The sequence below is a fragment of the Temnothorax nylanderi genome, unplaced genomic scaffold (genome assembly GCF_030848795.1).
Source record: "Temnothorax nylanderi isolate EJ_2023f unplaced genomic scaffold, tnyl_v1.0 TNYL_tig0083_pilon, whole genome shotgun sequence".
In the NCBI taxonomy this organism is placed as follows: domain Eukaryota; kingdom Metazoa; phylum Arthropoda; class Insecta; order Hymenoptera; family Formicidae; genus Temnothorax; species Temnothorax nylanderi.
The window spans coordinates 509,614-797,971 of record NW_027249145.1 but is presented as its reverse complement, the minus strand read 5'-3'; the positions used below and the strand labels follow the sequence as shown (position 1 = coordinate 797,971).

The 288,358-nt window shown below is 37.4% G+C and overlaps 2 long non-coding RNA genes across 5 annotated transcripts; one reads left to right on the top strand and one right to left on the bottom strand.

Annotated features, from left to right (window-relative positions):
* Nucleotides 1-79,116: 79,116 nt before the first annotated feature.
* Nucleotides 79,117-287,484, bottom strand: LOC139774592 (uncharacterized). Of its 3 annotated transcripts, XR_011718615.1 has the most exons (7): nt 286,573-287,484; nt 217,574-217,814; nt 178,791-178,957; nt 172,490-172,569; nt 97,780-98,446; nt 94,012-94,653; nt 79,117-79,192 (listed from the first exon to the last, which is right to left on the bottom strand). It is a non-coding gene; the product is annotated as an uncharacterized lncRNA (long non-coding RNA). The 3 variants fall into 3 exon arrangements; XR_011718614.1 differs by lacking the exons at nt 172,490-172,569; nt 178,791-178,957 and having other exon boundaries at nt 79,123-79,192; XR_011718613.1 differs by lacking the exons at nt 172,490-172,569; nt 178,791-178,957; nt 217,574-217,814; nt 286,573-287,484 and adding an exon at nt 149,338-150,244 and having other exon boundaries at nt 79,131-79,192.
* LOC139774599 (uncharacterized) lies at nt 99,001-102,591 on the top strand. 2 transcript variants are annotated; one of them, XR_011718619.1, is made up of 4 exons: nt 99,001-99,109; nt 99,908-99,964; nt 100,835-101,023; nt 101,448-102,591. It is a non-coding gene; the product is annotated as an uncharacterized lncRNA (long non-coding RNA). The 2 variants fall into 2 exon arrangements; XR_011718618.1 differs by lacking the exon at nt 99,908-99,964 and having other exon boundaries at nt 99,011-99,109.
* Nucleotides 287,485-288,358: the final 874 nt, after the last annotated feature.

The window sequence follows — 288,358 nt, the reverse complement described above, 5'->3', positions numbered from 1 at the left end:
CCGTTCGCATGCGCCGGAAACCGCAACAAAGTTAGATAGACCGTGAATTTTCAGCAAATTCGCTAGCTAATTATTTATTGTGCTTATGCGCTGTCGTATGCAACGTGCATTCCCCCAGAACATAGAGGCAATGATTTATTGTATAATGAATAAAATCATAGAATAGTAATCATTTCGGACGCGGTGACACGCGAACTTGGACTTCACATTCGACTATGGTGGACGTTTACATAAATTACAGTACGATTCAATTGTTGCCTTTGGAATAATGCAATGGGTCCTTGAGTATCGATGGCATTCGATCGGTACGTTGTTTTAATATTTAAGTGCTTCTAGGAAGTATCTAGGACTATCGATATTTCGCTATCGTGCATCATTGCGAAACGTAAAGCGAATGAAAAGCAATGTGAAGGAACGAGACACATTTCGATAAATTTCGCCGATCGATAGAATAGTAAAACCAGACGTGGTTCGTCATTTCGAACGCGGTAACACGCAAATTTAAGCTTATTATAGAACTGCGGTGAGCTGTTTCGTAATTATGACAGAGTTAGCAAATAATTTAACAGGGCCTCAAGCGGGATGGCGAAGCTTCTGAATTCGATATTTTGCACACTTTTACGTGTTTCATTTCATGAATTTTTTTATTATTATGTTGTTTGTCTATGTTCATTATTATTAACACTATTTATTATTAACGCTAAATTTGGTTGAATGTCTGATAATAATTTATATGTTACGTATGGTCTATGATCTAAATTATTACTTTGCTTTAAACATTTGATCAATATTTCAATGCAGTTTACACAATCGTATCGCAAATTTTCATTTTGTCGTGATAAAAATTTTAGAAAGTCTAAGGTAGGGAAAATAATATGATATTTAGAAATATATTGAAATCACAATACCATAAAGAATTGATATTTTAATACTTCTTGGAACACGTGCGCAATGTTTCGTTATGCGTATGACACGCGAAGGCAAATGTCAATATACCTGACGAGGAACATTGTAAAACTGTACACAATATACCCTTTCGTAAATGTTGCAAATATACGTAGCATCGACTGAAAGCGAGTGCGAGTGATCCAGGACTTGATGTTTGCACAAGCGGGCAGTGGAACGCGGATATTTCGCGCGGGGCATAAATGAACATATCTGAAAAAAGAACCAGATACGCGCCGAGCAAATGCATTTGATTAATTACGACGTGGACGTTTTTCAGTCGTAAAGCAAATAGAATCCGTCCCTGGCGTCATTCCGAGCCTGCCGTGCACCGGCAAAGCCCGGTACGTGTAAAGCCGGGGCGAACAATGAATAATATTGCGCCTGTTTGCATTTCATCGCGCTCGCACACATTACTAACGCCTCGTCTGAAGCGGTCCGGTCTTTTCGATAGGGCGGCTCGGCTCGGCTCGGCCCGAAGGTTGGTGTGAAATTGCGGAGGTTGGCCGAACCGTGCCGGGTGCCGGGCACTCAAGTAATAACGAAATTGACGCAGGAAACGCGAGCGCGCGCGAACTCGAGCGCGCGCGCTTATGTAAATGCGAGTGATAGCGGTCGGCGGGGGGGTGTAGACCAATTAATTTGCTCGTTGCATAAACGCGCGGCGTGCGCGAGACTGCTCTTCTCGGCAACGATGATCGATCGATTTGCGTACGTTACTCGTGAACGATCGGCTACGACGCAAACAATGTAACGCTAGAATGTTTCTCGGATTTTTGATTCGTCGATAAAACGAAGCACAAAAATTGTATGGGAGAATTTGAAGATTGATTCAGGAACCGACTTCTGCAAAATAAAAATTTAATTAAACCCTGCCATTTTTAATAACTCTTAAAATTTTTTTTAATTAGTCACATCTCTGTTACTAATTAAATAAAAATTCTTGAAAGCTCTATCTAAAATGCAGTAAGGATGAGATTATAATATGAACAAAAGAGCGTAAAGGAAATCGGAATAAACCAGCTTTGCTTAAAGCGCATTCCATATCATTTTATCTTCCTAGCTATGGAAGCTTTCATTTATTATACTTCGCATCCCCACAGCGCACAAGTGTACCAAAATATTTTCGCATCTTGTTGCGCTTGCAATTAGGCACGATCAGGTCATTACGCCGCAGCTCCGCGGGTATCACGCGCGGCCGTTTAATCACGCGTCGTTTCGTGCATTAAGTAAATCCGATTACCGGACAATGCCGCGCAAATTCGATTCCACTGCTGCCGCAACGTAGGAAAATTAATGTACGCCACCCGCCGCCCATCTACCCGCCGCGCCGCGCCGGGGCAGGTCGTCGGCACGTTCGACGTGACGAAGGAAACTGCTGGCGCAGAGGTCGGGGATTTTCCTCCGTTTTTCTGCTCTCGCCAAGTAGGTCTTTCCCGCCATCTCTTTCTCTTTGTCGACGCGGCCGCTGCCTTCCTTACTTCGCCGACGAGCAATTCGCGTTCTTACTGCTGCGAAGAAAAAAAAATGAAAGGGAAGACTACGGGGAGCAGGAGGAGGAACTGAGGAAGCGATAGAGGACGGCGGGTGCCCCCTTATTTGCAGGAGCTTAACGATAGATCCGTTTCGCGAACGGAGCAAAAGGTAATTTACATTCAATTCAGGAAATCCCAGATGTCTATTGGCTAAAGGACCGGCCCGGAGAAGAATACCCGACTACTTATATCGGATATCCGGTATCTGCATAATTCTGACTCCCGTTCTTTCTATTCCGCCCCAAACCCGTCCGGACACCACCGCGATTCCCCCCCGCCCCTGCGCTCCGTCCGTCTCTTCGCTCTTCATTGAATTCGATCGAACGCTTCGGGTTGCCTACAGTCTCTTTCAGCTATCTCCGCGCGTTTCTTTGGTGTCAGATCTTATCGATTAAAGACTCCCCTCGGCCGGTTTGGATCGCGATCGTAAACGTCCGATTGCCGATACGATGGGATCGATCAGGTAGGGGTCCGAAGTACACGCAATTAAAGTTTCAATATCTCTCCTCCCTTCCCCGTTCTCTTTAATTCCCCCTCCTTTTCCCACCACTAGACGGCTGGGGATCCGGCCACTCTCTTCGTTGATACCGGGAAGTACGAGGGAACGAGTATCCAGGACGCTTCTATTCAAATGTTTTCGCTCGCTCACTACTCTCTTCTTCAAGTGAAATCCTCTCATAGCCTCGCTCTCTTCGTTTGCGTCGACCTTTTTCTACATCTCTTAAAGGATTTTATCTGCCGAAGCGCGGAAACTTCCCGCCCGACGGAGATGTTTAACTTGAAGACGGCAGCCGCGCTGCCAAAGGCAGTAATATGGTATCGATTGGTCTCGCAAAATATGGCGGTATCACGCCATTTTCCGAAGCACTTTGGAAATATATTGTTACGATCGTTTTCGCAATGATTGGGAATCATTAGTGATTTCTCGCAAAGTTGCATAATTTAAATTAATATATTTATCAATAAAATAAACAACGTAATAAGGAATACAAATTTAAAGTAAATAAATATATTTAATTTGTAAAATGCAGGTTTGAAACGTATCATTAATGATACATGAGCATACCTCGCAAAAATGGTATAACGCTTCTTGAATAATTTTTAGGTAATTATTTGCATTAACGGATATAAACAATAATGAGCGACGGCAAATCGAGCTGATCAGCACTGTGTCCGTTAATGTAAATACAATTTTTATTATTTATACGAAATTGTACTAGACGTAGTGTATACATTTTTCAAAATTGTTAAATAATATATTTTGTTTCTTAGTCATATTTAGCAAAAGAAAATAACATATTTCCTTTATCAATCTATATTAATTCAAAAATAGTTGAGAAGAGTTATTGCAACTAAAAGACCTGAGACAACTGTAGAAAAATTATAATCCTTTTCTGTAAGAGAATAATTTTGTTTCTTAATGCCAAATATTTCATTGCTTCCTGTTCTACCGTGTGAACTGCGAATTGGGAAGAAGCTCACGTATAAATAAAATCTCGCGGGTCGGATGTAAAATTTGTTTTTTATAGCACGATATTTTGCGGTCATCGTAACTTGTTTCGCGCGTAATAAGCCGAACGAGATAAATCGTGTAATTTATTCCCGGCGCGGCGTAAAGTCATACTTATTTGTGCGGATAAGTCTTAATGGCTACGGTATAAATCTCACGTCATAATTAGTAGGGTGGAACGAAAGTGGCTTCTGGACCGCCGGAACTTTCAGATTTATGTCCTCTTATAGAAGACTCTCCCTCTTATAGAAGAGAGTTATATTACATCCGTGTATCTTATTATAGAGGGTGGGAACAGTGTACATTGCAAGCCAAAAACTTATACAAATGTCAAAATAGTTCGTCGCGCGGGGTTGCACAATGGTGGAGAGCGAGCGGTTTTTCAGGCACTCGCCGAAGAAGAATTACCGCGGCAAAGTCGAGGAAACTTTATGATTTGAGAAAAAAAAAGGGAAGCCAAGGGAAAGATGGAACAGAGATAAATCGGCTGTTCGAGCGACGCGATGAGCTCGTCCTCCTTCTCTCGTTCCTTCCGGTTACGTCTTTTCCTCTCGTCCTTCCGTCTTTTTTTTTCCCCCGAGGACAAAAGCATCGCGTGGCACATTCTAATTAGAGGGACTTCTATTATGCCGCTGAAGACAGATAATGGGACCTACAGTGTAAAACTCTTGCGTGCGATCTCTCTTCCCCCCACGACGTAAATCGCGGTCGCTGCCACTCTCGCCTTGCCCCTTCTTACGCTAGTCGTGCGACCCACTTTCTTAATTGTTCCTCTATTAAAATACACTCTAATTAATATCCATTATGTCTGATATATATTGCTCCGCCAGTAGTGCGCCAAGCACAAGAGAGCGGCTTTGTACCCTGCGAATATTTGAGGAAATCGCGTCTCAGGAAAACGTCAACTCTACCGTAACCGGAAGAAAAGACATCTTAAGACGGGGGACAAGTGGCTTAAGTAAATCGACGTTATTCTTTCGAGCCGACCAATGCGTGGTAAAGAAAAATATTTATAAAAAAAAGATCCCTGGTTATTACACACTTGAAATTAGTTGCTAATTAATGTTCCAACAGAAATTATAAATCCTAATTATCCTTAAATTGATATCCCTTAATCTAATAATAAGAAAACAGCCAAAGAAACGCTATCTATTCATATTAAAAGATATCAGTTCAGTTGGCTTGAAGTTCCGTACAAATTCTGAACGTAATCCTTTCTGCGGCACGCATGTCATGTTGCGAGATTGTAAGATTTTTCCGTAAATGTCACATCAGCGACAAAATGAATCATCGTTATGTTTACGCGAAAGAGACAAATTGCACCGGGGTTGTTGTACTTCAACGAGATACCCCGAAGACAGCATGTCTCTCATATAGCAAGGAAGAATCGTTTCAGTTGTATATGAGCTATTTGCTTGAAAAATGTGGTAAATCAGATTTGAAAAATTTTTTATATTAAAAATGTCAATTATAATGCTTGCCAATGAAAGATCTTTTCCTTCAGATTATTAGGAAAAGCAGATATATTTAAATAGATATTTGTATATGATATAAGATAATGTAATTGCACAATTTGTTTAAATTCTTTAAAATTTTTTTTGTAATATTTCGTACTTCTAATAAAATGTATATCAAGAGAATCCTATTGTGTGACGTATACATTCCAAAAATTACATTATATTTTTTACATGTATGCTTTTGATTATCTTATTATATATTATATGCCAAAAATGTGTGAAGGTTCAAATCCTTCGACGCGGCCCTCTGAATTTACTATTAAATCTAATACATAGTCACGATATCCTCAGAATAAACAGCTCATATCGCCTTTTACTTGTCGGCGTACTTTCGCGTTATCCTTTCTTCCGACCTGTCGGTGTGAGATTACAAGACCCAGCTCCGGTAGAAAATCGGTTTGTGTGGCCTCGTTGGTTCGCACCCGTTCTTCCACACCCTCCCACAACCTATGCAAACCCGTTCGAGACTATGTAAAGCAATGCTAATCCGCCGATAAAACCTTCGCCGACGAGCGCTACCCCGTGCGGCGTATTTTCGACGACGCGTCCTTTCCCCGTTCGCTATCACGTGCATGTGTGCGCAGTGCGGAGTGCAGTGTAACGCCTACCTATTGTGTAGTCATTCCTGATGTATTTCCACGTAATCCGCGCGGACGCGCGCACTCTATACGGTAACTCTATTAGATTCCTTCGAAAGGTTTATCCTTTGCTCCCAGCTGTTTGCTTCTCCTTTTCGTTGCCGCCGCTGATATGCTAGTAGCCCGCAAACCGACTAACCGCGACTCAGACGCTTCTGATAAGCTCTTGCAGTTTCGTATCAAACGCATCTACGAACGTTAGATACGCTCACGAGACGATTAAGCTAGGTTTCGATAGCGGTTCCATCGGTGCGCGCCGAGGTTCCCCAAACGACATGAATGATAAATCGTTCGCGTACACTTAGTGGATTAGGGAGCGGAATAGGCGTTTATTTCGTGTGTGCTCTAAGTACTCTAAATCTAAGTCATCCGACAGGATGGAAATGTATCGAAGGATAGAATTAGATTATATTAACAAGAGTAACTTTGCCTCTAATGAATAAGTTGCAGAATTATTTAGTATCAAAGAAAATAATGATCTCTTGGATCAAACAAATTAGTACTTACAGTCAAATTTATTGTATTGGTTTAATGTATGCATACAAAATAATAAAATATTAACATTTAACGACTTATAACTAAATATCCAATATTTTTGTGTTTGTGTGTATTATAATTATTTAATTATAAATAATTTGTAATAAAATATTCAATTTTATGTCTTTGCATATATGTTACATCAACTTATTTTTTAAAAAGATTCACTAAGGTAGATCATTATTTTCAAAATGTTTCTCATTGATATACTTATCCGTCCTGATATATTGCTACTATTGACAGTTACAATTTTCTTCAATTCTTCCTTGCGAATCGTGCCTAATGGAAAGGCCGGAAATAACACGGCTGTTTAAGAACTTTTCTCTCAAAAGTTTCTCCCTCGTGACACGCCGGCGCGGCGTAATCAAAATCTAAAACGCGTCTTCAAGACGGGCGAATATTTTTCGGCGGGCTTTATCGCGATGAAAAGAGAACGGTTCGCGATTCGGTATGCGGTGCGAACGAGAAGTTATGAACGTTTTAGTTGAAGCATTAACGAAGACGGCATTTAAAAGTTGAGACCCGCCCGAAGTTCCGACGCGTAAACATTAAAGCCAGCCGGCTAAGTGGCACCGTTACTTCTTCGCCGAGGAAATAGCTGCGCCCGGCCCGAGACCGAGTTCGTTCTTGATTACGGTATTTCTGGTCCGCGCTTCCGACAGAGCTTTTCCTCCCGAAGCGTGGATATGCTCCGGGAAAAATGTTAGTACTACTGGACGGTCGTTACCTTCGCCGGCTGACTTCATGCTTATTTCCGCGGAAGGAAAAGAAATCGCGTCAGCTTTATTCCGTTCTGAATACCCATGAAGAGAGTTTCAGCGCCGAGAAGACAAATCGTCGCACGAAAAGCGCTTTTGTCGCTGCCAATTTTCTCCCTTAATCGTTCTAATTCGAGTAGACATTACGCTCGCGTGAACATTCATTAATAATTACTAGGTATACACGTTTTTTTTTAATAATTCAAATATTAATATTAATTTTACGCTCCTACACATCGAGAATGCTATCAACATTTTTCGCTCTCATTTTCTTTTCGTGTTTTTTCAGATTTTCTTTTATCATAGAGCGTAAGTTTTTTGTTGCCAGTCGACTTTCGTTCAAGGCACATATCGATTCCTTTGTACAATACTTTCAAGGACATTTACGCAGCATTTTTTATTTTATGACATCCGCAGAGCAGACATCGGGTCGCGGCTGGTACAAAGCATTTTCTCTCATTCCATGGCGCGCCATTGGAATTTAATAAAACTCTCACTTGGCATACGTACGCATTCAAGAGACAGAAATGCAGAGGCCTAAACGTATTCGAACGTGCATATAAACCAACAGCTCGAAATTGAAAGTTTTATCGGAATTTAATCGGTCAGTCGGACGACCAATTTTACAAAGGCGCGATTACTTTTCGTGCTATCTTACAAACCAATGGAATTATTTTCGGAATAAGATTGTAAAATATTAAAAATTTTTATTATTTCATATTATAAGCTAACATATTACAAGTCATGAAATTATCTTTGCCGTATGAAAAAATTTGGCCGATCTGTTGATGATGAAATTAGATACCTTTCAACTGTATTAAAATAAAATTAATAATATGAATTAATTTAATTGTTATATTCTTATGTCTGAGAGAATAAAATAGATTGTAAAGTTACTTCGCCCATTATTCATAATTTCGAATGTATATGTATATCGTATTCAGTCTAATTACATATTCTATTTAAAGAAGTATTACTATCAAATATTCTAGAAAAACTTTAATATGTAATATGTGATAATAATAATTATTATATAATGCAACAATATTTACGAAATCTGTACCATATGGAACCATAAAAGGAACATCTGGTATATTGAGAAATGAAGGATCCGAACACACATAAAATTGGTCATCTGGGGAGTTAAGGACGCGACGATTTAATGGATGGTTAAAGCGTGTTTCGGTTCATACCGGATAGGGTATAGTAACGCCGTTAACCTTTCGCGGATTATAGGCTCGAGGTTTAGAACCTGTGCAGTCGTAACGCGCCGCAAAGCCGGCTGTGTATAAGCACCGCGACGACCAACGATGAAATCCGTTTTTCAACACGGTTGCAAGTATAACGCGGTACGAAATAAAGGTCGTAAAACAGCTCCGAGGTCGCAAGAAAAATCCGTTACCGAGCGGACAACGTACGTCTAGTAAAAGTTCATTATCGTATGTACAAAATTTACAACTGGACTCTAAATGATGCATCCAGTTCACATATCTCAAAGCTGAGATACGTAAAAGTCTTTCCGAAAAAAATATCACATGCGAGAACTTCATCAGAATGATATTTCAGCAGAGAAATGAATATAAGAGTAAAATTACGGACAATATTTAATTGTCGAAACAATGGTAATAATTTATGCGTGCAAAAATATTACCAAACGTAAAGTTAATTTAAAAATATTTTGACAAATAAATGTATATATTATTAATTATATTGTTTTGTTTCCGTAGAAATATGTCAATTTCCAATAATAGGTTTTTGCAAAAATCGGAGCATATAACAGCAATATTTATTATTGCATATTCGCTATAAATATTTTCATTTCGTACTACTCATTAATTTATTAGAAATAACAAGACTTACGTACACAGCTTCCACAAATGATGGCTATCAAACGTGACGGAATAACTTACCTGAAACAATAAAGTAACATCATTATTAATACATATATCATATATCTTTCTTTTCTATATATACTCTAAATATCTCTCTTACATTATTCATCTGGTTAATTTTTATGCACAATGTACAGAAACATATTTCAATATTCGATACAATTTTCGTTTACTATAGGCATTCAGATAATAATTAAGGTAATCTGTTGGTGCGCTTAATCGATCACTACGAGAGACGTGAAGCTGCTTGGAGCTTCAGCATAATGAAGAGTAAGAACTTTATTTTAACATAAAAGCAATGACGTGGTCATGACATGGCTTTGTTCGCGCGGTCCCAAGTTTCCTCCGTAATCCTGCGAAAGGATGAGGAAGAGGAGGACCTACAGCAACAACAACAACGCGAATCCTCGTTAGGTGTGGAGGTAATGGTGGAGATGAGTTCGAGTTGTGCCGAGAAACTAAACCGATATATCTGGTGTCTGCGTAGTTTACAGGAGCGAGCCGGCACTCTATCTGATAACTGCGTGCGAAATTAATTAATTAATTAGTTAATTAAGATTCGTCGGCTGCAACGACGGCGGCGGGGGCTTGCCCGCGCGCCTAGATGCCGACGCCTTACTTTCAAACTCCATTCGAGGGACGGGAGATAAAGCTGTATCTCCGAAGGGCCCCATGCGACTTTCTACTTTCTCAATATAATGCAGGATACAGATATAACGGCAGATTGTCTCGGAAGTTCGTCCTCGGAAAAACATGTACTCAGGAATGTTCGCTGTTCGAGCGCGCGCGGCGGAGTCGAGAGCCGGAGTGGCAGACAAGCTGTAAGAAGTTTTTAGCACGGAATTATGGTGGTGGACCAGGTGTAACGACGGAAAGTATGGCAGATGGCAATGGGTGCGGGCGCTTTCTTGTTTCGAGAAGATCTGATGCATTATAAATGAGCACGGTATATACCTATCTCGTATAGTATCGATCGGATGCATATTTCTCTCGCAAATATGGCAACTACGATATAGCGTGGAACACGCGAGGTAGACCGATTAATTTAACGTTAATTAATGATTAGAGTAAACGTTAACCCAAATTAAATGATTTTTTTATATATCTAATTAAGTTCTCTTCTTGTACATTTTCCGTGTTAGCATATCAACAATTTAATACTACATATGCATATTGTCGGTAAAACTCAGATTAAACTTGGAAGATAAACAAGAAAATTTATCATATTGAAAGAAAATATAATTTATATAAATCCATACACAAAATACTTCTGCAATCGCATAACTAGTTAAGAGTATTATACGTTACGGAAGTAACTTAAAATATTACATTAGTATGACGTAACTTCGAAAATAAAATATTTTTCTTTCTATCTTTTTATGAAATTAGCGGAAAAGTACGCATATTAAGTGTAATTTATTTATATGTAAAATATGCGTTAAAGCAATTTCGAAAAGCTATTTTATCCATTGCAATTAATACGAAAGCATTTAATTTACTAAGATCAATTTTTAATCCAATGAATATTTTCACGTAAACAAATGTTCTGGAAATGGAGAAGCGAATGAATAAACCACGAACACCACAAATATCCGTTAAAATGCCAAAGTGTTGTATACATACATATATATCTTTTTTTTTCAGATTAAATTACTCTCGCTGGCAATATCGAAATAAAACGCGTCATACAACATGAATTGCGTTTAAAAAATGTTCTAAAGAACATTATTGTGCCAATTTTCTGCAACAAGAGTATATTGTAGAAATATGGATTTAATTATCTACAAAATCGACATTATTAGCGCATATATTTCTCTTCTATAGTATCTCATAAAAAGAAACAAAAGAGGAATTATTAATTTATAATAAAGTAAATAACTTAGTAATTGTATGTTAATAAGGGTACGTATAAATTAATTTTGCTAAAAAAAGTTGCATAATTTAGCTGTCTGTTCCGTGCCAACATTTTATACAAGTACCTTAGCTGCGATAAAAAATATTTTGCAAAAATGCGGCGTCGAGGTCGCCTTGCCTTCCGCTTTCAAAAAGTAAGAGGACATTAGTTCGCTGATAGAGTACGCTTAATCGACGTCGATTCACGCGTTTGCAGACTATGAAGGGCGATTATCGGCGCGAGACGCGTAAGTGTTCGTCGACCGAATCTTAATTTACCTGTCCGTCCTGGTTTCAATCGATTCGACCAGTCGGACACCTGCGGCATCGAAACCCCTCGCACGCACTTCCATCATGCACGCTCGTGCAGAAAGTTGGGCTTGTGTGCGTGACGCTAACTCTCTCTCTCTATCTCTCTCTGGCACACATGCTAACTTCACTCAAGAACTCTTTCATGACAGCTCGTTAATTTTCAAGCTACGATCGTATTTGGCATCGAACGAGGGTAGGAGGGAAAGGGGTGTAAAGAGTGATAATTGAAAACGTCAAAATCATCAAAGGCTGCGCGTTTAACGAGCAATTTCGCTGGAACGCGTTCGGGAAAATTCGTGACGTTTAAAAAATTGGTGAATAATTCAATCCGATAATATTGGAAAGATCGTTTGTTACTTCTCTTTTTTCTCTCTCGTGTTATTTCTTTCTCGCGGTACGACATGACAGACATTTGTACGATGATGCTCATAAAGTACTCATAAAGTTACAAATAATCAAGTGTTTCAACCCCTTATTCCGAGGTCTTCTGCAAACAAACTAACGTGCATAAGGATGAAGTTGCCGCGTCTTTAGATGTCTGGAAACTCCGTAAACCACCACAAACATGTGCTTATAAAGTGCATATATTTGCGTTTCATTATATCATTAGGTACCTCATTAGCGGGAGGGAAGGAGAGAACGTAAATGTTACCAATGACATCCAAATATTCGCTATAATATAGCTTGCGGATAAAGATTTCTCGTCTTTCGCGAGATAAACAATCGGCGTTGATAAAGTTAAGGGAAACAACAGCCTTGTTGGCAGAATATCGAGCGTGTAAATATGCCGCGCACATGATCGCCGCTCAATTTCGCGACCGCTTATTCATCGGTGGAATTCGATGGGCCGCATTCACGTGTACGAAATTTTAATTAACGAACCTCCGACTCCCGTACACGCGCGCGCGCGCGCTGCAAAAACGCCCGAATAAAGTTACGGTCGGGTCGGTGAAAGGCCATTAACTACGCAAATGCTCGTTGCGTAAAGCTCCGTAAAAAACTACGCGTCTGTTGGTATACTTTTCTCCTCTTTTTTCTCCCTACATCTATTGGAAGAATTAACATAAAATAATTATCGACTCCGAAGATATCCTATCGGATGATAAAGTAATAGCTATATTACGTGCAATAGCAAATAAAAATACTCTATACGACAGGAAATCAGCATATTATCACAGCAAACGTATCGGCTGCAAATATTGCCATGATACGGAGTACGCTTTAAATTTACATTTTAGAATCATAACGTTCAATGTATTGGAACAACACATTGCTCAAATAAATCCGGATATACTACGTTATTTCTATTGAGAATGTATAGCGAGTTGGCGATCCCATCTTATAACTTTCTCTCATAACAGTAAAAAAATATATTATTTTTTACAAAAAGTATATATTACAAAATTTATTAGTTTCTTTACCCTACACAAATACTTTTTTTTGAAAGACATGCGAGTATAAACTGTAAAATAATACGCCACTTGTGTACGAGGCAGCATGAAAATGTACGATATATTTTCCTTTAACTGAACTCATCGTGTACGTATATATCTATACATTTTTCGCTAGACAGCCTCTTACGCGGCCCATAATGCTTTCTTCAAGTTTGCCGTAATATATCCATGGCCGGTGGAAGAATAAGCCGTTAAAACGAACAATGGATCTTGCGTCCGGAACTCCACGTACGAAATCGTCGAGAATCGGGGCAAAGATGAGGCGTAGGTGGGCGGAAAACTTCGATCGCCACCGCTTGAAGGCTCGAATAAACCAGCGATTCGAATAAATCGCTTGCTCCGCAATTCTCCCGTCCTCCTCTCCTCTCCTCTCTTCGCCCCCCCCCCTCTTTCTCCGGTCACTATGAAATTTCAGGATCGGGGCTCTTCCGGCAGAAGCGCGCTTATACACCGAGGAATCTGATATAGGGCGCACGGGAGGTAGCTCGGACAATGGCCAGGTTTGTTGGTAACGTTGGCTGGCCGCCAGGTGCATTGTCCGCGGATTGTACGTTTAGTACAATCGAACTTCACCCCCGTGTGTATGTACACCACACGCGTGCATATATTATACGCGAGAGCAATGATAGAGAGACCACTTGGCAACCGTGCCCGACTACTGTCCCTTCGTAATAGAGAAGCGAAATTGTTTTCGCGGCTTCTATATAAACTGCGTTTTCGCAGGAAAGCTTTTCCGGCTCGATTCAATGTTCCTCGTCGATCGGCGCGATAATCGCGTCGAAGAAGATGCATACCCGTGTGAAACGCGCGATAAAGTCGGGTAATCTTTCCCAATCCTCGATTACTGCGGTCAGGGCAAACTTACATATGTAATACGGTTATCTTATAGGATATTGAAAAGCATATGCCACCAGTTTGGCGTTATCATTGTTTTCCTAATTAACTTATATTCTTACTCTTATATGTTTGTACTCTTTTTTTTTAAACATCTTTTTTACGTTCTTAAAGAAAATTTTACCGACAATAAATAACAGATTCTATCATTTCGATGCATGCAGTATCCCAATCGCAGGAAATGGTAATCGTTTAAAGAATGCGCAATAAAAAGCATCGTAATGTACGAGGATGCACTCGATAACAATAACAATATATATTCTAATTATCTCTAACATATTCATTATGTAACTAAACGCGATATAACATACACGAATTCATATCCCATCGCGATGCTTCCGAGGTTCTCTCACTCACTCGTTATTTCTAACGGGTCGCTACGGACGGTAGCGACGGTCCGTTTGCAACTAAACAGAGGCTAATTTATGTGGTAATCAAGGACTACCCGTCGGGCCCTCCGCCCTCCGTTTTCATCCTTTGTAGGTATATGCCGCGTACTGCAGCCTGTATTTCTTGGGTTATACAACGGGTCCTTTCTCTCAACTCCTACCATCCCCGCTGTATTTTCCTCTCTCCCTCTCTATCTCTCTTTCGCCCCCCCTCTCTCTCTCTCTCTTCCTCCTCCTCCTCTCACTCTTCCTTTCTCTTTCTCTCGTAGTTTTGTTGTCTTGCATCCTTGCCCGCTCCACGCAACACGACGTATCTCCACCCTCGCGCCACCCGGGCATGTTCCGGGTCTCGCGTCGCATTTCTACGAAGCAACACCCGCCGTGAGATCGGGAACACCTGCCCCTCTCTCGCACCCCCCCCCCCTAACTATCCGCACCAGAGCTCCGTGGGCATACTTATGAATACGATTACCGGGCGGCGTTTATACGGACGGCGGGCCGATCGTAAATTTCAGATTCCGCAGTTATATGGCTGCGCGCGCGAACGCCCCGGACGAAACGGCACGGAGACGATCCCGATGGTCACGATATGTCGCTCCTAGGTGAAAACTTGGCCGCGTGAACGGTCACCGGGTTTAGCATCGTGGGAATTGCACCATCTTCATCCACCATCGATGCATGAAGATGAACAAATTCTAACAGGGAAGCGGTTATTTCGCACATTCTCGCATTTCCATTGTTCCCGGAATAGAGAGAATTTCTTGAGAAAATTTATTGATTACTAAAATGTCGGAAGAATTGACAATTCTTCGAAGAACTGAAAGAAGAAAGATAAACGTATTCAGATTCGTATTTTCATCGCTCATATGATTATTAATATTATAAAGTATAAAGTATTACAATCAGAATACAGTTGAATAAAATGATAAGAAAGAGAGAAAGAGAGAGAGAGAGAGAGAGAGAGAGAGAGTGAGTGAAAGAGAGAAGCCAAGTATTATAATTAAATAAATAGAGAACCTCTCACATAAGATCTGAAATCTAATTAAATTTAATTAAATCCGTTCAGATTTTTTTGTACCAAAGAGAATAATGGAACGGAAAGGGATTTTGTTTCTTCTATTTCATTCCAAAAGTCGGATAAAAATTATATAAGAATCTTCTTATTCTTACAGAAATAATTCAATTTTGGATTCACGAATATGGTGGATTACCCGGTCGTATTTTAGCGGAGTTGAGCATTTCGGCGGACGAATAGACGTCCTCTTATATATTCTCTCCTAGTTGAGAGATCCGGTCCCTAGGCGCGCTCACCGCATACCACGATTAACTAACTGGCAGAGTAGCCGCTAATTGCAAGGCTCCTTAATAATTCGTGGCGCGTGTTCGCCATCTCGGGGGAGCTCCACGCTCAGCGGCCGCGACGTGCAGCGATGGTGCAAGAAGGGAAAAACGACGAGGATCCGGGTGGAAAATACGTGCTCTGTCACGACGAAATCTCGGAACGTCCGGAAGTTCATGGCTACCATCAATTACCGAGGGTCCGCTAATTCGTTGGAAAAGTTTAAAGCGCCGCGCCGTCGAGCCGTCTCGCACGCTTAATAAAAAATATAAGAATACGAAAGTACAAGCGCAACATAATCACGCGCTCTCGCTGCTATGACACGAGTAGCAGTTTCCGGCTGACTATGCTTCATTTCCGCGGAAACACGGAGGTAAAACCGGTAAAACGTTTTACAGTGACTTTCGCGAGCTTTATACTCTCTCCTTGCAATCTTTGCCGCGTGCTCAAATGCACTCTTAATCAACTTTGCGAACAAAGTCGGTCGCTTTCGGGGCGGCTTGAGTTTTCCGATTTCTCGTCACCGAAGTCACCGTCAGCACAAACGCACGTCGGGGGAAACCCGACGAATACAAATCTCATTTACCGTCGCTTTTAAAACCCACGCGGTCCATCTCACGACGAAGGGCGACGGTTAGGTTCGGTAGGTTCGAGAGCAAGGTACTTTCGTGGGCTCAGTCTCGACTGAGGTCGCGGTGGGGCCGTGCTATCAGCACACCTCGCAGTAATTACCCCATCTGTCTACGGTGGAGCTCGGAGCGTCGGACTCCGCACACGTACGGGAAGTACCTTACCTTACCTCGAATTCCCGCGTCTTCACTCACAACGTGCCAGGTATCCCGAGAGCTGTCGCTGTCTGAGACAAATTTATTACATATACGTATCTTCGATAGAATTAACGAGCGTGTTCTCACATTTACGTGTACAACTCGCGAAAACCTGCCGCATGCAGCATTTCTGGTTCTCGATGGGTCGTTTTGCAGAGAATTTTTGGAATCACCGTGCATCACATGAGAATTAGATAAGTTCTTCCTTTAATATTTTATACATTTCCAGCGATGTGGTATAAAATCTCAAAATCAGCTTTCTTAAGTATCGCGTATCAGGAAACCCAATCGCTTAATTATTAATGGTGAAAGCCCATATATTGATTTTACTGATCCCCGTTTCCTATAGCATTATCTAACACATTTGATAATCACATGCTGACATGCATGGAATATAATTTTTATCATATTTATATTACATTGTTCAGTCTAAGACGCTAAGCTGTCGATGATCGGAGAAGACGCTATGCGAGCGCGAAAGTAAATAGATCAGTTTCGCAGCCGTACAAACAGTCGACATACCGAAGCAACACTTCGCAGGCCGTTCGCGCGCCACCTCGTCGCATACCAATGCACTCCGGCAGGCTCGGCAGCCGGACATACCGGAAGGCCGGATACCGGATCCACAGACATCCGGGCAATGTCTATCTTTCCGGCGGACAGACCTCCGACAGACAACGAGCTGAAGCTCGCTTGTGGAATCCTGAAGCTAACATCGGTGCCGCTATAGCTGGCAACCGGGTTGACATGTGTGCGCAAAATACAAGAGCAACTAGATAAAACTCGCAGCGCGAAATTGCAAGAGAGTTTAATGTTGTAATAAGCTGTACAAGTTTCTATTTTTTCTACATCCAAAAGTTTTTTAATCTTACTTTTACGTAACTTTTAAAGTCTAAAAATTACGTGACAAAACACTGTTTTTCATGATATTATGTACAATTAATGATTAATTCACTTATACCATAATTATCTGTACCTCTTTAAACAATTAATTTTTACATCTTAAATTATAACTTTACTACCACATTTGTTATTAAAAATAAAAATTAAAATAAATCAAGTCTTTTTTAATGAGAGAAAAATTAATATGAAAAAGCCACTGCGCCATGTTTTCACTCTACGCAAGGCTTTAATAACATATATTACACGTATAGAAAATAAATAATGCTAATAATGTGCATCGATGTTTTCTTCGGATATCATGTAACTATATTGTGGAATTATGAAAATATGATTTACATAAGACCACCGCTTTACTTCTCATTTCTTATGCAAATTCTTCTTAACTTTACTCGAGCGTTTTGCTCCCTGATTCTCTCTGTTTTGCTCTCAAATTTAATAAGAATCAATATGAACGATTTATATATATTATAGGGATATGTCAAGGCTTATCCTTATAATATCACCGTCAAATTGATCTGTCATTTTCCCTAAGCGGCTAATGCTTCCTTGTGACGCGTCTTCGTGCCGAAATGGGAAAGTCGAATCTCTCGGATTTTACGAAACATGGTCTGGCTGTTATCAACGAACAGCACGCATTCGACTGGGCTCACCTCGTCAAAAGGGATTCTCTTCCCCACATCGCGCACATCCCACCATGATCCAACACGTCTATCTCGAATTATCTCCAAATTCTCTCTTACAGAATTTGTCTATGTATTCATATCGTTGGATAACCATGCCGCTACGCTTTTATCTAGAACTTGGGAAATAAAATTGTAAAATGGCTTTCTATTCATATAATTTCTTTTATTACTAGCGAACAAAATAAAACTCTTCTTCGATATTATTCAAATGAAATTTTGCGGTAGGTAAACAGAATATTGCTAGCTCAACTAAATCTCCTGGCATATGTATACTATCAATTATGTGAACAAAAAGATACGTTCTTGAACACATGTATATTACAGAGAAATTTGACCGCTACGTGTGTGTGCATGAAAGAGAGAAAATGCGTCCGTACCCGACTGACATTAATGTATATACAACCACAATTCGACCACCGCTTTATTCTCACTCTCCCTTCAACCTTCTCTCTCCTACCTTCAATCACGCAGTCAGACCGATCAAGCTCGTGTTTTAATCTAGAGGTTTCTCGGTTGGAGAGAGCGACAGTGTGGGAGGAAAGAGTGAGGGAGAACGATCGAACGAATGGCGCGGAATGTTTTAATCTAAGGTTCGACGTTATTCGGCAGGTTATCGAAAGCGCATGTCGGGAACAGCAGACCCGGTTCATGGGTTTCCGAACTGCCGCAGGGACAGCTTCATCGTACTGCGGTCGCGAAAAGCGTGTAAAACGAATCGCGCCTCCATTTATAATTTGCAACATCTGACAGTCGATTCAGAAACATTTCATATATATATATATTTATTAAATTTAAAGTAAGTAATGCTTGGAATAAGAGACAGTGTTTCAAGATTATTATACAATTAATTTAAGAGAAAAAACATAGAAATATATAAACTTCTTTAACACAATTTAATTTTATTTAGTACGTTAGTTCAGCAGAATAAGAAAAAAATGTCTAAATCAACTTATGGTTTTAGATATTAATTCCAAATTTAATTTCCGTAGAAAGATGTTTAAGAGATTGAAATAATCTTATTTCAAGTACTTTCGAAATTTTAATATTATTTTATTTTTTAAATTATTCGACGAATATATCTGAACAAGGGATTTCATTTTGGTTTATATAAAAAAATGTAGAGAGCATTTTCTGCTTAAGAGTCTAAGTTACCGGAAGGGATTTTTCGATTTGGTGACGATGTCCGTTCGCGCGAGAATTCTCAAAGGGCGATAATATCTGGTGCGAGCTCTATTACGTCAGATTGAGCAGTGGAAGCACGCGGAGCACGTAGCAAGTAAGTACAGCAGAGCCCGTGATACCATCGCGCTCAACGACGCGATAAAAAACGTTCGCGATAAAAATCTAATGTTATGAGCGATTGTATTTCTTGTTCCTTCCGGAAGGAGGAAAAGGATGTTCTGGCAGAGAGCTCGAATAACGAAAACGTTCGGATTCGACTGCGCGCGCGTGTGTGTGTGCGGTATGGAAAGCATTGCACAATCCGCATTGGTGGTAAAGCACCCGTTCCGTAGGAAAGAGTTATCCGTATCCGATAAGGTCGGGGAAAAAAAAGTTACGACGCGCGGAAACCGCGCCATAAATAATCGCAAATTTTTGCACGAATGCCGCCGCCGCTGCCGCCATCGCCGTGCCGTAACCGTGAAATATGTTTGAAATTTTAATACGCTTCGGGGATTGGAAAGGGCGCACGCTCGCGCGATACGGAGGTAAATTTTTTAATCTGCAGGTCGACGTATTCCGGCGGTTTATCGGATGCGCCAGACGGAAATATCAGGTGGCTTTTGCGCTCGCTCGCACGCCCGCCCGCTCGCTCGCGTTCGAGGCGCGCCTCGATAGGTCGACGCTGCTCCTAGGAGAAAAGAGCGGCTTTATCGAGCACACATGCTCACGGTCTATGAAGTCGGACGAGAACGAGAAGCACGCGAAGCTCGCCGTAAATAACCGCACGCGCGCGTTCCGTCGTCGCCGGTCGAGCCGACGACTCCGCGCGGTGTGGTCGAGCTTGCGATCGAGTTTTCGGCCGCGCGTTTTCACATCTGTGTGCTTTCGCCGCGCCAGTACGCACCACATACGTGCACCACGTACATGCACGATGCGTCGATAAATCATTACGGCAAAGGTATAAGAGATACGTCAACGATTGCGCTGTACATTTTTGATAAATTCTCGGTAGTTTGCGGGGGCATGGCCGTAAGAAACTCTTAAAAACAACACGATAGAAAGACAAGGAAAGCGCGCGGTATTGACGGCCATAAAAATGTCGGAAGCGTACCGCATTTGCCATAACATTATAATTTTAAGTATAATTCCTTCTCGAAATCACGGCTTTCTTTATGTCTACAAAAATATACGGCATACACGCATGTCATTGAGCGCTCCCTTCACTCTATGCTTCGTTATTATTTCATCGATTTGGTAAACAACAGGCACAAATGTTTGCTAGAAAGCTTATGCAAATTTAATCGGCCGATTGGCGATGTCGCTCTGTTACTGACGCACACCGTCCTGAATTACTTTGATACACGCCTCGCGACACAACATGAAATTACAATGGAACAATAGACTATCGATCGTTCGTATCACATTATTTCCCGGCAAATAACTTTCTCCTACTGTCCCGGTTACGTCAAGTGCGAAGCGTTAGCGAGGGGAGAACGTTCAAAAGAACAGGATATCGATTCTTTTACTCGATGGCTGACGAGAATAAGTATTAAGATGTGTGATATAATAGTTCATTTTTTTTAAATCTTTAAATATGCTTGCGCTGACGCACTAAATTTAATATTTCGTTCTAACAATAAACTATGTATTCTGATCAGTTATTTTTCTCTCTTTTTCATATCATAAATGTTATATATAAAAAAATGTATATTATAAAAAGTTCATTTTAATTTCAGTATCTTTAAAAAAGTCATATAAAAATTATTTTATATAGTATGCCTATAGTTTATTAGAAAATTAACGTTATATAAAATTATTTTAATTATTCTAGTGATAATACTATATGCGACAGAAATTTTTACTTTGAAGTTTGTTTAGGAATTTAAATTAAAAGGATATATTATTTGGATTCAGCGAACCACGCCAATTAACTGATTTTACACATATTTGACTCTTAACAATTTCATCTCGATCTCTTAAAAATAAGGAATGCTTCAATCTAATCCGTCATGAATCTAATGCTATTTTTAAAAAGAGCTCTTTATGCGGAATGTAAAATTAATTTAACCGTATAAATCGCGTAATATTAGCTTCTGACGCCGTTGCTGGAGAGTTAAAATTGAAATATCAACGTCCTTATAGTACTTAAATTATCGTATTAATTGTAATAGTGTTAATATTAAATTCTAAAAATAATATATATTATTGAAGATATTGCTTTCTTTCAAAATATCAAATAAATCTTTTTAAATAGCATCAGCATGAATTTGTTGAGCGAGAGAGAGGGGGGGAGAGACAGAAAGAATATAGCAAATATAATAAAATAAGTATATAATAGTATGTGAAGTATGTAAAAGTATTTCTTAAACGTCTCCCTAGGGCAGAAATAAAACGAGTAAGGTTACTTCCTCGAGCGTTGCTATATTAATCGCAAGTCCAATTAACTGCAAGTCTTGTAATACACGCGCGCATCTAACGCGAGACAGTCATAAATCACGAAGGAATCGTCGCAGACGAAGAGCTGCATCTGCGCTATGTTGCTCAATGATGTTTTGCAATTCTAAGTTCTGGTATGCACAGGAATAATAAAAATAGAAAGTAATTAGCAACGTAGAAAATATATAGGTATGCCTGGACAAGTTTAAAATTGATTTTCTTTTAGCAGAAATTTAATTGGAGCTTATTCTTCGTCGAAATAGTTCCTGTTTCTTATTTTAGCATTCAAGATGATATATTATGATAATCAAAATACCGCAATAATTTTCCGCGCGTCCTGAAGCAAAGTTCAAAAAGTCTCTTGTAAAAGTTCATCCGAAACGAGATACAAAAGAAACTTTTCATTACGTATTTAGCTTCTCAGCGTTCAGTTCAACGATACGTTTTCATTTTAGTAGATGAATGATCCGTTTCAACTGGGGCACGGTTTAAATTCCTGCTAAGAACATGTTGACTCTGAATTCATCCAAGGGTATATTTCGGACTGCCCCGTCCTCATCCTTTCTATGATCATCCTTTATGCGCATCGTTTGGTTGCCCGATTTCACGAACAATGAACCGAGATGTTTGCAATTCGACATGCAACGTGAGAAATACGCGTTGAGCTTCGACCGTTACTCGCGCTCCCAATTATTCAGCAAGCTTCGTAATGCGTACGCGATTGTTGGGTATAAGTAATGGCATATTGCGCGAAAGCATAAATCACGTGTACATCCGAAATAGCGCGGCCACAAATCATCGTAAATACGATAATAGTTTTAGAACTTGCCAATGCTTTGCACTGTATACACACATGATGATTAGACGCGAATTTATCTACATCAACTTTTTTTCGTTTAGTTGATGACAGTTTAGAACACTGCAAAATAACGAAATTTTTGTTACGCTATTTTGTTGTAGTTCTTAAAATAAAGTTATAGAAATCTCTCGTTGTGTATTCGTATCGTTTAAAGATAAAATAGGTATACAGAAAATTTCGTTCGATATTATATTTTAATATCAAAATTTTATCAAAATTTTTATCTATATTATAGATTTATTAATAAATTCGATTTTTCATATTTGATATAGATAATTCTTCCTTAAAAATATAACTTTACAGCTTTTTGACAATTTTTTATTCTCTAACATAAAATATATCATAATATAATTAAACCCAGATTATATAAACAAGGATTTTTTTTAAAGATCGTTTATCTTCTTTCCAACAAAATCGAAATGACTAAAATTTCTCACGGTAAGTCGCGGGAGTGCGCGCGCCTGCAAATAATAATCGTATAGCGCAGAATAATAGCACTTGATTCGAGAATTACGCGCATCGTATGCCTCTAATCCGAAAGAGATTTAACGGCGAGCGGAGCAATGCCGCCGAGTCGCGTTGCGCCGCGCCGCCACCACCTGTGGGAACTGGCGAGATTTCGCGCGCACTAGAATTACGTATTTACGGGACGAAAGTCGGAGGGTTTGGATAATGTCGTTTAATCCCGGAGTCCCAGGATACGAAGGAGAGAACCACCCCTGCGGTGCGATGCCGTTTCGCGGGGTCGTCGGCGCGGCATGGCAGTTCTGCACGGGCAATTGGATTCCGTTGCCCCGAGGGTCGTGGGCGAGAGCCGCGCGCTTTCGGGTCGGGTCCCGCGAAACGCCCTTTCGAGGACTGTCGAAAAATATTGATAACGCACCGCGGTGCAAAGGAGATTCCCATTTTACATATGGATTTCCGAAGGGATTGGATTACGCGTCGTATGAAGTTACGAAACGAGAGCGGCAGTTTCGAGCGAGATCAAAGACGCTCGCGATCTGGTTCACAGCGAAGGTGTTACGCGAATAATGCACCGTTTCAAAGAAATCGTCGTCGCATGTGGGTTTCATGCATTTTTCTTTGTGTTTGGGGAGATGATAGTGTTGGTTTGGATAATGGGAAACGACAATATGATTTCTATCGACATGGAAAAATAACGGCTTTCACGAAACGTCTCGCGTTTTCGAAAGTAAGAAAGAATTCGTTGAAAGAAAATTATTTTAAAAAGAAAAACGTAGTATAACTCTATCTATAAATACTGACATATTATTACTAAAATACGAATAATTTCTAAAATAATAATCTTTATATAAATATTAATTAGAATTCTTATTATGTATGGAAAATATAAAATTCTTATTGGGAAATTAATTGTGCTATATTATAATGATGTTAGAGTTATTTATTTCCGTTTTCTTGCAATAATCAATTCAGTGAAAATTAATCAGTTCAATGAACAGTTTATTATGAACTAATTATAATAAAATAATAAGATAAAGAATATATTTCTTCAATTTGCATAAAGTACATAAAATAGTTACTTATGTATTAAATAAAACATTGGAATTTTTCCGCGCGTATCAGCGAATTTTGCGGCACATAAGATGCCAGATAAGATGGAGTTCAGCGCAAAATTGGAATTCATTGCCATCCCCGAAGGTGTCTTTATGTTCCGAAACGCGACATGACAAAAATGTCCTTCGGAGTTCGAAATCCGGCGGGGCAACGTTAGCGTTACAACTTCAGACGTGAAGAGCATTAAGAGTATGCAGAATCGCAGAGCGATGCTAACTTTCAAGAGAAAACTTCAGAACACCGATTTTCTCAGTCCGAGCAATATCAAACGACTCCGCGTTCGCCGTTATTTAACGAGTAACTACGCTATCTTTGAAGTAAAATTTCATTGTATTCTGTAGTGGATAAAGCAGTAAGTGTACCAATGGAACATTTGAATGAGGAATATTGAATATTTCAGAATAATTATTATACAACTATATATCAAGCTTTGAATATGTATACGCATTAGTTATGTTAACAAAAATCATGCTATGTTTTGATATCATATAAGTACCATTTAATGAGTAATGTTGTATTATTTAATTAAATTAGTAACCATAAATTTTATAATAAAAGGGTGGTAATGAATTAGGGTTTAGTAAATTTAATAATTAAAAAACAAAAACTCTAATTTTTATAAAAGCATATCTCGATAAAACTTGTAGAACGAAGATAGCACAAAATTAAAATTTTATTGAATTTTTCTCTTTTTAAGCACCTATGGTCAGAACACTTTTGCGAAATAAAAGCCTCATATTCCAGCTGGACTATCGTAGCAATATCGACAACGAACCGCGCGAGGACATATAAAACCGTTTGGTACTCGTTCGGCCGGAATCAAATGGTTACTGTTATTCTCTCTTTCCGTATAATCCGGAATTCGTACGAAATTAACATTATTACGACACGGCATTGCGGCTACTCGAAATACTAGTACCGCCGTTTATTACAACATGTCGAGCGTTCATTGCGAGCGTAAATTTCGGCGGACACATCTCGCTGACGTTACAGTGCATTGAGACACAATGGAGGTCTCGATTGATATCGAATCGCTCCAATAAATTTGGCGTACGACACGCTGTCTCAATGCTGTCATATACGCGGATAAGCGCGATTCATGTCGAGATGATTCGCCTCAAACGAGCGTGCCAGTAATATAATACAACTGAAAACTTTGATAAATCTATGCAGTTTTCAAAACTGGCTAAAATTTCAATATTTAATTAGGTATTAAAAAAATACAATTTACTTTTGCTTTTGTATGTTTAAATAAAAACACCTTCAAAATAAATTTCTTGAATGAGATATTAAAGAATGTTACAAAAGAGCAGAAAATAAAAATAAATATTGGTCAACCATTAGTTCAATGTAGATTTTCAGAACGGTTTTGGAATATCGCCAAAAAATCGGAGAGAAGTCAAGTAACGCTAAGTTGCGGCTACCGTAACGAGCTGTTTCAGTAGCATTTTTCGGAGCACTCTACGACAAAGTAAATCCAGTACAATGTGACAAAGACGTTCGGGAAGTAAAAGGATTTCGGTTAAATCCGTATTCGCCGGGGACCATGTGAAAGCTCAAAAGTAAATATTTCTCGACGCGTGGATTTCGGGCCTCGCCGTGAAGGCCTTGAATTTTATAGCGTACGGATTCTTGCGAGCGTTTACAGCAAAACGATAAAGGTACATGATTTGACGTGAGCAAAGCGCGCGCGCACACACACACACGTACAACGTATATCAAAGAAGATTGGCATAAAATTTCTGCGACAAAATTCTGCATATAAAAAAACTGCCAAGAATGCAATAGCATCAGCTTTATTTCGATATTCGTTTCTATTTATACCTCGAAAAAGAATTCGTGTCATTTTGCTAAAGAAATTGCTTCAATTCAAGTTCATGTATGTATAGATATAGCATAAGAAACTGTTATAATTAATTACTGCTCCAATATCATGTTATATTAATGCATTTGATATATTACCTACGTTTATTATCTAGCTTTTTAATCGCTAACTTGGCATGTTAAAATAAGAGATTGTTATTAACATTTCAATTCTACAACTTTACACTTTGTACTTTAAGATTTAATGGTATCATAGAGTTTAATTTTAAGAATCAACGAGTCTAGAATTCAAAGTAAGCAAAAATAACTTTAATTTTTATAAACACTAACACATTCTAATAATTAATAATTAATCGTATTTACATGGTCAATAATATATTAGATGATCAAGAATGTTAATATTTTAATAATTGACAATGTTATCATATAGGAACCATTAATAGCACAATTAATATGTAAGATAACTCGAGAACAATTAGAATTGTCATGTTAAATGCCATATATGAGTGTGTTGCTTTACATTACGTTGATATAAAGCAACTTTTTCCAAGTTGGATCGCTTTCGCAAGGAAAAGAACGTGCCGCGCGTGAAAACATGCGTGACGATAAAATCTACTGTCTCGTATCAGCGCGTTCAATCGTGCACTCCCTCGCACTTGTGTGTCCCGCGAAATTGGTGGCTGTCGGAGAAAAGGGCTACACAACGAACATCGGAACCCTCGTGGGAGCGGAGTAACGAGAGAGAGAGAGAGAGAGAGAGAGAGAGAGAGAGAGAGAGAGAGAGGAGAGAAAGGTCGACAGGGACAAAGCTGACGCCATTATTACTATTTTCTTTTTACACGCACCCGTATTCCCAGCTGGAAATTACGCGAGCCCCGTCGACGAGGCGCCGCGCCGCGCCGCGTCACTCCCTTAACGCGGAGCGGGCTTTCGTTTTACGAATCGTGCGCCATTCCCATTCCGTTCCGCGCCATAGCGCGAGTGAAATTCCGCCGCGATTTTGGACGACTGACGAAAATTATGCCCCCGACGATTAAGTCTCGACAGACACGTTAGGCACTCGATTTCTGGTATTTGCGAAGGCGGGACGAAGCCAAATGGGACAAGGGTGCGAGGGGTTGAAATACCGAGTGATTACTCTCGCGGGGTGAAGGTTAATGATACCGACACGTGCGGTGACAAGTAGTATTAGTCTCAGAAAATTTATCCCGAAAATTATCTCTGCTTTAGTTTCACGTGAACAGTGCACAGAGAGCTGAATAATTTTGTAATTTTTGATCACTCGCAGTATTAATTCTTATAAAAATAATATATTTCAACTTACTAGGTGCTGCTATTTTCTTATTAGAAATTTTTGTAATAATATTTCTTAAAAGTTTAAGGTAAAAGTTTTATCACCACAAAATTGCCACAGAATTACGTTATAATCGTCATTGTGACTTTTAGTATTTATCTCATACCGCATATTATCGCGATTTTGTATAAAAAGCTCATTCTACCGACCACTGTCAGGCAGTAAATTTTCTATTGCAGCGGAGCGTTGTAAGTTACACGGGCGCGAGGGTTAACGTTGCGAATAAATCACGACAGAGATTCGATGAAGGTCGGGATTGTCAGGGCGAGGTAATATCTCCGCAGGCCAAACTGTGGAACCAAACATCTCGGGCGGTTGCGCCAACTCGTTAGTTCGCGCTTGGATAACGCATAGCAAGTCCTCGATAAGAGTGGTGAGGTCGCTGGCCGGGGTTATCTCGGTGCAGTAAACTCGGGGTGGAACAACATCGAGGAGCGGCGAGAAGCGTAACGGACGGGGCGAGGAGGAAGCGAAATAAAGGACGGGGCTAGGGAAGAGTCATGGAAGATCCCCGTTACCTTGGCGTTGGGGCGCAATTGTTTGCGCCACCAAAGTCGGGCACCCTTGCTTGCGACGCCGCCGCCGGAACGGAATATCCGGCGCGATCGATTTATTGATGTCGATGTTTGCCGTTCGTCCTGCCAATGTACGGAAACGGGAGAACAGGTGACAGACCGACAGATCGGCATCGTCAGATAAGATTCGCGATCTGTGCTAACGTTTACACACGTATTCTACACGGTGCATATCGATAGCATACAACAAGCGTACTGGTGAATAATCAAATGGGGAACGTTATTAGATAACTCAATCTTCTTCCTAAATAAGCATGTTACCTTTATCGGGTAACTATCACTAATTAGATATCAATATAATGTTATTAAGAGATTAATAATATTGGAAAAGGAATATTACAATTAAACATCAAATCAGTCGTGAATGAATATTTATATAGTTCTCTCTATAATAAAAAAAAAAAACATTTTATATAAGTACATAATAATTAAATAATCAAGAGATATACAAAACTGTCCATTTTTTGTAACATTATCAAATATTATCAAATATTCTTTACACATAAAAATTAGAAATCAGAGTAGCGATTATTAATAAGCTTCAGTATAAGTCATTTATATAATTGATAATTTATCATATCTATTTTATATTTTTGTTTGTACTTCCATATGATATATTAAAGGGCTAAGTAGAGTAAAAATTATGACAATTCTCGCTACTCTATCGAATGAAACGTGGAGACATTTAGGCGCAATTTTATGGGCGGTTACATTATCTTTTAGATTTATTGCGAGTGAGAGCACATTTACGATGTGGGATGGTCGTGAACGCAGATAATATAAGTGACGTAAGTTTAACTTTTACTGTACGATTTTCTCTCTCTCTCTCTCTCTCTCTCTCTCTCTCTCTCTCTCTCTCTCTCTCTCTCTCTCTCTTCTCTCTTTCTTTCTCTATAATTTTATATGACACAGAAACGCGAGCTGTTCATTAACCGCGTTTACGCGCATCGCCTGGTCACAGCGATATCTATAAGAAAATGTAGATCAAGTTAAAATGGCAAGTTTGCACGCGACGCTAATTTCATTTGTACCTTAGCTTCTCTATAAGAGATATTTTCATACTTGTTTTGTCTCATAAGATTATAGGCAATTTCTCAAGATTAATTAAATGATATTATTATCTCTCATTGTCCATATTTAATTATCTATCACAAGAGGAGATTTATTCAACTTTCGGATGCGTAATTGAACGATAAAGTAGCACGAAGTAAAGAAATTTAAAAAATATCCGAACATTTAAACAAGTTACAGCTAGAGAGAAAAATAAAAGGTATACATACTAAGCAGGAATATAAGTACACAAGTATTTCGACAAGGTATGCCGGCCGGTCGACGTCGCCGAAACGTTAAATGACAGATTCCTCCTGATTTAAATAAATGGCGGTCAGATTGAGCCTGTTTGTACGTGCAAATTAATAGCTCAATAAGTGGCTCGCAGCTACTCCCACATTCGATCCGGTAAATCTCGGTAAGAAGCAGCCTCTGTTATTTGCATCTGTAATTTAGTTAGTCTCTCCCTCGGTCGCAGCCCTCTGATGCAAAGTGGCATTATCGGCACGAATTTGCGTTACCTCTGCGGGTTGCGTTCTATGCCCGACTGTTCCGGTTAGACCTAAACTTGCAGGAAGTACCTTGTAACTATAACTATCAACATACATGAATATTAATGCGAGCGCTTTGAATAATAAAACACAAATGTAGCTGCATCGTCTGGTAAGCATGACACACAAATTTAATACAGCAATACGCGATTTCAGCTGTAACGGGCTGAAAGTACAGATCCGACATTTAAACGGTAATAAATTAAAAAATCTGCATTCTGTATTATAAAAAAAATAAATTTTAAGAAATTTTTGAAATAAAAAAATTATTAAAAAATCATATTTAAAAATTATATTAAAAAACCATATAAATAATTATATAAAAAATTATATAAAATATTATATAAAAAATAAAATAATTATTATTCATGCTTGATCAGCGTATTGTTTGTGTTCTATAATTCTTTATCTCTTGAGACGCTTTCCTATAATTTTTGCTTTCGTTCTTCATACCGTATAGATCGCACGTTCGGTTTATTCGGTTTACGGATTCACAATCAGCGTGTGATATTTATGCTGTTGAAAAACAAAGGTAAATCGTATCGGATCGAAGTGTTATATTCATTCTGCCGAGCGTGACGTAACGATCCTATAAATAAAAGGAGAAACGGAAGAGATTGGTGCTCTGTTATTTTTCGCTTCTTCTTTTTTAGCAAGAGTTGACTATGCAGGGGGGCCAGGGGCAGGCGAAATCCGGGTGGCGGCGTGAAAACCCCACCAGAAATTCACGCTGGTAATACGCAGAGTGGAGTGCGCGAGCGGGAATAAACGTGTCGCGCCTAATCCTACTTATTTATTTACTGCCATAGAGGCCAACTATACGAAACTGCACGAGAATGCGTCGAATCCGAGCGATACGAGAAACAGAGCCGGAGATAGAACCGCGTGGAGTAGAGAGAGCGCAAAAAAAAAAGAGAGAACGGAAGAGCGAGAGGAGGGGGGAAGGGGGTGACACTACGAAATACAGGTGGGAGTGTAGGAAAATGTATACCGAACAGCGAGATCACAATGGAAGTTCGACCACGATAGAATTTCGGAGATAAACCGAGAGAAAACATCCGCGACATACGATCGAGGTCGGCCACGGAAAAATATATAGACCGATCGATAGAATATAGGAAGGCAGAGAGACGGAAAAAAAGTGGATGTCAGCACTATATACAAAAGTTATGGAAGATATTAAGATACGAACAGATAGATGATTTACGGTGATTAACCACGAATGCACAATTTCGAAGAATAATAATTATGAGAAAAACTATCAATTTTTGAAGAATTGCTCAATAATTTTTCGTACGATTATTATCAATGAATAATTTATCAAAAAATAATTGTAGCCCGCAGATAAAATAATTGTAAATGATTTTTTAATGCCGATAACAAATGAAATAAACAATTTAATAATTTATTCGTGCCATGGTCGCTCCGCCGTCACCCGCTGCCTCCCAGGTTTCCCTTTCTTCTTGAATACATTCGGATTCGTTCGTTGCACTCGATAACATAACAGTCACGAAAACACAGTTAATTACAATCGCGCATGTTAATTGTTAAAATAGGATAATCGTACAGCACTTTGTACGGCATTCCCGACATTGATTGCACGCAACGCGCACTTTACTATTGCACGTTGCGACGGAATTTCATCAAAACGCGAAAATAACGTGAAAAAGAAATACGGAGATGATCAAATTACGTTTCGGATTAGCGAAAAATTGAAAGCGCAATGCGAGATACATTCGAATCTAAAAAAAATCATTATCGCTGATATAAATATCGGGACAAAATAATAGTTATTAATTTCTGTTTCCATGAAAAATATGCACAAAATACTTTCTTCGATAAATACATCAATACATTTTTAATTGTTAATTGCAGGAATTAATTATTCGCGGCGCGCATGCCGAATAATTAATTAGTTTAATTGTTTGTAGAAAATAATCGCGTTTGACGTTTTCTGATTAGGTACTTGTCGCGATCGCGGTGTGAAAGTTGATAACACTTCGATACACGGTGCTGCTCGCACCTGCCTGTCGGTTCGAGTGTTGTCAAACGCATGAATGATAAACGTGGCGACCTTGTGTAAACATAACGCGTGTTATAGATCAAAATAATAAAGACGTGCGCCAATATAGTATATAATTTCGAAATATTTATATATAATGCGTTACAATATAAAATCACACCGAATAATGTTCTAAATATTCTAATCAATGTGTATAGTCCACATCAAAACAATTCTGCTCACGACTGATATGATAAAAATTATTAAATGCATTGTTATACCGTTAACAAAAAATTTCTTCTATTCGTCAAAGAAAGAGTACGCGAGAAAAATGCACATGGAATAGCCAGATCATAATAGGGCTTTAACGATGATAGAATTTGGGGCGGTAAAATGCGAAGAACACGTGCGCGACATACGATCGAGGTCGTGCATAAAAAAAGTACACGAGGGGATAGAGCATAGTGCGAATGCAGAATGAGATACGGACGTTAAAAAAAGGAGTGATGGGCGAGGCTGTGCGGGAGCGAGTCGGACAGCGGATAATTTCTCGGTGAAATTATTACAGCGGAACTCCGTTATGCCGAAAGTTACTGGCATGCGCTTTACGTTGCAAGAAAAAAAATTCCCCCCTGCTCAACGAGCTCGTCGTTGTACAACATTTTCCAACTGAAATTTTATTAAAAATTTCTTTTCTACCGTCGACTCCATTAGCTCGTCAAAGATATTTTTCAAGCACCAACGTATGTTTGGACATATTTACATTATACGTATTTGCATACATATATATAGAATAGTAGTATATACAGGGTGTCCGACTGACCAACCAAAAGGTGAAGATAGATCGGGCCAAACTAAAAAGAAAAGTTATATTATACCATTTTGCAAATTATTTGCAAAATTATTTTGCAATAGTTATTGAGTAATTATACATGTATAAAATAATAATTCTCTAAAAAATACAATATTTAACAAAATATTTGTTATTATAATAAAGAAAAGTTGTAACGTTACAGCATGATAATTACAAAATGATGGAATAGAGCAATATTTAAATTTACTCAAACATATGAATCTCTCGGAAGCTTTTTTTATTTAAAGTTATGTAAAGTTTTAGTTTACACATTCAGCATATGTTACCTTACAACAGATGTCCAGTGAGATTTTTGTATCTAGTTTCAGAAATTCATGAAGAACTTGGAGAATATTTTTTCTCGGCGGAAATTTGGTTGAACGTTATCCTCCTTCGCAACTTTCGCAATTTCAATATTAAGTCTTGGTGAAACTAAGCTTCAAATTAAAATTTTATTAAAGTAAGGTTTACTTGGTTATTAAGGTTTTCCTTTTTTTACTGCCATTAGGAGATTATTATTCGGAGACCTAGAGAGTTTTATTCATCAGAAGTTTTTAATTTCTAAGGTTAAGTAATTACGTCTCTCTTTAAGGTTTAAAGCAACAAGAAAATTGACTTCATATTTATCGAAGGTTGCGTTATCATCCTTGATACGAATTTTATATAAAAGTTTATTTAATTCACGCATTTGTAATAAACATAATCAAGAGTAATAAAAAATGATAGGTATATTTTTCTGTGAGAAATGATATGATTAAAATAATGAAATCAATATAATGGTGCAGAGATCTACTTTTATTTATTAGTCATCCCGCGGATAACATATACGAATGGAAGTGAACAACGATGAGAGTTTCTGATCCTGCGCGGAATTTTTAGGAAGAGACGGTCAGAAGCATAGATGCGAGATGCCAATCGATGTCAAAGAGAAAGAGAATAACTGGGCAGGCTATTGGAGGCGGTTTCGGGCAAATATAATCCCTTGCGCGCACGATCGACATAGAAAGGTGGGTGGTAAAAACGCCGGAGGGAGAAAAACGGCGACCAGAAAAATCGTCCGCCAAGAATAATGGGGATAGTCCAATAATCGAAAGGAACCCGTTATGTCTAGCGAGCAGCAATCGAATATTTGTGTCAAAAATGCCGCGTGTCCTGTCGCGATTCAACGCTTAATAATGGGCGAACTATTACAATCCCGCCGCATATATCATATTTTTTATTTCAGAAATTTTCTAAAAAGTTGCAAAATATCAGTAAAAAAAGTATTTTATAAAGTTTTCATAGAACTCTAGATTTGTTCATAAAAGAATAATAATAATATTTAGAATGCTTTTTAGTAACAACGTTAATAACGTTAACATTAAATAATAATGTTATTACTATATAAATATATCAATATATGTAAAAATTACTGAAAAGTAGGAATTGTGTGTTCAAACAGATAGTTAGTTATGTGAATATGTAAATAGAATCAGTTTTTAAATTAATGATTAACTTTCTTTATTATTTATCTATAAAAAGTTATATAATTGATTCTACATATTAGACATGTGTGTGATATAAATATAACTTTAATCACTAATTCTTTTGATTTATAATGTAGAACGTCGATTTTTGTTTCTTATAAAATAGTCTAATATTCATTTTTATCAATAATACACAATACACGATAACTTTATGCAGATCAATTATGTGTAATTTTAAAATTCTTGATGTATTTGTAAAGGAATATAAATGGGGGCTTTCAGGAAATTATTGAAAAGGATAGACTAAGAAGACAGAGAAAATAATGCACGCTTATTGTGGGATGGCAGTAGTACCCGTGGCAAATAATATCCTATTGTGAAAATATGGCGGATTGGAGAGAAATAAAGCGCTTTGATGGGTCGACGCAGCCCAACGACGACAACAAGAACGGCGATGACGAAGAAGTCAAGAGGACCTGACAGAAACGAAACGTCTCGAATAATCGAAAGAGATTCTTAAGAGCCGACTCTCAAACCTAGCGATCTTAAACATATACGGTTACAGGTATATCCCGTGATCGGCTTACGTGGGATGGATAGCAGCCACGACGATATTTTATTTCGTTCAGGGCGGTTTGTACAATCCCTCCCTCGCCTCCCCATTGCCAGCAACCATCGGTTATTTTTCCGATTTCTTCCCAAGATAAATTTCAGATTCCACGGTTGTATTTTTAGAGTAGTCTTTTATACCGCGGGACGTAATCAAGATGATCGATTCGCGAACGAAGTATATACACGGGCTGTACTGAAAACACGACGTGCGATCGATCCCTCGACTGTCGGATACGAGCCAAATACCTTCAATAAAGAATGGATCCGACGGATTATCCGAGGGCATGTAGCATCGATACGGGATTCTCCACTAAAATGTTTAAAACGATATGCTATTCCGGGTAACCTCAGTGAAACCGAATCCAATATGCGCTCGCGCGAAAGTTCAACAACCGCCGTTAATAAATAACTCGGACGACTGAGTGAGTTGCGCTCTGATATCGCTTTCAAGTACACTGTGCGAGAATGAATTCTGTCTGGTCGCCAAGGCGGAAGTTCCAACAGATTTCCAACAACGCGTAAACTTGCTCGACGCTCTCATTAAAAGAAAAAGGAGCACGAGTGATTGAAATGAGTCAATGACAAAAAGAGAAAGAGAGAGAGAGAGAGAGAGAGAGAGAGAGAGAGAGAGAGAGAGAGAGAGAGAGAGAGAGAGAGAGAGAGAGAGAGAGAGAGAGAGAGAGAGAGAGAGAGAGAGAGAGAGAGAGAGAGAGAGAGAGAGAGAGAGAGAGAGAGAGAGAGAGAGAGAGAGAGAGAGACAGAGAGAGAGAGAGAGAGAGAGAGAGAGAGAGAGAGAGAGAGAGAGAGAGAGAGAGAGAGAGAGAGAGAGAGACGGGAAGAGGAATAAACGGGAGAGCAATAGCTCGTAAATATTACCAGCAAGATCTACGACATATCCGGTACGATTATCAATGGATGGCTGCATCCCCGAATTCGCGTAGGTTGGGTGGGTCAGGAATAACCGGTAATATTTCGTGGTCGGGGCCATTCCGACAATGGTATCGGCCATCCTTTCGTGCCATCCCCCTCACTTTCCCGTTCCTAAATTCGTTCCTCGCATCTTGTCCTCGTCCTCGCGCGGGCGCGTTTCACTAGGCGGTCTTTCCTCTCCGTTCTACTCTATCTTCCTCCGTTCTTTGTTCGTCCGAGGAAAAATAATGGTTTTTCGTTCGATCGTCCTGTGTTAGCCGGGCGGGCGGAGGCAGATTGAATTGAAAATATGTGATTTGGCAGTGTGTAAAGTCGTCAGACTTCTCCGCGGCACCCCCGCCGCCTCCGCCTGCGCCTCCGCCTCCGCCGCCTGGTCCTTCGTCGGAGAAATCCATTGCTCCTTATATGTCACCGATGTAGGCTGGAACAGCCTTTTCTCCTCGCGGCTGCAGTGAAATAGCGAATTCGTATCGGGGTCAGAGTTTAGACGATGTATTTTTCTCTTTGCGTAAAATTGGAGACGTGATTTGAAAGTAATTGAAAGAGTAAGATTCTAATTACGAAAGATAATTTCTTGACAAAGAAAGTAATTTTTTCGAGAAGCTATTCAATGATATAGACTGTTTTGTAATATTACATATTATAATATTACATAATATAATATTACAAAATATTTTTATTATTATATAATATGTAATATGTAAACATAACGTGTACAGATATTTATTACGTCAACTTTAAACGGCGATGTAATCGCTCATCGGGTTTGTCATTTGGCTGCAAGTCATGGCGCCAGACGAGTAATGCAAAGTACTCCGCAGTCTTATTTTTAGAAGATCAATATCCAACGAAGAGAAAACGTCAATCCAGTTGCCGTACTACTTCCACGAAATCAATAAAGGAGTGTCACCAATGCGTCAGTTAGACCAACACTAAAACATACCTTTGATGCCAGCCAAACTGCACCGTTTTAGCGATGACCAGTGTAAGAAACGTCGCTCGCATATTCGCCGCAGTGCATAGTCGCAGTCAGGCTCGTCAGGCTAACATCTGCCACGTGTTCGTGCTATTCGTGAAGTGTCTGCCGGAATCCATCAAAGTCTCCTGTCCGAATTCATTATACGAATACACAATGGCTGCAGCGTTTCACGAGTTGATTTTCTCGAAGAATATTAACAGGCGAGAAATTTTCCTCGAGATTTCAAATTTAATTTAAAGTTTCTCTTCTATGACGCAAAGTCCAAACGTATTAAAGCAATAAAAGTGAGTCAGCATCTCGTAAATTGTTATATCAATTATTAATAGATGGATGCAAAAATAATATCTAACTCTGTACGTTATATTAATTAAACACGTTCGCAATATGCATTTTAATTAGTTTAAGGTCGCGTTTAAAATTAGTTTAATTTAATATCATTATTATACTTCAACAAGTGATCCGCATTCCGCAGTCGTTAAGTCGTTAATTAGCCAACTGGCAAATGCCAGTCATTACACTGTGTTTACTCACGATATTCACACGTGTCAATAAACGATGTGTACGACGCATAAGATGAACTATACGATGTCACTCGTATTACATAACTAGCAATAACATATTCTTGTATGTGGTTATTTCGTTCTAACTTTATAATAATATTACATTTTTGTTACGTAAAAAGACAAAATATGAGTTACTTTTCATATTTGTTCATAACTTAATTAAATCGTTATTAAAGTATTAATCAAGTTTTCAATCATCGACATATATTAAATCATTTTCAGAAAAATTTGGAGATTCTTATTTCATTTCATGTTGCAACATTTTCAAAAATTACATGTTTAATAGAACGATGCATTCAAAATACAATCCTCTTGTGATGTTCTTTCTAAAATCTGTTCTTCTTAAACTTCAAAAAGTTCAGCATCCTGATATAAAATTAATTTGACGCTATTCGTAAAATTCTTTTAATTTAACATCTTTTCTTAAAAATTTTTCATTTTCTTGGAAACAATATTCATAGATAATTTCGCTAAAATTAAAAAATTAGTTACATGTATAATTTAAATAGATATTAAAACATCGTAAGTGATATAATAATCTAGCATTTTGCATCCTGCTGTCGAGGATGCAAAATGCACCTAAATATTTAAATCGAACGATAAACAACCGTGTTAACTATTAAAGAATTCTCGCAAACAGCGCTCGAGCGATCTGTGAATATTTATCGGTAGCTCTCCTTTCCTCGCCGTGGGCGACGGCGTGAGAGAGCGAAGCTGGGCTAGCCATATGAGAGGTGGACTAAGGGTAGGAAGCCAATGCAATGGGGAAGAGACGTGCAATGTGCAGGCAGCCGCGCAAGAGTCCGAACGGACCGGCCGGAATTGAATAGTCACGAGTTCGAGCAGGGCCCGGGGCGGCTGTCACGCGCAGGTAGTTCACCGGTAATTCTGTATCGACGCTCCTCCCGGTATACGCATGTAGCCTATATACCGATTCGCGAGGTCCGGCGTCCGGCGAGGGAGAGATCGTGCGCAAACATCAAAATTCAGCCCTCCCGGGGAACGCAGTCGCATGCGATCGAAAGATCGCGAGACAGAAGGGGCGGCGAATTAGGTCAGTGGGTTTTGCGCGCGCGTGTGTGTGTCGGCGTGTGATGCGGAAAGGTTTATTAAATTCCGCGGTCGCGCATTTCCACTCGCGCGGTGATTCCGCGAACGATCGCGCGGTAATTACGAGCGAATATAAGCGCGCGAACACGCGCGCCCGTGCATTTCGCGCGTTAATACCGCCGCGCGGTTCAGCAGCAGCAGCAGCAGTACGTTAACGTTGCCACGTCGGCTGCGTAATCGGCCGGGACGCTAATAGCGGCGCGCGGGCGAGAAGTTGCCGCGATAATTTCTAGGATGTCGGCGAGAATAATGCCGCTCGCGCGGAACGACTCGGAAGGAAATAGAAACTTTCTAGCCGGATAGGTACGCGGGTGCCGCCCGTGCGGATGCCGAGCGGTGACGCGCAACTGGGTTAACTCGCGCGCGAATCAGAGAATTTATTAAATTCTCTCGGAGCGCGCGTTACTCGGCGAAGTAATTTGTGCCCCGGCGCTACATATTGCCGGGTGCATTCGGGTAGAAATGTTGCAGAGCGAGAGCGCGTGTCGGTGACCCCGCGTCCCTGCTGGCTGGCGCGCGTAACCGGGAACGCGCGAAATCTTTAGCGTAGTAATTAAAGTCGAGGCCCAACAAACACAGGTATTTCGCTGTTATTTAACCGTCGCGACGCCGCGTTGGGAAATGGGTTGATTAATCTCGGTTAATGACTACTTCGGAAATTATAAAGCTGTGCTTCGTTTCATTTTGCACGGTACGGCAACTCGTAAAGTCGTCAGTGTTACCGCGGAATATTACTTGGCTTGGTCAAACACCTTTGAATAAAGGTTGAATAAGTTGCAGCTCGCTTCTTCACCGAGATCACGCGAGATTACCGCTCCACAGTGAAATAAAAGGTATAACGTCAGAAGCATTTCGATTACACTGACGCAATGCGCGCGCGGTTTGTGTTATTATTATTGTTGCAGCTGGCAATCGACATTTCTCCTCGGTGAAATACAAGAAATTTTCACGAGTACGTAAGAAACGAACGCAGCGGCGGCTGCAACAACGAGCGCACGCCACACTTGTTGCATCGCGCAACGAGCGTACATCCCTTTCTCTCTCTTTTTTTTTTATTATTTTCTTTTTCCTTTATTCTACCGCGTGTAAGAGAGGATGTCATAGCGGGCACATCGTCGGCCATTGCTGTCCCGTCCGTATCCCCAGCACGGAACCCGGTCCATTCACGCTTAATGCAGCATTATGTCGTTCCCCGCGGCTGGCGGAGAAGTCCCCGATTCGGTTGACTCCAAGCATGAATACCGACGAAGGAGACAGTCGATGCTGGAACTTCATACAGATAGCCGTAGAACTGCACACGTTTCCGTGCACGTGCACGCTCGTGGCACGCTCGTCGTTTTCTGCTCGCGAGCACGTCGCGTAAATTTTCTCCACCGACGCGCCCGTCCCCGCCCCCCGCCCCCCCCCTTGGTCCCCCGTGTTCCGCCAAGTTTGCGGGTAAATCATCGCAGCCCCCGTGCATACATTCCCGGCGACCAGTGTACGTGACAGTCGGCGCCGTTCAAGAACCACCACCGATCACGCCGATTCCACGGCGACCGTGTTTTATCGTGTACGAACGACTGTGCTTTATCCACCTCGCGTGTCAAAGTGATTTCCGAAGTTCCCGCGACAGCTACAAATCTCCCCGGCGAAGTAATTTCGCCGATCTGACGGTTTTCCCTCGCTGCTACGATGGCTATCGCGACTTCCGCGTCTTCGTTGTAGACAATTGTGCGGAATGGAGCGTGCAATGTAGTATTTCTCTAGTAGATGCTAAATCTTGAGCGTTAAACTTGGCGCGCGCGGTCAACTAAGTAGGTCTTTTTCATAAAATTACCATACGTATCACGTACAGAAGATTAAACTAATTATTCGCCATAATACCGTTTACGTGCCACAAAAAGCACATTCACTCTGTCTGCCAACTCACAGCGCGCAGAGCGTGCAATTTTCGTGATAAGGGCATGGAATATTCTGATGCGGCTGAAATTCGTGCCCCGAGTCTCTATATAAATGCAACTCTAAAAAGGTACCTTTCAAGTTAAGATAAAAATAGAGCGAAGTAAAGTTAATAATCTGTTGTGTTTCTATAAGGCTTTATTATTTTATTATTATTATTTCACCGAAAATTAAAAGGTGCGTCACAAAATTTACGATGCTTCATCAGACCCGCAGATACCGAAAGATTGTAAAACGCTACCGTGGCATATTATTCCAGATTGCAGGCTATAAGAAATTTTAAAGTCTCGATAGTATCGACGAACTGGTGTAAAGAATAGTTGTCTTTTTAAAGTCATTTTTCTTCTGAATCTCATGCACTTTCCGATACAGATTCATAGCAATATCGTTCTCAGCGAAAGTATCGAGTGTAAGTTTACGCGAAGTTTCAGCATACCATCGATTCAAACTACATCTCTCGCGATAACCGCGTTACTTCTTCGAATGATATGTCAGAAATGGTCACAATTGTCGTTGCGCTCTATATAATATACACTGTAAAAAATTTTTGTAAAATTACAACTATTATAGTGGGTAATTTTGAGACCCACTATAATAGGTGTAATTTTACAAAATTACAGTACGGTAGGAAAAAGTAATTTTGTATTACAATTACACAAATTAAAAATGTGTGGAAATTTACACCTATTATAGTGGGTCTCAAAATTACCCACTATAATAGTTGTAATTTTACAAAATTTTTTTACAGTGTATGCCGTTTTTTTTGTGTAAAACTATGGAGTTCAGAAAAATTATAAAGTGTCGTAGGACAAATTTTTATTAAATATCATCACTATATCAGGTTAATAGTTTATATGCATATTGTACAATGGGAAAAATATTGGTATAAAAAGAGCTTTCTGAAATATATGATCTCCTTTACTCGCCGTAGATTTTTTTCTCCTCAAGGAAACTTAATATGGAAATGGAAGCATAAAATGACAGGAGCTCATATAGCGTGCTATGCATTTACCGATGTATTGAGGCCAACTTAATCAGGCGAAGCTATAACGGATCTAATCCAATACCACTATCATCCTCGCTATCTTTGAAACAAACGCTATAGACAACTTCGATTATGTAAGACGCATTTGCATAAACAAATTTCGACAATGCAAGCAACGTCGCCAAGGACAATATTATTTAGAGACTGGCTAGCATTGAAATCTGTAACTTCGCGCGCTAACTTCTTTGTGAAGTTTCATCCTCGTCTACGAGTTGCCTGTTTAGGAAGTTCGAGGTAGGAACTTTCGAAACGGTTCGACAGTATAAAAGAACTTTCCGTTCGGGTAAACGCTTTTAATGAGAAAATATGATGCGGCGCCTCCCTTCGACGTAACCCACGATGCCAATTAGAGGAGAATAGCTTTCTCCCATTCGCCAATCCATCCAGCTCTTCTCTCTCTCTCTCTCTCTCTCTCTCTCTCTCTCTCTCTCTCTCTCTCTCTCTCTCTCTCTCTCTCTCTCTCTCTCTCTCTCTCTCTCTCTCTCTCTCTCACGCGCGTCTCCTCGCAACGTCCTCCTCCCATTATTATGGCGAGGACGCGCCGTAACCCGGTTGGGTATTCTGATGAAAATCGTAATGCAATAGGCATGTAATACAAAAGGGGATAAAATACACCCCGTCGAAGCCCCCTCGATAAGACGATCGACCCTTCTTATTCGCGTGCATAACTACGTACTTCGGATCTGATAGGATGGCTGGGGATTTCCATCTTCGGGGGCCTCTCGGTCACAAGGGGTCGATACGTCCCCGGTCGCGACAAGTTAATCCCCAGATCTGGAAAATAATTTTCTGACGTGGAGATGACAGACGGTGGATGAAAAAGAGGGTTCAAGAGATTTTCATAATCGCCACTATAAACGTTCAAGAAGAAATAAATGTGCAGTTAGATATTCAAAAAGTAATTTTATTAATACTGTAAAAAAATTTGACCACAAAATTTGCTGTATCATTTATTTTAATATAATGTGTAACAATCATATCTATAATTTTATAACAGTTGGATTAATTAGAATTAATTTTATTTGGTGTTTTAGAATTAACAAAATTGTATCGCTTATGTGCAAACTCACAAATAAGTTATTTATTTCACGAAAACCTTACATAAAAAATCGAAAAAGAAATATTTTTCCAAGTTCCGAATTGCTTCGCGCGGGAATAGAAATATGGGAATCGCTATTGGCGAGTCGTGGAGCATTACGAGAGGGAGGAGAACCGGCTCGATCGGTAGTTATAAATCAAGAAGGACACGCGAAGCTCGCCACTCTTTCTGCCCTATCAGGATGACCCCCTTCCAGAAGCACGCTTCTACCAAATATCGATCGATCGGATATATAAGAGCGACCAAGAGAGAAAACCATTCTACGAATATAAACCAAGAGAAAATTCTGCTCGTTTGAACGTCGAATTTACGACAGGAATACTCGACGTTTGTCGCGATCTCAACAGAGATCGTCAGGTTTCGTCGAAAAGAGGGATCATCAATTCGCGATTGATGAAGTCAAATGGTAACACGAGCACGGAGGAACCTCCTAATGAGGGACTTAACTCGACGGCTTTTCAATTAGAGCGAGAATAATTGCCGCTGCCGAAAAACGCTGATTCGTCGAATCAAAGTAATTCGGAAAACAATACTTCCACCAGTTTTCTCGCTCAGGATCAGAAAAAAAGCTATTGCGTTTAATTGATCTTCATTACGGACCCTCATTCTTTTTAATAAAAAAGAAAAGAAAGAAAGAAAGAACGAGTTGTCTAGGGATCCATCAGCTTTTCACGTTAATTGCCGCGATTCAGTTTCCTACGTGACATTCTCTCTCATCATCTTCATTATATCGTGCATAGTTACAAGGTAACAGGCCTGACCGCGCGCGGTAACCAAAACGTTTAATTAATCCGACGTTACAATGCCAGCGCGATGCGGCATCGGGCGGTCCAGAAGTCTCTTGCACGCCGCACACGGCGCGGCATCCCAAATGCCGGATCTGCGAAATTGCGAGAATCGCGCGGCCCTCTGCGGCGATGAAGCGCGTCGAGTTGCCGACGACATTTTAGCCCCTGTTATTAACTGTATCCCCCGCCGACGCAGCAACACGTCCAACCCTCTCTCGTACCCAGGACTACGCGAAGCGCGGCCTGCGTGTCCTCCTTCACCACCGCTGCACCGGGGCCACCGACACACGTCGGCGATAACCATTCGGGGTACTGTGGTCCGACGACAGTGACACATTACCGTTCCGCTTTAACCCCGCGCTGTAGGCCGGGTTAGCCGCGCGCCCCCGGACTCGTATACCATCGACGCATAACTGGTAATTACGCGAGCCAAGCGCCATTACCGCAGCCCGGGTCTTCCTTTATTGCCCGCGCGGATCACGGGCGCGGAAACGCCGTGCCGCGCCGGACCGGATCGTGGAAATATTATTCGCTCGTACACCGGAATCGGCCGAGGCGAGGTACCCGGTCGAGAAGGAACGAGCCACTTGAATTCGCTCGTTCTCCTTCCGTCCACCTGCGACCCCGTACCCAGCGGATGTAAAACATCGAACGGGCGGTTCGACGAGAGAGAGAAATGGGCACGACGCAGTTCGTTCGTGAGGTAGGTAGGGCTGTGTTTTAAAAAGCGGGGTGTAGCGTACTTGCGATTTGATCAGTCCAAGAATTTACGACCTGAGTTGTGCGGCTAGGTCGCTTGAAAATTATTCGGTTCTTTCTGAATATAATGAAACAATTCATCTTGAGATTGACAAAAATTTATTATTATAAACTGCAATCATTGTTTTCAATTTAGTCTTCGTTTTATTGACGCGATAAATCAATTACGCGAAACTACATGCATCTTATTCTTAATTAAAGAGAGATGTTTAATCTTTTAAATCTTATCATATTAGACAACCAAAACGTTCACGAATGAAAATTTGATAATACCATTCACCAATTCCTAATTATTTGCAAATTCTCGGAGCAATAACTGACAATGAATATCTTTGATATGCGCATTCGCGCATTGGCTCAACGCGGACTACCTTGTTGCGGTTCACCATGAGGTTTCCAATTACTGCGTAGCCATGAGACCCGGTGACGTTTCAGTGGCTTCTATAAGACGTCGATGGTTTCCGCACGCGGCACCGTATACACCGCACGTGGACGGAGGCAGGAGAGGTCCGAGAGTGGGGACAAGGGACGTAATTAACGCGACCAGCTTGTATAGCAAGACACTGACATATCTATCTTCCTATCCGCTTCGTGGCGCACGGATGGTTATCCCTCTACCTCTTACGTAATACGCGTCACGTAAGACCTACAAACGAGGATATAACCCATCCGCGCAGATACACTTACACTGATTGTTTGATGCCGCTTGCAGTCCGCTACGTTCCGCAATGCAGTTCGCGATGCACTTGGGATGCTTTCGTTGACCTAATGTCTATATATCGACCTGAAACACGGAAGACGGTATGCCGTTTTTCCAAAATTAATAAGATACGCTCGTGAAGTTGTTTGAGTGCATTCGTCCTAATTGGAATATTCTGATTCTTTAGGTCTCGATTCATTTAGATTAATAAACATTTAGGTTTAAAAGAGATTTTTATTTTATCTTTATGCATGCATTTTAATATTTTTATTCAAAACGAATCATTACCAGCGTAATTCGATTATAGGTACCATCTGTCTCCTACTTAAAATACATATCTACCTACTACTCAAAATAGAGAGAGCTATTTCAAAAATATCATTCAAGATTTGTACAAACGACTGAGCAACTCGGTCGACTGGATGGTTTCGCGCGCTAGAATTTCGTAGCATAATGAAGGAGTTTATGCAGTATTTTTCCGCGGCCATTTTCACAAGACCGTTCGAATATGCAGAATTATTCTTCTCGAAAAGATAAGCAAGAAACGCAAAGTGTGGCGAGAATATCGTTCAGAATATCGGTCGTCGCGTGAGTTAATCTTCAGACAGACGGTTCACCACTGAGGAAGAGCAGTTTCGCGCTTGCAGTCTTAAAAAAAGAGAAAACAACGCGACATTGTAAGGGGGTACGAGAATAAGCTGGAGTCTCATAGAAATTGCAAATACGCCGGCGTATAATCCTCAATTCGGCCGGATACGGATTACCGCGACAGAGATGCGTTTATATAGGGAGAACTCGTGAACTCGAGACTCAAGAGTCATGAATGTAAGACGTTCTCGGCGAATCGTCAGAGCCGACAAGAGCTAAAACCCACCGGTTCGATGTCAGCTGTAACTCGCGGCTCGCTCCCTCGTCTTACGCGACCTTCGGTAAGGAAGCGTTATTACGCGGAGTTACGATTACGAGTCGGACGCTCGTATAGCTCCTTCATCGTTTTGGAAGTTTCACGTTTGCCTCAGTCGTTAGGATTCGGCCATCCTAACGACTGGTGCAAACGTGAAAATATCATTTCCTCTCGGCTTCTCTCGCACGTATTTTCCCAAAAGAGAATGGTATTAACGAGCTGTGTTTCAATACTTTCTTGTACTTTTCTTTATTTACAATTATTATTTTGAAAAGTTGAAAGACATAGACTTTTCCCATAATTACAGTCAAAACTTTCATATTAGGCGCATACATATAAGAATATATATCTAATTTTATTAATATATTTATTTTAATTTTTACAAATGTGAATAAAAAATATTAATACTTTTTTACAAAAAAAATTATAGATATATATAATCTTTTAAAAAACATATTGACGTTCTATGTAATCATTCGAATTAGTCATCGCTGCATAAAGCATCGCGTTCTAATTGAATTTATGACGTAAACGAGCGACACATGCAATAGCATAAAGGTATTACTCGCAAATACACACAAATGAGATGTTTTTTCACGTCTAATTAATCATTTTCCTGTCTAGCTGTTGTTCGAATAATATGATAAATGATCGATCGCGTGTTAAGTCCGCTTCCTATTTCGCCATGTGGATGTGAACATTACGGAACGGAAACGCGTGCCGCAGCTGATGTACACATACATAAATGTCATGCGAACTTGATGCACATGTCTCGATCTCTAGCAAAACCAATCACGCCACAGGTGTGGCCATAAACTCTGGAAAATTATTGCGCGCTTTGGTGAAAATGGGAGGTAACATTGCTGCTCGTTATGACTGTTCTGTTATATGCGTTAGCTATTGACGATTCGCACTCGCGTTATTAATTTTGCACTACACCCCGATATGGAATTGTGACCTAAATAACCACATCCATCTTCATTGATCTTCTTAAATATTCAAAAATTGAAATGGAAAATCTTTAAAAGATCTTCTTTGAATCATATTTATTCTTAATTAAAGAGATATTTCCCGATCAAACATTTTAGCCACTAGGTAGAAGGTAAACATTTTAAAATATCGAATTTATTAATAGATAATAAACATCAAAGAATCTTTGTCAAAAATTTGAGATGTAATATGTAAGTAGAAAAAGAATACTTTATTTAAAAAATAATACAATCTGAGTGATTACAAAATTATATAAGAATGAAATACAATAATAATTTATATTATTCCATCATAAATATTATCTCTACTTTATAAGTCAACATCGTTTAGTGGAGCATTTGATATTTTTAACATTTTTCAAAAATTATTTTAATTAGTGTCACAATTAATTGAATATAAATACATAAAAGAGAATGAAACAATCCGTTTGATAATTTAAAAAACACAGATTTCTTCAAATTAACTGCAAATATTATTTGCTTAAATTCTTAGCGATTATGTCGCGATATTAATTCCTGCCGAAGAAGAGATGTTTGAAATTTCTTGGTGGATAGGATCCTGCTATTGGCACATGTCTCCTCTCGCGACAAACGCTTTATACGTCGCGCATAATATTGTACAAGGTGAGTAGACCTGAACAGAGATGCATGTTGCACGCGTCCTGAAATGTTGGCACACGGTAAGATCGTGGGAGTGGTGGACTCGACATTCTTGGAAGCTTGGACGGTAATTTGCGCGATGCAATTCAAACTTGGAAGGAATTTCTCGAGAATCGTAGCTCTTTCGCAATGCCAGCGCAGGGGGGTCGAAACACACAACATTTACGCAAACTTGGTCGGTCGGAGGCTTGCTAGCAGTGGCACCTGTCGTGCCCGGCTAATCTTGAACACGTGTTTCCTTGTGTTAGCTGGCCCCGTGCCAATGCGCGGCGAGAGAATGGTCATTGTGCAGTATCATGCCCTATAGGAACGTGCATGTTGCTTCGGACCTCGACCGTTATGGTCTCGCGACCGTATCCTTCTACACGTTCTATAACGGCCAAAATTTCTTAACAGTCCATAAATTTTCATGCATGTAATGTGCAAAAGCGCTTGCACGACAAAGAACTGATAAATATCTCTCGTGAAATATTGCGATGCATTATTAAAGCGGAGATTATTGATTTCACAAAATCAGAATAATAGGGGGCCAGATATTATCAGCTGCAGGATTGGCGCCAAAATAAAAAAGAGTTTTAGGATCGTTTAGCGTCGAGGTGATAGAAGAACGAGCATTATTAAAATCGAACGAAATATCCATGTAAATAAAAGTTTCTTTACTAAATTACTGTAATATTGAAATTTAACTTTATTAACGTTCGCATGCTCGATTTAAACCTCGCAATTTCGCAGTTACGGTAATAACAGGAAACGATTCAGCGATATATTCATCAAGCTGGCACTAAAGGCACATTCATTCTGTACACACATAACTTGTTAGGTTGATGATATGGCCAGAACGTATGCGTGTTCTTTAATCTTGAATGTTATGCTCGTGCGATTTAAAGCTGTACATATGTTTTACGAGCCTCAAACTCGTAAAACTTCCGGCGTCTAATTCCAACGGTATATTTCGTGAAAGCGTTATCGATGTTTTCGTCTCGTATATGATTGGAGAGGGAGAGAAAGAGAGAGAGAGAGTTAGTGTTAAAATTAACTAACCGCTCCGTCACACACACATAGAGCGAGCGGCGTGCCGGCGCGGCGGCGCGCGGCGTGTCGAAACGCATGCTTCGACGTAAATATAGACACACGCCGTCACGTGTCAGAGAATGGTCATTAATGATGTAAGCGTTTGAAATTTAATACTCGACAATTATCTTGCGAACATGACGTTTCAATAAAGCCGCGCTACCGATAAATGAACTAACAAGCAATCTGATATTTTAGATCACCCCAAGAGCCACCCTCCGCTGCCTACTAATTTCACAAGCATTAAATGAAACAATGCCGTTTGAACATTATCGCAAACACATCACGTGTTATTGCACATTCTCAGTTTCATCTTACACTAATTAAAAATTTTTCATTTTACAATAATTAAAATTAAAATAAATAATAAAACACGCTCGTATGAATATAAAATTGAAAGGAAAAAGGCCAATGATCGAGCAGTAATGGATGTTAAACCATATAATTATTACGTTACATGTACAAAAACGGAACGTTTCGACTTCACCGAGTCTTCTTCAGCCGTAGTATAATTAAAAATATCATATTTAGTTAACAACTGTAATAAATTATGTACATATATTCATAACTAAAAAAACGTTCCGTTTTTGTTCATGTAATGTAATAATTATATGGTTTAACATCCATTACTGCTCGACCATTGGCCTTTTTCCTTTCAATAATTAAAATATTTTTTAAGCAGATCGCAACTAACAACTGTTAAGCATTTACCAAGAAATAAGAAAGAAGCATTAGGGGAATAAATTTAATTACTATTTATTATCTGGCGTTATTAAATGAGTGAATTGCCATTAATATTAATTGAGGAAGCTATATTTTTTTGGTTATGTGGGACAGTACAAGTGGCAACTTTGAGAACAAAATATATCAAGAAACAAGATACATACATATATTAGAAATAATATTCTATTTTATATTTTTATATCATATATATGTTTTCCAAATATTTTTCTCAGCTAATTTAGTACATCTGTGATTTAATTTATAAGTATTTGGTCAAGTAAATAATTAATGTTTTTTTTTAAATTAATAAACAGCTATTGACTAACATTTTGCATTAAAATAATTATACAAATATTAGCCAATTATTTCCAATATACGAAAATTATATTGCCAACAATAATTAGCATAAAAATTACGCGTTTAATCGTATCTGTAGGAGAATCTATTACATCTTGTCGGATTGAAGAACAACAAGAGCAATTCACGAAGAGTAGATAGGATACATGATTGCCTGGAGGGTATGCAGAATTCGCTGTTCCTCGCGTTTCAGACTTGCAAACTATTCTGCACGAAATTGCCAATAAAAGTGTATTCCGCAGCTATGATACTGGCCTAGCAAAAGATGCAACTCCGTGTGTTGCAGTCAAAGTAAACGAGATTGTGCACTTTCATTTTTATGAAGAATAGCCATGACTAAGAAAGAGGTCATTTATCATTCATGCCATCCAGGTAAAGGCCATTAGTTATTCAAAAATACTTTATAAATGGTGTGCCTTTCATTTGAACGAAAATCGTGTTTGATTTAAGCTGACTATCAAATTTGAATAACAGGTCCTACTATAAATTTGGACTCATTTTTCCCATAATGATTTCTTTGACGATATGTTATAATTTAATATTTAAGTTCATATAATTAAGATATTATTATAAACAAAACTGAGAAGTTGAGTCGCCAGCAAATAATTAACAATTAGCACAGGGGTTTTGTTCGACCAAACTGGCAATTTTATTATTAAAAAGACGCTACGTTTCAACCGCAAAATTCGGTCCTTTTCAAGCGTGTATGACTCGCAAATATTAATTAGTTAGACATAGTTTCCAAAATACGCCGAATCTAAAAACTAAACATCAGATTTTGTAGAACGCAGCAGATAGAATAAGTCTAGGAGCATTATATAAATCAAAAACTTACATATTAGCGGTTGAAACGTAGCGTCTTTTTAATAATAAAATTGCCAGTTTGGTCGAACAAAACCCCTGTGCTAATATTATTATAATTTATACTGTTAATCCACGATTTCAATTATTGTTACTTAGCTGTGACTTAATTATGCCACGTGTTATATATTTTATTGGATAAAAAATGAATTGAGTAAATTCATTGAAGCATTTGATGACACGGATAATTTGAGCAAGTCATAGTAGTGCTAACTTTTCAGCAAGGCATTTATCGTAATCCTTTCGATTTTACTATGCCAATGATGGTCAACTTATCTAACAAACAGAAAGTCTAACAAACGCAGTTAGGCTAACGGTAGCGTATAGTTGGTTGGTATCGCAACCAATTTCCACCGAGTAAAATTACTCGAGGTCAGACCACGAGGCGTAAAGCAGTAATTGCCATTTACCCGGGTCGGCCAGTGGGCACCGAATATTCCATTAATGATTTAGGGTGGCACTTTCACCGGCACAGAGCCCACTCGTCGAGCTACATTTCCGCCACGATAATTCATCGAGCACTTAACGATCTTTCAATAATGAGTGAGTCAGCAGCCGGGCAAACGAAACGTGTAATTTACGTTAATGATACGCGCGCACTAATTAATTAGATATGCGATCGTATCGATTTTTCCAGCGTTCATTAAAACAATACGGTCGCCTTGCCCATGCCGATCGTAAATGAAGACTCTAAACTTTCGATCGATTGGAAGACAAGTTAAAATTATCACTCCGATAATTTGTACGAGTTTGCAAACAAGCTAGCACATTATTCGTTCAAGCTAACATACGTGGTTCTTTCGTGAATTAAGACTAATATTGAGTTTTGAACGTATCGAGTTTTCGCAATCACACCTGAAGACCGAAGACAAAGTTCCGCGTCAAATCTTATCATTATTTGAGCACTGATAAATTCAGCGTGGAAAATTCCACGAAGGGCAAAGTGGACATACGATAAGTGTTACCTGTGAAGTATATCGCGTCGCGCATAAAGATACACGGCCTCGCTGCGTGTGTACTTGGCGCGAGACACTACCGTGTATTGGCAAAATTATTCTTGTAAAATGTTTTAATAATTCTTATAAAAGATCCATAAAGCAAAGAACGCTCCTTCAAAAATCATCTCTTTCAGTACTCACTCTTACAAGTAAATTCGACTAATATATTACAATATTCAGATACGAAAAGATTAATGAAATAAATGCACACTGTATAAATCTATTTTTCAAATATTGTTAAATTGCCAGATAAACATCAATGCGTCAAATTAAGAACGACAAATAAATGATTTTATAGAATATAAACGTAAGTTTTTTTTTTAAACCTGATTTACCCACTTTTGCACTATTTCTAAACACAATGATGTATTGTATAGAATGTGATACTATTTTTTTTATTAATAATAAATACTTTATTTTGACAAAATAAAAATAATTATAATCAAATATTCTGTAGTTACGTACATGCAGTAAACGAAAATCACAAATGCAACTGTTCCCCAAAATTTCCTGTTTATTACAGCTTACGCCAGAGTTTGTCTGAAATTGTCGTGTATTATAGATAGATATTACAGTGCATCTCTATTCATGTAATATCCCGAAATTTGCAAAGTTGCACTGCATAAGATGCCGTATTACAACGAACCGGCGTTCACATTCCAATGAGACGCAAAACAATTCGTACGTTACAAACGATCCTCTTTCGCGTAGATTAAGGGAGGAAGTGCTCGATGAAGATGTCGTCGTAGGGCTCTGAACGCGTAATATCGTAAGTTAAGACACGCCGGAGAATTGGTGTAGAACTTCGTGAGCGTGTACACATACAGGCGAGCGGAACGTTCGCAAGAGAGGCAAAGGCGCTACGGTGCAACGGTTATTCGATTATCCTATCTCGTCATCAACCCTCTGTCGTAACCGTTCTTCCCTCGTACTTCCCTCCCGTCTACCGCCTACATACCACTTTTCATAATAACACTCCCCGCCGACTGAATTCGCCGACGTTTAAGGCCGATTTTTGCGGGCATTTTGTTCCGCGCGGGAAACCAGGGGGATCAATTTACAGATGTCAGCTCTTCTTCCTTTAGAGAATTGATACTCTCTGCGTAGCACACGCTACAGTGAGTACCAGCAAGAGGATAGAATCTTCACGGGTTCGTTAGGATGTCTTGGGAAAAAGTGAACGATAAAATCTCAATAACTATCTCTTCAATTATATCCGATCGATTAATTTGGTATTTGATTTTCACGATATCCATACTCTTTACCATAATTCATAAATTACAATTCATAGTACTCTCGATTATCCTCTTTTTTATAGTTTCTTAGCTCGCGGTAGAGGGGAAACGAAAAAAAAAAAACCGACTGATCGATCTCTCCGCAGTGACATCGGGCGATGCATCTTTCTTCCTCAGGTGAGATGCGAAAGGCAAGTCACGCTGGATCAGAGGAAAAGGAAAAAGGCGAGGCAGTGGCACAGCAACGAGAGGGGAACGTGGATAAGGATGAGGATGGAAAAGGGAAGTACGGAACGAAGATGAGTAGGGGTACGGAGGTTAGACAGACCCTCACAAAGGCAAGTTAAGAATACCTTCGCTATGCAAGACCAGCTGTGTTCTTAAAAGCATATTTGGCTCGGTATTTCTGCGACGGTCGTATATATAGAATACCTTCGGAACAACTTGAATTTCTTCGCGCCACAACATCGTTATAATCCTCCCCTCAAGAAGATCGTCAGAGAAATAGGCATTGGTACTGCACTATTACAACCGTCTACCTAGCAGCAATACTCAAATTGAAGGTGCAAATTCCATTTCTTCCTTTTTTTCTTCGAATAAAATTTAATTCTGTTTTTTCTTTTTTTTATAATCGAGTTATAATTTCTTCTTATTTTTCTCTATGCATCAGTATAATAGTGAAACTATTCTATTTAAAAATAAACAATTGTAGTTTCACTGTCATTAAGGTAATTAGAAAATCAGAACTATTATTTTAAGCTAATATCTTATTTTTTAAATGTAGTAAAGTGGAAAACAAAGTGTAAGAATTAGAAACTTAGAAAATGGATAGTTTCGGTTTTTCTGTATATAGAATATTAATGAGATTCTTGTTCGTTTTGCGAAAATTGATATATAAATTACAATATTATTGGAAAATTTGTTGAAATATTTCTGAAAGCCGGCAATATTTTAAAGAGGTATAAGCAATGTCGTAAGTAATTTATCGTTACACAAACTAAAAATATAGTCGAAATGTTTGATCTAATTTTAAATATATTGATATAATTTAAACTATATGTATAATATTAAAAATAGAAAACATAAATAACAAACACAAATACGCATATAAAATCGAATCTATAACATATTAATTTTTTTAAATACTAAATATTTAGTTTGAAACTGCGTTTCAAGACTCTAAGTAACGGCACGTGGTTTGCTAAGGCGAAGAAATGTACATAATAATATTATTGGGCACAAAAGATCCAACTCGACCGTATACAACTTATTTCTATCTACTTGTGTTATCCACATGTCGGTCAAATTCACTTATATTGTCGAAATATTTCTCTATTTAAAATTTAAAATTTCAAAAAACATGAGAAAGGAAAAAATTACCTATTATAAGAAAATCCATTGTACATAATATTTATTAAAGTTTCTAATAAATCTGAATATATTAAATATTCGCTTATTGCATGTAGGTACTATTTTACAATCTAATAACATTTTCACTTTATTACTCGAACTATATTCATTTTTTTGTGATATCTTAAACTTGCACTTCAGAAATAAACCATCTCCATGCCCATGTACGTTACAAACTTTTCTCATTATTTCAGTTAGTGGAGCACATTGGTAAAGTTAGAACTAACACTGTAGAAATATCTGCATATTATAATAAAGCGCCTGCTGCAAACGCTCAGTCAAAAAAGTATAATTATTATCAAAGGTAAATGTTAAAAACTACAGCAATTTAATATTTCAGGAATTTAATATTTTTTAGCTCATATTATTTTAAAAATGGTGTATAAAGAAATATAAAATAATTATATTTCAGCAGAGAAGAGTATATTTAAATGAATGTAATAATTTTTTACCAATTCCAGAATAATGTCCTTTTCAGTGATAAATATTATACACGTAAGAAACGAGCTACACATATAGCAAAGAGACATTAAAAGTATTAAAAAGTAAAAAACGTATAAATTCTCTCTGTGGCAGTTGAATTCTAGAGCTCCGTCATTGTACCGAACTTGGAGTCGTAAGTCGAGATATTTGAATAAAATAGTATCCAATAATCGTCTCAATCATCGACTGCAGCTGCGCTGTATCAAATATGCATTCGTCGTTCGATACAAGTTGATAGATAATAGAGCTACGTACCGGACAGCGAAATGAAAAGGACAGACCCGAGCATATTTACGCAACGTCTATTTCAGTTACTAGCAAAATTCTCACTCTCGTAACGGCACAGCCGCTATATGTTTATTTATCTTGCAAATGCGCCAACATGTGCAACAGAGCGTTCGTATTTTGACGCATATCGCTCGGCGTTTCGGTTGCGTATCTCTCAAAGTGAATAGCAAAGGAGAACGCGGATGAAAAACGATCAGTCAAGTTGATGATATCAAATTATTACTTATCCCAACTGCGGATTGACTTGATACATTATTCGACGCGTCATTAAAATGCCCTTTTTCTCTATTGCAAATCGGAAGCAGCAAATAATTTATCCTCTGCCTAACAATATGTTAACTCCTCTGACACGGAGTAGTGTTAGTAACTCTTCTAACACATCTCAAGAAAATTTAATTAATTTTGCAAAAAAAAAAAAACAGAAATTATTTCAGAGCGAAGAACATCAATTTGTGAAATATGCCTGCCATCAAAATATCCGGTACATCAAATAATATGTCTTTGTTTCCGCGATCAATCAAATTAAATGCTACGATATTTCAATCCACTGAACGACAAAAGAAAAAAAATTGCATGATGTGCGATGCCGGTGTGGCTTTGAAAAAAAGACGTATACGGCGCGTTATCCGCGCGCGATCCGATGTGGCCGCTCGCGATAAGAACCAAATGCACGGGCGTTATCTTATCGTTCCGGAGAGCACATACGGATCCTGCCATATGCCATTAACGCCCCGACGTATCACGCACGGTGGCCGCGTGTATGAAGAGTTATCGGGCGATCGTAACGAAGTTACCCATACGTCAACGTGCGGCCCGATAGCTCTCGAAATTTTTTTCCGAGCGCTTCGCCCACCCAGGAAATCTGCGTCGCGCGAATCCTCGCATGACGAAACGGATCATTGCGTCCGGTTTTATCGGCGTAGCGGCGATATAAATCTGTCAGGATGTTCGAGAGGGTTATATCATACGCGAGGCTCGCGCTCCATCTCCTCTCGACAAGGATCCAATAGGATCGAATGGTGTTAAAATATCGATGCGATACTCGTGACCCATTTTAGACATAATTAAGACATCTATGTAAAACGGAAGTAATCGGATTAATTCAAATTAATTTAATTATCGAAAGGTTTTCAACAAATCAATATAAACTTTAAAAACTGAAAGATATTAGATCAATAGTTGTGTTACATATAAAAATTTTTTTCATTTAAATCTGGAAAATATAAAATAATTTTACACTCATTTTACAAAATTACACTTATTTATTTAAATAGTTTTTAGAGAAATAATTATCTTTTTAATTTTAGTGTAAGACATAAGTTTTATTTAAATCATTTATAATAGCAACTTATTTTTAAAGATTGAAAAATACGGCAATGGTGCAAGCATTTAAATTTTGTACTAAATTAAAATTTCCTGGATTAAAAGAGAAAAGTTAAATTTATTAAAATTTTTATATTAAATTCTGAGAATGAGATAACTTAAAATTTAAGGTATTAGCTAGCAATTTCGCAGAAAATTCTAATTCTGCTATTATTTGGTACCTACTTATGGAGACGACGGGCTAGGCGGTCTTTCATTAATGCGTGCTCGCCGTAATAAACTTTTTTCCAGCTTACGAAACGAGTGATATAGCACCTGATATCCTCCAACGTCCGATATCTGCTACGAGTGCAACTCGATGCGGTTAAGGTTTATCGAACACGTAAAAGGATTCGAGGGGTTGCCGCTACCTGCAGCTGAATATAGCGCACAGGAACAAAAATGCCGTACTCTATTCACTTTGATGATGCAGTTCTAGAGATAAGTACAAGCGGAGAATGGGAAACACAGTGCCCGCATTTACGCCATACGGTGGTATCTAAAGTTTTATGCCAAAAACCAGAAACATGATGTATACTAAAGCAACAACTGAAATGTTAAACTAATAGCTAGATGCAAACATTTGCGTGTTATTTTTAAATATAATGCCATTTTTACAACCAATTAATTTAAAAGTTTATCCATAATATATCATATAATATTTATTACAATACATATATTAAATATATACCAAGAAAGCTAAGAGAGAGATATTCTTTAGATTAACAGAAGTTACGTTAGTTCAGCTAATCCCCTCTTGTTGTCATACAAAATTAAATTTTTTTCACGTTAACCTAGGAGCTTTTTCATATCCTTTCAATTCCGTTTGCTTTCAACACTGGATCCTCTACTTCGTATTTATTGTGCAAAAAGTTAATCTCTCATGTTTACGCTCTCCTTTAAAGTATGAAAGTTTCAAAATATCTTTTATAAGATACTTTATAACTCCACATTTATTAATATAAAGACACCAAAGAAACGTCTTATAGTTAGAGCGGCGAAAGCGTTAAAATTATTGAATTTCGATTCGATTGGTTTTGAGAAATCGCCAGGCTGACAGAGTGAAGATGCAGCCGTGATCAAAAAGGAAGCGGCTGCACGAGCGATCACGTATTCAGGATCGTTGGCGGTCGCAGGGTGCATAGAGAGGCGAACGTTAGCGGCGGTATTAACGTAACCGACGCTCGTTACTTTCTACTTAGGTGGTCGAGAGATGCGCAAGGAGTCTCGCTTTGGCTGGAACGACGAGCTTTTCCCGGGCTTGCCGGCTTCTCTACCGTCCTTTAGCCTCTTCCTATCATCTTCTCTAACCATCTTGAAGTTTCGCCCGCATCCTCCCGCTACCCTCCCTCCGAAAAGTCGCTCCTATTATTTCAATTATTAAAACGCGCTGCACTGCGGCGCCCTGTGTTGCCTCTCTCCGGTATTTCCTGACGCTTTTAAGCCCACGCCAGCAGTCGGGGCGTTTTCCGATCAACTCCCTTTCCCTCCTTCTCCTCCTCCTCCTCCTCCTTCTCCTATCCCCCTCCGACAACTGCCATTACTACTCCGCCGAGGTCGAGGCTCGTGACGGTCGAAACGGTGAAACTTTTGACTCAAACGTTGCCGACGATGTATGGCGAGCACGGAGGACACGACGAGTCTGTCCACGCGAATAGCACGGAACCGGTGAGAGGGTTTCGTGATTGTCGGCAATAAAAGTCGCCGGTAGCGATTGCCATCTAAATGTATGCGAAAACGTAGCGGCGGCGGTTTCTGTCGTTCGACGAAAGGGACGACGCTCGGTTAACTGAGCTCGGATCAGGAGGAGCAGAAGGGTATAACTTTTCGACTATGTGCTTTGCGGTTACATCGCGTTGCGCTAAGCGCGATGCACGTAATATTCGGCGATTACGAGTTAATTACGCGGCACGGCGAAATTATCTGCCATTATCGCCGCTAATGAAGCAATTTCTGACACCTACTTAATTGCGCTCGGATGAATGAGCGGGCGGGTAGATTTGGGTGCGCGCGGTCGCGGCGTTTCTCGCGACGCCGACGGTATAAAGCGACGCAATTTGCGGAAAATCTACGTTACACATTGCGTGTCGCGCGATTATGTTACACGAAGAGCTCGTAAAGATGATTTAAAATAAACTATCTACCCGTACAAAGCCATTATGTCGCGTAAATGATATGGAATATAATAATAATAACAATTTATTGCGTTTATATGATTTATATGAAAAAAAAGAAAGAAGGAAATTGTGCGAGCAAATACGCAAATGGTGGGACACTAGCAAGGCTGCCTATCACAGATGGAAAGATAATAGTTAAAGCATTGATAATTCGCGTTGGCAATATATTTATAGGCTCACGTATTATACACACACTCACACGCATGTATATACATAGTTAAGTATTGAACAGATAAAAGAGCTAAGCTGTTACATAAATAAGCGCGAGCAATAAGAAGATTGAAAAATCGTATATGAGATTATTTATGCAAGAATAATCATAATTGCGTAAATAATATAGAAAAGTGTATTTGTAAAATGTCAAATTATTGAAGCAAAGATAATTCTTGAGCTGCAATTCAATTAATTGCAAGTCAATTGCAAATTTGAAGTCAATTAAAATTCTCGCGCAACTAAAAATTTCAAGAATTTTAAATAATAAAAATTTTGCATTGATTATGAATGCACTTGTGTGTAACAAAGTTTTACTCTGAGACTTATACTCGTTAAAATTTCATTTTTAAATCTATTTTTTAAAAAAATATTTAAAATGTTATTCGTACCACGTTATTAAATAATTTTAATATCCCAATTTAACGTACATTTGACGTTTTAAAAACAAACAAATGACGACTGTGTTACTACGTGCAAGTCAATTGGTTAAAACTGGCAAGTTGATTAAACGCATCGGTCTTATTATCTCAAGTTGTCTATTAAAATGTTCTTTTCTTGACAAAAACGATTGTCGTTTAGAAATACGGTCTCGCGGCGCTCATTATCATTCGATTTGCGACTATGACCGTCTTCGTGAGTCAGTATGTATTTTCGATTGTTACAACGTACGTATGTACGATGAAACGACTGCTGTGAGTGGATCGTGGTAGAGAGACACAGGTACATATCCCCAGCACACAGTCGAACCGAAAGCATCGGGGAATTGCTCCCTAATTTCGGAGAGCCGCCCGGCTTATACTCTCTCGCTCTTCTAACGACTACGCCTCACGCCACGCGATTACCATGGGACTTTCGGGGGCGAGCGATGCCATCGATTCCGAAGTCGGAGTAGTCCGCCGCGCGGCCCGGCCGTCTAACTCATGTGTCTACGCGTTTCCATTTAACGTGTCGCCGACACACGCGCGGCCGTCTGCGTTCAGAGACGGCCGGGGCCGGCCGCCGACAATGAAACTGTCACGGCGCAATATTTTCCCGACCCGCCAGTCCAATATCGCGCGACACGCACCGTATTTAATTCCCAACGCCGTATTTAATGCACATTGCATTAATTGAAATTTCGCGAGTCCGACGACTCGACGCGACGTGTCCTCAATTTTAATGCCGTTATCGCTGTAAACGCTATCGTTATACGAAATCTGTATTTATCCTGTAGCTTTCCCGCTGCGTCGTTAATTAATTTTGGATTACGACACTGATCTTTCAATTACTTATAATGCAAAATAATACAATACATATTCGCAATCTACACAGAACTATTAAAAATTAATACTTTGTAATTGTTATAGAATATGATGCTCACAATTCATCCATTGGGAAAAATTATCTTGAAAATTCAAAGAAGGTATGAAATTTAGAGAAGGGCCAAGAAGGAAATGCCAATCTTCGAACCAAGTGAAAAAAGAAGTTGCACGTCTGACTAAGCTCGCTGACACGGATGCGCAGGCTAATTTTACTCGTCGCTCACGGCGTCATCCGTCACTCGAAATTGGCAGATCGTAGTAGCAGCCGCCTTCTCTATACTTAATTACGTAAGCAGGCCGACATTTCTCGGTGACATCGCGACAGAAATATTTGGCCAGTAATAGCATGAGACTTGACGTCGTTTTATATTTTACCCTGAAGTCTGGATTGTGTCAGTCGAAAATGCCTATCAGTGGAAATTACAATTTAATTATTTCCATAGTGCTTTGATATAATTTAACGAACATTTTGTCCAAAGACAACCACAGTAGGCGACAAATCAGTTTTATCGGAATTTATTTGAAAATGTATTCGCTTAAGTGCTTCGAAACTCGAGACAGCTTCAGAAACTGTCGAGTTTCTTGGCTGAAATATGAGTCTGCTGGTAATGATGTTTATAATTGTTATAATAAAGTCATGAGACAGAGAAATTGATTTGTTAAATTATATCTGGACTTATTTAACTTGACAAAAATAATGTATTCATACATAATTTATGCATATGTCTGTATGGAACAAAATCTAGTGGTGTTTTAGAATATAATAATAACTGTAGTTTTGATGTTAGATATCTTAAGGATATTACCTTTGCAATGAATCTTGTGCAAAGTAGTAGTAGAAAGTAATTCATCATTCTGTGACAAGGGAGAGATGAGAGGAGAGAGAGAGAAAGATAGATCTCAAGTGAGATGAAGACTTGATGCATAAGGACAAAAATGATAAATAATGCGTATAATGCTGTAAAATAAATAATATTATTACAGAAGATTAGTATAATTACAAGCTAAAATTATATGAAAATAGCAAGATAACACAAATGAGGATGTATAGAGAAATTTTGCAGAATTAAGGCAACATCCTCGCGTTTTAAAGTAGAATGCACAATGCAGCATTAAAGGCGCTCTTCAAGCATCTTATGGTGGCATTGTGTGATATATAACCGACGGAGACCTTTCGAGAGCCCCGTCACGGTCCTTAGAAGCCAGCGCATAAAACCTTGGTAAATAGAACATAAATTTCTTGCCGGCGATGGGGAGACGTTCAAATAAGAGAGCAACGAACGCGTCGTCGTCGTCGTCGTCGACCAGCGCCGACGTTATCTCCGCTCGCGCGTAATGTCGGCAAACCCTGCGCTCACACCGCGTCTCGATGCCCGGCACATCCTGGGTACATCCGGGGGATGATAATTCCTAAGAGCAGTCTGGCAAACGATCAACATCGCACGCGCGTTCGACATGTATTTCGTGTAAACTTGTCCAATTCCCGCTGGGGCTGCGACGCGGGCGGAGACAGATAACGCGGCAAAGGATTAGATTGGTACAGGTAGTCAAATAACTGTTCCGACATCTCTCGCAATCCAGGCAATAAGTCATTTGCTATATCCGTAAATTGTTTAGTGGTAGAGAAATGTTCTAGCAAGATTAGAAATTGACGTTCTTCGCTACACTTGCATACGATCATGTTGAAACTATTAACAGGAATTGTAAAACACAAGAAGTAGATTTAATATATTGAAATTTATCTCTAAATTCTTGTTATAGCTTGATTTCTAATGATCCCAACTTCTCAAAATATGATATAGTTCACTCGATATCACAAGAAGTATTTTGTAAAGCATTTTGAAGTAAATTAAAATAATGTGTTTTTATATTATTAAGATAATTATTAAAGATTATGCAAAAAAAAGTTTGGAAAACGGTACAAAATCTACTATGAAATACCCCGGAAAAGATTAAATAAACTTCTCCAAGATAGTGAATTTATAAATATAATCCCATAATCGGGCTTCATAAATGTTCTTAATCTTTAAGTAAAAGTAAGTGAAGTAAAAGCATTAGCATCACAGCGAAAATTGGAACAGTTAATAGAAACAATATAAATCTAACTTAGAAAATTGAATTAATGTAATAACCTCACAAGTGCTTTCTCCACTTTCTATATATAGTATAATTTATCACTCTCAGCGTTATGAATAAGATACATCAGTGTAAACAATATCGTAGACTAATTGACGACATTTATTACGCTCACGTTAATATGGCCTGAAAAGGTCTAAACAGATCGTCGCTGTATGCATCAATTGCACTAATTTACGCGTTTCCCTCATTACGAGACGCGCGCAATATCGTAACACGGAACATAAGTTCGAAGGAGCGCGTGCAAAGCTGGAACGCGGTAAATGCAGCGCGACATTCTAGCGCGCGACTGTGAGGAACGGGCGCGCAACTAATTGTCCTGATTTATGCACGTAGCGCGAAACGCTTAAGCAGCAACGGCCCGACACCGCAACCACGCGAGGGGAACGCGATATTCAATTATATGGCCAGCTGGCGACCGTCCAATCGTACTTCGGTCGCTTTGATACCATTCGTTCGATCATCGGTCGTGCACGCGGCTCTTCTCCACGCTACGTCGATAAGGGCGGGCTAAGCGCGACCACGCATGAAACTACCCCGTTCCCTTTCACAAGCATAAGCCTGCGGACGCGGAAGCTACACATACCGCTCGTGGTCGATCGATGGTGACCAAACGAGTAGCAAATGTACCTAGCCTTCATACGACTTTCGGATTTTTTTCGACAAATTTACATCTTACGTCACAAATTATTCGAAATAGCGGGACAAACGAAATTGTTTAACGCAAACGTTTTTTACCGTGTAAAAGTAAATTTAAAAAAGAAGCTTAAGTAAATAATGTTCAGTAATATATTTCTTAATCAATATATCTCGAATCAATTATTGCTAATTCATGCACGTATTTATAACATTTCGTGTTTGAAATACAATTTGGTTATTTTTATTTTTGTTTTTTCCTTTATGCTTCCGTATATAGTTTACATTTTTGCAAGTTGCTGATAGTAAATGAGAGACTACAGAAGGAACAAAGCGTTAATGCAAAAATTAGTAAATCGTATCAAGATGATTCTTTGTTATGCTTATGTACGTCCTTTTATTTTTAATCGCAAGAGCAATAGCGGCAAAAACTATTTTAACACAACGAGCAAAACAATAGCTGCCCGAGGCCATAAATCGATCTGGCTAGAAAATGTTGGCGTAATGACCGTGCTATATCTTACGGCCTCGCGTCTCCCTTTTGTGGTCGGACTGCGCGCAGTGTTGAGGATGGCAGTTCCATCATTGTCACCTGGGGGGTGGCGGGGCCCGGTTTCAATGTAATGTCATTGCGCGTCTATTTATCATAGAGACGTACATATTTTTCTTTAGGACGTCTGCTGGTATCGTGCAGCTTCATGAGCAGGGATTCGATAAAAACTCCGCTAGATTATTTCCGGAATCCTTTAATCTCTTTCCACGCCAGCTCCGCTGAAACCCATCGCTCTTCCATGGGCCGCCATTTCCTTATACCAACAAAGTGCGTTGCAACTTCGGAGTAACATTTCGTGTACTCTATAGCGCTTTGTACGCTTTTTATCATTACCGACTGAATGCGTTCTGTGTAAAATGCAATAAGCTTCGGTAAAAATCTTACATTTTGAATTAAAGATTTTTATCAATTTGAAATATTCTTAAACTCTATATAATTCTCCATCTGAAGAAAAAACTATCATTGTTTTAGAGACTATTTATATCAACTTCGTCTCAAATAAATAAAAAATGTATTTTGTAGTAATTCGCTGTAAAATCAAAATGTAAAAGAACACATTATATTGACGTCGTATTTTAATATAAAAGAATTAAGTTTAGAATTACTATAATTGCTGCACCTTCAATATTTATCGTTTAGAATACGTTTCTCTCTAATTGCGCGATTAGCGCGTTCATGCGAAAATCATTTAATCCACGATGAACCCGAGGAGAAGCACGTCAGAAGCTTCGATGACATCAAAAGCCCTATGAAAGGAGGAGCGTACCTTATGTACCATGTACGCAGACATGTGCCTTTTCACACCGTGAATTTCTATTATCGGAGATGCTCCGAATTACCGCATACCGGAAAGGATGCAGATTGGTACCAGTCTATTCCCCTTTTCCGCGCCTCTTTACTTACTCCGTGTCCTTCCTAAGCGGCGTCCTCTTATTCTCTCAAGCATGAGCCATCAGCTTAGGTATCAAGAGGGTATGCACTTGAAGGATAAAAAAGGAAGATTGAACAAGACCCGAGAAGGGAGAGAGAGAGAGAGAGAGAGAGAGGGGAGATGTGTAGATGGTTGAGAAGAACGGTGGGAAGCTAAAGTTGACAGCGGAAAAATTGGAAAACGTGGATTAAAGGTCCTTTTACGTGACGGAAATACCTCCGTTGAGACGATGAGATTCAAGGGCCGAAACGAAAATGGCGCCCAATTCGGCGATGTTCCGAGAGATCGAAAAACGGCCGGGATGGTCGACCGGGCGCGCGAAGACCCTCGAGAACACCGCGGCTCGTCGCATCGGCATCCGTCGCTAATTGGTTCCATCAAAGCACGACGGTGTGGAAGGCCTAGATCGCCGGAGTAATGAAGTATGAATCGAAGTTAGTTGGGCGGAATGTGCGCGGCGCGGATGCGAGATCTCGCGATCTCTCCCGAAGACGTTCCCGTGGTTGAGACCCGATATGGAAGTCCGAGTTTTACGGTCGACGCGGCAAGTTTCTCATCGTTCTCCGTGGGCCGCTCCACGGGATTAAGCTCCAACGTCAAGCGCATATACAGGGAAGTTGGGCAGCTACCGAGCCGCGGCACGGGCTTCCTTACTTTGCCTAGCTTGGGAAATTTAAAGGTGAACTCGCGCAGCCCCGGAGCCCTCGGGGGGTGGAGCGAGGAGTCGGCAAAGTTCACCGTCGAAAAGAAGAGATTTCGACGAGAAACTTCGACTATGAACTCGACCGCGGTTCGTAGGTATAGGTACGCGTACCCGGATTATCGATCATCTCCTCATCGATGCGCCTATAATTCTTTCGCGGTTATCCAACGTCCTCGATAGCTCGTGTGCGATAAGTTGGTTTATTTCTAATTAATTGAAGTATTACGAGTAAGTTAGTTCAAATGAGCTTCTCGCTCGAGTAAATCGAAGTTAATTTCAACATACAAAGTTCCTTAATGATGCCATCATATTAATCTTCGGCAAAGGCCGAAGAGATACGTCAGCAGTAAATATAACTTCCTACTTTCTTCATATTTGTCTTAATTAAATTATAAGATATTTACACATTATAAATCTCCAGAACAGAATATTATGTTTTTTAATACATAAAAAACTAATAAATGAATACATTAATGCTAGCTTGCATTTAATAATGCGATCAATGTCCGTAACTCTGGGGAAGAAATTATCTTATGGACAAATATAATTTTCAAGTAACTTAATTATTATGAAATTAATAATATCCTTCAATCATCTTTATTAAGTCGTTAATGATTCAGACATTTTGGGAATCTCTCTTTTTCTATTTCTTTTTTAATCTTATTATATAATTATTGAGACTTCAAAATGATATTGAGCGGTAACTATTTTGTAAGAAATGTCAATAAAATTTCTCACATTCTTATAATTTCGAGAACTTTCAAAGCTCTGCTGTATTTCTGACGAATGTCTGATGGCAATTGCGATCGCATTCCTGTCGTCGATAAATTTACCATGGCAATAGCAAAAATCGTACAGTGTACTTGCGGCAGGAAAATCAATAGCAATCAGGAGCCGCAAGATCGGTGCGACAAGCGCCCGATTCCGATACGCGTACGACAGGTGGGTTTGCGGACGGCGACGAGTTCCAGGCCATTACTACTGCTGAATATTTCAGCAATAGGACACGACAGTGGGGTGGCTGCCTGAAGGGACCACCAAGGGAACGGACCACCCCCCGCCTCTATTATTTATTACGTTACTCGAAGGGAGGGAGCCGAGGCACTCCTCCACTACTCGTGGCACTGGCCAGATCCTCCTACCCAGTTTCCTTTCCCACCCTGCCTCGGCCCCAGTGCATCATTGCACATTATTCATACGACGAAATTTGAATTATACATTCGATAGGACGTCGCGACGTACGACACCGTCGCGTTTCCAGTCTGAACGTGACGCCACGATGCTAAATACCTTACCTTACCCGTTGCGACCCGCGTTTAAGGAGCAATAACCGACGACGACGACTTTGAATGCTGGAATGCAACGTGGTGCTTTACGAAATGTAAATGCTCGCAGACCCCTGCGATAGATAAGCGTATGCATTAAACGGATAAGCAACATTTAATGTAATTGACCTCTCAGAAATCTAATCTTTGTTTATTAATTCAATTATTACTTGAAAATTGTGGTACGTAACTAAAATATTTCCCTGTATTATAATAAAAGCGTTATGCTATATATAGTAGTTAAGCGTCGCTATTTTCAAATTACGAAATTTGTTTCTCACTATAAAATTGCATCTATTAAATCTGGTATCCATAATGTGTTTCTACTGCGCGTTTTATCCCATTTCAGTGTTTGTTGCTTTTAATTTTCTATTGACCCCTTAAAATCATGAAATTAAAAGTCGATTAAAGAAGTTAAATTAGACTCAACATGAAAGGCCCGATTCTTAACGTATGTCACAACTTTTTCTATCTTGCCTCCCTTTCCTTTATCGATTCGCTAACTTCTTACACGCGAGCGTATATTTCTTTCCTACATTCCTTTCAATGCGACATGCGCAGAAAATATCGAGATTTATTTAGTTAACTTTGCGAACGAGTCGTATTAAAAGGAGAGAAACAAGTATTAAAAAGATGCGATTGTCTGTACGCGAGTGTAAAAAAAAAAGAAATATGAATCGTTCCCATATCCCTCGTAAAACGAGTCACGTGCACGTGCGTACCATATATACAATCGGTCGTAACGCGCGCAGCAGTCCAGCGATCCGGAAATTGAATCTGGCAATAGACTGCCTGTGCGAGTAATTTTTCCTCCTGCTCGTGTTGTGACACCCAGCTCTTCAGATATATTTACACGAACAATTTTTTACAGCTATCACTTTAATATGCACTGCTATTACTGGCAGCATTCTTTCGGCAAATGATTTGCCAATATTAATTAACTGTCGCTCACACAATACGCAATAATCGATGTCAAAAATTAAACATTATTTTCTGCCAAATGTAATTAAAAACTTTTCGTACTAGCAAGTAAGCGAATGAAACAAATTTATTAATAATTTAAATCAGTTGATCAATAATGTGAGAGAACAATGTAATGTAATAACTAAAGGTCATTTTGTAAAGAATTTACAGCATAACAAATAACAGAAAAAAAATAATAACTTTTTTGTTCTTCGTTCATTTGATGACTCGCTCGAGATGAAGAAAGTAAAACCATGATAATAAAAAGTACATTAGCACACAGGTAATTATAGCGCGAAGGAGGTAGAATAAGAGAGTAAGAACAGATAACTGTGAAATTCAAGCGCGCAGGTACGTATTCTAAAGAAATGTACATCAAAGTACCATTGGGATTCTTCTCTGGGGACGAAAAGTGTGAAAATCCAGAAATACTATTTTACACCTTTAGAAAGGACTCCCTGAGGATACGTAGAGGGTTAGTCGACTTTCTTTTACGCGGACGTGGAATTAATCCAAAATTAATCCGAAATTAACCGTTGTATAACCAGCGATTAAGCTAATTATGTTCTTAAATTGTCGACTTAAAAATACAACGCCTCTTACTTATATGAGAAATATTCCAACAAATGTAAAGTAATGGAAATTGACATTTCGAAATACATGAAAAGATAATGCTTATTATTGAATTAAACATATCTTACTGAATCAAACCGAGAAAAAAGAGTTTTCTATAATCTTTGAAATTAGATTTAATTTAAAAATGATCGAGTAAGATATCTAAGAATTTGAATTTAACGATGTTTCTTAAGCAGGTTGTAATTCAACAAATAAAAATACATTTTTCGAATGTAATTGTTTTATGTATTGTGGAAAATTTATCTAAATTCAGCTATCGTGATTAAAATAGATTACTTTTGTAGATTACGTCTGAAAAAATGCACGATGTTACTATTGATCAAACTTATATCAGTTATAACGGAGGAAATCGTCTTTTCGCGACATATAATTGTGATATCTCTTTTGATTAATCGGATTTTCTAGATATTTTCCCTCTTGAGTCTACAATTGGGTGCCAAGTCGTGACGATTAAGCTACTATTTTCTTGGCGGCACGCCCATCGTTTCCTTTGAACTTACAGCTTTCTAGCTCAAAGTGTAACAATTTCGTCTGAAATGTACGTGCTGCGCGCGCAGTAACTTCTTTCACCCTGTTCACTTAATAAAAATATTCCACTGGTAAAAATACAGAATTTAATAATCAAAAATTTAATTTGTAAAAACTAATTAGCGAATGCTTTTGGCAAAACAATTATAGAATTATTAATAGCTCTGATTGACTGTGGTAACGAAAGTTTGTATAATAATCTACCACAAATTGCGAATTCCGGAACGGTCGCCTCTGAGCTCACGTTAGCTTTGTTTAAACAGAAAAGAGCGCGGTTTAAAAATTCATAGGAAAACAGTCCGTGTGAGCGCACGAATAGCTCGGCTCTCATATCCGCCGTAAAACGGATCGCGTGTACCTGTAGGATATAGAAAGCATACTTCGACCGCCGGTCACGGTTCATCGTTGATCCGGAAATTGGATCTGCCAATAAACTAGCTGTGCAAATAATTTTTCTTCTTTTTTCCCCTGCGTTGGCGTCAATCAGAATCGTTCGCCTCGCGCGTGTATTCACGTCCTGAAAATTCACGCTTTCTCATTCCGCGTGTCCCTAGAAACAATTTTCTTTTCCCTCATCTCTCGCGATCTCCACATGAGAATAAAATAATTCGAAGAATTTGTTTAGCGAAGAAACGATTTAAAATATCGAAATCAGCACAATTTTAAAATTGCTCGTTAATTTCCGATGTTAATATAAAATTATAAATACCTTATGACAACTGACGTGAGGAAAAGAATGACTGAAGTAATTTATATATGAAAATAGCGTGGCGTCCGAATAATTAGAGACACGCGAGCTGATACATGCGACTTTTGAAAGTGAAATTTCTTTTCTAGTTTGTCGTGAAAGATGCGTTGTTTTGAAGTTCTAATAAATATAGAATAAGATATATCACAATTATTTATCTATATAATTAAGTTTGCAAATGTAAGCATTGTGTTGAACGGACAGACACGATAAAATACTTTAAATTCATTTCTGAATTCTTTTCAGGCCTTATTTTTTAGATTTAATTATAGTGCAGTCAGTTCTCTGATTTATAAAATTGATTAAATTCTTTATGAAACGCCTGTCGATGCTTTGAATTCCAAAGCAAAAATCTATTCTTATTTAACTAGTCCAACATATCTACTACATGAATGAAGAATATAGAGAAATATATTATACTATTGGACATTTCATAATATTATTTTTGCATATGTATACCCACATCAACTGAATGACATAACATCTGAACGGAAATAACTTCATTTTCGCGAAGAAAACGGATAATAGAGAAAAAGCCTATCAACAAACAAAAGTTGTACTATTTATTTTCCTGACGTGATTCATATTAGTGATACTACCTGCTTTAATCGATAAATAATAAAGTTAAAACGGAATACAAGTAACAATAAACATGTCATCGCTACGTTCTATTATTCATTGATGTAAGCAGAATCTAAAGTTTACATTATATACATATTGAAAATTTAATTCCATATTCAGCAAATTGCAATATTAACATAAAAAATAAATATATTTTTGAAAGAAAAACTTCTCTTTACCAATCAACTTAACTTGGAGTAAGAAATTAGTATTTTTTTAGTCTTATCACTAATTACCCAACATTCTCAATCTAGAACAAAGTTTGCGCTTACGCAGATAATTCCTCTTAAGGAATTATCTACACAAGAAACGTTCTCTCTGTGTTTTTCTTCTCGGCAGGTGCATTCAATCCTTCTAAGTGTTCAAGAAACCTGCCTTCAGTTCAAGAAACTTGTGTCAATAGACAGTTCAAAATGAAACGAGCGAAGCGCGAGCTCGACTATTAAACGAGACGGAAGATAAGGAGGGGGAAGGGGCCAAAAAAAGAAGGAAGAAAAATCACACCCTTACTTTCTGACTTTTGGAAGATGCGCGGAGAGATCGAGCCCTCGTTGTGTCGCGCCTGCAATGAATTACTTCTCATAAAGCAACTCTTTAGTTTCTATACTTTTCCAGTGGCTATTCGTCTCTACTCGGGCAGGCGGCGGGTTCCCTCGCGCAAATAACAAATCGCCGCGTTTCTTCCCTCAGTTTTGAAAAGTGCCGCCAACGAAGAGTTTCGGTTTTCCCTCGGAAGAGACGTCAAATCATGTCAGTGCCGAAGAAAAAGGCGCGGCGAAGGAGAAACAGGCGGATGAGTTTCCTCTTATTTTTGCGGGAGACATAGCGAAAAGATTGAGCTCTTACGTGTCACATGTCACACCCTCGACGAATTACATCTCGTAAAGTAACGTTACCGGGCGCGGCGCAGCGCCCTCATTCTCATCTTCCCACCTCTCGCCGATGTTTCCCGGCGCCCCTCTCTAGGAAAACGCTTCCTTTATTTTGAGGGAAACTCGAGCAATAAGGGAACCGCAAGAGCTTCAGGTTGCTCCGGGTTTTTACGGGACAGGGAGTTAAATGCCGGCTGTGCCAAATTCAACGCCCCTCGCTGTTCCGACGATAATGAAAAAGGACGCTGCTTGCCGCAGAATGCAACGAAATGAAATGTCGACTTATTGTTAGACAAGCGCTACAAATTTTCACAATCCGTTTTTATTAATTTAGATATTTAGTTTTGGCATTATTACGACGTTCTTGGATATAATAAATATGCAGATAATAAAGACACATTATCTTGAAACAAGATAAAAATTATGTGCAGCAATAATTATAATTATACAATTAATGTTGAGTATATTTTCCCTTAAAAAGCTTAAAGTTTTAGCACTTTTATTGTAGAATTGTTCGGATGTTGATTATTCGGAAAAAAACAATACATGTGTCATCGATTATAAAAATTTATAAATAAACAGAAATATAAACAAGATATATTTCAACCAAAATGATATAAATATATAAAAGTATAAACATAGTATAACTGTTTTAATATAAATTAAAAATTTTTATTTACATATTCAAATATTCCATATTGATTGAGAGATTCAATATTCAGGTAATCAGAATCGGGTTAATAGTGGCGTTCTATTTTAGCACACACACACATTTTAGTGTATTTTATTATATCACAAAAGAAGGAAATTTACTGAAATAAGCTTGAAGATTAGATTTTAATTTTCGATCAATTTCAGATAGATAAAAGTTTAATTAAAGTAATTATTCAATAATTAAAATAATTTTCCAATAATTAAAATAATAATTAAAATATTGAACGGTAACGACGAATAATAACATGAACCTAACATAATTTTCTCGAGAAAAAATAGATCCTAAAGTCGTTTAATGATATTTTATGTAATAACAAAATTCTTTTTTAATATAGAGTATTGTTTGTTATAAATAGAACTCTGGTGTTCCATTAATTGACGCGATTACATACTGTTTGCTTCTATTCGAGCTGGTATATATGCCTATGAGAAATTGTATTCCGTCTTGTCATTACAGTGAATGATGGATTAAAATGTACGAGTGGATATATAATATGCGCTGAAAAGATCGGTTTAAAATTGGACTGGTAAGATATCTCGAAGACGAAAAACGCACATAATTTTATATCTTCTTTCCTTTGCATTACAAAGAATAACTATATTTCCGCGTTCGTTTATAGCGCAGACTAAGCATAATTCCGTCGCTCCATTAAATTATTCATTTCCTACAAAGAGAAGCAGTACACAGAAAATTAATTTGTGAAATATATACAGCTAGCTATCTCTCATTATGTCGTCCGACATTACTGCACTCTGATGTTGTGAATTGAGAGAAAATATTATATTTTCCTTCGCAAACAAATTATCCATATAGCTGCAAACACTATCAAGCGTTAGAAACTTTTAGTTACATCGCGTGACAACTTTTACTTACTTTGTTATAATGAAGTTAAGCAACGTCCATTAAGGAATATCCGTTTTACGATATTATCGAGCAAAGTCGCTTAATTAATAACTACATATGATAAAAAATAAAATAGATATTAATTTTCTAAAACTTATTTGAAGATTATCATTACCATAAAATTTATATATTCGGCATGCATTTGAATTTTTTCTATGAAAACTTTAGATTAAATTACAAATGTCAAAATCCACCTCGATTAATTTGAAAATAATTAGAAATTGATTTGTCAAATTTGTCAAACGGCATATATGTTTTTCAATTCCTATATATTTTACGCACTTGATTATTGAAAAATAATTCGCTTCAGAGTAAACAATATTTTTGTAATGGATTACTAACACTAACGTGATGCAAGGAACTTTGCGCATGATTCACTGTGACACAGAGAATCATTCTTTTATGTAAAAATTCTCTATCGATTTGGAACGTTGATGCATATCCACACAAAAATAACGTATTCGTGATGTATGCCGCGACTGGAAACGCACTAATTTGTTTCGAAAGAGAGCACTATTGCTTCTTAATTAAGCCGGTACGCAATTGCCGCCCTCTTGGCAGTTCGTATCGACTGGCTTCAGCTCATTGAGACGCTGCGTAATATATTGAAACTTGGCCGGACTTCAACTACGAGTGATTGGGACGAGGTAGCAGCGTTATAATAGCAACGGTTGCGTCCTCTCGACCCATTTTGGATCGGTGTGCAAGTAAACGAGAAAGAGATAGGAAGCGAGGGAGAGAAAAACAGGGACAGAGAGAGAGAATTTTGATGGAAACGACGCAGGTACCATTCTACGAACGATAAAAACGCATTGAAATAAAAAAAAAGGACAGAACGAACTGTCTGGTTCGTTCGAGGGCGATTGTGCGAATGCCGTGAAGCGTTTATATTTCAAATTTTACAGCGGCATCGCATGACGTTTCAAAAATACAAATTTCGGCCTCTCGCTCGGTCAACACGCAGGGCTTCTCTCTCCGTTGAAAATCTCGCGCGTACTCGCTAAATGTAAATCCATAGAAAAATAATAACGTCGCGTACACATCTACTCCCCGTACTTTGTGCGAGCAGAAAAGAAATATATATATATATATATATATATTCTTTTTCAATAAAATAGATATAGGTATACAATATATATGTAGGTATACATTTTGTACATTTGCAGCTATCCGAGGTACTATGCAATTGTGCACAAATCAGCGCGCATTGAAATGCATCGAGTGTCACTATTTAATTAATAAAAATTTAGGTATTACATTTACTTAAAAGGGAAATTATAGAAATTATTAGAAGTGTAAATGTTTCAATTTTTATGTATGATTTATTCATATTTTATTATTTCCATTATATATAACATTTATTTAATAAGATTACATACATTTTTTAAAATAAAATTTTTCTCAATAAGCTATATGTAATGTATTTTGCTACATTAACATGTAAAGGAGCAAATTTATTCTTCTCAAGGTGATTACTATTCTCTTATACTTCTGTTTTAATTCAGTAAAAGCGAATTTTTACAAATTCCAATAATAGAAATGCTTGGTTCTATTAACAGATTAACTTGTCGAAAAAATACCCCTCCCGTGAAAAGATATATCTTTTTGTGATGATTTATAAAGAGTTGTTTGCGCCTCAAATATCTCAAAATATCTTTGATATCTAAATACTGATATCCGTGAAGTGATGTGTGGTGCAATCGGTTTGATATCAGTGCTGCAGTTCACACTTTTATCGGCTTGCACAACACGAACCACAAACGCGATTCACGCTCGTACTCTTGCGGGAAGATCTATTCGAGATGGCCACACGAGGTAAATGCCTTCCTGTCGAACGACACTGAAACGTTGAAATCGGGGGAATTTCTATTTTCTTCAGTTCTGGGGTGCTGGTTGCACCGCGCGCGTCTCTACGAGGTCTGTCGATGGAAAAAGAAAGCGGTCGGCAGAATAAAATGCTGCCGACTCGCATAAAATGGTGATAAGTATTAAAATAACAGAATAAACTAATAAAATTAGAATTTTGACATGTAGATATGTCATTTCCACAATGTGAATGTGACATTATGAAATATACTCTCAGTAATTATATACTCTCATTAGATTTTTTGTGCAAGATTAACTTTGGAAGAACAGCATAGGTATAGCTTCAGTAAAAGTACTTAAAGAATAGACGTTGAAAGCAGCTTAAAAGATTTGGATGTGTCTCATGTTTACGTTAAAGTGGTAATTTGACACTTGGCCACTCAGTGCCATGCTGTTTGAAGGTAAGGAGGAATATATATCTCGCAGATTCTAAAGTCTAAACATATTCTACGTGAAAGAGCGGAAGGGAGTAGGCGAGGACAAAACGAAGACTCCTCAACGTGGCCGTGTTACGCGTTTCTCGCATTTCGATTGAGTCACCTGCGGTGTCTCTCGACTTAAAATAGTAAGGCTAACTCGGCATAATAAATATAATAATGCATTGGGTGCACTCCCGCGTTCTCACAATTATAAACAACCAAACTATTGTGAAGATGTTGACTCTATTAAAAATTGTTACAATTTGGCCCCGCGCAAGAGAAATATTCGCGCCAAGTCAATATAATTATCAAACAATAATAAATTAAGAGAGAGAATACACAAAGATTAAAATATACATTGTATACATCTCAGAGGGAAAGAGAGTGCCAAATGTGTTTTAAAACTATATGATAGAAATTTGAGGAACGCCAGGCAATTTCTGCGTGCGAAATATGTTAACATCATTTCTGAACAAGTGGGTGGTGTTCAATGTAGCGTGGAAAGTAAACGAGAACTCAGAAAAGGAGAAGTATTTAAAGTGGAGAGAACTGCAGATAGAATATAAAATACAGCGTAATAATAAGACAATATTGGTAATATCCTAACTAAAAACGATATATCTTAGATAAAAATGCTGTAATATAAGGAATATATCAGAAAAATTTTGCGTTCGCTTCAATTTATGGTTAACTTCGGAATGTAACTTCACTTGCCATGTTAAAGTAACCGTAAAAATTTACGCGCATACCATTTCTCTTCATTGGCACTTTATTGGAATTTTATTCTGGTCGGAAATACAACAGTAAACGACGTCGATCCGGTCGGGCTGTGACATTAAGCTGCTTTCTATTCTCTATTCCATGTGCAAATGAATGCAAATACGAAGGAAGCGGTCGCGCGAGCTTGTCCAACCGGAGCTACACTTGGCCGTATCTCCAAAATACCAACTCCAAAAGTTACAGATATTGGAAATGTTTTAAATTGCCACAAGGTCCTGAATAAGTTTATATTCGCTTCCGCTTATATACTGCACTCTCATCATATTGAATCTTAATAAGATTACTCGATTATTCAATTTTTAGGCGATTCTTGTATAACAATAACTTCATGGAAAGCCATTATTACCATTTTTTAATTTTTCAAAATCAAACGCTTATAATTTAATTCTCGCTAATTTTTGTTAAATATATCTAATTGGTTAAAGAATAAAATAGAAATAGAATACCTTTCACGGTAAAATATTAGTTAGTAGGTATCCATGTTTTACAAAAATTTGAAATATTATACAAGCACTTTAGATATGCAAATATTCTAATTTTTCAAAATCAAACGCTTATAATTTAATTCTCACTAATTTTTGTCAAATATATCTAATTGGTTAAAGAATAAAATAAAAATAGAATACCTTTCATGGTAAAATATTAGTTAGTATAAGGTATCCATGTTTTACAAAAATTTGAAATATCATACAAGCACTTTAGATATGCAAATATAAATCTTTGTAGGATTGACAGAAAGTACGCTTTCAAAACATTCAAAACATTCCACGTACAGAAAGTAATTAACGAACTCTCCACCATCACTTGCGGAAATATCGAATTCAATATTTATTATATTTTTGTTGCAGTCGTTATTCGAGCCATCGGACACTACGATCGCGGGATGATATACGGCAGAGGAATAAAAAAACGGAGCGATAAAAATGTGCAATGCAATATCAACGTCGCCGTATGAATTATATGACGTCCTATGACGCGTATATCATACTATTCATTCGTTCGGTGAATCTTGTATAATTCTATATATTTTTTTTCTCACGTTATTAAACGAATGCCTATTTACTGAGTTTATACGCGTCGCATATTTTCCAGCTGATCGGTAGAATGCATTTTAATGAAACGGATCTCACCGACAGCTTCTGCTAGTCGGTTATTTCAAATTATTTCACGACCGAGACAGTTTTTGCAAAATATCGTCGATACATCGCCGATCAAAATTGAAAATCGCCTCGTCTGCCTATCATACGTTAACGCTTGTGAATTAGAGTAGATATATTTTACGAATTTAAATACAAACTACTTCAATATAATTATTTTTCTTAAATGCGAAAATCGCGTAACCAAAAGTCTCTAAAATATCTGGCTTTCTTGCATTTAAAACAAAAAATGTTGTATAGTATTATGATTAAAACGTGAAAAAGTTTTATAAATTTATATACTATTATTTTATAACAAGAACGCGTGCTTCGAAAACAAATATAAACCCGGCTTTTGCACTAAACGCAGGAAACATTTTAACATGCGGTGCAAAATTTACTCAACAGTATATGTAGTATTAAATACAAAAGGCTTTAAATTCATGTTTTCATACTTTCAAGCGTTATTGTTATAAAGTAATATTGCAGTTACAAAGTAATTCCCTTTTATAGTGTTGCTTTAGAGAACGAGGCATCGTCATCGCCACAGGCCGTCGGTACGATTGTATTATTGCCGATCATAAAACGTCGATACCAGAGCGCACTTTACAGGTATAAAACAACGCGCGAACTGTCGCGGATGGGAAAACGTAACATGAAAGTTTTACTTTACTTCTCGCCTGCACGTCCCCGTCCGCTTTCCCATCTTGCATTCTCGACACGTTGGTTGAAAGAGGGGTTAGCGCCTCTTGACTGGACTATTAAATCCCTCCTGACGTTACAAAACTGTCAGCCCCTGTTCGTCAGACACGTCCACCCTCTTTTCCAATGCGACGACATCGGGGGTGCGACGAGGAAGGGAAAGCGAGGAATCGCTCGTTAATGTCATAAGATCATTATCTTGTCGCGTTAACGAATTTCAAGCAGTTACATTCTCAAAGAATGGCTGTCGTCGTAATTGGCCGTCAAATGTAACTCTTCTTGGTAGAAATTGTCCTTACGTTGCCAAAAATTTCAATTAAAAAAATTACTTTCCAAAGAATGAGGCAAGTCGGAGAGAAATAATCGTGTATCGAAAATTCTTTAACATTAAATATCTCTTTTAATGACAAAACTTTAAATTCCAGATTTAATAAATCAAATCATCGGAGAAATAATTGTAATATAATTGTCTCTAAATATTTGATTTTTTTTAAGTTATGATATAAAATGTATTTATATCTTTTTATTTTACTGTATGCTAAAGATTCGTCAAAATCAGAGAAAGATAGTTTGAACATGTTTTCGTATGACAGTTACTAAAGGATATTGACAAATGTATATAGTAATATACTACGTATATATACTAATATAGTATATGTATTTTCCACATGTGTGCGCGATTCAATCAAGAAAGCACTCAACCTCGTCGCTCTGATTCAATTGCGATACGCTCGCAATGAGATCGTGCCACCAAAAGCAGCCTTGTTCATAAATTCATGTAGCCCATATTATTATCGTTCCTAACAATACGTATTAATATATAGATTTATACACGCATTAATGACATTTGCAGCGAGAGTAAAAAAGAACGGCTCTCGATTAACTTTGTGTCGAATAAGCGGAGCTCGGTCTTTGATTCCATTAACGCGAACGTTACTTTAATTGTTTATAATTGCATCCTGCTAATTATATAAGTGCTTGTCATTAGCACCCAACGATCTTCCCAAGTGCCATGTGTACTTAGGCAAAGGCCACTACTTCGGTGGATGCTCAAGATCCAATTATTCCCAGAAAGTTGGAGAGATGCAATAATTCGCAACATATTGCATTCGAATTGATGAACTTGATGAGAGGCTAATGGTCTTGAATCATGGTGAAATTAGAGGTATTTACGTTAACCGCCGTATTTATTCACGACTTTTATATATTATTATTAATAAATATTATTTATAAATCAACGATAAGTCTGTGAATAATATTTTAGATCACGATTTAAAGCTTACAAACTGTAATAAACGAAGACAATAGCAAACAAATAAGAAAAGCCAATTAATAAACAATTATTACAAATCTACATGCTCGATAAAAAAAGTTTTACTATATAAATAGCTATTATACGCAATAACAATTTGATAATTTAATGTGATTATATTGATACAAATATATCTATAAGTTTTGTGTATATCTATACTTTTTTGTGCGATGAGTGATTTTTTTCCTTGTTTTCCAATGCACATTAACGTAAAATTTGAATATATTGTAAGAAATGGGAGGTATGTTAAAACGATCGTATTTTTTCATTGTCCATCATCTACATTGTTATATCGCGACTGTTTTGTGTCATTTGTCTGATTTTATTATTTTATTCCTTTTCTTTTTTTCTGCACGCATTGGCACGGATGTATTCGTTATCAACAAAATTCGATTCTGTCTTTCACTTTCACATCGTGACAATTTGCGTGATCCATGTAAATGTCTACTAGATATGATAACATATTCTTACGGACAATCTCCTATTCGCTCAAATGTGTGTATATACTTATAGCTTATTAGAGAACGCATACGTGTAGAATATCTTTTGATGGCCGTACTTCATAAAATAGTTTTTGACTAGTTTTAAAACAACTTTTATTTAACAAAAATTTGATTGTGCATACTCTGAAAAATATTATGGAAAGAAAAAATAAATCGTAGAAACAGTTCTTTATCTTTACAGTTTTCATATCCAGTTTGATATCCATTTTGAGAGAATGAAAAGTGGAGTTATATTTTCATTTAGCTGATTTTAAATATCTAAATATCTAAAATCAATTTTCGCGCTACGCGATAAGTTCATTTGCATATATAAATGTTAAATTTGCATTTGCATAAAAAAAGACCGGGGAACAATTCCATCTATTTCGTATTTTCTTGGCAAACGGATGTATCAATTATAATAGCACGATGCTTAATTCGACAGCTGTGTACGTTTGATCTGTGACAACGTTTAACGTTTGACGTGCGTTCACGACCAAGTCGATTGCTCTTGCCATCCAATTGGCGTGACAGTATTTTTCCGGCTTTCGTGTATGAGCTTCCAATCAAACAATCCTCGTATGCGTACCGCCCATTGTTTTCGAAATTTTTCTGCCGCTTTTAACGAATGGCCAGTTAGTCCAGCAGATAAAACAGAAGCACGTACGTGGATCAGCTTGATAAAACTAATGATTTACGGAGCATGGGCGAGATCACGCTCTCTCCCTCTTATTTTCATTTAACGGCAAAAATAATAGAGTTGAATGCAAATTTATAAAACAGCACACGGTTACTAAATCCCTTAGCGTTGATTAAACTTTAAACAGAAGCTGCGTGAAAAAAAAATCTTTATATTTTCACTCACTCATTTACAGGATCCTTGAAAATCTTGTCCTTGTATAAATAATATTCGAGATGAAGTGACTTACCTGTAACATAAAAAAGATCCAGTAATATTATGAAAATAAATACATTTAGTAAATAACAGTAAAAAGTGAGAAAGATTTTAATTGTAATTAATGCTAGAGAGTTACATATAATCGTATTCTTAACTAATTATTTATTGATGCAATTAGTTTAGTATTTTCCAAGATTATAACGCCGAGGAGAATCAAGTATCATCTTATTTGCATATCCAATTGCATGTGTAAATGATGAATACTTGATCTTTTCATTATTGTAGCATACACACAGAAAAATATCATTCTACAGGAAAGTAATTACTTATTTTAATTTATTTTTTTAAGTGATAGTTTTCTTCAACAAAGAATATTTTCTTTATAATAGTTTTAAGATATACTTGGCACAAGTCTTAGAAAAGCTCATCATTTTGTGCTGAAAACAAGAATTTCTCCTTCTTTCAAGAATATTATGTACTTAAGTATATGCTTCTCTTGCGTAGACTCTAGATATATAGTAAGTAAACCAAATTCTTGTATTAGTTAAATATTCTTGTTTGAAGTAGACTTGCTAAAACCTAGAATATATTTTGAGTAAATGTGATGCTTGTGATGACTTTATGGTAGATTTGCAGATACATAAACTTATCAAATACTTAGAACAAGTAATATTTACTTGCAGGTAGTATGTACTTTTCTGCGTGTAGGCGCCGCGATGTTTCCGCAAACCATCACTTTCTAAGTAAAACAATAAGCTTTTTCCCTTCCTTCGTTTCTATACTATGCAAGTGGATTTGTACAGCACTGTCATATCCAATTCGCGTGCCTGCCGCTCATGAAGGCGCTCAATCCGCCTATGGAAGTGCTCTCGACGTTTCATGGGCAAACGTAGCGACTATGTGGCATGGCAGAATTAGGGGACTAAGGTAGCAATCGCGGATTTTTATAGCCCTACCGACCCACCATGCCACGAAAGTATCCAAAGAGACTAATTTGCGGTTTCTCGAATTGCATGTCAGCGAGCTCTTTTCGCTAGGGCGAACGTTCTTGTTGCAGGCGAGTTTAAAATGACGGATCTTTCCTAGTTTGAAGATCGATAGTCTCGAGATAAAGAGTTTGTGCAACGAAAAATCTAAAGATTAATTAAATCTTTGCAAGCTTTGAGCGCAAAAGTTTATATTGAGATTCGTTAAACTAAAAAACCAATACAGCCAAAAATCTACAGAATTAAAAATTTGGTTAGTGGAAACTGGAAAAACAAAAGTTTACAGAATTGCGACATAAAAAATATACACAACAATTACAAATTCAGGTTCACGATTGTTGTTGAATAAAAATTCTATTAGGCATCAATTCCTTCTCAGTTTGTTTCTTAATTTGACATTCTTCAATCGTCAAGTAAATCGAAATCAATTCGAGGCTCCGACAAGTAATCTTTCCATTGCAAAGGATCTTCACACGTCAGATAGCTTCAGCGCTTTTTAATTAACGTGCGGACTGAAACGATGGAGTGTAATACGACGCTCCGAAATGTTCAAAGTATCGGCTCATTGCCGAAGAGCCACGGAGAAACGTGGACGCAGCAAAGGCATAGCGAGCAATAATGACAAACAGGATGAAAGGCGGAGGCAAAGGATCGTAGGACATCGCGTGCTTTCAGGCCGAGGGTGAGGAAGAATGGAAGAGGTGCAGACAATACGGCGTATATCTGCAACACCGAGTCGCTGAAAGAGAACCGGAGAGTGCGGTCGTGTTCTCTCGCTCCTGTACATTGCTTCACGTTTATGCTCTCCGTTTTCCTATGTTGTCCTCTCTCATCCTCTCAGCCTCTCATTTCCCCCCCCCTCTCCCTCTCTCTCTCTCTCTTCCTCTCTCAATGCCTCTGGATTCCTCACCGAGGCTTTGTTACGTTATTTATTCGTTTAATTAACTCTCCATCCTTCCCCTGCTCGCTCTTTGCAGATTTTAACACCGGCGAGACACGCGACACTGCCTGCCAGGATTAAATCCGGTCGCGATTCATTTGTGACGTTACGATAGAAGAAAGACGCACGCTCGTCTGTTGGAATGTTTATTTATTAAAAACGCTGCAGCCGGTGCAATCTTGTCTGGTGCTGTAACTCTCGCAATTTCCCTAATTGTCTTTTCTTGTAGTTCTTTCAGTTTCTTCGTATTTTATTTAATGGATAAAACATGTTCAATATAATGCAAATTAATAAGTGCACTCGAAGCGTCTAATATATCAAATTAATCTTTCAATTGATAACATCATTTTTTTCTGAAAATAATGGAGTAATTATCACAAAATATATTTATGCAAAGTGTCAAACTATGAATACAGATATGTTCATATAAAATAAAGATTTTATGCTTTAATATTTTCTTATTTAGTGCCATATTTATAGTTAAATATTACCGCCATATACAACGTACAATCACGTTCAACGAAAGCACAGCAATTATATTTCATTACATTGTCGTTAATTAATTATATTTAAAGATATTTAGTAGTTTCCCTAGCCATTTATAACCGCTTATTTTTTTCCTGTCTTTTTAATTGTAAAAACATATATAATTATAGTATAAATAAAGTGATAATTTGTTTTTTGTTGAATCTAGATTGCCAGCAAGTTGAAAAGAATTGTTCAATAAAATCGCCACGGTCCTCTATTACTTTTCACCCGGTTGCCGCATCGTTGGCGCCAGAGGTGACGATTAACCCGAAGTAAACAACCGCCCAATAACATGCTAATGCGAACGGGTTCCCGGATTGAGCGTAGGTGGAGTCGATGTCAGTGGATAGGGTAGGATTCCGAAGGGATCCCAGGTGGGGGGGGGGGCGGGTTGGAAGGGCAGAATCGAAGGTAGAATTTGATACTACCGCGGTCTGCGACCCAACCACGTTATTAGCCCATCGAATAAATTTCACGCCAATACTCACGAAACGTGCCGCCGGTTAGGAACAGACCGTTCGCGTATGATATTTCAAGAAATATCGCACTCCACCGCACAGAAGTATTGATCCCATATTATTGAATGGAAAATATATTATAAAACGGTTACGGAAATCAATATGTACTGTATACTGTACATAGTGTGTACAATGTACTATTTGATTCGGAACAGAATGGACTTTATGACAAAAATTTGAGGGGAGAGCTTTCTAAAAAAAGTATTTAATTTAATCGTCAGAGAATTAAGTTTTGACAAATTAAGTTTAAGGAATATAAATAGGTACTAAAATCTTATTTCTTGATTATATAACATCTAACGTAGTCTTTTATTATAAATTAGGAGATTTATTATCAAGATGTTTGAAATGTATAACATTTTTTTTTAATTCAGGAAAAATAATGATCTGCGTCAAAGAAAAAAAATACACTTTTAATATGCAAAAAATTATAACTCCGTTTCTAATTTTTATATTTAACAATTATATATTATTTAATTTTTTTATATTTTTTTTAAATTTGTGTGCACTTGATATTACCATAAACTGCCTGCTTCTATCTGTTGAAGTTTTGAGATTTTGTTAACTACACATATAATACATATTAATCATTTTTACTGTCTATATTGCATATCACAAGAAGAATGATTAAATTAATCTTTGTCTAGTTTTATTATTGGTCGAAGCATCGTATTTGTGAGTTATCGTAAAATCTGCTGTAACGCGACTTCGTGAAGAACGGCGAGTGAGATGGAAGCGAATCGAAGAGATCTAATAGCGCAGCTTCAAGAAATACTTCCTAACTGGATTACAGACATTCCTCTATGTTTCTCATCGAATCAACCGATATACAGTAAGACACCTGGCAGTTAAGGAAAATGAAAAATTACTTCGTAACTTAGTTTTCGCTAAGTGGCCGGAGTGGACTTTCGTGTAGCTGCTTTCTGTAGGAAGACGGATCTAAAACAAAAGGATAAGTTCTAGAAAATACCAAACCATGAAGTGCCTCTTTTCTGGAGCCAGTTGCTTATCTCGACCGAGGAAAAAAGAAGAATTGCTTCATTTTATCCTGTGTAATTTTTCTGATTATAGACTAGAATTATTTCCAGCTATCAAATAAATAGAGAGTATGCAAAATAAGTAAATATGCAAATAGCGTGTCTCTTCCATGCAATAAAAAGTTAAATGATGCATACAATAAATTCTGTTAAAAGTAAATCGATTTCTTCGTAATTATGTCAACCGTAACGTTTTCCGGGTTAACGTTGCGGGTAAATAACGTATGGCAAAGATGTAATCGGAAAATATTACTCGTACGGACCGATTATTCAGGATTACGTTAATGATGTGTTATATCATTACAAGAACGTGAATAACTCGATAGGTCGGAAAGCTTGCGATCCGATCGATCATTCTCGTGTTGCGTGGGCATATCGCTAATCGAGATAAATTACGCGATAGTCATTATCACCAGACCTCGTTTAACTTGGCCAGTGATATTTTGGGAAACATTTATTTCAAATTCGAATGTCTTTTCAATAATTCAATACAAGAATAAATTGTGTTACATGCGACGTGATAAATCATAAAGAACACACAAAGCTTGACAAATCCATATATGCAAACTATCCTAAACCCACAAATCTCTTTTCAACTGCAAGTATTAAAAATTAAATGAAAAATAGAATAAAGACTTCAATATCGAGGCTTTAATAATAAGCATTCAAACAATTTAATATTTGATAAATTAAGATTAAAAACTAGCTTAATTTTCTTTAGATTTCACTCAGCTTAACTTAGTTTTATATAACAGAAATTCTATATATATGTGTGTATAAAGTCAAATTGCGAAAATATTTATTGTCAGAGAATATAAATTTGAATTTACTATCGATTTTCCCTAAGAGAGCATTGATTCTAAAAAGTCTAGTCGAGAAGGCCGAATTATCTAGAATTAAATTCGTGTAAATTAGATATGGCCTAATTTCGTGGCGGATAGATTACATCAAGAGACCGGACGTTGAAGTAGGCGATAAGAATCCTTTCGTGCAAGCGGGTATTATTCCCAAATGGAAAAGGTGGGTGAACTGCGAACCGATCGATCGCGCGAGGAATCGCGTGTCCTGGGAATCAAGTTCAAGCACTCTCCGAGCGATTTAATAGGCGGCTCAGTTGCCGAACTCGCGAGCGGCGTAACGCGACGTAACGATATGGTGCAGCCGAATGACTCTTGTCAAAAGTCCGTGCGTTCGCCCCGCGCGAGATAAATGCGAGCTCGCAGCGCAACGTTCTCTAGAATCACGGTAATTGTTACGGAGGTCAAGGGCTCGGGTCGCGGGAATAATTTACGAGTGCTACGACTGCGGGAACTGCAGGCGTGCACTTTAATTTTACACGAGATCGATAGTACGTGTCGGCACGTGTTTACGGTACGTACGACCACGTACGTGCGCCTGCCGCGCCGTCTCGACGTACGTTACATATGCCCTTATCCTTTATTCATATGGCTCCCGTACCGTGTAAAGTCCTAATCGTCAAAGAGAAACGAGAACGCGCGCGCGGAGGCAGAGGCCGTTTCTCCGATACGATGAAACGCCACTCGATAGGACAATCAGGCAACCGAGACAATAAAATCGTCAATTAAAACGCCTCACTCTCCGAAGATACCAGTTATCCTTATCTCGTTGCACGTGACACTTCGCCTTCGCTTATCTTTATCGTCAAAAAATTGAGGCTGTTCGCGATAATTCATCCAGGAAATCCATATGGATTAAATGTACGTGTGTACTACGTAAACATATGTTCGACCAATACGTCCCACGCAATATATAATATTCTTGGAATACAAAAATAATTTGCAATATCTGAATCTTAATAAATTCCATATCCATATATTCATTGTTCTTCAACGCACAGCATCAAATAATTCTAGGCAGCTATTTCTAATTTAAAAAAAAATCATGTAATCTGCAATTTTACATTACCTTTTTAAATCGTTACGTATCATTTTCATCGTCAGTTTCTCTCAGAAAGATGCATCGATACAACGCAACGGCTTTTTTCAAAGCAATTGTTCGCATCTGTGCATCACGATCGAACCACCGCGCTGTAATTTATGCGTAGCTAATTGTGTCTCTCGCATAGCGGAGCTTCCGTTTCCCTCACAGCGACACGGGGAGAGAGATACCCATTGATACTTTATACCCGGCGATATAGAACGTTCGCGCGACAGTGGGGTGAATGCCGCTCGATTATAACAACCCTTTTACAAAGAGGCTCCTTGTTCGTTTGCAAAGGACCGCCGTTGTAAACAACAACGCCGAGCTTGGGAACACGAGACGAGAGTTGCCGACGACAAGCGCGACGGAGGAAGTAGGTCGCTAGGACGAGCAACTTTTCCTTTCAACCACCGCAGCAGCAGACCTGCCTGCTGCATCCTCGCGAGCGCGCGTTTTACTATTCGAGCGATTCCTAGCACGAACGCGGCGTTGATAATGAATCGAGGCAATGCGAAACGCGGCGGCATCGACGGCTGTTACAACAACCGAATTCTATCGCGCTACGAATTTGCACATTGTCGTTCCGCGCGGCGCGAGTTTGCCAATGCATTTACGCTTATCGCGTAAAATAGAGTGCTCGAATGTGCGATAAACAGTTGCGTTTTCCTACAACAATTATAAATATTGCGTCGCAAACTTGAAACAATGTTTTTGCATAAATGTTAACGAGTTTGGCAAATTTAAATTTAAACAATATATTAATAATGCATTATTATGATGCGCGTTTAAAAAGGTCAATATGTTTTTGTTCTACGCAAAATATTTTTCCCGACATTTGTCCTTTTCGAAAATAATTTACTTATTGGTAAATTTGCAACAATTCTCTTTAAATAAAATATATACAGTAGCATCTGTTTCAATAATTATAAAATTTCTAAATTTTTGCTAATTTTCTAAAAATTTCTAAATTTTATTTTGACTTTATGGCTACGAAATGATTTTGTTGTCTTATTTCCTTTCGCCATTAATCTCCACTTATTGTTAGCCTCATACTCTATTGTGTTCATATAAAAGTATTTACATAGAATTATTAAGCGTTCTGCAATATAATTGCATCACTTGATTTTAGTTATATATGCGTCATCGTCATATATAACTCAATGACACGAGCAGGTGACAGTTTTAATTAAAATTTAATTAGCACTGCATAACAACGTTTGTATAACAGGACGTGTAATTTTGTTTCTATAATTGATAAAAGTGCACGTTTCCCTTTAACATGAGCACCATTGACAACCAACATGCATTGTAGAACATAAAAGTAACAATAAATACCTACATACTCGAATATGCTCAGCAGAAAGTTCGCAGCTCGGACTCGTGTAAACTTTTCACGGCGGAATCCTTTCGATCAATATCATTCTGAAGCTTAACTTTGTTAATCTTGGTTTCTATTGTAATGGATACGTTCTATTTTATACGCAAGAGATTCACATATAGTTTCGAGATTTAGTACCGTTGCTTAATCCAAGCTGTGATTAAGATTATTTAGCATCATATACGTGAACTCGAAGGAAAAAATAAAGGTATCGCATATTGCAGCACAGCAGCTACCAATAAATCTTCTCTTTTATTTCTTATTTATTTTTAATATTCTTCCACAGATTCTGCAGATCTAATAAAAATTCTCTAAGTATTCCTGTATTGCTTATATTTAAATGAAAACGATTGAAAAAATCTTAAATTATTCTATTAAGGAAGATTAATAATAATTGAACATCTTACTTGCGCGACGAACAAGAAAAAATAGGATTAGTTTATGGTTGGATTTTATGTCATCGCAACGGCAAGGAAAATGACAATAGCACAATGGAATATGTTATGAGTCATACTACTACGGGCGTAACTTGGATGGATTACTTATCCATCAGTGGTTACGCTTACTTCGCGGTCGGTTTATAGATTCGGCAAATTACATCGTTGTAAATCGCACCCTCGCGACCGCCACCTTCCGCGCACCTATTCTCCATGGCCTCACTCGTGCTCCCGCTCTCTTTCGCGATTCTGTACTACTGGCGCGTCGGCAGCCACGGGGAGGCTAAAAAGATTACCGTCGACAGATTACCGGATGTTAAAAGCGCTCCCGCGGACGAACCACCCCGCCGGAAGCTCGCGGATTAGCGAACAAAGTAACGACTCCGTTATCCGCTTAAATAGATTCGTTGATAAAATTTTGCCTTCCACCATGATGAATTTGATCGGTTCGCCGCGCACCGAAGGCGAGATGCGACGGAGGGATTGAATTATGATGAATAAATATCCGGTAAGTGCGCGTTTGTAGCACGAGCATCTGGGGCGAGAGGATAACAGCTTGTCACTGAAAGCATGAATAGTGACACGAGGCTGCGCAAAATTCAATCTCCGGAAAGTGTCCTTCTCAAGTAACATTAGAACAAACGTGTCAAACATCGATTTCGAAATTATTAAATATAAATTATTCAAAGACCAACTTGTCAAGATATTATCAGAAATATGTATTTGTTGTAAGTTTGTAAAAATGTAATTTAAAACAAATTACTAGCTCAAAATTCAATTATAGTTTAAGTAAATATTGGGTATACGTAATAACATTAAATTTTAGTAGCACTTAGAATTATTGACAGAAAATTACTGAATTTCAATAAAAAAAAGGTCTTTTAATAAAACATATACTGAATCCTATATGTTCTAAAAAGTTATATAATAATATAATAATCAATGACAGTTTACCTCATGATTCATTTCAATATAAAATTTGATATAAAGTCGCGACATGTTTAAAATTCGCTCAAACAAGAAATCTATTATGAAGTAGACATTTTTTTAGTTCAATAGCGTGTTCTTACGTTCTGCGCTTTCGGACGTGCCGTTTCGATCGTCGCACGGTTAGAGACGGGAGAGAAAAGGGAGAAAAACTGCAAGACAATGCCGTCAGCTCGAAAAGAGAAGGAATAGCCGGAGCGTGTCGGATATTATTGTCGTCGGTGTAAGTGGGGTGGGAAAGCCGGGAGGGTGGGCCGGAAAGAAGGGTGGTGCGCGACCAGACGCACGCGGAGGAGAGAGTCGTCGGTCGCACATGCATCCGCGACGGGCGACGACGATACAATTTGGAGCTTTGCACCGGAGGCATGTGACAATATCACGGCTACGTGCTACGTGCCTCATGGGCGACGCGACGCGACGCGACGCCATGCTCGGGAACTGCTTACGCCTTCGAGGAGAACGCGCGTAACCACCGACACGAGTAGGACGCCCAGCATCTGCACACGTGCCAAGGTGGAGGAAGGGGGGGGAGGGTGGATGGGGTTGGGTGGTTTGGCCGGATGCGCGGAGGGATGCTATGAGGAAAAGGAAGACGGCGTCGTACCCTGAAGTGGTGGATAGGCGCGTGCTCGGCAGGATTTTCTGTATTTGGATTTGTCGGATTTGTCAGAGATTTTTCTCAGACGATGCCTCCCACCGTCCTTTCCTTCTCCAGACTGCTACTAGCACTCGAGATCGCCTCTTTCCCCCTCTCCCCTCCTCCCCGCCCCACGACTCCTTATGTCTCTTATTCGTACGCTCGCCAGAAGTGCATGCCGAGCACTTTTGAAAAGATTTAGCGGAATTTTGTGTTGACAAGCTCCTTCCGGAATAAATAAATTGAAGGATAAAAATGTCAAACTTGAAGCTTTTGCGATATCTAAAAATGTCTCAATTCATATTTTAACAAATCTCATAAAAGAGTATGTATTTATTATTAATATTGGTAATGAAAATCATTGTAATCTCATACGGAACAATAAAGCCTATATTCTATTTATTATTATTAGCATTTACAAAGAAAGAGCTTCTATCGGAAGATTAGTATTTGATATAATTATATATTGTGTTTTTATTTGTCTTTCTTCTCTCTTCAGCATCCATCGTGTTCATATAAAAGTAAATTAAATCTATATATTGATTCAACTTCTTTATTGTTAAAAAAAAGAGAGCAATATCGGTTTTATTTTATCGAATCAGAAGACGAAAGCTTCAAGTTTCAGACGTGGGTTATCTGTTTCATCTTTCTTTCGCTATCCGAGGAACGATCGCGTTCGTCGCTAAAACGTTTGTCAGGACGAGAGACGCTGAAGTACCGAAGCCTAACAATGGTACCGCAGACTCTTCACGTCTGATGTCCTGATTTCCGTCAGAGGCTTTGGTAAATCTTTCCGATTCTTCCCGACAGGATTGCACCGTGCGTCGGTAGCTTCGCGCGCGGATTTTAAGCGTTTCTCATTTCTGCTTTCGACAGAGAGAGCGACAACGGCGCGATGCGATGTCTGTCGCGTACGCGCGCCATCGATTCTGCCGCGAGTAAAAGTGCGGAAAAGAGGACTCGGACTTTGCGTTCGACGCTTCATCGATACGGATTTAATTTTCGTGAAAGCGGACGCGACCGGCGAGTATGCGAGCGATCCGAATAGCCCCCATGGAACCTGCTACGAAAGCAGAATACGAGAATCTACGGCCAGGATACGTGACCGGATACGACAACTCGAAGATAGAAAAATGATCTATTGGCAAAGTTTGTTGGAGGAGGTGCCGATAGGAAGATGGATGGCGCGGTAATGCTGTTTGCAGAGAGTTCCAATTCTCCCGTTGGATAATATAATTTCCAATCTCGCCAGTGTTACTCTCGAGCCGCAAGTATTGCAGCCCCACGGATTAATGGCATACGAATAGACGCGTGCTGATGACACGACAGGTTGAGATACATGATCGATGTTACTAACAAAAGTCGGGAGAGTAATGCATTTTGTGAGAGTAAACATTATTTATAAGAGGAAATGATTAGTGACGATTAATTAATGTTTGCAAGAGTCAAATCAAGTCAAATAACATGCATTTGGAATGCTCATAATATATTTATAAATAATGTTTATTCGTATACACTATATATTATTATTGTAAAAATGTTAGTGTATTAGTGTATTAGTATGTTAGTGTATTAGTATCTACATGTTATTATCTTCTTAAATCTACGTATCAGTGATTTTTTACGAACAGATTTTTAAATCGGAAATATATTGCGCAAAATACGATAAATTAACATGAACTGCAAACAAAGTACAAGAAAGAACGTTTTGCCTCATTTAAGATGGCGTGAGATTTGATAAGAATTGTTATCAGTGCTTGTGTCTAGATACGGTGCGATAATGCGACGAACGCGCGCAAACGTGGAACGCTATTCGCGTAGCTCGAAGGCGACAAATATTTATGTAATTCACAGTGAGTAAACTGCGCGGGATACCCTAATCGTTCTCCGAGGCGAGATAGAAATCGTACCTGTCGACAAGTAGAAATTAATTTCTATGTGTTTCCAGCGTGGTGAGGCATTCGAATCTAGATAAAGGAACCCCCCGTATACCGACCTTTAGGGATCCACAGCGACCCTTTTGTTAAATGAATTCCTCCCTAGAGTCGCACATATCACTTAAACCCTACAATTGTCAAGGAACCTGTAGTATACCGTTAGTGCGCTCTTGTAAACTTATGTAACAATTTACCTTACAATCGCGTCCCTCGCTCGGTTCGGAAGGAAATATAGATTATTTATCTAGGCAAAAAATTATTTATATCGCGCCGCATTGTGCATCGCTTATTAAAGCAAATGATGCAACCAAACTGCTCATTGTGGCGATACATCGCAGATAACGCCATCTATATATATATAAAGGAAGATGTCCTGACTGACTGACTGACTCACTGACTCACTCATCAACGCCCAGCCCAAATCCCTGAACCGAATTTTTACCAAAAGTATATGAAATAGGGGTAGAATTTTCCGGGGAGTGCCACTATGTGTATAGTTTTTTGTTACCGATTTTCTGGAAACCGGTTTTTCTAATTTTTCTAATTTTTCGGGAAATAATTGACCGAATCTCAAAGAATTACAGATCAAATTTTTACTAAAAGTATGTGAAAAGAGAAAGAGAGAGAGAGAGAGAGACTATTTGCGTGTCTTATTACATATGTTCTCCGGGGCGAAGCCCGGGTAACCAGCTAGTAAATAATATGCGTCATATGGCAATATCGACACATACCTATTTGCATGGCGTAAAATTAAAATAAACATCATATGTCATGCGCACATCGATATATCATTTATTTTATGTTACCGGCATTATACGTGACAATATGCTACGCTTTCTATTTAGCGATACCATTTTACGTGATTTATCGGCAGCGCGTTAAGTAATTATATTAAAAAAAAATAATTTATCTCTGACGAAATATCGTTACACTCTCGCCCTATTCAATCATTATTCTTTTATCACACTATTTTGATAGCATACCTACAATATAAAAATTAAATTTCATAGGAATATTAATAAAATGCGCACATATTATTCATTTAATAAAAAAATGGATAAAGTATCTATTGGAATAATATTTTTATATAAGCTATCACTTTTTTATTTACGTCACACAGAAACCGGCTATGTTGCGCGAATTATTTACGAGCGTTTCACCCCTAAAATGTGCCGTATCTGATAAATGGACGCTCCCAACCTTTTTTGAGGGCCCTTTTCAATCGATAATTTATTATTTACCGAATACTGGACAACTATAGCTTATTGAAAAAAAATTCTTCTTAATTTATGCGATCAGATTTTTGTAATTTCACGGATTATTCAAATGCATTCGTTCATTATATTGAAATTTTAGCAAGCCTCGGCAAGCATTTAAAAAAAATAGGAGAAATTCCGGTCTTCGAATCGCGCTCGTTTTACATAAGACGGGTACATATTTTAGCGACATCCACTCGGCGGGGGGTAGATGAAAAAGACTTAGGAGCAGCGATGAGAGAGGTGAAGAATAGCGCAATGTCTCACGTCGCACCGAAGGTCGAGGGAGAGGATTTAGCCCTCTCACATCGGAGGAATGTCGGCGAGTTATTTTAGGCCTTTCCAACTCCCTTATACCATTCTAGGGAGAGACGCGTTTACGCGACGTAACGAAATAATGAAGAAGGGCGCGCGCGCGACACTCTCCTGACTTTCGACGATGAAAAAAGAATCTTTTCTCTACAAACATTCCCTTATCCCTCCTCTCTTTTCCATTCTCTTCTCTTTACACCATCTTCTCGCTCTTTCCTTCCATCTCTCTCTCTCTCTCTCTCTCTTTTATGATTCCTGAAAGAATACCGGAGCACACGCTAAAGGGAATACTTTACGATGATGAAGAACGTTGTGACATTTTCCGCGCATAAATACTTTTTCCATTAGAAGGGAACATAGAGCAGAAACGTGAGCCCTTGTTCTAGGAGCCTCTTTGTCCCCGTAAACAGCCTTTTTAAAGCCGTGCTTATGAAAAAGTTACGGATTATCTACGATGACGTAAGGTCGCATTTTCGTGCGCTCTCAGCCTGAAAGCCTGATGAGATGCAATTAGCGGAATTTGGATTTCTACGTTGTTTATTTTAGAAATCTTGTCCTTCCTGATCAAGATGTTCCGGAGGATTCTTGACTCGACACGGGAAGGAAGAGCGCGCTCGCGCGCGCGCGCGCTTCAAAGCGTAATGTTTCTTATATATTGTGCCCCTAATATTATATGCGCTTCCTCTTCTCTTCCGCTTGAATTTCCGTTACGAAGGAAGTCTCGTATCGGATATTCTCACGGCAGGTTTTTTCCATGCCAAGAGGTATCTCATTCTCAGCTTTCGCGAGCAATGAAATTATGGAAAAAAAAGAACCGAGCCACAAACGGCACAGGATAAGCGTTAAATTACATTTTCCAGTAGTCCGCCATGAATTAAAATAGAGAGAAAAATAAAAGTCTAAAGTCAACGATTACTCAAAAAAGGCCGCGATATCTTCTCAGCGAATATAAAAGAACTTTTTCACAATTGTTTTAGCAAAAACAGCATTATTTCAATCTTTTACGAATAAAACCCTTATGAGCTGTAATAATAATTCGAGTCCCCGTTGTACAGCTCTTTTATTAACATTATTATATCAAATTAATTGTATCATGACAAATTTAGGACGTAAGAGTATTTTTCATTAATTAGTCACCGTTATATTATAATCAAATGTGGTATAAATTAGTGGCGTAATCTTAAGTTCATCAATAGCGGAGTTTTTTCTCGATTGTAACGCGCTCAGTAACAATTATTGGGTACAATAACAGGTGCAGGTGCGACGCTGCGCTGTGTTATATCATTGGTACAAAGCAAGAAACTCTAGTTACACACGGTTAACGTTAATTCGGCTGCAACCGCCTCTTGAATATGTTAATTAACTCCGAAATGCGGCGATAACACGGAGTTCCGTATGATGTATATAAGCCGTACAGTGTAAACAAAACATTTTAATAGATTTCCGATGGGCTATGAGATTTGCCAATCTGGCATAATGCAGAAATTTCCGTAGCCTCTGTTATCAGTGTGAAATGAGTAATCGTAACATGGGCGACCTACTTTCACATTAGTCAGTAATTATTCAGCAACGCACAAATGAACGTCATTGAGTTTTGTTACTGCAATTAACAATTTGCCTCAGCAGCAAATAATCTAACGTTATTGTTACTTAATATTCCTACGCTTTCTGTAGAATATCGTGATTTGCGCAATAACTGTTTGATCTGCAACTGTCAAAAATACTTGCAAAAAATAGCAAAAAATTTTCAAAAACCACCATAATTGTCACAATCCTTATTTACCATTTGCAAAACTTTATATATAATAAAACAAAAATGCCATTGACAATCTAAGTTATTTATCTGGCCCTAAAAATACGATTACCTATATTAAACTAAAAATAACCAATACACAAAAATCCTTTTTGTAGTTTTTTTTAAACTTTGCAATATAAAAACAACAACAAAAAACTCACGTATTTTCCTTCTGGTCGCCGTTGGCCGAGTGCGACGGAGACGGCTGGGTCTGCTGTTTGGAGTAGGGATGGTGGTGCACCACGTTGTTGTTATTATTGTTGTTATTATGCATGTGCACCTTGTTAGCGTTGCTGTCGGTGGGGGAGCCCGGCGAGATTTTACCCGCCAGAGCGGTCAGTGACTGTAGCATTTTCATCGGAGTTCGTTTGGCGACCGGAAGTCGGTGCCTCCTTCGCTCGGTCTCGTTTATCCTTGAGGAAGACAGGATTATTGTACGCTTACGGTTTGAAGGCGTCAACCCTCAAACTCGACTGTACCGTGCACGAACAAGCTATAACTTCAAGGGTCTCAGGCGAACTGCGAGAACGGCACCGGACACTTTCGATACACGAATAACGACGACTCGAAATCTTAGCACGAGGAGCACACACTCATCACGTGGATTAAGCACGACAACACGAGAGCACGCGGCCGAAAAGACTGGTCCCGCTGAAGTCTTGTTCAATTCGTACGAGCGTCGCGACTCCTGACAGCGATCGATCCGACCTTTCGTTTCGTATACTTTAGAACTCAGACGGATATTGGAGCGTCTTTTGAGATCCCTTGTGACACGATCCAGTTGTGGGTGCGAATACGAAACCCTGTGGACAAGTATCGGTGACAGATAAGGATTTTATCTACATTCACGGATGATTTTATGTATGTGATTATCGATCCACGCGTCATTAAATTTAATCAACGAGCTTATGCATTCGTTATCAATTTAAGATTCATGCAGACTGACATACAGTATGTGCAATACTGCCGATGCGGACTGATTATAAAAATAATTAAAAATATAATCAAGACCGGTATTCACAGTCAGATCTTATATGTGTTTAAGATCGTTTTAAGTTCATCTTCAGATTCCATAGTAAATAAACCAAATTGTATAATACAACCTCTAAAGATAAACTTGAGATGATCTTAAATATAAGATCTAACTATGAACACCGGCTTAAATCACGTATCCATCTGTATATTTATTTTTGTCTCTCCTGAATATTCTAATTCTCCACGTTTAATGATATTATTTTTATCAGTTTCACGAAAACCTCGTGTTCAGAGATCGAATTAAAATTACTTTCTTCACAGAAATTATGTAAAACAATTATTAATTTGATACCCGTATTCCTATATTATCTGCTTCTTATTTTAATCTAACAAAATTTAATCAATTGTGTGCGCAAAATAAGTTTTCTAAGTATATTCAAATTTTTGAGGATAAAAATATATCCAGATATACTAAAAGAGAAGCAGAAACATTTTTCTTTATACAGTTAACAGTTAATTAGAAATTTTAGCTCGTTTAATTGAAATATTGAATGTTATATAAATGCTAAAAATTATATAACACTATATTAAAATAATGCAACATAAGGACAACGTCATTTATCACTGACGAGGAAAACTCGCAAACTCAAAAATTCTGAACAACTAAAAGTTTCCAAATTCATCTATTTACTCCCCTCCCCCCTACATGTGTGTAAAGTTTCATCAAAATCAGAATTATCGGTTTCGCGAGGTTCCCTCGTGAGTATAATATGCTCAACTATTTTTCTTAATAAGATCCTAAGCGTCTTATCGACTGCAAACTGCATGTTCGTCATTATAATCTGTCCATGCGGAACGAAAAACGCGGCGTAGACGTGGGAAACGCACGTAGACGAGCGCCGAACTGTGGAGAATACGGGACGACACCGTGGAGAAAAACTGACTAAGCGGGCGCGTGCGTTGTAAACTGCTTTACAACGAGTCAATTAAAAGTTTAAGTTTAATTAGAAACTCGAGTCATGTGCGGTGCGCGAGCGAGGATGGAAAAGGAGGCTGATATCGCTGCCCGTTCTCGCCCGTTTACCGCCCGCCGGTTTTCTTCCTTCTCCCACCTCCTATCTCTCACCTTTCTCGTACCTCGTAGTCGCCTCGCCTTTCCCATCTGCGTAAATCCCGAGTCCCGAATTACCGGCTCGCAAACTCCCTTTTGTTTCGCGCGCGCGTTCTCGCAGCGGGTCAAGTCTTGGAAACCCCGGCGCGGCGCGGAAGAACGAAGAACGAAGAACGTGGGAGATACGCGCGATAGGAAGAAACTGATGGAGCTTCAGCGGAACGATACGACGGGGAGAATCCGTCGCCTGAGAATTCGAATTAGTTTCCGCGACTTGGCGCGAAGGAGCATTTGCCGATTTCCCGTCGCGCGCAATAGGACGAAACTCTATGGACTCTTCAACTTTAACGAAACCAAAGCGGGAGAGTTTATGAAGCGGAAAAGTGGATGGCAGTTAGAATCTTCAAATGTGTCACATATTCCTTTTTTATATTTTATATAAACTTTATATCGTATGGTTAATTTGAGTATACTCCATTTATAAATAATATTTTCAATTTTGATGTAATTGAAAAAGAATTCTGGAATAGAATTTTGAAAAATGAAAATGGAAATTCCTTCCTATTTATTTATTTTATATAAATTGAAGTAAAAATTTAAATAAAATATATATGTAATTCTATTTATCGATCCAAAATCTGACATAGAAATTATTATTTGCGGCTTTCCAAGATTTTGAGTCCAATTTTTTATTTAATCGTGACAGTTCTATTTGCTGATGTGATCTAATTAAAATTTAATCAAAATTGATCTCTGAGCGAAAAGTTGAGTATAGATAAAGAAAGGACAGTTGCTGTACGTAATATATAATATGAATTTACAACTTTTCTTAATTTATTAATTTTTTTATGTTTTAAGTTCAACATTGTGCAAGCGATTCGGTCACAGCGACTCGGAAAACGTTCATACGGCACTAATCATTAACAGAATGAGGTTAAGAAAAGAATTTCCGGCGATTATATAAAATAAGGCGAAGTTAAAAGAGTCGCAGTTGAGATAATTTGAAGTTCCGTCGGTTTTACTAGATCTATTCTTGCAAAACCAAGAGAGAATTGAATAGATACTTGCAAATCTGCCACTGCAAAACGCGGAAGGAAGAGAAGCCGAGCCGACGCGACGCGACGGGTGTAAGAACTCACGGTGAAGAGATTTTAGCTTCTTGCGGATTACATTTGAAGGTCCGAAGTCGAGGGCAAAAAGACGAGGGCGCCAGGAATGCGCTGGTTTGAAGGGAAAAGGCGAGTTGAAGTGGAGGAGCGAGAATTCACGGCGAGAACGGAGGGATATAATTACCGGAACTACAACGGTTGTCGAATGTCAAAGAGATCGCACATAATTTAACACATGAGGCGGAAGCTGTACAAAGCGCATGATGCTGTGGGCGAGAAAAATAGGAAAAATAGAGGAGAGACGGAGCACCGTCGTTTGCGGGGGCTTATGCCGTAAGCGACAGCGAAAAAGTGAAGAGACGAGGGAAAAAAAGGCGCGACGAGAGGAGAGGGGGAGAACAGAAACTATATCTTGATATGCTACACCTAAACCTTTTGTCCGGTACACATTTTTGCCTCTCCAGCTCTATACTCAACTTTCGCCTCGCCGTTCCCCCTCGCCTCTCCTCGCCCGCTCTCACCCACACCCTCGGTACACGTCGACGCTCTTTGTCGGCACCCACTTAACGCGCTAAAGCGTCAAATTAAAAACTCGAGGCACCCTGGAAACGGCGATTAATCGCTCTCGTGGCAGTGATTGCCCGTTATCGTTCTTGCTCGTCGCCGTCCTCGACTTTATAGCGCGTTTCCCCCGCGGCTCTTTTTCTCACTGAGACCGCGCGACTTCCCCGTACCTTTTGGACTCACGCGACACCACTGGACACCTGGCCGGAAGCGACACTTTCAAGATACCTCGTCGGAGCTGCAGAACGGCGCGCGAATCGCGAGATCACTGTGACCTGAGCGGCGAAACGATCTCGTCGACGGCACCTGAGCACTACGACTGATGACTCGACGAGCGCAGTTGCCGACCATCGTATCTCCGGATAAGCCTTATCGGTACCCAAAGACCCCACCCTTCGTCGGTGGGACGCATCCCTCGCATGTCTCTTTTTTTACGACACACTCGCGTACTTTTCTGCCGCGTTGACGACAAACTATTTCGCGCAATTCTCTCGCTTGCGCTGTTCGCGTGCCGCGTTTCTCTTTCTTTCTTTTCTTTTTTATTACGATGCACCTGACACCGTCAGACACTGTTAGACGTCAGGCACGTCGCTCGAGTCACCAGCTCATCCGGAATCGTCGACGAGGTGGTCTTTGGAGTGGCATGCGATCGTTCATGCGCGATCCAGACGCGTCATGACGACGCTCGGCGACGTTTTGGATAGGCGAGTCGCGTTAAGGAGTGCGTTTCTCACGGAGTCCCACAATGATGATCATTTCTCTCCCGCGTTATCACTTATGATCCATGAAGAATGAGGAGCCGCGTCGATTTTACGACGTCGCCATGTCGATCGTCATCTGCAAAGAATGTTCAACAGTTAAAGATATTGTATACTCTCCTGTTTTAATTAAACGTCGTTGAAGTCGTCCGATCAAAAATCGCAAAGCTAATTATAATTTCCGTTAGCATCTTCAATTAAATTCGGATCATTAAAAATAAGTATTTGTTATTGGTGTATACGAAATGTGCAGATACATTTTATTTCTTAAATATCTACAGAAGATTAAAAATTAATGAAGTATTTATAAAAGAAGAAATGAAGAAATATAACAATAAATTTATTATTATTATTACCTTCGCCGATCGGAGAATAAATCAAATCGGGGAACGCAGTATTCAATTCAATTAACATCTCCACTTATATAATTGTACATACGTAAATTGTAAATTGAAGGGAAACCGGATGGGTGGCCCTAAAAGTGTCTAACAATAGCCTACTTCGTGGGCTAAAAGCGAAAGAATGTTCGTCAATATTTTCTCACTACCAGGCCGAGGCGATGAAGCAGACACCGACCGGCGTTCTTGGAGATTAGATAAGACGTGGAACGCTCCGCTGCAGTAACTTGCACAACGACGCGGCTGCCTGGCCTCGTGAAGACGCTGCCGTCGAGCAAAGCAGCGCGCGCGCGGCGCATTTGTGGGTGCAACGGCATAAGAAATATTTGACGTTTATTGTATAAGTAAGTGCTCGGCAATATGCGCGTCAAACCGCTAAAAGTAGCGAAAATATTCAGTGGACGTACACATGCCTTACACAGCCATTGCCATAAATTATGGCACTATTGCCTTGACGATCGACCGAGTGACGCTCGTTAAATTGCGTGTCTTTGAAATTAGACTTCCGTAATCCGAGCGGCCTCAACGTGAAATTTTTAAAATGTTGTCCGAGGTTATCGCGCAATACACGCGTCATATGGTACGGTATAACATTTAACTGATAAACGCGGTGATTAATGCCGTTGCGGATTCATTGTACTGTATCGCGCGTAATATACAAACATCGATAATAAAATTGCAAACATTTTTCATATCCTAAAACAATTATATGAAGAATGTGAAACATGATAATTAATACTTTTAGAAGTGATTCTTGGGAAAGCATCGTAAAAGCAAAGTAAACTGTACACCTGAAATAACTGTATAGTATTAATCATTACTTTTGAAAATCTTAGAAAACTTATCCTCATATAAGAGAAGATGTAATTTTATAAATATCTAGCTTGAGGTAATGCTATTCAAAAATAAGATATTTAAGTAGAAGCGATAGCATCTTTAAAACATAGGCAAATATTATTCCCAATACAATATTGGAATATAATAAAATATGCCGAAGTTTTTACTACCAAAAAAGTCTCAGATTTATTATATCTAAAATCACTACTAGTATGTAAAATTATTACAGTGTTATTTTTCTCTTGACCTGTTTATTTAACGATCGATAGCTTTCGAGAAATACATAAATTTTGAAATTGTTTCAGATCGGAATTTGCAGGGAGAATATTTTTGCATACTTTATATCTTGCGTCATTTGACAGGTAAATAATAATAGATCGATGAGTAATATTAACAACCAAAGATCTGCGAAATATTGAAACGCTTTACAACAGGGCATTATTCAATATAGCAATTAAAAATTCGTTGCGATTGATATTGCGCTCGTTCGCATACATGATACATTTCATTCCGGAATTACATTATAAAGAGGAATTGATAATTGTTATAAAGGAATTGTTGCCGGGCCGATAAATGCAGCAAATATACGAGTAAATTTGTATATTTAACTATACAATATTTTCACCGAGAGAAGCCTTCTGAAAGTTTCTGCAGGAATAGCCGTTATATTCTAGCGCCGAAAGCTTCTGAAACGAGTTTCAAAAGCAAAATTTGTTCGTCGAAAAGTAAAATAAAGCATTGTAATTCAACAACGAGAAGTTTCACGTCATACTTCAGTTGATGGAGCAATTCGCTACTCCTTTGTATGATAATAACTTTTGTGACTAACTGTTTGGAGTAACACGAGAAGAATAGCGACAATAGTCAATTATAACGACAACGTTGATTAAAATAATAAAATTTCGAGAAAGAATGTAACGGAAAAAGGCACTTAAATTGGTACTTGACAGTGTGTATAAATAAAGAGAAAAAAATGTCAATGACGCACGTAATTGTGATACCACAATAACGTGACGAGTGTGGATGTACATTAGAATTATTACGAGTTATCGATCGGGAATTATTCCACGTACAGTGTAGAGACACGTTTGAGGCACGTTAGACGTAAGTAACTGGCAGATATAAGCAGGTCTGTGAGTGAAGTGTGCGCCTAGTTCTCGTCCAAAATAACAATGCAGGCGGTAGGAACAGTATCGTTATTGCATAGCTAAGCAACCATCACTTGTTTGCAGGGCGAAACAGTCTCGTTTGCAAACCGACAAAGAGGTATTGTTCTTTCGAGGGATCTCTCCAACACGCTTGGTTCCTACTATTTACATGGCCTAACTCAACATCGTATCCCAAAGTTCGTATGGTTTTCCACGAATGACGTACTACAGGACAGTCATATTTCGCAAGAGCATCATATATATCTCTAATATGTAATTTATCTAATTTATTTATCTATTTATCTCGAAACTTTGCGCAACAAACAACGATTGCTGAACCAGTTATAATTGCAAACAACATACGCTGTACAGATGGCAGTTAATTTTTTGTCAAATAAGAATTATTTGCGTTAAGTATAATAGAAAATAAAACTAAGTAAAAAGAAAATTTTTAGTCTCTTTTAATTTCAATACAATTTTTTATAATTTTTTTGATTGTTATTCATACAGAATGCATTTGCAAAAGAATGTTTGATCAAAATCTATAACTTATTATTAACTAGAATATATGTATAACAATCGATACAATGAACTTGACACACAATTCTTATAACATTAACTTACATACAAATAATTTAAAAAAAAACGACCTCGTATATTATATTATGGAGATGTTTTCTTTATTATTTTGACACAGATATCATCGTGATTCTCTCAACGCCGATCTTCAACGGAGTCGAGTGCAGAAACAATGAAACTGAAGTACAAGAACTCGCGAGTCTGGCGCTATTCACGGGAACTTTCCACAGAGTGCCCTAAAGTCCAGCGAGTCCAGATAAGTTATCGTCCCAGTTGGATCTCGACAACAAATCTCTCGAGAGTAACAGCATTTTATCCGACGCGAGAACGGGACTGACCCACGAGCTTCTCGAAAGTCGACGAACGAGAAATTTTCTGAAAGTCGTTTGCGAAAAGTACGACAGTTCAATAAGCACATTCGACGACGCGATCTTATAGGATCAATGAATTCACCGATTTTCGCGGAAGATTCTTGCGAGACAGATGCAATTTTTATCTATAAGTATAATGTACGAGAACAGGAAGAAAGATCTATTCAAACTATATACATAATTTCTGACATAATAAATATAGCTACGTTTCTACGCGATCTACTAAATATCATTTATTAATCATTAAATATATTATTACGTAAAAAATAAAATATTAATAAATATGTGTTGCGTAACATTATTATGTTTTAGTTAAATGCTTAAAGTTGCATATTGAAGAGTTGAAATTTAAAAGTTAAAAATACAATAATGTAATTTGTCTCGACCCTGTTAAAAAATGAGAAAAATTATTCGTCTAGAACCATTTTTAAAAGTTGTCTAGTGTAATCAAATCTTACCATTAACGCTGCAATAGTCAATATAGTCACATGGTCACAGGTACAATAGCCTGTGAAAAGCGCGATATTTGTAAGAACGACGATAAAATTACAATTACATGACATTACGTTTATCCGGAATATTACGCGCGTTACATTATTTCGTTTTTTGTGCGCGGCAATAGCGCGGCGTTTATTTTTCCTCGCTGAGCAAAATTGCGCTCATCGCGCCCCATTTAGTAAATGCGTCTCTGACCCGATTACAAATATTCCCGCGATCGAATCTTTTCCACCAAGCGTACGCCGTTTAATACATTAAATACAAATACTCGTTATGCAACTCACATTTACGCGTCTGAACGCCGTGCAGAAAATATCGTATATTTGCGATTGTAAAAGTTATAACTGTGAATGTCCGCGCGAGAATTCCAATACGCGCGCCGGAAAAGATACCTCACCCGATAGAAATACGGTCGGGGAGGCGCGGGGGGGGGGGGGGGGAGGAGGGATGCAGAGTGTGAAGATGAAAAGTTACAAGAATGTTATTACCGCCATGAATTGCCAAAGGCAGGTTGCGTTTTCCAACCCGTCGGAAATGTTCCCCTGCGGTTCGCAGCTCTCGCGGCATGCTTTTTGCTCCTCAAACTTGTTCCATTTTCTATATCGAAATGCGATGCGAAATCTCATCGAGAGGCACGAACGTAATACCATATAAAAGTGAATATATACGTACATAGGTGGAGAGAAGTATTCGTGCTTTCGAAAAGATTGACAGAGTGTATCAAACCGATGTAATGGAAAACGGTTATATCAGCAATATAATTACCAGTAATATTTTTAAAAATGTATACTTATCGTTCCTTCTACTTGCAAACATACTACATTATTTCACAACATATTAGCAAAAAGTGAAAAAAATTCTGCACGTTATTTAACAATTTTTCAAAAATTTTATTAACCAAACTAACGTTAAAGATTTGTTTATTATTATGATCAGTTATTTAAATGATGGTGATTAAACCACGCGTTACTCTATTAATATACGATTCTCATATTCCTATAAATTGCAATAACTAATTAAACATTATATCTCCATGTCACAATTTATACTTGCTAATTCATATTCGGCAATTACGCGGGAGCAATAATTTACGGTCAAATTTAATTATTATATAATTGTTGTTTAAGATTACACGTATAGCAATTATAAGCCATAAATGACTTTAACGCAGTATCATTTTCGATTGGGTATCACTATGAAGATGTCGATAACGGTAAAATCGCGCATAAGCTGAAGATGACTAAAGTTCGTCGATATAATACCAATTATGAATTCAACCATAACAGGAATACCACAGACTGAACATTATAGTTCGCCGGATATGTCGTTGCGGATGCTATGTAGCAGGTGCGCCGCGTTATTCGCCGAACTCGATGACGATGTGTGCTCGTTATTAGCAAAATTGCGTGAGCTAATTGACTAATTAGAGATTAACGATGGATGCTAGTTCTATCGTTCCGGATGTATTGATGGATTACTGTTTTGGACCTGCGACGAGCGGCCATTATGATGCAGCTTATCGATGTGTCTCAACCGATATTAGAATTTTTTAAACATGTGCCGCACAACAATGCAGATAATTAATGCAGCAGTATGATACAATACAATTATGTAAACAATTATATCCTCGTTACCCGTTATTATATATTCTGCTGTTGAGTATATAAGTAATAGTGGTAATTTACGTATACTATATGTATTCGCTCTGTGTTGTATTTTGGAGATTTGAATAAATATTTCAGAATCCCGTCTTCCTTTCCGTAAGATAATTATATAATTATATTTTTAGATGTTCATTAATTTTGTTGCGAACATCACTGCTGCTAAAAATATATATATAGATATATTATCTGTTAATTTGTGTGTAATAGATATTTATACGTATTCAAGCTACCGAATGTCCATTACCGATGACACAACTAATTAATTAGTGATTAGCGACGAAAGCTCGGTCGTCCTCTGCTGTATTGATAGATTGCTGTTTCTGGTCCGCTTCGATCATACATTATACCAGCGAGTGTTCCAAATAGTCATATCAGCCGATCGACATGAGCTAAAAGCATTTTGCCTCAGATTCTATATCCCATATATTACCTTTAGCTTCAAAAAAGAGGAATAATTATATATATTTTGCTTTTCAAACTCAATCAATTAATTAATATGTAAGATGGTTGGTTATTTATGCTTAGTGAATTCATCTGTATTTGATTTCTGTATATTATATTTGTTTGTTTAGTTATAAGATTTGATTAATAGATCTTCAATTTAGACAGGCGAAATATTTAAATAAAGAAAAAGAAATGATAGTTCTCTTTAACATAATAAATGTCTAGAGTTTATAATTTATTTTTGTACATCGGCAATTTATACGTCACCTCAAAGATTTGCCTACCAAGTTTATAATTAAAAATGATTTTAACAATAAAAACTAATATTGTTAAAAAATATTTCCTGAAAATGTACATTGCAGAAGCATTATTTATCAGTCAACCAGTTTGTGGCGAGAATAAGAGAAGGAGAGAATGTAATGGTGCAGGATACTTTAAATTAAATTCCATGAAGCGCGGAACACATGGTCGATAATACGGGAAAGTTTCGCGGTATCTCTATTGCGGGATATAGTTATTACGGAAATTTTGTGCTGCGGCAGCTCATGAAGTGAACCTGCTTACGCAATCTAGAGTCGACGCAATCTCAAGTCCGATATGAGGCCGTGATAAAGAGCAACAGCTTCGCAACGGAGTTTTCGCAGGGCAAGACGAGTCCGAAAGGTGCAGTAGTTCGAAATCAGGGAAAGAGCTGCGACGAAAGAGCGTTATTTCTCGTGGGATTGATCCTGAACGGGGGATAAACGTTATTGACGTGGACACAATGTTACGCACAGCCTCCCATCGAGTATTTTCAATCACGAGATTGCTCAATTGTAGCCTGGTTTTCCCCGTTCTCGGCTACGTTGCTTCTTTCTTCAGGGGAAGCTCCGTTTTCCTCTTATTTGCTAAAGCGGAAAGACCGAAGCCAGATTAAAAAGCGCGACTACGACCCTCGAGAATGATTATCTCCAGTACCGACAATACAGACACGGTAACAGGACAAGAGGGATGGATGGCTTAAATGCTTCTTCCGGCTCAATCTGATTGAGTACAGTCGGAGTAAAGTCGACGTAAATGTAATGGTCTCTGATTAAAAAGTGTTGTACAACCTTTCTTTAATTTTTTTTGTGCTTTACGTTCTAAAGAATGTTTTAAAAACGATATAAAGATATTATTAAAAAATACATGGAAATTATTTCTTCTTATTAAATATAAGCAACAAAGAATTTAGTCTTAACATGAATTATCCAAATCTTTTTTTATTTTATAATTCTTTTTATATGTCGCTTCATTATTTTAAAAATAAAAATTTTCGATTTACTTACTAAACAATGCATTACACATTGTTAATACCAATATGTTACTCAAAAGCAAACTAGTTTTGAAACATGTATAGGATAATTGGTAATATTCAGTTTTAATTTCGGAACTGTCGGAAATATCACTCATTTAATTAGATTGCCATAAATCTTGCCGTTTAAAGAAGAATTCTTCAGTTAATTAGCACAGCTCGCCGTACCTCCATATCCCTCATCGAAATTTTAATCTCCGGTGGGACAAAAATGAACGTGGATATTCCGCTCAACTAGAACCTCCTCCGCGGAGCCAGAAGAAATGGCATTAATGCGCCGGAACAATTGTAAAAAGTAGATTAAAGCGGACAGTCACGACCGCAAATAATTCCAGCTGCGTCCGTCGCCGGATATCATAATAGTCCTGTTATTTAAATGGACGTCATCAGAGCGGGCACGTGACGTATCATTAAACTAGGACATTAAACTGCAAGCGTTAATCTTCTTCCCCGCGCGCGCGCGCGCGCGCGTACGTTTAAAACTTTTGTCCTGCGGGGCCTGCTGGCGTCTCTCTTTCTCCGATAAACTACCCCTCTTGCTTCTTTTTATCCTCTTCGACCCTCACGGACTCGCCCCACGGTACCCCTGACTGAGCCAAGTGCTCGGTGACACGACAAAAGTCACTTAGCTCGGTGATGAGGTAGGCTTTGGCGATTTCCACCGCCATTCTGGTATCTGTTGTCGCGTGGCGAGGATAAATGAAGGTAAAACTCTATAGCCGGGGGGGAAAAAAAACCTTATGGAATATCTGAGACCGGAGTTTATCAACTATCCTCGTTTCTAGCGTAGTCCATGTGCGAAATCGGTAGAAAGCGGCAAAAATGAAAGGGACGTACAAACGTAAACGTTCTGTAGAACCAGCTTTATCATGCGCTTTGTAAAAAAAACGTACTATTTATTTTTACGAAATGCTTGTCATACTAAATATAATCCGCTACTGCATAATGTTATCTCTGGGTAATAAGCCGCTTTTACTTTCCTATAAGAGTAGTTATACGTGTACTGCTAGAATGTATACGAGAAAGCCAACGCGATATTAAAAAATTGTGAAAATGTAGATTTTTCCTAGTAACATGCAATAATGTTGCGTCGCGCATAAAATTCAACTTTTGAAATACAATATTATAAATGCCGTACGGGTCGTATTCACACAAGTTATGAGCTATATACTTTTCAAGTAACGTAAGATGTAATATTTTGATTTTTATTAAAACAATAATTTATATCAGTTCATATTTGTATCAAAAATTCGTAACACATCGAAACTAAAATCGTAAATTCGTTATTTCTTATTTTTCCAATAATAGACTTGTTAATTAATCAATATCTAAGTCAAAATGTGAAAATACTAAAAAGATGCATTAGATAATTAAACCTGTTTATTTTATATACTATTAAAATTGCATAAAAGTAAAAATTATGTATAATTATACAGGAAAAGGATTCATTGAAGAAATACGAGTGTACCACGTAATGAGAATACGATTTGTGTCTGCGCGAAGAGTTTCAAATAGCAAATCTCCGCGATACAATAATGAGCCAAGAAAACTTCCTGTGTCTCCGCTTTTCTAATTTGCTCTTAAGTTCAGGCCATATTGTTTGCCGCAATTTTCTTGTAACGACTTTCATTCGAAACACGACTTTGCGACATGTATTTTAAACTAGTTGAGCACTTTTTAACCACCGAGTTTGGACGAGAGCTCTTCTTGTAACTGGCTTTAAAGTGCCGGATTTTTGTGGCGTAATAATGAAAGGAATTTTTCGTGTCGCTGTATTTTGCTTTGTATGCATTCAACGTTCTGAGAGTTAAATACGAATGGGGACGCTACCAACGTTTTGTATCAATTTACATTTCTCACTTGGTATTATGTTTAGTTTTTGCGTTATCCTATATTCTTCATTTTCCCGAGAAAGTGTACTGTTTTAAAAATTTACGTGTCAAAAAATTCTTCGTTACAATTGTAATACTCGACGTATAAACAGCTCGATATATAAAGAGAGACATGTAAATAGTTAAACCAGCGCTGCTTGCATAAATTACATATTCCTTATTATAGAGTTCTGAACGATACAACTGTTCAAAGAAAATTGTGTCCGCAATTCAGGTCGCATTAGTTAGATCTATATTTAATTCTAATTGAAAATCAATGTATATAAGATTCTCTCGCAAACTTGAAATCAGCTTTACTTACGACAGCAAAACTTTTGTAGCAAACCAATTTCAGTAAATAATTGAAAAAAATATTAATATATCATATTTTGTATACATATATGAAAAATGATAACACATTATCTGTTTAGTTAAAGCAAACGTTACTGATGAAAATTAGGAAATTGTAACAAATCGAATCCTTTTAGTAAGAAAGTACTGACTCCAGATATGTTTATTAAGAATTTACAAAAAAAAAATCAACCAATTTGTTGCGGCGTGTTGTTGTATAAGTAACAAAATATTTTTCTTCTCTGTATATATGCGTAGAAAATTCTTCTCAAGAAAAACAACAACCTCCGTAGTTTCTTCCGCACGGCTTCATAAATCGCATCGATACCGAAGTGAGCTTAAACCAATCACTTAAAAATATCGATAGCCTGCCTAACTGCTTCCAGCTTAGAGAAAATTAAGTGCATTCAATGGCACATAACGAAAGGTATTTCAAGCCGGAGTTTCTGCTTTAATCTCACGTTACGAGCAACTAAAGTTCCGCGGAACGAGAATCGATACGGCGACAAAGTACGCAAATAAAGAAGCGCCCGAGAAATAAGGTAAATTGAGATAGTGAATTGAGCAACCGGTGATTTTCATCAACCGAGCTAGCTTGATTTGGCGCGTGCAACAGGTCCTGCTATTTACTTTGAAGAGTAAGGACTAAATCAAATTTTAGTGAGCGCCACCAAGAGTGCCTTCCTGTTTATGTATATCTTATTTCATTTCACGCGTTAATATGTATATGCAACTCATAACTGAATTTTGGTTTATGATACATGAGAATCGCGAAAATGATAATTTGCATCTTTACCTAAAATATAGCGAGTCATCACTATATTACCGGGAACATCACGCTATCATGTTGCGGTCAAAATTAGTTGTGAATAAATTAGAGCAAATTTGAGTAAATTTGATCATGTTAAATGATAGTAATTTTATTCAAACTTCCGGTAAATATGAAATCGTTTCTAAACGCACGCTGAAGTCGCACATAATATATTGTATATTATTACAAATATTAATATGTAAACCAAGTTTTGCCAGCGTATATGCGGTGATTCGCAATATTATGCAGTTACTATAAATGACACAAATATGGTTAACATACACGCGAGCGCGTAAACACACACATACAATTATTATAATATAAACCAGATAATTATATTATATTATTATAGATGATATAGTAATATATAAAATTATACTTTTTATTTCTTGTAAAACCTAGTTCATTAAAAGATCCTCAATTACATTTGTTAATAATAAAAATTATGGGAGATATTTTAATGTTTTCGTAAAGGAAAAATTAATTTCAAATCGAACGAAGAATCTATCTACCGTAAGGAGAACGTTATTTCAGTACGTCTTTTATTATTGTTATACTAATAACAAGAGGTTAATATATTAAGTTAATACACATATAATTTACTGTACGATTTAACAAATAAGATTGTAAAATAATTTATTACAGCAGCTATCATTATTATTGTAATATGTATCAATTGTACATTTTAAATTTAAAAATACATTTTAGGTGAAACATGACATTGTGAACTAGCCATCAATTCTGTTTTTATTGTTGGAAATCTTTGCGGAACAAAGAATGGTCAGATGATACGCCAACATAACCGTCAACAAACGACATATAACTTGGGAAACTCGGGGGGTTGTGTGCTCTCACAGATATATATATTTTATCAATGAATGGTAAACTTTATCGGACTGTTTACAATGAAAACAGTCCAGCACATGTAAGCCTTGCAATAGTTGCGCATATGTCGATTCTAGTGTTGACCCAGGCAACGTTTACTGCCTCCATAAGCAATTTTATCGCCAGTATATGAAAACCGTCAAAATACGCGTTCGCAGGATTATATGATGTGGTTCGTCGGAGTGTTCGACGTAACAAACCTTTTGTACCTCTCATATAAAAAGAACAATCAAAATAATCATTTGTTAACACCTATTAACCGTTATTAAGATTAACTTATTAGGAGACAATTTATTACTAAAAATTTAGACAAACAATTTTCGAATCCGAAATTTGTTTCTTCTCGTTAGCGTCAGTAATAAAATAAAGAAGGGAGATTTTTTCATGTGAATCAAATTCTGGAATACTTGCACGTTGACTGTCTCGCAAAGCTCAACGCATCTCAGAACTATTCGTCTGGTAAAACTTGCCTTTCTTTGGAACGTCTTAAGACTGCGCAAGGAAAATTTTCCTTTCACAGTTTCAACGTATTGCTTATAAATAGTTGAAATTTAGAGAATAACCAAACCTAGCATCACATTTAGACAAATTTATGTTTGAATAACATAAGTGGCATAAACAGATATAATAATAAACGTGAAATATATTTCGTCTATAGCTCTGGCAATTACTCCACGCATTGTACGCATTTACAAGGTACATCATGCAATGTTACTCGATGAGCGAGTCGAAAATCGTCGCAGCACGTTTCGAGTTATTGCAAACAACGATAGAACATTCTCCTACGCTCGAATTTGAAGAGTTCCAAACAAATCCAATAACACACAATGTATAAGATGCCACGGCGCGGCGCGGAGACCGTGGAGAGAAGTGCCATGCAACGTATCTGCATTGTGAATTCGCTCGGGGTCTTTTCCGCGCGCGGTATATACCCGAGCTCTCGTGCGAACGTGGCGGAGCAGCGCGGAGCAGGCTGCACCTCTATGAGTGCCTCGCCTCGCACGTGTGCGCACCTGCGCCTGCATATGCGATCCATATGTACGGCACAGGCACGTGTCTCGCGCGCGCGAACACGGTATACGGAGTGTCACGCGCGCGCTACGGATTCCTTGTTGAATTCAGTGCTGACTTCCCCCTCGTGGCAGATCGAATGAGAGAGAATTCGATCGGCAGTAACTTCCGTAACTTCCGCGTTTTTCCTTCCGAAAACAATTTCGTTGGCGCGCTCAGGCCTTCGCACACTTCGCAAGAACTTAATCGGAGATATTTTCGGAAAATCAACAAAGTTTCACGATCCTTTTATATTTCTTATTCCTGTTTCTTAATTCACACTTTAATCTCCTTGCACACATTTTTTTTTGTTTTAGATGCGCGGACTCTACGACAGCTACCGTTCATTTCAGTTTCGATTTTAGCATCTGTGATTCGATGAAAGGACGTAGAAACACGTCGCCTGAGTTCTACGATGTATCTTGCCACAAACATGAGTACTTATCAATGCTCACATGTGCTGTACCATCCAGCACGATCTACTACCCTCCTCGTCCGGCTCGCAAGGAAGATAGCCAGCTTTATGCTCGTGCACGAACGAGTTTTAGATGTAAGCTCGCCGCTTTCATCGGTGGATGTATCGCGCATCACAAATCCGTCGCCGTCACAACCCGCACGATTCCGCGAAACGAAGAAAGCGCGGAGGGAGCGCGGAGTACACGTATGCATCTGCACGTATAGCGTGCTTGCGATAAAAATGGGTCGGGGAGAAGATGGAGTAGGTTATCGAGACTCTCCTCTCTTCCATGATCGGTCTGAAAAGCGCCGGAGAGACCAATGATACGCTTCGGAAGTGGCATTCGGAACTCTGACGGACCGGTAGAAATATTATCTGATAAGGATCAAAAACATTTTCATTCCTAGTAGCATCACGGTATCACCGTTTCATGAGTTGTTTAATTTAGGTAAGGCGTTACGTAACGTTATGAAACATTGTAACGATGAAATAGCTGTGTGTTTATACCGTGTGATTTTAGTAACTGTGTTGTGTGTGAGCTGGGTTATAGCTCTTTTCTAACAATAAGCCAAAACAGAAAAAAGTAGTAAAGAGAAATGTAGTAAAGTAAAAAAGTAGTAAATTATAAAATGTATATATATATGTAATTGTTTAATTTCTTATCCTAAACAAAAAATAAAAATTTGTTTAATCTAAATCGATATATTGTTGGGATAGCAAAAGCTTCGAGAAGTCTGACGAAGCGGGTTCAGATTTGCGAGTTAACGCCTGCGTCCGGACGCGCGCGTTTACTGATTGCAGTGACCGAATCGCTCCTATCTGCGTACACGCGTGGCAGCGCCAGCACAATGGGGGAGATTACGGGGACACTATACCCGGTACGCTACGTCGAGCACGAAGATGGCGGGTCCCGCGCTCATATGATCGGGATACGTCGAAAAAAAACCATACACGTGGATTTCCATTTTTATGGCCGCGAGCCGCTTCTTTTGTCCCATGGGACGCCTCTGTCGAGTGGTACCGGACGGTCGGCCACTTTCGCCGGGACGGTTTATGTCGTTCTTATCCCAACGCATCTTTTAGAGGAAGTAAACGATATCGGATGAATACAGAGTCGACCAGCGAACTTGCGCGTGGATCCACCTCCTCCATCCTCTTCCGGGAATAAACGAAAGATATTGATATAGTGTGTAACTATATGAAGATACCGTTTCGTCAGCCTTTTCGACGTCCTTTATGCTTCAACAATATACGGCAAATACATGTTGAAGTTATACAGTCATTTATCGACTTCTCTATACCTAGTTATAAAAATATTTATTAATACAAATTAAATAATAATAATATGTTTAATTATAGTGATATTCAACGTTGCATATCCGATAAAAAGATTTGAAGTTGTAAAAAAAATCATAAAAAAGATATGAAATAATTTTTAAAGAAATAAAAGAGAAATATTAAGATGTGGGATAATTTGAGTACTAGGTACATATTGTACATATAGATTTTAAAAAATTTTTGGATAATTTCTATCCGAACAAGTTAAACGCTATATACAGTTGGAGACGGTTATATTGCACAGATTCTTAAGAAAATTTTCCGTTCATGACGCTGCAAGAAAAGAAGGCCGCGTAACTGCAAACGATTCTCGGATTTAACGAAACTATCGTGTTACAAAGTTGGTCGAGTCTGCGATACGGAGACCGCTCGCGCGAATAGCGCAGGCAGATACGAAAACTTGTCATCCCGTTGCACTTGTCACGTGCAGGTGAGGCATATCTAGAAACCGCTGGATCCCGCAAGTAAAGGTAAAGACGATGCCGAAACGCGCGCGGATGCAACCGTCTTCGGTGAGAGTGCTCTCGAGACGTGTGTTAGAGGAAAAGTTTTAACGAGACAGCCAGAGATTTCTCGGTCGGGGGAGAGGGAACAAGTCGGCGTATCGCTTTTTCCTCGGCGCTGAAGCCACCGAGAAATACGCGGCCCTTCAGGGTTGAACTCCTTCCGCTGCGCGGAACGACGTTTCGTGTTACGCTGACGATCCTTCAACACGCTCTGTTCATTGCGCAACCAGTGCCTGGTACCATAAGAAGCTTCGCTGGTTTATCAGCAAAGAATTACCATAGCTTAGTAAAAAGGAAAGAATTTTTTCTTTAATCTTCGCGTCGCAAAAATATTGTCAGTTCAAAGAACATTTTCTTCCGTCTTAGAAATAACATTTTTTTAAACAATATTACTTTCCATACTCCATTATCATAAATTTTATATTAGTATTTATTAGTACCTGAGAGGTCACATCTCGGATGTTGTTTCTCTCTTTCTTTGTAAGCTATTTTCTTGTAAAGAGTTTTCTTGAATTATCACAATTTAATTCAATAGTACATTTTTTCTTTAATTATTAATGTAATAAAATTATTAAACTATTATTAATGTAATAAATGAATTATATTATAGAATGCGAAAACATACATAAAAATTATCTACATATATTAGATAATAATTATCAAATTTTAACATCGTATAATCTTTTATTAAAAAAGAGAGAGATATCCGGGATATTAAACATACCTTCTAGGAAAAAGCGTAAATAAAGTATTATATTGTTCTTAATTAATTGTTTTCAAGTCAGTGACATCAGCGCAGTAAAATAATTTTTCTGTTATAGCACGAAGGTAATCGAGCATAAAATCGATAAAGAGTTCGCTAAAAAATTGCTCGGCCTGCAACGCGCTGTGAGCAAACGGCGTCGCGCAGTAAAATTATTTGGCGCAATTCGCTGCACACCCGCTGTACCGTGTAGACAGCTGTTCGTCCAATAAATGTGACATGCGCGAAACGATTATAGAAGCGACAAGTGATAACAGTGAATTCGTTTTGCCGCGGGCGCTTACATAAAATTGCAGACTGCGAATGACAATATATGCCGATAAATGAAATTTTATGCAGAATGCCGCACACACGTGTCGCCAGCGATAGTTTACAAAGTTACGCAATTGGTGAGATTCATAAGAGAAGAAGAAATAGAGCGCGTTGGAAAATTGTTTGGAAAACAATTTTCCACATTATCCGCTCGATCGGTTGACGATTGAGCAAATAAGTTTCTACGAACATAAAAGAATCTTTTAATTATTTGTGCCTTCGAAATAATTTCCACGTTCTGTCGGGTGCTTTAATAAAGCAATAAAGCAGGGGGAATTTAATCGGCATCTAGTTCGAAAATAATACGGAATATTCTTTTTCCAACGAAAAGTAAACTTGGTTTTCAATTTTATCATTACTGCAAGCGGAGCACGGTGTACCAAGTTTGTCTCGGTAAATTAAAATCAAATGGAAACCAAATTACATGCCGCGAAAAGGGGCACGTAATTTATCGGCGGGAAAGATGCCGTGCCGACAAAGCGATGAAATATTTATTAACGGGAGGTCGTATTTCGTTCCAGTCGATTTATAAAAACACGATATAAATTAATAAAACTGAAATAAACACAAACGGAAACATTTTTATAAATAAACACCGAATCAAACGTGATAGGGAATTTAGTCAGAGATAAAAAAAATCATGCGCAGCAATACTTTTACGCGTTCGGTCAATAAAGAAGAGATTGTTTAAAAAAAATATCGGCTTTTTTAGCAAACGCGCTAGTCTATGCGTATTAGTTTATAAGAACGTACGAGTTAATGTAGATACGTGCATTACTCGAAACGATCGATGACGCGACTGCCGCGGTGCTCTCTCTCTCTTCTCTCTCTTCTCTCTCTTCTCTCTCTTCTCTACCGCAAATGCATGAAGTTCGCAGATCGGACGGACCATGAAAGCGATCCCGCAAACGTGGCGTTTGCGCGCATCGGACTTGTTAATTGTTAATCGTCTCGGCCGCGCTCGCACGTCGCGTGCACGGTACAAGCGTCACTTTATCCGCGGCCGAAGAGTGTGGGCGCGCGGGCGCGCGGGCGCGCGCGCGACGCACGGTCGCATTACCGTGATTGCAACGGCAGGAAACGCTAATTCACTAATGCGTCGCTTCCACGCTCGCATGCCGCATCGTTGGTTTCGTACGCTATTGAGAATAGTTTAGGATTATATACGTTAACACGACGCGGTCGCCCTTCTTGCAGCTGTCCCGTCGATTAATTGTCCCGGAGAATCGCCACCGCTTGCACGTTCTGTTTGCACGTTTGTTCGTGTTCTTGTTTTCTGCGTTCACATTCGGATTGACATTCGCGGATATAACTGCGAGAAAGTTTTCGTCTCCGATACACGGTATGATTCAAAGTTTCCTTCTTTTGAATAAATAAATTGACCTAAAATGTCTTTAATTCTGTAAATTAAAATGTTACAACGGTGCAATGGTAAACGTAGTGGTTTTATCTATTTTGTTTTTCAGAGGAGTTAAAAACAGAATATTGGAAGAAAACTTTCAGACAATAATTCTCAGACGATAAATTTTCATGGATGCAAATAACATCGGATCTTATCAATGGATGTGTATCAAAAGAAATATGTGTAATTTTGATCACTGTTTGCTCTATAGTGTAACTAAACTTACAGTGATGTCGATAAATGCACTCAATTGTGGAAAAATTTAAACATTAAAAATAAATATTACAAATAAAAAATAGGATAAAAATACAATCTTCAAATACATCTTAAAAATACAAGCTTTATGAAGAAACTTGTTTCTGTATATTAAACTTCTCTTTTTACTTTTTAATTCTAGCAAAACATATAATTATAAAACATTATTTGACAAAAAATTCATTTATATACGAAGTATTTAATATGTAAAGGCTAGTAGATAAACAAAATTGAATCAGTATATATTGTTAGATTGCTGAGTTAATTTTTATAATATTGAAACTTATACTTTTAATATACAGTAAATTTTATTCTAAAATTTAAAAAATTCTGATTCTAGTTTTTGAACTTACACATATGTCTTTTAAATAAATTTTACACGTATTTTACATTAATTTTCGTTTATTTTACGCCGGAGCAACATCGCCATTTTACGAAATTTCGCAATGTTCTATTTTTCACGATAGGGTCACGATTGTAGACCTTTGCGCATCGATCGTGCAAACAGAGAGGCGTGCACGGGTGCTTGTGAAAACTCGGCAAAAGCACAAAGTGACGGTGGGGATGGGTTAAAAAAATGTTTATCGCTCGACGAGTTCGATGAGCGCAATTAAACCGCTGTCAAAGACTCGAAACGGGGCGCGGATAGCACGGTAGCGCGCTATAATGACGACGAGGGGCTATAAGTTAATCAACATTAACTCGAAATTCGATCCCGCCATTCTATGCGTGCCGCTCTACTGAATTTCTGCGTTAAAGTGTGTCGCACGATCAATCAATTGCTGCAATGCAAAATTTGATAAATACTTACAATAAGCTGCGTCTGTTAATAAATTTTCGCGAAAATTGCACGAAATATTTAAATTACACTGTTAAATTCATAGGGTTAAATTATACTCAATTTTGAGTAATTTTTAACTATTCCATAGGTCGCCACTGCTCCTACTCAATATGTAGTTAATTTAACTAAAACAATGTTAATTTGACTAAACCAATGGAGTTAAAATAATCCTATTTTGTTTCAAACTAATAAATTTTGACGCACATGGTAGTTAAAAATAACAAAATAAATCTAACTCATGGTATTGGTTTAAATTTCATCCTCTAACCTTTAACAGTGTATATTAACTGCCTCGCAGATTTCATTCGTTTCGATGATAATTGTGTGATTCTTCATAATATACCGAATTCAATTACATTTATTTGCTTGATAATAAATATCTAAAAATAATTTGTTAAATCTATACTTATTACTAATAAACATATTTAATACACATAAAGTTTAAATTTCTGTTTTATTCTTGCATTAATCATAAAGATTATCTATATCTATAAGGTAAATATGCATAAAAAAGGTTACACTTCACCAATTTTATCGCCACTTAAATATGTTGTAGGGAAGATTCTTCTGAATAATTCTCCGCTAGAAAAAAGTAAGGGACGGCATTGGTTTAGAAGATATAATAAAATAAAGTTTCACAATTTTTTAATGCTTTTATAATAGACCTCGTTTCGCCCTGTAAGCAGAGGTGGGGTGGAGTGAAACTTGCTTCGCGTGGAAAGTTGAAAACTTGAACCGTACAATGATAGACCTCGTTTTGCCCTGTAAGCAGGATTAGGGTGGACCTCGCTTCGTGTGGACGGTTTTCTGGACAGCATTATAATCCACCCCACCCCATCCCTGGCTATAAGCCGAAACGAGGTCTATCATTGTACGGTTCGAGTTTTCCACTTTCCACGTGAAGAGCGGAAAAGCGTGAAAAGCGTTGAAAAAGTAACAGATTATTATAGTATATACACAAACTTTAATGTCAAACTTCAATTTGTTATATCTTTTAAACCAATGCCGTCCCCCCACTTTTTTCTTGCGCAGTATTACTCACAATCAGAAGAACCTCCCCTGCAACATATTTAAGTAGCGATAAAATCGATGAGGTGTAACCTTTTATGCATATTTACCAGATTTAGGGTATATATATATAGAGTGCTAATAAAACGATAAATTATTATTAGAACTAATCAAGAGTCGGAAAAGTTCATAAATAAAATTGCAAATTTACTGAAATAATGAGAAAGCATGATTGCTGTTACTTGTTCGAAGGACATTATTGTTGCATTTTCTTTTCATAGATTTCTATACCTATATACTTATGTATTATTTTTTTAGGCTATATAAAAATAAATTGCACGTACATATGGATGTCTAATGGGAATAGAAAGTACGATAATAGGAAATGGACAGACGGCCGATGACGTTAATCTGATTTACATAAATCGAACACTCGTGCCAGAAGCTAATTCGTCGTTCCGCTTCATTTAATTGCCATTCAATTTTATGGACGAGCCACAAATAATTTTACGCCGTCCTTCTTTTCCCAACATTATTTCAATTTGAAGAGAAATACAGAGAATCATGAAGAAAAGTAATTATTATTCTAGTTGCTGGACACGCGAATTAAATTATCGAAAAATGATCAATCATTACAGTTAACTTTATTTGATAAAAATATGTATGAATAGTAGTAATGGGTAGTAATAAATATTATATTTAGTAATGGAAATTATCATTTAAATTGCTAATAGTACTTTTATATTTCGGTCTATTTCAAATCTGCTTATCGCGAGGATTAAATAAACTTGTAATTATACATCCAAAGTAAATTGAAGCGACAAAGCAAAGGTGTAAAAAAGATAAAATGTGATAAAAAGCGAAATTTCATAAATATATTTATATTAATACCATTCGAGAATACAATAGCGATAAATTGATAAAATAAATTAGAAAATAGACCGTTTAATTTAATTTTATTTTATTTAAAAATGTTCAGTTTTTAAATTTAAACCAGAAAACAAGCTTCTGAATATGTATATATGTACGTACCATAATATAAAATGCAACGCCTATAGGTATTATATTTTTAATTTTTAAGCGTAAACGCTTGTTTCGATTATTCATTCTTTTCTAATCAGATTGATAAAAATACTGACCTTGCCCATTTTTTTCATTCTAATGATATGGATCGATTACTTTGATTCTCGAAATCATATCGAAAAATTGGAAAGCTTTGATTTAACATTCTCATTATCGTGCAATTTAATTGTGCATACATGCAATATACGATATTCGGCATATTCGGCAGTCTAATTATCGAAGAACAGGCGATACTTGCGCGAGCAAGAGAACTCAACGATCGTTTCTGAAAAGACGTTCCACGGCTGCGCCGCCATAACGAGGCGAGTTTCGCAGACGACGACGCTGCGTTTTCGTGCTCCGGCCCCTTTAATGGATATATGCATAACGGTGAAACCGCAAATGCTTCAATTATGAAACAATGAAATAGTTAGGGGGTGCCGGGGTTCGCCACCCACTTCCCTCTTTCAACTCGGGCGACTCCTACGGCTGCGCCCGCCGCGTTGGTGCCAACTGACGCCAACTTCTCGCGCGCTCTAACTTGGTACCGTTGTTTCGTCGAGTTAACCAGCTAACTTTATAGCAATCCACTCCGCCGTTTTCCACCCTCCTCGTGCGCAACCACCCTACTTGTATCATTCCTTTTCTACCGGCTGCTCCTCTAATCTTGCGCGTCCGCGTTTATCTTCGACGCCGTATATGTCATAGCGGTCGAAAACGCAAATGCCAGTGCTGAACTCTGGAGCAGCTTTTCTTCAAAAGTGGATAAAAAATGCGCTAAGATTAGCGGTAGTAAAGCGTATACTCATGCATGATAAAATAAGAAAAGAAATATAGAATTGTGCAAAAACCTTGCACTTAACGTGAAGATGATACCGTACGATTAAACTTGATAGAAGATGAAGAATCATTAGTTCTTTATTTAATACCGTTAACATTAATTGTATTTTAATTAAAATTTATGGGTACATCAAGATTCTCGGAAAAAGTCCATTAAAATATGCTTTCTTATATAGAATATTATAAGAAGATTAATTTGCACTCTTTTAGAATATCTTTAGTTAACAGTGGGATATCTAATAGTTTTAATTTCTTAATATACTTTGGAAAGAGCTAATCAATTAGCTTCAATTTTAATATATTATAAATGTACTTGTCTCAATTTCTTTCTTACAAGAAAAGATTCTCCAAACCAAGAAATTCAAAAAATTTTTTATACATAAAGAATGTTTTGATGTGATAAGCTACTTTTTTTGCTTGCCCGAATGAAAAAGTACAAATACTGAAAATTGATTTATTTTTCGTTTTTCACCAATAAAAAAAAATAGAACAAAATTTTCTAAAAAAGATTTATTTCTTTAAATGAGAGTTATTGTTTAGGAAACTTATCAGTTATTTAAAGAATTATAAAAAATGTATTAACAAAAACAGAAGGAATATATTCTCAGTGCGCCCTTACATTTTCAACACGGCTTTTTTATAATAAAACTAGACATCACAGACGCGTGCTACGTGCGCACCATTTAGCTTTAATATTATACTATTACTATTACATTACATTATTAACCCCTTGTATAAGTGGATAACTTTATAATATTATAAAGTATTAATATGTGTTTCATTTAACTTTATTTATTTAAATGACTGATTATATCTCGAAGTTTAAAAAAAAGATTGATTCCGAATTGCCGAAAGAATCTATCAAAATCAAGGATAGATATTTTGAATCGCCTTATATTGTTAATCGTAATATCTCCGATAATTAATCGTCCGCCTTTTATAAAGGCGTCCATATTTCAGGCATCATTAATCAGCCGCCGCATTCTTTATCGCGCGCATTATGCCCGCACAATCAGCTCGATAATTATCGAGCAAGGTTCAGTATGCCATGCGCTTTTAGTAAAATAGTCGTTATTTCGATATTTGCAAATAACGCGAGAGGCGAAAGAAGAGGAAAAAAAATAGCAACGGAAGGCAGTACCACATATATGTATATATCTGCATAATGTTGTCGAATGATACAGAGCTTATAAGTGATAATATACCGAGCTGCACAATCCGCCCATGTAGTCGCGATAAGGCACCCCCATGTTGCAAACGCCCCCTTTTAACGGTAAACACCCTTCGCACGTTGATAGTTTATGCTCGCACATTGCACGCCGTACAACCGGCTCCGGCTTATTTATCGCGCGTTATTTATCGGCACGGCACGGGCGGTGCCTCACGTTTCTTCGTCGCTCGTGTTCTCTCAGCTTCGAGTATCTAACGATCAAAGTTGCGGTAATTTACTGAAAATATCGGTCTTCTTTTACAACTTAGAGAGACAATAATGCACAACGTACAAAAAATATATCTTCCAACTCATGAGTGAGCATTAGTAAGCAATAAATATAATTTAACTTCAGTAGAGAAGAGATCGGAAGTGATATCATATCGGGCACTCCGCGCTATCCAACATTGAAAAAAAACCGACATGAAAATGGATCGAAGACAAAAAGTGGTAACCAGTGACGCGGTATGGCCGGTATGACGTACGCATATAAACTAATCTACCGGGAGTAACGTGTAAACGTAGCGATCGGAAACGATAAGCGGATATCATCGTCGCTTGTGACGGATTGCGTGCGATACGTTTTCGCGCGGACACGGAGAGGCGTAATCCGTTCCAGTATACGCTTGAGCGCGGCGGACCGCGACCCGATCATTTATTTCTATGATCATAAAGTCATCGTGTGATACGCGCGTACGTTCTACCCTCAGCTGCGCGATGTATTTTCAATCGGCCCGTAAACGAACAATCGTATAGATCTGTCTTTCCCGTCTTTCCTATTCAATTTTAGGGCTAATCTAATCGCCGTAGGCTATAGTTTTACCTGGCCTTTCGCATCCGGTTTGCGCATACCTCGTAATAAAAATATGTGCGCAATTTTGCTTTTAAAAGCTCGAAAAACGAGTGAGAACAATGCAAATTTACCAATAACCGAGTGAATTATCGATTATTTGATATATAATCTGACAAGCGTCAAAATGGGAGCTAAATTCACAAATACAGAGATAAATGTTGAATAATTGCGTTAGCCAGATATTTCGGATAAATTAAAATATAAAATTATTGATTCAGATATCAGATATCGCGCGTTTTGTATTATTTTACTCACATTAATTGGAAAAGTCCAATAACAAACTTCCTTTGTATTTGTACATTTTCTTTTAGTTCCATTATATATTTTCGGTGTACAAACAATTTAAATATTCGATTCTTACGATTGACAGTACCTAACAAATATTCAGATATATCAGAAATTCCGAATAAACTCGGTTTACAGGCTCGAAATAATGGTGAACGGGTTGGTAGAAGAAGCAATGCTAGCGATAAGCGAACCTTTATTAAAAGTCGTCCGGAATTCATCGCAAACTAATTGCATATTCAATTTTTTTTAACGCAATTAAAAACTTTCTTCAGTTCAGACCTTTGTGCGACGCGACAATTTCTATATTAATTTGCAGCGATTCTTGCTTATTGTATATATTAAATCTTTATACATTTTAATAGAAAAAAACTTTAATTTTAAAAAAACGTCATATTCAGATTTTCACATATACATATAATGGTTAGTTCGTCAAAATGTTTATCAGTGGGAATGCGCATGTTTAACAAATAGCCACGAGTCCTCCGTAAAGTAAAACGCAAACGAGCAATTCCAAAGCGGATTGCACGGGTCATGTTAAATCGAATTATAAACGTCACGACCTAATTACATCTTTCGTGCCGCCATGCATATGTAGTAAATGCGACGCCGCAAAAACGAAAACACCACGTGCGAGAACACAACTCCACGTTGAAATTACGTTTCTCGCAACATCGTCGACAAAACGTTGTATAAATATGCTTCGCGCAATCTACCTCGTAGCGAATGGACCAGCATATGAGTCGGTTTCCGCGTGGAAACTCCTCTTTCGATATTTCGACGCTATCGAGTTATATTATTCGCGATATAATATTACTGTGACGTCAACAGATATCTTTAAATGATACGTATTTCCAAAAGTAGCTTTTTTAATCTTAAATATAAATATAGGTACTTTCAATGTAATCCGTCTTTTATATCATATCTCTCACAATTTTTAGAAAAATATATGTTGTTCTTTGTGAATTATTATAATGCAATATAAAATACAATTATTTTCTAAATAATTATTATAAATAAGCATTCCGGTTTTGGATAATCTAAATTTCAGGTTCAACTATATGTATTAAAATAGAGGTTTTTTATTAAAAGTGGAAATACTCCCACACACAGCAAGCATATCAAAAAGACGTTCAGAAGATATCCCGAAGATATCCTATCGCCTAAATATATCTTCGGGATACTTTCTGAAGGTCTTTTTGATATGCATGCTGTGTGGGTTCTTAGAGTGATATTAAACATTACAGATAATTGAATATATTCGAGGAAAAAATGTAATATATTTAACTGCGTTATCAAAGGACACGGTGGCGTCTCGCGCCAAGTGTACGCGCAGCGAGACACAGACCGTGTATATTTATACGCGAATTGATGAGTGATTATATTAACCATGACATATATCAATCACATTGGTGATAAATTTCATTAGTTTGCAATCCATCTCGTTTTTCGATACCTACTACTATGCTGAATTACCTAACGACCTAACCGGTTTAATCAATTATTAGCATTCTCTTGTTTTATAATACACGTGCTTGACCTTCATTATATATGTATAGCACGCATCATTCCATCGCAACGTTTCTCGAGAATATCGCGACATTCGCAACGGTAATTTTCCGAGTATCGCTAATATGTCGATTAAATTCTTTTTTTTTCCCGATGTTTCTGGAAAACAATCAAGTGGGGATGCCGTTGCATTCGCGATCTTGAATTCCACCGATACAAAAGTCGAAAAGATACATGACTCTGCGATCGACGCGTGTGGTATATCGCGAAAATGTAAATTGAAACGATGTGAATTGCGTGTCGACAGCTCCCGGTTATAATTCTCTTTGGACATCTTCATTTGCGCATCGTATATATTCACGGTGATAATTATGTCAGTCGGATGCGTTAACTCTCGTGAACTCGCGATCGATACTCTGCCCGGCTAATGATTTACCGCTTTAAAGACGGCCCGGTCCTGTGATTCATAACTGTAGATTACATAAGCTATGGGCTAATTAACACCATTATCCGCGCTTACTTTCCTGCATCTCGTAACAAAACGTGCAACTCAATGCACGTTCGTGTCGGAATTGTCGGAAAGTCTCAACTGTGACTAGTTTAATGCGAAGGTGCGAAGATAAGCATCAGAAATATAATCTTTGAATTACGCCTTACGTAAACTCCGCGAGACCTTGTCAATTAAAATGTCATTTGTCTAAGAACGTTAAAGTGGACGTGACTGTCACAAAAGTGTTTATGTGTATCTACGTAGATTTTTTAGAAAATTTTATTTGGAATTAGTTTGACATATTTAATAAGGAAACTTATTAACCAAAATCTGATCATGGAATTTCAGATGGAGATGAGAGATCTGAATACAACTATGTATTATAGTTACATAAAAATAAAAATAAATATTTGACCACTTTATTACAATATAGAAGATTTAAGATTTTAATGTTTTAATAAAAAATAAAATTTTGCGAAATATTAAAAAAAATAAAATACGAAAAATAATAAAAGAAATCTTATTTTAGAAACAAACATTTCAGTTGCATGCGACTAAGACCTTCATTTTGTTACGCACAATGATTACAATGATTAGACAAGACCGACAAGACGCAACGAGTTTGTTGCATAAATTCCAGCCGCGAGAACGTTTCGTTCAGTTGATATTTAGTACGAATTTCGCGCGAGTGCGTGCGTGTGCATATGCGCGCGCGCGTGTGTGTGTGGTGCGTGTGTGTGAACGCAAACACGACAGAATTGTCTCACGCGTGCGTGTCTCTTCTCGGCCTTACCGTTAAACAGTGCGGTGCGTCGTCATCGATGAAGAAAACTAGGGCGCGAGAGTGCTTTCTGGTTTTACCGGCGACCTTCCGAGTCACCGCGTGTATTTGTACTTCCGTTTCTCGCGACGCGCGAGCGAATAAAAAGCAAGCAAACTCGACGGCGATGATAACAGCGGCACCGTCGGCGATGACTGGCCGCGACAGCAAATAAACTCTTGTCTCGACGTATGCATATGGCGGTTGCGTAATGATATGAAGTCGAATATGTTCTCTGTTACGAGTTTACCGCCTCTCCCGCGTAACTCGTACTATCTCCTCCCAGTGTATAAGAAAACAATCTGCCGTCAGGCGCTGATCCGCGCATGACCTACTTCTCTTTTTTATAGAATAAACTTTTTTATTCTAGAGAAAAGAAAGAAAGAGCGTGAATGCCGGATATTGGATCGTTCCTGCATCGGATCGAAATATATGACCTACGTTAAATTTTAAGCGAAACGTTTGATATAGATCGAATTTATCTCAATAGAATAGGTATGTGCGAAAGGAAGCTGCAGATCAAATCTTTATTCTTGTAAATTTGATAACTGAAAGTCTAAAGTTCTATAAATGCAACACAATATTAAAATATGCTTGCTTTATAACAAAGTTATAAAGCAAGCGAGTTATAGCAAATAGTTATTGATTTCACACAATCGATATACAAGATTTGCGAATTTTATTATCTGACTGGATGTCATCGACTTAATTTGTGACGATTTTTGTTATAGCGCATACTGAAGATGACCTTATTACAGATCGAAACGTTTGTCGCATTATTTATTTAGTAATACATTCTTAGCACGTACATCTAACTAATTGGTTCGTTAACCCCTTTTATCTCTTTTGTTAATAAAATAACTTTTTATATATTATTCTTATTTATATAGAATCTTATTGCTTATAATTTCTTTTTAAATGGTTACTTGAAACGATATATATTTAAAAATTTGTTTTTTTTTCTCCTCAATAACGATTTTTCTTCTGTATCAATGTTGAACTTTAATCGTGGCGATAATAATCGGTGACCGACAATTCTTGCCGACACCCGCAACAATGGCTTGGCACATTTACGGCTTGCAGGCATCGGGGAACATTGAGATTCTCGGCGTGTAATATTCCAACGATACAAAAATCTCTCGGCAGTGTCGGCCGCGCTAGAAATGTTTTCCATTTTTGATGCGACGTAATGACGACGCTTGATACGACTGTCGCGAGGAAACGGGAAATCGCGTTGTCGCGCGAACAATGGTGACGTAATTCCACGCGTGTCAGTAGAGATTCACGCATACACACTGCACGCGCGATCCCGCCCGGGGGCCCGTATAAAAATTTCGCGCCAGAATTTCGCGTGAAAGAATCGCGAGCGCGCCGACGTGATACACGCCCAAGTGGATTCTCCTCGGCCGGACATTTTAGTTGACCGTCATAAATTCTGGGCTTTGACGCTCGCGGGAAGAGCCCGGTAACGCGCCCGGGGTTCCTCCCGGCGGAGAGCTCGCACACTGGCCGAGATTTTTCGAGTCGCGGCTAGTAAAACTCTGCGGGAATGGACACGGGGAATAAAACTAGGAGATGCAGGAAGGAAACGAAACGGGCCAACGAAACGTCGCGGTAGCTCCGGCTCGGTTCCTACTTGCAGGCAGACAGGGAGAAGAGGTTGGTGCAAGGGGACGCGCTCGCATCCTGCCGCGGTTTTCATAGGCAAGAGAACTCATTGAAAAAGTAATTTTCAAAAAATCCCCAAATAATACAATTTTGTAATAAACGAGAGAAATGCAATAATAAGAATAAAATAAACAATAGTGGCGGAAGCAAACTGGTTTAATTCCATAAAAAATACATAAAGTATTGAAAGTGTAAAATTATATGTATATATACGTACATGATAGCTCGTACTCTCTTTTGTTTAATAAATTTAATTTTATTATATTGCTAATATTTCTTTTTTCTAATTTCTCTCACGCACCTTAGAAAGTTATCCACGGAAAATTCTACCAACGTTTATTTTCATACTGCCGAGAACGTACTTGTAGTAGTACTTGGAGAGAGAATGTTCCAGCTCGTGCCGATATCGCACACAAAAATATCCCGCTGAAATCTCGCTGGAAAATTCGGACTTCATTGTGGCTCTGAAGACCACGAGCGATGGAGCCGATTTCGACATGCTCGAATAAATTGCAGGCGAAATTCGCTTCTCGCGGAGCATGCAGTTTACCGAGCAAACGGACTTAATTTCTCGATGTAGAACATTTCTCGTGCAAATCACTTAAATTATATATAAATCTCTGACACGATCTACGATGTATTTTCAGACAATATTGTGCATTTGCCAGATATCTCGACGACGGGAGAAGCAAATAAAAAATCCTAACCACTCCGACGCGTTTCCAAAAGACTAGCCAGCAAAACTCGAATGGACATGTGAGCAAATATCACATGTGAAAAATGTTGGCCTTGTTGAAATTTCAAACTCCATTACAACTTCGAGAATTGCGAGTCCAATTTTTTTTAGAAACAAAATTATTGTAGACAATTGTGACACTTGTATTAGATAAAACTGAAAATTGCTTTTTTTTACATAAGACTATAATTTATATCGATACAATCTTTTAAAACAAAAAAGTGATATTAAATTCTGTAATAACGCCAGGTTAATCCAAAGAAAATCTAGATATACCTCAAGTCGCTTGACCTAAATTTTTCGACTCTTCGGGTTCTTTGAGCGGATCAAACAGTTGGAAACCACAAGTCGACCCACTGTAAGCGGAAGAGACTAGCGGGCTTAGTTTACTCATGATCCGACTAACCGTATTCTATACAACGGATATCTAATACGGTCATCTGAACCAGTAACGATAAAACGGCAGAGACGTGCAAAGCGGATGTTCCAAAATAATTCTCTGTAAATTTGAAACTTGAATCATAAATTGCTTATTAAGTTAACTTGTTGGTACTATATTTATAAATCTGCATGTGTTTAAAAAAATGTGTTTAAAAAAATATGAGGAGCGGAAAATAGATGGAAACGGAAGATATTATAAATGAGTTTTGTATCGTTTATAACCACGTGTTATAAATAATACGAAATTCATATTAACCATGTGTCGATATTGTGATACTACACAACTGGACTTTATTTCAATTGATCATCCATAATCAAATCTTATCCTGGTTAAGTTTACGTAATAGTGAAGCGTGACTAATTATATATCAATTACGAGTGACTTCTTTGCGATAAATTTAATATAGACTGAAGAGAACTTTTGTCATAAAATTGTTTCTATCATATAAAATGATCTTTCACAACAGTAATATAAATTGTCACGTACATTGACAACGGAAATAACTTCTGTGACGAAATTGCACAGTAGAATTTTAGAGAAATAAAGCATACAGTCTCCGCGGTTGGTCTGACAAGCTACTTGGCAAGAGAGACCGCGCACCGATATTACACATAAACCCCACCAGCGGCATTTAGATATTTGCAATTCATATCACGTCTCATGCATGCGCGATGGAGTGACTGCTGCGACCGCTCTATGTCATCGGTCGTGTCCCGCGTAACTGGTCACGGTATGTACGTGTAAAGCGATCCACCCCCTGAAGAAATGTACCGGCTTACCAGACCTCACCTCCGGCTCCGGCCCGTTTCATGCAAGTGCACTCATTGCTTCCGGAACACCGAATTCGCCCTACTTCCATTGGCAACTAAGAGAAGCAGTACTATACAATCTTCACAGCTTTCCTAACTAATGTAGTGAGATCATTTCTCACTTTTTAAATTAATAATATTTCAGCGCATTATTTTGTAATACCTACGAATGAAGATTCAAATAAATATTATTATGTAACCAAGATTCAGTTCTGACGGCGTTTAACGGCGTTTCTCTTGATTTGATTGAAGATCCAAATAAAATTTTTAAAGAGTTTTAGGAATTGCAAGATTGCACAATATTACTCCGAGATTTGAGAAACCAGAAACAGCATTCCGAAAACATTTGAAGAATTATAAATTCGTATAGTCGTATAAAATTTAAACAGCCAAGAGATGGTACAATTTCAATAATTATAGTTAATTCATTATTTCACGGTTCCAAGCATTTGGAAACTTAAGCACATCAGAGTTTTATTTTTAATTATAAAACAAAAAAAAATGTTAAATTAAGACAAAACATAATAGTTACATTCATTGCAATTCACTGCGGTATTTGTTGAAAATATAGAATCTTTTGCATCTTAGGATCGATAACATCGACTAGCTGCACGAATTTCAATGCAGCCGATATCATCAGCGCGATTGTGTGTTTGGGACTACGGTGTTTCAATTCGGTGCCATGTAACCAGCAAAAATCGATGCATCGTCGCATTGGAAAGTCATGACTATCGATGGTTCATCACAAAGCACGCTACTGGCGACCGATACTCCATAAAAGCCTGATCATCCGCTTACGACCGTACCGGCGTGAAAAACTATGCGTCAAAAATATATTTTCGCGGGAGCGACACGATAGTAATGTCCGCGACAGAAAATTGAGTGAAGCAGCACTTCGGTAAATAAATTGATATCATATTTGCATTGTCTACAAAGAGGATCGTCGAAGCGAAATCATTTTTAATTAATTTACTAGCTGTACCCGAGTGAAATTAATCTTGTAAAACATATATGAGTACTCATTTAAGCCCCCGAAAAATTGATGGTGTCTCTTCACCGAATGCATTTGATAAATTACAAAGATAAAATATAATAAATTACAGAAATGAAAATTGTAATTTAAATATTATTAACGGAATATAATTCAAACATTATTACTGCAAATAACACAATCATATGGAGAACGTTTTGCAATTCTAAATATGAAATTAACAAAGTAGATATAACATTTCCATTTGCTTCCATATGCGGTGTTCAGTATGCACTTCAGAGTTAAAAATTCGACACATTTATCAGTTTTATTAACAGCCGATTGTGAGAGAAAGATTAAATGTCACGGTTATGGGATTAGGCCGCTTGTTTGGCAACAGGATCACGAAGCGCAAACAATTTCGTTAACGAGTTCCAACTATTAGGCCCTATCCGAACTCAATTCTTGATACAGATGTTCTCACATGCGCAGAATTGGCTGGTGTGCGGTGCATAACCGGCATTAGCCTGCGTGTCACGTGCGATCACCTCCGCCCGTGCGTGTGCACCTTCCATCCCACATATGCACGAATGGGAAATGTGCTTCCCTTCTTTGAGTCGTGCAACACCTTACGCGGCATACCGCGACAGTAATGCTGCGCTCGCGGCACCTTGACGTTTTAACATCGTGTATAACTTTACTTTTATTATACGTAAAAAGAAGTTGACAAAATTTACCTCCGCAGCAAAGGCAGCTTTGTTAGACTAATGCGAATCAAGATATAATGATCTCATGTAATTGAATAATAATTTATAAAATTTGTAATAATCGATAATTAAAAGGAACTAACTTTTTTCTTAATTATTATAAATTTTATAATAAAGATACAGTAAAGATTGCAACGATTTTAGTGATCTTCAACTAGAAGTGGCCTCTGTCCAAAGAATATATATACCTTCCGTATACTAGAATCGAAATTTTCGGAAAAACTTCACATTCCCATTAGTCATAACTGGAACGGTGCTGACTCATCGTCGCTCATTTTAAACTTTAATAAATCATACGTTTGAAGTGTAAAATGAACGAAGAAAAATGAAGAAGCAATGTATCTTTTAATGACATTACCACAACGCGTATTACACAAGTATATAGAGAATTTAAGATATTAAAGTCACATTAATTATTCGATAAATGTAAAGGCAAAAGATTAGATGGCAAATTAAGCGTGGCTAAAATTATGGATGAGCCAGCTTCGCGTTCGATCGAACAGGAAGGACGCGACATGGAAATGAGAGAAGGGCGCGTGCACGACTCTCCCGCGCACCCTTACGCGAGCATCCACACACATACACACACACACACACACACACACATAAACGCACACATACAGAGCTTCGTACGCCTCTACAGCTTGTTGCGGATTATGTAGACTCTCGTTGCAACATGTGTTCGTTATATCGCTCCGACGGAGTTACCAACTCTCGACTAAGGCTTCCCTCGTCTCGACGCCCCGCGCGCGCATCACGCGGCGCGTTTACGTACACGCGTAACAGCCCTGCGGCCGTGTGCGCACTTGTACAATGTAAATATTTTACGTAGCTACGTCGTGAATTAAGCGGCTTAAGTAGATTAAGGCTGGGCAAGGCGCGGCAAATATATCCGCCACCGCGGTCTTGCAATCTTAACTTGGCGAGTGTCGAGTTGCTCGAATGTCATTACTGTCACACTCGCGGATCGAAGGATTATCGAAACGTTCTCAATATATCCCATTTGCATCTGCACGATTTTCCACATTTCTTTTTCTTCCTTTATGTCTCCAAATTCACCAAATCAGCAGTATTCGGATTTGACTCTTGTCAATTCTATGTTCAGAATTATGAAGCACTTTTAATACTTTTTAACCTTTTTACCCTCTAAGGATGATGCGGTTGGAAGAATAATATCATATACACACGGTTTATAAATCAAATTTTCTCACTGCTTACAAATGAAACTGGAAGAAATTATGAGAAGTAAATATAACTCTCTGTTCTCTATTATCACATTTCTTTTCATATCTGACTGCAATCTGATAAAAACCTTTTCAATTTTCATTACTCGAGTTGCTGAATCCTCTGCTGACTCTAATATTAACTAATAAACTCTATTTTCGCAGTTTTATCTGTTTTTTCTTCTTTCTTTAGCTATCATTACGTCATAAATCTGATTCACAAATCATTATACCGCACACAATCAGAGTTAAACGATCGCGGATAATTTAAATTCAATCGGATAATTGGGCGGATCCGGAGCGTATTTTCAACGAATCGTGCTGAGAAACCGATTCGATGAAACCCCCGAAGAGGGAGGTATCCGGAATCGTGTCTCACATACATACGATCAATCGATTTCTCGTCTCGTTAATCTCACAGAACGTCGCTTTCATCGAATCGTCGAGGCAAGGTATCTCGTAACGAACCGGGCAGCTTTCCATTTGTTTGCCCTGAAAACGTTAATGGCGAGATCTGCTTCTCCGTGTCCCAGAAACTGAGCGCCCGAAGGATTGACGGTCGCCAAAGTAAACTCGATGCCCGTGGAGTTTATCCCGGACCGTGCTGGCGTAAAGGTATCCCGAAGGACAGCGGCGCGGCGCGCGATGGAAAGGATGCGAGTTTCCGGAGCACGTCGTTGTGCCCGAAAAGTTTCCGCTCTTACCGCCGAGAGTTCCCTTTTTCTCTTTTAACCGTGCATCTGCCTGACCACAATAGTAAATACTTTGCGAAGACGTCTACCAATATATACGAAGACTGAAGCATCATTCTAAGAATGGGCTTCTTAATCTTTTAATCCTCTTCACAGATATATTCCTGATAGCAACCCTTTGAATTTTAATTACATTTGACGACAAACGTTAGCTTTTGCCCCACTTTAGACAATCTATAATTCGACAGGAATAGAAGAAATTCTATTTATATTTTTATTTTCCATATGTTCGTTGATATACATTTGTGCTCTTACGATATATTTATATATAGTGAAACATGTATTTTATATGTATTTTACTATACAATATGCATATATGTGTATTCTGATTTTTGAAATGTACTATTTTTTTCAGGACAAAATTGTAAATAGAATTTTATTCTAAATCTTGAAAATTAATGATATAATGATATAAAAATAGGCTTAATATTGGAGTGATGTATCATTAAGAAAGAAGCTTTTATACATATAACATTCTTCTTTATAAACACATTTTTAACGTGTATAACCTATTAATTATAAAATTAATATTATAACCTTATTAACTTAGTAAAAGCTGCATGTTACATTTGCTTTGTAATATTATTCCATGAAAATGTTTTATAAAATACGACCACAAGAAAAGCTTTTATAATCTTACAATTTATCGCTACTCTTTCTCTAATACATTTCATAATTAATTTCAAAAATGTTACGCACGTAATAAATTTCTTGCATATAGCAAATTTCGTACACAGAGTAAATTTCTTGCAAATTTAATGTCTCAAAATTAAAACGTCATAACACAAAAAAAAATTATCGATATCCGTATTGCATTTTAAATTCCATCTGCTTGCGATGCACGAATTGAACAAATCCAGTGTTTCGTGTGCAATTATAAAATATGTGAAAAAGCGCGTGCTTAAACGTCGAATGTCCGGAGAAGCGTCAAATGCCTCTTCGAGCTGGAATCAATTTCGAGGATGCGCACTCGTGAGTGCTCTCTCGCGAAAATTTTCGGCCGAGCCGAGAGTTTCGACCGTTTTCCCATTTTCATCCCAGATCGTAACTCCCTAGAGCGCGTCAGCCGCGCGGTATACGCGCGAGGGCGGTAATACTCTCGCGCGCACGGATGTATTCTCGTTAATAGAAATAATACTCGAGCGCTGAAAGTAAACAGGTGTACGGTAGCGCCCGGTTAATACGCCCAGTAGACATAATATACGACAGAAGTACGTGGGATAAACGACGACCAACAGGGCGAAGAGAGGTCGGGCGTTCGCCGCCGAGCGTGTATAATTTAATGTTCAGAAGCCCGCGATTATATAGGATGTTTCAATTTACCTTTTCTCAATTAAGTTTCCATAGAGATAGACTTTCAAGTAATTCAAGTTTTAAACATAGATAATTCAAAAATTTTTTAAAAATTCAGAAAAGAAAGTAGATAAAGATTTCGAATAAAACAGGTTTGTAATTTGTAACTGCAGAAATATTCAAGTTAAACATTTAATAATTGTAAAAAAGCAATGGCGGGACAGTCGAATTGTTGCTAAGAAAAAAATCGAATATCAAGGCATCATTCATCGGGAGTGGGAGGAAGGGAAAAAAAACAGCAAACCTGAAACAATCTGTATACTCCGCAGCATCATCTCCCATGGCTGGAGCTGATAAAACGTGCGTGTCAAGCCGTGAAGTCGTCGGCGCGGTGACTTATATTTTACACCAACCGTGTCGTTAAACATCCTCGACGGGCCTCGCCATCGTTCGCAGATCCTATCAAAAATGTTACGACCCAATATCTCTCTCGTTGCTCCACGTTTACATCGCCTACGGGTAAACCTTGCCTGACATCTAAACGTGACTTACTTCCGGAAATAACTGTATTAATGATTTTTATCAATTTTTTTCGCACCATCAGTCGCTGAGTCTGAAAAATGATAACCAAAGTGTATTTTAAGTGCAATATTTACTTCGATGATCTGTTAACAGTCTTTGAATTCAGACTCCATTACATGTTACGTCAAGACAATTGAATATTTTATCTTTAAAATATATTTTTATTATCGTCTTATTCGCTACTTTTCGACTGACAGCTCAAGTACAATAATTGACGTATTCGGTCTTCGAAGAAATTTAAACTGTGCGATTTAAAGGGAGAAAATAATACGGGTAAATGATCGCGCTTACAGGTGAGATCATACCAATAATGCCTTGATTAGCGTCTCGGGACGCCTCGTGCGTTTGTCAAAGCCCGCAAAACCGAATGCAATTAAGCGTCATATAGAGCTCGTCGCGCCGTGTCGCGCCGCGTCGCGTCGCGTATGCACGCTCGATAGAGCTCGAGAAGCGGGTTCGTTTCGCGAAACTGCCAATAATAATTAACGTTGGCACGAAGCCTCGTCCGCCCTCACCTAACGACGAGTACCTACGCGCGCGTCTCTGTGCGCCACAGGAAGTGCCTACGGTGAGGAAGCACACCGTATAACGAACTTTCGCGAACGGACTTTGGCTTCGTTGACCTGCCAATAATTATCGATCGGCATTCTGTATACGCGTATATTCGCGAGAAGGACCTGGCGGTGCATTGGATTTACGAGACGCGGCTGCATCCCCAAGAAAACATCTTTTAACCGAAACGGAATACTAATCGTCATATTAAAACGCTAATAGCGAACCGATACAAGACGTCCCGTAAAAGAAAAAGAACAATATTTTATCCTATATGATTCTTGTTTGATAGTAAGTAAATTTTAAAATTGTTCGATTTTTAAATAAGTTAGTTAATTAACAGTAATCTCAAGTTAATTGCGTATTATATCATTTTCTGATATTTTGGCTTTTTTAATAATGACAGAATAGATTGTTATTTATTAATTAGGAAATTAATAGATAGTTAATAGATAACAGTGCATACTCTCAATTTAATAATTCTATATTTGTATGTCGTTTGTCATGTACAAATAAATTATTTGCATTGAACTTTCATGAATTAGTCAAAGCCAATTTACAAATGTATAATTATGTTTCTGATATAATATGTTAAAATTACAATTCTTGTTAAAAGATATGTCACTATTAAAATTAATTAAGATAAAACATCACAAAAGCAGTTTTATAAGAATTTATAAAAACAAAGCATTTTTTGTGAGATAAAGAGGAGATAAATAATAGATAATACCAAAAATATTAATATTTTCACTAAATACCTATATTACACTAAATACCTATATTACTATTTTCATATTTTCAAAATGTTGATATTTTCAAGATCTTTAATAAAAACTTTATGAGACACTTCAGAAATGTGAGTTTTCTAGAAATATATATTTTAAGTGTTAAGAAATATGAACGAATTAACATTTAATTTCTAGTTTGTGGAAAGTCATCTAATTAAATTTCAGCAAATCTCTCTAGAGCACACACACACACACACAATACTTTAATATTCCCTCGAGTAATAAACTATTCGTAATATTTGGAATAAAACATATTTGTAGATTATTACATGTATATGTAGATCGTATTGAGAGCAAGACCGACCGTAACATTTGTGCTTATGTCGAATATATATCCAAGGCGCACTACGTATCCCATAGAGAGTTGTAACACTGGATTGCGCGGGCATCTCTGTACCTAGATGCATGCAGAAACATGGTAATGGGTGAAGAGTATTTTATTACGATGCGGCAGATAATGCTGAATGTGCTCTGCTTCCCCGCTTGCGTGGCGGTGGGCGCTATTGCGTGGATATCTACCGAATGCCCATCATGCGACCAACTATATACACCGCTCGATATAGAAGCGCAGGAAAATGCGCTTGCTTTTCTATACATCTCCCAGAACTGTCACCCTATTCCTCATTCAGAAATTCTTTGATCAACATAACCAATTAACGAATTATAAGTGATTCAAAACAAGAACTATAGTTTGTATGTCAAGTTTCAAAAGTACAAACAAATAACAAATTCTTATTCTCCATTTAATATTGCATGGCTCATGTTAATATTTTAAATGTATTAAATATTATAAAATTAATAAAGCAGAGTTGATACCCCTTGTTCAGTTTTTGCTTCAAACTTGCTAAAAATCTTTGTGGATAAGAAAGCAACGTCTATATAATAGCTCGATATAGATTCTGATGTGAAAATTATTTGACATGAATTTCTAATATCGCTTGGCATGAACAAACAATATACAATGAAACACACACGTCCCATACTATATAGTAAGCGTTTTAGCGTTTTTTATTTTAATATCTCATAATTTGATTGTTACTTCTCAATCAACATGTGAAGCAACATGTGAAGCAAGCACGCATTTTACATTTCAAATGGATTTGCAAGTGTCTGTCCTTATCACTTCAAGTCAAGCATTAAAAAAATGATTCCTATGATAATTTTGTTTGTGCAATAATATAACCAGATGTAGCATTTTTTAAATTACAATTAAAAACTTATATTTTTATGCAAAATAATAAACAGAAAAGTTATTTTATCTCTACATCTTTGCAAGATCAAGAATATCTTTCGCGCGTGTCTTTCAAAATTTTTAATTTAACTTAATTTTAGCACATACTTAAATAAATAAAATATTACATAAGTTTGTCTGCGTTCGCAATTCTTTTCTCTATTTTTCTAACTTGTATCTCTATTTACTATCTACACATTTGTTCTTTCAATAGCTAGTTTGAACATTTACGCTTTGTAGCATGAATGTGTAATTTTCTTCATTTCTCTCTACATACTTATGCGCTGATGAAATATTTTGTTCCGAAAATGCATAAATTTGATTTTATCACGCAGCTGACATTATCGAAAAAAAAACGCGAAAAACGAAACTCGGCATTGTGTTATCCGTTGTGAGCTATAGATACGTATAACGAGACAGTATGACGCTCGTTCGTTACACGCTTTCATATTAGCTGCATGGGTCAGGAAAGTGATCCGCATCACGTCTACACATTCTCTGTCGACGATTTTAAATGGGAGTTAAAAAGTCAACGAGAGATCAGAAAAAAATATAAAAAAATAAATGAAAAAATTGGCACGTATCAATATTTCGTTTCGTATATTGTTACATGTAATAATATTGATTTGATGATATAAATCTTGATGATATAAAAACATCAAAAGAAATAATAGTAAATATACTCAATTTATGATGATAATTATAAACAAAAAATGAAAGAAAGTTTCAATGAAGATATTAGTGAAAAATAAATTCTGCTATTTACGTAAACTATTGTGTTTAATTAGTATAATTATTATTTAAATAAAAGTTTAAATAAAAATATTTTAATTATTTATTATATATTTTTAATCATTTAATCTAACAAAATTATGCAAAGAAATTATTTAATAACAAATCCAAGTGCATATCTATTACTAATAATTTAATATTAGATACTAGATTAGAGTAATAATTACGATACCCCAAATACTAATAATTGTCTTTGCCTTTTTTTCTTTTCGTGCATCGTGCGCAACGCCAAGATGAAACAACTTTGTAGTTATGCGTTATAAAAATTTACACTGCGTGAAATGTAAAAAGTTATTGCTAAATAAAGTTCGAGAAAAAAGGAAAGTAACTCGCAGAATTCGATTTACCCGAGTACGTACTTCTTTCTTTGACTTTTTGATTCGAAGGTCAAATGGAAATGTTATTGTAGCTGCCGGTGGTTTTGAACATTCTCCCGAACCGGTGTTGCATTCAGAGCGGAAGCAATGGTCTGTGGCAAATGCGAAACTCGTGGTTGCACGTACATCGGTGATTAGGTTAACGCGAACGCGACTCTTTTTTTTCCGGTACGTACGCAGAATTGTTTGGAAAAGCTGCCATCACACTCTCGCGAAGCCATCGTGTTTTTTTTTTTATTTTTAAAGTTTCGCGAACTCTGATATCTGCAATTCCCTTAAAATGTGTTCAAGGTCGTTAACCAATAATCGATGTTAAATTGCAAGTACTTACTTAAAAAAATTACAGCATTGCGACGATATAATATTTTTAACACTGCGCGGACACCGTGTTTTTGAAGCACTCACCGCCGGACACCTTGGGACTTTTAAGTCTAAACTGTCTAAAGGATTTTTGAAAGCGTTTCTGTGTTACAAAAATTCTATAAAAATTCATGTATCATCTTTAAGGTTTCAAAAAGTGATTTCTATATTTATATAAGGCCAGGACTGTTGCAATTTTTTTTAAGTGTTGAAACGTCAGAAGAAAACTGTAAAATACGAAAAATCGACTGTGCCTTAAAAAGCTCACGATGTCCGTGCAGTGTTACAAAAATATTTCAATCATGTTTTGTTAACTGTTAAATCTTTCTAAAGAAAGTTCACGATAATTGTAGTATAATTATTCTCCGCAGTCAATATGAGAGAAATAAATATGAATGTGATGCTTTGAAGTTAATATAGCATATTAAAGTGTTTCATCCAACATGCGCGAATCAACATTATATATGTTATTTGTTTACAATGAATTTAATCAGAATATATTATTAATTATGCGATGCAATAAGACAAGTGTTCTCAGCATATCTATGTACATTTATGCCTGTTTATTTGATATCTGTGCAACGCAAAACAGAAACGCAGAAAGTATGTGCGATATCGTACAAAATTTGCATGACATGAACATATTATAAGCAAAGATGACAGATGTAACAAAGACTATATAAAAAAATTGCACGTAATATCAATTAATGAATGAAGAAAAATAGATTGCATTCGCACTGGGAAGAGAATTAATACAATGTTTATGGCAAATTACGTATAAATGGCTATATAAATAGCAATATAATCATTCATATATAGCTAACATTAAAGATACAAGCGTATGGTGAATTGCGGTCACATAAATTCGTTTTTATTCTCCATTCTTGTTATCATTCGCCATCTATAAAAATAACTTGGATATTTTTGCGACAAGCTTCAAATACGCGATATCGATTATACATTTTCGCACTATTTTGCCCCACTTTTGCGCGACCTACATAAGTTCATTGTTGCAACTTTAATCACGAACCGTCGTCGAAATTTCACCTCTTGCCGCTACATCTCGTAACGAATTTCTGTGCAACGTTCTGTCGCGAAAGAGAAAGCGTAGCGCGGGATTCGCGACCGCGGCGTAGTCGCTCAAGCCTCGACTCCGAGCAACGTTAGCATTTTCGCGTAAGAAGTGCTTGCGCGTGTAATCAAACACCAACACAGGAAATACGGGGTACATTCGTGCAGTAACTGTCGATAGTTGCAACATTTGATACAGAAAACGATTTTATAACCGCTCATATTTCGATTAACTTTGTATAAATCTACCGGAAAGATGCATATATAACGTTACAGAAAATAGATTGGATTTTGAAACTGTTCGTATCTTGTTCAATTCGTTTTCTGTCAATCGTCTACCAACAGCGCGACATATATCGCATTTTTCCGTTATTATGTGCAAAATTGAAATTAACAAAAAATAGCAGAAATATTTCAAAAATTGATACAAAAATAGGTAGAGACGTATGTACGAAATACCTTGTTTAACGTGAAAAACATGAAAAAAGGTCAGTCTCATTAAAAAATGTGGAAAACATTGAGCGGATTTTCCATAGTGGGATTTGTCGGCAGGAAATTCTCTGTTAAACCGGCAACAGCGCTACCGCGAATTGTGTTTTCGCGAATGAGAATTAAAGTTGAGGGTGGCGGAGCGAAATTAGTAACTACGGCTTCGCCTTCCGACACGAAACGACGTAATGAGCGCTTTCGCGTGGGAAACAAAGGGCGAGAGAGTAACGGGACTTCGGTTTCGAGAAGGGAAAAACCAGACCGCGCGAGAGCGGAGCGAGCAGGAGAAAAAAAACCGCGGAAAAAACTCCCCCCAAAAAAAACCTCTCTTGCCGCGCTCCGCAATCTCTTCCCGAACGCTTCTTCGTCGCGGCGACGTAAGCACTTTCGCGTGGGAAGAGAAGTGGTTTGCTCGCGTACGTAGCCAGACATCGGCAGCGGCATTCGCGCGCTCACAGATACACCGCAAACCGCGCGCCGTTGGTTGCTTGTCGCAGCAGTAGGCACCGTTGCATTTTTCAGCACGCCTCAGCACTTTCCACACCTCGATCTTCGCCAAAATCTTTACTGTATGGACGCATGAGTATCTTTGTGTGTCGCATATTCATTATTGCGTGTATATAGAATAGCTCAGATTATAATTGTAAAAAATAATTGTATTATTATGTTACTATCTTATACATATAATAGAAAATTATCAAATTATGAAACTAATGTAAGTTATAATATATTTTTAGATTTTAATTAAGTATAAAAACAAATGTTAATATGCATTTTAATGCCTAAATTAAACCTGTGCCTAATCCTCATGAGTTTAAAAATAAATTTTAATTATCTACAATTATAATTCAATTATTCAACTTAGGATGCATTTCTAATTCTTATGCTAAATATAGTTTTTCTGTCCGCCACATCTATTTTGATACTCTTGTTTTTACTCTTGTTTTATATCGAAGATATTATTTGAATACATATGCCGAGATAAAAATTTTATAGTAACCCAGCGTAAATTTAATTGCACAAGCAGCGTAAATAATTTTCAAATACTTTTGCTCGAACATCACCAGTGAGACATAAAACATTCCACGGCCGGTTCATAATTATTCCTAGGAGCGTATAGGGGCCTACAAATAGAGGAAGCATCGTGTTGCGCACCCCGACTTCAAGATTTCTGTTGAAAAGGGACGGCAGGTGCCTCACTTTACGTACGATAAAAACACCTACGTGCTTGAATTCCGCCCACAATGTTGTTTACGAGAATATACGTAGCCGCGTTGTGCTACGTTCTGGGGAAGCTATTGTTGGCGCCATGCTGTGTGCGATGCTCATAATAATTATCGACGATAGACAGTTTTTGTAACACCACATGCCAGGTACGGTAAACGAAGTCACGTGCGATAAATGCAAATTTAAATCCAAGAGAAAAACTGCAACTAATAATTGACCCCCATCTAATGCAGAGTTTCAGTATTTACCGTATGTGTATGCAAATTATAGTATCACAAAAGATAGTTTAAGAATATCACAATTTCAACTTAGGAAAGGACAAAATTTATTTATCTATTTTATATATCTCTTTGACCAAAATATTAAAATGTATTAACGCATTTATATATTTAGACACGTTTCATATCTTGTTAATATGCTCGATAATGGGCACATCATGACGCAATGAAAAAGATAAATAATGAGAAACAAACTTGATCTTCTATCCAGGCGAGCGCTTCGCAGAACGTATCCCATTACAGTGATAGCGAACCAAAGATCCGACGTAACACATCGAAAGTAATATACATGTACATTTCTGTATTATGACTGTGTGATATGTAGTTTGATAAACCATACGGAGAACAATCTTGTTCGAAACGTTGACATAGATAACTAGCCGGAGATATTTGCCACTCGCTGGGTAGCTCCGCCATCGCGGCCGTTATAGTAAAAAGTAAAAACGATGAGTCGTTACATAAAATATATTCGCTTTAACGTACTCGCATCAGCGTTATGTTTAAATTATCAAGATTTAAATTTTCTTTTCGTCATTCTGTCTATTATATGTGACCATGCTTGGTTCTTACATTAATCAATGCGATTAATTGCTAAACGAAATAAAATGAAAAAAACTTTGAAGAAATGAACTCGTTATGTGATTCTGACAACCAGTCCTCCAATTAGCCGTTCGTTTCTATGCGTCGAAAATAATTTCTCTGACATTCGACATACATGTTTGCAACAAACGCTGATAGGAATCGTGTAAAAGCGCAAAACCAACATGGCGAGCGCGCGAGCGCTGAACGAGCGAATGCGTTGTAATCAACTAGCGACGTAGTAGATTGGCTGTCTCGCAAAAATTGCGGCTATCCGAAATTCCGAGATTAAACCAGGAACGGCTGAAAAACTGTCGAAATCGCGAAAATACAGAATGCGTCGCCGGACGGTGCTGCGGATTATTTCCAATCAAAACGAATCGCTTTAAATCCCGAAATAAACCAATCGCGTGTCCGCGCGTTCTATCCGCGATGTCCGAAAATGAAGACATCAATCGCGGTATTTGCGTCCGGCAAAACTAATTAACTAATTCCTCGCCGTCGCTCTTCTCTTATCGCTCTAAATAAGATATAAACCTGAGTTCTTGCCAGTTAACGGCAATGCAGATTGCTGAGGATTTAGTCTTCTTGGAAAACGTCATTAAACTTCAATTACGTGTGGCATACTGAGAAACTATACGCCTGTCACTGTAATTTGAAATTAAATTTTCTAAAAAATGGTTAACTTTAGTTATTCCACCCGTCTAGAAAGAATTATATTTCTAGAATAATTTATATACTATTAAAATTATCGATTTTTTATTATTTAATTGGTTTTAGAAGTAAACTTAGAGATGTTTTTTTTATCCAGGATAATTTTCAAAAGTAGCTCTTTAGCTACTTTAACTTTAGCTAGTTTAAATTTAAAAATTTAATTAAAATAAATATTAATCTCTCACAGAAATTTTCTTGCAATAACTTGCAAGATAAAATGTAGAACACTTGACAATATCATAAGCATCCTATGCACTCTAATGTATTAGTATTTCGTAATTAATTAATAAATATCTAGTTTCTTCTGTTTTTTTCAGAGATATTTAATAAATAAATAGCTATTTACGTAAAATAGCCAGTAGTCTAATGATGCCTATATATATGTTCAACACTTTGTGGCATCAAAACTTTAATACTTTTTCTTCAATTTTGTCTTGTTTCGTTAGTATTGACTCACACACGTGTGCACAATGATACGCGCGATTGGCAAGCATACAGAAAGTGATTTTTAAATAGCGCTCTTGTTTTTTCAAGTGCAAAAAGTATAAATAGAGCGCGTACAGATGCTGCCTACGTAAGCATACAGAAGAAATCGTGATCTCCTTAAGGTGCGATTTATTTGCATTTTGCAGCGATCAGACCAATTGCGTGGCACATCCGTTTGATTCCCCAATACGCAAGTGCTCAGTTCGCAAATCTTCGATTCGATCGCTTTATACTTTAAAATTGGATTCTTGCCAAAGGCGTATGCATCCCGCAACGTTTTACGAGTCACATTACATTTGCGTGTAAATAACACTTTAGCATCTAGAGCACGATCGTGGAAGTATGAAACAAAAGGGAGCACAACAGTGCTGAAGCACAACTATGAAATAGTAAATTATAAAAATAGGTTAGTGTATATATAATGCTGACTTAATTGTACCCATTTTGCTTTATATGTATATATTTTTCTCAATTAAAACTATTATATTCATTACATTATATAACAATTATCTTTCTTTCAATCTTTTTCGCGTAGAAAATTTGTTATGGACATGCATACCATGTAAAATGATTAGATAAGAAATTTCTCATTATTATCGACTGCTGTTCAAATTATTTACAATTTATAAATAACCTTAATAAACTATCAATTTATAATTTCATAGGTATTTTGTATATACATATATATGTACGCACATAGATACGTAATATGTATTAGAATTGCAATATAGTGAAGTTCAGTATGTATTAATAATCGATTTATTTTACTGTAATTTAACAAAAAATTACATTCACCAGACTTGAGCCCGTTAAATTTCTTTCTGAGGATATGTTAATATTATCGTTTATTCCAATAACCTTACTCAACCACGATTCGCGTACTAGAATAACTGTGATTCAAGATATTACTGTAAACTGCAAAACATATATTTATAGAATTTCAGAATTATATTTCGGCTTTTATATATGTGTAACGACGACCGATATGTTAAGAAATAACAATCCCAAAAACAAATATATGTATATATAAAACTGAAATAACTTATTCTTTCGACCAGTTTAAATTATTTCGCTTACTCGCGTTTTCCAGACTAATTCTGTCATATATAAAACAGATGCAAAGAAAATTTAAAATTATATAAGAATTTTACTCTGTATATGTATAGGTATATATTCATATATTTGTTGCATCTTTTTAAATTTGGATCTTTCTAAATTCAGTTTGTTTTATATATAGCATAAACGAATGTCGGTTTTTGTCATGAAGCATTCGACTGAAATGTACATATGACTTTTAAATTAGCATTTGACCTATCCTTGCAACATTGATCTAATAATACGTTTGACACTGTCGTAATAAAATACATCCACACTTCTGCTTACTTATATAGCATTGACCTAATAATATCACAGCGTTATTGTAATAACAAAGGTAATGAATACTGGTTACTTATTACATATTATCGTATCTACTAGTTATATTATATATAGCAGCATAAATTTAAGCCCCTGCAGTAACTAGAAATTGAAAAACGCGTTCCAATGTAACATACATCTCTATTGTATGTAACAATAAAACATATACATATATTCATACACATGTAACATATATCAATGTACAATCACCAGCAACGTACAGGAATTTGAGATGAAAAAAAATATTCTATTGTCGTAAAAATGTGTGGGCGTCTCCATAAAAGCGATGAATACGGATCACTTTTCACGACTCTGTAACCAGGCCGCGGTCGAAACTTTAGCGAGCGTTAACAAGACGACGGCGGTGATGGGATAGTTTCACGACTTTATGTTACGTAAACTTATTCTGAGTTTTCTTTCGGGGAGGTCGGTAAATTCGACCGCCTAATTATAGAGGTGCCAGAGAGAACGCCTTTAACGCCTCCACCACCACCACCACCACCCGCTTGCTTCTTCCCACGAGAAACTCCGGCGGTGGTGTGAAGGGCGCTGAAGGAGGCACTTGGCTCACCACGAACTAAGAAGTTTCAATTTCCGAACATAGTCGCGATACGATGGTGTTATTAATGCAATTAAGCAGGATTTCCTTCACACGATACGGCCTTGTTGACTATACAACGATAGAAAGTAAGCACTGCCATGTTTTAATCTACTGTTAGTGTATTGCGATATTATAATTTTAAGAAAACTTTAATAACATCAACAAAATCATTTTTGACATTTTATTGTATTTCAATCAATTTGTAATTTCAATTCAATTCTTATTGTGATTATAGAAAAGTTGATACATTAATTATAACTTAAGAAAAAAATTACAAATTTTAACTTTGAATATAAATAATGGAAATAATGTAAAGATGTTGAACACTAATATATTTAATACACATTTTGAAAAAAAATTTATTTATTTATCCTGCCTTTTGAATACTAAATCAATAATTTGAAAAAAAAACTGAAATATTCGTTATTATTGTAACGATAAATGCAGTTTCAAGAAAATAGAAAAAGACAATAGAAAAATGTATATATAAGATAAAACTTCAATATCAGCGCTAAATTATTCTAAAAGGATGTTTTGATAGTATGTTGTAGGTATTGTTTGACGTAATCAATTTTACAATAATGCAAGTTTATTTTTTTCTTATATACGTCAATGCTCGCAATAAAAATGCGATTCTAACCTTCTCCATTTGCATTTATCTTCCCTTTCATGCCTCCGCTCATTGTAATTTTGGTATCGTTTAACGCTATCATCGTCTATCTGTCTTATTATCATATAGCATTAAATAGAGATATATGAGGCACAGTTTGTTCATAAACAATCAATATAAATTACATTGCCAATTGACGTAATTTACACAAATAATCACTGCAATTTTGGACAAAAATATGCAATATACATGCATTGCATATTTTTAGTTGTTTACAAGTTGTTTATAGATTATAACACAATAAATTTTTAAAATGTTTTATTAACAGTCATATATTCCGCTGTATAAAAAACTTTTGACGCTTTTATTTTGTAAATTAATGGGTCTAATTTATCAAAAATATTTCATATTTTTTGCCAAAGATATACGATGTTATAATGGAACATATTATATATTTATATATTGTATATATATATATATATATATATATATATATATATATGTTTTAGTATAACATCTCCTTTTTATGATTTTATAATTGTATAATTGTATAATAAGAGTAGATGTATTTGCAGATGTGATAATATGCAATGCTAATGTGATTTCTATTCGTGAGATGCGTTTGTATCTTATGATATTTTAATCTAATAATAACATTCATACATATGCATAATAACATCAATACCAGCCGAAGAAATATTTCGCTCTTAATGATTTTGTAATTATAATACGAGCAGAAAAAGAAAGAAGAAAAAAAAAGAGAAAGAAAAACAGTGGAAATGGAAAAAAGTAATCACCTCACAGTAAAGAATTGATTTACTTTTTTACTGTAAATTGTGTCCGTGTGCAATACACACCAGCTTCTTATGATTATGTCTTCTCTATTAACAGGAAACTTATTACGCATCGTAAATACATATATGCTAATTTAAATCTTATTATCTTTAATACACATATCCTTGTTAGTGTGTCGAACAATTAGCTCAGTATCATGTTCGATTTGCAAACTAACGATCGTTTCTTTTTCGTTCAAAGTACAAAGTAAAACTCGGATTTTTGCAAAGGTTCCGTGAAAGGAGGCCAGGACGTTGACACGCCGCGGCCGCGCCGAGGACAAGGACGACACCACTTGTTTTGGTGCCGTTTCGCTAATACCGCCGAGCCCGTACTCACCTCTTCGAGGTTCGTGCTCCGTCTACAAAGTGAGAAAATAGTAGCTTTGACAGGGCTCTTTCGAGCCGAGCTCGTCCTATGCGGACCTCTTCTCAATTCGCACCGCAAACGCGAGAGAACTTCCGCGAACGACAATTCGGTCTTCCACTTCGCCGTGTCGTTTCTCACTATCGAAAGAAGGTGCCGAGCAACGAGCTACGCGCAGACAATACGCGGCGAGCGTGGTGACTGCCGCGACTTTGGCACAAGCGTCACGTGCCGCGATAAAGCAACGTGCCCGGTCGAGACGCAAGGTCGGTCGACCTACAACGTAATGGGGAAACTCTTTTTCGGAAGACTCAACACGTCGAATCGCATCTCGCGGATTTAACCCTTCTGCTACGTGTAACGACTGTAATACGCGACGCTAAGTGCTCGTTATAACGCATTCATCGGCTATTGTCGGAAGGTATTACGAGACTTTCACGTAACATTTGATAATCAGTTTGGAATTAATTATTACATCAACAAAATCTTCATTGAAATATAAATATTAAGTAGTTCGATAAGTAATGTCGTATTTATTTTGCTTATTATTAGATATGTGCTGACATGCGTTTGTCGAAATGGAATTGAGAAATTGACTTTAAGGTGGCAGACAGTAGTTGAAAAAAGTAATGATTATATTTTACATTAAATGTAAGTTTCGTTTTTCAAAATTTTTTAAAAAACACAACATTACTCATCAAACGCTCTAACATCTGAGTCGTATAAGTAATTGAAATTGAATTATAAATTCAGAATTATATAAATAAAGTATAGAGTACAATATTATTTATTTCTGAGAAAAAAGATCTGATTATACATTTAAGTTAGTTTTATTATACAGTTAAGTTATCAAAAGTCACTGTTCATTTATCTATAATATCGAATAATGTAGATTTATAAATAAATGCGCCGGTCTACCAAATATCTGTTAAGGAAAAATTGAATTTCTAACAATCAGAAACACTCATCGACTTAATCGTTGCGTGCTACAACTATAGCCGGTGGGTGCACAATGTTCAATGACACGTGTACCGCCTATAACCGGCGACTAAGAGTCTCACTATGAAACTTTGAGTATTCCGATTATGCTCGACTGCTCTCTTAATATTTAACTAATGGTCTGTTGTAGCTTCTAAACGATGAGTAACAACACAACACAAGTTTCCATTTCTTATATTTTCTTAAACTTTCGAAAAACGGTTTTTGGAATTATTTGCAACAATTATAAATTAAAATAAAATAACATTCTCAATAATATATTCTTGCATTTTGTATGTTCGTAAGAAAATGGACTTTCGTTTCCAACGTTATAAAATGTATTTACTTTAGATTCGTTTCCATAAATATTTGTTAACTATGTTTAATTCATTGTCACACGCCGGCCTTTATAGAGATTGAATTAGAAAGAGACGAAGAATCACTTAAACCTCAATTACCTTTAACTAATGTTTATGGGAACGCACAACAGCTAGGTTACCGAAATGTAAATCATGCCGGTTTCGAAACAAACGGCTTATAGACGCGCGCGTCCATCGCGACGCGCCGCGCCGCCCGGCGTGCCCGATTCATGAATGCGTCGCATTCATAATTCTAACATTGTCGATGTGTACCGCGCGTGACGAGGTCTAATGTAGCGTATAACGAAGCGAACGATTCAACAACGCAATCGATACGACTTCGAGTAACGACTAAGCGAGTAACTCGTCGAACGCTCGTGGCAGTATCAAGTAGAGAAGGTCAACATCGACGTTCGCACGAACAATTGTCCGACATTTGCTATTAATAAGTATTATATAAAGGAATAAAAGAGTGTGTGCAACGTTTCGACAGAATGAGGGCCTCTGCGAACGTAACTCGAAGGCTTGAAATAATAGTAACGCGTGCGAAACGCCGTCTTTTCCACATGTCTCGCGAACTGAAGGACACCGTACGCTGATAATCGATAAGGTCAGCTCGCCATTCAATCGTTCGATTTCAAAGCATATTTCTATATTCCAGAGAAGCTCGAGCACACTTCCGCGGGAAGATGACACTCGCGTGAAAGAATTTAGTTTTTTAAATAGTCAGCGAGTTTCCGCTAATCGAGAGTACCTAACCGAGTGTTTTCTCGTTTATTACGTTAAACTTTTCCACGGGACTGCGTAAAACGCATCGTCGATGCTACACGGCCTCCGATAATTTTCCTCGCGACGCGCGGCACGATCGATGCATTTTCATGAATGAAAAAGTGCACGTTTGGCGAAACACCGTCAAATCGTCAACTAATTTTCTAAAAAGTAGGCTAGCTCCGAAATCGAGACTAGGAAAATAATAGCAATCGATTTGCATATGTCTCAATTTTCTTCTTCCGACCCTTAACGTTCAGTTTCACAACGATTCACAGTTGACGCGGATTTGGGAATTCATACGAAACGGAGCGAATATACGGTATGCCACTTTGAAGTCACATTAGACCGTAGCGTGAGCTAAACGCTGTTAAATGTCACGTGTCACGTACGGAACCGTTGGGCGAACATAGGGAATGCGCGATGTAAAAGCCGTGTCGCACCATTAATAGAACGGAGTATGGAATGTGGGAATTCGGACACGGCGAATAACTCGAAAACGCTTGCACTTCTGCCGCCGCAGCCGCCGCTGCCGCCGCACATGTTTAGCCAAACAGCTGTCCGCAGTTACGCTTATCGAATCAACTACACCCGTCCGGACGACTTCAACCATGTTACTACATCCCAGAGAAACAATGCGGATCGTTAACGGCCTACCTACCCAATAGTCATAATCCAAAGCTGTTTTTCACTGGTAATTTCAACGAGCGCCGTTCCAGAGCACCTCCTCGCTGCCTCCTTTCGCGAGTTCCTCCGCAGGATGCGTACAGCTCTCACTGGGCGACGATATCAACGGCACATCGGCATGTTACAAATCATCACGCGATCACGTTTAGATGGGAATTCCAGCTGCTCTTAATCCTCCACGATGATTATCTTGCGGATCAATTGATACGTTACTCGATTACTATCGGGATTATCGGAGCACCGTCGTCGTGTCCTTCGCAGGGAGGATGACTGTGCAAACAGGACGATATCTCGACGAACCAATAGAGAATACAGTTCGTCTTCGATAATCCTTTCGCCGATCAGAAACGAGTCAACACGAAACGAATTTGACTAATGGATCACCCGAACGAACGGCCGTGTTCTTCGTTGAACGTACGATCCGTACGATCCGAAGGTATACCGTAAACACAAGTCAGTTGTACACAAGAGGACTTTTTGTACCCTTCGGAAATTCTCTTCTATTTATCACGAGACGACTGAGACACTCGAACAGTCGTGCTATTCATCGAGACCTCATCGCGACACAGGTCAATGAGTACTTCGCGATACCCTCGGTAGATTCTCGCAGCCACGCGCGTGTGGACGATTTCGGAGTAGTCGAGGGCACTTGTTCAGCGATCCGAGGGACAGGGGGGACAACCGGGAATGGGGAGCACACTTGCCGTGAACGCCGCGGGGGACCACCCTTCGCGATCACGTCCGCCGAACGCGAACAGGTGGGCACCACGCTCGACAAGTCACGTCGCGCGCGGAACACGCGAATCTCGCGAGTTCCGTGATACCCGACGTACAATAGAATACGCACGCGTCGTCGCGACGGCTTGACGTCGACTGAGGTGGCACGGATACGGCGCCTCGCGCCTGTCCGTCCCTGCTTTGCCGCCTCCACCACCACCACCTCCACCGCCGCCGCCGCCGACGCCGCCGCCGCCGCCACCGCCACCGCCGCCGCCGGCACCACCGCCGCGGCGCTGCCCCACCAAAACGCACAAGCGCCACCGACGCCTACACCCTCACCGGGTTGCCGTTCTTCCCCTGACGTCCTCTTCCAGGCCGCGAGAGCTCCGACGCCGCATCATTTGGTGTCTCTGCGACCACGATGGTGGACGTCGCGGACGTTCTACCAATATCGTTCGTGATAATAACGAATAGAAAAGACGTTTTGTTATATTTAAGACAATATTGAATATCTTTTCATATCCTATTTCTAAAGTTCTATGCAATAGATGAAGATATTCTTTTAATTAACAAGAAGATAGAAATCAATTATTAAACTATGACAGAATATCTTTAACGTATTTACGATATTCTGTCAAAGTTTAATAATTGATTTCTATCTTCTTGTTAATTAGAATTGACTTCTATGTTTCGTTTAAGTATCTCAAAATAAATTGAATAAATACTTTTACTAAAAAAAAGTTTTCTAATATCAAGTAGTTAACAATAAATATTTACAACAAAGTATAGTACAACAAATATTACTTTTTAAATTCGAATCGTAAGGTGCGAATAGTCCTGTAATTTTTTAAAATTGTAACAAAATGTATAAAATTCAGACTCTATTTCTCAGAGCACATTTTATAAGCACTATTTCATTGTAATTATACTTGATTCTTTTGGTCTGTACAATATTACGAGACTATCATGACAACATAGTACGATTAACAGATGTGATATTCCTTGAAGAGTCCGAACGATAAACTCGCGGCTATCATGCAAATGAGTCGGGAGAAATGAGCCGGAGTAAATGAAACCACCGCTTCGTGCGGAAAGCGACGTTAGCGTTCTCAGGATGGAAGCCGCATGCTCGCCGCTTTGCTCTGCCACCGCGTCGTCATTCGTCGTCGTTACCGCCCGAAAAACGCTGACGCCACGAAACGCAGCAACATGTCGCGGTGACTCCGAACAGCAAAGGAGTCCGTGTATCCGTTTTCACGACAGTTCTCAAACCGTGGCTTTGCGAACGGTTCACTCGCCGTTCCCTGCTTATACCGGCGCGGATGACTTCCGTTTGCGAAGGAACGTCCGGTCGCTTTTCGCGTTTCGAGACGCGACTTCGTAACGAGGGTGCGCGACAGTAATCGAACAAGAAGCCGTAACAAGATGCAACTGCGTTTTCGTAGGTCGGTTGTCCGCGTCCGCGAGTGCCTTAAGTTGCTAGGGGGAAGGGGGATGGTTGCGTAATAACCGGCACGGGGCGACCGGGAGACTACAAAGAACCATAATTATGCGGTAGGCGGTTTTTGGTAACGCGCACGAGCGCCTGTGCTGCAGCGCGTTCCATTATGACGTTAGTATGCACCCGCGAATGGCCGCCACTCGGCCATTTGTCACGACTGTCGCAAGTTCGCCCAGTTTAATGCATCCGCGCCCCCGGAGCCGTTCCCGCTTTCACCCCGGCGCGCGGCGACGGCGGCGGCGGCGGCGTCGCCTTTGCCGCAATTTTGGAGTGGCAACGCCGTTAACAGGCGGCGTTTCCTTGGGCGCACACAAAGCAACAGCAGTCGCGTCCTGAGGTTCGCGGCCGGGCTTGACTGATGCCGGATTTGGCTGCGAAAGACGTCACCGATGCCGTTCGTGCAAGAGCGATCGATCCGTCTCTGACGTTAATGCTTAAAATAATTAGGAATAAGTTTAGTTAACTAATAAAGTTTTAATCGTTTTTTTATACCTGTGATATTTGGAGTAAAAATCAATTATTAGCGTTGCCTGCGAGTGCCTGCACATGTGTATATGTAACAAAATGCAAAAGAAATATGTCGGAATTCAGTTAAATACGTTAAAATTTTTGTTTTTTATAAATGACATTTTGTTATGGAAAACCGATTTTGACCATTCATCATTGTATGACCTATATCAATTCAAAGATTAATTTGTAACGCATTTAATCTGGCATGATATTGATAAAGATTCGTAAAATGATCACAGCTCGCGCGCACAATAGGACTTATCTAGTATCGCAAATTTGCGTAAATGGATTAATGCCCCGAGCTGCTACATTATGCACGCCCAAATTATCGCCGGTGACAGTTGTATCAATGACTTATTATCGGCGACTGTTGGAGTCGTAACAACAAATAATCACTTTCATATATCGATAATCTATTATTCGTATCACGTTGAGCTTTCTTAGCGTGCGAACGAGTCATTCTCTTCGAGAAGAAGAGAATATACGGACGTTTTTTCAAGAGGAACGACTCTTAAATTCGCGCGTGACCAGACTGAACTGATGCATACGTCGGTCATAAAAATGTACGAGGAATATGAATTATGATGATTAATTCGCATACGTTTGCATCTTTTTCGCGAACACAGATTGATAAGCTGCAGACCGTAGAATCGACGGCATTGAAGTTATTCACTTTTGCCATCAGCATTTTGCTATGTTTTAAATTTTTTAATGAGATATCCAAATCATAGCAAAAATTTCTTTTTTTTATTAATGTAATATTCATGCACATTAATTCAATATTATTTTAAAATTGTTTAAATTATTTGCACTTAGGTCGTAACAAGCGAGGGAAAAGAAAGCAGTACGGAATTTTTTGCCTGCTTGTTTATGTACAAATTTAATTATCGACTCAAATCATGAAAAAAGCTGGCAAAATTAAAAGCAATAAATTGTATCGTTTTCAAAGACGGTATACCATAAAATGTATATAACGATAATGTAGCGCACACTTGTGTAAAGTTTGGAAAATGAGTCAAGTACGTAGCGGGAATCCATATGGTGTGCTGCACCTTCGCTTGTGCACAGTTGTGGTAAATGACAGCTTGATATTGATATTGGCAGCTGCGCAAAGCATTTAACCGCATCGGCTTTGTTATTTATCCAGGTAACATCTCGGAAACTAATCTGCAGAAGAATTAGGTGCACTTACCATACTTATTTACTACAATAACGGGAAAACTACAAAGAAGAATGAAAGAAACCTTATTAATAATTTATGATCTCCTTAAATGCTCGCATAATAATGATGTAATTTAGCTATTATGTCTGCAAATCCTTTTATTTATACTTAAGAGCTATGCAAGATGTGGATCAATATTAGGCACGTAATATTGTCACTATCTATAGGACTAATTATTTTTAAACATGATAAACACGTTATTTTGCTTCTCATATACAAGTTGTGAGAAAAAACGAAAAGAAATAAGTTAAGATATTTTAAAAAATTATCTTTCAAACACGTCTAAAATCAGTAGAACTATTTAGAAATATCGAATTCAAATATATCAATTTATTTGCAAGAATAAAAATGGAAAGATAAAATAACGGATAAACTTAACTAGATTAATAAAAGATATATGAGCAACAAAGTAATGACAATAATATTTTTATTATTTATTATTTATATATTTGTGTTCTATCTCACTTCCAAAATTTACTGAATAGTAATCAGCAATAGCATAGTCTTACATTGTCATATTTAGAAACATCTTCTTAAAAAAATAAGTAAATAACTTTATAACTTTAACATTTCTCATCAATTTATCTATCTATTTTCAAAATATATCCGATAAAAAGTTAACACAATAATATTTATAGATACGTCGTGCCGTAAAAGTTTAGTGAAATAACACTTTTGATGGTTACGCTATGTTATTTATGATTTATAAAAGGGGTGAGAATGCACGGGAGAGGCCAACTTGAAAAACCGACTGTTGCACATGAGACTAAATAATAACAACGTTAGCTGCGGTATTATTTATGACTCGCCGAACTCTCGCGAGTAAACGCCGCGCCGCGAGTAAGCCAGTGAAAACTGGAGTTTCGAATGCGTAACCAAGCGAAGCAATATTTTCTCGAGTATCGATTTTATGAGCGCGAGCATATACATATTACCGGTATAATTTAGTTGATCACGCTTTATCCGCCGTGCAAGCTTTCTAACCCCTAAGAATGTGCCGCTGACGGCAAAGTTGCCGCCTCGGAGAGTAGAACTTTTTAGAAACTTTGCAGCGAGGAGCGGAGATTAGCCCTCGGGAATTTTAGTTTCCGCTCTGACAATGAGTAGAATTCAGAAAGGTCTCATTGCGGCGGGAAAAAAAGATCGATCGCTCGTTTAGGACTTGCCTGTTCAATGAACTGTAAAGAAGAGTGGAAAAAGTCGCGTCAAGGAAAACCGCGGTGCACCAATTAAGACATAAATCAAATATTTCTTATATATGTCAAAATAGTAAAAATAAAAGAATCATCGCGCTTATATAAAAGCTCATATAAAAGACAATTTTTGTTGCTTAGTTCATCTGTCATTATTGCATACTTTTGGATATTTATTAAATGTTCTTTTACAGTTCTTTTGGATAAAATCGTCACAACGTAACGCCAATATTTTATTTTAGAGCCTTTATTTTAGAGCCAGATAATCCAATAGCTATTAATATAAAGTGCAAACATTATTTAATATATGTATGCATTATAATCGCGACATAATTGTCCGATTAAATCACAATTTAAATTACATTGTCGCGACATGTTAATTCTCAAATTCACTTCCATTTCGTTGGTCTGATTTCCTTTGGTCAAAGTCGCTTTTGGAACGCTCAAAGAGTATTTGCGCAATAAGTATGCGGTTCTATAGTGGTATTAATCTTTAATTGCATTGTCATGTAGGTGTATTACTACTCGAGTAATAATGTCCACCAGAATATGGCCTCGCGTATTTCGCATTCTAATTGGATTCTCTAGAAAGCTTACGAATTCTCGTTTAGCGTCCGCTTCATTACTTCGCCGTTATTAATATTTACTTTACTTCTGTTTGCTATCGTTTTGTCGCGACGGTCGTAAGAAAGCACCCTTTGTGCTTAGTTTCAAGCCGTTTTTAGCAAGACGCCGCTAGTTCGAACGCTCGCCGGCAATTACGTTAATAATGCAATCTCATTTACGTCAGTCGGGAATTACATCTAAAATAGCTAGTGTAGAACATGGCTTAAATGCGAGAATAAGCAGATTAATCAGCAGCCGTTCGTACATCTTACGTCCCATCAGACACTTGACTTGTCTGCTGGTGTAGATAGAATCGTGATTATTGTAACTTTAAATGACTTCTATAATCGTACGTCGTAGCTAACGCGCAGATTAACTAAAGTGAGCCAATAAATTTACCAGAGATATAAAACATCAAATGCTTAATAATTATAGTCTATCAATTACTTTTGAATAATCTTATTAATTGTAAAAAAAACTTGGCGCTGCTAGATCTCGAAATTTAATAAAGTACTGACATTTTTGATTAAATAAAAAAACAATAAACATAATTTAAGGAAGAATGCGACGGGAGTAAAAAACCAGCGCCAAGTTTTTTTACAAGAAAAATTTATTAATTTTATTTTAATTAAATATTTTTATTTTGTACTGTTATCTCTTTAATTCTTTGTGATTAAAATAATTCTTTATAATATTATAATTTTGCTCAGGAGAATTAAAGCTACTACTACTTAGGTTGGAATAGGAAGATCCTTGAATGGGAACACAAAGATATGTACTACTTGGGTTTTATTTTTTAAAAGTAATTGCACAACAATTATTTTTCAAAGCAATATATATATATATATATATATTCTCTTTGCAATTGGCGCAATTTAAAGATTTCACATCTTTTTTTGAAATACATATTACTTGGGTTGAGTTAGGTAACTCAATTTTGTGAATTATTTTGTCTACGTCTAATGAATAGTGAAGTCCGAAATCAGCACTTTTTTTTAGCTCATTCAAACTCAGATTCTTCAAGCTATTTCCAGAGAAAAAAAAAGATCCGATGATATAGTTGACATGGCCTCATATCGTGACTTTATTTCCGTTAACATTCTATCACAAACTATATTTATTTCTCTTCTAAAGCTCACTGTTCAAGAGAGAGATAAGGATTTTCGTCGGATGCACTGTCATGAAACCTTTTGACTTTCTTTTCAGCCTCACGTCAGAAAAGTCGTCCTCTAATCCCATTTCTAATTTTCTCTGGTAAACTTTATAGCTGGCAACAAATTAATAAACGGCGATACGAGTCAGACGCGGTACGTGGTGCGCAAGTAAAGAAATTAATAGTTACAAAAGTAACGAATTACAATGTATATAATATACATATACATATATTCCAACTTAATAAACTGCGCGCCGATTATTTGTCGGACTTGAAACACAGCTATCGTTGGAACATTAATACCCTTCCCTCCCCGGAATTAAATCGACGCGATTTAATTATTTTAAAAAACTGTAAAGAATTTATTGCGAAAAATATTACCTCAGCCAGGATTCGAACCTGGAACCTCCCTCATTCCGTGAAGGGCGTCGTACCAATTCGACTACCGAGGCATGTGGTAATATTTACATATTTATTTTTCATATTATTGCATAATGCGTGCTTTGCATTAGAGTATAAGTTTTCATGTTCCTTCTTCTTTCAAATTTTTTGAGAGAATTTAATGATTTAAAATTATATTCTTTTTCGACATGTGCAAAATCGAGTCACATATTTGTATATTTTATTGAGAATATTTCTCTTATGAATATATCTTCCAAATTTTTCTTTGTATTTAGTAGTTCCTATAAGTTAAAATAGATGCGATGGACCATCCGAAGTTTCTGCAGAAACTTGGCGCATGCTTGGCGCTGAAAGTCATTCTATTCTCGATGTACTAGCTGGTTTCTGGAGCAACGACTTCGACCAGCAGTGAAGTTCGGGTTATCCCCGTAGCATTAATTAACCCCGGTCGTGGCCCATGGCAAAGGAACAAAAGGCTTCCTTTTCCGACGTTGCCGAGAGAGCCTTCGCCTCGACTCTTCGTTTTTTCTCGCGCATCGTTGCACAACATTGCTGGACACACCCGAGTAGATGGACCAACGCTGTGATTTTCTAGTAACCTTTTAATCATTGTTCCGATCGACTTGTATAATTCGGTAAAAGTTATAAGAAACAAAAACCACCATATTCTTTAAATTTATCTTATCATAAAATCATAAAAACAGAACCAAAGGCTCAATGCAAATTAGATATGGGATAATGAACAAAATTTCAGTTAAAGAGATAATTATTGAAAAAACGAATGCGTTATGTATTGCGATGTGCCACGAGTACAAAACTACATTACTGTGCAAAATGTTTTAATATATAAATTTCATAAACATACAATCTGCAGGTTCATTCACAAACCGCGGAATTTCTTTTAATTCCGCGAACAGCATACGGACCGGATTATCCAACGCTTCAACAATCCAACGTAATTAGATACCAACGCAATTTAATTAAATTGGATATAAAAGTATCCATGCTATGCGCTCGCGAATATGAATTATATAGATTGAAATATATCCAGCAATTTATCAGTATCGTTGAGAACTTGACAAATATGAGGACCATAATTATTATCAGAGAGATTTAAAAAGCTTTAACAGGGGGGAGGGAGGGAGGGGCTATCATCGTGAGTAGAATCGTTCAACGCGCTTGAATGAATCCGCTTGTTTCTGCGGAGAATCAATCTCGCGCGGCAGCATGTACGCGGTTGCTTGCGAACCCTGCGCATATATCGATATATAGATAGCGGCGTCAGGCGCTTCTAGAGCTCGCTTAATATTCATAACGTCTTTTCCCCTTGGCAACTCCAAACACATTTTAATAACATTTTTTACGGTGCGCTCGACCCCGACGCCTCAAAAGCGTCGCGACGGAGCGTAGCGCGCCGGCCTTTCCTCTCCGCTTCGCGTTTTTCCACGATGGAATATTCCGTTCATCCGCCTCTGACCTCTCCTGACTGTGCCCGAACATCACTAACCCTTTCTCCAGCGCATCTACTTCTTGCAAAAGTCGGCCACGGTGCATCCAACTTGTCCAAAGTTGCGTCGTGAGATGAATCGAAAATGCCCGCGCGCTTTGGGTTGTTTTCGCAACGCAATATTCTCGCCGAGAAAAGATCATAATGTGCTGAAATATGTGAAGGCGATCTTTCTCGTTCTATTTTCGTCCCTCGCGTGTCTTTTTTGATCTTCTTCTGCCCCAAAACCATAAAGAGACGCACCTCGCGCGACGTCTCTGTGACATTTTCGAGTCAACGTTGTCATGAATATTTCAAACGATTTGTCAATTCTTTTATATGGATCCACGTATGCCGTTTGTTCTTCCGATTTTTCTCGACATGATTGTTGCAATTTTCATGAAAGTAACCGTATTGAGATAATTAATAATTAATAGCCTGTTACTTTGAATTGCTGTTATAGAAAAGAGTTCTATTTACGAGATATAATGTATCTTGAAAAAGATACATTATGCGCCTGAATATCATAGCTGTTTAAAGTATAATAGATCACATTTACCAATCTTTCGTAATATTTCCGGTTTTTGTATATCTTACTTGAAAGTCAACATCTTTGCGTCTTATTATCCTACGCTGCTTTTTCCAAATCATATATCTTATTGTATAAAAATATTTTTATATTACCTGTTAAAATTCGTCTCTTTAAAAATTACAATCTTTTTTCTTTCTTTTTTGGAAAATATATTTAGAGGTAAATTCTGTTAAAATTACTGTAACTGAAGTTTGGAATTTGTTTATACGTTTTACGCGGTTACTTACGACAACGCGATACGACTCTTCATGCAATGAAGATTACGAAAACGTATTTCCAACGGACGACGCGCACACTGTCGGAACAATGTTGGATTATCACGAAGCGGAATAATCCGATCTCACGACAAGGAAGATCTTACGCGCAGTGGGATTCCCACACGAGAGTCGCGCCAACCGCGTTTTTCCGACCGTATACATACACGCGGGGGAGTCAGGAAGAAAGGTAAATCGGTTTTACATCTCGACTGCATGTCGACGGAGAATAATGCTGCGCCCGCGCCGTGTCGGCGTGGCGCTATAAGGAGAGAGATGAGAAATTAAGTGAACCGTGGCGGATCGCATCGCCCGACGAAGACGCACTCGCTTAAGCCGCTCCCGAAGCATTCGAGCGCGTGCATTCAGTATGGAAAATAATATTTGTTCGCGGATATGCTATTCCGCGCGTTCACCGTTCGTCCTTCCACGGATCTTTCTGCTGAATCCCCCGTATACGGGAGATCGCGCGCGCGCGCTTGTCTGACTGACTCCGACATATCAAATCGCTCCTGATTTTGTTGGCAGATCTTTGTCGTGCAATCGGAATTTCTCAGTTTCTTCATCGAAACCTTCGAGAAATTGTACCGTGCGTAAGTCGAATTTCATCACTTTCGCAAAAATAACATAATATTCATGAAATCGTTCAGTAATTAAGACTCAATGATTCAGGTTTTTCGGCCAATCTTAAGAGCAAGTTTCTCATAGAACAGTGTTACAACTAATGACTTGCTTGTTTCATTTCACATGGAATTTTACTACATCTGTGAAATTTAATGCAAATTGTGGCACGGTACGGTATTGAATATCAATAATCATACTTTCCGTATTATGAGACAGAAGTAAAATATATATATCTCAATAAAAATTCCGCTACGGAAACGTTAGACGGTGAAAAACGAAGGTAACTAAAATATTAATGAGGAACATCGTTAATGCGCGTCATCAAGTATATCGGCGCTTTGTACACGTCTATCCCTATAACTATCGCATTATTTCGACCTGGGGCGACACACGGGACATCGTAATAAAGATATTGATCCACATATACCGTGACCAATCTCCATCGAGGTGCCGTATACCGATAGTAGAAGGGTTACAGTACGCGGCTCGTATTTCCCCAAACCCAAACACCTTTCCCCTCGTCCAACCCTATTCTCCTGTCTCCATTCTATGTGTACAGTGTGGGACAACGCGGCGTCGATATTTATCGACGCGGCGGACCTACGTAGGTCTCATGGCGACATCGGGTGACCCTAATTCGCGACAGTTGTGTGTGCGACGAATCGCTTTGATGGAACGGCATCATATACCGCTCGTTCTCGTCTTTCGTAATCACAGCGATATTATTTCACGAACGAACCCCTATGCATGTTTACACGGAAATCCTTTCACCGCGGCCCCATGTACCTATCCCGTTTTTAATCAGTTCGTTGCTCTACGATTTCAAAGGACTTTCGACTCAACTCCTGCGTTCAGACTCATTCTGAGTAAAGGATATTCTGTCAGATCATTCACAAATATCTTAAGTTTTTACCCTGCAAGTTATTGATGATGTAAATTCTATCGTTAATGATTTTAAGAATTGACAAAGTTTCATTTAAATAATATTGAATCTTTCTGGTTCTTGTTTTATGTACAAGGACGAATTAAGTAGATGGCTAAACTAAGATTATTCCATTTTGGTTATAACTAAGAGAGAATAGCTATACTTAGAGAGTTGCGGAATGTTATATAAACATGAATAAAATAACACACATTTGATGAATTGTATCTGATAAAATTTGGATATTGCAAAAGTGTAGATAATGATAAAGAGATGTCGATATATCATCGGTTTTTCTCTTTATTGTTCTACTGTATTATTTTATATCAACTAAAATTTAAAAAAAAATTATTCAAAGTAAACCACAAAGTTTTGTTATCAAATTACATCTCATAAATTTATCTCTTTACTTTTACAGCCGTTTATAAATAAAAAATAATTGAATGCTTCAACAGTATGTTTCAAGAAAGCAGATTAAGAAGCAATTCTAAACTCTACAAGTAAAATTGACGTAGTCGGTCTAAACCAAACATACAATGTGGACTAGCCATTAGTAAACACAATAACCGTATCGCAAGTTGCTGTAAGCAGATCGTAATATGCTATCAATATCGCGTTCGTAGCATTTCATCTTGAAATGCGATGTGAATGTTAGAGAGTACAATCGCGTTCTCGAGAGCAGAGGCACATAATCGTGCCTATATATCGATCTATTAGCAAATTAGTAACGATACGAGACTAATTACTGACGTCCGTATATGTATTCGAGATCAATGGGATCCTATGTGCGCCGTGTATGTCGTACGTATATGGCGGAGGTGCATCCGTGTTTACCCGGCTCCGTTTCGGGATGGGGAAACGGGCGCAATACTCGGGAGATCCTCGGCAGAATTAGTATTTAATAGTGAAAGTTTCAAACGCTACCGCGCAAGGAAACTATCTTTTCCGTGGACTTTGGAAGCACCGCAACTGGGGCATTATAACTGTATAGACAGAGAGAGAGAGAGAGAGGGAGGAGGGGGAGAAACCGGCATGTTCCACTCACGGATATCTACCGAAAGAAATGATCTTCTAAATGAAAGACGACTGTTATTCGCGGATCGGGTTTCTGTTTCCGTCGGGTTGAAACTTCGTTCGAGTCGTTCAGCCAGATTCACATTAGACTAATTGCGAAAGTTTTTTTTTTACTTTTACGTTGATTACCAACTGGGGCTATAGGTTTCCACGTAAGAAGCCGATAAAACTATAAATTTGTTCTTAAAATGGATATCCAATTTCGGCAAAATCGTAGCGAATGTCTCATCGTAGCGAATGCCTTGTATGCTAAGAAAATAATGTGAATCTATATACTTGTATTATTTGTTATTCAAATTATGAATCGGGAAGTTTGTGAGATATTTTACACATTATATAATAACGCAAAATAAGTTGATTATATATTATAATCGCTGCGTGATAAAACAATTTTTCGACATTTGCATATTTCTTCTTTTGTTTTTTTTAAATATCACAGCAATTATTTCTATTTATAAATAAATATTGCGATTATTATTTCAATTTAAGATAATGAAGCATGGGTGCGTAAACCACGGTTATGTAATTAAATTCGCACCGCGCCGTACACCGGCAATCAACGACACCACTGCGCGCTGTAATTGAGTCAACTGTTAAAAGTGCAAGCAAGCTCGAAAGCCCGTTCCTGACTGCAAACCGCATATTACGTTACACTATTCAATTTGACGGTTGACTTCCACGTGTAAATATACGAACTCTCGTTTCCCGCACTTATCACGCACTATATGTGTCACTTGTCAGTGTTGTCTGGTGAAATCGTAATTGGCGAAGAGCATTTATTCCGTTATCATTATTCGCGCACAGCCATGTGCTTATATTCAATAAAATGTTTGTTCTCACATATTTTTGGCATATCGGCGCACTGATAATTTGTCGAATAAATTCAGCTACAACTGAAGAGAAAATCACGAGTCTAGGCTCAAACACCTACACAATTCGCAGAAGAATCGTTTAAACGTATGTTATGTAAAAACAAGTACAAAATTCTATATATTATTATCTTAATCCCCTTTAAAGAAAATTAATATTCGAGTATCAGTGTTAGTATTTAAAATGTCATATAAATATAAATTATAACAGTAATAATAAAAGACTTAATTTGTATTATGTAAAAGCTTGGCTTATAGCATTAATTAGTTAATAATTTGGCATCCAGGACAAAATGACGGTTGTTACAGAGAAGTTTCAAAATTTAGTTTGAAGTTATCGAGATTGGAATGTAGTTTCTTTCACATAGTATTCTTCAAATTTCTCGTCGTGTTTATTTTCGCAGGTAATGCCGCTCTCATATTTCTTCCTTATTCGAAGATACCTACTCCGTCAAATATCGTGACACTTTATCCGCGTATGCGGAGTACACGGTTCACCAGAATATATTTTTAACCAAAGGCAAGATTGAATGTATACGGGAAAAAGAAACCTGTGCATGTCGCAAAAGGGAATGGACGAAATAGTGGAAAAAAAAGCGCGGTCTCATCAGCTTCGACCGATTTCCCGATGGACCCTCACGTCGGTCCCCTTTTGACGAGCCCTTCCACGACGATTCCGCATTCGTCATCCGACCACGCCACTCCTCGCCGCGGACAAATATTTCCCGGTGTCGACGTACTCTTGGCGCGTGGTAAATTAAAGCGGCTCCGAAGACGACGACGAAAAAGCATGCGGGACGTACAGTGTAACGGGGCTGCGCAAAGAGGCATGCGATACGCCAGGGAAGAACGAGAAGGATGACTGCTACGGCTCGTGCCAATAATACGCACACACCTGTTCGGCCCGTGTAATGGATGGAGTGCGGGTGGAGAGAAAACGGCGTCGCGCGTGGCCGCTGCCAAGATTCGCGTCATACTTATATTTACCCGGGTTATAGATGCACCGGAGTACCGGGAAATTCGTGCTCTCGCGAAGTTTACGGAGCGTCGCACGGAGCTGAGTTTCTACATAAAGTGACCGGAATTTCGAATTTTATGTTTCAAGTTGTCTGATAAACAATTGCCATTTTCAGGGTCGTAAAATAAACGACATAATAAAAATGAAATGTGAAGGTTGATTGATTTATTTATAAGATTGACTAATGCTGGAGTAAGACTCGCGATAAGCTAGAGTAGTATCGCAAAAATTCTCAGATATCTGTTTCTTTCGTACTGTGTGTTATGTATTATAATATAATAATCACCAGCAAAATGTTTTCTTCTTGTAGTTTTCTTCTAATTTTCAAAGTGACTTAGAATTATTCTGCAGTATCTAAATTAGATTTTTTGAAAAATTGTTTTTTCTGTTGTTATATTTTTAATTACAATCTATAGAAGCGAACTTTTTGTTGTATGCACGATAAACGTATTGGATCTATATGCACAATTAGCTACATAAGAGAACAGTGCATTCACTTGCAACTAATAAAATAATTATATAAAGAGACAATATTATAGTGAGTTGCAGCAAAAACTCAATAATGATCAATAAAGTACTTTCGGGAACAGATTACTTCTATAGAAACGAAAATATTAAGGTAGACGAAAGACTTTTGTATATCTCAAGATATTTTTGTGCAATCTGACCTAGTGGATTTAATCTTTACCCAGGGCAGCTTTCCCCATTTGTATACAGGAGTCGTTTCTCATTCTCCGTCCTCAGTCAAATCAACTTCTAGCTTAGCTTTCCTTATCGATCGTTCTTTACCTCCGTGCACTTAGAGTATGGCATCTTGAAAAAGAGTTGGAGGTGATTGCGTTCCCATTGACACAAGTTTATAGAGTAGCGAGAGACGCATCGCGAAGGGAGAGGCACGGGGATGACGTCGAAGGGGATGACGTAGGAAACGAAGGAGTTCGTAGGGTCGGTGCCAGGATGGATATGGAGCGAGCAGGTGCTCCCCATTTTCGCCCTCTCGGCGTACAATCCTTATAGATAACGCGTCGTTTGTAACTGTCACCGGGGTGGAAGAGAGAGATAGGCGGCAGCTACGTAAGTACGTGACACACACACGCACATATACGCACACACACGCACACAGACACACACATATGTATAGCCACCAAGCTCAGACGGAAAGAGAGAGGGGGAGGGGAGTAAGAGGGAAAGCAATGCGTGGTACTACCTTCGCGGGAGCGAGAAGGATAGTTGGTGCCGAAAGCCGGTGTGAGTGTATGGATGCATACCAGTGCGAGAAAGGTTGATTCTATAGCGACGCGTCTCTCGAAGTTCGCTATATAGCAAGGCGGAATCCGCCGGCCGGAACACCACTGTGTGTCAGTGGAAGCGCGGAGTGACTAATGTTACCTGAAGGTGGATTTGTATACCGGCTGAAATCGATAAGGACTCGAGACGGGTGACCGAAGGGCTAAAAGGAACCAAATGGTGGACGGGTGGCGAGGACGAGTAATGGGGAGAGATGGCCTGGCCATGGATTTACAGAAAAGCGTGCCGCAATACAGAAAGGTAATAACCGGGAATTCTTATTGCGAGATCTCAATATAAGTTCACTGGATGAGAGTAAAATATTTAAATAAAGCATGTAGATGTGAAATACTGCAAGAACATATATTTATCTGCTATTGATTTTTAATCAGATCAAGTAACTTGTATGTGTAATACTCCTATATTGCTAGTTTCGATCGAAACTTGGCGAAAATATTACGGTGTAGACGATATAGCTCCAGTTTTCTCGATTTCACAAATGAGGTTTGTGGCCCGCCACTGCGCTTGCGCAAAACAGTCAAAGTATCATGTATCTATTGTATTTGTCTCTCTCTTTCTTGGTGTCCACTTATATACAAGATACGAAGCTAGCAATTATAGAAGAAAGTATTACATATAAGAAATAACCACGTAATCGACATGATTATGACTTCCATATAGCCACTCTTTTACATTTTTCGCGGATATAAAACGTCTCAGGTGTCTTTATCTTCCAAATCTCTTGGTGTGAGTCATAGTTTTTTTTATCAATAAATCTTAGTGGCGGTTATCAATCGTTATTACTATTGACCGCGAAGCGGTCGGGAAGATCTATATCGTCGTACGATGACTATTGGAAGTAGTCGGGTAGCGTGTACTATAATCGGGCATCTCTAGCACGCGCGGAAAACTCGACGTTTATTCACTTTTACTTTGCGACACGTCCGACGAAGTTTAAATCAGCCCGACAAGGCAGCGCGCGCGGAGGAGCCAACATTCGCTCGGCAGAAAATATTTGGAGCCGTACAAATGACTGCGAAGTGATAAATAATGTAACGGAGCCGGGCTCTCGTGTTACGTGTCGCGGATAACGTATCGTTCCATTATATGTCCGTACCTAACGTTACGTCCGAATGGACATCGTATGGCTCAAAATATAGTGTTAGACTGCCGTATGAAAAACAAGGAGGCGAATTGTAGCAGTTGCAAAGAGAAGATAGATATATATTAAAATAAAATAATAAAAACAGAAAATAGATATTATTTGGAAAATATATGTACGTTTTTATAATATATGTACGTCTTCAAAGTGTGCAATACATTACAATAGACGTACATTAGAGGGGCACTTATGCAAGCTGTTGTATTTATGATCACCAATAACCAACGTTCTGTAGGTTTCGTAACAAACTTTTGGCAGCCATTCGATTTAATATTATTATCTATGTGTTTCGTAACATGTTGTTATAATCCGTTCAATAAGATTTTAACAATATATTACGTGAATATCTGCGTGTGCGTAGAAAGATATACAATTTTCTAGCAAAAAATATGTATAATTACAAATTTTACACAAAGATAGCTACTTAAACAAGATTACTATTATTATGATTAGAATTATGATAATTAAAGATTAAATAAAGATATATAATTGAATTTTTATTTAAATTTAGATGCAAAACTATTTTATATAATATTGTTTCTTTTATATAATATTTGAAGTATCAGCAGCCTATCGCACGCCTATTAGATAAAGGGATTCTATTACATTTTATCATTTAAATGCAAATTTCTAAATTAATATGGCAGAAAATATCAGAATTGGCGAATTGAACTAGAATTATTTGAAAAAAAAAGTAAAAATTTCCTTGCTTTGCACATGCAATATTTTTTTCATCTTTTTGTCTCTACGGTGACGTGTTCAAAGCATACCATTTTTATTTGTTATTCCATGAAGTAAATAAATTACCAAACGCATCGCGATGCGTGGCTTCGCAAAATTTGATGAATGGCAGTATAGTCGAAAAAGAGTTTGTTACTATATCCACGTTAAAGGCAGCGTTGATTTAATAAAATTTATCGAATAAATCCGAGCAGTAAAATTCGCCATTTCAGAGAGGTAAACGTTTCCCTTTTCGAGACAAAATTGTCTTGCCGGTGCATTTCGCATGGAGGTATTTTTCATGGTGCAGCAATCTGGCTACGTGCGACACAAAACTCTGCCGGCGATATATTTTGGAAAAAGTAGAGATTCATTACGGTATTACGACCGTAAAGCCTCTTTCATATTATTCATTCTCGCGTAGCGACATTACGTTTTACTGAGCCAACTTTGACTGAATCACGTAGCACGATAGAGAATTTTTTATTTTAATTTGTACTTTTAAATATGCTCCGTTGCTATAAAGTTACTATAATAATTTCGAGATATTTCTTATAAAGGGGAATGCGTTATATAGAATATTTTTAATTAATATTAGAGAAGCTGCAGTACTTACTTTATAAACATACATATAACAAAAAATAATTTTTAACACAATATTCCCATTGAGTGTCGCAATGTTTATGTCAAATTGGTCAAGGATTCGGATTAATAAATTATTTGAACATTATTAATTATTTAAGCAAGAATATGCTGAGTCAGATATGACATATTTTATTGCCTAGATTTATGGTTTCTACTATAAACCGATGTAAGCCAGGCGTACTAAATGTATTTATCAAACTTATTAATTAAACAAATATGTTTCACACAATTAGTTGTAATTATAACAATTAACAATTGAAGAATCGATTCTTTAGTTGTATTTTTCTGATACTTCCTATTGCTACATTGCGCAGAGGATAGCTTAAAAAATTGTATAAAAAATACTGTCCACGCTAACGATCGAATTCCCGCCTGATGCACTTTCGATCGTGTATTTCTTGTCGCTTGTCACCGTTCGATAAAAATTGACTGCAACTGTCGCGGTGCCGCATCTCTCGCGGTAAACAGAATTACGACAATATTAAGAGTCTCTGTGCCCGGAGAGCAAAGTGACGGTCGGTCGCGCCGCGCCGCCGCGCTGCCAGGAAAACTTTTCTAGTGCTCGTCGTTACACCTCGCTATACCCCGTCAAACCTAGAAAATAATGTGGCGTGACTAGAGAAGACTCACCCTTGATTCCCTGCCAGATACGCAATTTACGGTCACGCCACGTAGACCGATGGAAATTCCGCGCGAATTTGTCGTTTCAGAATTGTCCCGCAAAAATTGACATCTGAATTCTGAGAGAGTTGAAAACGTATGAAATATAATGGCCCGGTCGAGCACGAATAATTTACTGGGATCGATTATTACTGACGAAGACGAAGAAGCATTGACCGCATTATCAGGCATAGATTAGTAATGAGAATTAATATTCACAGAATTTCTTTGAGCTAGCGGTGCAATGAAAAAGAGGGATTTCTAGCGAGGAAATAAATCGAAAGCGTAGAAACGAAAGTTTTTTCGCAGGAAGCTTCGTTCCCGAATCTGATAAATATTTACATTGTAAATCCTAGTGGCGCGCTAAGAGAAGGATGAAAAGATATTTTATCAGCATTCTCGAAAAATCCGGCGTTTATTCGGCGAGCACGTTTTTTATCGGATATTTTTCGCGGCCGGCTAAGTCGTTCATTCTGTAAAATCTCTCTATTCAGAAAGCTCTTCCGGCGAGGTAAAACTCCATCCGGAAGCGAGAGAGTATCGAGAGCGTATTAACCGTCCGGGCTTTGGGCGAGCCGATGTCAATACAAGCTGGAACGGAAGTGAAAACGACTCGGAGTACTGGGCAACCGGCCAGAACATCGCTGATATCTCGCCCAGTATAAGTTTCCCATCTAAGTTTCCTTGGTCTCTATCTGATCTGGGATGTTATATCGCGGTTTAGAAATAACGAATTAAGTATGATCGTCTCGCAACGAGACTAATCGTCTATCGTGATTACAAATGTGACTCAATTGAACGAATGAGAAAAGCGAGTCATATTGTTACATAAATTGATTGGCTTTTGTATACGTTACTATTTTCCACTGCACTCATGTCATATTGAACAATCATCAACTATTAAACTTGTTATTGCGCTATTTTTTATCATATGACTTGTGTTACATAATACATTAGGTGACTAAAGAACTGTTGTTAAAGCTTAAAACTGATTTTGGCTAAATAAATCTGTTTCGTTCATAATTAAGGCTCCAGCCTGGAAAGTCAGCGAACTAAATTAGGTTTATTCAACTCAAATTGTTGACGCAACAGAGCGATGGTGGTTCATGGACATATTTTATTTCGATATGTCCTACAAAAGAAGTCCAGACAAGTCGATGAGAATTATGAACGTATATGAACGGACATGCATCTTTAACTCTTGCTATGCAAATCAATGATAAAAAAAAAAGAAGAAAAATAGAACGATTCGGATTTAACATCCGATGGTGAAATGCCTGGTAAGCCGACGAACTCCGTCAGGATCAAAGTTTACCGGATTCGTATCGGAGAGCCGCAAACTTTCCAGCGGAAAAGTTGTGCACATAAAAAATCAATCGGCGGTAACGTTTGACAGACATCAGGAATGAAACCGCGCATCGCCGGTAGTTTATTGTGGTATCAAATCGCAGGGTGCTTGGGGCACAATAAAATACCACGGCCGATGTCGATCCTATATCTTCAGGGTTCATCCGTGCACGGCCAGACGCATAAACCATAAAGACACGTGCTACCTATGAAATTCTCCGGCAAACGTACGATCCGGTAGAATCCATCGGGGAGTTCTACATACGGTCCCTACTAAAGAATCCCTAAACGTGTGAGATTCTATCGTCTTTCCCAATCCTCCCCTCTTATAAAACACGTATGCAGAATGTATACACGGTGTCCTAGCAGCACGGAATGACCACTGGACGACAAGTTCTTGTCAGGTCAGTTGTTGAAATAGAAGATTTTGGATTGGCGGAAAAAAATATTTAAAATGCTTATTTTTCTCATGATAAGACTAAAATTTTATCGACAATTTTAGACGCTTATCGCGATTAATGGACATAATTAATGTCTCTATTTAGATTTACGATTTTTTATAATCATAATTAATGATTAGATTTTAAATTACAGATCAAGAAGGCTAATGTTTCAGTATTATTTTGTATATCTTCTTTGTATATCTTTTAACATGTGAATAGAAAATAACGTAATATATCTGCTAACAATTTTTGCGCTTCATTGATTTTATATTTCTCAATATATTATAATTTTTTACTCAGTTCACAGAACCTAATACATTAATTATAGGCCTTTATAATAAATTTTTATCGATATTGTCTGCGGGCTATAATAAGAATAAAATAAAAGATGCCTTACATGACAGAGCTATTCTGACACAGATTTGATACGAAGAAGTAGATAGTTATGATGTCATTCGCTTGAGAAATGATGCGAATTCGCTCCAAGTGCTAGCAATTTTTCGCCACGATAATCGATGACATGGGCAAAGGTAATAAAAAGAAACAGCGCCGCGACGAGCTTGTAACGAGGAAGCCGATAAACGTGATCGTAAATGCAATCGTTTCCTTGTGTTTTTTCCGCCAGTCCGTTCACCGGATCGTTTCGCACGCGAAGCGTAATTACTTCTATCTAGCATTGCTGGTAAATTAAAAAGGATGTAGCGATAGAGAGAGATAGACAGACAGACAGAGAAACAGAGAGAAAGAGAGAAAGGGGGGAGGGGAGAGAGAGAGAGCCCGAACAGTAAACGTACACGGAAATTCGGAGAATTAGCAATTAGCTACAGACGATATGTATGAGCTTGATACTTCTGAATTTATTCACGAATACAGTTTTACACCGATAAACGTACAAGTATCTCCGATCAATGTATGAATTTTTGCTCTTTTAAAGTATAAGAATCAAAATTAGAATCTGTAATTTTAATATGGATATAATTTCCAATTATATTAGACATTTATATTCTCAATTTCGTAAAACCTTGAAATCGATTATACTCGATTATTTAATGAAAATTCGAATTATGAATGTATTCAGCATTATAGTTTAAATACGTTTGGCATATTTTCCGAATATAAAAAAATAATTAACGTCACATTTTTTTATTAATTTGAATTTTAACAGAAAGATGTGTAAGATATAGTAGATATAATTATTTTGTATTTTTTGAAAACTTTTAATTGCTATGGACAGCCGAGAGAAAAAATTTAACTTTTATGCATGTGCGCAATTTTGATTGGGAATTAATTATTTTATATTCTTGTACAAAAGTATGTAAGATAAATAATAGTTATATTTCAGAGATAAACATATCACTGCAATATTTCGGTATTACTTTGAGATACCTATATACTTGGGAGGAAACCGTCTAATAATTAAATTATCTAGGTATAAATTTAAATTTAGCTTCACTATTAATTTTAATTAACCATTTTATACGTTTTTACATATTTGAATGTTTATCTATTAAAATAAATGTAGTAAATTTTATGTAATCCTTGATCACTACTGAGCTTTTTTATTTTACATTTACAACTTGCATTTTGGCACTTGCACCTCCGTGATATATGCAGCATGTGCCTGTGTTTGACAACAGTTGAACTCGGTCGTTCGTCTCTTTCGAAAAATATGAAATTTAGCTCCCGGTGAATATCCGACGATATATGCCGGCAATGGCATACGCGACATTTAAACAAAGACCGTATTTATTTTACAAGATAACGCTCGTACGTGAATATGCTCTTATTCTCCTTGTTGCGATATAGGTACACTCTTACACATGGCAGTTTGCGTGACGGATCGCGAATGAAAGATTCTATTTCCGCGCGCGGCGCACATCGTCGCGATAGAGATACGTATCGCGTATCGACATCGCGAAAATATTTCCGAAACGCCGAAACGGGATGTCCACCTGATGCGGCGCGCGAGCGTGCGCGCGCGCGCGAGAACGGTCACTCCGAAAACATTTTCGACCATTTCGAACTCGTTTGTCAGCACTTCGCCCTCGACGAACCCGCGCGCACTCGATGGATGTATCGATCATCCGAAATGTAAACTTCCGACGCAGAAATATAATTCACACGCTGTAGGTACTCGTCCCGCATGCCGAAACATGATATTTCAAAATGCAACGTAAAAATCGCCACCGTCGCTTATTGTTTTCGTGCGCGTATGACTAATAAACGCCGCTCGCGTTTCTCGCGCCCGCGCCGCGCCGCGCCGTGTCGTGTCGCGTGCTAAATACAAATATTTCCGGCGAACAAAAGTAATTACCGGCCGATAAACTCTCGCGTGGCAAATTTGTTATGCAAACGCGTGTTTATCGCGCAACAGCAACGAATGCAGTCATCTGTTATTTTCACTGCAGAACTGCGTACATTGAACATTCCTACGCGCATGTCTTTTACAGTTCTCGTCTCATACGTATATACATTACAATGTGCACAATTGTAGATATATATCGGTACAATAAGGAACTAACTGACGAGAACATAATGTTTCAACTTTCATGTAATTTTTCAAAAGAAATCAGATTATGTCTCAAAGTCTCCCCATTTTCCTGCATAGTACAGTAAAATCAATAAACTGCGTGTAATTTTGCAAATTGTATCATTTCTCGCATTTTAATTACATTGTAATTGTCAATCGATAATTTTAAATAAAGAAAAGCGGTACCTTCTGTGTAGCATTTGTCACTTAATATTTTGGTTGTGTATAGTTTTTCACATTGGCTTCAAATTATAAGAGCGACTAACCTGAAACAAGAAAAGAAGCTTAGGTGAGAAATATTCTAACATACACGAGCAAGTGAATACAAAATCTAAAAAAAAACATGTACAATGGTATACATATGCAATGGAAAAATAGAAGATAAATGTCGTTTTCTATTATATTATCTCCGACGAATTTTGCTGCGTTTATTTGATTGCCAACCGTAAGCGGAAATGCGATATTCGAATGCGACATTTATCAGACTTTAAACTGGAAGTTTGCGTGGCCTTGCAACTTTATCAGTGTTGCGCGGCCTCTGCTCTATAGATTATTGGATAGGCTAGCGATGCACATTAGCAGAATTGGGCAAGCCGAGGACCATGTACATATACATATATGTATTTATGTGTACTTATTAATACTGCATATTTATTCTATGACTTTCAATACACTTTGTAAACTCTTCGCTATAACTCTCCTAATTTTTTATTTACTTATTGCAACTCTTTAAAAAAGAAATCCTGTTCTAACTTAATTATTAAAAGTGTGTGTGTGTATTTTTTCTACATAATAAATAAGCTAAATATGATATAAAATATATATATACATATATGTATACATTAATACATATATCTCATGTATATGCGTACATATCTTATAATTGTAATTTTTCTTATAACAGGATATAACAATAATTAAATTTGTCAAATATACAAATTGCTCATAATTTTAATTTTTAAAATGCACGATTATATTATAATGCACGATTCTTATCCTGTTTACAATAGTCAAATATTGTTCAAAAGACGACGTGATAATATTACAAACCCGACTTAAATTGTTGAATTTATGCTTTGCCCACAAAGAATTTCAGTACGTGTCTTAACTATGTGTTAAAAATGTGTAAAAAGCTCTTCTAACACGCTACGTCATAGCATATTTGTTGGCACACAGCGAGAGCGCGTTATATTACTTACATCTACAAAGTTTCGCAAGTAACGCGCGACATACCCGATGTAATAAATTACGACGGCCCGGTTATAATTATTATAATGGAGCAGCAGGTGTTACGCCGCTAGTAATTCCCGCGATACGTTTTAAGCAAATGAGCCTCAGGTTCAATTTGTCGACTCGGCGGTCTACAATCGGTCATTAAGGATGTGAACGTCAACGCGAGTTGCTCCTACGGAATATGAAAAATATGTTCCAAGTCGCCGAAAATTCGCTGGTTTTTTTAACGTTTATTTCATCATTTGGTCTTTTCTTTTTTTCACAAGTGCAGTAAATAGCTCTTCATGTATAACAGAGTATATTATGAATAACTTAAAAGTAACTTTTGCTTAATCATAACTTTCGTAATCAAAAAAGACAAAAGTAGGAACTGTTATTATTATTTACATATAATTTTTTACATATATTTAATTGGAAATTTATAAATAAATAATTACTCTTAAAATTAAACTATGGACGATAAAACTCTGTTGTTTAAATAATTGCAGGTTAAAAATTTTAAGATAATAACTAATTATTTTAAGTTTTTATTAGACAGAATTAAAATTTGTAAAGGATTTGTAACTCTCTCTCTCTCTCTCTCTCTCTAAGAAAAGATGTGATAGATTTCGAGAGAATATCTTTTTTACAATATATTTAGATATGGATTATTATATAATTATATTACTATATAAGAAATAATTATAGAAGTTCATAAAGATAAATTATACTTCTCAAGTAAATCTTTTTATATATGTTAGAGACTTACCTTCGTTTTATTTGTATTTTTATGTTTAGTATATTTTTTTAACAAAACGTAAATCGATCTATTCACTTTGTGCTATCATATTGCTTGTGCTATCATATTGCTTGTGCTCTCATATTGCTTGTGCTCTCATATTGCTTGAATCAAAGGACCAATTAAAATTGTACGAAACAAAGAGACTCGACGCTGATTAATACGTTACATTAAACAATAGTCAAATCTGTTTTTTAACCACAATGTCGAGGTTGAGACACTTGTAAAGTCTCGCTCGCAATAATTAGGGATGGCTAACATTACGCACGGTGTGGGCTCGTTTCAGCCCGAGCAGCGGCGGGGATAAATTTGGGGTGCGGAACGTAACAAGCGTGGCTAACGAGGTACGGCAGATTTTCTGGCCAGATGGAGATGATGCGATATCCGCGATTGATGCTATACGCGGGGAGTATTTCAAGCAGGGTCTCTCTTTGGACTGGAGATGGATTTGTGCACAACAGTATGCTGTTCTCTTATTATCATGCCACGTGTAATCGGCATGATAGACCTGCAATATTGTACAAGTATGAAGACTCAAGTCAAAATTAGAGTAATTATTGCAATGATTTATTAATTAATTCCTAAAATAAAAATTATTGTATTATAAAATAATGTGTTTTTTTAAATAGCGACAAACAGAACTACATAAGTTATGCAGTACAAATCAAAGTTTTAACATGCACGTATATCAATGGAAATTTTCAATTTCTTACATCGCGATAAATCAAAAATAGTCGTAAAAAAATTCTTCGATGAAAAGCATAAAGGCGAGACACGGATTCGACACTTGATTCGCTTTTTTTCATGGATGCGACCTTGTAAAACACGCACACGTACATACCTACATACGATACACACTGACTTTTATTGTCTGGAGAAGCATACACCACAATAACGAAGACACGATCTTCCTTTGTATAAGTCGGAAAATGTTACGATCATAAGATAACAAATCAGGCTCCATTTTGGACCACGAAAGACGATTTAAGACAGTTTATCGTAGGATGAGCGGCCAAAATGATTGCTTGCGAGGCAAATTACTTTTAAATCTGTATCGAGTGTCATGAAAAGCGACTGTTTCTCCCGTTCTATCTTCTGCGTATACGAATATGGTTACTTGGTTTGCAAGTTTGCGTAAAACGTTAAATCTCAGATTGAATTATGTTATATTCAACCAATCGTTATATTAGTAAAATATCGGAAATTAATCAACTAAATTGACTTATAATTAAATAAAATTAAATAACACTTTAAATCTTTATATAAAATTTTTAGTCAAATCTTTTTCGTTAGAGAATGTAAAAATTTTACATTCTTTCCTTTTTAAAACAAATTTTTATTATAAGAAAATAAGTACAAACATCATGCATGTTTTAAATATTTGCATTTTTTATTTCATTAAAAAATAAATGTGTATAGTGCTTATATAAAATATTTCAACGTTTGCATAAATTACATCATCCTATTTTTTAGCGATTTGTTTCTGATGATCAGATATGTTATTTTAAATTAGTTATTGTCTGTATTTCAAATTAGAATTCGGTTTTTATGAAAAAATTTAAATAAAATTTGAAAAACTTTTAACAGGCGTCTGTATCGAAATAATGTACAAAAAAATGTAACAAAATGGTATTTAAAATAAGCGAAATAAAGGAATTTTTGCTTTTGTGTAAAATTTGAAATGACATAAAGCAATAACGTTTTTATTTAAAAAAAAATAAATAGCTTTTTAAACATTTTAGTTAAATAATAATTCAAATCTTTTATTTGCCCAAGAACCTATTACTCAGCCTCAATTAAATTTTAAGTTACAGGAGTAAATTACTTCTATTACACAATGTGCACCTGTTCCAATATGCTCGATTAAAAAATTGTAATAACATCCCGAAACATTTCGGAATAAGTTTAAATAGGCTCATGAATGACGGCGCGTTTCGCCTTGTGGGACATTTCCCCAAAAATGTATATTGGGAGCGGAGGCTGATTAACCGTCGAATAATTAATCACTCTATTTCACTGTCGCAAAATTTTACAAATTCATCGGTCTCGTCGTTCTACTGTTCATTATTCCCACAGAGAAGAGCATTTATTAAAGCGAATAAAGTACGTAACGCAACATGTGATATATAGTCGAAATATATCGATTTTGTAAATAAGTATGAATAAATAATTATGAATAAATGAATATATATCATAAGTGAGAGATACGTAGTCATTTTTAAATATAAAAATGACTAAAGAGAATTCTACCGTCGTTTCTATCGATTTTTTACGTATACAGAAACAAAATGCGTGTATATCATACAGTCTTATTTAAAAATTAAAATCTAAAAACTGAGAAAAATTTCATAAAAATTAAAAAAATGTAATATAATCAAAAAAGATAATTATGCCAGTCATTTTGTTCATGATCAATCATAATTTAGCCATCAAGATTAATTTACCTAGAAAAATTTTCGAACAATTCCTATACGTTTTCTACAATTCTGTAAAATTATAAAAAAGATTCAAATCGTTCTCTCATAAATGAAGATCTGGACGAGATAAGTTTATTTTATATTAAAAAAACAGCGTCGAAAAAGACTGATTTCGACGAGATGTAACGAAAGCCTGTCATTCGACAGCGATGAAAATGAACTGTCATCTCTCTCGAAATCTACAGTTATCTGCCGGCACGCCATTGTTGCAGCGTCATGCGTGGCCGGCGTCGATCTGCGTGAGCATTAAAGTCGCGCGAAATGCCGCCCGCTCTGTCACGTCGATTCGACGAGGGTCGGCCTGCTCGGGAGCGATATGTCCATCATCGTCGTCGGGCGTGAGTCCGACGAATCGGTGGAACTTATACGCGCCGTGCGTGAGGGTGGCTGAACCGTGCAGGGTGTCGAAGGACAGGGGGCTCGGCGGGGTGAGGAGACGCGGTAGGAAAGGGAGGAGGGATGAGTCGTTTCGTCGACGTTAATTACCGGATCGTGCCTTTCACGAGGCAAACTCGTTCGTTCTTTTCGCCATGGCCATTAATTCCTTCCCACCCTCTCTTACCTCCTACTCCTTTTCCTCTTTCCTTTCGCTTCACCTATCCATCTATCTATCCGTCCTCGTAGACTCCGCTCGAAAGAACCGGGTCTATAGAGGAGACGAAGAATAAAACGAAGAGTACTTATCAGATGTGCGGAAACAAAGGTCGTAGGAACCACGGCTGAATTCCGCGACTATAGACACTTTCAAAGGTGCAGAGATGCTGGGTCTCGCCCGTCCTTGCAGTCGCTACTGCAGCGTCAAACTTGAACTCGGACGCATTTCATTACGTTCCTCTCTTTGTCCAATGTATTCCTCTCGTCACGCTACTTTTGTTGCGCGCGACGAAATAAGAACGCGTGATACCATGGCAAAGGGAGCCGGTTCTGTGTGTTTCGCAAAATGTCTTTTCCTTACATTCACTTTTTTAACTGCCAATTTTACATTGTTATTTAATTTACCTATTCCGTGTGCTAATATTGTACACGAAATGTTATCTAAATTCAATTTCAAGAGTAATGAGTAATAAACCATGTTATGTAACACGTATGAAATTAGACTTCAAGTTAAAAATAACGATTTGACACTTTGAATAGTAAAAATTCAAGCAGTATTTACTAAAATCGTGAAATCTTTTAGATGCTTTAGTAAAAGCGTAAACAAATTAAAATTTAAATGCAATATTTGTTGAATTATAAAATCCAATATTTGTGACACATTTCTTTAATATATAAATATAGAGTGATTGAATTAAATTATCATATTAACAAGATAAGTACACTTAATATGAAAGTAGATTCGAAAAAACGGACGAATGTGGATTAATGCTTATCAATCTTTCCAATTTCTGCGAACCTCTTTCCGGCCACATTCTCATTTCTCCGATATCGCCGGCTTCTGCCGTGCACGATGGACTCGAAACGAATCGTGGTCGGCTCGCTGTATAAACGAACGATTCCAACTACCTACCATATCAACGCGAGAGGACTGACGCGCGAAAAAAGATCGATTAAGAGCGTTTCAACCGAGCAGAAAATGAGGCTGCATGCATAACGACGAAGAGAGAGAGAGAGAGAGAGAGGCACAGAAATGAGGGGATTGGATACTCGAAGAGTGGCTTTTAACGCGGATATTCGAAAATAATGGAAGGAATGCGTCCACGACGGTAGAAAAACAAGGTAAGTACGGCTGACAAACCGTCGTTCATACGCGCCACGCAATGCACTACCGTTCAACCGGAGAAGCTGTGTTCGTTCGATTCTTTTTTTTTTTTTTTTTATTAAATGCATATCTGCATATGTGTACTTGGACGCGCGTGTGTGGTCACGGTCACACGTGCAAAGGGGCTGCGCAAACCTCGAGTCTCAGCGTGTGTATCTAACCGCTCCGTTTCGTTGGGGGGGTGGCTCGCGATCAATCATATTTTTTAGGAGACAATGACCGAGTTAAGTAAGTACATACAGCGGCGCTGTCGGCAAAAGAAAAGCAGAACGACGTCGCATCCAATCTGCCGGCGGTGTACTTTCCATAGCGGAAGAAATTCAACGCTCGTCTCCCGCGATGAAGGATCGATGTCCTCGGTGCAGCAAGCGTCGACCGCTTCTCCATCTTTTCCCTCGAACAAGTCACTATGAAATTTTAATACATTGTAATACGTTATTTCCATCTTTCAACTTCGATCAAACTTTATTTAGTCACTAAAGATTATTAAGTGTCACTTTCTTGCATTAATAAGTATATATCTATAAATATATCTATTTAAGCAAAATGGCTTTACTTCTTCGTTTCTAAATAATTCTTGATCTATTTATATCCGCGAGCCTGTACACGCAGCAGACATTTAAAAATTACACTCTTTTTCTTAATATACACAAAAACATAATTTTTAATTCATCGCGTGTTATATACGTCCAGGCCTGATGCGTCATCAGTCCAACACCTTTTTTAGGGCACCCTGTATTTTCGGTCTCCCCGTGAGACCACCTCGGAATGACTATTGATTTCGCCAAAGGGGTTCGTCCCTTGCTATTCATAGTCATTTTCAATGTCACGTGTCTCTTCAATCCGGAGTCGGTTCGTGTACGGCCGCCTTCGGCCTGACGTGCTCCGCGTCCACGACTCCACATACGAACAAGTCGAAAGGGGACACACTGGTAACCAGTTGGTCTAATCTACATGCGGCACGTTTCGGCGTTTCAATTTGCTTTTGCACGGCGGATTACTTCCTGACGAGGCCACCTTTTGATTTTGACGAACCGATCGTGCCTGAAACGCGCGTGCATTGCACGTCGGAGAACGCCGCTCCGAAAGTTCCGGACGCGAATCTGAACGAATTCATTATATGCGAATGGAATCGGCGCCTAGAGAGAATTTACGTTGATTAAGATTTAAATCTGTGTAACTGAATGTAATTGAAAAAGTTGTCGTCAAATTATGTCACGCGAGTTGCAAGGTAACAAAAGTGATAATTATGTTAATAGCTCATTTGTAAGTTTGTAGCGTGCTTTATAGAAAAATAAAGTTTTACTAAGCAAACTGACTTATCTTTTATTATTGAGGATCAAATTAAAATTGAGTAGAGAAGAATTAAATCTACATATGCAATAAAAAAAACTAACGATATTGACGAGTCTTAAAAAAAATTCTATTGAAATTGCACTATGGATTGAAAAATTCGAGAAAACATTTATAATTATAAAAAGTATTGATGTATCGGTATATATGTATTAATTTTCAATATTATAATTTATTAATACTGTTATTATTATATTATGTTATTGCTATGTCTCGTATATTACGAGACTACCTTCAAATAAATACAAAAATTTAATTAAGCACGTCTACTGGCACTTAACGTGTTAAAATTAGTAAGCCATTTGCGCATTTACTTATTCGGTTTCATTTATTAATTAAATCAGTTTTACTCGGCTCGTTGATTTTAAAAAAATTTCCAATGTCCGAAACACATCCGTTTGAAAGGCGGGTAATACCTACTGCTTCTGGGAGAGAAATTAAATTGTCCATACAACATGCGTGTCATATATTGTACTTTCTGGCCGTGCGATACGGGGTGTGAGGCGGGGGAGGGGCGAGGGGGGCTGAAAAGCGTGCACTCGTGAGTGCAAGCGGGTCGTCTTGTTCGTTGCCCGACAAACGTTCCGGGATCGTTTTCACCCCGGGGTGCCGGTAAATCTCCTCCCCGTAAACACACCGGCGAGCTTCGAGCATGCACCGCTCGCATAAATTGGGGACGTCGCGCGTCGCCCAGCAGATCAGCTGCGGCGATAACCTCTCGACAGGCTGTCCTACGTCCACGAGACTATTTGCATATATTTGCGAAAAATTATGCGTCGACCCCATGTGTCCCGCACTTTTTACTTCCGCGCCAAAATTTTCCAACACGAAAATGCGAGTTAGAGAAAATGTCGATATTCCTGGGGCTTTTATTAGATCGAACATTTATTCAGCATTCGTTTTTTTTATCTAGAAGAAATAATCTTGATAGCAAGTAATCTTTGTGTCATTTTAGGTATTTGAATTAATATTTAAATCAATGAAAAAGTAGTCTTATTAAAATCTTTTATAGCACAAAGAATACAACGATATACTATTAATATGTCTAAACTTTTTAAAAATTTTTGTAAACATTTAGTAAATTCCTAGCAGCTATTCGTAAAATTCTAACTGCTCTTTTGCCAGATAATTAATTTTGTTATTTTTATAAAAAACATTATAAATTGTTATTATTACAGTTAAATATTATTTAAATATTATTAATATTTAGAAACGCGACTGTATGTGCTTTACCCATCATTGCACAAGTTTTATAATTTGCTGAATAAAAAATAAATTTTACTCTAAATAACTAGTAAGAATGTATGGAATAATAAAGTGAGTCACTGATTAATTTGCAAGTCTGACGATGACGTTGGCAATAACTTTATATCTGGAAGTCTCAACATTCTCTTTTCCGTGACGGAAGTTACGCGTAAAATGGCTTATCGATCACGATACAATTTCCTCTTTCCCGGCATAGACATCCGGATCCGTAGTTTTCTTCGTCTTCCGGCAATACGACTAACGCGCTTCGTAACTTGCGAACTTTCGCTGTTGCAATGATAATGCGTTGCATTAAGAATTTTTGTTTTCTTATATTGACTTATATTTTTTTATCTTATTTTACGAATTTCTTGGTAGTATGATCAAAAATCTACACCATTATTGCGCGCACAGTTATACATATACAGATGATAAAAATATTACGGATAAATATAAGCAATTGATGAAATAAATTAAATTAATTTAAATTAAAACCAATATTTAAAATTAAATAAATCTTGTAAATAATAAAATATCCGACCAAGGAAATGGTATAATTGTAATAGTTCTAATATTTACGTAAATTTATTGTAGGTATCTGAATTATTGTAAAAGATAAAACATGTATAATAAAAAAAATTAATGAGCTAACGCATTAAAGTATCTATATGCAATTAACTTATAATTACGAATATGTTTCCAATCTTTAAACATTAAATAAAAAGCAAAATTTTCATATCCTTTAAATTAATCTTACATAATATCAATTACTTCTTTCAATTCTACCGTCAAAAAATTATTAACGTTAAATATTTCAATGTACAACACGTGCAAACAGTTTTATCTCAAAACCAGCAAATACACTTATATACATATATTTGATTTTAGCGTATTGAAGTGTAAATCAATATCAATAAATGTAAAACGAGAATTAATTATAAAAATATATAAAGTGTTATAAACGAGCAGTGGTAATATAAGCGAAACAAGGAAATACTAATTTCCTCCATATTGGAGACATGTCGATGAAAGCGATAAAAAACAATGTATAAAAAGGCCGACAATGGGCGAATAAACAAAATAATAATTTTCATGATATTGAGAAAATATTGACAAAGCTAATATTTTTACCCCCAGGCTATATACGCCGACATATATTGGTTGTTCTAACGTACTAAATTACAATTATACGTATGAGAGAGAGAGAGGTGAGTTAAGTATAAAGTATACAAAATTCGAGCCATAATTTTAGCTTAAATTGCATTAATCCAAAATAATAATAGCAAAAAAACGCGTGAGATAATTTTTGCAATGTCCTTGAAGCATTGCCGAAAACGGTGTGACGTTCAATAGCAAATTCAACCGGTAGGAGCTTCCACTAGCAACGGCGGATATGTAGTCGCCTCTTCGTGGCCGCGGAAGGAACCAATCAAGCGAGCGGAGATAAGTCTTCCGATAATGGAGCCGAACGAACGGGCGCTCTGTCGCGTACCGGTATTACGGAAGCCTCAGTGTGACGTCCTAACGTATCAGGATCAGTGCGTTCAACGAGGCATAGGGGGAAAGCCAGTAAACCCAAAGATAACAAATGCAACGTTGTTTGTCGCGGACGCACCGGTACCTGCCAACTTCTAATGGAGCGAGCTTACGTATACCTCGCAAGAGAGACGCGAATGTCTGGAAAAACAGTTTGCTTTAATACTCAATGATGGTCGAGGATTTTCCACTTGCCGTTCATCGTATCAAAGAAGTGCATTGCCGCGAAAGAGCGATTATATTATCACAGGACCATAAATCCGATGTAAGCGAAATGAATAAAGTCGCGCTGAAAAAAGCGACTCTTCACTTGTTGATTGAATAATAGGTTTGATAGCTTCCATCAAAGATATATAATTCGAAGCTAAAACTGTCGAAGTCTACGATCGCAAAATATTAATAATAAACCAGTCTTCGGTCGTGGGACGTCGACAATTAAGATTAATCGACAGAAATCAACGCAAATTGATGAATTCGAAGAGTAGAAGCCGATAATTATGAATTTTATTTCAATCCAGCGACTCCATTGCGTTGATCGATTTTAATGGGTTCTCCCATTGGACACCTCGTTACAATTTCTATCGTCGCACTCACCCAATTATTACGAATGGACGACAATTAACTGTCCGGCGAAGTTACGGTGGTGCTTAATGAAGAATTAAATTTTCTTATCGCGTGTCCCTCTTCGCGGCGCGCGGGACGTCGCGATTCTGAGCCTTAATCACGGCTGACGAAATTTCGCGAAGAAAGTTTAACCCGAGGTTTGATGTGTCTCGTTAGCGAACGAGGGTAAGGAGCTCCTCGGATCGACGGGAAGAAGGAGAAGTAGTAGACAGAGGAAAGTTCGAAGAGATGGAGAAGTCAACCTGCGCGGCATCGGAATAATAAAGAGTCTCTTGCGCCGCGGATACACTGCGAAAGATCCCCATCGCTTAACTCTGTCGAGGTCGTTCACTTGACAGAGCTATTGTGCGAAGAATCATGCGGACCTTTGCAAACGCAATTCTGACAGATAATCTCGTTTGAGTCGTTCCATTCTCAAGTGTAGCGCAATTATGGCTTGCATTCACGACTGACGCATTCGACATCAAACTTATGACTGCAACAATCTCAACAATTGCTCGTTATAAAATTATATATCGAGATATTCTAATACTTTCTCTTGCAGAATTTTGCAGAAAGAATTTAATTTTAACTTTGCTGCGTTCGCCCACTTCAAGTGTAACCACAACTACGACAAAAACTGTATAAAATTGAAATCCACGGCGTTCTTGATCGATATAGAGCACTCTCTATCTCGTTGTTGCTTTTCACCCAGAAACTTCTATATTTCGAAATATTTTGAGAATGGAACGGGTTAAAATGGTCTTTAAATGACTTTATGGGGAGAGATAATAAACGAGAGAACTATCAGAGAAAGTTTAATGCAATTATAAACGAAGAACGGTAGATCTATCGCGAAAAGTTTATAGATATTCATCCGGTGCGCACAGAATCCAAGCTAATTAATTTTTATTAAACGCCGCGGCGGTCGAAAGTTTTTTAAGTACTTCTCAACGGAGACAGTCCTTCTTAGAGACAGTCCTTTCCCTTGTGAAAGACAGGATGTTGCGGAAAGTTCTCCAAGAATAGCAGTTATGAAATCTTTATTGCGTACTTGTTTCGTAATTTAATATACCTTTAATGTACTTGACGTTTCATAAAACAAGACAACTCTCTGTCAGAAGAGCGAAACAGCGATATTCGATGGCAAGAAGTGCTTAATACAAAGATATCTTTAATGGTCGCCAGGCAATGGCGGTTAATATCGATATTTGTCAGCTGTCCTGACGAAATTACATCGCCAGGTGTGAGTCCCCGACGAGAAAAGATTAATAAAGAAGTTCGCGCGCGGGCGGCACTTTGCTATATAAGATCCTACCATCCGGCATCCCTTACTTCATGACTTTCCATTATCATCGATCAATACATAATTATTTATGTTCCCGTAACCTGAATATGTCTGGATCGCGTTATACGTTCCCGTGACAGCGCATTTATAAATACCGTGATCTAATTTCGCGATCGAATTTCATTTGTATAGCTCAGTCAATCCTCGAAGGATGCAGATCGGTGTGCTTCGAATATAAGTGAAATTAGATGCAGTTGGTTTAACTAAAACACCTGATACCGTTTAGTTTAAAGTGAAACAGAATGACATCCGTGGCTCTTTCGCGACATTAAATTTTCCCCGATCAATACTCGGGTTCTTTCACTTAAGGAAAAAAAATCGATGGGAGATACATAAATTATTGTCGCAACCCAATATCTGAAATATCCTACTCGCGAGGCAATTCGAGAATCTTCCTGAAATATCACGAACCACTAGTTGACTCGTATTGATACTTATCATTCTTCTCACGTGCCTGCGAGACAAGACAAATTCCCGGATCTTCAAACGTGTCGTTCCAGGCCTCGTACTCGTTCACGTCGACCATTAGAGAAAACTGAATCCACGCTTGTTACTCAAGATATTGAGTTTCACGTTATCCCGACTCTTCCAATTCTGTTTGCCAGATAGGTCGAACGCCTGTGCTCGCTCACGGTACTTTGGCTTCGTTAAAGGGTAATGCACCGACAATACCGTCCTCTTCCCAATTCTCTAATTTCTATACGAAGTCTGTACCAGGCGCAGCGCGTAAAATAGAGAAACGTCTTTGGTATATGTTACCATATACTACATTTGTCTTACTTTGTCGTGCGAAAGAGTATTATAAATAAAGCTTTCCAGCAGTATATATAAAGATTGTTTTCACAGTTTTTATAGTCTATTCTTAAACTTTTTTATCTTGTAAAAAAATCATTACATATAGGATGATTTGGATAATTGCGGACGCTATAATTTTTAAATCTGTTGGAGTATACTTTCATAGAAACTTTTATTAACAAATTTATACAATGATTTATTTTCTGATAATTTCGTAAAAAGTTGACTCGTGTTATTTCTGCAATGTGATCGATCTATTCATTCAATCTTTTACATAACGCTTTAAACTTCTTATTTTTTCCATTTATATTGTAGGTATATAAAGAGAGAGATTTATCATTTTCTGATTTGACCAATACGAGCGCGATAATTCGATCGTGTCGACGTTTTAAGGGACTGCAACACGAGTTGCCTCCGGCGAGGAACGCGAGGACGTAGCCGGATTTGCTCTCGGGAAGAAACTTTCAACTCGTGAAATCCCGGAGCGGTTATGAGGAGCGTCTTATCTGCCGACGAAACTACCGTCACCCGGTTAGGAAAAGTTATACCGAAAGTTCTCGCTCTTAGCCTAAAAAGACGTCGTGCCCCAGAGAAAAAGTAACTGAAGAGTTTCGGTCGGCGGAGGTTACGAGCGGAATAACGAAGGACGGAACAATTCTTTCACGAAGCGCCGTTCCAAGCGAAACTACGACGACGCATGCTATTTGTAAGCAGTGGAAATTCCATGGAGCTTGCAATCTGTACAAATAATTCGCGTAAAGATGCAACTTCGTGAAATGTCAACGTTAATTGCTTAAGTAATCATTTTTCGATTAGATTAAATACAATTAACGCTACATTCCGTATCGTTTAAGAGAAGGAAACGCGCAATCTGGGCAGCTCATCAGCTCATCACTTTTTTACGGCAATTTATCGACAATCTCGTCAACAAATCTCATCAACAAATATAATCCAATTTGAGATGCATCGCATGCTCTACCTCCTCTCTTTGATATTACACAATTATAACGCGCAAGCAAGTATAAATTAATTATATACGCTCAATAGTAAGCGTGGCTTAGAGGGACCATAAACCAGCTTTAAAACAATTAACTGCGCGTTGTTATCTTATGTAGAAGGGAGTAGAGAATACGAGCGATGGGGTGCTAATAAATTAAGAAAGAAGATGGATATTTAAAGAAAGAACGAACTGAAAGAGAGAGAGAGATAGTTTACACAATTGACCTCGCTGTACGCGAATAATTTACATCGCGTATTTCTGAACCATTTATATAAAGTTTATTTATTTACCACATTTATCAATTTGCTTTTATGCAATGTTCTCTATTGGAAGATATTCTACATGCCTCAGGATTTTAGCAATAATCGCTGTAATCACCTGACAAGGTTATATTACAACTCAACTCTCCCACGTTATTGCCTCGCTACTCGACAAGGTGTTAGAGTTGGTCTGCTGAGTTCGGTTGGTCAGAGCGTTAAATCAGAGGCTAAGACTCCTCTGAACATCTGACTAGTATAATAACCAACACGTCAGCCAATTTGCATTTTGCCTCACCGCTTTAACATGGTAAGCAAAACTCCTTTAATGTCTATATCATTTACCTACTTATTGTTAGTTCTGAACTTACACACACGCGCACACACACGCACACGCACGCGCGCGCGTGCGTGTGTACCCAGCAACCACTCATAGGACCAAATTCCCTCACATCTTTATTCGTGGTCCTCGACTAAAAACGCACATTTTTCATAATGTATATTTTCATTTTACAACATATATACTAAAAAAATTAAATTCTTTACATTTACTACTCATCTTTCAATACATAATGCGAAGACACAAATATACTTAATATACAAAGGCTAAAAAAAAAACACTTTATTTGTTTCGACAATCGATAATAAATCTCGATTTTCCCAACTTTCGCTAAACCTGGTGAACAAATAATTGTTAGTTTCTATGTCTAAAAGATTTCAGAAACAGTTTCCAATGATTAATTAAGGTTCCGTCAATGAGCCAAAAAAGGTTAATTTTTAGCATCCTTCTTTCAGCATTCGCATTATCCACACTGTCCTTTAACACGTCTGAGTAAACACAGGAGTTCCGTTCGAAATGATGGAATGCCAAACCCCGAACAAATGAAAAGTATAAAATGATAAAAGGAAAATTGGGAAACGCGGCGAAGAAGCTCGCGGTAGTCGCGCAAAGTGTTTTGCCAGTTATGGAGGTCGAAGTTCGTTACCGGACGCGTCACGGAAATGGCGAAACCTTGTCAGTCAGCCCTCGTAGAAACACTTCGCGAGAACGAAGAGAAACAGAAAGAGAAAGAAAAAGAAAGAGAGAGAGAGAGAGAGAGAAGCGGGGAAGAAAAGGTATAGCAGAGACAGGGGAGGAGAAATTGCACCAATATAAACCCCAAGTCGTCCGCATCTCCGCCCGTCCGAGCGAATTAATTTAAGTCTAGCAGGGCTCTAGCAATTTCCGCAATTTTTCTAGCTCGCCTCAATTTGGCCTGCAACCGATTTGTAGGGCTTCGACATCATCCGCATCTACTGGCATCTACTTTTTCTCGCGTTTCTTTTCCACTACGGCTGTTGAATTACGCAAACACGATGTGCAGAATATTTCTGATTGTGTGCTCTTCTAAGAACATTTAACATACTATGTAGTTGAGAAGAAATATGTAGACTTAATAGCAGACTTGATAAATATAAAAACACAAATAATCAAAATTAATCAAATCGCATTCATTAATTTAATTATTTTATCCAAAGCTAAACTTTTTCAGTGTAACACTTTCAAATAAATAAAAAAGATATTTGCGATGTCCTTAAATTAACATTTCGAGACTTTAAGTATAAATCAAGTTCCTAAAATTAAATTTTAATCAAGTCATAAAAATTCAATCAATCGCATTTTATAATTTTTAAACTTTTGTTATTATTTTCTTCCCTCAACATTTTACTGTAACATTTTGCGATATAACTAAACAGAAATTTAATTGTGAAATAGTCGTAAATCGCACGTTAAGAATAAATTGGATTAATCAAAGTCGACGATAGTATTTCGCGATTGCTACTATGTGCCTTCAAAAGACTTCGAAGAATAATGTTACATCGAGGATAATTATTTACTTTTATGAGTTGATAAAGAAACTTTTGGGTTCTGTGAAGGCGTCGTAAATTGTTATTTAAGCAAGTTCGGTGGCGAGTTATAGCAAGCTGTCTGATCCAACGTGTCTGAAGCTATCGTGTTTCCAACTGAGCCAAACACGCGTCTCTCCGGCCGTAAGAAAGTTTTCGGGTTTCGCAAGCGGCGGATGTTGGAAACTGGATCGATTATACGAAAACTTTGATAATGCGTTTTTAGCCATCCGCGATGGTCGCGATTAAGGCGCTCTGCTTTTCGATCGGTAACGAGGCGAGTGAAATTTGAAACCAAATCCTCGAAGCGAGGTGGAAACCCGAGAGCTTCCCGCTTCGCTCGCGCTGTCTTGGCAGACGAACTTCGTTCCTACGTACGATAGAACTTTTGCAATTTCCAATTGATCGATAACGCGGGCGTCAACATTGCAAAATGCGAAAACGGGCGCGCATAGATTTCAGGTTTCTCCAGGTTTTTATTAAAGGTAATAGAATTCAGGCTCAATTCATCAACATACATCATATTCTCAAATAGTCTGTTACGTCTTTCTTTGAATTGAGGAAACTAAATTCAAAGAAATCTATTTTCTTGCAAATAATAAATTTTTTTTCAATGTAGTATATATCATATAGTATAGCTAAGTTTATTATAGAAATCTGTAACAATAAAGAGGCTGAAAGGATTTTTTTCTCCTTCTCCCCCTCATTACAGCGATTTCCTGCGCGTCTTCTTCCGAAAGACGAAGACATCTTGAAGACATCATTCTGGATGCTAAAGTGTAACTTCCTTCGCTCTTCATTGGCTCCTTACGTACAGAAAGCGTCGGAATGGTCGTTCCTGGACCGATCGAGAAATCAACCAGCTCGATGCAAATGCAGAGGGAAAGCACGCGGCTCTCTCTCTCTCTCTCTCTCTCTCTCTCTCTCTCTCTCTCTCTCTCTCTCTCTCTCTCTCTCTCTCTCTCTCTCTCTCTCTCTCCTCTCTCTCTCTCTCTCTCTCTCGCTTCGTTCTCTAGGGAGTATTTAATTTCCGGACCGCGAGAAGCGACTGGTCGTGCGCGCGCGAGAGCGTTGCGACGCCGTCACTTCCACGAACAATGCATGTCTCCGATAGACGGATAGTAGCCAAGCTCCGACGTTCTGATTTCTCCCGCAGCATTACGCTCAACCGCTCTAATTATAGACAGCAAATGGGTATAGATATCAATCCAGTCTCGGGGGAGTACATTTACTTATCGATTGCTCACGCCGGCGAAACGAGAACGTTTCAAGAAAAACGTTCTTAGAAGAGGGATGGCAAAGTGGGCAGAACTATAAATGGGAGATCTAGAACCAAGTGATTGCGCCGCGTTAAGTGTAGTTAAAATAAATTTATTGATCATGGCAGGTCAAAGTAAATATTTTATACATCGAATATTCTAAGAATTAGAGATAGATGTTTTTAAATAAAAGTAGATGCCGATTTCATTTTGAACTAAAAATGTTTTTGTGCATTAATTAACTTTTTTAATTAAACTATTTCATGTATTATAGGTAGTAATTAAATTGAACGCATGCCATGTATTTGTAATTTTATATATTAAAATATTTAAAACACAAGTTTGTAACTTTAAATGGATTTGTTGATAATTTTAGAACAAACTACACACGTTTTTATTTTCAAGTCAATTAGTCTTCTTTTAATTGTTTTATATACATATACTGATTGAAAAAAATATTACAGTAACAAAAAGGTATTTATAAAGCGTGCCCAGCATGCAATTCATCGGATAAGAATTTTGCCACAGAATGGTCGTCCCACTCGTAAATACATCCGGCCCGTTCGTTGTCGAGAGGAGGAAATATCAAGACCTACGTAAAGTAATACTTGGTAAAATCTACGAGCATGAAGAGCGAGAACGGCCGCTTCGTCCCGGCTACGATATCTGTGAAAACTTTCCAATTTCCCGGCAATAACACAAAGGTGGGTCGATATATCATTTCTTTGGGATAGGTGAGAGCGATTCTCTATAGGCGAATATCCTTTCACGTGCAACCTATACGTGGTACCCGACCTATCAGTTTTTCCTCCAACGATTGTTTATTTAGCATTTTTTAAATTTAAATCGAGACTGAAATTGAAATCCATTATTCTTACTTCCATCCAATTGCAATGGGTAATTAAATCTTTCAATAAATGTTCCTTATAGAAAGAGACTCGTTGCAAATTCAATTTCCCCTTAGCCAAAAAATTCAATTTAATACTTTTTATTATTTTAATTTTTTAATTTAAGTTTAGTAACTAAGTTTTAAATTGAAATTCTACTAAGTTAACAGATTCACTTAAAATAAAAAAAAAACGTAAATTTTGTTATTTATTTAATTCTTTAAAGCTTAATTTAGGGGCACACAAATTCTTAAAAAAAAAAATAATTGAATAGTAATATACTTCAGTTTTAATTTTCGCAGAGAAGTCATCTCGAGTACCTACCTACTATAATTTCTTAGTTTTTCCGAGACACCGCTTATATACGTCTATGTATGGAAAATTCAGGGCCTTCGGCGTTATGGGCGATACGAATGGTGCGTATTTTCCGGTTTCTACCCCCAAGCTTTGTTCAGCGACGAACAGGCCGAGCACTTTCGACGCTTTATGACGGGTGATAATTTATTAAACGGCGTCCGAATAATAAGCAAGTCCTCACCGCGGACGGCCTCCTTCGAACTCTTCAAGCTCGACGGCCTGTTCGAGAGGCCATGCTGTCCCTCTTCGGCGCGCCATCCCCCGTACCAGATTTTTATCGCCGTCACTTCCACGTCGCGCTCTGGCAACGGCCCTTTTGTATTCCCCGACCGAGAAAAGTAATCGAGTGGACACTCGAGGGACCGTCGTCGTATCGGTCTCGATCGAGACGATCCCACGTAGGCGTGCGAAACGCGATTTAAATGCAAATTTCGCCGCTCCTTGTGCAGTCCTCGCGAAACACTTTCGAACTCTCGCCTCGTTCCTCGCTTCTTGATTACGCCAAGTTTTGATAGAGTCTTGAAATTTCTCTCTCCTGAAGTACTGTGTCTGGATTTTAATCGCGACCTTCCGACATTCCCTTAACGTCGTTGATCAGTCGTTCTAGCGGCCGGCGCCAAGACGCGGAGGAGCAAAAAAGTGCTTGACCCACTTACTACCCCTTTCTTAATGCGACGAAACATTTAGGGGTTGAAAGATAACTATCGTTTATTCTAACCGTTCACCGTAACTTCGATATGTTTAAATGAATTCATCGTTCACGTTTCTGGATCGATAATAATTATATTTAATGGCGAATTTAAACGTCTGTTTCAGAAATATACAATCTCTGTTATATGATGGATCAGATTCTTACTTTAGAAAGTAAGAATAAAATATTTAGTGGTTATCGAAAGAAAAACATTACGTCGATTTCTCAACTTAGAAGGAATTAATTTATGCGATATGCACATTTTAATAATATATAATCTAATTTTAAATTTTCTTTCTAAGTTATTTTTCTAAATGCTTAATTGCGCCATTATAACAAATACATTAAAAATTTTAGATTTGTAATTTAATCACCAAGTAACTTTTCTAAGTTTACTTTTCTAAGAAATAAAGAATGCGCTCAAGTGAAGAATTTACCGAAGAATCTCCTTTCACCATCTGTTTTTATTTCGTGTAAAGTTAATAGTTGGCGCATTCTAGGCGTGTTGTGGTAGAAACGTAAGCTTGTTTAGTATCGGCGCGCTGAAGTCGCAATCTGTAGCTTCGCCGTGCTTACGAATTCACAAGCAGGCGACGAGTGGACGAGTAGATACGTACGGCGGTGAATTCTTCGGCGTAGATTTAACGCGCACGGGGATTTCATCTGGCGCGATCGGCAGAACCAACGTCGACGACGACTTTATGTATTCCATCCACGGCGCGAACGACGCGTCAGGGCGACGGCGGCGGGCGCGGGCGTCGCGTCGGTGAGATAGCGGATGGGTAACGCGAGCGGTGGAGAAAGAGAGATTTCAATGGCAAGCAAATAGCACGAAGCGTGCGGCCAATGGGCTTTCCCTTTGATTAAATGTAAATTGTGCGGGGAACGCGATTAGTACTCCCAGCACTTCGCCACCGGTCTTCAATCGTCGTCCTATGCCCGTGTTTCTAGCGCTGCTTCTATACCACGGAATGGATTTCTCACCGCATTTTCCGAAATAAAGAAGATCAAAGTGGTCGGCGCGATCGCAACGAGAGATCGCTTTTGCTCCACGTCGGATTCCTTTTATCTAAAACTTCACGTGTAACTACGGGAAATCGTATAATTAAAAGGCAAACTAATTGAAAATAATAGTTATTTGATAAAGAAAGTTCAGATCAACGTTTGTCTCGTTTGATATGGTGAAAAGTTTTACAGAAATTATAATTATAGTAAAATTGAGAATTTACCTATCAACGCTATCGAATCATTTAATTATTTAATACTATTATGGATAAATTATTTAAATTGTTTTTTGTTGGATAAACTATTTAAACTGTTCTCTTAAGTATTTAAATCTTCTCTTTCTTCTCTTTTCATCGCACTTTAATCAATTAATCCAATGTAAAAAAATCGATGAACTAAAACTCTTAACATTTCAGTGTTATTAAATATTTGAAGTGTATATATGCAAAACAGTATTGAAAATTTAAGCTTAATCGACGTGATTAATCAGATTTACACATTATTCATTCAATACTATCTTCTCGCAATCTCGAAGGCCGTTCGATGCGGCGACTACTCCGATTTGCACCAGACAGTTATAAAGCACTCTGTGGGATATGTAAAGACTACAGCACGTGTGAAAACTGGAGAAGCGTGAAAAAAGGTGAGGCGGGGCTCGCATACGCTTTCGGCTACCTCGGATTTTCCGTTCGTTCCTCGCTCGTTCCATGTCGACATTTCACGTCCTCCTGCCTAGAGCGATGCGAATCTGTCCGATAAAACAGCGGACGGACCATTAGCTAATCCTCTGGAGGGTAAAACAGTGCCGCGGGTACGAAGAGAGAGGGACCGAGCGCGATGGCGAAGGGTATAGAAGGGGGACAGGATGGAAAGGGGTACCGGAGGAAGTGAAACGGGCGAAACGAAAGGGCGTCGGGCGCCACCAGGGAGATTTCTGGGTGCGCAATTGATTGGCGCGCCGACGACGCCAACGCTCAACCGACGTCGACGTCGGTTGATTAGAATGAAGCAACACGGAATCCCTCTCTAACCGCCTAATGGCACGCCGCAACCTATGTTTACTGTGATCTCGGACTTCGCTGTATGTTGCTCGCGATTTGCCATCTGCAATGCCAATGAAACGGATCGCCGTGCCGCGCCGCGCCGCATTGCATCGCGCGCGCGCGAGAGAAAGAGAGAGAGAGAGAGAGAGAGAAAGCCCGGATAGACAATCCCGATGACAATCGTGCGAACAGAGCGATTTCAAGGAGTTTGCACTGCACCGAAGACGCAAAGTCATTTTTGACGTTGATCGAACGCGAGAGAGTTCAATCGGTTATACGCGCAATCCCGAATCAACAACCGAAATCGCTCTCGTTCGCGCTCTGGCCTTTTCAGGCGTCACGTTTGAGCTGAAAATGCTCGTTGCAAACGCCAAAAATACTGTGGTGTCACAATTAAAGTGGCGCGAGATGCTGACACTTGTATCAATGTTTTACTATTTTACCGTGCAGAAAAAAAATCCTGCCATATGTAATGCAATTTACATATGTACTATTTTCATCTTTTTAAATTTGGTTTTTATTACCCCATGTACTTTCTCACTTTTACTTTTGGAATACTTAATTATTTTTGGCTGGATAAATAATAAAACAAGATTTCTTCTTTCATAAGTTACAATAAAAATAGGTGTGCTCAATTGAATTTCATCTTGACATCAAAAAGATTAATGCTGTAAATTTCAATTATTTAATAATAAACTATCATATCTCGGAAACCTGCTAATAGTACCTGCTCTAATGCTAATAAAATAAAGATCTCGTTACTGGATTTATTGCGTGTCTTCTATTTGTAACAACGTCAGACGATGTATCGACAAGAATGGATAGTTGTCAGATAATCTATTATTTACGCATGAGAGATGTCCTACATTTATTTTCATGAAACATGAGTCCTATTGGCGTTTCATGTTTCTATTTCTGCCATTATCGGACAGATAATTCGTATGATCCATGCATAAAATTAATAAACCCATGCGCGGAATAATTCATAAACTGAATCATGTATAACCTGCCTGTTTCATGTCACTCCTTTCGGAAAATTGAGAGACTTCGCTCTTCCATTGCGCACAAGTATTTAATATTACACGGCAAAGTTAAAAATGCATATAATTTACAAAAGCGTATTCGCGAGTGTCACTTATGCGCCGTATGGATAAATTGAATTATTCTCGTTGTATCGGAAAAGGCCAAGAGCATAAATAAAAAATTTAATATTAGCAGATGAAAAATTGTATGATAAATTTTAGATGTGTTTCGATCGGAGACCTTATAATGTAAATCACATACAATACGCATAGAATATACCTTATACATATATCTTTTTACATTATTTGCGTAAATTTGAAAAGATTCAGGTTTACTTACTTCCATTATTTTACTTACTAATAGCTAATAATTTACGTTGTAAAGTTTAAAGAAAGAAGAGAGATATACGTTTATATTTATTGTTAGAGAGAGGCAGTGGGGGAGGGACAGAGAGAGAAGTAGAAAGACACATGCAATTATCGGTTAAGGATAATTTTAAGTAATTTAGTTGAACAATATCGTTCTAGATAAGCTACATGATAATAATGCGAGCGTCGATGCAGCTATTACAAAAATTGAGAGAAGACTCAACTATAAATTACAGGCAAATCGAGCGCGCTTTTCGCTGTCGAGACTCCAGTTCCTGCACTAGATCTGGGACAAGGGTTCAAAGGGTCCTCGGTCGACGTCGAAGACAAGAACGCAGACATTAAATGGAATTATCGAGCTCTTCATTTCCCCGCCGTCTCTCCGACCTTCGATCATTTTCTGTCTATCCTCAGCGCTGCTTCTCGGAACCGGTCCAGGCAAACATCATCCGCCAGAGCTCAATCTCAATAACAATTATTTCCGTTATTAGAAATTTAATAAAGGACTCGCGCGAGGACGCAGCCGTCGTTGCTCTTTGACGACGGGATCGCCTCAATAACCGCTTTTGCACCCATAATGCCGCCCAGCGCCGAAGAAGTCGCCTCCCTTCAAAGATCGCCTAGGACGGTGGCCGGAACGAAGACGAAGGAACAAAGCAAAGATTGCGTGGCTCGCGACGCAGGTGAACGAATCGAGAGGACTAGTCAAAAGCTAACGGGGATGTAAATGAAGCGGGAATGACGAAGAAAAGGAGGAGGCGCCTTGAAAGGATCGGCGCGACGATGCGCGCGGAGGAAGGAAGATAAGGGAGCGTTGATAAAGAAAGATAGATTTAGAAGGGGTTATATTGCGTCCACCGGTGGAATTCGAGACTCTGGAAATCAAGAGACTGTTCGCCGGTGGGCGGAATTGGAGATCGAGAATCGGGGCTGCATGGAAATTAGAGCGACCAAGCGTGGAATGACCCAAGAAAATCTCAAGATTATCGTTTCGCGGCAAGGATTGCGGTGCAGGGTTCCTCTCAGCTTCAGCTGCAGGAAATCGTAAACTTGACGAAGGCGGCAGGTAACAAAATTGAAAGAACCGTGAAAACGCGCGAGGTTTGAAACGGCATGGGCAAATGGGCGACGGAATTGAAGGGAATCGACTTGCCGACAAAAGAGACTAAGGGATGCAAATGAGACAATGAAGAAAATGGAAAGGGTGGGTTATGCATGACGCTGCAAGAGAAGCGAAGAATGTGTAAATTTGTAAGAGGAGGAATGAGAAGGAAAAAGAGAGAGAGAGAGAGAAAAAGAGAGAGAGAGGTTCGAAGTATAGCAGGAGATAAAAGGTGGAATAAAGAAGGCGGTAGATGAGGAAAATAAAGCGAGCGCGCGGAAACGAAGAATGTTTCGCGCTCGAGAAACGAAACGCGACGCTCATTTCTTCTTCCCTGTCCTTCCCTGAGCGGAAGCCGACCGAGAGATTGAAACGCGGGCATAAGTGAAAAGTGCCGATGGATTCATCTGTATTCCGCGAGGCGAATATCTTGAGATTATCTCCGCATTGCGGGGTTAGACGAGCGTGACTTCGTCGAAGATTTATCTCGAGTCTCTTCCGTCGACTTATTCTTACAAACGCTAGAAAATGGAATAGATTTTTGTATTTTCCCAACTCAGTCATCGTCAGGATTTCAAGATAACTTGAACTGCATAGGTCAGTTTTCGATTACGTCCTTTCGAATTATCGCGAGATAAATGTCTACTATTGACAATATAAGTATTATAAGTCAATTGAGGAGATATAATTGGACATAATTATACTAGAGAGAAGAATTAACAACCAATTTTTTAATTGCTGATATCGTAAATTTATACATAATTAATTTCACTAATATTTTAAAATCAAATAATTATGCGTACTAAAGCCGCGTAAATCGTAATCGGGTAGTGAAACCAACGTAATTTCAGTTAAATCGTGCATTGTACGGATATAAATGTTTGAATCGACTTGTCTGTCTTTCGCCAACGAGCGAAACTTCTAACATTAAAGCGCGGTCACTGCATTCGTCAGATGGCAAGAAAGAAAACGGTGGGACGAAGTCCAGCTTTGAACGAGAAGAAGTGTACCTTGGAGGATGGATAGTCCTCTTAATTTTTCCAATAATGGCTCCGCCGCAGCAAGGGTCGGCTGTTTATCAAGGCTGCGATAGGTAGGCCGCAAGTCCTTCTACACGGGCTTCTTGCACGAACGCTTGCGAGACCGTAACCGAGGGGATAGAACAGGGAGGGGGGGTGCACAAAAGAAAGAAACGAAGGTAGAGAAAAGAAGAAACTAATAATTCGGAAGCAGTTTCCGAAGCTGCAATGGGTTGCCGATTCGAAGTCGTTCAATGGCTTCCATATATACAAGATCATCGCTTTTTTTGGCTGCAGTATTTGCGGATTGCGATGGCAAGCACATATTTTCAATTTAATTGTACAATATGTCCGTAAATATTTTAAAGAGTATAGAATTTGTTGCGCTACCGAATATATGTTTCGAGCTTGGAACAAAATGAAACATAATAGTTCCGATATCGAAGTATTTGAATTGGAAAAACATTTAGCCGTACAGAAACTAAATTGCTTTTTATGATTATAAATTGCGACATGCGCGTAATTGATTTCTCAAGTAGTATATTTCTATAAACTTTCTTTTTAAAAGAAATAGTATATGTACAATTGTTCTGCTATTGGAAATTCTCCACATTCACAATGGTGTAATGCAACAATAAATAAAGGTTTCAGTATCAGAGAATGTAGACTAATAACTTCTTAAATCCGTCTACAAAATGAACTTTTTTATTGTAAACTTAGATATAATTTGTTCAAACCATAGCTTAATGTCATATAATTCTAATTAATTTCTATTAAATTTAGTGAATATTAAAAAATTATTCCGATTGCGTATTGTGCTTATTATTATAATTGTTTAAAAGATTTCAATACCTAATACATCTAAATAAATCTCGTTATAGAAGCGTAACAACAAAATTATTGATTGTAATAAGCATATTCTGAGTAAACCCCTATAATATCATCGACGGTTCATGTACTTCTCGTACGTGTCTACTTGCACTGCGTACAATAATCTTCTTAGCAAATTGCGACTTAATTAAATACTAAATTTTTAGACGTAAGTAAGTTTAAGTGTTAAATAGCTGAAGTACAATTCCAGTTTGGCAAAATATAAAGTTATAATACCAGATCGCGATCTCTATAAAATGTTTAAACTATCTTTTTTTTCATGCTATAATAAATTCGCGAATTCATTTAAATTTAGACATTTCAAAGACTAGAAATCATAATTTAATTTTACAATTTTTAAAAACAAGTGTCCGTGACACATTTTTAGAAAACAAAATGTTGATGACACATAAGGATAAAGTTAAAGAAAGAGACTGTCATATAAATTATGCTCACATTAGCATTTGTGACAAATTAGAACGAAATAACTACATAGTTATTTAATGCTTGAAAAAGCATATATAATGAATATAATATTATGCTATACGTAAGAAACATTTCTCTCAAGATTCAACTGCTTTGAGAAAGCTTGATTTAATATTTAATGGCGACGCGAAAGATCAACAAACTTTGTAACGCTTGTTACAGATGTCCCGAGGCAGAACTACGATTCTTTCGCGCATTGCCGAGACGAGATTTCGAATCCACAAGGCTCGATTTAATAGAGCGGTGGGGTTTCTTATAGCGATCTGAATCTAATCAGAGAATCCGCATTCTACAGCACCTTTGAATCCCCCGCTTCGCAGCCCCTCTGTATGCCCATCCTTCTTCCATGGTTTGATTTGATAACTACAAACGAGGGGCGACAGTTCAAAGGAACTGCGAGATACATAAAACAAACTGTCTCCCATGATGTAGGTTTGTTATTTCAGCATTACCGACGAAAGCGAAATATGCCGGCTGCTGACTTGTTTGTTATATAAAAGAATACCAGATTGACGTTTTGCGTCAATCGTCGTGATACACTCGTCCTTCCCATTATAGCGCCGGCAAATTCCCGTTCTGACTGTCGTCGTACATGGTCGTCTTATGTTTCAAAAAGCACCGTAAATAATGATGCACGTCGAATGTCTTCAGAGGGGAAAATAGAAGGGAAGTCTAACGCGCGGATCGTTATCCTCAAAATCCTTCAAAGGATTTCTACCTCATTTCGACAAGGGTTGAAGATTTGCGGGGATTTTGTATCCTTTTGCGCCCTCTCTGATTTGTCTCTTCCTTTCTGTACGTTTAAAGCGGGTTAAAATATGACTTCGTATTGACAGAATTTATACAAACCGACTAGTGATCCTAAAACTTTTCTAAAATATAACCGTATCTCTCTTTCTCTCTCTCAATATTTATTAAAATTCAATATAAAAATCTAACTTTTAGTTCTTAAGTACTGACTAATTAATTATATTTATTAAAAGTTTTAAATATAATTATATATTTTTTGTTTTTTTACGTGGTAAGAGCGTAAAAGAAAGATTTTACAATAATCGCTGTTTATGGAGCTATTACCGCGCAATTAAAGCAGATATAGCTGATTTCTATAAATTTCATATATAATGAAAACGTTTGCATCAATGCGTATAAGCATTCATTAGATTAGTGTATTCGACAGGGTTGTCCAACATGTTTTCGGACTAAGCGAGGCAACATATGCCGGTCGTAGCGTTAAGAATTCAATTCAATATCGCATCAGTGGTTTCAGTAGTTATACTAGTATTTGCTCTGGCAATTTCATTAATGTGATTAGGCATGAATGTCGCTCGTTTGGACCCCGCAGAATATTTAAAATTTTTGGTTCCTGCATCTTTTATAATGAACTAAGTTCACTTTCTCTCTTTCTCTCTTTCTCTTTCTCTTTCTCTTTCTCTCTTATTTACTCTTTCTTTTTTTATGTCCTAATTTAAAGACAACTTATTTCCCGACGTAAATACTCACAGGTCATGAATAAACTTGTTATACGCCTGTATTGTGCAAATTTATTTTACTCCTGCGCTAGTGTAAAGAGGAAAGTTCGAAGCGATTGCATTTTCGATCTATTTCAAAAGTTGCCGTGACGTGGGTTATACGCGTAACGCGTCGTGTCCATTTTGGTTGCCAAGCGAGCCAATAGCTGTTCGACGAAGTATCTTTCGCGTCAGTATTCGTGACTCGCGAGGGGGTTGATGGATCGATTTGCGATCGGTCGTAGCGCGGGAAGAGCCCGCCGAGAGAGGGTCGTAGGAGGGAAGCGCATTCGGAATACGTGATCGATGCGTCCATTCAGCCGAAGCCCCGCAGGTACGACGGCTCGAAAACTTCCGGGATGCATAACGCTCGGGCAACGAATGTGAGATGGACAGATTTACGAGATCGCATGCTCGCGCGAATGTTCCTGTTACGCGTTCAAGCGTGCTTAAATGATCCAGAAACGCGCCGCGGCGTTAAATAATTCGCATCGTAAGGCATTTTGTAACTACGGGATAACTGCACGATAATTATTAAGTACAAAAATCCATTTGCACGTCAGCAAATAGCATATTATTTTTATGTTTAATGGATTTTAATTACCGCGACGATAGGATAAAGCTGTCACTGTTCGAAGCGCGCGAAACCCCTGGGGAGTCGAGAGAGGCGAGTGAAGCGCGTTTTGAGAGGGTTTATATATCCCAGGCTCGTTTAAATAAAAAAGATGAAAGCGCTCAACATGCAAATCAGACTATCCGTTTTGTTAATGCAAATATGTAAATGTATAGCCCGCCGTTGTTTACAGCGCTCACCTGCATTCTGCGGAGCGGCGGAGAAAAATCGGGCGGAACGATGACGCGCGAGAGAGATCGTGAGACCGAATAATCGAGTCTTCTTCCACTGTGCACTTTTCTTTGTTGCGGTATAACTGTACCGCCTCCGTAAATTCATGCGATGTAACCGTCATGATATAACGCGGCTCTCAAGACAATTCGATATTTCACGGTTTTTCTAAATGATTGCGGTACAGCAAGCAGCTCGCCCCACGAATTTAAAAGTTCCAAAAGCGCAATACTACTCAAACAATTATTAAAATATTATTTATTATTGCTTGAAATCAATTCCGATACGTTGGAATTCTGACATGAATATTAGAACGTAAGTCAAATGTCAGATTAGTATAATGTATAATATTTACATTTCAAAGACTTTGCATAAATATATATGGAATTAAAGAAAAGTGTGTTAATAATACGTCTTTTAAATATTTTGGTTTCAAGTAAAGAGTGAAGGATAAGATTAATTTGTAATATACGTACTATGCATTTTACGAAGGATGAATTATAACGTGAATCAAATGTCAGATTAGTAGAATACATTTACATTTTAAAGACTTTGCATAAATATGGAATTAAAAAAATGTGTTAATAATAATGCATCTTTTAAATATTTTAGTTCCAAGCAAAGAATACAGGATAAAATTAATTTGTAATACAGGGTAAAATTAATTTGTAATACATGTACTATGCATTTTATATACGAAGGATTAATTTGCGATGCAGAATATAGTTTCTATATTTGTGGCATGCTTAAATGAATCTCGTGATAGAGAGGAAGGAAATTCGGAGGAAATAGGGATCAACAACACTGATGATAGCGTCACGCAGATTTCAAAGTGCTCTTAGAAATATAGGAAATACAAGAGAACAGCTAAAAGTAGCGCATGTATAGATAGATAAATAGATAGATAAATAGGGAGAGGGGGAGAGGGGGGGGGGAGAAAGAGAGAGAGAGAAAAGTCCTTTTTTGATAAATATAAAAGTTATCTCTCGGGGGATCGTATCCGACGAGATCTATTTTTCTTTCGCCGCGGCGGAAGTTCGCCGTGGTATTCTTACACAGCGAAAAGAGGACAGTAATCCACGATTTCCGATGGTTGAGGCACCGGCCAGCTTTCCAAGAGGGTTCTTCAAGGCGGGAAGAAGCTAAAGATACCAAAATTGCTGGAGCTCCGCTGGTGCATCGATAGCATTAAACTTTTATACACTGATGGTACGAGCATTAACAAATTCGAACAAGTTTTATACCGTTTCTCTAACGTACGTAGTGAATTAAGAATAAACCGAGTTTCCTCTTCCTTGATTTAATTTGTTCCGGTATGTTCGAGATTAGAAATAATTGCATAAAGCAATGAAATCTCATCATATTGAATTATATACTTATAGCTTTTGCAACGTAACGCTTTTAGGTCACACTCATCACGCTTTTTAGAAAGCTACTTTATATTAAAATAAAGAATGCATTATTTATATCAATTAATTAGTTTCGAAAGCTTTTATATTTTACTGTTTAATTTCTGTAATTATTTAATTCTTTCAATACATAATCATGTGTATATGAAAGATTTTATCGTGTAACTTAAATTTGTTTATTTTCCATATTTTTCATAATTGATAAAAACTGTTAAAATTAAAATTATCATATAAACGAAAATAAATAATGTTTAATATAAATCATAAAGCTTATCAAGCAAGTGCAATAGCTTCTAAATTCTGACTAATACAATTACGAATGACTTTTCTTACAACTGATTCTTTTTACAAAGACTAAAAAAATTTTGCGCAATAGCGCGTGGAGATAAGAGGCGTAAGAAATTTTTTATCTTTGTGGACTCTCGGATATTTTTGTTTCTATCTCTTTCTAAAGCCTCCCTTCGCCGGTCTTGACGGCTCCTATTTTCACGTACCTTCCGTAAAAAGGTATTCCGGCTTGCTTTAAAGAGCCGGAAGGTGCAAAGTAAACCGGTACTTGGCGGTTTAAGAGGCCGTAAGAGGAGAAGGTAACGTTTAAAATTTCGAGAGCCACGAGCTGCTACGCCACTTCACGTCTTTTCCGATACGCCATTCTTCTCAATTCGCGCTTTACTTGCTACCTGCTGCCTTCGCGAAATTTTTACGTTTCCTTCCGCCCTCTTTTATAATTAGAAGGACACGGGACGAATCAATGTAAGAATAACGAAAAAACATACGAAAGAAGATGGAAGGAGACTCGTACTTCGCGACATTATAAAAACAAATCTTCAAAGAAAAATACTCGAGGGGGATGCGCATATAGACGAGATTTCAAGATGGACTTGCCCGGGGCTCTCGTTCGAAATCGAATAGAAGCTTCTCCTGGATTACGTGCGTTTCTTCTTCGTTGAATGAAACGCCGTACGTGTTTTCGCAAAGCAGACTAATCCCTTGTCTCTTTCACGCGCGGGGGTGAATCTACACACTCTGTTATAAGTGTATATGAAAGGCCGAAAATAAAAACACAGTATATCACACCACATGCTCGATTTATGTACGTGTTAATGTAAAATTATAAGCAGAATATTTTAGTATTTATATAAAAGAGAATTTATTTCTTTATTAAATCAAGAAATATTGTGTTTCTAACGGTATAAGTGTACAGTATTATTACTAGATTGAGAGAGAAAGAAGAAACTAGATTTGATATATACAGTAGATTAAATTTAATACAAAAACTGATTTATATATATAATTTATTTAAAAAATTATTTTAAAATATTACTTTTTGTATATTTGACGGATTACTTTTGAAATAATATAGCAATATTAAAAAAATTTTCTAACAAAAATATTCTGATACGAATGATAATAATAAGTGTAGGTTTAATTATATTCAACGAATGACACGTACGTTAAAAAATATTCCTTTTTTATTTTATATTAAGTCACATGCGAGGATGCTTTTAATTGACGACCATGTCTGTGAAGATTCTATTGCAAAAAACGTCGAAGAAGTAATCAACGCGAGGCAGTGACGCTTTTTATCGCACAATTTATCAAGCACCGTATTGACCGATTTGACGAAGGCCGCAGTAACGCGCGCGCGACGGAACGTATCGACAGCGTCAACGTCGTTGTTAGGATACAAACGTTGTCCGGTATCAATTTGTAGAGGAGCTTGACGTTCGGACGGCGGTATATTTCGACGTAATAGAGCGCGCATAGGCGACCAAAAGCCGAGGCAAACAAGTTACAGAGCGCGAGTTACGAATTTCGTGTATGTCGGAAACCGGCACGCTGCTGGGACGCGCCGCAATCGCAAAGTAGTTTAATTGGATTTTCAGTGAGATTAAAGCGAACGCGGGGCGACTCGGCGCTATACGATCGCGATGTCGCAATACGGACTAGTTTCGCCCACATCGCGACATAATAACTTTTTACGTCATGAACACAATTCTATTTTTCTTACATAGCTCATATTTTTCTCGTAGCTCATCACGTGAGACAGTGCTGGTCCATTTCAAGTATTTTAAACTTACCTAATAAAAACTGGTCAACGTCTACGAAATTTATGTCTCTTTGACAATTGAACTGTACTAAAACGAATGATAAAACGATATATATCGCTGTATAATCGCTTCGATGGTATAAAATAATGTGGCTACATTTAGCACATAAACTGCACTGCAAATCCAAGTGTGTTATTTCAACTAAAGCTCTTCTTATACATTTCTTGCCGTTTTAAATCATGTCATTTAACACGGTCGAACGTATTAACTTTTAATTTAATACGATTAAACGTGTTAATTTAACACACTAAAACATGTAAAACGTGCTTCAGTCAAATGTATCATTTTTAAACGTTTATGCGTGTAGAAATAACACACTTGGATTTACAGTGTGTGAAACTGCATATGAAATTCACATCGAAGGATCCGATATTTTATTGTGCTGTTAGTTTTTATAAAACATAAAAGTTTTGACAATTTTATTTTTCTGCAAACTATTGTCTCATTCTAAACGTTTATCACACATTTTTGATAAGCATTAAATATTAAAAAAAGAAAATATTAGAAATACGCTGAAGATATGAATTTACAAAATCAAGAGGACAGAAATTTAGAATCAATGCTTTATATCGTACTATACAATTACAACAGTTATAATGTACAGCAATTATTTATTGCGACTAACAATTATTGTAAGAAAATATTTTTTCTGAATAAATATTTAATATACACACGTGCTTTTTCACAAAACTGCCGTAAAATATTTTATAGGTTGCAAGATGCATCACCATATAGATACGCTAGTCGTATTCAAAACTGAATTGACGCGAGTAATGTGGGCGAACGTACATAAACTCGATTAACGTGTGATTGCTCTTGCCTCGGGCCGAAGTCATAAATAACCGTCGAAACGACACGAAGTAGGTCGTTCGCGATCTCCGTCCGCGGAAAACCGCGCTTCGCTGGATTCCATGCCAGTGAGTTTTAATGGTTGTACCAGAATTAGACATTGCGATAAAATTCCGTAACACAGTCCTAGCCAACATGCAGAAAATAGACCAAATCTCACAAAAATAACTCGTCACTTTTGAAATGTCAGATCTATTTATGTTACTTTTGTCTTGAGAACATTTACTTTATATAATTTAAATAAATAAGTATATAAATATGATAGAAATATAAAAAATATAATGACAAGAACAAAAGGGTAGGAATTAGGAATATTATAATGGAGAAATAAAAACATAAATAATTATTTTTAAATAGCACACTCAAACTTAAAATATAATACGTATAATAATACAATAAAATTGTTGCGACTAAAATATCAGTTTCTTAAAGTTAAGTCTTCAAAAGCTCTACCCCCTAGCTTTGTTGAAGCTAATTGAAAGCAGACCCATTTCGTACGTTAAGAAGCTTATGCCAAATTTCCGATCGATTAATTACTATCAATGTAAGAGAAGGAGACAACAGTGGTTGCTTTCTAGACTTGAAAAGAATTAAGAAGCTTTTTAGAAAGCTTGAAGTCATTAACGCATTTTATAATATAAATTATGTCACAAGCTAATGCAAATGCTTTTAAGAACGAACCATCATCTTGAATTACATAAATGTACAGATAAGTCGACTTCCAAAAGAAGCTTTCATAGAGTTTATGTATGTATAAACCGTATCGTAATTATAATTTTTGTATAAACTACTTATATGGACAAATTAAAATTCAATTGGCATAATTTTATGTGTATTAAATATAATATTATTATATTCATATCCAATGGAATATAGTATGTATTAGTTTAATTAAAATTGTTATTTTTAGAAATCTTAAAAGTTAAATTATATCTTAAGAAATAAAAAGCATTTTTATAAAAAATTGGTTCACTGTTTTATGACGAATTGTCAAAATATTTTATTGTTATGAAACTTGTGTAATGAAACAGTCCGTAATATCTATAAATATGGAACATATATTCAGCCTGTCAGAAGTGTACGTAATTGTCGTTAAAACTATGATTGCAGAGAATGGGGCTCTCCGTTTCGGGAACATAGCTTCCTATGGATCAGCATAAGTTAAGTCACTTTAGGGCACTCCGAAAGAGGCCGGACAAGAACAGGTTAGTACTACTGGCCTCCAAGGTACCATTTACGAGACATCTTAGAGCGAACCAAAATCCATGGAAACGGGTCCCCTGTCAGTTCACAGATAGTAACACCTTGTAAAAGGATTGTAACGCTCTCCCTAATTCTCTCACGAGCACAAACTCCCGCGCACATAAGATGTTGAAGTAATGGCGCGGCTCTAGAAACGTTGTAAAATCGTTCAAACGTTTGTTAATAAATTGCTTATTTATTATATTCCGAAAAATGCTAAAAAATTTCACGATTACATTTACGTATACATGTAATAAACGTAACAAAGATGTTCAATTTATCGTTTAATTAGTCATTTAATGTGCTCTGATATCTTGTACGAAAATAAAACAAAAGGTACATGTCACGTTCGATATGTTCGATATGTCACGTTCGCTTTCCTCGAATAAAGATTTGATTTGCACTGCAACGGTGAAGAAAATTCAGGAAGCAATTCCTCGAGAGAATTTCTTCTTTCTAAAGAAAAACTATACTAAACTTTGCACTTCATAGTTTTCCATATATACCGACAATGGATATTTCCTGTCAAAGCAAATCGAAATAACCGGAAGATGAAGGTTCTACCTGCGAATCGGCGACTATCGATATGATTTTTTAAATATAGTCTCTGATTATAGAAATTGAAGTGAAGACAATTCGTCGAAAGCGAGGTAAGAAGAGAGATCTTTTGGATGTAGAAAATATTATAAAGTTTATACGAAATGAGAGAGAGAATGAAAATTCTCTCTTATCGGTTTTCTCTAACGTTTCTCTGGAACCGCTTTCGGAGAACTTTTCGGCTGATAGTCACCTATTCTTATCGATGCTTTAAAGCGAAACAGCAGTATATACAAATTAATCTTCTAAAAGCATCGAGGACCCTTCTACCGGTAGCCGAGCTACGATGCAAGCTCGTACTTAAGAAACTTATCGGAATATAGCGAAAGGAAGGTTTTCGCTTCCGCAGCATCTGCGGGGTCGGTGACTTTGACGCCCTAAGATTCGCACAAGGACGCACATAAGGGCGGGACGGACGGGGTAGGTAGACGAGAGCGGAAGTAGCAACTCCGCCGAAAGGAAGCGAGCGAACGAGGACGAACAGATTCCTGAATTACTTGCCGAGGCGACCTATGTCTGTCACCGGAATGATTTGATAAAGTAGTCTACGACAGATGCATCCCACTCCCCTTCCGTCGTTCGTTTCACTAAAAGATCGCCCCTCTCGTGCTTTAAGTAACCGTAAAAAACTTTGTTAGTATCGGATTTTATAAAAAAAAGTGTATTATTTAATACATGTAGAGTTTGACTACATAAATATTTTCAAAATTTTTAAAGATTAAAGAAGAACATGGCGTAATGTAATGAATTTTTCATCTTAATGTTAAGTTAAAGCACTTAACCTGCACGACGATTTAACTTCTTTAATCAATTTCGTTCGTAAAGATGCAAACATAAATTGATTGAAAAATTAGAAAAGATTATTAAATTAGACTTTCTAGCGTATTTTAATTACTTTTTGAGAGTAGATATACATTATGTATACTGATAATATGAAATGCGTCAATATAATTTTGAAAGTACATTAATCTATGGAGAGTTAAGTACTATTTGCATTTCCTTTCGACGGATCGCGGTACCTGATTATTGTATTGTAATTAGTGAAGTAGAAACGCTCGGACACGGGAGTATGTATATAAGCAAACCTACGATAATTAATTACGCGGCTTAACAGTGGCGTTTAAGTTAATGCCCGGACTGTGTGCTTACTGCCGAGTTTCCGGACAAACTAAATTTAATATCGTGCCTATTACAATCTACCGGATTATATTTTGGTATGTGGACGGCCGCCTCATAGATACGGCGAACTGCATGCATATTTAAGCGTGTGTGCGTGCGCGCGCGAAGGTCTGCGTTATACCGGACCCGGGCAGCGGATGTGGCCAGAATTCCGGTCCGGAAGGGCGGTTTAAGAACATTGTTTTGGTTGCCCTCGTTATACCCCATTGCGTCGACTTTCGTTTTACTAATTATTCTCTCCCAAATAAGGTCGGGCCGAAAAGTATGAACGTTATACGCCGCCGCGCCGTGAGTTTGCTCAACTTTTGTAACGGCCTTCGGGGTAATTACATATTATAAAGCAACGGATGCCAACATTTTCCATCGCGATACCGCATTCTTCTTTCCAAAATTTAATCGTATAATATACAGTAGCGAATATACGCACCAACAATACGCTTTAATTAACTAAATGCTTTTTCACAGTCAATTCTTATAAGACGAAGAGTAGAGAGGAAAGAATGCCGATTTTCTTTTAGTACTCGCGAAGAAAAACATTTAGATATTTTTTTTCATTTAGAATTGTAAACTGTGCAGTCAAACAACTTTATTAGATTTTATATTTAAAATTTAACTGTAATATTTACTATCTTATTAAATATTATATAAAAATACTTAAAATACAGTTTAGACTGGAATATTCAGAATATATATAGATCCTTCATTATTTAAATCCTTAAAATAAAAGAATCTATTTGAAAGACTAATTGTAAACCCTAATTATGAAATACGCACCGATTCTATCTTTGCATTCTTACGTTTTCATCATATTCGAATAATTATTATCCAGAAGGTAAATCGTAGAGCATAAACACGATTTACAGCTCGTTACGTGGAACGTGTTGGAGAGTAAGGTTACCATCGCCCTTCGTTCTTTCCCGTTTGCTAGCTAGCCGTTTTCTTTGGTCCCTTTGCAAACGCCCGGCGAAAATTACGACCTGGTTCTAACAGAACTTTCGCCTCCAATTCGAACGACAAAGTATAGTCTGTCTTTCTCTTTCTCTTTTCCAAACCACTTGTTCCAACCCCTTCGCGAGAATCCTTTCTTCCTTTATAACTCCATCCTTTTTCAACCATTAACAGCCGGGGAAAACGGACTTAATCCCAACCAGCTGACCAGTAGCGTATCTAGACATCGACCGTTACGGAACCCCAGGGATAAAAATGTTTTTAAAACGTTCTCCATGTCGCGATTCTATTCCCTGCGCAATTTTCTTCTACTGGCATGCCATTAATTGGCATTGGACTCTCTCTTGCAACGTCGTATTTAATTTTACGTGTCGTATGTAATGTTAAGAATCGATAATTTCTGTCCCGCGGGACGTTATCCGCATGCGGCACTTTGAAGTTTATCATGATGGAACAAAGTTAAATTCGTAAGACTTTATACCAAATTTAATTGACGTTAATCGCAAGTATATATAACTAACAGAAATTTAATTTTCTATTCTCCGCATTAAAACGGAAGATATAATTCAAAGATGGAAAGTTGGTGATATCGGTGCCAGTTAATTAAGGGTTACATTAATATCAGTTAGATCTCCTCCTAATTGACTAAATCCTCTTCCCTTTCATTTATAATTGAAGTTATGATATAGATCGGATCGCTAACCAGAATTAATTAACTAAGCCGATTGCCGCGATTCATTCCAACTTCGGTTCGTACAGCCGGACTTAAGTGTATTCAACCATGCTTTAATGAGCTGCAATAGTCTGCAAACACTGACATTCGCGGAACTTCTGGAAATCCCTCGCGTTTGCCTCCGTATAGCAAAGAGAATGAAGTTCTTTGAGGAAGCCTTATGAACCGAAGCCTATGAATACGATGCGTATCTCCAACCGGGAATGGTCGATAGCTATTGCGGCGGGCTTCCAATCTTCCAGTCGATAAATTACACATCCGTTGATCATACCGTGAGGATTCCATTCGCGCCCGTCGTGCGCGGGCCGACCGGAAAAAATTCACTGGGACCAGTCAAACCGCGGCTATAAAGTATCGAATGGTGTCACCATTCTTCCTCTCCGTCCGATACGAGGATGCGGAACAATACGCGAGGTATACGATAGGCGAGGAAAGGGATCGGGCGGCTACAACATGGAGGTGTGCCGATATGGGGGTTTGGGGGTTTGGGGGTTTGGACTCTGGATGTGTCGGCAACAGCTGTGAAATGTTTATGAAGGCCCGGCTAATTTATCACATTCGCACACAACAAAGTCTGTGCACGCGTGTCGACTTTATCACACTTGCCGATACGAATCGCGACCGCCATCGGCCGTTACAATCGATACACCGTCGGACCAAACGAGTGCATCGACAGTGCTACGAACTCGAGAAAGAAACTTAAGGGCAACGCACGGAGAGAAGTTAATTTAGTAAAAGAGTCGAGATAACTTTGTTAATTAATTCGCTATAGGAGCTGAAAATTGCCAGGTAAAATTATGAGCCAAAGACTTATGGTCGTATTTCATATTTCTGACGAGTTGAAATTCGGCTTCGTGACCTCATTCGTAACTCTCGTTAAGTCTAAGAAACTATATTGAGTCAATTTTATTCCCACTCTACAGTATATTAAAAAAATATATATCATGTTTCATAGAAAATAGATTTGGCAAATATATTTTTTACAAACGTGCAAAATGTTTCAATCAATTTAAAAACAATTATTTAGATTTGAAATTTAATGGATTTGAAATACTATCTGTCGATTACGTGGCTACATAAAAGTGTATACGTACATATTATTTTTTACACATTTATTTCATGCATATTTAATTAAAATATTGTTAAAAATGTTGACCATTTTGTCGTATAGAAAGTTGTAGTCTGCGAATTCAATTAAAATAAATTGTTTTTAATGTCTTCTGTTCTTTTAATTCTTCCGTATCAAATATCAGTCAAGTGCACGCGTCTTTAATTAACTTTTAAAGTCTCGAAAACGAGATCTTATTCGAAAAAGAATGTATTTCATCATTTTCATTTATTGTGAGCCACCTCCTTTCCGATTGTATCTTGTATTTTTGCCGCATATACATATATGTATATGAAATCTGTATATAATTATAATAATAATATATATAATCGTACATATAATCTTAAAGATAGATTTAGAAAATACTTTTAATATGTTTAATGTAAAAGGAATTATTTTTAATATATTTAATAAGTTTAAATTACGAAATATAATCATCTCTCACTATAAATTCTATATAAGTCTTTCGTGATAGCTTTTGTTCTATGTAATGCAGTGTTTATAACACATACTAACTAAATTAAGTTACCATTCAAGTAAAAAATCTAAAGTTGTATGACTCGGCCGATGATATACTGTCCAGTTATTTCAGCCATTTTTTACAAGCGGCAGGAAGAAAGATTGTCGCGATTTGCCGTAAAATGGTTGCGACGCCTAAGGGCGACCGAGCGAAGCGGCAAGTTTTGAACAAACGATCATTCGAGAGGACCGATAGCATCATCGATTTTAGAAATGCTCTAGCTAATAAAATATTATAGAGTTTATAAAATAGTTTAAAGTTGGTTTTAAAATACTGCAATAATTGTGCGATTGGTTTGTTATCAATCCAATCAACTTATACCTATAAACATCCTTATAAAAGTTATGATGATACAGACAGTATACTTTACGTATACTTTAAGTCTAAATGTTCTCTCCATAATCTATTATGATATCTATATTTTGCTATTTCATTTTTTACTAAATGTTAATAAATTTTACATGTAAAGCCAAATCTAGACCAAGCAAATAAGCGCGGACAAACATAAATAAATAATTTGCTACAATGCAAAGAAGCCACCATGTTGCCGATGCTGTTCATTAAAGCAAGTTACTCATTCACGTTTGTTCGCGCTCATTTTCTTGGTCTAAATTCGATTTGAGATATTTTATCAGAGCATTTAAAATTATCCCGAATTTAGAATCCTTATAGAAATAACAGTGTCGAGCATATATTTATAGACTGTCATCAGCGCGATATATACGTTAACGACAGAGGATACTTCCGATATCCTCTCCATTCATAGCGGCCTGATGAAAAGGAGGACCCGCCGGCAGAAGAGTAGGCTGCCGCTACGTCTGCGAGGGTGTTTGATGGACGCCTTCTACGTGGGCACGTATAGCGTTGTGCAGGCGGTTACATAGATCGAGGTGTTCTTCGAAAGCATTTGTGCCTTCCCACAGGTATCAAGGGATATACCGCGGAGTGACAAGGGACCGGGACAATAGGAACCGTATGATCCACGTACGTCCGCCGTACGTGCACCTATTCCCCGCACAATGCATTTACGAACGGCGCGGCGATCCGGTTCAGCGGTCGCTTTTAAACCGCACGTAGCCGAATAACAGGCTTACCAAGATATGGAAGCCGGTTGCCGGGACTAAGAGGTGTCGCGAACTTTATCCCGCGTCAACGGAGAAATTTTCGCGTTAAGCCGTAACGAGTTTGTGCACGGTCAAAAATGGAATTTTTTAGTTAAGCCACAAGCATAGCCCAAGCGATTATTCTTGTACGCTAAAGTGCGAAAGTTCTAAAGTGCAAAGTGCTATCAGTAAAAAAAAATTAACGAGCAGCGTACTCCATTGTGCATCAGATCGTCACGAATATTATGTATATTGTATCTTATTATCGCTCTCGCAATGCAATGTTTCGATTTTATAAAATAATACTTAACATTATTTGTTGCATTCTGCCTTTTAGCTGATAAATTATTAGATAGTGAAAATTATCACAAAGAACTTTTAATTTATGTGTCTGAACTATTCCGTCACAAGTACACGACAATAAATCATTGAGCGATACTAAGATATTAGTGTCTGTTTGAGAATTAAAATTATAGCAAAGCCAACCAATAGGTGTAACTGTAAATCTTAATCGGCACACTGTTAGCATACAGGAGAGAGGTATAATCGTATTTTACGCCAACTGCATCTACGTTGCAACTTTGAAACATGCATGGCGTTAACCGCATTTCGCCAGACACTCAATAATGTAGGTTGATTACCCTAAATAATGCAGCATTATCATTCGATCCGTCCCATAATCATCCGATTAATCAATTATTAAATGCTAGCCGATAGTAAATGTTGCGGCCACGTATTCACGAGGGAGCGTGTCCGTGCGTTCGATGTCGTGCGAAGCGCGTTTATCTAGTTTTGCAATTCGTCACTCGACACGCCATTTCGGCGTATGAGATGGTTTTCGCGAAATGAGCATGATACATCGGCCCGGCCGCTACGTTAATATTTCACCGTCATCGCGAGATATCGATGAAACCCATCGAATTTCGAGCGTTAAAGAGCGAATTACGTTAATCTGACAAATAGCCCGCGAATCCGCCGTCATTATTTTGAGCACATGTCAGACTACTTCCGATTCTACTGATTACTAGCGATATAAACTAGCATATAATACCAGTTGCTCGCTTAAGGAATACATGTTTATTGCTGTGCGATGATTGACCGGTGATTGATGCAAAATAGAATACCTACAAATGCACGGTTGTTCATTTGATTAATTTCCTACGAGATATGTGAATTAAAATTGTTCCAGATTGATACATTACATACAGTTTTATATTAAAAATTAGTAAAAACTTAAACGTTATAATTGCCTTCCTTTAAAGGTATATTACGTAACAAAAAACGTATATTGTGTTTCGAGAAAAAAATTGTTTTTAATTTCAAATAATAAACATCTAAAATTTTAATTGGAAATCTAAGCTCAAATATTTATAAATTCTGGTAATTGATATAAAAAATGTGTAAAGGAATTACATGCATGTGTTCGCTTTGCACATGCATCCCCACATTATACTTGAGACATGGTTTCGAATAGGTATAGCATGAAACGTTGAGGTTCCGGAAAGCTCGGAGATTCCTAGGGATAAAAGAAAACAAGTGTAACCTACAGATCAACATGTGCTCTTTTCGAGGCGACGAGCTATCTTAAAGTACGGAAATTGAAAAATACACGGAAAGTGTGTTTGTCGATGTGACTACGCAAATAATGCATTAGGTTCCAAAGTTTGTAACAACTGAAATAAAATATGATTTAAAAGCATGATGTGTAAAAAATATATTTAAAATGTAGAAAGTGTAAATTACAATACACATACACACACATATTGTAATATCATCGAAATTATCGCATTATCAAAATTATTTATATAAAGTTTGATAGAAGCAAATTAAGTCTTCTTCCCTAGAAACGATCATATTTTATTCAGCTTTATCGTTCATCACCAGGTCTTTTAATAAAATTTTCATTTTTGTCCCAAGTATAATGTGCGAACTAATTATATTACCTCGCTTCTGCATAAAGACGCGTTTACAATTTCAAAATTGCGAGATGCAAATACGCGAGTGTTCAACCAACGAGTTGTTTCCGGCGAAAATCGATATAACGCCCTTTTTTGCCCTCTTTCTACAATCGCGTGTACTATCGTAGGCGGCACAATGAAACGATCACAGAGCCGTGTCTATGGACACTGGCGAAGCATGAGCGCGATCAAAAACTGAGCGTGCGTTTATGTAAAAAGCTTTAACGTCAGCTTGTTCACGGTAGCTCGTTACACGTTAATCTTTCCGCAGTAAATACGCCTGCTTTTTTTTCAGGCTATCTCCTTCCCTTTTTCGCTGTGCAGATCCCCTCCAGCCACCACTCGCTTGCCTCTTTATATCCGTGATATTAGCTACGCAGGTCGGTCGCATGGAAAAAATGCTAATTTTCGTTGCAGACCTCACAACCGATCCCCGCCGCGCCGTTTCCCCTCATCCTGGTCCTCCGCGCGCTGTTTTGCCCACCCGCGCCTGGTGTGGCCGTACGGTATTACGCCCGCGCCGCGCCGCCTCTTTATAACGGAATATCTAATACGCTTGTTCTCCACCTGGATACCGGAAGAAGATGAGAGAAAGAGAGAGTATGACAAAAGGGCCAAAAGGGGATGACGACGATGCGGATGGTTTATAAATAACGCGAAGTGCCTTAATATCGAAAACAGCTCGGCTCTCCCGAAAAGCGATGACAAGGCATCCGTTACGTGCGTGGTACCAGATGCGCCCATCTTATTACGTATGAATGAAATTGCCCCCCAAGCTTTTGTAATACGCCGGTAGCGTAAAGCGCAAGTCTCGGCGATTCAACTTTTAAAATTCCATTTCGTTTGCTATAGATGCATATGTGTGCACAGGTACAGGTATGAATGTCTGCGTGACTGTGTGCCGCGGAAGCGCGCAAATGACTCGAGGAAAAAAAAAGCGATGGGTCCCTCAAAGGCCCAAATATTTCCGAAGTCACAAACATTTCTAATTACGCGTGCATTTGTATCGTTTGCATTCTATCTTGCGTCAATTCGCATTTCGACACGCGACTCGTATATATCAATTAGCGATGTTGGATTATAACATTATGATCATCGATTGAACTTCGAAGTCAATAATGAACTTCGAACTTCAAACGTTATAGATACAATGTTTATTTACAATATTGTTACACACGTTATTGCTTCACTCATTAAATAAATTAAATTATTAATTACATTTTGCAAGAGTATAATAATAATGCGTCAATTTTCTTCTTTAAGTAACTTCAAAACGCAATGTTTTTTTAACACTCGCAGATGCGCGAAGGTCGCACTGACCGTTTATACAAGGAATTTTCTCGTCTGTTTCCTCTCTCTCTCTTTCTCTCTCATTACTTCCAACCGCGAGTGCAACGAAGCGAAGCAAACTAACCTGGCGCGAGCGCGTTGACTATTCTAGGGGCGAATTACTAACTAAAGTCGTTACGAGAACAAAGGACAAAAATGCATGGACCGGGCGTCAATTACAATCGGGGTTTAAATTCTGAGAATCCTTACTAGCAAAAAAGCTACTCCCTAATTTAACTCGGCTATCCTATAAATTAAAGACCACAACTCGGCCTCGTTCCTCTGCAATCGGGTCTGCAAACGCACCCGGGCAAACGGGCCTCTTAAATCTGCGTCGCGCCTCAAGATTTACGCCTTGCGTGTACGTCGCGCGAGCGAGCTAATCGCTCGTCGACAAACGTGCCGGCGCATTTCCCCGTGAAATAGTGCAACGCGATGATGCATTATCGAGCGGGTCGGCGTTTTCTCTGCTTCGACTACTTAATGGTGGAACGCCGTTTGCGCTCGATCTTTCATGCGTGTTTCGTGTTAGCGCGGCGAAACGTACCTCCACGTCAAGATACGTGAATTAATTATCGTATCATACATTTCCAAAGGAGGCCTCCGAAATCGATTGAATTAGATTCGACACTTGGAATGATTTTGATGAAGATGTGCAAATAAATGAAATAAATAATTAAGCAACAATTAAAAAACTATTTCAGTGTAAAAACGATTTCTACGATCAACTCAACACTGACTGCATTGCATATTGGAGTTGTTGCTAATCGACATTGATTATTGGCTTTTTTCCAAAGATTTGAAAAAGAAATTTAGATAAAACCACGGGTTTGTAACATCAAAACAATTTCAGAGGTCTTTTTCATTTTATAATTAGTAATAATTTTATAAGTTTCTTTTGCATAATTTAGTAATGCAGACATTAATTTAATTTCACTTATATAGATTGTTAAAAAAATCTTAATGCACAAAAGAGGGTAAAACTTTGCAAATAAACACGTTCTGCGTGCGGCACGAACCACTCCTTCCGTACAGGCGTATAAATATCCCTGCGTTGAAGAAAGTTGTGGCGTGATCCGGTGTGATTTCTTTCGGGCGGGAAGTTAACGTTCGCCGGAAATTACAAGCGACTTTATCCGATATATCACCACGGCCGGCACCGCGGCATGCTTCGGGTAAATAATAAAAATACATTATTCAACTCCCAACTTTATAACGAAGTGCTCCGAAGTTAGCGCGGCGTTTCGCTTTACTCCGACTCAGTCACTTTGCCTCTTTGTAAGCGACTTAACCAAGTTTTTGCAAACTATCCGTCGCCGCGTCACCCTCTGCGCCCTCCTCCTCCCCCTCCCACTCACCCACCTCGCGAAACGCCGCGAGTCGTTTCACGCACATTGCCCGCGCAAAATATACTCTCTCTCGAGCTCATTTCCGTGATGCTTACAGCTTACCTAGTGCTGCGGGGCGATGAAGAGAACGAGGAAGCCTTGGTCCGAGTCCAGTAGTTACGTGCCTCGCTGCGCAGTCCGATGCACTGGATGCACTACACACGCGATCGCGATCGCGAAGAAATCGCGACGAGAGGAATCACAAATTCGATACGCGTACTCACTTTCACTGAAGAACGATAAGGCTTATTGTTAGACGCGGATGATGACACGAACGATCGAACGAACAGTTAACGGTCGGGCACTGTAACAGAAAAGAAGAAAGATCATTGAGAAAAGATCAAATAAAAAAATGCGGAAATGCAAGGCAAAAGATTATTTTCTTTTTGATAACGTGACAAGCTTGATTAATTTTATACAGCTATTGATTACATAAATTTAAATAATTTTATTAATATTTAAAGAAGCAGACGCTCGTTAAATGTAAATACAAAATTGAGAGAGTTGAGAGGCCAAATTCGAGCAATTAAAGGATGTTATAATTTATAAAAATATTCGATAATTTATTATCCAAAGATCAATAACACAATTTTATTAATCCACTTGTAAACTTTCCTTTAAATCAATTCAAATTTAAGCTCCGTCAGCAAAGTGTATTTTTCTTTATTTCTCTGATACTATAGTATTTAAAAAACAACCGAAATTATATCGGCTTTAAATTCTGGCAAAAACTCTCCCCTCCCTCCTCTCCTTTCCTCTCTTCTTTACCATTCACGTAAATAATTACTTCAATGCTCTTCATGAAGCTGTAGATTACTAATTTGAGTATAAAAATGCTTTCAATGGAACGCAACGTAACGGTTCGATCTAATACATAGCTTGATTCAATCTAGTATATAGTGTTTGACTCAATACGGTTGTCGTACATCTCTATGATAAAAGGAACAATGCCGCGTATATCCTCTGTTCCCAAGCAACAGCGCTGTCGTCTCGGCCAATACGCTACCGCCGAGCGGAATGATAAGAGCAAATTTAATAAAATCATTCCAGGCAGAGGAAGAGGGAGGGAGGGAGGAAAAAGGCCATACCAGCCTCTGTGTCTCTGATACTACTCGCAGTGCTCGAGAGAGAGAGGGACGTCTTCTCGAGATGAAACACGGCGGAAGAAAGAAAGGGCTTGTATACATCGAAGAGGGTCGTCCGCCCTCTGTCCTGTTGCAGGTGGCTAAATTTCGCGAGAATTCCACGAACGAAGATTGCAATAAGAGCCGGGGCAACTAGTGAATTTTTCATGCCGGCGAGCCGAGGCTACGGCAAGAAGCAGCTACCGCTTGCAGTCGTGTATTTTTTATGTACATTCTATTTTTGCTTTCCTCCCTCCTCCCTCCTCTCCCCGCGATCTTACATCATTCTTCCTCCTACTACCTTCCGTTTTCCCCCTTTACTCTTTACCCCGGTCCCGTCTCGCTCTTCTCGGATGCTCTCCTCTTAGCTATACGATCTTCGCTGTCCTCTAACCGTCTTCCTCTCGCTCACGAAACTTGGGCATCGAAGGTAAAGGAAATTTAATTTAGAGCGCCCGAGGAGGAAAAACGGAGAACCGGTGAGAATCGTGGAGATGCAAAAATAAAGTTGTAAGGTCAAGCCAAGTTCTTTTATAACCGGTTGATTAAATTGCGAAAGAATAATTCGAGAAGGAATGGCAGTGAATAGTCTTCAGCGCGAACGACGCAGGCGGCACGCGGCCGTTTACAGATCGGCGGAACTTTTCTAAACGAGCTTTCCCGCTTCGTTTCGTGCCGGGTAAACTCTTGCAATCGAAACACTTAAACATTCCTAAACATAATAAAATTTCGCGATAATAAATACATCAGAAGAATAAGAGTGTAGTAAATTTTCAAGATGATAGGAATTTATTTTATTCCCGATAAACTCTTCCCGGATAATTTGAAATAACAAGATTCTATTATGTCGAAATTATTTTAAGTTTCAATAGAACTTTTTACGACTAAGTTTTACTGCAGTTTTACCCTGACATATATTCTTTATAGATAAATGCACCTCGAGATAAATACATTATTTGTTATAAATATAATATAAATATATGATTTGCTACGATAATCTGCGCACACGAGATTTATAAAAGAAATTGAACCATTTAAGTTATTTCAATTCCATGCATCAAATCCTGGATAAGTAACATCGATATTACAATACGGCACTTTACAGATATGACACAAACAGGTGTTTAAAAGGTTAAAAAGGAAAGCTCGAAAATACGCTTAAAAAAACGAGCAAAGCAATAAAGGTGGAAGGATAGAGAATTGAAGGGAGATAGAGTCTGTGAATATTTCAGGCGTGCTAGGAAGGCGCAGGGGAACGGGTGGAGAGAGGATATTTTTCGAGGCGCCTCCGTAATTGGCGAGTTGAATCATTGATTAGCCGGCAGGCAGACGGCTTATGCCGGGCCTCTGCCACACCACCACCTCTGCCAACCCCCCTGTCTTGCCCCGTTCAACCGACTGCCACCCTACCAGTCGGTGCGGAGGGTAAGACCTAATGTAGCCTAAGATATTACTCTGCCAGATTAAAACTCGCCGAGTGGCAGAAACGGCCGTCCTCGTAATAATGCAGAAATTTAATTAGTCCGCCGACAACGTGTTTTCACACTTTCGCCATTCCGACGCGGACTTCCCCGGCCAAGCGAGCCCGATCGCGTAACGATTTTGTTAAATGATAATGAATCCGCTTGGTAAACATCGTCTTCATCGGCTACAAGATCATAACTTCTTTTTTTCAGCGGACTAAAGAAAATTAGATATATAAAAATAAAACTCATATTCACGTAATCGACATCAAGTATTATTTCATTTCTTTAAAATGTGAAAGCGACATTACACAACACTTGCAATTTCTTTTAGTCACAAAACAATGAAAAATGCTCTGGAAAAGCAATACGTACAAAATAACTAACAAATCTCTTCGTAGCAACCAATAAAGCATATTAATTGATTTTTCAAGAAAGCTTACGAGGCAAAACGTCACGATGCTAACCTCGTAATCGCTCTGAGTACGATAACGAATTTGATAACGTTAAAATCCCGGAACTCGATAACCGCGTTATTCCGACGCGCGGTTCTTAAGGTCCCCAGCCGAGCCGCGAAAATATTATGTTACACCTCCGAGGAATCGGGAAAAGTTTCGCGAACGGCAACGGCGGCGGCGGCGGCGGCGGCAGCGAGCAAAATAAGATCCGGAAGAAAGTGGAGAGGCTGGTCGTGGCGTTCAAACGAGTTGCCAAGAAGTTTCATCGAAGAATGGAAACTCTCGTCGCCCATCGTTGAGCGGGGGCTCCACCAACCCCTCTTCTTCTCTCGACTTCATCCCTTCGTACACCCAACCGCAACCCTTCGCCTAAGCGCAACAATCCGCAACGCCCCCTTCCGCGGCCCCCAATCGGACCGAAGTGCCACGAAATAAAACTTGTTTTCGACAGGCTGGGAATTTCATTTGCCTCCACTGTGCGTGTTCCCGCAAACGCACCAAGGACACGTCCGAGTCGCGATTCAATCAGATCGATCGGCCGTGTCTGATAGCGGATGCGAGCGGAACGTGTTGGAGAACATCGCAGGAACAGCCCCGGCTGCTCTTTTGGGGAATTATTTTATTAGATTACAAACGTGAGCATGTAACAGTGACGACGAGGGTGACCATTGAAGGGTCTTATGAAAAGATGACATTATCACGTATTGAATTGTGAACAAGTCAGTGGTATCGTATTGATAAAATCGTGTCGTCTCAGCGTAATCGAATTTTAAAATACCTTCTTGTTAGCGTTTATACATTTAGCATCCCTCTCTTATCAAATTTTGTTTAGTTTTAAATTGCGGATATTGTTCACATTGACAGATGCCGTAAAATAAGGATAAAGAAATAATAATGAAATGGTCGATATAAGAATATCTGCTTAAATTAGTTTTGGTTCAAACATGGAATGTGTGTGTAGTTTAATGTTGTCGACTCATTAAATCACAATTTTTTTTAAGTAATCATTTACAATGTTATTACATTTAGTAATAGACAATGTTAGAACGTCTAGATTCTTGCCAGAGTTTGGCTTCAATTTTGTATTGGAATTGCATTTACTTGCATTTACGCGATTGGTATTTACTGCACGACGGAGGGAAACGAAAGCTAGAATGATATAATTGTATGCCCAGTGCAGCTAAATATCTCAGTCGTTATGCGTCAAATTAACTGTCTACGTCAAATTCTGTATAGTACGATACTAATGGCACTGTAACGCCAAATGAATTATTCAGGGATTCCTACTAATATCGCGATATCAAACTGGTAAGCCGGCTAACCCGTAGTCTCCTGAGATTTACAGATTTTGTATTAGCTCGCTCTCTAACGCAACGTTGTTCGTCCATTACGCAAATATTTAATGACAAGTTCGCTAGGAAGAAGCTAATTCACGTCGATCAAGCGCGACATCAATAACGCCAACCAATCATTTAATCGTTTATAGAGGTGAATTTTGCATTGTAGTTGATGACTGATGGCCAACCGCGTTCGCGTCATCGAGCTTCTTTTATAATCAAGACGTGATCGAGAAGAACCCTTTGATAATTAAAAAATATTAAAAATTGAAAATAGTCTGGCAGATGTAGAGATGAATAAGAATAAGAGACAAAACGAATATGGAGATAATACGGAGAGTATATTAAAAAGTAGTTAACTCCAATTTTATATTTTCATTTATTATTAGAAGCTATATAGGAGGGCACTCACTTTGCAAAGTGTCTGTGCGCAAGTCCCTAGACTAATTAAACTAACTCGACTTTTACGGTGATAGCGGTGAACCAGGACGATGGACGAAGGCACTAGGTTGATTGATGAAAATAAAAATCAATTGGCTTGAGAACCTCTCGGCACAGAGTAGAGAGAAATTAAGCGGATTTCGAATGCAATTAGTCTGAAATTAATTTATAGAGTATTTAGACCATCGCATTGAATAGTCAATAATACTCTATTTTTTCTACTGCCTAATGTTTTGAAGTATTAAAAGGCCAATTATTTTATTATAACACCGTCCGGTAGTACCTATATTACCTTCATAAATTAGTTTAGTCAGCGAGAAGCCAGACAGTTTTATTTTTAAAAAAGTCGTTTGATATAATAGGAGCCAAGCAATATCGAATCTAATTTCGTCTGTTATTTATATTTCATACTCCAAATAAAAAACAAAAAGAACTAAAAAATTAAATGGTAAAAAAGACGAGTTTGTAAAGTTCAAAATAATAGTAAATAAATAAACATGTTTGAAAAGTTTAAAACAAAAAATATAAAAAGGTAAAATTTTCTACTTATGATTAAAGCTTTTACAAACTGTCATTTAATTTATACGAAAGACAAATAAAATGTGTAATTGATACATATTTAAATAGATAATATCGCGGCGGTTACATAATAAATATGGATCTATAAAGATGAGCTAAAATAGACAGATAAAATGATTGTGTTAATGTGGTACTAGCCAAATACGGAAGATTCATGAAATAAAGTTTGTTTGCGATATATTCTGACTGCCTCGATTGAAATAACTGGAGATTGCTAGGGCCTCATTAGTGTTACTAGTATAGAATATTGCATTCGCGAAAGAGGAATTAACTTGATTGCCACGAAATTCATCGAGGCATACCATTCAGCGAGAGCGGAAGATTCACCAAATTGGAATCGCGCATCAAAGCGTTAAAAGCTTAAGACGCGCAACGCATTGTTGATTGCAGCCGCGAAGCTTGACTTAAATGATCCGCTAATTAGACGCTAGAAATAACGTGAATGCTAGGATTATTGAGCTGCCAACATTTCAGCGCAGAGCGAGTATAGTCATCGTAAATAAAATGAGCGCGTGGATATAGCACGTGAATTAATATCTATCCATTAATATATGAAAGAAAATTCTGAAAATATTTAAAACATCTTTTGTGTTATTATAATATACAATACAATTCACATAAATAATATGAACCATTACTGTGATATTTCTCTCTTAAAATAATCCCCTAAAATAAATCTTAATCAACCTTAATTTATTATAAAAAATTAAAAAGTACATTAAAATTAAATACTATAAATGTCGTTAATAATAACGTAATATTAATGTAATGTAATTTACTAATGGATAAAAGAAGTATATTTAAAATGTTATATTTCAGATATTTCAGTGTTGTAGAATGTTACAATATGCGCGTAAAGCGATTAAGATTGAAATCTGTTAATATCTTTAATGGGGATTCATCTTTCTTTTTACTCGTTCAGTGTCATTTGTTTTATATTTTAACGACAGTCTTTCCCGGCTATTATTCGTAAGAGATTCGCAAAGCTAAAACCGGGGAGATAAATGCACGTATTCGTCCGCGCCGCATGGTTGGATAACAACGGCGAGAACGCAACGGTAATTAGTGGTGCACAATTCAGCGCACGGACGCTCCACACAAAACGACCCGTAATTTTATTCAGGTTGAAGTGATTAACGCTCGGTGACGCGTGGAATCGGCATCATTTTGCGAGCCAACTGTGCATAATGCCGAAATCGATAAACGCGCATTTAATCTATTGAAATAGTAACTTTGTAATATGTATTTCGGTCTTCGAACTATTAATAATAGCGCATATGTATAATGGCAAAATTTGTCAATTACCGCAATGGATTTTTTAATTTCATATAAAAACTACAATAACGAGAGAGAGAGAGAGAGAGAGAGAGAGAGAGAGAGAGAGAGAGAGAGAGAGAGAGAGAGAGAGAGAGAGAGAGAGACGGCTTTTAATATTTATTTTATAATATTTATATAAATTAAAATTTATTTTTAGAATCATCATGCAAAAAGAAATGTCATGGAATAAAGTTATACTTATATGTATAAGGAAAATTATTATTAGTTGCAGGAAAATTATGTAATTCTAAGGATAACGGATTGAGTTGGCAATGTAACGTTCTTCCAGTAATAATTAAAATACGTCAGTAAAGTGTACGTGGAAATGGTATTTTCTCATGAAAAGCAAAACGTTTAAACGCCTGTTGCTACAAATGTGTCCGAATGTCGAAGCCGAGCGAGAAAAATACGATGTTTTTTCGATTTACGTATGACTCGCGCTTTCCAAGACAAAGACGAATGACCGCGAGAAGTTCAGCCGAAGATTTCAATTGGAATCACGTTTCTTGTTGGACGTACCTTGTCACGAACAATCACCAGCCTTTTTCTGCTTTTCGATGTAGAAGCGATGACGCGAACTGCACGCTCCTCCCCGCGGCCCGACGTAGCCGATATGTATGTATAACTCGAGAGGAATTTTGAAACCGCGCCGAAATCGCCGGTAAAAAAATATATAAAGACTAAAACATACAAAAAAAAACATAAAATAAAATATCACTTGAATTGATTTTGTCACATGGCTTGACCTATTAATGTCGAACGATATTTACCACTCGTGTCCCATGGTAACGGATAGTCTATCGACAGTATCGACCACGAACCGTCACGAAATTGTCGCTACTCGACTGAGCAAAAATTGTCGAAATTGTCTCATAATTACGTTTGATTTATTAACCTTTAGAGGCCGGGAAAAGGACTTGAAGACTTTTTTTTTTTTTACTATTTTTCCCTTATTCAACACACAAATTTTGCCTGAAAACATCAAATAGCTTGTGTTTTTTGGGTGGTCGATATTTCGACCACCCCCGGCCTCTAAAGGTTAAACAGCAACGGTACAACTTGTATGCACCGTCTAGACGTTTATTTTTAAATATTAAACTTATTTGACTGATTTTAAAATAGTTCTTCTATAAATATATAAATACTAACTGTTATTCTAATTTGAACGTAGATTTAGATAATCACATATAGCGCTAGACATATGACGAAATTATAAATTTTTTTCTTACAGACGATTTAAAAGATTTACTGTTATTAAAATGGTCTCTTTAATTTAGCATATTTATAAGTCCGGTATCACTCTGAGAGAGTAAATCTTTGAAAGAACCTTTGAGAAAGAGAGAGAGAGAGAGAGAGAGAGAGAGAGAGAGAGAGAAATTTAAAAAAAGCAAGATACTCGAGAGTCGATTTCAAAAAATAAAAAATCCAAAGTCTAAACTATCAACTTTTCCACAACTTTCAATTTTCTTAATTCGTAATTATTTCAACTTGCAACTCTCGAAGCTTTCCGTTTTCACAATTTTCTCACTTTTAATTATCATAATTTTCAATTATCCTAACTTCCGAATTGTTTTCACGTACTTTACTCGTCCGTCATTTTTATGAAAATTAAATTTTTACATTAAATTTGCATAAAATGTGTTTGTGCAACTAAAGCTTTCTTGCGTACCTAAATCTGAAGTGCGTTTACTAAAACGTGCTTTAGTAAATGTCAAACAATGAACTTATCACAAAATGATAGCAAAATAGCGATATATAGAATCATGCAAAATAACGAGTCCGCGCATAAAATATAAGAATAGACTGACCAATAAGAAAAGTAGGATTTTTGGATGTCACTTTGTAAAACGACAATATCAAGGAATGAAAAGGTAAAGAAGATACAACCATCACATTTTCTCTCTGACATTTGCTATTCAGCTTGATGGAATAAGAATACGTAACGAGAACATTTTCGCGCGCGTTTACGAGATTTGCTTTGTTAGGATGTCCCTCGTCATCATAAAAATCTCTCATTACGGTCGAGTTTGTCGTTGTACAGAGCACCCGTAGTATAATGTAACATCGATGGCAGTGAAATTGGAAGAGAACTCGGAGATCCTGGGAAATGCTGTAAAGTCGATTTAACTATTGCTTCGAACGAGTTACTACGCTTTTCAACTGAATCTCGCTTCCTACATTGAACGAATTGGCTGGAAAAGAACGATTCGATGTATTGATCGCGCAAATTATAGCATCATTTATTGCGTGCCTCGTGCACAATTGAGTTTAGCATCAATAATCTGCGGATTTTTTAGAGAGAACATAAATGCAAAGAAAGAGAGACCATTATCTTAAACTCACATAATCCTTTTCTTAATTTTTCTTATCTATAATCAAAACCTAAAACTACAAAAACTTATTTAAAAAGCTTTTGTTATTCTGTTTAGCAATAATGTGAGAAAAGTAGGTAGTATTCTCATTTTAATAATGCATTCTGAAAATAAAAGTTATATAGCAATCGGATTTTAATTTATAGATATTACAGATAATCAGTTACGTGTTTTCTACTGTATTAATTCGATTTGTTTAAACTGATTTGAAAGGTATCAAAGAATATTTAATAAATTCTTGTATTAGTATATTTGAAAAGCCAGATAGAGAGAATATTTGATTATTAATGTTTAAAGTAAAAAACGACAACTTTTAACTCAGGAATAAAAAGGATAAAGAGTAAAACGTTAAAAAAAGTATCACGTTTATATAAAGGATTTGTTTTAACATATGCGTAAAACGAAAAATATCCCGAAATACTATCGTAAATATCGAAACGGGCTTTCGTTTCTTCGCACTCGCTCCGATATTTTCCCCGCGGCGCATTCGCGCGGATTCGATTCGCTCGTAAAAAAAAATCGCAGCTTACACGTACAACGGAGCATGTAACGATCGCCTATAACAATGATATGCGCCGGCGTAACACGCGCACAATACGTGACAAGCAAAGTGAACCGCAGCCAGAACGCAATTCGATCCAATTAAGACCACCGTGTACGCCGTCTATTCGATGTTTCTTTCCTCCCCTCGCTATGCAAATCCATCAATAACCCCGAAGCTACGGTCAGATTAGGTTGGAACGGTCAGTCTGCGAAATTGCTGGCAGATGGGGGGCCCTTTAACTTTCGAAAACGCCCTATATCAGAGCTCAATTTTCTCGCCCCCCCCCCTCTCCCTTCTTCCTACACATATACAGTCTCTCTGTCTCTCTGTCTCTCTCTCTCCCTCTCTCTCTTTCTGCCTTCCTCGCACCCTCCTTCTCTCTGGCGAGTTACCGGAATCTCGCCCGCAGCGAGCGTTTTACCAAGCATAAGCGTTTGCATAACCCAAGATTGACTTTAAGTTCGCTAACCACCCGCACCATCGCATAAGCGAACTTCGGAGCGCGACGACGTGCGCCTTACGAGGAGGGCGCACATTAAGCCGCAACCTAAGCGCAAACCCTTCCGTCCTTGGGGGAGGCGGCGGGGGAGGGGGAGGGGAGTGCGGAAGGGAGAGATCGGATCGGGTGATGCTGCGCCGCTATAACGACGGGGACAGCCCCTCGGGCTGTGTCCGAATGTCCGCGCGCGCGTTGCCGCAGTATGGCTCCGCACCAAACTCTATCGTCCGAGAATTATTAACAAATATACGCGAACGCGAACGCCCGCCCGTGCGCGTGGTGGCGACGCCGCGACGCGCCGAATGCGAAATGAGTACGGACTCCGGAGAGCGGTCTCCCCCCCTCCCCCCGCCAGCCGCCTCCGAGGAGACTTCTCCTGCCCTGCGGCCCTCTTTAAAGACATTTACATTCGCAAGCCGTTCGCGCACGATATATACTGACAGTTAGCACGTCGGCGACAATATCGCGCCGCGATTTGAGGATATTCCAGAATCTTTAAAGTTATAACTCACCGTTTCAAAATCTCAGCCGCAAGTGATCGACGTGGCGCGCGTCGCGATCGTCCGGTAGATACAGGCACGGCGCGCGGTGCGCGGTGGGAAGAAAAGGCGCGCTCCTAGGCACATTTCTGAACAGCCAATAAGATTCGTTCCCGCGGCTGCCATACTGCGGCGGCAAATTAAACTGACGTACGTCTTCAAATTGTTAGTTTGGTGAACTGACATGCCTTCACGTGAAGGCATTATTAATGTCGAACTTTAATACTCGCGTAATTGCCGGGATTAAGGCCGGGATCGAACCGCGGGATCTTTCAGTGATCACTCGCGGACACGCGGAGCCACGCGTCATCCCGCAGTACAGACGTCAGAAATTAAGGCTGCATTCCGATATTTACTGTCAGCAACTGTCAGTACTGAAAATATAGTAACGTGATGTAAATCATAGAAAAATATAGATTTTCAGTACTGACAGTGAATATCGGGATGCAGCCTAAGATTAAATGCCTTTCGGTATGGGCTGCATTCTGATATTCACTGCCAGTACTGAAAATCTATAGTGTATGTGACGTAAACGGTAAATATCGGAACATAGACATACATAAATACAGAAATTTAAAAATAGAGGCGGTTGGTACAAAATGCGCGGAACAATACGAAAACGCGTTTTCGCTTTATTTTCTTTCCACCACGGCTGAAACTATTAAAAAGTGCTGTCAACAGCTGCCAACAAAATAAAGTCAAGCATTACTGGTGCATACTATTTTCCTGGCGCGTTTAGCTAAATTGAATTTATATAGCTCTTTAACTGAGGGCCCGGGCAGTTCTAGCTGAAAATTGTCCTTTATATACATGCGGCACATAATCGTATGTATATACGGCTTTCCCGTTAACGATCAAGCATCATGCATTTCGCAAATAAGAGACTACTTTTTAGCTACGATCTAAAATTTACATACGCAACTATTGGCAGTTTATTAATACAACGTCAAATGTTACAGTTTCCAAAGTTTCTCATTATTTTCCATTGCATATAATATAATATAATATAATAAAGAAACAAATTCTAACTTTGGTTCTTTGTTATACAGTGTTTCTTATGTACAGTCTAATATTCTAGGATATTTGAAGTCATGTTATGATGGAAGATGTATATGAACATATGGTATCAAAGGCTTTGTTTTAAAGATATAGAGTGTTACAAATTTATATAACATTATTGTTTTTTCTTAATAGTTTTTAAACGAAAAAAGATTTCTTTTTCAAATTCGAGCCAGCGTAAATAGGCAGCGTATTATCTTTATTTTTTACCTGCAAAACATTTATTTCCGTCTATCGGTGCACTAATTCGGAACCGAGTTCGGAACAGTAATGTATTGTCTAAACTTTATTGACAAAACGGCGACAGTGTAGATAACAAAATAAAGGTAATATATCTTATTTATTGACCCAAAAATTTTGAAAAAAGCTCTTTTCGGTTAGGAACTGTAAGGAAAACGATAAGTTTATAGAATTTTTACTGCTTTGTATCTCTGAAACAAAGTCTTCGAACAATATAAACTTTCCTTCACAAAATGATCTCAGAAATCAAGTCCTAAAATATTGAACAGTATACTTAAGAAATATATTGCTAATCGACATATGCTGCCGACATTTCTGCCTCGAGAAAACTAATATGTTACTGTTACTTGGAGAATCAAGAAGGACTTAAGAATTCACGCGCTCTGGCGCGAATAAATTTGATGTGCTTATTACATATAATAAATTTTGAGATTTATTAGGTGCGCGAATAAAAGTTTCGAGCGACGCGGCGAATTCGAAGAGAGTCCGGAGCATTGTGGGCGCGAGGACATTCGCGCAAGATTACCCAAGGATCTATATTCCGGGGTTGGCACGGCGAAATTTAAAAACTTACCAACTTCATTTCGCCGGCAAACTTTACCAACGAATATTCGCTCCGAAAGCGGCTTTACGCGCCCACCGCGCTACCCTTTCGCGGCACCTTTTACTTTACTTCGACCTCTCTATCTACGCTCTCTCAACTTGAATCCACATGTGGGATATAGACGTATGTAGCGCGCCAGATCTAATCTGGGAAAGTTACGCCGTAAATGCGCCACGTGACTACACGGAATGTTGAACTAACGGATTTTGCCCAAATGCACCCGACATACGCGCATGTGTTGCAAGCTAATAGAGCTTGCGCTATGTAACCTAAGAATTACAGTCACGCTCAAGAAATTGTGTAAAGCCCGTGTTTCACGAAATACTACAAATGACAAACAGGTCTATCTTGCAACGCCAAATATATATATGTCTCTAATTCCGTAATATGAAATCCCACCATTATCTCCAATTTCGCTGCCTCGTTAATCCTCTTATCTCGCATTAATATCAATTTATTCGAATTATTAATAATAATCGCATACATTTTACATGTACATTTTAGATATAATACTAGACATTACCAGACAGCTACAATGCTGTTTATAATAAACTTTCAATTATGTAATTAACAAATATATTACATTATACATGTTTCTAGTGAAATCAGTTAAAATTTGCTATTAAAAGGAAAAGAAAGAAAGAGAACTTATAGATATTACATTGTTATTGATTTTTTAGCATCAGTATCTCCCCTCCTCCCAGATATTTAAAATATTCCAAAAAATGGTGTGCCCATTTAATATGAATTGGATTTATGTATATCCGAATATACATATCCAAAATAGTTTGTGCGATTCTTAATATTAAAAATAAAATACAAATAGAAAATACTTATCAAATCACCAATTGACTAGTATATGCGTCATAATACAGGTTAAAAATCGTGCACTATCAATTATTGCAATATAAAACAATCGAAGAACTCTGTGAATTGAAAACCGATTAATATCGAAAAGACAAGTCGAAGAAACAAAATTTTTTCGATTACTTGACAGTAATAAAGATGGAAACATAAATGTATATTGCATATTCCTACATAAATAAATTATTTTATCTATCTATTGTTAATTGCATGAAGATTAATTAAAGTTAATGATTCTAATGCAAAATTATTATTATTAATTACAATAGCTTAAGAGTAATCAAATCAAATCAAAATTTAATCAAAATTTAGTTTCAAGCTAATGTTCAGAGTAACGTGAAAATACATGTCCAAATGTATATGCGTATACGGATCATTTTATTAGTTTTCGCAGTTTAATTGGCACTAATCTTCTTTGGTCAATTGATTTTCTAAAGATTTACATGCATTTTGCAGATATTAAAAAATTGCAGTTACCATAAATTAAAATGTAATTAATATAATGTATGCTTATACGTCGATCATTATTTATATTAATTACTTATTTATAAGAATTTGAAATATATAAGACAGAACACATGCATAAAACAAAATTATATAAAATTCTCTAATGAAAGTATGTAAAGATTATTCACTTTAATCTTTAAGTCTCAAGCTCACTTTTAAAGTAGGGGAGACTGGGGCTGGTTGTTACAGGGGTAGGTTGTTACAGTGCCAACGGTAGCTAAACCGAAAACGCTATAGTAACGTTAGAAAGAGATAAATGATCACGCCAGTGTCGGCCGACATACCGCGCGAGCTAGTGGCGCTGGCGTTCTTGTGAGAGGAGCCCGGACAAGCAGCCGTCAAAAACGCAGGTTTGTAATATTTTCATTTTTTAGTATTATTGGTCTAGCACTTGTTATCTAAATAAGCAGAAATGTGTATGTTGTGGTATATACTCTCTAATTCCTTCTGTTTACAATAAACCTTACTTTTATAAGCTTTACATATATTTGTGTTTTTCGGCGGTTTTTCGGACAAATAACAATTTACCCCGTGTGGTGTAACAACCAGCCCCTGGTGTGGGGTAAAAAGTTACATGTCTCTTTTTTCAAAATTTTTTAATTTATATAATTTCTAATGAGCGGTTAGATAAAATTATTATTAAATTTAAATCCCGATTAGTTACTGAATCTAGCAAGCCTAGATTCATTTATAAGAACAACATAATCAAAGAGTTGAGACACTTTATAGAAAAAATGTCACAACCAGCCCCGGTCTCCCCTATCTAAAAAATTAAATTTTTTTTATTGCAACAGTCATTTTAAACATTTTGCAATGTACAAATGACAGAGCAAAAAATAAGACATATAAAATAAGCTTAAGAAAGAAGAAAATAGTATGTTCCAAAATTTTTTAACTGGTAAAACAATGAATTTAAAACTAAGATATTGATTATATTTTGAAACAGAGATAAAATATCCAAATACGTTGGTCAGGTTGGATGTACGCAAACAAATTGCATTTGATCAGCATCCTTCTTTCGCAACGTATTGTATTGTCTTTATTAGTTATGCGCGATGATTGAATTGCGCGCAATAGATGCGTTCTATCGTCAACATGTTCATTGGGTTATCGAATTGGTGGCGTTTGAGGATGGTTACGTTATAGCGGCATGCGTGGCCCTTGGCGATATTACATGGAATTTCTGGTTACACCCGGGACTATCGGTTGACTCAAAGCGTTGCTCAATGAATACAACATATCTGGAATAGATGCCGTTAATTGAAGAGGCATTAATGTTAACCACTGAACTATGTGTCACGCTAGGATACCCACGGCAGCATACGTTCACAAATAGAAACATACAGGCGTAATTAACTGAGAAATATTACAATTCCATTTGACTTCGATTCATTTATATTATTAATAACAATTCAGAATTAATAATAATATATCATAATGCCTTACTTGATTAATTTATAAAATTTTGCACACATATTTACAGTAATAGTTTTGTGTTAATTAATTCATTCAATCATTACAGTGTATTAACGAAAGACAATTTGAGATATGACGATTGAAAACTACATATGATATATGTATATACCTATGATGAAAGGACTAACGCGTTGTTTATTAAAAGGATTTTGATGATGGTCAATGACAATGTAATTTGCAGCAATACGACCGAAAGGTAACACATGGGACTGGACAAGACGGCTTAGAAATGAGGAAACGCCGGAGAGAGAGAGAGCAGAATACGGGCGATCAAAAAGGTGAGTCATTAAATATTTCATGATTCAAGTAAGAGTATCATCTTGAGCTGCCAAAGGGAAGAAAAAGTCGGTCGGTTGCGAGTGCCATGGTGGAGGTGGCCGGTAAGTGAGAGGGCGAAATAACAGCTAAATAAGTAAGCGACGGCATACGTTGTAAGGCACACTGTCCGGAAAATGGAAACTCGATAGGGCAGCCATCGCTACTTCTCTGCGGCGCGGGCGCTCTCCTATCGCGGAATTGACGACCGTGCTCCATCATTGATACGAAACTCACGAGAAACACGTCAGAAATGTCCGCCGAATAAGACAAGGGTGGCATGTCATTCTCGATATATACCGGCATGCACGCTTCGATATGAGGGGAACAACGCCGTCGGAAGTTTTGCGTTTGCTACGATAGAAGGCTCAGAGTGAAAAGTATCTGTCGGATAACTCAAGCGAATTGCGAGAGCAAATGTTTTGCGAAGAAGTATGCATGACTTTTTTCAGAGACTTACTTTTTCATTTGTAACCAGCAACAACGATGACGAAATAATAATATAATTATGTACTTTTTTACGTTAAGCACTGTATTATAATCGCTCTTTTTTTCTTTTGTCCGCCCTTTTTGCGATGATAAAAATGTCACGTATAAAAATTTTGGAAAAATATCACCAATATTGGATAGAGAAGAAAAATTGAAACGCTCGTTGACAACACGGTATCGATCGGTATCGATCGTGACATTTATGACGCACTTCTCAGCAATGGAAATGATATCGCATTACGAAATTTGGAATTTCATGCATTTATGATTTTATATAATTACCCTAAGTATGTAATTTTTAATTTCAAAATTATTGTCACAAAATTATTATCAATTTATAATACTCTTATAATACTATTATAATATTATTAGTCATTATACAATAATCCAAATTCATCCCAAATAAATTTTTAATTAAAATAATGAGGTTTTTAATCCCCTTTTGGATGATCTACAATTTGCGTCGAATTTCAGAACAAAATTCTATCTATTTTAGTATTGTATATGCCGTGTATATTTAATTATTTATTTTGTACGTGTCTGTATTCTATAATTAATTCTTTACATGTTTTTCGTGTTACACGGTAAAAATTATAAACAAAACTATCCTGGATGCTAACAAATAAATCATCTAAAGTAGAAGATTTACATACAGAAACAAGCTATGTATTTTTTACTAATTAAATGCTTAAATTAAATGCAACCAAAAAGCAAAAATTTAATAACATAAGATAGTTATGAATAGCTCTAAATAAAAGTCTAAATTAAGAAGATGAATGCGGCAAAGTTTGACGACTTATCCATATCTTATTTCTCGCGAAATATATAGCGTTTTAAAAAAGACACGAAAAAAAGACGCGCGGCACACAATGATAAATGAAATTCATTTGTTGCCGCAAGGCACGGAAGTCGTCGCTTCCGCAATGCAGCAATTGTACGCGGCGTGTTTACCGGCTGGACACGCATAAAGAGTACCACTTTGTTCTCGTTTTATTTTTGCCCGATCTTCGCATGCGACACGACGAGAACGGCCTTCGGGCCGCTGACCGCAGGCGGTGCCGTCGGCAATTTGGTCCGTGGCGGGTCTCGTGCATTTCACGGTATAACACCAAGCCTTTCTCTTTTCGCTCTTATTTTAACCTACCCGCTTCGTTTGCTACGAAATGGCTGGAATTAATGCACTATTGCCAAAATTCGCGTTCTTTATCGACTGAAAATTTAACTATCTGCAGCGCGAATTTGAATACTTAAATTTTTATTAAGTTTATTAAATTTTCTCTTCTTTGTTATTAAACTTTTCCTTCTTTGTTGCATTACATTTAATTTAAGTATTTAATTGGTAAAAAAGTTAGCTTGTTTCTGTATGTAAATCTTCCACTTTAACGTCTTATTACTTTCGTCTGTATATTTTGTGTATTATCGTTTCGCAATTTTGTCACAATCTCGAAAGTAAGGGCCTTTTTTCAAAATTAGAAAAAAAGTTTAAATATAAAAATTACAAAATAAGAAATAAGCGATACCCTATAATCGCAATCACTCTGTGTAACTTCGCTATTGATCTTTTTGCTGGCGTGTTCTTATTGTTGGCGCGATGAAGGAAAAAATATAAGGCATTCTATATTCGTGCGGAGGACATAACTCGATCTGACAGTCGAGCTCCATTATCCTCCTCTCTGTAGAAGAAACAATATGTCTTCTTCCTGTGTTCGGCTTTTTTCTGCCATCCGCTGCTTACATCTTTCTGCCTTCGCACATCTATCCGCGCCGTCTATATTGACTTTTAAGTCTATTTTATGTCTTATTATATACTTTGGTCATATTTTCCAGAGGAAATCTAAAAATAATTGTTACGTTTGCACGTGATTGCTACATTGTAGAAAGATTTAACTCTACAAACACGATTAAACCGACTTTGCGTACGCTAATTATTCGATAGCCGAATATCGTGGCCAATAATTGACCGACATTAAGGAATTACCACCCAGTACATGACAAAAGTTGGTTAACAGTTTTCGACTAACTCATTTCGGGGAAACAATTGTCATTAATCGGCGAGTAATTCGAACTAGATGAGAAATTCTAGCAACATAGCACAATCCACCGCAAGTCTTGATTTGCACAGAGCGCCTCATTACGGCTTCAATTACGTATATGTAACTCTTGTATAAGTTTAAATAATTGATGAAATTATTACGATAATTATACTATAGTTCAGTGAAATAAGAAAAGTACCGAAAGAAATTATTACTATGTCCTTCTTTTTATTGCCAGCTTACCTACGATTGGATTATTTAAGTAATTTAAGTAATTAATCTTAAGAAAAATAAGAAATGAGTTTCGAAATATGATGTATGCACTCGGGAGAAGTGCATACACCATAGATTAAAAACGAACGACAGAACTGATCTGAGATCGATGTACACGTGTATCGATATATATGTAAAAAAGAAATGTGGAAATCCAGGAAATTTCTCGATGTTTCAATCAGCATAGATAAATCTACAAAATTTCGTTAAAAATGGTAGGACGAAAAATTATAACAGCCCGGAGGTTATTGCGGAAATAAAACGGATGGAACGTGGAAATTGCGTTCGTGGCTTGCACCATGGGGAGTACACGGCCGCACATATCGGAAACAAGTGATTTTTCGAGAATATCCCGTCGGGTTATTCGAAAAATTTGAAATTACTGCATACTTATTACGACGCCCGCGCCCGTCGCTGATCACTGGGGGAGAACGAGCATGTATCGCGAGCAATCTCGGATATACTTATTGCCTCGATAATATTAGATCCCTTACCACATGTTTTCTCATAAAATGAGATCGGGGCACACGTACTTCAAAGGGAATGCTTCGTAGCACGGTTATACCGTACGGGGACATCATATTCAGGGGTTATACATAGCGATGTGTAGTAAGAAAATGTATATGCGCGCATATAGCCTCGTCGATAAAGCTCATAGGTGCATTTATCGATGTATTGCCGGTTCAGAGGTCGTCGTGATTGCATCTTGAGACTCCTAAGAAAGCCCTCTGCGTGATTCCCATAGATTGGATTTTCCCGTGATCAGTCAATGCTGTGGTAGAAGAATCGCGCGCTCAAGTTTGCCAAATCTCATTTTGAGGAGAACGCCTGAAACAGACGATGTGGCGTTCATATCATGACATGACAAAAGTCATAATATCGAAAAAGATCCCGCGATAACAGAGAATCGCATGGCAAAATTTCGAATCTTGTACTATTTTTTGTCTAACAATTTGCGAGATTAAACAAGCTTTGATAAATAAGAATCGTGAAACAAATATCCAATTTTAGGCAAATTTCTACAACCATAAAAAAAATCATAATTTATTAATAGAATTACAAAACTGTCTTTGCAGTATGACGCAACTTTTTTAATATATTATTTGTATATCATTGAAACTTGTGTAATTGTTTGTAATTATGCATTATAGGGGACTCCCCTCCAATGACCTTAACCTTGACATATATTATACCTATAGTTCACCTTCCTGAGTAACTTTCAAAAGGTTTCGCTCGTTGTTTATTAAAAAGATATTAATAAAAGAAGTTTAAGAAATATAAGTTTGTGACAGTGCTAAGAGAAGTAATTTGCTGATATGTACTGTCTATACCTACACCCTTGACAACATACGTCAAGGTTAAAATCATCGGAGGTGGGTCGTCTATAATTACCACTATTTATATTTACTTTATCTTTTTGATTGTATACCTTGAGAGTATTAATTTATGTATAGTCTATATACCATTTTTTAAGAAGTTATTAGAGATTTGCTAAGATTACAAGCGAAACTATACGAGAATTGTAAACTAACTGTTCGCTGTATGATTTTGATTTTAAGTGGTTTTAATTATTTTAATAATTTTTGCACATAATTTTTAACAGCTCTAACAATTTGATATAAGACATTGATAAAATACTGCACACGTAGATATGTAAATACATAGATATCCTAGATATCAGAAAATTTGGGACAATGGCATGCATACGTGGCATCAATGTGACCTGGTTTGCAAAGTTAACCATAGCGCCAGTTCGACTCTGTTGTTCTTGTGAAAATCAATTTGGAGCAACCGAATGCGATCCCGATTCGCCATAAATTCGCGCCTGCCGATTGAAATCGCGCGCACGTTTCGTGATGCATTATAATGCATTTTCTACGTTGCGAGGACGTGACAGTTGTTACGGTTCGATTGATTTGTCGCCGTGTATGAACTTCCGCATAGACACTAATACAGGGACACGCGAAGGAAAGCTCCGTTCCCCGGCAATCTCGTCCGATCGAATAAATTTCGCACGATAATCTTTCGTTGCATTCGCGCGCGATCGACGGCGTCCTTCTTCTTCGCAGATACGTTAGAAAAGCTTGGCGGAACGTACGGTGAATGGTGCAAATTGAGGCACGTTTCGTTCTCGCTCGATGATAGTAACAAATTGACAAGAACTTTTTCATTACGCGAGAATATGTCGCACGTGAGGATATTCGCATGAGAAAAAGAATTTATCAATAGTTTTATCGCGTGTTTCTTTTTTTACACGCGTTATATAATGGCATCGTCGCGCTCTTAAAATAAAATTACAAATAATAACAAATAATAAACCGCTTTCAACCGTGGCTCATCATTTAATCCGCTTTACGCTTTACGCTTTTGTCTACAATTTTGCAATTAATAAAAGAAGAAAAAATAAATTTCGTAATATGCGAAAGAGCAAGCTTCGAAGATTGACATATGCCAGCGAATATTCGCTGCCCCCCTCAAATAAATTTCATACGATAATCTTTCAATGCTCGCGTGTGAGCGACGGCCTGCCAGGCTGCATTTTCTTTCTTCGCACGTTCGCACGAGTTGCATCGAGAAAGTTTAGTCGCGCGTGCGTGCGGTGGATTGAATGCGCCAAATTGGCGTGCTATTTGATTGGCACAAATCACCGACGAACTTCGCGCTCGTATCGGAATCGACGAAGGAAGCCCGAGAGAAAATCACTTTTATTCGTGCCGCGCTCGTATAATCTAATTCGTTCCGTATAATCTATTCTCATTCAATCCGATAAGAATAGTAATTTGCATATGCCGCTGGCGCGATAAGAATGAATTCTACTGAAAATACGAAGCAACTCCCTAACAAATACGTGTTATTTTCTCTGTTAAACTTCTTTAAAATGTTTATTTATGTGAAATTAAGGGGCAGCAATTACAACATGAAATTACATTATAGTATTATAATTATTTACATTATAGTATTATAGTATTATAATTATTAGTTAATAATATTGATATTTCTCACATAAGAAAATACAAGCTCCATTTCTTTAAAATACGTGATCCTCAAACAACACGGTACTTGCATTGCACGGAGTCTCGAATAATAAAAAATTGTGACAACCCTACTTTAAAAAAATTTTTTTTAAATAATTCCTTGGAACCAAAGGCCCAATTTTACATGGATAGGGATCTGGAGTCTGAAATTGCACGGTTTTCAATTGCACGGAATCAATTATCGTGTCATTCGAGGGTTACCTGTATTTTATAAGTGTTTAATACCAAAATAAGTATTGAAATACTAAATAGATGTTTGAAACATAATATCCAGAAATAATAGTATCTGAAAAATAATAAACATTTATTTGATACAATTTTATTATATTTTGTATTATCTCTATGCAATCAAAAGACTTGTGAGTCTTGTTATATTATTCTTGGAGAGATCTGACTCTCGAATCGTACAAAATTATTTCCGTCATTTATCGTATCAATTTCTCTCAGTATAAATTCAGTTCTTGACAATCGCGCCAAGAATATAAAATGTTTATGTACATTAGTTATTGCTTTGAGTATCCTCGAAAACCTTGCATAAAAATTGAAGTGAATATCAAATATACCTACATTTTAAAAGATTTTAATCTACTGGATAAATATGTGGTTTATTGATTAGATGATATTAAAATCAACGCGATATCTTGTTTGTTTTAAACCACGAACAAATTTTATTGCAGTAAAGATTCGATATTTATATTTGGGATTGAACGTACAATTGTAGGTATCTCTGTGATGGAATGTCAGAGATATGTATACTTTCTATATTGATAGCGATGGATTGGCATTCTTGTTTAGAATTGATATTCCGCCTTTCGCGGAATTGATATTTCCCTTGTCAAGAATTGATATCTCGCTCAAGGTTCGTTTGAAAATCAGTAACGAAAAATTGATACATATGATGCAAGTATATATGAAATATTTTCTACGAGGATATATCAATACCAATAACTACTGGTCGATAAGACCGGCTAAAAATAACAATTGCCGAAACATTAAAGGCTTTTAAGTTAATGCTTAATTATTAATATTATTTATCCCTTTTAAGACGGTATTAATCTAAGACTGTGGGAAACTTTTTTGTGTTTTTAGAAATCAGTGTTCACTTTTATTAAAAATATCGGGAAAAAAGTCAAGAGAATATGTGGGTAATGGTAATTATATGCGCTATTAGTATTTTTTCGTAGTACTTATATGAATCACTAGACATATATAAAAGGATATTCACAAAATAAAAATTTTAAAAATTTTTGGATTGTTACTAATCAGAAAAAAATACAAAACATTGTTAAGAATGGTAAAGCGCACAACATTTCTTGCATAAATGAATGCCACATTCTTGATAAACAGATTTTTGTACGTGTGCAGTTTTATTTGCATCTCTTGCATCTCTTGCATCTCGTGCATCTCTTGCATCTTCTTCTGATATTTCCTTCAACTGAAAAATGTAACGATACATTTCCGAAATTTTACATGTAGAAACCAATTTTAACGACGAATAAAACTTTGGTTCCGAATTTAAACTCGACGGTACATATTTGTAGCTGGAGTTTCGAAAGAGTTAAGCCCGTGTTTATAGTCGTTGCATGAATTTTGTATCAAAAAGCGTATCAAGTAAAATATTCAATGGAACATTTTTTATTGAAATAGAAACAAATCGAAAATCACATTTAGATTATAAATTATTTAATAGTGCCTGAATATTAGAAACGAAATGATTACTCCGTAAACCTGACGTCGTTAAAGTATAGCACAACTTGTAGAATATATTGCAATAATACATACGCGATAAGTTATTGAATTATAGTATTAAACATCTTTATTTTAAGCAATATAAAATCTAATTATTAATAAATAAAGATTGATAGATTAAAAAATTAGAATAGAATTGGTGTGTTTATGAAAAGAATATATGTAATTAATAATAATAAAAGCGTTTTTTACTAAACAAATTACTTGAAATACATTATCTCATTTTGATATATTTTTATGTGTAAAACATTCATTATTTTATATTGCCGTTTTTATATTTATAAAACATTTACAGAAAAGCTTCTAAATATTATGCTTTCTTATATTAACTTGTAATATATATAATATTTAATCTTCAAAGCACATAGAGAGATGAAATGTAAAGGTCTTATTTGAAAAGTATTAAAAAATGAAAAAATAAAATAACTAAGTTAACAATTCCTCTCTATTGTGTTTTATAGATAAACTCGTTATGGCGTATGCAAGGTCGCCGAGCGTCGTCTTATCATTTGTGCGGCGAGACTCGAGTCACCAGGTAGCAACGCGTGCCGCTCCCCTCTATATGTATATCGTCGCATTACTCTGTACTCACATCGGAACGTGTTTGCGTGAAGTACCGAAAGACAAACGCAATTTTTTTTCTACTAATAATTACCTAGTACGATTAATTAATTTTAATTTCGTGACTAACGACTGTAAACTGTTTATTAAAGCCTTTCAACTATCCAAAGCAAGTATTTTACGCAACTTATTCATTTCACAGAATCAAAGCGGATAGGAAATAGAAATTATAAATTATTGTCTATGAATTACTGTGACATTTATACGCGTCTGCGGGCGATAATAATTTCTTTGACAATATTTAAAATTGAATGTGTCTTACGATTTTGAATTTTTCAAACTCTCTCTGTATATTGTTTATACAAAATAAAAATAAATTCTTTTTAGAACACAGTAGGGAAAAGTTATTAATTTAGTCGCATTATTTTATTTCTCTCTTTCCAAATATCTTTTTAAAAGAATTTGAAGTCTACGTTTAATATCTCTATATATGCTTTCAGGATTAAATATTATATAAACTGGTACAGAACAGTAATATTTAGAGATTTTTTTCGATATATGAATTTCACACACGCATAGATTGCAGACAGAATATTTCACTGTCATATTTCAACTCATTTATTTAATAAAGAAAACATACCGATGATCATTAATCATATTCATAATTATTAATATTGGCTTATGACAAATAAACCAATTTTATTCTAATTTTTCATATCCTATTTACTCTTATTTGTTGAAAATTTAATATTTTATCGTTTATTAAAACACAAAATTTAATAAAAATTTAATAATTCTTTGCGTATTGTAATAATTCATATCAGTACAATACGTTAAAAGTATCAAGTTTCATGGAAATAATTATTCTGTTCCTCACAATTAGCTGCATACACTTTAATCAAATTGTAACTTAAACTGTCTGCGTTCCGAGATACAAATCTTTATTCTGAGTATTTCATCTAATAAATTTTTTTTATATAAAAGTCATGTTACAGCTATAAATATCGTCCTTAGAAACGTTGCATAGTAATGTAAGGGAAAGAATATCAGCAAAATATTTATGATAGACCGATGTAATTAAGGTCAGGGTGCACAATAATTTTGCGTACATACATATAGAAGTATTTACCTAGCTTTTGAATAATGTATTATGTAGGTATACCACTCTCTTGAGGTTATTAACCATTTGAAATATTTTTTTCTTTTCTGCTACTTTATTAAAATAAATTTAAAACAAATTATATTGTTGTATAAAATATATCGTCCAACAAATTAAACAAATTTTTCTTCAAAATTGCATAAAAAATAATTAAAGCATTAAATGGACAATTCAATTAAATAAAAAGCTCATTTCTTTTAGTTTTTTGCTGCAGCCTGTTAAATAACATAAAAATTTAATCAGTCTTATAAGACTGATTAAATTTTTTAATTTAATTAAAAATTTAATTTAAAAAATTTTTATAACCTATAGGTTCTCAAAAAATCAGGAAAAGTGTTTGGTTGTCATTTCAACCATCTTGTTTCGTTTCACATTTATTTTTTCCACCACAATGACAATTGGAGATCCGCAGTAACGAGAAATTTTCAGCGGGCGTAATAGAAATAAAAGTGGTTATTGAAATTCTCCGAGGGCAGGGCGAAATCGCTCCCGCGGGTCTCCTTCTCTCTTTCTCTCTTTTTCAAGCAACTCCGACGTCGCTTAGAGCCATTCTTTCGACGGACCACGTGCATTCAAGCTGGGATTGAGCCGCTAAGGTATTCCTGAAGTGAGCAACGTGCGAACGTCTCTCTTGCCCGTGACTCGCTCCACTTCTACCCGCTTTTCCCTTTGTATGCGCGGCCCTTTTCCTTTTCTCTGTACTGCCATCGTTGGGCGCCGGTTAAATTTATTCGTGAGACTGAAACTGAATCTACCGCAATGAGACCGACGAGATTTACCATATCGCCCGTAGAAGATAATCTGGAAAATAGATGAAGCGCTATTCTACTCGGTATGATCTTTCGCATAGTGTCCGATGCGCTCGCCCACGCCGTCTCGGACAGAAGATTGATAATTCCAGTAACGCAATTTCATCCAATACATCGCAATACGTTAATTTTATTAATTTCATTACTTTAATATATATCCGCATTTTAAATAGATTTTATATCCTTCCAAGAAAAACACAAAGTATTAAACCAAAGATTTAACTTCTTTTTGCAATATTATCTTTACTTATTTTAAAATAAACACTTTATTCGGTATTATAATTTCTTACTCAGTGTTGTCAACACTGTATTATACACAATCGGAGACGTTACGAAAGTAGTATACCGAACTGTTTTCTGCATATTTCTTGCGAAATTCTTCGAAGATGGCGGAAAGAATTGATGAGGAAGCGCGACGGAAAATGCGCGGCGCAATTTACCGAGATAAAAGGTAATTCCGATTATTAATGACACTATTCCTTTTGCACGTAAAGAATTCTGCAAGGATTCCGTGTTTCGCTCGATATCTTGCGGGATTAATAATACAGAGAGGCAGAAGGTAGAAGGGGACGCGGTAGGGAGAAGGCACAGAGAGAGGCAGAAGGGGGAAACGATAAATTATCGTACCTCCGCACTTAGCCTCGAGATACCGGCGGAACTCCTCGCTACCGATATCCTAAATTTACATCGTCGACCAGGAAAATCTTTCGTGAGAATTTCATTGCGCGAATCGCGCGCGCGCGCGCGAGAGAGAGAGAGAGAGAGAGAGGGTCGGAGAGCCGGTCGGTAATTCACTTCGCAAGCACGAATCTCGAGAAGGTTATCTTATCCGCTCTCGCCCCTAGTCGTTTACTCCCAAACACATTCTGTAAACGCTTCGGGTACATTGATCTCCAGTTTCCCGTTGAAGCCCGCCGGGCCAATGTATTCCGACAATAAAATTTTCTTATCCTTTTAACGGTCTTCTGGCGAACACCCCTGTCGGTGGAGATTCTTCCGCCGTTAAACGAATTAATTAATTCCACAACTTCACTACCGAGTATAATTGATTTTGATATTATCGTCATACCGTCAAAAATCAAGCGTCCTAAATTGGGTTGAATAATAATTAGCGAGAAGCGCCAGACAAATTCTGCTTTAATGTAACTGTTAATTTCGTTAAAAATCGTTGATTTTTATGCATACTTTATACATATTTAATTTAATTATTGAAAAACATAAATATATCATTTTTATCTGTAATAAATCTGTCAACATGTTTGATATATTAAAGCTTACTTCATAAAGCTGCTTTTGTTAATGAGCAATTATAATTATTTAACTAGCCGGAGGCCATCAAACGATTTGGACAAGATCGCTCATAAGTCCAATAGTTTAAGACGGATTTTCCAGAAAACCGTTTGTTGCGCTGTATCTCGCAATAGCCAATTTACTCTGAAAATGACGATGGTCAGAGAGAAGAAGGGCAGAGAGACGAGAGACGAGAGCGGCGGGAGAATAGGGGGATTGTCGGAAAGAGAGAAACCCTATATTGGAGAGTAATCGTACAGAGCGAAAGGGAGAGACGGTGAAAGAGAATGTGATACGGAGAAACGCCTGCAGACATCCCTTAGGCCGCCTTGCAGTGACGGGATATGCGATACATACGCTACGCCAAATGCAATTTCGCTAATTGCCAAGGATAATGCCATTGGTGCCCATCTACGTTCGTAGTTTCGCTCATACACGGTGCACGGTATTCCACTTGTGTATTAAATGGGTTGTACGCAGCTTCCACGAAATTCAAAGTAGGTGTATCTTGCCTCGACAGATTAACTCTTTGTGGCTCGGCAATATAAGCCCGCATTAAAATATGGATTTATATAACATGGAAACGCGATTTGTCCCTAAGATCGAAAATTTTAAAATAACAATTTACAAAGATAATTGAACTTAAAATGACAAGCAACATATAATACGACACTAGGATTTCCACGATAATAATTTTGCCTAAAAATTACATGCCGAAAAACATATCTTAAACAATTTTTAATATTTTAAAGGGAAAAAGTGAATCTATAAATCTGATATACGAACAAAATTATTTATAACGAAAACCAATGTGATTTGATAAGAAAAAAAGTGACACTGTTTAAATTTTACTTGACATATAATGTAAAATTGGTAATTATTTAACGTAATATCAGAGCATACATCTTTTCATGCTATTAATCATAATAACATGTGGCAACTCAACCAAAAAAGGTTTTATGAAATAAACGTTCCGAATATATTCTGTTGCAATGTGAAAACGCAATGTAAAAAGCGCGCGAATTTTATTAACGATATCTGGACAATCTTCTGCGACTCGATATTTCTAACGAGTTTCGTTTTGCCTGTCATCTACCAACGGTGCGTGATGTATCATAAAAAATTACGTACGCTTCGGCCGGCTCGTATATTTGCTGATACGGACAGCCCTCCTCGTCGGTTTAGGGGCTTGCAACGCGATGAAAAACGCGACCATAGAATCCAGATAGCGCGTATATTTGGTAAGAGAATCCATTTGGTAAATATCGGATTTCGAGGTTCAATAACGTATCAAGGAAATCAACTGCATTCGTAATAAGCACGTTGCGGGTATTGCTTCGGCATGTTACTTTTACCTTGAATATTCACGAAACATAAAAAAAAGAGAGCTGAAAAGAATTCTTGCATTCAAAATTTATGCGTTTATCTAGACAGAAGTAGTATAAGTTGGAAAAGTTGTAAATCTCCCAAGCTATATACATAAAAGACAATCTTATTAATAAGTTAAAATGTTTGAAGTAAAAAAATTGATTTAAAACTTAACTTTTAATTTGAAACTCAATTTAAAACGGACAAGAAAGGTAAAATTTTGTATTATTAAATTATATACGTCTAATAATCGTGAGAAAATAAATCGTGAGGAAATCGTAAAGAAATAAACTTTTACAATTTTACAACTACTTCTTAAGCTTGCCTTTATACTTATAGCTTAATTTTAATATCCATAAAGCAATATCTTATTTTGACTTTGTACCAAACAATTATATCTTTCACATGATGGATGTAATGCACTTAACTACCCATTACATCGTCAATAACGAAGAGCCTCTTCCAACGATCAGTCCGGGTGTCACTCTATGAATCGTCCATGAATATCAAGTGCATGGATCTTGTGTCGATCATCTTGATTCACCAATGATCGCGCGGCATCCCGAGTGCTTCGGAATCATCAAAGCACGTACTTATCGCCAGATACACTTATTCAACACTATCTCGGTACACTACAGTTAAACCGTGAAGGATATACCTTACATCTAAGTAGATAAAATGTTAAATATAATATTGCCTAAAATAATTTTGGCATATTTAATAAATTATGATGGGCCAAGTTAGTTGCGTTTAGAGATTAAATAAGATTAAATTTACATTTTTGCTAATTGCATTGAAATATAGCTATACTAATAACGAAGTATATATTATATATTCCTTATTATACCATGGATAGCCAAATTAAGGATAAGATTATCAGAGATAAAAATATAATCAAAATTTGTCAAGATATAATAAAGATTCAAGAACTCCCTGATTTTTCAACAAAAATTTGTTCGGTAGCAAGTTATTTTCTGACTCTGAAAATGAGAGAGCTATTTTCTCTGTCTTCGCAGTCATTAATCGTGCTATTTTTATCGTTCTACGTATCTAACGAGGCGAATGCCAGTTTGATGCGGCATTATAATAACTCAGCGGAATAATAAAGTTCTCCGCGCGCGCGCGCGCGCGCGCTTCTCTAGAACGAGCGGGTCTCGATAAGAGGAGATGCTGATAACCGTGCGCAAGTTTACACGGCAGAGGGTCGAAAGGTCAATATTGCCAGCCCATCGAACTTATCTCCATGTCACAGGTCCTCACCTCCGGTGTGCGTATGTAACGTATAGACATACGCTTCCAAGAGGAAAATTTCTGAGGGAGTCGCCGCCGCCGCGCCGAGCCGCGTCGCCGGTGCGTGCGAAGACTTCCTCGTTGCGCTATTATCTTATCCGTGCACTCACGCGTGCCCACGAATCGGCTAAGCTTTATTATGAGCCCGAAAGTTACACACGCGCGTTGGCCACGGAATCGATACATACGCGGCTTATCTTGCTTCCGCATATTATCTTCAACGCACACGGTTGGCTGACACTATTGTGAATTGTTAAATCGCAAATGATTCGGAACGAAGCTCAAATGTAAGCGAAAAATTCGCTTATGCCGCAAACTTTATGTTACGTGAGATCATGGCAGTAAATTATACTTTCGATTATTTTAGCGGAAAAAATAATGTATGTAAAGAAATTTTATAAAATCTACAACTTAATTATTGATAATTTGTAATTTAAATAAAAGAGAGGATTATAAAAGAAGACAGAAATATTTTTATATCTATAAATTACAATACATACTTTCCCCTTTTTTTATTCATGGCTTTATATTATTGTAAAAAAACTAAATAAATTGTTGAAACAACTAATGTTTAGTTAACTAACTAAAATGTTTAGTTGAACGTATCGGACTAAATATCTTTTAGGATTAATAAATTTTTTTTCTCAGTGTATTATATAATTATTAATAGTATAACTATAATATAATGTTGAACGTGCTTCTACAGTTTTCAAAGTTTACAGTGAAGCATTTCAATTCCAACCGTATCTCTCGCAAGGCAACCCCAATCGTCGGTTTTACCGGTGCAATTTGCATCGACGCCCCGTCGACGATTGCCAGCAGCGGAAGCTCGCAGACAGCGCGCGACTCTCGTCGCCTCTCGAGACTATGCGGCATACATCCCCCTTCAATCTGGGGATTTTTGAATTTCATATTCCGCGGAGAGTGCGCGCTCACCCTGAACCTACCCCCCTTCCAACACTTTCACGCCGTATACAACCCCCGCGGACCAAGCCAGCCGCGGCGTTATATTATGCGTAATTCATACCGCGACGTAGCGTATCATTGTTCCGGGAAACAGAGGAATCCCATTACCGGTTGGCAGCTGAACTCTCTCTCTGTCGCGGAGGCCGCGTTTTAGTTGCGGTCGACGAAGCGAATCCTCGCGCCCTCGTTCGCGCGACCACCTACCCCTCACGCTTTCCCATTCGCCACCGTCGCGTCGCGCCGCCTTCCTCGACGACGATTGAAAGGACGAAGGACCCCGGCGATCTTTGTTCAATGCGCTTTGTCGCCGAGCGTGAATACGAGATATCGCGGACGTTATCGTGAGACGATCACGTCGTTTCGTGAAAGATATCGCCAGGAATGAAGAGTACAATACATTCCGCTTGATTGAAAATAATGTAATGACGTATACTCGGTGTTTCCTGAATTCAAATTTCAGAAACTAGCAACAGGATGCGTCACATGTATTTACGCTGAACGTTTTTTCTGTTTTCTAGTTTTCACATAATAATAATAATATAATTTTCTAGTTTCCTCATAATAAGTTCAGTTTAAATTCGAATAATTTTTTTGACTTGATACTATAAACATCTTATTCAAAGTCTGTATTAGAATAAAAGAATTAAAAACTCGAAATAAGTGTGGCTAGCTAGGGTTAATACACGAACACTTACTTATTTGGAAAGAAATTATTTATCCTGATGTAGTATTTATGTATATGGTTTCAAATTTTTGAACAATACAAGAAACTCGACAGAAAGAAAAAAGAATTACAGAGTTCTATAACTTAAATATTTTAATGATTTAATGAAACGATCCAGACTTTTTTCAAAAATTTAACACGACGAATTAAAGCTTGAGTGGATACTTTATTAGAAACTTGTTTTCTTCCTTTACATTCCTATGCATAATGTCGAGCATATTGTCGAAAGTGCGTCAAATAATGTATCAGTGGCTGTAACGACAAGTGCAACAGTTGTGGAACAATCTACGTTCTACGTCATTCTTTTCGTCGGCTTTTGTTAGTACGCGAATAGCCAGTCCGATTGCAACCTTTATCGTGTGTTTCTCGGAGTTGAATGCAATGAATCAGAGCGAAAAGCGAGCAACTCGCGAGGTCACGCCAAACTAAAGTATCTACTCGAGTATCTATATTTTATATGACACAATTCGATTGTGAGAAATAATGGAGAAGTGTGTATAACGAGACGTACGTAGGTACATATCTCGAAAGTTATTTTAAACGTCATAAAATCTTCTTTGAGTTAATTATATGTTACAGCGTCATACCTAATAAATTAATTATACGTAATTCTGCACCTAAAGAAAAATCTACATTATTATCTCATTTTAATTATGGTATTTCTCAATCTAAATTTTTATATGTAGTCAATATACGTGACAATATCTAAAATAACAAATATTCTATTTTTTTTGTTATTAAATATTATAGTCGACAATTTGTTCTCCGATATATCTTCCACGTGAACACCCGATCGATGTCTCTCTCTCTCTCTCTCTCTCAATATTTTCGCACACTTCGTTACGTCGTCATTCCACATTCCTCACCCCATCCTCGAGATTCGATCTTTCTGGCGTCGAATAACAGCCCCGACTCGACCACCTTACCTCAATACGATATCGTAGAACGCAAACGAGTCGCTATCCGCCTCATCGCTGTCTATGTTCCACGACTCTAACGTGAAAGGCGACGCGGTCGTCGAGTTTTCCATGGAGCTTTCGTATCGCAACACAGCCGGTTGCAAACTCGAAAAGGAAGACGACGGCGAGAATACCTCCGACAACGCGCCTTTATACGTCTGCGTAAAATAATGGAAATTCTACTCCGTCACACGCGCGCAGCGACCACATTGCACCCGCGTAGCTCGAGCTTTTACATTCTCGTATCTCACCTTGCATACGAATGCAGATAGTATTTAATAGTTTAACGAGGTCATAGAATACTTATCAACCTGCTTCTGACCAAGCCAGAGATGACCTGTTGCTTGTTGCAACGCCGAGGTATTATATTCCATCCTAGACGTCTCGATTTCGTTCTGTGCCACATCGAAACATCCCGATAATCTATCGTAAGATAGTGTACGGTTACAACGATAGATTCAGCTCAGTATCAGGTTAAGGAACAATTAAGGAACACATTTGTGGGTAACAATCTACCTGTATAATATCAGATTTAACAAAATTCTTCGTCAAATTGTAGTATTGAAACAGATGGGATAAATTAAAGGAAATATTGAATCGAAGAAATAAGATATATAAAACTGGAAAAGTAAAGTTTTCAAATTAATCGAGTTCAATATCTGGACCTCTGGTAATGTTCTCAAGGAATTTTAATTTTAAAGTCAAACAGCCATATCGAGCTAACATTTTACCGACGGAATCGATCAATACGTTCAATAGAATGGATACTTGTTTACCGCGATGAAAAGTTAAACGCGCACTCTAATCCCGCATCTTATGGTTTTTCCAACAAATTCCACGCAATTTATTCGCAAACTATTTCGCAATAACACTCCACGCTCGGGCTTAAACGCTCGATAATATTTACACGCGTAGTATATGCATGCAGCAATATACCGGAGTTCCTCGCGATCTTCGTTTCGCTCGGAGCAATGCGCTGTTAAATGAATTTCAACTTCACTTCGATTGCTCCAATTCTTGGCGCTCGCATTTTCCATGCATATGAATTAAGAACGTGGATAATAGTTTAAACGAGGCAGTGGCATTCTCTTGCGATAAAGTTCGTGACCTGTTGCACCTTGTCGAAACTACCGAATCTTACTACTTTGTTTACAGTATGTTATTTGTTGTACAAAATTTTCATTTCTCTTAGAGTTGTTACAAATAATATTAGATGAAATTATTTTAGCCACACATTTCAATTGTGTTATATCACTAAAAGTCTTATCAATAATAATGTCTAAAATAATTACATATTCCACAGTAATCTATTACAGCACGAAATTAAGATAATAAACATATCAAACAGTTAATATCCTAATATATGTATTATCACATGATAGAAAAAGCACGGAAATGCAAAATTTGAAAAAGAAGCAAAGAGAAAACTGCACTACACTGTCGACATGGCTAATCGCGTATGCATATAAATTTCACTGAAACATGATAGCTTAACGACTTGGAGGAATTCTTACCGACGAATTCGCGACCTGTTGCATCGGTGAAAGCTATGGCATTTATGAAGCCTTAAATTTCTTTTACGTACGCCACGGTGCGCCGCTCTTAAATCAGTAATTCTTTAATGCAAGTGGGTTTTTCTCCTTTGCCTTTGTGACTTTTGGATAATTAATTTAATTATTTATTAATGAGTAAATTTAAAAAAATTATGAATAGGAAAATGATGCATACATGTAGAAAAACGAAAAACTCATATTTCTGCATTCCATTTAATTAAACTTTATTTCTTTTATCACCCTGTATTTTCACCACATATCATATGTGTGTTATTAATTACTTAAAGAAATCTCTAAAATAAAATAAAATATCTGTGACAAAAATATATTTGTGTTATATTCTGTTGCACAAAATAATTTTTATAATAAATCGTAATTGTTTTTCGAATTTTTTTTTTTTCAAATGATACAATACAAAGATATTCGATTTCAACACACGACAGATATTCACAAAATACTAAAAGGTATTGAGTAACCTCGCATTTTAATTTGATGCTTTTTATTATCACGTTCTCTGCTTAGTTCGTTCGCGCTCCTCCCAATGTTTCGCTTATTGTTAGCAGTTTGTATAAGGACGGCACATCAAAGCGGACATCATCAACGCGCGAAATTCGACGATTTCAATTAGCGTCGTTCCGAGGGCAAAGCTCGCAATAAAAGCGGTCCGCGAAATCTGCCTGTCCTACGGATAGTTTTACATTTCGGCGGACACGAAAGAGCGCTCTCCGCCGGAGCGTGTCATTCGTTTATGCAGAACAAAACGAACTTTTGTTCACGCCAACGAAAGTATTGTCGTCTGACTTCACATTGAGGCAATATATAAACAATTTGTACGACGAAACTGTTGTTAATTTTCTTTTAATTTAAAGTAATATTAATTAAAACTTAGCAGCACAATGTGCAATACAATAATGTGCAAAAACAAAAAGAGTGTTATTTTAAGTTCTTTTCAAATGTCCCCAAAGAGAACAAAAAAAATTTATGGAGAAAAATTAGATAATCCACAGAAAACCGTACAATCGGAGTTTCTTCAAAAGATAGTGAATGAGTGCCATAGAATAAGGTCGGAAATGTTTCAGCAACAACTTTAAAATCATGACTGTTCTTCGACTGTAACATTATCTCAATATTGTATCGATTACTTCAACTTAAGAATTGTATTACTTTTCAATATTTTTTACGGCTTTAATTTTTATTCTCACGTTCTCGAGGCTAGTTAGGTGAGTGACTTACTTCTCTTTATCGATCAAACTCAAACTGTAATTTCTGTTTCGATAATATTACAAACTATGATCATTAGCCAAATTTCACTTGGATTTCCCCATGGAAAATTACACTGCTTTTAGACACCCAATCTGGAAGTACTCGCCTATTACTCGTCCGAGAATGTAAAATTATTTTGAGTTTAACTTTGATTTACCACATCGCTGAAGATGGCTCAAAGTAGAGTAAAAGCCGAAACGTCCGATGTATAATTCTGTATCTTGTTAGTAACTAAAGATTGATATAACGTTAACTTATATTTACTGTTAACCACGTTGCCCATCTTTTTATTTATTACTTGTAAATTTTTCTGTAAATTGTGAATTTTTAGTTTTTAATTTAGAAGAATTTTATGTATATCACGCAATGTATATTGTTTATTAGTTTAGTTTCATTGCATAATATGTATATCCTTTGAGAAATTTATTTAGATTAGGAGGCTGTGGGATGACGGTTGACTTTGCTTGGTAAAAGGGACTCACTTTTGATTTATGAGGGAAAAGGTCTCGAATATTTGACGAGAGAAGATATGATTTTACAACGAGCGAAACATTGTTCACTCCTGTATCCAATTTTGATCAAATATACATATATACATATGTAGGTACATTTTAAAACAATATTATTTATATACATACATATAACTCTGATTGACAAATGCAATTTCTCGAAAAACACTTATCCAAGAGAAATAAAATACAGTTGTAAAAAGAATTGGAAGATATTGATATTTGATATCTATTGTTTGATTTAAGATTGATTGATTTAAAATTTTTGAAAGAGTAGGTGCCCTAATTAAGGGAAGCACAGCACGGTTGAATTTATCACAATTATACACTTCCCTTAAAAACAATATTGATGAGTTTCGACATATTTCGCACAATTCAGTTCAATTAAAAAAAAACAGTGAAAAATTTTCATTGACTCCTCCTGTATACATGTGTGTATACATATAGTATACATGTATAACTGTTCCAAAGCCACACAGTTTTGATTATAATATCTATATTTTAATCAAATTTGCTGAAATAGTTATATGATAATTCTTCCAATAAGAACACATGTCTTAAAAGATATTTAAAATAGCATAATTGCTTTCATAATCAATATTAATTCATTCTTATACAATAAGAGAATGCAATAACGCATTATACATGATGTACAGATGAAAAGTTATCTCGATAAAATAAAAGAACTATCGCGTATGCGTGTGTGTACATACATGTATATGCATGTGCATATATGTGTACAATATTATTCGTCGAAGCGGCAAACCCGAGTACGAAACTCAATCAACGAAAAATTTAATTTACCTTTACAATGTCTATAAAACCAGGAATATCATTCGTGTCGGTCAACACGCACAAATCGGCGAGAGTCCCGTTCCGCGATTATACGAGAGAAGAGATATCATATGATCCCGGATAAAAGCTTTGTGCACAAGGTTCGCACACCATTCCCCCTCGATGCGTTCCCGACGAAACGCTTTGTTGCAATTAGTCGTGATGCGACGGGCTCTGGGTGCTCTGTGCTCAGCCAACAACAATCGGAATCGCATAGTTCCGCGGAGTTCAATCACGGCCGCCATGCGAAAGAGGACTTGCGCATATTGGATCGTCGTTTTCGCAGGGCATCACACACGATTCTATGCTTTAACGTTTTATTCTTTGGAAAACATTTGATTTCTCTACATGTGATAGACCTCATGCGTTATAATAGCGGCGAATTAATTTCTTGCAGTTAAACGGCAGTTATTATGCAGTTATTATTGTTCGATTCTGCGCTACATTATGATTTTTCATTTAGTTTGAAAACGAAGTTTTCAAAGAAGAAATAGTTGTTTAAATATTGCCTTCTACTTTTTTAATAAATATATTTTTACAAGAAAGAGCGAGACAATCAAAAAGACAAATTTGCATGTATTTATTTTCAATATAGTCATAAAACTCCAAGTATCGTCTGCTTTTTTTATTGAAAAGCAAGACATTTAATAAAACCGTTTGAATAATATTAAACAAAATATTTCATAAAAATAAAAACTGTAGATTTATAGCTCTTCTGTAATATTCGAAAAAGTGAGTTTTATGTGTATAAAAAACGATTATCGTGAGTAGAAAAACAAACGCATTTAACCAGCGTTAGCAATAAATTAATTTCCATCAATCGCAGAATCAATTACATTATAGATATCTTAATTATTATCGAGCTATACCTTGGGATACTTTTACAGGTTGCGCTCGTACAGGATTGTGCCGAAAAAATGGAAACGCCGGAGCACAACGCGAGCATTGTGAAAAACGCAGGCGTGTCTAGAATTCCTGCTGAACAAAATTTTAATGGAGAAATCAAGTATACGTTTGATCTCTCCGTTTCTGCCCGGCTACCGCGCGGCACGAACAATCGCGGAAAGTATGCCGTGCATTTCGATAGTGAAATTCGTTGCCGGCGTCGCGCTGAATATCGGGCGCCGCGCCGCCACCGCCGCCGCTCGTTGTACAGAAAAGCCAATAATTCAGTGAATTTTTACACGGTCGAGCACCACACTCCCCAAATATCCACCATCGAGTCCATGCGAAAACAACGTAATAATTCATACCGTGCGCCAGTTCAGCGCGCTTTACATGGCAACCCTTTTTAATATATATCTCGATCAAGCTCCTCGATTACAGCAACGTAAAAGTTATTTTCCATTTGTATTGCGCGTGTTTCATTGTCAAGGTGTATTGTTTCAAGCATGGTATACTATAAACATATGAAAAGAGGAAACGAAAGATACACCGAAGAAAGAATTAGTCACCTTAACGAAAACCTTAGGACTTTTGTGAGTGCCTCTAATGATATTATAAAATAAAAAGCATCTTGTTTCTTCAGTATTTTACGTAAATTTTGAAACTATATTTTGCTTTTGACACAAATTATATATTTTTTACAATAATTAATATATTATTTTCATTTATTATAAAAATGTATTTATATGTCGTTTATTATGCCAAATAGAAGGATTGGTTATAATAATAGAAAAATTTTTATCGTATTTCTATACTTAATAATAAATACTTTAAAGTGAAGATGTTATTTGAGTCTAAAAAACGTTCGAATAACTATGACAAGTACAACAAATCGCTGTCGTACATCGCTGTCGTAAATTACACCCACGGTACACATCCGGCCTCAAGTCTCAGACATAGAAATTATTACTCGAAAGTCCTACGGAAAAAAAACGTCGATATCGGACGTTTCCTCGGTATATTGCTTCTCGCCTGAGGGTGCTCGAAGAGAGCGAGACGACAGTATCGTTGGCTCTCTCGGGTATCCAACGATTCCCCCCGAGATGGCTACGAACTGCGACGTAACTCTTGTTTCGCCGCAGCAAATATTTAATTCCGCAGTCCTGGAAAAACAGGATATTGCCAATGTCCCTCCCCGCGACTTGGACACCCCGTACCCCATCATGAGCGCGACGGCCTCAGGAGTGGCTTGGACGTTGACGCCGCCGTTGGGAAATCTTATTTCGACGAAGAGCTAATTCGATGTACTTCATTGATACACTGGAGGCAAGAAAAAGTCAACGGCCGTCGTATTCCGTTTCCAGTTTCCATAATAACATTACAAATTTTTCGAGTTGTTATTTTAAAATAGTAAATAATGGATGTGATTGGTGTGTTAAATATTATATATAACTTTTTATGTAAAAGAAAGGATCAGAATTTAAGCACTTTAATTAAAACAGAATTGTGGAATTTAGTTGCACATTTTAAATCCCAGCTCTGAATTAAAAGATACATCTCGCGCCTTATAAAAATAATGAAAATATTTTGGGGTTTGATAAAATATTTCTTAATTTTCTCCTTCGCTTTTATTTATCGATCTAATATCAGACTCGATAAACTAAAATTTTGATCATAAAAAAATTTATTCCTTCAAAATAGGTAAATTTTCTCTCTTTCTCTTTCTCACTTTTCTTCCCTTTCCCTTCACGCAGTTGCGGTTAGAAGCGGAAGTAGCAATGTCCCTTCGCTTTTCACACGCGCAAAGAGGCGTGGCTATTCGCGGCCGAGTGTATCCGATCGGAGAAATCAACGATGCAAATATCGGCGTGCAACAAAGCGCCGATGGTTCGCCACATCACACGCGATCAGCCGCCTGCGGGACATGTAACGTCCGGCCGATATTGTGCGGTTTCAGGTGTTTAGCAATAAAGAGGCGCAACGTGTCTCCAACATTCCGGCGCGTTGCTACGCGAATACTGAGTTCTCAGAGCTTATATAAGTAAAATAAATTAACGAGATAAGCATTCGTGCATTCATTGAAAATACTGGAGTTACAGTTTTTTAACAAGATCCTCTCGCTGCTATTTTCCTGTGAAAATATTGACGATTCCGTCAATCCGCGATTTCGATAAAAATGTCTTTATGAATAAAAATTTCAGGCAAAATCAATTTTATCTTCGTAATTAAATCAATAATTTCGAACTAATCGACTGAGATGTCTTATAGTGTTTCAGCTTTTCAACGACATTTCAAGATCATCTCGCAGCTATTTTTTTATGTAAAGATATTAGCGATTCCATCAAATTACAATCTCGACAAAAATATTTTTATAAATGTAGATTTCGGGGGAAATCAATTTTATTTCCGCAATTAATCAATAATTTCTCGCAAAATGATCGATGAAGATACACATCTCTGAGCTCGTTTAAAACACTCTGAGAGTTTTAGCTTTTCAATGAGACCAAGATCATCTCGCTACGATTTTTCTGTATGAAAATATTGGCAATCGATATCGATCCGTGATCTCGACCAACTACGGAGTCAGTCAGCAGGCGCGTGTGCTACACTCGACGGCATATCATATTTCAAAGCACGTGTACTACACATGTTTTCGCACATGTTTCTTAATAACCTGTTAGCGTGCCTGTCAAATTACAAGCAAAAAACGCACGGTGTTCTTTTATGTATATGGCGCGCGCGCGCCGGGTTTTCAGTGTTTTCACAAAGCTATAACTCCACAGAAAATAAACGTAGCGACATGCAACAGAAATTGGTTTTCTGCGTGTCATTTTCTGCAAATGTCTATGTAAAATACTCTTAACATAGCACTTAGACGTTTATGTAATGTAAATAATTAATTTCATTGCTAATTGTATTTATTCTTATTATAAATCAATTATATATTATTATATGCATTATTGTGTATTTTTCTAATCTTTTATTGGATATTCATATATATAATTATTGATAAAATATAATTTTATATACTTGAAACAAATTAAAAGATGTAAGATTTATTAACAATAAGTTGTTTTTTAAGTATAGAAGAACTTTATGTAAATTGTTTTTGAGAGGCAATATTTCCGATTAACAGCGCGCGCGTAATTATCGACCCAGGTAAAGACAGCAGGTAAATCAGGCTTGATAAAGTCAGGCTGGGAGAAAGATTATTTTATATTTCTTACTGTCGCTAGATCGGCTAGATGACTAATTGTCAGACCATCCGTTTCATAGAAAAAGAAAAGATATTTGAGTGAAAGTTAAAGAGCGAGAGTGAGAGAGCGTGAACAAAGAAACGAAAGTGAGGGGGAACAGATTTTAATGCAGATTTATAAATCTACTATAGCGAGCATCTTAAAACAAAGTCCAGAATCACCCGATTTATCCGTCTTATCACTACTGAACAAACAGAAAAAGAAACAGCCGCATTTGATGAATAAGTATTTGCTTCGTTCGAACAACCTTAGGCTTCGTGTATATTGGTAAATAATAAATTATTGTTTATATTTTAACGTAACAAATCCGCGAAAATTGTATCATATTAATTTAATAAGCGAGAACATTATAGATAAATATTTCCTAAATCCGTTGCTTTAAAACGGATGGGCTAAAACAGACTGCGGTAAATATTTAACTTTAGAATAGATAGAATGTGTTGTTTTATTTTTCTCTTTTTATCCCCTTTCCAAACAATCTTCTAAGATCAAATATTTGTACAAATTAATGCAAGAAAATATTATTCAAAAATATATATTCAGAAATTCTTCTAATAAGCACATATTACACACATTATCATAAATTAAAAAGCAAGAAATATATTTGAGTCATATATATAACATATTACGTAATTATTGTATTTTATATAAACAAATTTATAATGATTAATTATTAGCACTTAGTCTATAAAGCTTTTATTTTAATCTCTTGTAGCCTATTTCTGTTTTGCGACGAAATATCTATGTATAGATCTATGTATAGATCTATGTATAAATCTATGTATAAATCTATGCATTTTATATATCTCGCATTAAATTACTTTGCTCCATCTAATAGAAAACCAATTTATTAATCAACATATTTCATTTATGTTGATTAATAAATTGGATTTCTATCAGATGGAGCAAAATAATTTAATGCGAGATATATAAAATGCATAGATCTATACATAGATTTATACATAGATCTATACATAGATTTACCTTATTTCGCCGCAAAGCAGAAAAATTTATTAGATTAGCTCTGACTTAGTGTTTTGACAGAAAAGTTAATTTTCTATGTATATAAATATGCATGCCATGTGTATCTACGTCAGCCGTAGTTTCTCAGTGGACAGAGATAGAAAAGACAACGTATATATGCAATTACAAATAAAGCTACTTCTCTCGAAAGGGTCAAATGGAAGAAGTTTTACGAGGGTACGTGCTTTAAAAGCGGCGCGTTTGTCGTCCGCTCTATATTGTACGACTATTTCGGCGAGTGTAGATACGAAAGGTTCGGATAGTGACCTGGCGAGTGGGCAAACGATGGAGACGATTTTAGGAATAGAGTGTGACGCGCGAGACACTATGGCAGACACGAGCATCACCCGGTGCACCAAACACCGTCTGCGTTTTACGACCGGCAGTGAAACGAACTGCAGCGGCCACACCGGTCGAACAATTTCGATCTCGTGCGATACGATTGTCCCTCACGGATATTGAGATGGCCAAAGTTTTTCGTGCCGACATTTGATACGTCATTTCTACCAATCCCCCGTCCCAATTTCTTATTAAAATTGCAAACATATGAGCATAAAAAGTTATTTATAACTCTATTTTCACACAGTATTTATTTTCTGATAATTGCAATGAGCGATTCAGAGAGCATATAGAAAATAACTTTGCAGTTTCCAAACTTACATATTTTGATAGTTACATCAAATCACAATTCTGTTGAAATACTATATAATATAGTTTATTGGAAAATTAAAACAGATTTTATCGGATTTTAATTGTAGCATATAATTAAAAATCTCTTATTTTTAATATACTATTTCAAAATTAGTAACGTAAAGGATATTAATGACTTTATTTTCATGCTCGCTATTCTTCTTCAAGATTTAATATTATTCTGTAAGAATCATGACACAAGAACATAAAATTGATTCTTTCTTTTTTTTTTAGAAAATTACTAGCAGTAAAGTCAAAATTGTTAGTAACTATAGCATGATCTAACGGAAAGTCGTCGTCGTATGGCCTCGTATTCTCGGTTAGTCGCGTCGTAAAAAACGATCGGGAGAATGCGTTTCGTCTTGGCAGGTTACGAAGATCCAAGCTGCTGTTTCGATAAAATGGCGATGTCGTCTTCGAACCAATTAGATACATTTTATCGTTATTGCCAGTGCGTTTTACTGTAATCGCAGGATCAGTTCAAAATACGAGCGCGTCGCTTTAACGGTCGACTTTAATGTAAATCATTCTACGCTTTACTACTGTCCTTCCTGCGAATCACATTAATGTACATGTTACATTGCAAAATAGCTACGTAACGCAAACTAGCTACACTGAAACTGATACTTTCCGTATCAGATTCCTTCTAAATTCTTTAATTTTCTGGTCATGCCTCGTCTCGACTGCATAAGCAGCTATTGTCGGATTATTAAAATTATATTAATCTATAATTATTTATAACAGCAAAATATTCATACATATTTTTAGTAATGAGACATACAAGTGTGTATGCATATTTTTTAATTATAAATAATTCTAATAATTAGTTATTATTTTAACATATGTATATATTTCATGTATATATTTCATGTGTATATTTCATGTGTATATTACATCTTGTATTAAAGGTTTACTGTAACCGAAAAAATTAGGATTACTTCATAGGTAACCGAATAGAAACACGCATGCACCTAATTAAACCGTAAAATCAATTTAATGTAAAACTTGTTGGTAGAACGTTACTCCTCATCTGATAAAAAACTAACGTGAGTCCCGAGAAAACGCTGCGTCATATGACGGCCACACAAAAAACATACGGCAGGAAAAAGATGTCCGGCTTTGCACATGGTAAATGCAAAGTTTATGACGTGACCCCTTTCTGAGTAGCAGCAACGATTTAATCCTATGTAGTGCTCCGTAATGACATTAGTCGGATTACGCCGCGCTTGCACGTCCGTAAGCATAGATGGTAAACGGTAACGTACATCATAACTGTTATGGGAAAGGGTACTAGGCGAGTGAGATTAACTAAAGTTACGTCGTTTCGTTGCTGTAAGGGTTATACATGCACTCGTTAGTATACAACTAGTAGTTTACTATTACCTACATGTTATCACCGTGAGATGTTCCGGAAAGAGTTTTAGAAATTTCACTTTTGCTTTTACATCACATAATGTTATTCATAGATGTTTTTTTTTTATTGTACAGACAATATATATGTTTAATAATTTATATAAATTGTTAGATTATGTTATAAATGTGCAATAATTCTTATAAATAACACAATTTGACGCAAAAAAAGCGGGTTTTTTTCAAAAATTATATCTCTCATCTATAAATAGAACTATTACTCTCCTTCTTTTGTAAATGTTTTTATAATTTTCTATTATTTTACTTATCCATTAATCTTAATTATTTGTATCTGCTGTGCCTCATGAAAAATTTATTAGAATTTATATCTCCCAAAATCTATGCAAATATGTTCACGAAGAAATATCAATGTAAACAAGATTATCATAATCATTGTCGCACATTGCGAAAATCTTACATAAAGTCTAAAAATAATCTCAAATATATAAATATTCCTTGCTCGTATTTTATATAACGTAAGTTGTGTCTCACGATATCAACGGCATGTAGAAAATGTTACGAATATATCCGCCTTCTTTATATGATCGAACCAGAAAACAGTCAACTGTAATAAAAAAATTGTCAAAGAAACAGTTGATACTGCAATATTTTGAACAAAGTAAAACTGGTGAAAACTCGTGGCAAGGGTTAACCAAAGCTCGATCTATCCCATGCTAAGTAGCACAAACCTGAGATACGGAAGACCTAAAAATAATCTCCCTTTGCCCTCAAGCAGGTAAATATGCTCCGCCACGGATGTTGCTGGAAATGCTACACGCGATTTTTGCGCGATAAAAATGCCATCTTACTGTGACATAAACAGCAAAAAGCCGCAGTAGATTTTATCAATCTAGTTTTCATAGTCGAGCGTTTAAAACGATGATATCATTACCTTATCAGCCTCTAATGTTACATTATTATCAACACATTGATAAAAAGTATAGGATCCCTTTTGTTAATTCTAATTTCTAATAATTCTCTTTAATTAAGCTAGCCAGAATTAATTTGAAAAGTTTAAATTAAAAAATATATAAATTAAAAACCTTTAAGTACTTTATCCAGATAAAGACTGAACACTAAATACACAATATTTTTGATTTGTCATAGATCATTTCACTAAAGAACACTTCAGTAAAATTTAGAAATATTAAAATTCTTTGGTTTTGAAGAAATACGAAAAATTATAAACTGGTTTAAAGGATTTGTTTACAAAGAGAAATGCCAAAAATCTATTGTCAAATTTTGCCTTGGTTAAAAAAATAAAAATTTTAAAATCCCAAAAATGTCATTATCGTCAAAATCGGAACAGTTGAAGCGATGCTGTTGGCAATCGTATCAATGCGCTTTATCAGTGTCAACGGGCAGTGGACACCGCGCGACGTCGCGTGCCAAAATGCGTCGCGTTCACTTAGCGGCGGCCACCCAGTTAATTAACAGTCCACCAAGTAATGATGCATTAGTAATCTTGGTCACGTTCTATCGTAATTTTCCGACAGGTGCCTACGGAAGATGTTCTGCCAAAACTGCTGTCTAATGTTATTGCATTGGTCACTACGTTGGCTCTAATTATACGAGCAGATCATTAGTCAACAGGGATATTTATCGCTAACTCTATTCACAATCGTCTTTTGTCTCCCGAAATTTCAAAGAAAATGTATCTCATGGTGAAAAACGTTACTCATTTGTCACACACAGATACGCTTTGTATTAATATTAGAACGATTAAAGAGATGGTACCTATTCTGATAATTTTATATTAGAATGTTGATAATTTTAATCATTCACATAATTGCAATTTAACAGTTTCCTTAACATCCTCAGAATTTTAAGAAAGATATCGAAGGAATTCATTATTGTAATGTGTATTTTGTTATTAAATATTTTACTTTATATTTACAATATTCTAAATATAGAATAATATAGAAACAGATTAGACTAAAAGTACATAGCGTGTTTGAAAGGAGAGGATGTTCCGCAATGTTTTACATAATGTTAAACGTTATATACCTGAGTAATCATCGTTCACTTTACCAATCTCTTGCTGAAGCTACGCAGCAAACAGCAACTATTTCTCATGTAATAGAAGATATCTATTTACGCGGGCTCATGGCTTATGCCAAGGAGTGCTGGATGCATTATCCTACACCATCACGCTACCGCGCATGACGTCGTCATAGCTGTCCCGGGTAACGTACCTAAAAGGGCAAATACATGAGCGAGCCAATTAGAGGAATTAGCTTTGGATTGTTGGACGAAAGAGGCGTATAATTTAGGCACGTTCGCGCATCATTCAATGATGTACTCCGAGACGATGAGAGAGACGAAGCCGTCACCAGTTGAAAGGAACATGAGAAGGAAGGGGGGGCCGGAGGGGGTAGGATGTTGCTGCCAGTATATCGTGCCATGGTGCGCTGCAGTATGTTGCGCGTCTAGGGTAACACGTCGTGAATGTGACACACGGGGCTTTCAAGCCACCTAAGGCAACGAGCTCGCTTGCATGCTAATAAGCTTGCGGATAGCTGAATACCCGGGCTTTAGTTTGGGCATAATGGCAAGTCCATCTCGGGGATGTGTGTCTCACACATCCCCCCTGTCTCCCGTCTTACCCTTTACGCCTCATCTGATCCATCCTTTCCACAAACCGCTCGCCTGATGCATCCAGCCGCGAAACGTTTCGACGTTATACATGTCCCACCCTTGCGATCCGTCTAAAATCGCCAACTGTCTCTGTGTATTTTAAAACCGTTCTCCTAACGTGACCTCCGATTAGTGTCCCTCGCATTGCGTATCGTCAACGAACTTCAACGGCACATTTCTGCCGCTTTTGCGAAAAGATATCGCCGGTGATATCGCCCACCTCGCTTGGTGCGACGCTTAAGCAACAGGTGCACCGTAAGATTCGGAGAAAATCGTGCCTTATTGGTCCTCGAGATCACGTTATGCGCATCAATAATTCTAAATGATTCTTTTATTTATTCAATAAAGTTGAGATTAATTTTTTCATACTCTTTTTACCTAATAGGAAAGTTTCAATCATACATCATATACTTGATAAAACTTATTCTCCATTTAATGACCAATCTTTAAAATACATTATAGAATAAAACGCGAATTAAACTTCTGAAATTCAAATATTAATCGTTTTCCCATTTATATTAAACATTAAGATGTTGTAAAGTCTACTTTAAAAAATAAAACCGAATAAAATTAATCTAATTTTAATAAAAACATTTTTGAATTCTATATATTCTATATTGTATGTATGAGCGGGTAATGATTCTTGGATATGCGGAAAAATAGCGTGGCATTATATGTTCCTAAAAAGCTTTTCAAATAGTTTATTTCAAACGCGTTACGTGTATATGAAAATTTCGGTTACGCAATCGCGTCTAGACAGGCAACATACATATGGAGCGTTGCGAGCTTGGACCGATGGTTCCCTTATTCGCAGAACGAATCGTTTTGGCTTCTCTCGATACCAGAAAAGCCGAAACCATCCGGGACCATGATTGGTTCTGTCAGTGCAACTCGTAGTTATTTCTCGCAAACGGATTTCTTTCCGTATTTTTCGAACTGGAGCGTTGCATATGAAAGGCACTATCAACGCGGAATTACTCGGCATAACGAACTGAGAAATGAAGAGACCAAGAAAGTAAATAGAATTTTTTTAAATCATTCTCTCTGCCATACACAAACATACACACACAGACACACGTATACACACACATAGAAAGAAAGATACGGGCGAAGAGAAATATGAGAAAACTGATAAGTTAATATAAATGTTCTGAAATGTCACACATCATCAATTTAATTACCAACATTCTCTTTACTCAGTGTGAAAACAACTTACTATTTAATTCTGAGGTTTCTGTAAAATGTCAGAATGCATAATTAATAAGATTTAAACAGATTTTATACCGAGTATATATCTTATAGGAAGAACAGATATACAGAAAATATACATTTCTTAAGAAATTTGGTGTCAGCTTTCCTATAACTTTAAAAATTTAATTATGAGTTGACACAAATTATAAATTTTTAATCTTTAACCCTTGTTGTTTCTTTTAGTTTTTAATAAAATTTGTTTAAATTAAGGAATAATATTTTAATTACGTATACAGTTTTCAAACTAATTTGTTAAAATCTCTTCCGATTGCAAGGTCTGAATATATTTGTAATTTCCAGTTTCAGTTTCTTTATGAAATTTTTGTGTAATTTATTTAATAAAAAATATATTTTACTACTTACTGTCAGACTTTACTACTTCCGTCTTATAAAAATAAAACAAGGTTTGAAATTTGTATTAGTATACGGCTGTACAACGCTGTCCTATTTTACGAAGACATAAGTTTCCTTGTTACATAATGAAAAACGCTTTGCCTTCTCCCCGAACCCGTGGCATTAGGGATGGACGCCGTTATTCGAAGAAAGCTTTCTAAAAGACGAGCTAGATCTATGATCGGTCCGGTCAGGGTCAACAGTAGCAGTTATTTGTCGCCGGGATATATCTCACGATTTTTTGCCTTTCCTCTCGCCAATCGTTGTGCCGTCTTTCTGTGCTTTAACCGTAAGAATAACCGGCTGCTGTAAATTCCGCCAAATCCCATGACCTTTTATTTATCGATACTTCCGAGATCTTAACAATGCTTCTCGCTCTGCTATATCGATTCTCGCGGCTTTCCTGGATATCGAAAAACACTCTCTTATAAATTCAGCCGAAGATCCTTGGTAACCCAACGCTTAAGTAGATTTCACAGAATGGAACCATAAGCCCTTTGAATGTCCAAATATGCTAAGGATCAGTAATATAACCGAGACTATCTAAATCCGATCAACATAAAACGCTGACCAGGTCAAAACAAATCTTAAAGAATTGCGTCGAGCATAATTTTATAAAAATATATAAATAAATAATAGAAAGATATATGTAAATTTATAATAAATAATCATATCATGATTTCAGATATGACTGTTGTTTCTACAGAATATATATTACGGGTTTAAGGGCCCTAGCAAAAAATGAGTAGAGAAAAATCTTTTACTCATAAAAGTATTAAGTTATAAGGTAATCAGAAGATCAATATTACATATTTTATATCATAAAATTACTTTAATGTATATCATGATATTCTAAACATTTTCTAATATTCTTTTTATGTTTTTCATATAACATTGTCAAGTTCATCATTGCATTAAAACATTCAGTTAAATTTAAAACAAGCTATTGCTCTTTTAAGTTACTTTCTGGAATAAATTTTTGCACATACAAGTTATCCTTTAAAAAACCTCTGTAAAAAAAAATCTTTCTGATATCTTGCTCTAATACTTTTATACGTAGAGTAAAGAGAAAATTCGATTTACGTTAAAAAAAAAAAGTATTCTATGCATATAAAACAGATGCAATTACATCTTGCAAATTGTTTGAAAAAGTCTAATTATATCAATAAAATATTATACTAAAGAGTAAAAGATTTTCCTTTACTACTTTTTTCTATCTTGATTTGAAAAAGAGCAATAACTCAGCCGAGTTATTAAAATCATCGTATATACTAAACGTCCTATTAATCCTCCTAGATCGTGGATAGATAGGTTTCAGACTCAATTTCAGCAGATTACTGATCCCACAAGCCCGTTCGTTAACCGTCTTTCTGATCGGCAACAATAGACAGCATCCCGCGGCCGGACTTTATCCTCCAATTGCCGAATACCAAATTTATCGGGTAAAACGTCGACGATATACATACATAGGCGGCCCGCGTGGTGGCGTGCTGGCGACACGTGTCCCGATAACGGACGCGCGGACCACGCCGCAAACTCATTACGGAAACGAATCAGCCGATCTGGGTCGTTCGATTCCCCTAACGACGCTGTTCGCATATAAAGAATTCAGCGTTAACGTGTACCCGCCGGGCCGTACGTGCGCGCACGTACGGGAAACATTACGTTTAATTATGTGGCTAAACATCCAGCCACGTGGTCGCGATTAACGATGCTAATGCTCCGATCCGTGCACGCGACTCGCTCGCGATTGACCCTCGCCCTGTAAAGCGATTACTGCTGAAATTGTACTCGTAAATATATCGTCATCGTCTTGGCCATTACAGCGAAATTAGCGCGAGGGAAAATGGTCCCGTGATGATTGTGCTGTTGACTGTAAAATTCTTAGAAATTTGTCCTATAATTGTGTAACCAAATAATACCTGTATTTTATTTATTGCTGTAAATGCCGAATATGAAATTCCTTTCTGAATGTCAAATATTGAAGATTGCGTGGGGGTATATTCTGATTTGAAAGCCACACTTCTCCTGGATAAGAAAATTGTTGGTTTTTGCGTTTCGGATACCTAGGACAGCTAGAATCATTTATACCGTTTATCATTTACACCCCCTATAGTTACGAGGATATAATATAGAAAAAAAGAGCATTTTTGTTACTTAAAAAATAAAAATATTTCTTAAAATAAGGCTTAAAAAACATACAAAATTTAGTGTTATTTACTTTTTTCGTTTTTCTACAAAAAAATTCCTCAAAAATACCTTTTTATACCTTTCAAACCAGAATACCCCCCAGAAACTTAACAATGACAAGTACTCCACCTTAAATCGCATATAATTCAAGAACTATCGATGTCTTGATATTATAACTTGAAAAAAATTGAGGAATATCTGATTGTAAGAGGAACAAGGAAATTGAAAACGGTCAAAAAATCATCTGAAATGTATAAAAATCGATAAGTCTTAAACTTTCCATCTTGCTTACGCAAACAGCGCAAAAACAAATCTTGTTTTCCCCCTATTGTCTTGTTTCGCTCGGTCGTCTGGCAGCTAACGCGCTTTAGTGCATTAGTCGATATTCCGTATTTAAGAAGCTATAAGATGAGCAACAAGGGGATTACTTTCGAGCCGTATGAAAGTAGGGTAGAAGTGGAAAATTACCTGCCGCAGACTTGAAAATTCTAAGGGCGTATAATAGACAGGGGCTCCACGGAAGAAGCGAGTTTTACGATCTACTTTATGGCAATTACGAGCTTAACATTACATGCAACGAACTAAGACGGAACGTCGGACGTCGCAAGTATTCACGTTCAACGAGCTTACAACGCGAAGTGCGCTAAATATCCCTCGCACTATGAGGCACATTATCGCTGTCGACGTTTATTAAGGAAGAAACGCGACGGCGATGTGGCGTGCCGTAATTCCATGCAGGGCTAAGGGCGAGTAAACGATGGCTCGGTAAGGCGAGGGCGAAGTGAAAGGTGCGGAGAAAATAAGGAGAAAACGAAAAGGATTGCCGACGATGAAAAAACTTCTAATTTGATTACATTGTTCGGATACAATCGACTGGGAAAAAAATTAATTAGTGAATTATCCACTTATAAAGCGTGTAATTGAAACAAAATTGTTATCTATTCGTAATTTTGATCCGTTTCCAGAATGTCCCATGTCTAATATTTACGATATTAGCGCACGCTCATCTTCGTGCAGTAGACAATTAACTATTAACTCCGACAATCCTTAAAAAAAATTTTCTAATATTTTCTTAAATAACAGTATTTTCCACTAATAGATGATTATTTTTGTCTAAAAAAGCATAACGAAGGGAAATATTGAAATAAAGAGAAAAAGCTTTGTCAGAGAGACATTGTCTTCAAATCGATATTTAGAGCCTCCTATCAACCGTTCCTGTGCATTGTGTATTATTTAATTTCGTCATCGACTTGAGAATTTCGTCGTTCAATATCAGACTTTTCGTTTCGCACGCTATACATAATCTCGAGCCATGTTTCTCGAAAATTACCTGGCATTGAGGCGCGAGAAACGCGACTCCCTCGAAGTTTTCCAGCTATATCTACGGGTCACCATCTCGAGCTCCCTTTCGGCCGCCCTCGTTTGACTCCGCCTTTACCAGTACGGCGTAAACCCTCTCTCCTCCTGCACGGTATCTCCTTATAAATTTACAAACAGGTCACGAACGTCAACCCCATAATAAGGGGCACGTCGAGCATACTGTAATTGACACGTTGGATATATCCGCGCGCGGATTAAACGCGGTTGCATGTGAGGAAACGTAATCAGAGACATTGATTCTCTTGTTAAGACACGCCGTGGAAACGCTGTGGAGGTGAAACGAGAAGGTGGAGCGCAGCTGAGGAGAGGCCATTCCGGCCCGTATCCGCCGATAAAAACTTGAGAGTCGGAAGAACGGAAAAGGAGGAAGAGAGGAAATTACGAGAGGCGGAAGCGATCGGCGGTAGAGAAGTGGGGTGGCGGCGTATAAGGAGAACGAAAAGGCTACCTTGAGATCAACGCGTGCAAAAGGAAGAGTCGAACGCTACTGCAGCAGGAAGTAAGACGTGAAGGGAAAAATAAACGATAGAAACTGGAAAATCAACGGAAGAGCTCGTTGATTACCGTAAGGAGATCTGACCGCAACACCGACCATCCAAAACGAGATTGGATTGATGAAAAATAAAAAAGTGGACAAAAATCAAGGAAAGAAAAAGTAGAGATGAAGATTGAGTGATATGTAAAGCGTAATTGATAAGCGAAGCAAAACAATTATATCGGTATTTCAAGAAGCTTGTCTTTTTGAAGTACTATCTTGTATGTTAATAACATTAATGTTAATAATAAATATATTCTCTATTGCATAAAATAGAAAAAATACAAAAATGTAATTCATCAAAACATAATTAATTAAATTTGCATGTGCTGCAAGGAACAATCTAGTTACTTGCTTTATTATTATTATAATACTGTCAATAACAATTTATCTTTTACCAAAATTATTTAAATAAGAATTTATAACAAAAATAAATTTGTATACAGGCTTCTATTTCTAGTTAACAAACAAAAATTATTTTTAACAATTTGAGTTTCTATCTCAATAAAAAAACCTTGTTATTAAATCTGCAATGTAAAAGTTTATCTCAATAGGATAAACTGTCGATCGTTATAAATCCGTTATTGCGGTAAATATGCTTACCGAAGCGAAAACAAAGAAATGGGAAATGAAGATTGCGGCAAAGAGATCGGCAAACGTGAGGTCGCGTTCGACTTATAACGCATTACTTTGTATTTTATCGCCTGCGGCGCCATAAGTATAGTGTCGGTGGGGAAAATAGGTGTAAAGTGCTTTTAACGTAATCACTTGCTCGTCGACCGAAGCTCCTAGCCGGCAACTTTCGAAAGTGAGAGGCTATAGCGCGTGTCTGATGCGTACCCGGGGCCTTACTACTTGCGCCGCGTCTGACCGTTTTGGCGGTTTCCACTTTTCCCTTTCGCTACTTCTCGCGCGCATGACCGCGCATCTCTCTTTCTCTTTCGCTCTCGCCCTTTTTTCGCCCTTTCCAACGAGTATCGAGCACGCTCGTTGGCGTAGCGACTGACCAGCTTAGAGGAAACCGTGCTTAAATCCATTAGTGGTATTGCCTCGTTTTAAAGCCGCGTACAAGAAGACCCGACTTACATCGTTGCATCAGAATGGCTGAACCACTGATTAAATAAGTGGGATTAAAAATGTTAACCGAATCTCATACTGCTAACTATTTTCGTCTGTATCGTGCACCCTTCTTCATGGATTCTCTTCAGTTTCACTTGATGCTCCTCTTGTGTGCAAAATAAAATTTTAATTGTCTATTATTTTGGAGTATTTCAGAGATACTTAATATATCTTGTAAATAATAACACATATCTTTTTGTATGTATATATGGAATGATAGTTGCAGAATAATTTTATGATATTTGATATATTGACATTACATTTCGTTTCGCAAAAAGAAAATTTATATATTTATATTATAAATATAACAAATATATTATATTTTTAGACAAAATTTGAATGGAACTGATAAGGAAAATCACAAATTTAGCTTTGAGCTTGAATCGTATATACTGTTAATATTGATAACAAACAAAACATATTAGAGAATCGATTATTGCCATACGCTACCTTCCTGTAGATCAAGTAAATCAATATAGCCGTTTGATGTAACGCATCCAATTTGCTATAATCAATTTCAGTAACCGATTTGATTGACAGAATTTATTTTCATTAATAATCTCTATTTATCCGTAAATATTTTTTTAATACTTCCATAAGTATCACGCTTATGATATTGCGCGAGTAAACTAAAGAAGAGATATCTCACATACCGAACAAATATGAGAGTAAGTTGAAATATATGTATATGTATATTATATACATTGTAATTCGTTACTTCTGTAACTATTAATTTCTTTACTTGCAGCGCACCACGTACCGCGCCTGACTCGTATCGCCGTTTATTAATTTGTTAAATATGAGAGTATTTGCCAATTTAGAACATAGAAGATCGGAACATGTTGGCCACCGCAATTCAATTTACTCATACGATATGAAATTTACACGGTACGCTATTTTAAGATAAAAGATAGTAAATCTATAATTTTTCAAGTCTTGTAGAAACATATCTCACAAACAAGCGAGTTCAACAAGGAAAACAAATTAAATATATATGTTAATGTGGATACATTTAGTGTCATGAATAAGTAAAACAATGTGAAAAAAATATTTATCATAATTGCGGAAAATGGAAAAGAAAAAATAGCGATATATGTATATTAACAGTAGAAACTTCATAGTAGAACGTATATAGAATGACAGATTTTCTCATAAGTTTTATATATAGCGAGATTTATCTGTTATTATTTTTTCTCTTGCAATTTCCTCCTTCTTTTCTTTAAAATGTGATTATCGGCTTTGTCATGTACGCCTTGAAACGTTGAACATTACCACCGCACGTAAACTCATTTTCCCCGATCGAGGAAATCTCTTTCGTGCGCATGAAAGAGCAACGGGGCCAGTCACGTGAGGGAAAGGATCCTCAGGAGGCTCGACCCGGGCTCTCCGCAATCCCGGCGCGATGCCACGTGTCGTTGAGGGTGAGGGCGGGAGGACAACGATGAATTTTTGACTTCCCCATAGAAATCTTGGGATCCGCGTCACGCCACCAGCCCAACAGAAATCCTTTTGCCCGCCCTCTCGAACGATCGTTTATACTACCTTACCGATTTGAACGGTGGTTGTTGGGGGTGGGGGAGGGGCGAGGGGGGGGGCGAAGGGAAGAGAGATGAAACGAGCGGCAAAAGAGACGCGCGTTAGAGCGGGAGATCTTGGGGGTGGCGGTGGTGATGGTGATGCTGGTGGTGGTGGTAGTGGTTGGTGGTTGCCGGCAACGAGAGAACCGGGGAACGGAATGGAGAGAGAGCACGGGGGAGCGGAGGTTAGCGGCAAATTGAATCTCGCGCAAGACGTGACCGCCCCCGGGAACACCGGCGCGTCTGTACGGTGAAAATCACGACACGACTGCGGGCCACAATACGTATTACTCACGCTTCGTGAAAGTCGTGGCATTAGGCAACGACGTATTTCTCGAGTGCCGCCATCGTCGCCGCGCAGACGACAAGATTTCCGACGTCGAAGGCTCCGACTACTCCGGATTTTCATCTTCTCGTACAACGCGAGAGCGACGGTCGCGGATGCTCGCACGCCAAAGACAAGGCTGATTTCACTGACGCTCGACGGAAACAATCCCCCCGTTCGCGAGAATGTTGAAGGGAGAATGTTGACTGCGACTGCCTTAAAGCAACTGTCAATTAATTATGTTACTTTCTGCAAGCGCTCATTTTAAACAAATACCTACTATTAAATTACAGAATTTTTTAAAAGTGTCGTTACATATATTTTTTTCTTATTGTTAGATTAATGGATGTCACAGTAATTTTAATATAATGATATAAGTATTCTTTGAGAGCTAAAATATTGTGATGTTTTATTTTAGAAAGATTCTCTCAAAATTTTGGTTTTACATAATTACTTATTAAATAAAACTCCAATTTCTGTGAGCTACCTTAAAAAATCAATTTGTTAAAAATTCGATCATAGATAAATATGTAGATAAGATAGTTAAGAGAGCAGTTTTATGTAATCTACCGTAGATAGAGAAAGTGATAATATCGAAGTGACAGCACATTTTTCTTTGGCATTTGCCTTGGAAACTTGAGTTTTAATTTCTTTTACATTTATAAAACAAGCAAAGCGATGAAATGGCTTTGCAATATAATATATATAAAAATCGTTACTACTCCATGTGAATTTCTATTCTAGATGAAGAAAGTGGCGTGAGAACAATTACGTGCAACCCGACGTGTTATAGACGTCAACGACATCACCGTCGTGATATCTACTGTGACGTCTGCAATGTTGCGTGACATGAACGAGATTAGTGAGACATGTCTCCGAGTCCTCAAATTTTCATCTTTGTGGCACCTCGAGGCTTTAAAATTAATTTTAAAAAATGTCAAATACAACAATAACAAAATTGTGAGGGGTGTTTAAGATAGTTTGTTTGTTTTATTAAATTAATAATATTAATATGGTAAAAAAATGCATCTTATACTAACAATAAAGAAAATTTTTTATTGTTAACAATACTGATAATATTATAAAGCAAAGTAAAATAGTTATATTTAATGAAAATAATATTACAATTAAAGATAGTGTTATATTTTATTATGTCATAAATATTATAATAATCACGTTTAAAAATATACATGTAAATCGATATTACATTAATATATTAAACTTGCATTTGCTGATGCCAATTTCCGTAACGGGAATACCAAATATTAAATACTCAGTTTAATAAAATCCATGTCTATCACTTATAAACTACCAGTTTAAATAATATTATCCATCCTTTATAAATTATGCATTTAATAAAATATCAGATGCTTTGTTATATTTTATGTGTTATTATTATTTATAAACTATGATCATAAAATAATATTACTGCAGTAACTATAAGAAACTGCATTTTATGAAAATAACTTTTTACTAAAATTGTGTCGTAAATCAAATTTAACTTTATTTTAAATTTCGCCAGTTTATTCCATAATATTTTCAAAAAACAAAGAAAATATCTACATTGCGTAAAACAAGTTGTGTAAATTTTGCTCATTTTGCAGGACGGATATTCACATGAAGTTAATCGAATTAATTATCGTTTACACGTATTCATTAATCAATAAAGTTATATACTGTTGAAGTAATTGTAACATTCTAAACTTTTATCCAAATATAATTTATGATTTATACAATTTTTTATTATATTATACTTGCCACTTTAAATCCTCTTTTTTGGGGAATGCTTGCATGATGCGTAAATATCCTTTATTTTTCAATTTTTCATAGGCACATACGTTTTATTTCGTATAGATGATTGATATTCAATAACCTTATATTAAAGTAAAAAAAAGTAGCATCTTATTCGTGTGCGCTTCATACTAGAATTATATTTTGATATGTACTTTCTCGTGTATGAACGTCGAATAAATTACATGCCTTCCGGTGACGTCCATCCGAATGAGACAGGGCGTACTTGCAACGTGGACGATTTTTCCCACGATTTTATTAAGCGCGTACCTACGCAATCGGAGCAACTCGTGCGGGTGCACTGTGGGATTTGCACGTAAAACGTCGGGTGCCCCGCGGGCTCTACTACGCCCGGATGAATGGAAAATTAAAAACGCCAATCAGGTGGCGGAATCCAGCCTGGAGCAATACCGTCAGTAGTGTCACTCGAAAGGTACGAAAATAAATTTTTCCTCGCTGCCTATACCTACTCGTGCGACGCGCAAATAATAAAACTTGTGTAAGCGTTACTCATCACTGTAAGTATGCTAAATATCATAGTAAATTATGGATTAAGTCTCAAAATGGATGACGATTCCATAATCATACAATCAACTTGAAATTTAATGTTATTTGTCGTAAGTAAAATAATTATAAAACAAAGCCAAATTGGAAATTGAGAAGTGATTGAAATCATTATTATATTATATAATCGCAAATGTAAAATTACTCTTTTCCCCTGTGTGACATTAGCAATTATTATTAATTTTATGCTTGACCAAAATTTAATGGGACAATATTTAGTAATATAATAAATTTGTATCATATTTGAATTACATCAGAAAAATAATTATCTTCTCATAAGAAGGATATATTTTTGATTTTTACAACTTGTGTGCGAGGTAAAAAGTTGATATTAACTACAATTAACGCCATTATTACGGCAACCTGAGTCAATTCACTCATGTAAGTATTGATCGATAAGTCGATTGCGTAAACTTCATACATTGGCCGCGTTCAGCAAAACAACTGCTGAGTTGTCGTTTTATCAACAGTCTACGTTGATTTGTTGGTTCTAAAAATAAGAGTTAATCACGTTCGATTACTTATACTAAGCGATTTGTTCTGCTGAACGTGCCCATTGATGATGAGCGTCTTCGACGAGTCTGATGTGCATCAATACTTGCTGAAATATCTGAAGCGAGAGTGTCTCACCCTAAACGGACCCCAGCCGTTCGTTATCGCGTCCGCCCTTTCGACCCGCCTACTTATCAAGACTTGCCTAAATGCTGGAACCACCCTAGCAATTAAAACGTACAAGCAACGCGTCACGCGATCTCCGCGACCGCAACACCTCTGTCTAAACTAATTACAAAGCGAGCCTACGGAGTTGTACGTGTTGTGCGCATTCGTGGACATCGTGTTACGTTCGCGATCGCATTCTGAATTACTATGCAGGGCACGATTTACATGGGTAACAAATCATTAAACAATTTCTCATTACTCTTGTGCGGATTAACCCCCGTCACGTATGTTTCCTATTAACGAACAGTAATTATCGTTTAATGTTAAGGCTTTTCCTACTTTTATTACTAATCACTGATTATTGATACATTTAATATCATTACTACCGTAAGAATATTATTATTGCCGTATCATTTCTTTCTCTTTTATGATAGCTTCCACGTATCACAGTTCGAATGTTAGTTACATAAAAATATAAAAATATAGAGTACATAACAAATAGAGAACATATGGTCAGAGAGCTTAATAATCAATAACAACCTATCGTGACATATCAAAGTGCTTACCAAATGGATTGACACGGCGTGTCAACGTCAATGCATAACGTATGCGCATCGATTTCATAAGATCGATATGGTCTTCGTTCTAGTTTCTCGTCGAGATTAAATCGTACCAATCGCATTTTTCCAGGAATATTAATACCGCGACCTCTTTCCGCCAATTTTTTGTCAGCTCAGGAATTACTTTACCATAAATTGAAGAATTGTGCAATTTCAATCCAATTCCTTATAGGTATATACTTTCATATTGATGATATATAGAGAATCCGATCTGATCGAAGAATGATTAGAGATCTGATCTAATAAAAGCAAGAATATCTATTGAAAATTTTTCCATTCGCGAATGAAACTAAAATGCAGTATGACACATTTACATTCTTATTACTAAAATAAAAGATAATATGTAGAAAATATATATTTTATTATATATATTCTCAGATATTATATATAAAAAGATTTCAAAGAATGCGACATTACGCATTATATAAAAGTTCTGCGTTTCAGACGTCTGACTTTCAAGTTCACGAACAGGTAACAGAAAGGTGCGAGATGTCACGAGGTACTTTGATAAATTGGAATGCAAAATGCTTGTTCACATCTGATCCGATTCCGATTTTCAAATCGCGGATGGTAAAGCGATCGCGGGGCGGAATGCGCGGCAAGTGCTCTTATAGAATGGCGAACAATGTAAAACGCTCGATTTGATTTTTATCCGGGATTTACACCGAAGGGCCGAAAAGAGAATATGGTAGCGCTCGGCTGCTTGAAACTCGCTAATCTTGTTACACCGGCGCGCACCGATGCGATGCATCGAGACGCCATTTCTAAAGATTGCAATTCAATACTGCGCTCTCGTCGTGCCGGCGCGGCGCGGCGAGGCATCCGTGCAGTTATCGTTACTGTGACTCACGATATCGCTGAACCTTGGCGTTACCCAACGTTCTGGGCTTCCTGTAATCATCTAAAACTCTCCGGCATCGTATAAAGAAACGGGATCGTTAATCTACTTCTTTATCGTATACTCCGCGAATAGGCCGGCCTTATCGGCCAATTTGGCCATGTGAATTAAAGCGTTCGGGGCCACCGTGATATGTAGCTATCGTCAAATCTTACCTGTTGTTATAATCACCAAAATTGATTCATTAATTGATTATAATTACGATAAATTCTACATTAAATTTGAATCTAATGTTTTGTATCAAAAATTGAGAAATTATTGCACTTAACGGTCTCTCTAGAAATATTTATCAAAAAAGAAATGTACTTCAAATAAATCCGTCATTGAAACGTAGGAAGGTGAACTTGCAACATTTGTATACTGCATAATTTACATTTTATATAATTGGATGCTGCACTAACGCTGCCCAATGCGCTTACGTTCGTAAAGAGATCTCATGAGGAAATTCGCTGATTTTTTTCCGCTCTTCGATAAAATAAAATGGTTGAGCTATATTATTAAGTGTGTGTAAGCGGAGAAATACGTTTCTTGAATATTACAGAGAAATTTAATCGCGGAATGCAAACGTTGGTTAATGCATTCAATTGTACATAATCGTGTGTATAATCCGCATTCCTATTATTTTAATTTAAAATTACTTCTTGGAAGTAGTGTAATTCTATTATTAGAATTAGAGATAATTTTGTACAATTCCTTCTGTGTTTCCTGATAATTTTATGATACACAACGCAGAGTACTATATGGAAGCTTTCGTTGAACAAAATCTAGAATGTACAAGTAAATTTGACCCGTCGCAATTTGACCTGATAAGGTCAAGTAGGAGCATAGCCTCGTCCATTACTCCTTGGAGTGCACCAAAATTATTCTCAGATATGAACAAGTTGATCATGCTGCGCGAACGAGAACGTATTCGCGCTCGAGCGACATTAATTATGTACGCAAGTTGAGCGCGCGGCTATACATATATAGCGAATCACCTGGCGTTACTAACACCCAAACGCTAATCACTGGAATAATCTCGTATTTATATCCGGATTAGGCGTACCCAATCGTATCTTGCGCAATCGATCGAACCGTGTTCATTTACCATCTCAACTACGATGGCTTTTCTGTAAAATCAATAAAATTTCCAATTTTTATATAACGAAGAAATAACACAAACGCAAATATAATAATTCGGTAATAAACATTTTCATCTTAAATAAATATTAAATATGTATTATATAATTTCATTATGTAAGTATCTGAAGTATATTTATTTTATTAACTATTTTACTGTAACACTTATTATTTTATTAATACAAGATGAAATGTTTGTAAATATGTTTAATGTAGTTTTGGACAATGCAAATGCTAAATTAGTCAGATAACTAAATGCAACCATGTAATTTTAATATTTATTTATCCATGATTAAATTAATCACGCGAGAGGTCAATTAAGTAAAAATGCTAACACTGATCTCTTTAATCACAGTTGTAACAAATGTAGCATCGCCAAAAGAACGATTAGAGTTTCTCACAAAACGTATACTTTTTTTCTATGCTATTATCACGATACAAAGAAAAGATATCAAAGACAGCTTGACCAAAAAGCGAGCTGACCTTTCGTAAAATGTATCTGGCCGATCCAGTACATGGAATGGTATTTAATTGCTAAAGCCAATTATGTGTTTAAAACTGCACAAGCGATTGCTCGCTGCTAAGAATTCTACGTATTATATATATATTGGCTCGTATTTTCCGTAGGCTTTCATCCGTAAGACGGAGCAGACGGCAGGAACGTCATTCATAAGTTACGAGGTTCGGTCGATTAAATTGTCTCCCGCAATTAGAAAAAGGAGTTTCCGGTACGATACGAAATTCCACGATGTAACGCCGCGACACGGAAACCCCTACATATCTTGACGATTCCCCGAGTATAGTGAACCGGCCGGAATCGATTCGTATCCACTGAATTAATTACGCGCCCATTTTCTATCCTCGTATTGAAACTCCCTCTACCCCCCGCACACCTCCCTGCCGTACCATTTCCACGTTCATCGATCCACAGAATCGAGTGCGCGGAAATAAGGAGGACTGACATCCTTCTCGGTCTGAAAGATTACTTGGAAACGGATGGTACGTATCGCGCGTTAGGCAATGGGACAATAAATGTCAGATTTGACAAGCTTCAATAAAATATTAAAATGCATTAATTACGTTTAAACTAATGCATTTTGATATCTTAAACAATTAAGAATAGATCCTAAAAGACATCGTCTCGACATCTTAAGATATATTCTATTTCATTATAATAAAAGAAGTCTGAAAGTTTTTAGCTTGAGGATATAAAAAAAGTAATAAAATAAAGCAACTATTTTCATAATTACCCTATAATTTTAATATAATTTTTAATATAATTCATTTTTAATGTAATTACTCTTTCTTTTATAATACATTTCTTTGATACCACATTTGATAATACATTTGAACAATAAATTACTTTTTCTATATTCTGAAGTTTTATTCTTAAAATGGTTTAACACTACGATCACTTTTTCATTATTCGCTCTACAGCTCTTTAACTCCTTTTAATTATTTTCTATTTTTTAAATTAAAGTCTGATTTACGTAGAAAGAATTTATTAATGATAAAGACGTGATTTTTGCAGTGTTAAGTCATAAGACAAAAATTCAGAAAATTTTTTTAGTGATATAGAAAAATTAATTTATCGTTCTAAACAATGTATTGAAATAAACGGTAATTAAAAAATAGAAATAATTATTTTATCTTGTTGTTTTTCTTATATCTTTTGGCCGGAAACTTTTAGAAACTTATAATATAAAATAACATATAATATAACATATGTATAGTAGAATAAAGATATTATATTAGTGAGCCGTACGTAATAAAACACAATTTATAGGCACAGACACTTGGAAAACATATATCATTTCTTTCATCAGTTTTCTTCAATTAATTTCTCGTTGTATACATATATCATGAAGTATGTAAATTAATAATAGTGACGTTATTACGTCGACATTCAAATATTATAGATGGAAGCATATGTTAGCTATTACATCCATATGTTAGTTATACACCCACATATATATATGTTACGAGCTAACATATATTTCCACCTATATTTGATTGTCGGCGTAACAACGTCGCTATTATTAATTTATATACCTATTCTGATCGGCGGAGGAAGAAAGTTAGTTAATACAGAATCGCACGTTAATTGTATCTGTGCCGTTATCAAAATAGATATAGCGACAACAGTCGAAAATAATTGAGACATTCGCGCGAACAAAGATTTGGAGCGCGTCCAAAAGTAAGCAAGCATCTCGTTTGTCTCCGGCTCTCATAACGTTCGTCACGCTTTGACTTACCGCATTCCGGAAGATAATCGTCGAAGCAACACGACATATCACCCGCATCACTCAAACCGAAAGTTATTTACGGACTTGCAATGTGTACGGCGAACGTCGCATCTCGTCGAAATGCAGCAATATCGCGCGGCTGAGTGCGTACCCGCGAATTATTCGAGAGGTTGCTATTTCGTCCCCGTTCCTTGATAGAAGGGGTAACGGACCTAGCTCGCCAAGTTATAATAGTAATTCCATTAAATCGCGCGAGCCATTACCCGAACGCACTACATTACTGCGATAATTATACTATGCTTGCTCCCGGGTAAATAACGCGGCGTGTACCAATTCGTATTACTAAACAAGCTTTGCATACCGGCCTTGTTTACAGAAAATGTTAATATAAAATGTATATTAAAACACAACAACGGTAAGACGTTTTCTCCTCCATTTATAGTTATTTTTCAGTTTTGTCGAATTCGTAGTTTGATAAATGCATTTGTGAATTTTTTGCTGCGCATATAAATAAAGCTCGTTATATGAATAATTCACGTGTGTCCACATTATAATACACAATTAAACAATGCAATGAACATATGTATTTACGCTATGTACTACTGCTTCATTGAACGTATTATTTTATTGGAATTAGCAAGGCACGTGGCAAATAAACGCGTGCAACTTAGCAACACAATATGAATGAAAATAGCTGTTGGTAAGGCAACGTTTGAATTTCTATATTGTCTATATTTCTCTATACAGTGTATATTGTTCTCTCGAAAGCTTGAAAGTTTCAAAGTTTTGTTTTAGCTCAAACTTGGTTCATTTTATGAGCAGGAATATACATGCAAGCACCTTTTAATATCGTATAAAAGCTTGTCTTCATATATAAATTCAAATATATTAAGGACCAAAGTAAAATAAAATATAAGTAAAACAGATATAATTATTTTAGATAGATATTACTACATTTTTTGTAATATAAAGTAAATTAATATCATAAAATAACAATAAAAGGTTTTCATAAGCAATTATACGATAGTAATGTTGTATTATTGCAACTGCAAAATCAGTAATCCTAACAAACTACTAATTTTTAATGTTATTTATAAAAATAAAATCTAATATTTTGTAAAATTATTAAAATTAATAATACTATTTAATTAATAATAATTACTGTATTAAAATATAATCACTAATCTGATGTATGTAATTAATACAGCATTAAAAAGAAATTTGTACTAAATAGAATTTCTAATTTGGAAACTTGTTATTAGACTCGAGAAATTTCGGCGAGGAGATCTTTGAAATACATAGATGTAGATAAAAATAATTAGAGTAATAGTTAGACGGGTGTATACAAGCGGCGTGGAGATGGAAACACGAGATGGTAGGCGAATCATATTTTCGTGGCATAGGTAGCAACCGCGGTAATTAGAGCGCCGGGCTTCAAATAAGATTACATAGTTCCGACAGAATGTTATCGGCCGGTCGTTGCTTTAAACTTCCCGCACGGTGGATACCAGTGGCCAGTGCCAAGCGCCATAATTATTAAACGCATATGCAACTGATCTTCAGAACAACGATATCTGCGAAATCAGGGCCAGGGATGTATATTGCTGCATTTGTGCCAAATGAAAACGAGACAATAAAATAGTATCGTTATAGCAAACCAAAATTAACTTCCAATTAGAATGCTTGATTAACAAACGTATGTCATACAGTCAAGGTTTGTCAGTCAGACGAATCAAGTATCATTTAAAATCATGTTCGTTTTTTAATTGTATCATTGTCTCAATTGTATCAATCCACTGCTTAAGAATTATCTTGCTTATCGAAATCTTTACTATAGCTTCAATTTGTCAATCTCATGGTCTCTGGACTTGTTTTGGTGAGTTGGTTTCACTTCTCTTTGGTCCAATTTTAATTTCTGATTCGATTATTTTGCAGATTATGAATATAAACAATATTTCACTATTTTTTCATGAAAATTACACTGCCTTTGTTCATTCAATCTTGAAATGTTCATCTAATGCTCATCGGAGAGCGTGAAATTATCAGTCATTGCTAAAGTTGACTCAAAATAGAACCAAAACGTACAATTTATAACTTTGTATTAAATTATTAATTGAATGTTACAATTAAACGTGTTTTTTTTAAACCCACTTTTTTTGTTACTTGTTAATTTTAGAACATATATATTTGTAGCTTTAAAAGAAAATTTATAGATGCCAGGAATAAAATTATTTATTTTAAATTTTATTACATGGATGTCTTCTCTTTATAGAATAGTTATTATTAATATATATTGATACTGTTAAGTCAAGAACTGAAATAAAAATTGGAACTTTTGAACTTCCGAATAAATTTGTATATAAGATTTATATTTATCCAGCATAATAAATAACGTAGACTGTCGATGTTCTCTAGCAAATGTCAGTTTTAGGACGAATCAGTCCCCAAGCGTAGTTAATCGTACGTACTTTATGAAGGCAACTATGTGCCTCTAATCTGCACAAATACACTTAAGAGATAGCCGTAAATATGGTGGGAGCTAACCATAAACTCTGACCATGGAATTACGGATTCATGGGCTCATGGGTTTACGGCTTCACTTAACTCTCCCTCAGTGGCGGAGCGTGAGGCTTTATAGTTACTTTAGATTTATAGTGTGTATTCGTCCTAAGTCTCACTAGTTAGTAGAAACGAGGTGTTCTAACGTGTCCTTCCGGTGATGAAACACACTATTAATGTACGACTTCAAGAATAAATGCGAATGTAAATGTCTGAATTTAACGCTAGAGCTGTCAAAGCGGTCAAAACTGACTGGCTTGTAATTTTTAATTAAGAATTAAACTTATATCACTATATTTTTTTAGATTTCCCGTGACTTTGGCTGCTTATGTAAATATGATTAAATTGATTAATTTACTTCCTCTTAAATCTCTTTTTTCAAGAATATGTATAATATAAATTGTAGAAACAAGTGTACGTTAATCGTCGGTAGTTCTAATGTTAAGAGGCAGACTAAAAAATTGACAAATAGAAAATAGAAGTAATAAGTAGAATATTATAGATTGGTATTGCTGTGTTTACCACATTTTTTAGATGGAAATTTTTCTTTATAACAATCGTCCAGCATTTAATACATTAATTATGTAATTTTAATAAAGAGACTTTAAGTCAACTTTAGAACTTGATTTTATACCTAAATGTGTGCATCTATAGTATTTCAACTGATTTTTTCTCAATTTTATCACACATTCACTATTATTTACTCATTTTCGTACTTTTTGTATCGCTAGTTCTAAAAAGATATCAGAAATCAGTCGAACTACGGTACAAATTAACGTAAGTTTATAAAACAAACTCTTAAACTTGTTTCCACTTTAAATTTACAACTTACGCACACACGTGCCGCCATTTTTGCCATGTCACGCGGTAGATACTTAAGGCCACCGCGGTCGTTTCTTATTAACGCGCAAGAGACACTCTTGCCATCTGCTTCCATTTACATTTGCAGCTACAAAGAAAACTACTCCGGGGCGAAATAAAACGTGTCCTACTTGGCTATCGTCCGGTTTACCACTCCGGTTTTAGGTGGGCAGTAAACGCGGAGAGCCTTTTTCCGCGGTGGGGCTTGCCGCGCCGTTCTCGCCGTGTGTTCGGTGCCGTTGACGGAAGGTTCGTTACATCCGATAAATTCGACCCGCGTGCGACGTATGATGCAGAATTATGTGCAAACTCGCCCGGCATCGAGATCGCCTGTCATAACTAATAACGAGAAACGACGTGTATTCGGGCTATAAACGTCGATCGATCGTTTTACTGACGCGCTCTGCCGTATCTAGTATCTATCCGACAGCGACGATATTCTCCGGTCGTCATCGTCAACCGATTTCCATTGACGACATTGAAAAAGATAGCGCTCGCGTGTGTCATTACAATGAAATCTGGCGCACGCTCGATAATAATGTCGAATGCTTTATAGCCGTCAGAGATGCATCGATCATATCTGCGGCACGTTTGTAATCCGATGCAAGTCTCTAACGTGCGAATAAATTCTGAAGCCATATCGACGTCGAATATACTTTCGATCGAGTTCGGGAACGGCCGTCTTTACCTTCGAACTTTCGTAGCGTAACCTTTTCATCGTCGATCACGGACTTGCTTCCAACTTAAAAGGAAGTTTTAACCGACTTAGCGTCAACATTGAGATCAGTAGGCGAAAGATAATAACATAAAACGGCATGTATTTGACCCATAAACGTCGGGTAATTGTAAGCCAGACTATAAGTCCGTCTGGCATCCATTCTAACGAGGCTTACGTGGCCTAAGCCCGGCCTCTATTGATGCGGAGTTCAAGGGCGTATTTGCATTTCCTTGGAACTACCACCGACGCCTTGGTTGCCAATGTGAATCAATTTCAAACTCGTCACTTCGAGACGCTGGTCAAAGTTATCGATCGGACAACTTCGATAGGAACGAGAAGGAGGAAAAGCGAGCATCCGATCGAGGGAAATATATATAGAAATTAGAGAGAGACAGAGAGAAATAGAAAGAGAAAGAAAAAAAGAAAGAGAGGAGAGAAAGAAGAAAAACAATCCGGATCGCTCATATAACCGCTATGCTTTTAGGGCAAGGGTGCGTTCGGTTTCCTCACCCCAATGCTGAAAATCTATATTGCACGTAACATATGCTATAGGATTTTTAGCACTTGGGTGGGGAATCCGAACGCAGCCCAACAGTATTCGTCAGGAAATTAGCGAGAGCGGTCCTTACAAAAAAAGAATGTAACAAACACATCAAACAAACAATATCAATGAGACAAAAATTTATTAATCCGTTCACACCGTTACGCCTGTCAAACTGATTTTATGATAACTGTTAAATCTTAGAAACTCTGAAATGGTAATCTAACAATGTTGCACCAAGAGATAAACTTTATTGCACTATAGTAAAAGAAGACTTCAACATATCAAAAATCGAGAGAATCAAACAGTAACGATAACCTCACGAAATTTGAAAACTATATTTAATGAATCAATCTCTTAGATATCAAATGATAGTGTTATCTTTATTAGAAACATCGCAATTGCATATTATAGTAAAAAAAAATATTATTTCAATAAATATATTTACGAATTTTGAAGCAATAAATCATATGTTGCAGAATGTTTACAAATATGAAAAACTAAAATAAGTCTTCATGATAAGAACTACGACGGCATGAGTCGTACGAGTGAAGAATTGCGTAGTAATACCAAAGATTAGATAACAATTTACATTTGGACTGCTTGTGTGCAAAGCCATTTACTGCAAGCCATTTACTCATTTGTCATTATCACATCAACTGCACTTTGAAACCTAAAGTGTCAATAGCGAGATGGACGAATATTGCGAGTATTTTTTCTTTGCCTATTTATATACGTATGTAAACAGCTACCAAACAAAATATTTATTTGTATTTTTATGTATATTGCATGACAAATAAACGATTTATAAAAATATTTTTAAAACATTTAAAAACTTTTTTACGTATTATTTTTATTGCAACTGTAATATATATAATAATTTTTTATTGAAAAATGTTAAGTCTTTACAGCCACCTACATAAGACTATAAGGAACTAGTATAAGTATATTCACAGATATGAAAATATAAATTGCAGTAATATCTTATTTCACAATTTATAATACGTAGCCATATGGCTACTGTGGAAACAAAAGGATTAAATTTTCTGCTCTTTCAGATTTATTGTTATCCTTACGGCTAATGTATCTAGGAGCGATTATCAGAAATGCTCAAAAAATAAATAATAATCAGTTATCGCAAGATTTTCAATTCCGATTGTTTCTCGGTTAGATCGTTTACTTGTCAAACTCAAGTTTCCATGACAACTCACCAATGCGACAACAGAAACGCAAGTCGGGACAACAAGTAGGCTCGATGCATGTTGCATCGCTCGTTTCCAAGGATCTTGTTTGCTTTTCATAAAGCCGTCATCGGAGCACGAGGCGATTCGTTAATTGTCAGCAACAGGTGACGTCGGCCATATCTACGCTGACATTTGAATCACACACGGAAATATCGCGTGTGCCCGCGCCCACATACAGAACTCTCTGTTAAAAATAGCGCAAATTACAGACGAAGGCTACTTGAAGACTACTCTGTGAAACACTCGAAACGATTCCTGCGTCGACCGATTGTTCGAAATCACCCACGTAACGCGCGATAAGCCGCAACTAGGCAAAAAACTCGGGAGCATGTTACTAGCTCGACGTGGCACTAATGCAGCATTATGTCGTCCCGAGATCAATTGGCCGTGCATTCATCAGGACGTACCTACCGGCCCTTCGGGTTCGTTAACAGCACGCATGATACGACACTAACACCGACATCGAGCTTATCGACGGCTTTCGCCGGCGACACGATTCATGGTCGGATCTCGTCGAGCTTGCGACAAAATTACCGGGCACGTAATCGCCGCTGAAAACTCCACGAGAACGAGCTTTCATGTCGACGATGCACGTCCGTCGCACGTACACTTGCACATGCACATTTGCGCGCACAAATTCCCGCATGCACACTCACGTACCGCTACACATCGCGATTATCTCGTGACGGCACCGGAAATAGGCCGCACGAAATCTAACGGGGGAAAAAACGGAAAGGCAAACTGACGATGGAACATCGACGCGGACGAACAAGGGGAAATGCTCCAGAAGCGGACAAGGTGGACATAGGCTGTTTGTATTGCCCGCACTAAGGCGAGCTTCGCGACGTTATCGCGCCACGACCGTATACATGTCTCCGTTTCTACGCGTGTGATGCAAGTTTATCCCCCCCTTTCTGTGCTTCTCTTCCTCCACTATGGTCTCGCAATACGTCCGATACGTACATCTTTTTCCTTCTGTTCGTTTCGTCTCTCTCTCTCTCTCCTTCTTCACGTAGCTCTACCATCGAGGAAAGCGACGCTTTAACGTTTTCGTTTTAACTTCGTTATCGGTTTGTATTAATGACGTACTGTATTGAATGCAAAAGAATGATAAGAAAAATCGAGAGAGAAGGGCAATAATCACAGACGACGCTTACTTGTCTGTATGTCATTACCGCCACGCTGAACGATATGGCTTTGCCAATGCTCGGACTATGCTAATGATCGATTTAAAATTCCAATGAGGTGATTCGTATTATAGTAAGTTTATTCCCGAATTGTACAAATTATATGTACATTGTACAAGACATTGAAAAGTCTTTCTTCACGTGATAAGTATATTTGATTGTTATTAAAACTGACGTATAATTTGTCGTACACTATCGTATTTCAATTTTGCGCCACATATCTAATTCGCCTAACAATAATCCAATTATGTATAGTTTTATATATGTATATAACAAAAAGTTATATGCATGAAAAGTTAATACACGGACAACAGTGTGAATATTCTGATCATTTAGTACAATGTTACTTTATTGGGTTTAATAATAAAGAAAACGCGATACGCGAGAGATATATAGGAGATGACTACTTTACATTTAATTTCGTAAAGAATAAATAATATTCCGTATTTCCTAGCACATAGCCAAGAATATTGCATTCATTCATATTGTCAGCCATTACTCGTTTTCTTTGCAGAAGTCGCAAATGTGCTCGGAAGACTCCGGATATTCAAATTAATCCATCGACA